Below are 287,027 nucleotides of genomic sequence, written 5' to 3'. Positions count from 1 at the left end.
AAACAGGCTATTGCATCTCAGATTCAGGGAAGGAAATAAGTTGAGTCACCTCCTCATCAAAGTTCCAGAGTAAACAAATGGTGCCATCGTGCAATATACACCCCGATCACCCTCCCCCACAAAAAACAAGGGCTTGTTTATGGCGGAGGAAGAGGCAGACTATGAATGACACACATGGGGAGCTCACAAGGAGATTTCTGCTCTCTATGGTTGTGGTGGTGGTGCATTGCTAATCAGTTTTTAATGGGGCATCTGTATAAATACATGCTTGGTCTACTCTGAAAAGAACTGAGGCAAAACTCTATTTCCAGTTTTGCCCTGTTATGTTGTAATGAGGCAGGCCTTTTGAGGCTGTTTTAGCTTGTTTGGGTTCAAGCTGACCACCTCTGTTGGTTAGATGATGAATTAAAAAGTTCTGAAGAAAAGGTCTACATCCAGTTGTCTTTATATATGGATTAAAGAGTCATCTGCCTTGCAAAGAGCTAGTGCTTTGATCTTAAAAAGTTATCTTCCTGGTTTTCCTGAAGGCACCGAGTCTTCAGTGAAATTAGCTATTGTCTGAAGTTGGAATTTGTAAGAGCAGTTCAGGGGAAACTCAGGTTAAAAACATGAAAAGCGGAACATATCAGTGCTTTGTATTCAAATGACCTTAACCCCCACCTAGCACGGGACTTCTCTTCCTCCTACCTCTCCCTTCCTGCTTAGAAATTTTTTAAATTTTTAAATAGATAATATGTACCCATGATTCAAAAGATACAGTGTAAAATAATTCCTTCTTACTCCCATTTCCCAGTTACCTAGTTCTCTTCCCCAGAGGCAACCATGGTTACTAGTTTATTCTGTGTTCTTCTGGAGATATTTCATGCTTTTGCATAGAGTTTGACTTTTTCCCCCCATACAAATAGTAGTATATTGCACACACAGCATCCTGCACTTTGCTTTTTTCCACTTGGAGGTCATTTCATATCAGAAGAGAAAGAGCAGCCTCATTCTTTGTACCAAATGTACGATGTTTTCAAATGGATGATTTATTTAACCATTTTTCTATTGATGGGTGTTTAGGTCGTTTCCATTCTTTTATAAGCAATGCTGAAACTGAATGTTTTTGTATCTATGTCATTTTGCATGTATGGAACTACATTTTTAAGGTAACTATATGAATGTGGAATTGCTGGGTCAAAGAATATGTTCATTTATCAAAGAGCATTAAAAGGAATAAAGCAAAAAGCCCCTCTGTGCTCTTTCCCAGTTACGCAGTTCCCCTACTGCCCTCCTCCAACAGGTGACCCCTGCTGATAGTTTCTTAGGTACCTTTCCAGAGGGTTTTTACCCCACATATAAGCAGTAGGAATTAAAATTTGTACTCTTTTTTTGTTGTTTACACAGATGATTATACACTATACACAACTACTTTTAATATATCTTGGAGATCTTTCCATATCAGTACACAGAGTCTGTATCTCTTTCTGTGGTGGTAGCATATTCTGATATGTGGATGGGTCATAACCAGCATTTGCAGTTTTGGTAAATAGTGCCGGTATTAGGTTCTCCAGAGAACCAACAGTGTGTGTGCACACACACATGTACGTGGAGAGAGAGATTCATTTTAAAGGCTTAGTTCACATGATTATGGAGGCTCGTTAAGTCCGAAATTTGCAGGAGAGGCTGGCTAGAGACCCGGGAGGAGTTGCAGATACAGTCCAAAGGCAGTCTGCTGGGGGAAACAGGGGAGTTAGTCTTTGTTCTACTAAGACCTTCAACTGATTAGATGAGGTCAACCCACATTATGGAAGGGAATCTGCTTTATTCCGATTTAAAAGTCCATCATTTTAAATGTTAATCTCATCCAAAAAACACTTTTATAAAAATATCCAGAATAATATTTGACCAATATCTGGGTATAGTGGCCCACCGGAGTTAATACACAAAGTTAATCATCACAGTGCCAAACCAACTTTTATAGAGATTGTTCCAATTTATGCAAGTTTACTGTTCACAATACCAAAAAAGAGCAAATTGTTGCCTTTGGACAGCATCCAAGACTGTCCACGAGGTTTCCAAGAACCTCACGTGCTTGAGACCATTAGACCATTAGAATCCAGTGTAAAAAAAAAAATCACAATGTCAGAACAGGAAGCCACCTAAATACAATCTAGTTAAGTCCACTCACATTACAGATGGGGAGATGGAGGCCTAGAAAAATGAAACTGGTCAGTGGTCAGTGGTCTGTGCTGCCCTGTGAGCCATGGGGTCCCAAGAGACCTGAAGGGGATTCAGCCCAGCAAACCATCATCCAGTGCTGGTCCCAGCCAGGGGTCTCTGTGCAAGTTGGACCCAGCTAGCCACTGGATAGATTCTGACCAAGGAGCTCCTTGCACTGCCCAATTCATGCCTGCCCGCCCCACCTGGATCACAACAATGGCTTCCTGATGCCACCCCACCCCCGCCCCCCACCACCAATCACCTCACAGCTCCTACAATCCAGCTGTTTCCTGCATGAGCATTCTTATGGGCAAGTCTCATGTCAGCCAACAGATCCAAACACAGCTCTGCAGAGTGCCCAGGGTAAAGTTCAAACTTAGCACACCAAGCCCCACATCCTGGCTCTCATACATTTTTCACCACTCCATCTCCACTGCTCCCTGGAAAGTGAGCATCTAGTCTACCAGACTGCTGATGCCATGAGGCCATCTGCTTCTTCTTTTCTTGGGACTACAACACTTCCCCACACTTCAAGATGTAAGGTCCAGAACACTTCTAAGGGCCTACCTGACTCCTTCATTCCTCTGCTGCAGGGGCCAGGAGTACAGGCTCTGTAGTCAAACCACTCAGGTTCCAGTTCTGGTCCCCATGCTTACCAACTGTATGGCCTCAGGCAAGACTCTAACCTCAGATTTCCCCTTTGTGAACTGGGTATATAGTTCTTGCCTCACAGGGTTATTGGGCACATTACTTAGCACAATACCTATTCAACCAAGGGTGAGCTCTTCTTTGTCAAACTTGTATAATCGTTTCCAGGATTCTCCTCCCTGCTAGCCTGTGGGCTTCTTGATAAGAGACTTATTTTTCAGCTCAGTAACCCCAACACTTGGTATCAGTCAGTTCCACTGCCCCCTCACACCTGGTAATAGTCCCTATTGCTAGTTGAAATGAGGCTGTGGTAGATCCTCCATGGCAGGACTGTTAACAAACTTGCCTGGCTTTAGAAGAAGAAATCTTGGGAAGTTGGTTTGATTGTTTGTTGGTCGGTTTTAACATAGATCATAGATAAGTCTTTAGTGTAAGGCAGCCAGGCTGGGCACCCATCCTCCAAGGGCTACCTTTAAGAGTAATGGAACACTTGCTCCCAGATTCACAGACATTCTTGGAGCGCCTCCTATGGGCAGGGCTTCCCTGAGCCCTGTGGGAGTAGGGCAATAAACTATGGTACACGGATAATCAACAGTTTGTCTTTTCAAGACCCTGTTTCTATCAAAAGGAGATTGTATCCTCACTCTCATTTGCTATAGTTCAGATCCTATTGTGAATTCCAGGAACTATTCCAGCCCCTTTGTTGCATTGGAATGTTGTCACAAATATAATCTACTGAATAAGAAGCCTTGATCAGAGCCCGCCCGCCCATAAACTGTTAGGGATTTTGCAGCATTGCTGGGGGATTTGAGCAGGTTTTCTTACTGTTAGCATTTCCTCTTTGCATCGGCTCACTCTCAATAAATAGTTCCTATTCTGCTTAGAAATCTGCTGTCTGTTAGCCTAGTCTTTGGCTGCAGGTTATTTATATTTTATTTACTTTTGGAGGATAGTGTTCCTTAAGATGGCAATGGTCAGGCCAAGAGAAGATCAACCAGAAATACCTGTATTCTTTCCCTGGAGGAAAAAAGACTCTCCTGGTTGGGATTGGAGGAAGATGTTCACTGTTCAGTTCTGACACTGTCGTTTCTTTTTACTCTAGTGATATTTTTTGTTAAGAAAAAAAAAAAAGCAGGTGATGACAAGGAAAATTCCCAAATAGTCCAAGTGGTCAGCTGCTTCCCAGTGGACTAGCTAGCTGCCTCACACACAGCATTCACTGCAGTGTAGAAATGGACTTTTCAAAAGAGAGATAACCCAATGACAGATATTTTCCTGAGCATATTTGGTCTTTTCTGGACTGTATTTTTTTTTTTTTACATGTGTCATATTTCACAAAGACATTTCAGAATTTCTGCTAAAAGTGCTACGGATAATGTCTGATGGATAATACCTTGTATTTGGACAGCAGTGTGCTTTTTTTTTTTGAGGGGAGTCAAGTTTATTAAGGCATAATTTATAATCGGTGAAATTCACTCTTTTTAAAAGTACAGTTCGATGAGTTATGATAAATGTCAACGACCATGTAACCGCCACCACAATCAAGTTATAAAATATATCCATCACCCCAAAAAGTTCCCTCATGAGTCTTTATAGTCCGCCCTCTCTCCTCACCCCCAGTCCTGGCAACCACTGACCCGATTCCTGTCTCCACAGTTTACCTCTTCCAGAATGTTGTGTAAACGGAATCATTCAGTATATAGTCTTTTGTGCCTCACTTCCTCTACTGAGCATGATGCTTTCCAGATTCATCTATGTTATCGACATGTCAGTAGTTTTTTTTCCTTTTTAAGCCTGGCCTGTATTCCATAGTGTGGATACATCCCAGTTGTGTGTTTGTTGTTTGTTTTTGTTTTTTATATGTTTACTGGTGACCGATGGACAGGGTTATTTCCTGCTTTGGTAATTATGAATAAAGAACATCACTAAAGTTTCCAGCATTCATTTCTTCACATACATCATCTTGTTTTGAAACTCAGGACACCCTGAAAATTGGGTGTTGTTGCACCAGTGTCTGAGAAAAAGGATACACCACGGGTTACACTTGCATGAGGACACATGGCAGTTATTGTGTCCTAGAAAGGGTTTTGTTTGTTTGTTACTGAGATATAATCCACATTTCATAAAATTTCAATTAGAAAGGTCTTAACGGAACCTATGTAACTTAGAAAGTATCACAAAATCAAACCCCCACTGAAACATTTCCAAGAATATTTTATTTTTTACCCTGTGTTAAAGCAGGAGGAATCTTAAAATATCATCTCTTGATTCAGATGGGATTTATAATGTGTAAACCTATGATTAATAAAATGTACTAGTCCAAAATAAACTAAAATTTATATTAGCAAATAATTGAAAACAGTCTTGTATCGGGCAATAAGGGAATTAGTTACATATATATATATTATGGTATAGGTATCTAACGGAATAGCATGCAGCCATTGAAACTAATATTGAAGAAGATGGTAATAGAAAGGATCATGGTCATGATGTAAAAGCAAAAAAAAACAGGTTACAAGATAGTAAGATTAAAGTGAATCTACTCTTGTAAAAAATGTTTACAGAGAAATAAACTAAGTGGATAAAGTGGATATAAAAGAAATTGTTATCAGAGGTTATTTCTCAGCCATGGAATTACATATTTTTAATTTTTTCTTTTGCTTATCTGTAGCGTCCAAATTCTTCAATATAAGCATAAATTAATGTGCTCTATTTATAGTGATAACATGTGAAAGGTGCACAATAAAACATTCAAACAGAACTGAAAAAAGATAAAAAGTCAAAACAAGTCCTTTCCCTCCCCACCCCCACCCCCGCCATATTGCTAAGAACATCTTTTTGTAAAAAACATTTTCCAGCCAAAACAACTGAACTTCCTCCACACCAACTTCCTGAATTATTTCTAGATGCCTCGTCTCTAATGAGGCCATGATGATTCCCTAGGGCTGATGTGGGCCCACACCTGGGCATCTTCAATTCCTCCAGCAGGTGGTCCCACTTCTCTCTCAAGGCCCCTTTGGAGCCAGCTCCTTACCATTTCTTTTTATCGCTGCTCCCATCTTGACAATACTTTAGATTCAGAACAGCTTTAGTCATGTCACTACTTTCATAAAATCCATAAGGAAGGAAAGGAAGCAGAGGGGAAAAAAAGAAAAGGAAAAGGGAAAGGGAGGGGAGGCAAGGAAAAGAAGAAGAAAGAAAGAAAATGAAAAGAAAGAAGCTTTAGTTCTTTCCTTCCCAGAGCTCGCATTACCTCCTTTAATGCTTCCTGCTAATGTGGTAGAATGTGAGCTCTGAAGTCAGACCTGGGTTCAAGTCCCCCCCTTACCATCTGTGTTCACAGATGCACTCATTTGGTGAGAATGTTGGCCGCTTGCTGTGTACCAGCTCCGGAGCTAAGCTGTGTATGACCTTGAACTTTGCTTCACCTCTCTGCACCATTGAGGTTCATCTGTAAAGTGGAGAAAGTGTCTACCTCACAGAGTAATTGTGAGAACTGAACGAGGTGGTCTCTGTAGGGTACCAAGCCCAGCGCCTGCTTCAGAGTGGTGCATCATCACCACTATCACCTATCTTTGGGTTGTTGGTCCTAAGCCACAGTATTTGAAGAAAAAGAGAAATAAAACAAAATTAGTAGGTAGCTACCCCCCACCTCTGAAGTTTTCACCTCAGGACTAAATGAATGGCTAGACCAGTGATTCTCAAAGTGTGCTCTCTAGACCGACAGCACCAGCATTACTTGGGAACTTGTTAGAAATGCAAATTTTGGGGATCCCACTCTAGACCTACTGAGTCGGGAACTCTGGGAGTGAAACCCAATGATCTGTGTTAACTAGCCTTTAGAGGATAATTTTTGATGCATGCTCCAATTTGAGAACACCTGGGCTTCATACACCATCCTCTGCCTTTGAGAGACTCCTATATACATCTTTAATACATAAAAAAATATGACCAGCCTAGTGGGGGACCCTACCAAGATTATACCTCTAAAAGAGATTCCTCTAGATTGTGCAGCCTTGAAATCAACCCGAAGTTAGGGGCACCCCCTGAAATACCCCGGCTTTCCCCAGGAGCAGCTTTTGACTCAGTCACTCTTGAATTTAGTGAAGAGTTTCATTTGTCCTCTCAGATAGGGGGCTCTCTGATTTTTTTTTTTTCATCTTGCTCTATGAAACGGCAGTTTTGGGACTTCGTGGACTGCTTTGTCCAGGTGGCAGAGGGAAGAGGAAATAGATTCTGCCCTTCATCCCTGGTACATTCAGTTCAACCAATAGTTCTGTGAGCTGCTTACTATGTGTATGGCAGCTTGCATTTTAAATATTCTACCCCTTGTCCCTTTGAGAATCCTTATACTGGTTGGATCTTTTTCATGGGTTTTTGGTTTGAAAGTAATGGTTTCTGGGACTGTGTGCTGGCATGGTGCCAGGGTGGTGGGGGCACAAAGAATTAGGAATTTGGCCTCTCATCCTCAAGGAACTTGAAATCAACTTCAAGAAACTCGAGCAACACACAGGAAATCGTAAATCCCTGTGGACAGGCTGTGAGTGGTGGATGAGGAGTACGCCGGGTTACAGTGCCTGGCAAGGAGAGGTGGCAAGTGGTCAGGGAGGCCTTGCTATAGGCTGGGCCAGAGTCAGGGAGTGGACACTTTGCCCTGACAGGCCCCAAGAGCGGGACTCTTAGGGCAATGCTTCCCTTTCGCATGGCCCATGTGTTGAGGGAGATCAAGAAGCTGCCTCCGGCCTCTTTGGAGAGACCCATTTACCTTCTGTTGACTAAATAAAGGCTTAGAGAGGCTTATGGAATAAGGCAGCTTTCACATCAAAGGGCTCTTACAAAACAGCCTGGTGATGAGTTAAGTACAAATGAATCAGAAACAGATGGACTCAATTTCCTAGAAAATACCCCTGGGCTTCAACGAGGAGAGGGAAAGTACTCAGCCAACGGCATTGTGGGTTTTTGCTGATCCTAAAATATGCTCAGCGATTTTGCCTGAAACAGAGCCGAGATGTTGGGACTCTGTCAGGCTCCAAGTCATTAGGAACTCCAAGCTGGAACCCTGCCAGCACATCAGCTGATTCCCAGCAGCTCCCTCACCAGCTCCTGTCAGTGGCCCTGATGGAGACCCGGTTGACTTGGTCCTGCTCCGGGTTTGCGAGGGCCAGCTACAAGTGCTGGTGAGACTGTCCTCTTTTCTGCGTTGGCTCCCTGGCTATAAAAGGCAGGAGTTCGTCAAGATGATCTCTAAAGGCCTTTTCAGCACAGGTGTTCCATGAGTAATAATAACAATAGTAATTGCCAACATTTACTGAGTGAGTCCTTGTGTTAAGTGCCGTGTTAAGTGCCTTATATACATTGGCTCATTTTACTGCTTTTAGCAACCCTGAGTTAGAACTATAATCATCTCCATTGTACAGATGAAGGAATTGAGGCTCAGAGAGGTCAAATAGCTTGCCCAAAGGCTGACAGCTGGTATACAGTAGAATCTGGATTTTAACCAAGTGGTAAGGCATCTCTTGGTAATTTCTAGCCTGTCAATTCCTGGATTTCAATTCTTGTGGCAACCTTCTTGTCTTTGGGTTGGTACTGAATAGTCCCCTCTCTAACTGTCCTGACTGAGGCTCTCCATTCTCTAAAAAGTCTTTCGCACCTGGCCAAAGTAACCTGAAAACTCAACTGACCCTCATTTACTCTCTGCTCCCCGAGATTCCTATATGCCTGTGTTAGATGCTGGGAATGCACAGCCTTACTCTCAGGGAGGTGGACAGTGACTTCAGGGCAGTGTGACAGATGCCCACTGGAGGAGGTGTGGGGGGCACACCGGAGGAGCCTAGATGGAACGTGTCTGACTGACCGGGACGAGGCACCAGCAGGAGCAAGGCAAGCGGGCAAGAAGGGGTGATGGTGCCCCTGAGGGGAACAGCATTGCCTTGCAGGGAGGTGGGAAGGGGGCATGGTGCTTGTGGAAGAACTAGACCTAGATAAAGATGATGAAGGCTGTCCAGGGTGAGTGTTGGGGGAAACTGCAGAAGAGGCGGCCAGGAAGATAGTCAGAGGCCAGATTGTACCAGGCAAACCTTAGGAATCATGGACAGGCGTTAAGCAGGAGAGTGACAGGAGCATCTGTGCCCTGCCTTCTGGTCTTGCCCTCCTCCTAGCTGTCTCCCGGCTTGAGTGGGAGTGAAGGCCCCAAAGGCTGGGGATGAGTCCAGCACAGCCCATAATAAGCACTCAGTCAAGGTCACCAACTGTGCTGTTGACAGCAATTGGGTGGCCTTGACCCTGAATATCCACCTTCCACAAGATGATCCAGGTCCTCTGACTTGGGGCAGCTAGAATAGTCTAGAAAATAAGCATCTGGGCAGTGATTCTAAACCCTGGCTACACTGTAGAATCACCTGGGGAACGTTTGAAAAACACTAGTTGTAGGATCTCGGGTAGCAGAGGGGCCTAGCATCTGTTTTTAGAAGCTCCTCAGGTAGTGTCACTGCATGGCCAGGGTTTGGAATAGCTGACAGCCTGTGGTGTGCATCAGAGTCTCCCTGGGCACTCACCTCACCCCAGCCCAGACCTATGAAATCAACATGGAGTGGAATGGGGAGGGATCAGGGCGTCTCTGCGCTTTTAACAGATACCCTGGGTGATTTTGATGTACATGTAATATTAAGAACCCTTGATCCTATCATTTGGATATATTTGTCTTGGCTTCTAACGTCGTCTGAATCCTGGTGGGTGCTTGGTAAATGCTGATTACACATTGATCAGAAGGGTGACCCAGACGCAGCTTGAAACCCTTCTCACAAAGCAGCGAGTGTTTGATGACTCTCTGCCACTCTTGGAGGCACAGAGAATAGAAATAACGGCAGTTTGTGGAGTGTCTTGCAGAACGTTCTCATACACCTTCCACGGACCAAGCTGTCAGGGTACTTACCTGGGTGGGTGGTGCAGAGTAACCTTGTATCTGGGCTCCAAACTCCTGGGCTCCACCCTCCAGTGCTCTTTTGAGTCCCTCTCCCATGAACATCAAATAAGAACGATGAATGAAGAAGACATGTTCGCTCATTTAACTGGTCGACTTGGTGGTGTGCTCAGTGGATAGAGGGATTCAGTGCCAGCCTGAGGAGTTCTGATCGTATACAATGAGAAGTCATTCAGTTTTCATATAACAAATATTTACCGAGGGTCTGCTTTGCACCAGGCACGTTCTAGGCTTGGGGGACGCCCCGTGAACAAAACCAACCTCATGGGCTTCCTCTACATGTGGAGAGACAGTAGGTAGGTAAAGAAGTACATAATTAACTTGTAATGTGGGTTAGGATAGGAACTGTTTTCATGCAAAGATAGGTAATGGGTGAAGGGGGCTTCTTATGGTGGTCAGAAAGGTCTCTCTGAGGAGGTGACAAGGAACCTAGTCCTGCAGGATGATAACGAGCCCCACATGTAATGAATGGAAAGCAGACGGGCGTGGCATGTGCAAAGGCCCCGAGGCATGCTTGGTATGTTTGAGAAACGAGGAGGCCAGAGTGGCTGGAGAAGGTCAGCAGAGGGGAGTGTAATGAGGGCAGAGGTTAGCAGGGTCCAGGCATGCAGGAATTCAGTTCTTCAGCAGGAGAGCAACCTGGATTTTCTCTCCTAGGTAAAAGTATATCAGGGTTTAAGGGATGGAGGGTGTAAACAGTATGGAATATCATCTACATTTCAGGGGCATGGGCTTCAAGTTTGAACTCATATGTGACCAGAGGCAAGTCACTTTCCCTCTCTGGACCTCTGTTTTCCTTTATGAAAGAATTGGCCCAGTGACCTATGCCTAGCGAGGTATCTTGGGACCCTCTAGCTATCCATACATAAACTGAAGATAAAGTGTCCACCACTGGCATGGCTGTGACAGTGAAAACCTTTTGGAAGCCTTGTCGCTGACATTTGTTCATAATTGAGTGAAGTCGTTGCTCTTCTTGACTCTGCTGTTGTCCCCAGGGCAGGCAACCAGTAAATACTGATTTACAGAGGCCGAGCCGGCCTTATTTCACGGTGGTCTCATCCGTCTTTATCCCAGAAGAAAAGTGTCAAGTGGCTGGGGGAGAGGCAGGAGGAAGGGGGCTGCAGGCAATGTGCTTATGTAGCTGGCTGGGGACAGGGGTTGGGGTGAGGCTGAGAGCGGGGTGCTAGGAAGGTGTCATATTTTATGAATGATTTCCTGACAGGTAGAGAGGCTGACTCAGCTGGCAGCCTCTCGTGGGCTGGTGTGTGGGGCCTGCTTTTCCGGAATAGAATACTAATCTGCCTGGGGCAGCCGGCTCAGGGAAGGAAGGGCCTCCAGCTTGGTGGGGAGGGCAACTGTGCATCTTTGGCGGTTTTTCTCCCCCAGAGCTTTTCTCAGCTTGTCCAGGGTGGGCTGTAGGGGAGAGAGCAGGACCCATCCAGCCTCTCTCCTTCTCTTTCTTTTCCTTCTCCCTGCTACTCCCCACCGTGCTCCTCCTCAGAGGCCTGCTGTCAGCAGCTTTCAGCTCCACTGCACCTCACGGCCTCATGGCCTCATGCTGACACTGCCTTCAGCAGACCTGTGTCTGTGGGAGGGGGTGAAGGCTGCTTTCCAAGAACCCCTGCCGCACCCCCTCCTCCCCCACTGCCTCTGCAGCCAGGAGGCTCTTGGGGAGCGGGGCTGAGCTCTCAGGAACCAGGGAGGCAGAAGTGAGAAGGGATTCTGCCTTCTCCATCCATGCACCGGCCCCTGGGAGCTCTCTCCCCAGAGAATTCCCGTGCTGCCTCTGTCATCTCCCCCAGGTCAGAGAAACCATTCCAGAGAGAAGCCTTGTGCTGTGGCCAGCATGGGAGGATTTTCAAGCCTGTCTCCAAGCCTGGGCAGAAGATGTGCGTCTCTGAGCTTGGGTGTATTTGCCATCAGAGAGGCAGAGGGGAAGCGAATCTATGGAATGAATGCCCGACTACCTACTAGGCATTGGGAAGGCCTGTCATTCTCCCCAGGAGAAGCTTTCCACCGTGTAGAGGTTATTTCATCGAATTCTTACAATCATGTTAGAAGCAGTTATTATTTCCCCCATTTTATAGATGAGGAAACAGGCTCAGAGAAGGGAATTCATCAGCTCAAAGTTACACAGCAGTCAAGTAGGAGAGTGAGGTTTCAGTCTGCCCAATCCTGAAGCCATTCCTTACGCTTCCTCCCCTGCCTGTTGGAGAGGAAGCCTGTGAAGAAGGTGAATTTGGAGCAGGAGCTCCTCTTACTACGTGCCAGAAGAGATGTGTGGGGTGGGGGGTGTCGGGAGCTTGAGTCTACCTGCTGCATGATCTTGGGCAAATCGCGCCCTTTCTCTGCTCTTTCATTACCCTATCTGTACTAGGAAAGGTTTAAACTAGCTGCTTCTGAGATCTCTGCTAGCGCCAATGTTTTCCTTCTGAAATCACCTCGCCGAGGCCCAGGGCTTTGAAGGGAGCTGGATGCTGGCTTGCCTGAGAGTCCTGACTGGCTGTCACTACCAGAACACCTTCCTGTGGGTCTTCCACTTGCCCTCCAAGGCTCGCTCAGCTCAGGACAGGAGAGGTGCTGCTGGTAAATGGAAGCCAAGCCCTAAGCCCAGCTTTGCCTGGAAGGGTCTGTGTGACCTTGAGAAAGTCACTGGCCTGCCCAGGCCTCAGAGAACGTGTCCATGACCCACGTTCTGCCTGTCCTAAGGGCTCAGGGGGAGATGAGGATGCCAAATGTTCTGGGACACCCAGTTTCCTCCATCTCAGGTGTTGATTAGATTGGGCCCACTGTAATTATCAACACTTGGGAGCAATTTACAGGCAACTGCAAGTGATTGGAGCAGGGGGAGGAGGCAACCTCTGGGGGGCCTAGAAAATCTAATTGTTGAGGAGCATCTGGGTCAAGGTCTTCTCCTCCCAGTCTTATCTGAAGGCCAAGTCAGGCCTGCCCCCTTGTCCTGGTCTTTGTGCCATACCCCTGGGAAGAGATCCCACCCTGCTAGCTGAGAGGGGCCTGAAGTAGCAAGGGTGGCTGGTGATGCCAGAAATAAGAGGGAACAAGGTGGCAAGTTTAAACACACCTGGGTCCTAGAAGCCCCTGTCAGTGTTACCGTGGAACCGGCATGCTGGCTTCCTCCTTCCAGACCTACCCTGACTGCCGAGGGGCCTGTGGACAAGTCACTCACCTCTCCGTGCCCGTTTCCCAGTCTCTGAAATGGGAGCAGTGCTGACTCTGGGGCTGTTGGAGGAGTTCATGAAGCCACAGTGAGCCAGTCAGTGACCGCCATCGCTGCTAGGGTGGCTTAGTGTCGTTGGCTTTACACCTCACCCAGCCCACTTCTTGTATTATTCTAGACACTGCCCCCCATGGAGGCAACCATCTCCTTTGTCCCCTGATGGTACCCAGATGGGACATCCATCCGAGCACTTGTACTGTATCTTGCTTCTTTACATATCTAGAGCTGTCCACGCACAGCCAACACCCTAACTTATCATCGAATGGATGTTTCAAAAGCCTTAGCAGGTGGACCAAGTGAGGCAGGGCTCCTCCCCCTGCTTCAAAACCCCAGTGTACTACTCTGCGCTGCCCCCACCCTCTGCTCAGGTTCCTCTTGGGAGCCCAGGGGAGATGTGGTCATTTCAGAAACCCTGTAGCAGCAAGAGAAGTGGAGTGTTGCCCAGACTGCATGAGAAGGAGCCAGGATGCAGATCATGCACTTCCTCTTCTACTCACACCTGCCACATCCTGAACTGGTGGTTTCTGTTTCTCTGTGAGAGCTGATAAACTGGCCCAGAGGGAGGCCCAGAGCCACTCCTCATTGCGCCTCCCCAAGCTTAGCTTTCTAGAAGGCCCCAAACCTAGGAGGTCTTGATATGTGGTTGCTGGATATATGCTCAGGGGTGAGGTTTTCTTCCCCGGGCCCAGATGTCATAGATAGGAGGGCCAGCTAAGTAATATCCCTGAAATTGCCAAAGGCACCCTGAAATGCAGCTCTGCAAGCTTCCGCCGTTGAGGTTTGAGCTAGTACAGCACTTAAGACAGATATAAACTAGAGGTGAAGTCAATGTAAGGAGCTGGGTTCAGAGCTCTTTGTGGGCAAGTGATGCTCTCAGCATAGCCAAGACCCAGCATTTCTAATCAGCGGGTCATAACGAGGGCCAGAAAAGGCTGTGGGTTTGAGATGCAACTGCTGTAGACTTGACTCTGCCTGTTGGGTTACACTCGGGGAGCCGTGTGGCCTAGGGCAGTGTTAGTCGAGCTACATGCTTTCCGAGGCTCTACCATTTTCCAGGCACTGGGCTGCATCCTGGAGACACCAAGATCCAATTCAATAGTGCTTACTGAGCACCTGCTACATGCCATGCACTGGGCCCCTGAGATGGACATATGCAGCCCCTGCGCTGGGAAACCGCAAGCTGGACACGTCACTCACACCAGTGATGCAGAACCATTTGAACAAAGGACTGGGTGTCCTGGGTGAGGGCGCATAGGAAGGGAGCATCTAACTACCTGCAGGGCCATATGCGAGTCACCTGGTTCTATGCCTCAGTTTCCCCATCTGTCAGGCAGCCCTGCATGATCCAGCCCCTGCTTCTCCTCTTGCCTTGGGTCTTGCCAGCCTCTGTGTCACTCCCTCTGCTGCTCTGGCCTCCTGTGGCCTCCCAGGCTAACTCCTCCAGTGTCAGGTCTCAGCACGGGTGTCATCTCCTGAGAGGCCTTCCCTTCCACTCTCCACTGTTCTTTATGACACTCGACATCAGGTACAACAGTAGGTGTATATGTTACTCCTTTTATTGTCTTTCCCTAGCCCAGAACTTGGCACTGAATAAATGATTATTGAATGAATGAGTGAATGAATGAACAGGTTCACACCAAGTGCTGCTCCTGGAGGTTGGGAAGGCTGGAAGAATTCCATCATTATTTACTTTTTTAAAAGTCTACAGCACTTGGTATGCCCAGGCGGTCTCCCATCCAAGTACTAACCAGTCCCGACCCTGCTTAGCTTCCGAGATCAGATGTGATCGGGTGTGTTCAGGGTGGCAGGGCCGTAGACTAAAGCTGGAAGAATTTTAAATGAGGCAACAACACCAGGACCAGAATTGTGTTGTCAAAAGGCCTTCCTGTCACTCCATGAGGGGCGGGGAGAGAGGAAGGCAGGAGAGCAGACTAGAGCCTGTCACAGCCTCTTTCTTTTTTCCCTTCTTCCCATCCACGTCTCGCCCCTTCAAGAATGTAGTTTTGTCAGCTCAAAACCCGGTTCCTCATGAACTGTCATTGTAAACAGCCAGGAAGCCAGGAAAAAGATTCTTTTTTATTCTTTTCTCCTCCTTGAAAGAATAGCTAAATGAAAAGCATTTTACATGTAGGCAGGTTACATCTAAGTCTCTCGCCAATAAAGAAAGGAAAAGTGCAGCACACCTGAGCCGAGAAGGGCATGTTGGTCCTCCAGACTGGGGACCAAGGCCCAGAGAGAAGCATCCCAGTACCCAGAGTGTCCCCATGCATCTCGGGGTTCGCGCTGATGCACGATGTGATTTAAAAGTGAATGCAGTGTCTGTCCTCGCATCGGAGCAGCCTGGCCTTGACCGGCAGGAAAGGTGCTACAGGGAGCACACCAGGCCTTCGGGAGAGTGGGGGGCAGGAGGAAAACCTAGAAACATAAGCGTCTTGTGAGAGATTGGGTCCTGTGAGGAAAAGGCCCCACTTCCTGTCACTGGGTTGAGAGTCGGACTGATTGTCAGGTCAAGCTGTGGGTCCTCGCCATTAACTAGCTTTAGGCAAGCCCCTGCTCTGCTCTGAGCGTCACTGTCCTGGCCATGCCATGGTTGGACTTTAAGCAAAGGATATAGGGTAGGAAGGAACCCGTTGACTGATGACGTCCTCTAGGTCCCTCCCGTGGAGGTGAGGAACACTTGCCTGGACTCCTTGAGGTGGAGACACTGTGGTCCGTGTGGGTAGAGGGCAGACTGGCCCACCTGGAGGGCGCCAAACCGAGATAGCCACAGGATACACAGACAGGGGCCCCAGGGAAAAGGATAAGTGGCAGGCTCGCAGGAAATGGGACGGAGAGATTGCATTTAGAAACATGGAAATAGGTGAAAGTGCGGAGCAGAGGAGGCCCAGAGGAGGTTAGAGGCCTGAGAACACTCAGAGCCTGAGGTCAAAGCCCGAGGTCAGGGCTTAATTCATTTACTTTGGGACCCCAGGTTCTCTCATTTCCGCCAATGCCTTTTTATGGCCTTGGCTGTGGAGGGCCTCAGTTTCCCCACCCGTTCATAGGAGTAATAAGATTTATGGCATCCGTTGGTCATGAAGCCCACAAAAGACCTTGTATGAGTCAAGTTCCAAGGAGCTCTGAGAGATGAAGAACTGAACAGAAGTGAGCCCCGTAGAACAATATGCGAATTTAATAAGAGTTAGAATTGCCTTTTTTTTTTTTTTTTGGTAAGGCGCTGACATTGTGAGAATGGCAGCGAGGATGTAAAACATGTAGGTACTGTCTATAACAAAAGCCTCAAGAGAGATGAAATAAAAGACTGGCAGATCCTTTGAGAAGGGCTAGGTAAATGTCATCTGTTTTTGTCATTTAAATCCAGGTACTCTGGGCTAACCTGACGGTGGCCCTGACCTAAAGGTGCCTCCTAGTGGTTGGTTCTAAAAGTACTGAATGTTTTCCGCTTGTTCCCACCCCCTCCCCCTATTTAAAACAATGCATTGTACTTTTTTCCTGAGTAGCAAACTAAGAAACCGAAATACAACATATTTTCTGTAGGAAAAAAATCCTAGAAGAAAAGGGCTGGATTTGTGGACACGAGCATTGTACACGTAGGCAGGTTGCATCTAAGCCTCTTTCCAAAAAATTTGCACCAATTTGCGCTTCCTTTGTGGCTTTTTTAAACATAAATGCCAAGATGAGACTGGAAGGATCACTTCTCTGCAGTGTCCTTTCCATAAAATGAAAAGGCTGGGTTAAAAACACAAAACAAAACCAAACAAAACACAACACGACAAGGAGCCATTCTTCTCTAAAGAGCTTAGAACCTGCTTTGCACTCATAGAGGGGAGCGTGGTCAGACCCATCTACTGCTGAGCTGACCACGCTGGAAGAGACACCTGCTGGGAAAGGCTTGCCAGGCAGTGACCTGCCCGAGGTCACACAGCTAGTAGGTCTCAGCCGGCTTCGCTCCCCAAACCTGTCTGATCCCCAAACCCTTGCTGCCCCCACTTCCTCAGCCCCCTCTCCAGCTTCTTCAGTCATTCTACCAACAAACAGCTCTGAGCGGCTGCTGTGGCCCGGGTCTCCTCTTTGTGTTGGGGACACCACAACGAGCAAAAGCAAATGTGTCCCTATGCAGTTGAAGAATCTCACAAATAAATGTGTAATTGCAAATGGAACCAGGTGGCCGGGGCAAGAGGTACAGATGAGTGCAGGGCAGTGGTAGGGGTGTGTGTACGCGTGCAATTGGCCAAGCATAGCGTCTGTCTATATCCTGAGAGTACAGGTGACCGTGGGAGTGGCTGACTGAAAGATGGAGCAGAAAGATCACTGCGTGTTTTTGAAGTGGCTAAGTCTCCCTGTTCCTCACAGTCCCTACTTGGGCCTCTGGGCCCACAGGATCTGTGGTGGCTGGGGTTCCCCAGATGTGGGGAGTGTGTGGCCGTTGAGCCCACCTCCGGCAGCTAGGTCTGAAGCCGGCCACTTCCTCCCTTTGCTCTCCCTGTGGTTGGCTGGCAGGGCTGAGACATCTTGGGCTAGTGCTGAGGGGAATGGGAGCGGGGCAACTGTACTGTCCCAGGAGAGGCTGCGGGCCTCCTAACTCCCAGCTTGTCCCTGGTTCTGAGAGCCCAGCTTAGCCTCTTCCTGTCCTTTGTCCCAGCCCTGGTCCTATCAGGAGAAAATCTTTCCAGAACTTCTCCCCAGCTCCCTCCCTACTTCTTCTCTCCATCCTACCCCCAAGCTGTGAGGTGGGACAGAGAGATACCTGTCTCACACTACAGAGGGGTCTTGCGGCTGGGCGGTGGTGTGGGGCTTCTTATGGACACTCCTTTTCAGCCCTGTTGTGTTTTGCTGTTTCCATTTTTCTCCTTCTCAAATCCTTCTGGGTCTCCCAGGCCCAATGCCCAGGCTCCATGGGCCTCCCCACGTCTCAGAACTCATTTTCCACTGAACAATATGTACTAGGCTGGCTCTATAGCACTAGTTCTGGTTAGACTGGGGGTACAGAAGGGTGGGACGTACCCAGCTCTCTGGAGCTCATTGCCTAGTGAGAAGACAGCAGAGCCAGGACAAGTCCGTGAGAGAAGCAGTTTTCTGGAACTGTGTATGCAAAATACTATGGACTTGGGGGAAGAAGGGGAGGGAGGAGAGGTAGTCAGAGGAGGAAGAGTCCATGGCTATCTACCCTGGACTTCCAAGGACAAGGCCTCATGTGATGAAAACTTAGAGAAGAGGAAAGAGAAAGCGAGCAAGAGGTAAAGACACACCCTGTGGTTAATATTCCCCACAAAACTAAAGCTATTTAATTTGAAGGACTATTCTTGATTCTGAGATGATGGCCTTCCTAATTTTTGGTGTTTTAATGTCCTTTCCAAAGGATACTTTTGTGTGTGTGGTAAAAAACATGTGACATGAAATCCGCCCTCTTAACAAAATTTTAACTGTGTGGTACTGTCTTGTTAACGAAACGTACAATTTTGTACAGCAGATGCCTAGAACTTTTTTATCTGTATAACTGAAACTCTATACCTATTAAATTACAACTCCCCATTTCCACCTCTCTCCAGCCCCTTGCGACAACTATTTTACTTCCTATTTCTATGAGTCTGACTAGTTTAGACACTTCCTATAAGAGGACTCCTTCGGTATTGTCCTTCTGCCCTTTTTTTACTTAGCATAATGTGCTCAAGGTTCACCCCTGTTTTAGCATATGTCAGAATTTCCTTTTTCGTGGCCGAATAACATTCCATTTTATGTATATACCACATTTTCTTTATCCATTCATCCAACGATGGACATGTAGGTTGTTTCCACCTCTTGGCTACTGTGAACAACACCGCAATGAGCATGGGAGTATAGCTACCTCTTTGCGATCCTGAGATTCTGATTTCAGTTCTTTTAGATAAATAGCTAGAAGTGGGAATGCTAGATCATATGGCAGTTCTATTTTTAATTTTTTTTTTTTTGAGGAAACTTCATACCGTTTGCCCTAACAGCTGTATACCATTTACATTGCCGACAACAGTGCACAAGGGTTCTCCATATTCTCTAATATTTGTTAATTGTTGTCTTTTTGGTAATAGCTATTCTAACACTTTTCATGTACTCGTTGGCCGTTTGTAGGTCTTCTTTGGAGAAATGGCTTTTCAGGTTCTTCGATGATGTTTTAAATCAGGTTATTTGGTTTTTGTTTTTGCTGTTGAGTGATAAGAGTTCCTTAAATATTTTGCATAGTAATCCCTTAATCAGATATGATTTGTAAATATTTTCTCCCATTCTGTAGGTTGCATTTTTATTTTGTTGATTGATTTATTTATTTCTGCTATGTAGAAGCTTTTTGGTTTGATGTAATCCCACTCATCTGTTTTGCTTTTGTTGCCTGTGCTTTTGGTGTCATTCCTAGGAAATCATTGCCAAGACCAATGTTATGAAGCTTTTCTCATATGTTTTCTTCTAGGAGTTTTATAGTTTCAGGTGTTATTTTTAAGTATTTGATCCATTTTGAACTGATATTTGTGTACGGTATGAAGTAAGGGTCCAGTTTCATTGTTTTGCATGTGCATATCCAGTTTTCACAGCACCGTCTGTCGTTTGGTTTTAAGGGCCTTCCTTGGCAGAATAACACATTTGCAGTCCTTTGCAGGTTCCCCAGAGTTTCTTTAGCAATGTTACTTATCTGTGAAATCCTGTGAACCTGAGTCTCATAACTTTGTTGCAGTGACAAATTATATTTGTAAACTGGGATGCGTGGTCCAGTATACATGTGGCTTCGTGAGGGGAGTGGATCAGGCAGGGAGGTTTCAGAAAGTCTGGGCCATAGGGCCCCTGGGCTCGCAGGACACATGCCAATCAAACTGTGAGCACTTTGGAGTCTGAGGTCCCACAGAGTATGTGCTCAGTTGATATTTGCTCACTTCCATGCAGTCAGGGGCGCCGAGATCAGAGAGGTAAAGTCCTTTCCCCACATCACAAAGCAGCTCAGGCAGCAGCGGGCCCAGCCTGGGGTCTCCCAGTTCTCAGGCCAGCACTGTTTTGACGGCCCTGTTATCGGCATGTGTCTCTCTGCCTGCTCCAAATAAAACCTTCCTCCCATTGCTGCTCAGAGTGGTTGAGAAACCGGATTGAATTCTTCTTAGTGAGGCTTATTCCATCTTAGTGTCTCCCCAGGCTGCCGGCCCGGTACCTGGCACACGGAGAGAACTTGGTAATGTCTGAAGGAAGAAATAACCAGTGATTTCAACTGAGAGGTGTCTCCGTGTAAGAGACAGAAATTCGAAAATTTAGATTCTGCTTACTACTGTGTGTCAGGTGTGCTGTGTGACATTGGACAGGTCCCTTCCTGTCCCCAGGCTTTAATTATTTCATCTGTTAACAACAATAACAATAGATAACATGTAATGACTGCCTCCTAAGTGTCAGGCACTGCTCTAAGCACCTTTCTAGGTATAAACCCATTTACTCCTCCCAGTCGCTCCCAGAGATTATTAATGCCTCTAGTACACAGATGAGGAAACAGAAGCCCAGAGAGGTCAAGTGTCCTGTCCAAGGTCACACAACTAGTTAGAGAGGCAGCAGGGATTCAAAGTCAGGCAGGCTGGCCCCAGAGACCACCTAATCATCCTATGACACTGCGCATCTAGAAGATTTATTTTTCTCTTGTTCAGATGCAAAAAAAATGATACAGTGATTCTATGAGATACGGAAAGTGGCAGCCGTTTCGATTCTAGGCCCTCGGCAAGATGTTTCTGGTTGAGTTCCCGTAGGCTTTGTTAAGCAGCAGCCATGCAGATCTCTTCCTAGAAGGAAGGCAACTGTCGAGACAGGATGACTTGGGAGGAATTTTGGCAGAGTCGGGGCAGGGAAGGAAAGCAGGAAAAAAGGCAAGGCCTGTCTCACCGGCGCGCTGCCCCTCCACAAACTTCAGTGTTCCCTGCAGCTCCACCGTGGCCGGCCGCCCTCAACAGGGTCCATCCAGGTCACCTTTGGCCCTCACCTGGGCATTGCTCTGGGCAGCCAATATCACCTGCTTTGAAGCATTCCAAGTGGCATCAGAGTTAGCCTCTAAAGACAGCAATCAATCACATCACGTCCCTGCTTAAAGCTTTCCCAGCTTGGAATAAAACCCAAGGTGACCCCTGCCCACCTCTCTGAGTGCACGTCACACCTCCTCCCCTTTGCTCACCACGCTGTAGCCCTGCACAGTCCCAACCAGTGGCCACTAGCCATATGGGGCTGCTGAGCCCTTGAAATGAGGCCAGTCTGAATTGAGATGTGCTTGTCCATATAAAATACACACTGATCTTAAAGCCGTAGTACCAAAAAAGAGGGTTTAAAATATCTCGTTAATAATTTTACATTGCTTACGTGCCGAAATGATAATATTTTAGATATATTGGATGAAATAAGAGTATTAAAATTAATCTCATCTGTATCTTTTTACTTTTTTATCGTGGCTACTAGAAAATTGTTAATCCCATGTGTGGCTTGCATTCTATTCCCCTCGGATAGCGCGGTTCTGGGCACACCGGCTTTCCTTCAGTTCCTGAGCCACCAAGCCCTTCCCAGCCTCAGGCAGGACCTCATATCCCTCTTCCCACAGCTCTTCTCACCATCCCCCTTCAGTTGCCCCCTGTAGCTGTGTCTCCCATAGCACGATCACCAAGAACCCTACCGACCATTTGCATGTTTGTGCCCTTTCTTCCCCAGTGGAGTGGAGGCCCTCACCCCAACAAGTGCTCCGCGCTTGGCGTGCTGGCTCTAGGCTGACAGGGAAGGGCACACAGTCAGAGGCCCCGGTGGAGGGAAGAATGGGGACTGGCCCATATTCCTCAGCCTGAATCCATGGGAAGGGATCTTAAGCCAGAAGGCTCCACTTGTTTCTGGCCAGGGTTTAGCTGAAGCAGGAATAGTGATCAATGGCTCTGAGCAGAACACTCAGGCTCTAAGAGAGGGGCTTTGGGTTTAGCTGTGTCTGTAAAGCCAGGGGTGTGGCACCCCACCCCAGACTTCATCATGAGAATGGATTTGGCAGCCTGAGTCAGTTGCTATGCGTGCCAGGCCCTCGGGGAACGCCAATGCAGCCAAGGTGGACTTGGACTTCGCTGAAGCACACCAGGGTGTGCCCTGCTGCTCACCACACGGTGACCTTGGCAAATCATTCAGCTCCACTCTAGAAGAGGATCGGCTCCCTGCCTAGAGTTGGTGAGGACCAGAGGGAGGGCTATGTGTCCCGCATCAATGGAGCATGGCGCCGGGACACATAGGTGCTCAAGCCATCCTTCCTTAAGTCCTTGTGACCAGCAACCCCTCCTTGCTGTCAACTACCTCTGCAGGACACTGGCCCCAATGGGGAAAGAAGGAATGCAAGGCCCCCGTTCCTGAGTAAGAGGTCCCCGCTGCAGGAGGACCACGAAGTCGTCACCTCGTTCTCCGGTTTTACGCTGAGCACCCCAACTTTGGCAGGAAAAGGAGGAGATACCACTATTTACGTGAAAACGGCCTGTGGGTTTCAATTGACTGCAAGCTCAGAGTGAGCCATTGAGTGACCTGGCTGCTAAAAGAGCCCAGGAGGACAGCAGAAGCTTCCAGGATCAGAGGGACAGCTGGGATCTCCACCGGGAAGAAGTGAGGGCGCTGTTCTGGAGCCCTCCCGACTCCACGCTGGCTCTGGACAGCAGGGGGTCCATTCCCTGGGTGAGCACAGGGTGGGGCCGCAGCAGGTACTGGCCAAAGGCAGGGGTGGATTCCTCCTGGACCACAGTAACCACAAAGGGTGAATGCTGGGTTCTGTCCTTCTCCAAACACTGGTCCTGAATGGCCTCGGATGGCTTTTCTAAGACGGAAGCCAGCACTCCTGAGCCACCACCTCTCAGGTTAGGAGAAACGTGGAAGGTTGGGGTTGGGAGAGCAGGTGGACCAGGCGCTCCAGTCCCACATGGGGAAGCCGAGAACCCTCCCGAGGCCCATAGTGAGAGGGCGACAAAGGCCAGCTCTCCTCTAAGCCTCTTGCTACACTCGGAAGCTCCAAAAGAAATGCAAGGAACACAGAAGATGGCTTCTGTCATACAGTAGATCACGAATGTTCTGATCTCAGCCCTCAAGAGGATCGTCGCCCAGTGTCCCCAGCCAGGAAATGTACAGCTGGAAATTGATCTTTCCGGTGGCTCTGGCCTCTGAGAGGACAATGTCCCCTTGCTGGTTCTTCCTTGGGCAGAGATGGCTATTGAATCCCTTGCCAGATGCCTTTGGCCTCCAGTGCCCTGGCCAGCGTCCCTAAGCTATGGCCAGGGCTGGGCTGGCCAGCGGGTCCTGTGGCCGCCTAGCTCTGTGTGGAGGGGGAGATGAACTTGGGCAAGGGCAGCCCCCTACTCTGCTCTTTTGTTTTATGTGTAATTATAAAACCAATTCACATTCATTGTAAAATCTGGAAACTACAGAAAGGTAGAAAGGAAAAAATGAAAATCATCTGTCATCCCACTGCCCGGAGGTAATTGTAGTTGCTATTTTGTTGTATTTCTCTTCAGTCTTATTTTTCTATAAGGATCATACATATGTATATATGTACATTTTTAATTGTAATCATACTCTATAGCTGACTTTTCCCTCCAAATTACATTATATTGTGAATACTTTCTCACAGCATTAAAATCTTCTTTAAAGTTATTTAATGGTTATATCATATTCTATTAATTATTTAGCCATTCTCTCTCTATTTTTTTCATTCTCCTATTTTGACTCTCTCTCTCTCTCCCTTTTTTTTTTTTTACCAAGGGAATTTGGCAGTTTTAAAAATTTCAGTTAACAATGTAAGTCCAGCGTTTTGGCTGCAGAGATGGAGCGGTTCTGGAGTCCCCTGTCTGCCATCTACACGGAGAGGGACCCCTCAGTTTGACGTCTAGGATAACGGCAAAGGTTGGGCATTTGGAAAAACTGAAAAACAAAACAAAACAAAACAAAACAAAACCCCACCACCACTGGGGAGGCTTAGGAAAGGAATTTCTCTTTGTACTCGCAGCTCATGCCGGGCCCATTGGAGCGCTGTCTAGTGTCACCAGCATGATGTGCCCGTCCTCCTGGGTGACATTCTGGGGCGTGAACTGGTGGAAAGGGTCAGGCAAGTTCCCAGTTCACATTTTGCCTTAGCCATGAGTATGATCTTGGGCAAATCCTTTCACTGCTGTTTCCTAGGCTATGAAACGGCCCTTACATAATGCCATACATAATGCCGCTTCTGAGCCAGTACCGCAAGGGAGCAAAGGTGTGGTGGGGCCTGGGCGTGAGAGCCGTGCGGCCCCTCCCAGCTCAGAGATCCTCCGATGTGTCGCCAGCCTCAGGGTTATCCCCTGAATGGCTGGCCCTCTGGTGGCCTCCCAGTTGTCCAGACTGGACGACCCCAGAGCCTCCCCAGGGCCCTGATTTAGTCCGTAGGGAAGGCGCTAACCGGGTTTCTTACTCGTCTGGCTCCCTGCTCAGCAGCCCGGAACCAGGCCCGAGTATGGCTCATGGAGGACCCTGAGGTCTGCTGCATCCCCAACCTTTTCAGAGAAATTCCCCGTCGTATTCAGGGCTCAGGTCATGCAAGCAGAGTCTCTGGAGGTCCAGGGCTAGACACAACTGGAATATATGCTTCAGGAGGGCAAGAGTCTTGTGCTTCTCATTTATTTGGCAGCCTCACTGCCCAGTACTGGGCCTGGCCCACAGAAAACTCTCAGTAACTACTAGCAGACCCAGGCAAGTGGTAGCCGCTGCTTGCCTCAGTTTCCCTTTCCATTCTGCCCTGCTAGGCTGTGAGCTCCATGAGAACAGAGATGAGCTTGGTTTACTTGAGTCTTCGATGCCCAGCAAAGAGACTGGCATGTGGAGAGGGTCCACGAATGTGTAAAGAGAGAACAGATGGATTGAGGAGTTGAGTCATGTCCCAGGAGAGTCAGAGCTCACAATGCAGGCCCTCCCTTCTCCACAGCCCCTCTCCACAGTGGGTCTCTCTTCCCTCCCTTTGAAAGGTTTTGGATGGTCTCTTCCTCTGTCCCTCCTTGGGTGAAACTGGTTGCCAGGGACCTCTGAGCCTTCCTAGCTGTTTGACTTTGAACAAGTTACTTGACCTCTCTGAGTCTCCATTGTCTCTTCTGTAAAATGGGGCTGATATGGCATATTCAAAGGGTTTTGTGAGGGTTGGTGCAAGATTGCCTAGCACGGTCATTGTCTGGCATGTGGTGGGCACTCATGTAGAAACAGCCCTGCTTATTGGCAGTGACCTGGCCCTCTGTCTGTGGCATGAACTCTCTGATGAGCTGGCTGACCAGTTGACTGATGGAAGGGCATGGGATAATCTTGGGCTGGGAGAGGAGGCAGTGGAGGGTTATGGATCCCCTGAGATCCTGGCAGCTGTCCCTGGCACCTTGCCCTGGGCTTTGTCATTCAATGTCCTTTTTCCTGCTGGGAAGGCACAAACTATAGCCAGGGGCCCGGCTCCTCTGGAGAGCTGCTCTCCTGTCTGTCTTCCCTACAACTGGACAAGGAGCAGGCTGTACTGCCTCCGAGAGCTGTCACAAAAGGCAAGGCCAGCAGCTGCGTAACGGAGGCTCCCAGCCCTCTCAGCCTGTCACTTAATTTTCTGGGCCTTTAGACTTTAACATGGAGGAAATACAGTTGGACTGAAGATTTACAGGTTTGATGAGAGAAGCAAATGAGATGGTGTATATGACAGCACTTTGGCCCCTATCACACGTGCTCCCGAGGTTATAATACAGTAACTATATTAACATTACTAGGAGCCGGCCCACAGAGGTAAGGGACATGCCCACAGTCCCCTGCAGCTGGGAGAGGCTGCCTGGCACAGCTTCCGTGTCTTCATTTGCAAAACAAGGGCAGCCACCCTCCCTGGTTTCTGAGAGGAGTCACCGAGACCATGAACTGGAGAGGTCTGGCAAAGTCCAGCCTTGGAGATAGTGACTGTTTCAAGTGCTCCTGCTTTCAGGCCCTCGTCTGCCTGTCTGTAATATGAAGATGACGATCCCACCCGTCTCTCAGGTCATCAGGAGGACTCAAGAAAATGAACCATGTCATCCACCTAGCATGAGTGCCTGGCACGTAGAAAGTGCTCATTCAGCTCATATTATCATTTTTTTTTTGCTGGTAGTAGCTAAGCCAGCCAGGACGAGAACCTCCACCTGACCGCTGCCTAAGGTGTCTCCTCCTCGCTCACGAAAGAGACTTGTACAGATGGGAGCAGAGTGACCTCCATCAAGCTCACCAGTCCAGAACTGCACTCCCAGCGTCTTTGGAGCACGAGGCCGTGGGTGAGAGGGCTCTGCAGCAGCTGCCATCGGGAAGCCTCGGTGGGGGCTGGGCCTTGGGATCTTGGCTGTGCACCAGGAGGCCAAGCAGGCGGTGAAGCTTGGTCTTCCGAACGTGGCCCTATACCCACCTCCCAGCTGCTCCAGCGTCATCACCATCTACCTTTCTGCTCACACAATCTCAGCGCTCCAGGGGAATCCCTGAAACACAGCAAATAGCTTTATCATGTTGTTTGTTTGTTTGTTTGTTTCCGGCTGTAAAAGTAATTCCTATTCACTGCAGAGCAAAATATGGGAAGATTCAGAAAAATATACATTAAGAGCACCCCAAATCCAAATCTTCCATAGAGATATAGGTTGTCTTTATGAAAATGGAATCAATCCTATGATATTTGGTTTTAAAAATTGGATTGAGTATAATTTATTTTTAAAACTTTTTGATTATAAAATATGACATATACAGAAAGGCCACATAAATTGATTGTCCCACTTGACATATAAGGCAAACATCCTTGGAACCTCCGACCAAGTGGAGAACTCTGACTGTCACCCCAGAAGCCTTCAGCTTGCCCCATTTCCCTACTTCCCCCCAAAATGTTACCATTATCCTGGATTTTAAGATAATCACTTTCTCTCTTGTTATCAACCAATTGTGCATCCCAAGATGCTATAATTTTGTCTTCTTTTTTTAAAAAAATCTTTTAAGTCCCTTTTAATCTACAACTTAATTTAAAACGTTTTTTAAAACTTGGCAGTATATCTCGGACCTCGTTTATGTTAGTAAATGTGGCTCATTTTTAATCATTTTAATGACTTAATTGTTTCATCCCTGGGTTGAAGAAAACTGACCTATTCCCCTACTAATGGACACTTAGGTTAGTCTCACGCTTTTGCCGTTACAAATAATACTGTGATGGAAATCTTTACACATATGTCCTTGTGCACATGACTGGTTTCTAGATTAATATCTAGAAGTGGAGTCATGGGTCCAAAGAATAGGCTCTTTAAAAAAAAAAAAAGTTACAGGTGGTGCGTGCTGTTGAGTCTTACTCGCCATGTATTCTCACAAGACTTTTAGGATCGAGCAGTTCCTGGCCAAGAAATAAAAGCAGAATCAGCCCATTCTCCAATGGATTCAGATGAAAACTGGTAATAAAATCAGGTACAACTCCAAGAGGAGACACTGGGGAAGAACGAAGCTGGGTTTGTAAGAAATCACGCATGAGATGGCACACATATTTCTGCTGTGTCCACGTTGCTTGGATCTTACCAAAGAACTGAAAAGATCTCTACTATCTGGACAGTTTGGCGTGTTTTATTGAGAAATTATTGGAAAAAGGATTTTCTTCTTTGTGTAATATGCTTCTGCACTAGTAGGTTGGTTCAGTAATAAATATGCGAAGCTTTTTTTTTTTAAAGTAACAACTTTATTGAGATATGATTTGCCATGCAATTTACCCATTTAAAGCATACAATTTAATAGTTTTTAGTATATTCAAAGTTGTGCAACCATCACCACTATAAATTTTAGAACATTTTTATCATCCCGTAAAGAATCTCATACCCATTTCCCCCCATTTTCCTCCCGCAGCCGTAAGCAACCACTGCTATAAAAGACAATCTGTTTTCTGTCCCTATAGATTTGCCTATTCTGGACATTTCATGTAAGTGAGATCATACAGTATGTGGCCTTTTGTGACTGACTTCTTGCATTTTGCATACTATTTTCAAGGGTTATTCATGTCATAGCATGTATCAGTAGTTAATTCCTTTTCATTGCTGAATAATATTCCATTGTATGGTTGTACTACATTTTATTTATCCATTCATCAGTTGATGGACATCTGGGTTGTTTCTACTTTTTGGCCATTATATGTATGTTTTTATTTCTCTTTGATATATACTTCTTAGGTGTGGAATTAATTACTTATATGGTAATTCTCTTTAACCTTTTGAGGAACTGCCAGACTGTTATTTAAAGCAGCCATACCATTTTACATTCCTACCAGTAGTATGTGAGGGTTCTGCTTTCTCCACATCCTTGTCAATACTTGTTATTATCTGTCTTTCTCATTATAGCCATTTAGTGGGTACAAAGTAGTATCTTGTAGTTATGATTTGCATTTCTCTGATGGTTAATTATTTTCAGCATCTTTTTATGAGTCTATGGGCCATTTGTATACCTTCATATATATATATATATATATATATATGTGTGTGTATATATATGTATATATATTTATGTCTATTCAGATCATTTGCCCTTTTTGCAATTAGGTTGTCTTTTATCATTGAGTTGTAAGAGTTCTTTATATACTCTGGTTAAAATTCCTTATTAGATATATGATTTGCAAATATTTTCTCCCATCCTATGGAGTATCTGTTTACTTTCTTAATGATGTCCTTTGCAGCATGCAAGTTTTTTATTTTGATGATGTCCGATGTCTCTCATTTTTTTCTTTTGTTGCTGTGCTTTTGGTGTCATATTTAAGAAATTAATTCTAATGCGTACTCTTAAGTCATGAAGCTTTATGCTTATCTTTTCCTCTATGAGTTTTATAATTTTAACTATTACATTTAGGTCTATGATCCATTTTGAGTTAATTTTCGGGTAGGGTCTGAGGAGGGTGTCCAGCTTCCTTCTTTTTCCATGTGGATAACCAGTCATTCCTGCACCATTTGTTGAAGAGGCTGTTCTTTCCCTATTGAATTCTCTTGTCACCCTGGTTGAAAATCATTGACCATAAATCCGAGGGTTTATTTTTAGACTCTCAATTTTATTCTATTAATTTGTAGGTCTATCCTTATGTCAGTATTACACTGTTCTGATTACTGTAGCTTTGTAAAAAGTTTTGACATCGAAAATATGAGTATCTGATATTCTTCTTCTTTTTTCAATATTGTTTTGGCTATTTGGGGTCACTTGAATTTTCATATGAATTTTAAGATCAGCTTGTCAATGTCTGCAAAGAAGCAGGTTGGGATTTTAATGGGGATTGTGCTAAATCTGAAGATCAGTTTGGGGAGTCTTGGCATCTTAAAATTAGGTCTTTGGATCCATGAACATGGGATGTTTTTCTATTTATTTAGGTCTTCTTAAATGTCTTTCAACAATATTTTGTAGTTTTCAGAGTATCAGTTTTATACTGTTTTGGTTAAATTTATTCCTAAGCATTTTATTCCTTTTGATGCTAGCGTAAATGGAATTATTTTCTTAATTACATTTTTGAAGTGTTCGTTGCAAGTGTGTAGAGATACAGTTGACTTTTGTATATTCATCTTGTATCTTGCAACGTTGCTGAACTCATTTATTAGTTCTAATATATAGAGGTGGATTTTTTTTAGGATTGCCCATATACAAGATCAAGTCATCTGCAAATAGAGATAGTTTCACTTCTTACTCTGCAATATGGATGCCTTTTTTCTTTGCCTAAGTGTCCTAGCTGGAACCTCTGGTACAAATTGAATAGAAATGGCAAGAGCAGATATCCTTGTTCCTGATCTCAGAGGGAAAGTACCCAGTATTTCATCATTAAATATGATACCTGGTGTAGGAAGGCTTGCTTTAGGATTTTCTGAAAGGATAACTGGTTACAGCCTCACTACTAGCTACATATGAGGAAAACCCCAGTCCCCTCATCCGTTGCCAACAGGTAGCCCCAGGTTTTAGAGGTTAGAAACCCACAGCCAGGAAAGGGAAGTGCTGCATGCCTCATCATACAGCTGCTCAGTCACTGAAGAGTGAGCTTCCTGGACACTCAGCCTTCCCTCCCCTGGTGGGGATGCCTTGAGACCCAAGAGCAAGCCTCTTGTGTAGAGGGAGGTCTGGGTTCTTTTCTGGGCTCGGCTGCTGACTTGCTGTCTGATCTTGGGCAAGTCACTTCCCTCCAGGCCTCGGTTTTTCCAACTGTGCAATGGGAGGGATGATCCATGCTGAAGTCTTCCAACTCTATGACCACTCACTCTTAAACCTACAGCACCTTCTACCACTGCCCAGAGTGACCACCAGAGGGCGTCCTAGACCAGCATTTGGCTCAGCTTGTGCGCGGTGGCCCTGGGGAGGCTGAGAGGCAGGATTTGTTTTCCAGGAGCTACTAGTTTTATTTGCATGGGCTTCCCTGTGGCTAGTCCTGTCCAGTCCCTCTGGTTGAGTCCTGATCTCCAAGGAGGGAGGACAGAGACATTGCCCCCAATGGCAACAACTTGCCCTCATCCCCACCTGCTCTGGGTTGTCTGCCTATGGCCAGCTATCCCAGCATCAGAGCCAACAAACAGCCCTGAGTTTCTCGGCCTTGAAAGACTTCCAGTGTCTCTAGGCCTCTTATAGGCTCTGCATTCCTTCCCCATGCAGCGTCCACACCCTGGTAGGTGCCTGGCATCCTGGAAGGGGCATATTACAACCCATTTTCAACATGGATGGATTCTCACCTAGGGATTCTGGGCAGTGTAGCCTCTGAAACCACAGCATCCAGGATCCTTGGGTACCTCGAGTGACAGACCATTAGAACCATAGAAGCAGGCACCACGGACATTAGGGACCACTTGGCACTTCTCAAAGCAGAGTATCTGACCCTTTGTGAAAGGCTCTATAATCTCCTCCAAGCTCCCCCAAGGCTGATTTTACCCTCCAAATAAAAGCAAAATCTTTGCTTTGCAAATCAAACTCCAAGACAAAGCAGCATCTCTCAGCCCCTTGCTCAGAGGGGTGCCAGAGCCGCCCCCCCTCGCCCCCGCCCCTCGCTGCCAGATGCCTACTGGTTTTGCCCTGAATTCTCATTTTTTACTTATGTGTTTTCTCTCCCCTTGAAGGCTGGGTTCCCTTGAAGGCAAAGTGAGTCTCACATTCTCCTCAGTTCCCTCTATGATGGCTGGTTCAGGACTTGGAGTCCAGTGGAAGGTCGACAAATGTCACCACGAAAACCGCAATCCCAGCTTCTCTTCCCGCTCAAGCGTCCCAGGGCTGCCTCTGCCCCTTACTTAGCTGTATGCCTCTAGGACCAGTCACACCTCTGAGCATCCACTTTGTTTTTCCTCTTTGCTGTTCTACTTCCCTCAGAAGGTTGCCAGAGTTGGGGAAGGTGCGAGAGCCCTTGCATGAAGGGTGACATGCTCTCCCTGTGTCGGTGTAATTGTCCTCAGAACACAGGGCTACAGCCACAGAGGTCACACGGAAGAGAGGTGGGCAGCAAGCCACACCTATCAGAGCCACTGAGGTGTCAAATTACAAAGGCCAACATTTCCTAGCGTAGTCTATGGACCAGACACTGTATTGACCTCACCTGGATTATCTCTCTCGGTCCTCTCAGTGACCCTCTGAGAGGACAACATTACCATCCCCAGCTTTGCAGATGGGGAAACTGAGGCACAGAGCAATTAAGCTACCTTGCAGAGGTCGCACAACTGGCAAACAGTGGGGCTGGAACTTGGACCCAGGTGTCTGGTCCCTGGAGCCCATGCTCTTAGCCACTGAGCCCTTCGAGCTGACACAGGACTGGGATGGGAAGCTCTGGGGTCTTTCTGTCTACTGTACAGGAATCTCCTAGTCAGAGAGCATTCATTCTAATCTTTCCTGAGGCCAGAAGGGGTGCCGTCTCTCTGTCTGTCTCTCGCATAGCAGGGCATCTGGGGCAAAGCAGGACACTGACTAACATTGGGTGCTGTTATAGCAGGGAAATTGGGTGATGCCAAAAGCCCCTGCAGATCTTTGAATCTACAGTTCTAAAGATGTCTTGGGGCCTCGTCTTCACAGTCGGCTCTGTCTGAGACTCATTGTCCAACTTTAGGGTCTTAGAAGTAGGGGTGGGAGGGAGTACCTCAAAGGCTCAAAATGATGCCCACCCTCCAGCCCAGATGCTGGGCATCAACAGGCCTCTCCTCCCCAACACCCAGGCCCTTATCAGGAAAGCAATTCGGGTTGGTGGGGAGAGGGAAGTCCTAGGCCCCAGACTCCAGCAAGGTGGGCGGGAGAGATAGGGAAGTGAGGAGGGGGCCGTGGCACTCTGCTGGGAGGGCCTAAGGATGGAAGGCATACCCAGAGCCAGCACAGTAGGAGGCTTTCGCCAAGCACTGTCCTTGCTGGCCTGGCCCATCGACATGGTTCCAGTGCTGCTCCTGCCTCCCATCCTTGCCAGGCAAGACGCCCGCACCTTTAATTAGCAAGCAGCAGCCTCTCCCGATTCATCACAGTCACTGTTTAATTAGCCGCACACAAGGCGCCCCTACTCCCAGATCTGGGTTGAGCAGCCTGCCTCTTTCACGGGTGCTGCCACCACCTCATGGTCACCCCCCCCCATACTTATTCTGCTCCCCGGATTGGGGGATGGGGCAGGCACGCCTGGCTGAAACCTCAAGGAGATTCTGGGCACTGATGCTTGCATTCAAGGCATCCAGCAAACATTATCAGGGCCTCTAGTCTGCACCAGTCTGCACCATGCTGAACGGGGGTGGCTGTCCTCGGTCCTGTCTGACTGTTCAGGAGTGGCTTTTCCCTTTGGAAGGTTCTGGGACACATCTCCAACTGGTCCCAGGGTGTTGGGAAAAGACAGTAATGATTCTCCATGTTGCTCCCTCCCACCCCACATCCAGAAAGGAACGACCATTTCTTCCTTTTCTTCTCTGTCCCAGAGCACAGCAGGGTCCTCCAAGAAGACCGCATCCTCTGGGATGGAGAAGGCCTATCCCTTGGCCCCGCCTCTCCAGCAGCTAGATCCTAGAGCCCCATGCTCAGGCTAGAGGCAAAGGGCGGTGGCGGGGGTTTCAGCCTGGTCTGGGCCTACAGGGCCATGGGAAGTCAGGGACTCAGGAGTGAGCCTACCATCTGTGTTTGAACCAGTCGCCCTCTTTTTACCTGAAGCAGGGTGGGGCTGGTGGCCCTGGGAGAGGCGCTCCACGCCCTTCTGGGCAAGCCAGGCAGCCAGCTGGAAGCAGGAGGCTCAGGTTCCACTCGGCCTTACACTCAGTTCCATCCTGTGGCTTCAGGCAAATCAGCTGCACTGGGGCCTCCATGTTCTGGCCACAGAAGGATGCTGACGCCCCTGCTCTGACATGGACTAAGGTTGTGGAAGGACCAGCATTTATTCTGGTACCAGAGGAAGGTGCTAGAGCCCATCCACTCTGGCACCGACCATCTGTGTGGCCCTGGCCACCAAACAAACTGCCGTACCTCAGTCTCCACACAATTAGTAGCTACCTCATGGGTTGTTGTGAGGATTAAATGATTTACAATATTTAATGCCCTCAGAAAAATGCCTTGCAGAGTGGGTCCTCGGTAATCAATGGCTGTTTTTGCCATTTTTCCCCTCCTTTTACCCATCAATATTTTTTGCCAGGTATGAGAGAGAGAGGTGGTGGTAAGAAGCAGACTTCCTGCTTTTCTGAGTTTTCTTTCCAGTCGAGGAAGCAACTGAAAACAAGTAAATGGATAAAGAAAAAAACACAATTTCATTTGAAGAAAGTCTGAAGTTTAGTTAATGGTAATGCACCAGCATTAATTTCTTAGTTTTGCCAAAAGGACTACGGTTAGGTTATAGGCCGACATTAGGAAAATTGGGTAAAAGACATACAGGAACCCTCTGTACTGTCTTTGCAACTTTTCTGTGAATTTAAAATTATTCCCCCCAAAAAAGTTTATTTAAAAATACAAATTCGGGTAATGGTACAAACCATGAAGAAAATAAACGGGCAAGAGACAGAAAGAAGAGAGCGTGGGGGTCATTTCAGACACGGCCGTCTGGGAGGGCCTCTCTGAGGACGTGACACTGAGAGAAACTGAGTGATGGGAAGGAGCCAACCTTGCGCAGATCAGGGAAGGGCCTGGCCTGCCAGGAGGGAGCAGCAGGTGCAAAGGCCTGGAGGCAGGAGCTGGCGGGGGAGGTTGAGGTCCACGGTCAGGGTGGGAGGGGGCTGAGTGAGTAGAGAGGAGCTCAGAAGCAGGCAGCTCTCCTTCAACATCCTTTGCTTTTTCAAAGGGCAGGAAGGAGGAGGCGGACTCTGGGCTGGCAGCCGTATACAGTACTTTCCACGAATTAGTACCTCATCTCAGTCTTCACAGTTCCTCTGTGAGGGAGGTACCATCATCTCATTTATGGGTAAGATGGTGGAGAAGCGGCAATCAGCCCACGTCACCTGGTAAGCGACAGGCCTGTGCTCAGGAGGGACCTCGTGGCCCTTGAGGCTTGGTGGAACCTTGGTGGGAGACAGGGAGTGAGCTAAAAGGGAAGGCCTGGGTGTGACTACAGAGAGGTGGGGCAAGCTGGGAACAGGGTCACCCAAGAGACGGGGTCTCCGGCCGGCAGGAGACCATGCGTTAGGGCGGGGGAGCATCTTTGTGCAAGTTATGAGATCAACTTTGGAAAAACTACACATATGTCACACAAAATTCTGAAGGTACAAAATGACATTCAGGGACAAGTTAGGGCCCCCACCCACTCAGCCTCCCCCATCTCCCCTGCCCCTGCCCCCACACACACACACACAGAGGTACCCTCTGGGACCTGTTTCTTGTGCATCTTTCTCTGGGACCTGTTTCTTGTGCATCTTTCTGGTCTAGATGGCAGCACCTTGGCCACGTCACCGGTAAACAATCAGTGGGCCCCAGGGCACCACCTGCTGGCAAGTCCTAGGTGTATGGTTGTCTCTTCATCGACCAATGCTAGCCGTATGTATATCAAGCTCTCTGTTTTAAATCAGAGTAAAACTGAGGCACAGACAAGTTAAGTCACTCACCCAAGGCCACACAGCTAACACGGGCTTTGGACTCAGGGACTCTCTAGCAGCATCATAGAGATGAGGACACTGAGGCAGAGAGAGTTTGAGTAACAGCCCTGGGTGACCCAGCAAGGAGGTTGAAGAACTTAAGTCTGGCCCTCTCACTCCAGAACCCACACCCCTGACCACCGCACTGTCCTGGGAGAAAGGACCCCACATCTGGAGTCAGCCAGACCTAGGAATGAGGCCCACCACTGCCTAGCTACATGGCCTCGGGTGAATCATTGTTTTGCCTGTGATCTGGGTGCCCAACCAGGATGGAGAAGAGGAAGCCCGCCTCTCAGACAGCTTGACCATGAGCCAGAGCCGTGGGAGAGGCCTCTGGTGCAGAGCGGTGCTCGGGACTGGCCCTCCCCAGTGACCACTTCCTGTGATGAGCGGGAGGAAGGGTGCTGCTAGGTGGGTGTTTCAGGGGCCCGGAGCTCGGGGTGGGGCCTTCCTTCCCTGCAACTGTGCTTCCAGAGCAGGTGAGGGGCCTCCCGGAAGAGGGAGGAGTAGAGCCCCCTCCCCTGCCTCCACCTCCTACCCAGCGCACAGCCATACTGCTGACCCAGGAATTCTGCAGAGTCAGAAGAGGGAAAAGGAATTTCCAAAGGTAATGGGCCCAGTCCCTCATGCCCACCCTCAGGCTGAATGCCAGGACCCTGCAAGGCAGGTGGGCAGGTGGGGCAGGGGCAGGGAAGGGGGCCGCAGCCAGGAGCAGGCAGGAATGACGCAGAGATAAGCAGCCCAGCCCGGGTGCTGGCTCAGGCTGGGTTCCCGGGAGAGTCTTCTCATGGGCCACATCACCTCGGGGTGGTGGGCTGGCCTTCAGCTCGGCAGGCTCAGAAAACTGATTTATCTACCTGCCCCCTCCTCCCTCCCCAAGGACGATCAGATTATTGGGGTCGAAACAACCAGATTCTCCGGGACATGGAGACAAACCCAAATGCCAGTTTTTTCAACTACAGCGTGGGCCAGACCATTAGAGGCCAGACTGCATTAGCCGCGCATCACACTCCCTTCACACCCCAGGCCCTGAGAACTTGGATTAGTGCTGAGAACGGGGTCTGGGGGGCTACGTAGGGAACGGAGTCTTAGGGCTTTATTTGTTGGTGTCTCTGCCAGGCTGCAGCAGAATAGGACAGTGGAGTGGAGAGGGCTGGGACAGGGGAGACAACACCAGGCTTGGGTTTGAATCCCAGCTCTGCTATGTCCCTGGGCATGTTAACTCACCACCATGAGCCTCAGTGTTCCCATCTGTAAAACAGGGTTATCATCAGAATTGAGATCTCATCTTAAAGATAGGGCTTCTGACATACTGCATGATATACATAAGGGGTGCCAGTCACTCTTCTTCATTGACTAGCTGATTAATCTCATTTTCCAAACCCCACAGGGCCTAGAGACAAACTTTGGAACTTATCTTGTGTTCATGCAGCTGTCTGGGAGATGTGCTTTGATTGCCAAATGTTAGAATTTCTGAAACATTTGCAGGGAGATGGGAGAGAGTATATGCAAGTGGCACTGGTCCTACTAATGGGACCTGGTGGTCACAGGGCCTCTGCAGGTGCCAGGAGACTCCTGATCCTGCACACACCTCCCTTGCCTGAGGCCGGGCTGGCTCAACCCTCAAAAGCTTCTTTTTGGCATCTCCTTTTTCTAGGAGACTCCTGGAAGACACTGCCTTCTGTCCTGACAATGTTCTGGGTGTTTCGTCTGGTCTGTGGGAGCCGGAGGCGGCTGCCGGGGCTGGAAAGGAGCTGGGCCAGTCCTCACTGGATGTCCCCGAGGGGTCCTTCCTGCTCCGATCCTCTCTGACCCCTGGAGCAGGGCCGAGAGCACATTGCACGGGCTGGCGCTTTCCCGTGGGCTAGTGTGAAAGTGCTTGAAAAACTGGAAGGAGGTTTTTTCAAAGGCAGAGATGATGATTTTTAGAAAACCTTTTGTCTTTTCTGTGAGGCAGAAACTACAAGCTAGAAACGACCTTGACCATCAGTGTTTTTCCAGGAGGATGTTAAATTGGTATTGGGCAGAAAAGGGTGTTCGTTCATGGTCAAATAAATTTGGGAAACACCAACTTAAACATCTGACAGGGTTCTTCTCTGCAGGGCTTCTCAGAGCCTTGTGCATGTGTGAAGTTCTAAGAGGCAGCAGCTCCACGGACACCAGCAGCCAGTCCCTGTCTGATGTGTCCTTTCCAATTGTCCTGGACCACCTTGTGAGTTTAAAGGGCTATAGAATCCACTTCGTGAAATGCCAAAATAGAGATTGAACACTTTTCCCCCTCCTCTACATACCACAGCTGGAGGAATCTTGGGGACTCTGGGGTAAGATGGGGTTTAAATAAATTTATAGGATTCAGAAGATGCTGTAGCCTTTACTTTAAAGCTAAGACTTTACTTCATATTTTACCTGTACTAATGCATTTAATCTTCACAACCACCCTGTAGAGCAGCGGTCCCCAATTTTTTTGGCGCCAGGGATTAGTGCTCCTATGAGATCTAACACCTGATGATCTGAGATGGAGCTGAGGTAGTGATGCTAGCTCTGGGGAGCGGCTGCAAATACAGATGAAGCTTTGCTTGCTCACACACTGCTCACCTCCTGCCGTGTGGCCCAGTTCCTAACAGACCACCGACTGGTACCCTTACGTGGCCGGGGGATTGGAGACCCTTGCTGTAAAGTAAGCACTGTTGTCCTCTCCATTTTCCAAAGGATAAACTGAGGCACAGAGAGATAGTTCTTGCCCAAGGTTCACAGCTGGTTAGTAGTGCTGAGGTTTGAAACCAAGCTGCCTGAGTGAGGTGCAGCACTCATGGGGCTGCACAGCCTGCCTTCGCCATGGAAGTGTGCAAAAAGCTGGCCTGCTCGGCAGCCACACACTTAAGCTCCTGTCTGAAGGCGAAGTTTCATGCAAGTGGCTGGTCTCATGTGTTCTCAGGAGGGCCTGTGGCTTCCATTTTTGACAGTCTTCCAACTCTGAGTCCAGGGTCCGGGGGTGCCCCCTGGGTGAGTCCTGCTGTCCACAGCTTCCCCACCAGCAGCCTGGTCCCTCCAAAAGGCTGTGTTATGATCTCATTTCATCCTCACCCAGGTAGTCTCCATTCCACAGGAGAGGCTCAAAAGGGAACCAAGTTTCAGAGCGGGGAAGTAACTTGCCCACAGTCACACAGTGAGGAGATGGTGAAGCCGATATTTGAACCCGGGCAGTTGGACTCCAGGACTGGGTGTTCAACACACGGGTGCCCTTGGCGATGAAGCTGTGGGTTTCTTTGGCCAGGGTAGTGGGACAGCTGTTGGGCCACACCCCACCAGGGCCCTGCTCTCCTCTGACTAGCTGCCACCCCTACAGACCCATTGTGGTTGCCTGCCCCCCTCCCCGCCCTGACAGATATGCTCTTGGGCTGCCTGCTAATCTCCCAGGCCTCCCCTTCCCACCCTCACATAGGCCAACAGTAAATAGCATAAAAACAATCAGATAGGTCACCACCACTGAAGACCCAAGGAACATTTGTCATGGTGGCCTCTCGGCCACTCAGGGCTTTATCTCTACCTCCTGGAGCAGAGCCTCAGTTGTTTTCTCCTTCTGGGGTGTGGACTTTTTGTTCTGGGTGTTTCTTCTTCCCCTTTGGCTCACCAGTTCCTAGAGAGAGTTGTTCACCGCCTGTATATTTGTAGGCAGTAACTGGGCACCACGCTGGGCTCGTTTCTGCAGCAGCCATGGGGTCCTCACCCGCCTATGGGTAGGTAAGACTCAAGGATGCTTCTAGATCTTCTTAGAGGCAGGGGTGCACACGTGCATGTGCAGGATCCACTGCCGATGGTCAAACTGGACCTGGGTTCAAATCCTACTCCTAATAACTTAAGGATAAAGACACAACCAATTTTTAAAATGGACAAAGAATAGACATTTCTCCAAAGACAGTATACAAATGGCCAGTAAGCTCATGAAAAGATGCTCAACATCATTAGCCATCAAGGAAATGCAAATCACAGTTACAATGAGATTCCACTTCATACCCACTAGGATGGCTCTAATTAAAAAGACATAATAAATGTTGGTGAGGATGTGGAGAAATTGGAACCCTCATGCACGGCTGGTGGGAATATAAAATGGTGCAATCATTTTGAAAAACGGTCTGGCAATTCCTTCAAAGGTTCAACATAGAATTACCATGTGATTCAGCAAGTCCACTCCTAGGTACATACCCAAGAGAATTGAAAACACATGTTCACACAAAAATTACACAGATGTTAACAGCAGCATGATTCGTAACAGCCAAGAGTGGAAATAACCTTAACATTTTTTAACTGATGAATTGATACATATAATGTGGAATATTATTTGGCCATAAAAAGGAACAAAGTACTGATACATGCTACGACGCGGACAAAACTTGAAGACATATTAAGTGAAAGAAGCCAGACACGAAGACCCCATATCATATGACTCCATTTGTATGGAATGTCCAGGAGAGACAAATCTGTAGAGACAGAAAGTGGTTGCTTAGGGCTGGGAGGGAGGTTCAGAGAAATAGGGAGTGACCGATAATGGATAAGGTCCTTTTGTGATGATAATGTTCAAAAGTAGTGGTGATGTTTGTGCAACGTTGTGAATATGTTAAAAACCATGAGAATGGACACTAAATGAGCAAATTGTATGATATGTGAATAATATCTTCATAAAGCTGCTATAAAAAATTAGGAGATACAGATAAGCAGAAAGCAAAAAAGAAAAAAATCTCCTATCTATAATCCTATCACCTAGAGATAACCGCTGTTACATTTTAATGATACTCTCCCCGATTATACCCTGTTGCCCTATTAAATTTTTATTTAATAATATGTTGTAAATATCTTTCCATGTCAATAAACATACCTCTACATAAAAACCAAATCCTACTTCACCACTCACTGACTGTGGACCTTGGGTAAGCCACCTTGCCTCTTGGTCTGTCCATTTGTGTGTGGGTGGAGGTAACCGCAGCACCCATCTTCAGAAGTCGTGAGGACAAGAAGAAGGAGGTCGCACAGCTGTAGCACCTGGTACAGACCCCGGGCTGAGGAAGACACTCTGAAATTATTGGAGGACCTGTTCTGATGGCAGCGTTGAGAACTCCAACCAAGATCAGTTCATTTCTGTACTGTTCTCCGTGTTTCAAACACACCATGATCTCACAGTTAAAAAGTAGGTGGGTGAGGGGAGCTGCCCGGAACAGACCCTGGGAGAGTCCTTGAGGTGGTTGCGAACTTCAGTGGAAAGAAACCACCCTTCCTGAGCACCTACTGTGTGCCTGGCACGGGCTCATGTCGTCTTCTCTCAATGACCATTATTGACCCTGTATGACAAAGAGTCTCTGGAGTCAGGCTTGGGGTAGTGCAGACACTTGCCCTTTGCAAACAGCTGAGGGTGGAGCTGGGGCTCATTTCCAGGTTTGCCGGTTGAAAACCACTGTTCTTGCCACTTCTCTGTGATCCAAGGAAGGGACAACTTTGAAAAGGCTTGTGTCCTGTCCAAGCGAAGGATTGTGTTGTTATTCCCCAGACCTGGAGCGGGTGTCTAAAAAGGAAAGTCACTGTGTTCGTGTGTGGGCTGAGCCCTCCGCTGGGCCGTGGGGACACAGCAGATGCTGAATGCCATGTCTGCATCCTGGGCTGGGCGGGCTGGCAAGGTGGGAGCCGGGCTGGGTCAGGGCATCATGTCATCCTTAGTAAGGGTTAGTGCACTGGCTCTGGACTTAGACAGTTGGGATCTCCCCTCTGCCGGTGACTTGGAAAGTTACCTCACCGTGTGAGCTGTCTGTCATAGGTGGTGTGAGAATTCAATAAGTTAGAGCATTTTGAGTGGCTCGGCACAACTCCTGACATGGGATAAGCTTTGCTGTTACCAGGGTGAGTCAGGTGGGTGGAGCGGGGAGCCCAGCAGGAGTGTCCCGGGAGAGAGGTCACTGCCCACTCTGATTTTTGCATGCTTCTCTCCAGGCCCAGGAGATGGGCGGCCAGTTCAGGTAGAGGGCTGGAGATGAGTCACCCATAGTTTTCACACTCATTTATCAGGAGAGAAGAGGGAGGGGGAACACCTCCACCGAGAAGTCTGCCCCCACATCCTATGCCAGGCCAGATTCCTCCTGTCCCCCTTTCGGGCAGCTGCTCTGCGTGCCTTGAACACAGATCCCAACCCGCCTGGCCCTGGGTCTCTGTGCTCCTCCCCTGCCTCCCGCCCCCTCCCTTTGGTCACCCTCAGTACCGACTCCAGGCTGGCTACCTAGTGGGACCTGGGCTGCCTTTAGAGTCCTGTGAACCTTGTTATGAATCCCAGCTCCATCTCTGGCCAGCTCTGTGACCTTTGGCAAGTGACTTCGCCTCTTTGAGCACTTGTGTCTTCTCAGTTTCAGAGTCTGAGTCTAACTCTGCTTACGCACTGTGGCCCCCTGAGAAAGTAACTCAGCCTCCCTAGTGTCGGTCTCCTCATCTGCAAAATGAGGACGACGGCTGCACCTCAGAGATTTGAGAATTAACTGAGAAAATACAAGAAAAGCACTCAGAACAGTGCAGGAGAACCTAGCAAGTGTTCATTATAGGTTAGCGTGGTTACTATGATCCTAGTGCACAGGGTCTTGCCCCAGAGGCCCCACCCCCAAATGCCAGGTCCTTAGCTTCACACGCAACCAGGCGTCCTGGCTCTTAGGGTCCTTATCCTGGTCTCTGCCCCTCCCGCCATCAGGCCATTGGATTGGACACTCTGCTTTGCACGCTCCCTTCCCAACCCATTGACAAAGGAGGTGCTGATGTCTGGTGAACAAATCAAACGAAAGACCAAATGCATGAGAGTAGGGCCACGAGGCTTCGCCTTTTGCAGAAAAATGCAGGGTTCATTCATTCACTCATTCATTCATTTATTCAACTAATACCTTCTGAGTTCCTACTGTTCTAGGCACTGGGGATACTGAAGTGAGCAAAACAGAAAATCTTGGCCCTAGTAGAGCTGACAAGTGGGAGAGAGAGACTCCAAAGGCAATGAATACTGACATATAGAGAATGTCAGGTAGTGATAGATGCTTGGGAAACGTATATGGTGGGTGAGGGGGAATGGTTGTCATTGAAACAGGGTGACCAGGGGAGGCCCCATGGAGAAAGGGACATTTGAACAAAAATTCAAAGGAGGTGAGTTCGTTCATTCACTTAGTCATTCATTCATTCCTCCAGGCAGTCAGCCAGTGTCAGCAAACATTTCCTTAGGCCTTTTCTGTGGCTTTGGCAGGATGTGGGGAGGTAGACTTGCCCATAGTGGATCATGGGCAGGTGTCTCTCAGCAGTGGAGCAAAAACACATCCCCCTCACCCTGGAGGAAACATCAGAAGCTGGGCACCAACCATTGCAATCGCCCAGTTCCTAAGGTATAGGACATTCAGTGCTAAACCAGAAAGTTCTGGGCAAGCCAGGATGAGCAGTCACCCTCACAGAGAATGCCCTTGATGCCAAGGGGCTGAGGAACGGTCAGCAAAGGCTTCCACTTCTCTGAGGATCGGATATTTATGAGGGTGTAACAGGGGGAGGCCGTGTGCCCTTGCCAGGTAAGCAAGCAGGGCAGATGCTTCAAGGCCCCAGTGCAAGAGCGTGTGTGTCTGTGTAGGGGAGTGCAGGTCAGTGTGGGGATAAGGCTGTCTTCTTGGGGAGATGAGGTGGGAAGGGATGACAGCCTTGGGCGTCCATTAAGGGGCTGCATATACTGTGGGCAGCCAGCAACCAAGTAAATGAGCGACCTGACTGCATCTGCGCTTTAGAAAGAGTAATGCTTCGCTGTGCAAGGTTCTTCTCTGGGTCAGAGGATGGAGAGAGGAGCAATACCATGTCCTTATTCCTTCTTTTCTTCATTCCAGCGGGCACGGAGCACCTTCCAAGTCCCCAGCCCTGAGGACTTGGTCAGTACTTGGTCAGCAAGACAGAGCAAGAGAGAGAGAAAGCAAATAGTAGAGAATCTAAATGAAGAGCGTATGGGCTTTCATTGTACTATTTTCTGTAGGCTTAGACATTTTCAAAATAAAATGTTGGTGAGAGAACAAATAAAAATAAATTCTGGGCCTCCTGTGAAGCATCTGGGAGAGGGTAGAGATAAGGCAGGGTTCTTTCCTCCAGCAGCTCAGGGTCCAGTGAGGAAGCTGGGTGTGTAAACGCATCCTCCAAAGACATGGGTGCTCGATGTGTGCGAGGTCCTCGAGGAAGGTCCCTGAGGCAGGCCTGGGAGGCTGGGGAAGTTTTGCCAGATGGAGAGAAAAAGGGAAGGGCATTCAGATGGAGGAACAGCAGAGGCAAAAGCACAGAGGCTAGAGGTACAGGGATGCGGGGGCAACAGGTTGTTCTGCATGGCTCAGTGGAGGGATCTTGGTGGGCTGGGACCTATGGATCAGAGGGCCTGGAGAGGGAAGGCATGGCCTCATAGAGCTTGCTTCCTGGAATCGGTCTCTGAAAATAAACGTGAGACTGGCTTACTGTTGCAAAATCAGAGAACACAGGAAATTATTTTCAGAAAGGAAATACAGCTCCTAGGTTAGCTCATCACCAGAGATAACCACTATGAAGCGTCTGATACATTTCTTCCTAATATCTTCGTATATATACACACGCATATGCATATATGTATCCTAACTTAGATTAATAAAATTGTGTGCCTCTTGCTGTTTTTTGCTTCAAATTACATAGACCCATTTTCCAGAGCCATTAAATAGTCTCTGAAACCTGATTTCTAAGCCCTTTGGATGACTCCAGCCAGTGGTGGACTCGTGGCTAAAGTGGCCATTCTCGTGGCTGGGCACCAAGGCTGTTTCCGCTTGTTTGCTGTAACAAAGACACATGATAAACATCCTCATACACGCCTAATCCCATGTTTCTTTCTGATCAATTCCTGGACATGAGATTCTTGGAAGCCCTGCTGGGTACAGAGCTGGCTGGGTAACTGGGAGAGGGGATGGGTTTCCCAGGACCACATGTCCCCACCTGAGGACAGCCCGGGGCCCAGCTGAAAGGAACAACTTGCACTTTCTGAATGCCTCACGCTGTCTCCCACCTCCAGGCCAGTCTGTCCGGTGTTATAGTCCCCACTCCCCAACCCTCTCTCCTCTCTAACTTCCTCACCTTTCCAGACTCCAGCACAGCCTTCTCCAGGGTTCTTTTCCAGAGCCCCCAGGCTGGGAGCCCCCCACTCCTACCCGCTCTGCAGCTGTGCCTGGGCCGCCTCCATCAGAGCCTCTATCTTGCTGGGTTACCAGTGCTGTTTCTTTGTCTGGTTTTCTTTGTCCCCTGAGGACAAGGTCTAGGCTGGATTCATCTTTGAATTTCCAGCACCAGGGGCTGAGCCGGCTCATTTCAGTTTCAGTAAATGTTTGTCGAGCAAAGGAGTGAGGAGTCGGACAAATGAGCGAACAAATGAAACAGAGTCCAGAGGGAAGGCTGAAGCTCACACGCCGGGCTCCAGGTGAGCATCCAGTCCGAGGAGACACAGTGGGGTGCAGAGCAGGACCCCTGATCCAAGAGTAGGGAGCAGGGAAGGCAAAGGTTCTGTGAAGGGAGGCTGGGACCAGGGACCCCAGGGCAGTGCAGTGAAGGAGGCCCTGGCTGGGGGGCCGATCTGAGGACTCAGAGGAAGGAGGCACAAATGGATAATGCAGGTAACACATTCCAGGAGAGGGAAAAGTGTCACGGGCTCTAGAGCCCATGTCTGGGTTCCAATCCAGATTCCACTGCTATGAACAGTGTGACCCGAACTGGTGACTTAGCTTCTCTGTGCCTCAGATTTTCCATCCCTAAAGTGGGGTTAATTAATCTTTGTACTTCATTCATTCGTTCATTCATTCTTCTTCTTATTCTTATTATTATTTCACTTAACAAACACTTGCTGAGTGTCCGTCCTGGGCCCAGGACAAGAGAGGAGCTGACCACCACAGTGACACAAGCAGCAAGCCCTGTGGTGGAGATCAAACCCAGGTTTGCTGGTTTATGTTGTCCTGCAGTCCACGTCCTGGGGCTGCTTTGAGGACGAGATGGGGTGCTGGCACACAGGACACGCTCACTAAGCAGTAGCTGCTCTCATTGTCCTCCTACGGTGTCATCCTCATCAGATGGACTTTAGTTGCAGCCTCAGGCCTGCACTGCCCAACCACAAGGTCTTGGAGAATGTCCTTAACTCTTCTGATTTTCAGGTTCCTGTAGGGTCACCAAGTCTCCTGGTTTGCCTGGGAATGACAGTTTTCTCAGAATGTGGGACTCTCAGCACTAAAACCGGACCGTACCGGGCAAACGAGGATGGTTGGTCATCCTAGTTTCCTCATATGTAACATGAGGAACAGCCTGCTTCCCAGGCCTGTTGTGCAGAGCAGAAGTAAGCAAACGGAAAGGCAGGAAACCACGGGAAAAGAATTCTAGATCTGGGTCCATGAATATTAAAGAATTCTGTGTGCCATGGAAATCTAGGCATGAAACAGAATGAGCCAGTTTGGATGTACTGCTATGGAAGAAGCTCTGTGATATACATATTTTTAGTGAAAAAGGAAAGATACAGAACATTTAGTGTGGTATGCTTCCGCTAGTGTCAGAAGAGAGATGTGAATAGACACGTGCATGCTCATGCGTGCGTAGACGCTCTGGGGAAGAAACTGGGTGGCTGGGAGGAAAGGTGAAAAGAAGGCTTGCTTTTCATTCTATATCCTTTTGCATTATTTTAACTCTTTGTTTTCATTATCTGGCTGGAAAACCTCTCCAACCCCTCCGAACAAATTAAAAGGCCCAAATGACAGAGTAGGAAATGTACCTAGCTCAGGGGCCAGCACCCAGGAAGTGCTCCATGAATGACTTTCTCCCCTCTCCTACCTACAACCTAGTTGACCACTGGGCTGGGAGAACAGGGGGCAGGGCACAGGTGGACTTCTTCGTCCACTGATGCTGTTTGTCAGGCTCAGGTGCAAGTGTAGTTCTGGGAAGACACCTGCAGTCTCCACAAGTCATCCCTTTGCAGGCCTGGGGGTTCCTGGGGTCCCTCACCCACTCCTCTGCCTGCATGTCCAAGGTTGCCCTCTGCCAGGCTCTGAGGGCCTGCCCTGCCTCTCAGGATGGAAGTGAGTCCACCTCATAGAGTAAGTGGTTTCACATACCTCCAGACTTGGGAATCTGTGTGTGCTGCTGCTGCCGTCGCCAAAGCCGCTCCTCTCTGCCTCTGGCCTCGGAGAGAAGGAGCCACAGCTGGCTGAGAAGGAGACTCCAGGCACAGCTTGAGTCTACCAGGAGGCCTGACCTCACAGACCCTGGCTCCCGTGAGCTCCCAGCCCAGCCCTGCCTCGAGCTCCCTGCCATGTGGCCAGGCTCTTGTCTCTTTTTATTTTTAGCACCACACACATGTTTCAGGAAAATATTCTCATTGTAAAGTCTCAAACAGTAACAAAACGTAGTGAAGAAAAGCCCAAGTAATTCCCCTGCCCTTCCCACTTCATCGCCCCAAGAAGACAACCTTATCCCCTTGAATTGCATTCCACTCAAACATGCTTGTCAGTTATTGGGTATCTTTTTGAACATTTTATTGTCACATGTATATCTATTCCCATATCTATATCTGTATCTATACCTCTATCTATACTTATACCTATATCTATATCCATATCATTTATATAATTATAACTATGTATTAGATGTGTGTGTAGAATTTAAGTGTGTTTCTCATTTAGATGGTAACATTCTGTCTGATGTATCATGGACATTGTGTCAGTACATGTACAACCACCTCCTTCCGTAACGTGAGCTGGCCGGACATTTCTTGGTCCAATCCTCTCCTGATGAACATTTAAATTGTTTCCATTGTTTCCCTTCCACAAATAGCCCTGGGCAAGCCTCGCAGTGCTCTCGAGTAGGATAGAAACCTGGCTAACCCACTGACACTACGGAAGGCAATGGGTACCGAATTTGTGATGGGCACGAACAAATTTTGCTCCAGAAAGTCTGAGCTAAGCCACGCTCCCCACAAGGGCATGGACCGCTTGTTTCTCTTCACATCGCCAACACCGAGCTGTCTAGTGTGTCATATTTTTTGCATTAGGCCATCTCTCCCCGCATAATCCTTACTCCTCACGCCTCCAATCACTCCATTGGGTTGGCTTTGAAATCCAGGCCACAGAAAACTTTCCAGCCATTTTGGCTTACCCTTCTGGTGAGTGGCCTCCTGCCTGGGTGACTTCGGGGAGAAGGGGGTAACCCTCCCAGTTCCCAGATTTCTCCACCATCTAAAGACCACCTCTCCTGAAATTCCTCCATGAGGTGGGTAGTTTGGTGAAGACCCTGTCCCCTTTGGGAGCCCTTTTACCTAAGACTTTCCACAACGCAGGCAGCATGGAGCAAGGAAGGGTGAGCTCAGGAGGTGGAAAGCACAGGGGACCAAGAGAAAGAGAACCATAATAACAGCCTATTTCTTACAAAGTGCCTCCGGTGCACCTGGCACCCCACCGAGCCTGAGGCACACACCCTGCACTGGGTGCTATAATTACCTTCACCCTGCAAGTGAGGAATGGAGGATCAGAGGGAGGAGGAGTCAGGATTTGAACTCAGGCCTATACAGCCCCAGACCTGGGCCCAGTAACCACAAGAAGCTAAGGCTTGTGCTAGAAGGTCGTGTTGTCTCCCTGGAGATCCTGAGATAAATGAAAGCTGGAGAGGTGTGTGCATATTGGTGAGGAGCAGAGATCTGGAGAGATGGGTGGAATTGGAGGCCTTCCAGGTGGGTGGAACAGCCTAAACAAAAGTCTGGGGTGGGCGTGAACCTGGCATATTGATTGCGGGGAAGCCAGAGTTGGGTCATGGTGCAATGTGCAGAGCTGGAAGCTGTGGGCTGTGATGCCAGGTGGGAGATTATTAGGTCACAACTAGTTACCACCCTCGTTATTATCTACGGTCAACATCTCCATCTGCAATTTCTCTGGCCTTCCACACATGTGAGCTTATTCTTCCAACAACTCCAGGAGATGGACTCCATGATGTCCATTTCACAGATGAGGAAACTGACTAGGCTGGGAGCCCCATGGGGGAGGGATCAGGGCTGCTTTCTCACTTGTATATGCACTGTACCTAGCACTGAGGCTGCCCTACAGGAGAATGGAAGGAAAGAAGGAAGGAAGGAAGGAAGGAAGGAAGGAAGGAAGGAAGGAAGGAAGGAAGGAAGGAAGGAAGGAAGGAAGGAAGATGGATGGATGGATGATGGATGGATGGATGTCTCTTTGCTTCCATTTCTTAGTATCTAAAATGGGGATAATACTAGAGCCTCCCTCACAGTCTTTTGAGGATGAAGTGAAAAAACCCCAGCACAGAAACCTGGTATAGAGGGAAAAATCCTGAAGAGTGTGTCCTGCAGCCTTATCACAGGCCAAGCACTCTTCAGAGCAGGAATCCCCAACTCTGGGACTCTGGACCAGTAAGTCCCTGGCCTGTTAGGAATCAGACTGCACGGCAGGAGGTGAGTCGCAGGCAAGCCAGTGTAGCTTCATGCGTATTTGCAGCCGCTTCCCAGCACTAGCATCATGGCCTCAGCTCCACCTCAGATCATCAGGCATTAGATTCTCATAGGAGCACCGGTCCCTGGTGCCAAAAAGGTTGGAGACTGCTGCTTTAGAGGATCTCGTTTTTATTTTCTCATTAATGGCGGCCATCATGCACCATCATTGTCACTTTCACTATTGAGATTCTTGCAGATAGCTGCTGCGGGCTGTGGCATGCCCCTCTTCATTCATCCTGATCCAAGTCACTTTAACCCAGAGACCTGAGAGTCCCCAGGGCTGACATTAGCTGCAGGGCTGGCCCAGAACCCTCTCTCCTGAATTTGCATCCAGAGTTATTTCTTCTACTTTCCAAAAACCCCACATTCTGCCAGACAGCTGGATCCAACAGAGCTACTCCAGGATCTGGGAAACAGCAGGCTCCTTGGGTCTGGGCCGGCCCAGAGCCTCAGTTTCCTCATCTGTAAGATAAAAGTGGTCACAGTCATACTGGATAATTCCCAAGGGCATTTCTGTTTGTCTTGGTCCCCCTGCCCCTCTGGCTTCTAGTCTCAGAAACATGTTAAAGGGAGTGGTAGACTTTGTCTCAGGAGGACAGGGCACCCCTGGGCCAATGGGTCGGCTGCAAGTTCAAGTTCTGCTCCTGACACGTTCTAATTGCAGCTTGAGCGACATACCTACTACATAGTGGGTACTTCATACTGTGACCCCCTCCTCCCCTTTCCCTACTTGGGCAAATCAACTCATTACGCCGAGCCTCCGTCTCCTCCCTGCCTGGCCTAGCACTACCTAGGGCTGTTTGAAGTTAATGGAAGATGCTGGATGAGAAGGAGCTCTGTAGGTGAAAACTCTTGGCCCATTGGGAAGATTTATTGCCATATTTGTAAGTGTGAGGTCTCAATGCCATCAAGGCTGCATGGCCCCTACCCAGAAGGCTGTGCTGGAGCCCAGACTGCTCTCCCTATATCAGTGGTTGAGGAGCAGACAGCCTTCTCCCAGAGGTCCTCACATCTGGTGGCACCCCGGGGCTGGGCTCGCTTTCGATGAACACTTCTCCTCTTATTTTAATATGTTTGTCTCCATTCAGGGCCCTGGTCAGTGCCTAGATGACTGAGGTCTAGGGAGGGAGCCCAGGCAGCCTGAACCCCAGGCAAGCCAAGTGCTCCCACTCTCTCAGCCCCCAGTCCTGCCTCTTCTTCTCCCTTTCCGCCTCTAACCTGATGACCCAGGGGGGCCTTGCCTCACCCATAGCCAGTTTTCCACCTCCCTTGTGCCCCTGCCATTTCTACCCTGGCCACCATGGAAATTTGGAACTCAAGTATCCAGCAGATCTCTCCTGCTGAGTACCTTCAGGTGCCCCCTGCCGAGTGTCAGCCTGAGCAGAGCCCCAGAGGTAGCAGGGGCCAAAGGGAAAGGATGTCTCTGTGCTCTGTGGTCTGCTAGAGTGGCCTCCCACTGCTCTTGAACCCTGTGTCCTGCCTGGGATGTACCCCATACTCCTACCCACACACGAAGTTGTCCCAGGCCCAGCTCATGCCTGCTCCCCCTCCCCTCCGCCTGGACACCCCCTCCCCGACCTCAGTCCTGACATCTCTTTACTCAGTGAGGCCTCACTCAGGCCCTTCTTCCCATGCCACCTCCAGTCTGCTTGAGGTGACCCTTTCTTGTGTCCCCTCCATGGAGTGAGCTCCTCGTGTCATAGCACTGTGACCCCCTAAGGGGCCCCTGAGCCCATGGAAGGCAGAGGCACACCTGCTTCTCTGCTAGGATTCTGCTCAGTGTCTGGCAGCAACAGAGGCTCCCAGCATGCCTGCCGGACGCCTGAACAAATGGACGTCGCTCGCTGCGCTCCGCATGGCCACCCTGGGCGGTTGGAAGTGCGAGTGACCTCAAACTCAGCCAGACTGAGCTATATTTAGATGCCAGGGTGAGTTTCTGGGGCCGAGGAGGTGGCGAGGCCCACACTGGGGCCCCAGGGGGATCTTCTCATCTAGGGGACCAGTCCCTGTGTGAGAGGCCATAGCCTAGACCAGTCACTATTGGCTCTCACTGCCCCAAAAAAGGACAAGCAAGATTCTATTGGAACAAAGGAGGCCTCTCTGGCTGTTTTTGTATGTGGTGTGTATGTTTGTAGCTAGAAAAAATAAGTTCCGGGCTGGTTGGTCAGCTCCAAGGGTGGGCCAGAGGTGGGGAGTAGAAGTGAAATTGAGGGTCTCCTGGCCCTCTCCTGGAGCTGGTGGCCTGTCTGCTCTTGCTGCCTGCATGCTTTCCTCCCCTCCGTACCTCGGGTGGGCACCGTGCCAGGCCAGGGTGCGGCCACCCGGCGTGTGAGGAGGGGCTGCCCTGGCCCTGGCTGCTCGTTCCCCTGCTCTCCAGGGCGGGCAGGAGGCAGGATGGATGTTCGCAATAATTACCCAGCTGCAGCTTCCCCAGAGCTGCCGCCATAGCAACGGTGCCGAGTGCCCCAGCAGAGCGGCCAAGTGGCAGGAGGGGGTGTGGGCGCTCTGGGCAGGTCGGGGAGGGGGTGGCACGAGCCCCAGGCGCAGCCCCATCGGCTCTCTTTGTCAGCTTCCTCACCCACTCACTACCTCCCCAGAGGCCAGGGGGTGGGGGCTTTGTCTGGGCACAGGGAGGTTGGCATGGCCCAGGGGAGGCTCCAGCAGACGCCCCATTCCCGCTGCCAGGGCCCGTGGGGCAAGGGGGAGCAGGTGTCAGGAGGGCTAGGGGCACTCGGAGTCCCTGTGGCTCAGGGCTCAACTTGGGGCATGCTGGTGCCCCCGCCCAACTGCCTGCCACACACTCCGGGACCCGCGATGTTGCCTCCCTCTCCAGAGAGCTGCGTGTGGTCGCCGGGTGCTCTTTCAGAGGGTGTTTATGACTCCACTCGCCCGGCCCTCCTGGGGTCCTCTTGGAGCCAGGCATAAGAGTAGCCTTGGGCAGGACTGGCTATGGGTGGGAAGGTCGCCTATCGTGGAGGCCTGGTCCCAGTGTCTGGGGACTCCCAGAACCCTGCCCTCATGGCACCCAACCCCCCTCCACTCTATAGTAGAGGCCCTGTCAGCCTCCCTGCTGTAAAATTCAATATGTTGAAGGGGACTGTGTTTATCTCTGTTTTATAGATAGGGAAACTGAGGCCAGAGAGGTCACGTGACCTGTCTAAAGTCACATTGCTAAAAATGTGGAGCCTCAACTCAGTTCAGTATTGTCACTGCCCTGCCACTGATGTGGTGTTTGGCGTGGCTAGTCCCGTCCCTCTGTCACCTGGAAGTGCAGCTGAATGGTTAGCTAAGTGCAGGCTCTGTGGCCTGAGGGGAAGTGAATCAACCTCTCCCAGCCCCAATTTGTTCCTCTGTAAATGGGGATATAATTGAACCTTCCCTTACAGGGTTGTCGACAGGATTAAAGAAAACAGTGCACGTGCAGCACCTGACATGTGGGAAGTGTTAGCTGTTGTTATTGTTGGAATTATGATTATTTCTGTTATTGTTGTTACAATAGGAGGAAGTGGACCTAGATACTCACCAAGGCCCCTTTCGGCCCTGGCCTCCGCGGGCTCCCAGGCGGCCTTCTGAAGATGAGGCCTCTCTGGCAGGCGCTAGTCGAGAGGGCAAGATGGGGAGTTCACAGCCGGGTGAAGAGGCTGGTGTTAATCACCTAATCCCATGTGTGTGTCGGGGGTGTGGGCCGTGAGACTGAGGCAGAAGACAAACACGGGGCTGAAATGCAACTGGGGCCAAGTAGAGTGAGACCCCATTTACACAGAGTGACCAAGGATAACCTCTTGAGGGGATTGGCCTGGAAAGGTCAGGAGAAGGACATTCTAGAATGTGGCGTTGCTCGAGGAACCTAAGGGAGGCCAGAGTTCTAGAGCACAGAGGGGAACAGAGGGGCAGAGAGACGAGTGGGTGAAGTCTCCTAGGATTGGATCTCCGGGGCTTTGTGGGCATGGAGGAGCTTTTGGATGTGATTCTAAAAGCTGTGAAAAGTTAGCAAGTGGCTTTGGGTAGAGAAGGAGGTCAATATGTACTTGTCGAATGAATGTATGAATGAATGAATGAGTGATTAAATGAATGGAAGTTTTATTCTGCATTGGCCAACCACAGAGCCCCTCTCCCTCCACCTTTTCCCCTTCCCCACCACCCCAGTCCTCCCTGGCTGGTTCAGTTCAGTCTATCAGCTACTGCTATGGGAGCCCACATCGAATGGTGGAAGATCAACAGGTAAATGGAAAAATTCCAGATCGGTTGTTTGGCCAACGTGGAGAAATGTCTGAGGAAGGAGAGCTGACACCGGTCAGGGCACTGCCTGAGACAGGTATTGAAGGATCAGTAGGAGTTCACCAGGCTGCTAAGGCAGACACAGCACCTACACAGGCTCAGAGACAGGAAATAGCACAACATGGTGGCGGACTTTTTTTTTTTAGTTATTTCATAGGGCCAGTGATAAATAAGGATAGCTATCTTTATTGAGCACTGACTGTATGCCCAGCCCAGTGCTACAGGCATGATCTCCTTGGAATCACACAATGTCAACTGTGCTCCCTTTGCAGCAGAGGCCTCTTTCACCTTTATGAATGAAGAATTGAACTTCAGATAAGTTAAGTAACTTGCCCAAGGTCACACAGCAACCATAGAGCCTATGCTCTCAAACACCTGGGGATGGGATTGGACAGACAGTCTGAGCTGGGCCATGAAAGGCCCTAAGGCCAAGCTTAGGTGTCAGGACCGAATCCGGGGGTTCCTGGAGGGCCATAGTTAAGTTTCGAGTGAGGGAGGGAGAGGGTAGAGCTGAGTTTAAGAGAGAAGACTCTGTGACCTCTGTGGAGGGTAGACGGAGTGGCCAAGTTCAGCTGGGAGGCTACCACGACAGTCCAGGTAAAGGATGATTAGGGCTTGACTCCAAGGGAGTGCCTGGGGAAGGAGAGGAAGGGATGCCTTTGAGAGGGCTTGAAAGGCAGATATGAAGCCAGAGGAAGCAGAGAGCAGCCACTGTGTGGAGGCATGGATCATGATTAGAGTTCAAGTTGGATGAGTGTAACAGGAAGTTGATGCTCTTTCTCCCCTCTGGCCCGTAATTATTTCACTGATTTGTTAAAGACTTGGCCTTTTCTCCCTCGTGAGATTACAGGTGTATCATAAAAAAGTAGCTGGGCAAGGCAATTCTTAACCCAAAATGATGGTGGCCGATGGTGGCATTTCAGGCACAGTGGCACCACTGAGTTTTCTCCAGAGTCTCTCAGACCCCAAAAAGCCAAGGGCAGATAGCATCACTCTTGGTGGCAGTGTGTGTGCATGTGGGAGCCAGCATTTGTGAGGGTGTCTGGGCAGGGGTCTGGCTGCCCTGGGTCCATTCCAGAACTTGCTGGGATGCAGAAATTGGAGAGGCTTCTGGAAGCCTGGCAGGGACATTTTTGACCTCCGTCTTTAGGCTTCCTGAGGCTGAACCAGTGAACCGAGGCCTCTGGCCTGCCTGCCCGCTGCTCTGGAATATTGTAGCCAGCAGGCCAGGCAGGTAGTGGGTGGCTCAAGCTGCAGGTGCTGTGTCACCTGAGCCCGGGTCATAGCCACCCCATGGGGAGGAGGGAGCCATGTTCCCACACAGCCTGGCAGCTGGCCCTCTTCCTCACTGCCATGGGGAAACCATGGCCCAAGGCCTTCCCTGGCCCAGAACCTAGGATGAGGAATTGCATAGTCAACCCCGACCCCTAGCCGCTTCCCTTTCCAGGCATCCGGTGCCATCAGGAATTGGGATTTGGTGTCTATCTGGAATCCACCAGTGCTGGGTTTAAATCCTGCCTTTACTTCTTAACACTTAGGTGGCCTTGGACGAGCCACCATTTTCTCAGAGCCTTAGTTTCCACACCTGTAAAGGGGGGTTGGTATAGGATAGAATGAGATATGAATGTGAAGGCCGGTCCAGTTCCCGCAGAGTCGTCAGGAAGTGTGGGCTCCTGTCTCCCCTCCCTTTCCCTGTCTGCAACTGGGAAAGGAGATGGGCCAGAAAACAAAATAAAACAAAATTGCTTGAAGCTTGATGAATCTGTGAACAATTGCTTGTAAGATGCCCTGCTTGAGCCGGATGTGCTGTCAGCTTGGCGTCCAGATGGGCACCCCAGAGCAGGGCACGCCTGGCCGGCATCAGTGCACAGATGGCAAAAGCACAGGAGGCCAAACCTAGGTCTCTGGAGCCAGAGGCAGGACTGCAGTGGGACAGGCGATGGAGGTAGCCGGGGGCTCCATCAGCCTCCAGATCCTCTTTTCTTCTTGGTGGGCCTCGGCTGCCTAGGTCAGCCTCTACCAGTGGCAGTTGCACTGTTGACTTTGGTGCTAAGTGTTGCCAGCCTTCAAGAGCCCTTCTCCATTCATGACCTTGTCTCCCTGTGACAAGAGAGAGAGAGAGCAGATTTCCTAGGAGTAGACACCAGCTTCAATGTGGCTAGGTCCCCTCCAGCACACCCTAGGATCCTTGAAGGATGAGACAGACCCTTCTGGCCTCCCCACTCTGGGATTTTTCTCCTCCCAGATCTTTTGCAAGGCAACCTGTGCAGCTTAGGCCACCACCATCCCCGTCCCACAAACAGTACAGACCGTGTAGCTTCATTCATTTTAAACCTCATTTGAAGCATGTCAAGCCAGTGCTCAGAGCCCTCCAAAGTGTCTTATCATCCCTGCACTAATCCAGTGCCTGACAGCCCTGCATGGCTCTGACTGGCTGCCTCTCCCTCTGGAGCACTCTGTACCACACTTTGCTGTCCCTCAAACACCCCAAGCAGGATCCTGCCTCACGATTTTGCATTTATTATTCCCTCTGCCTACAATGTTCTTCCTCTAGATCCCACAGAGCAAACTCTTATACTTCCTTGAAGCTTCTACTCTACTGCCTCTTTCTCAGAGGACCCCTCGCTGACCATCGAAAGGCACCTCTCCTCTTACTTGTTACCTCTGTACTTTGCTTTAGTTTTCTTCCTAGCACTTATATGTATTTCGGTTCACATGTAACCGTCTGCCTCCCCATGCCTTGCCTCCCAAGAATGTGAACTCCACAAAGGTGGGGGCTTTGTCTTGTTCATGGCAAAATCCTGGAGTTTAGGACGGTGCCTGGCACAAAGGAAGCACCCAATACAATCATTGAATGAATGAATGAATGAATGAATGAATGAATGAATGAATGAGCAAATGAACGAGTAAATGAATTCATCATTCAGCAAACACGAGCATATGCTGCGGGCAAAATCTTGCTGTCGGTCCAGAGCCTGGGAACCCACCCCTGGGCCTTGAGGAGAATACCTCTGGGCAGATGATCCAAGGACACAGAGCAGAGACGAGAAGGGAAGCAGTGAGAAATCGGACAGGCCTGGTTTCTAATCTGAGCCCGTTCTCCATTTCCTAGCTGTGTGCTTTGGGGCTCAGCCCTTGCAATCTCTGAGCCCTACAGTCTCATTTGTAAACTGGAGCTAAAAATACCGACCAAGAGGCCCCAACCTCTCCCCATCTCCCTCCCGGCTGTCACCTGGGTGCATATATAATCCATTTTCCACAAGGCAGCCAAGGGGCCTTCTTTTCCTTTTTCTTTTCTCCTTTTTTCCTTCCTTTTGCTTCCAAAGAAGTGCTTGTTTATTTTTTGAATAGGTAACAAATATGCACCGCTCAAAATTCAAAAAGTGCTAGAAAAAATGTAGGAAGAAGAAAGTAGCCCTCCCACCCAGCCCCAGCAAGCCAGAACTCCTCCCCAGAAGCAAGCAGTGTTTCCTCTATTTTCATCTATCATGCCAGAGATAATTTTATGCATTTACAAGCCAATGCATACCTTTATTCTCCTTTTTTTTTTTTTTTTTAAAGCAGACAGTAGCATACTGTGCACATGGTTCTGCCATGTGCTGTTTCACTTGACAATCTAATCTGGAGAATTTTCAGGGGGTCTTTTAAAAAATACACCTTATAATTGGTCCTTCTCCTGCAAACTAGCCCTCTGGGGGGGTCCCCAGCGTTCTCGATAAAATTCAAAGTTCTGCAGGGTCCATCGTGATCTGGCCACTGCTGGCATTTCTGACCTCGCCTTCCCCCTCTCTCAAGCCAGCTCACTCCCCTGCAGCCACGAGGGGCTCTTCACTGCTCCTCCAATACGGCAAGCACAGTTCCACCCCAGGGCCTTTGCACTTGCTGTTTCCTCTGTCCTCTTCCTTCAGATATCTTCTAAGCGCCCTCTCTTTTTTCAGGTCTCTACTCAACTCTCACCTGCCGAGAGAGGCTCTCCCCGATTATTCTCACTAACATATCCACCCTCCCATCCTGTCTCTTTCTTCTTCTTGATAGTATGTATTACCATTTGCGATGGGATATATTTATTTGTTCATTGTCTGACCCTTCCACCAGATTGAGTCCCGTGGAAGTGAGCCCTGGATCTGTCTTGGTCACACTCCACTCCAACGCCAGATTTTAACAGATGCTCCATAAGTCCATGTTGTCTGAGCAAATAAACAAATCCGCATTGTCCAGATGAGGAAACCAAAGCGCAGAGAAGGGGAATTCTTCGCTCAAAGTCAGGGTGGGGTCATTGCAATTCGGCCACCCCACTCATCTGAGCCTCTCCTCCAGTTTTTAGTTGTGTGGTCCGGGGCTGTGCTCTTGTCCCCTGGGAGCCCATAGCCCTCACCTCCCATCCCAAGGACTGTGAGGAAAATGAAATGGGTCTCCATGGCGCTTTCCTGGGGAACACAGCTTTACTCACACACTACAGTGGATCACTGTGTCACTGCCCTTGGCCTTCACCAGGAGCCCCACCCAGGCTGGCCCATTATGGTCATCTAATGTGATGAGAAGGTTCCTGGCCATTAACAGTATTTTTAAACAATGATCCCAAAGAAATATTTTTTAAATCCTGCATCGTGCTAGGGAGCAGCTCTGAATTATTAACTATCCGGCAGTCCTGCTATATTTCTTGACAGAGTTTATTCTGACACACACGATTTTCCTCCTGATAATTTATGAAAAAGCGTGTTCTCTTCTTCAGGAAATCACACCCCGTTTTCCTCAGCATCACCTCCCCCCACCCCCCACCCCCAGCCCAGCTGGAATGTTTGTTTACTGGGTAAACTCAACAAACTTTTATCTTAAAAAGTGTCTGCTCGCTTGCCTGATGTCGAAGGACATTTCCCAGGGAGACACTGCAACCATGTTTTCAGAAATGCCCAGCCTGGGGCTCCTAGGGAATTCAATAAAACCCTGTCAATTAGGATGAATTAATCATCGGAAGATTTTTGCTCACATCCCCCAGCGATGCCCCTTTTCCCTCTGTCTCACACCATGATGCCTGGAGGGGCCATCACATCTCTCCTTCATAGCTAGGTGGTCACAGTTTTGATACTTAGTGGAATCTTGTTTCCTGGAATCAAGCTACTCTGCCTCCCTCTGCATTGCCCACCCTTGTCCCAGGCTTGGCTGTCAAGGGCGCAGATAGAGTTAAATGAACCTGGGTTTAGAGGTCCTAGTCTTAGTAGTGTCACAGACTTAACCGAGTGACTTCGGGTAAGTCACCAAACTTCTCTGATCCAGTTGTGTGTGGTTTTTTGTTTTTTTTTTTTCGATCCATCTTTCTCATCCATAAAACAGAATGATGATTTGAATTCTAATATGATGAGAAGGTTCCTGGCCATTAACAGTATTTTTGAACAACTACTCATCAAATATATAGAGTGCCCTGTTCTGGGCATGGGAGATCCAAGCCAGTGCCCACATTTATGGAGCTCAGTCCAGGTGGGGAGTCAGACTAGCTAAACACACAAGTGAACTAAAGAAATGTTGGAGAAAACAAAGCTGGAGGTGGAAATGGAAAGTGCTGGAGGTGGGGCTGTTTTCAGTAGAAGGTCTAGGACCTAGGTGAGATGGGGGGACAGCGCACATCTGGTAGGGAAGTGCAGCGGTTTCTACTTCCCCACCCCCACCAGGGAAGATTGTCGCCCTCCCTCTCCACACCCTGCCGTGAAGAGACAGGCATTTGGCTCTGTCTGGAGAGTTTTGGTTGTCACAACGGGAGGTGGGGTGCTGCTGGCATTTAGTGGGCAGAGCCCAGGGCTGCTGCTGCTGACATCCTAAGGTGCACAGGACAGCCCCACAAAAAGAGTCGCCAAGCTCCAATTGTCACCAGTGCAAGGTGGAGAAGACCCGCTGTAGGCCGTTGCAAGGCCTTTGGCTTTTACTCCAAGTGATCTGGAAGACATAGGAGAATTTTAGCAGAGGGAGGACATGGCCCGCCTGGGTGGAAAATGGGCTGTACCAGGGAGAAGGATGGCAGATGTCCCCTCAGGTGCCTGTCCAAGGACTAGTCAGCCACTCCCTGAACCCCTATTTCCTGCTGTGAGCAGGCACCAGGTGCTGTGTACACAGCAGGAACAAGGCAGACCAGGGCCTGCCATCACTGAGCATATGTGCCATTCAGAAGAAGCCACTGCTCTGCTCAGAGCCCTTGAAAGGCCACTCCCATCTCACTTGTTCACAGACCTGCCTGACCTCTCTCTGTCCTCTCTGGCTCTGTGCTCTCCTCTCTCTCTTCCCGGTCCCTTGGACATACCAGTTGTGCTGTCCCCTGCCGCCCCCCGCCGCCCCGCGTAGGTCTATGCAGTATTCTTTCCTCTACCTGGGTATACACCTTCCCTTTCACGACCTATCTCAAATGTTCACCTTACTCAGGCTCCCCTGGCCCCCAACTACTCTGTTTAAATAGTTGTCACCTCATCTTTTCCCTTCTGGCTACTTCTTCTGCTTTCATCCATTCATCCCTCACCCTCCCATCCATCCTTCCATCTATTCATTTGTTCATTCACTCATTTAACAGATACTCAATGAGTCCCAACTATGTGCCAGATCCTGTGCTGGGTGCAGGGGACCCAGTATGGAATGAGACGGATAGGACCCTGGTCCATGCAAGTCCAGTTCACTAGGAGGACAGAGGATATTAGTCACAAGATCACATGCCTGCAGCAGTAAGAAGAGCTATGAAAGAAAGGCCCAAGGGCCATGAGAGCATATAATGGGAGTGCCTTGTACAAATCAAGGAGGGCTTCCATGAGGAAGCGGCCTCTGAGCTGTGATCTGAAGGGAAGCTGGAGGTGAGTGAGTAAAGTATGGGTGAATTGGTCATGGGGCTGTAGGGGGTAGTGGAGGAAGAGTGTCCCAAGCCTTTGAAGTGGGTGACAGTATGGTGAGGAGACCAGTCAGGAGCACAGAGAGATTGGGAGTTAAGCGGGCAGGAGATGAGATTCAGCAATAACTGGGGGCTCGATTGTGTGAGGACTGTGGACCAGGGTAAGCAGGGCCAGGGGGAGATTTGAGAGAGGGGAAAGTGGGGGCTAATTGACACCTAACTTCTGTTCTTGGAGAATGATCTGACGTGGGGTAAGGGAAGCAGCAGGGAATCTAGGGAGAGGAGTATTTTTGGTCATCTAAGCTAAAGGGGAGTGGCCTTAGCCAGGAGGTAGCAGGGGAGACAGAGAAAGTTAGAGGTGAAATAGATGGCCCTGAGGTTGGAGTGGATGTGAGGCTAAGAACAAGTCAAGAGCCCACTGAGTTTCCCTTCCCAAGTGGAGCCAGGCAGGACCCTTGTTGGGCACTGAGGAGTCCACTGGCCCAGGATTCCCTTTCTTCATTTATCCATCCATTCATCCATCCATCCATCCATCCACATCCATCCAATCTCATCCATCCATCCATCCATCTATCTAATCCATCCATCCATCCATCCTTCTATTCTGTGTTCCTCAGTATCTATCATATTGACCCCTGAGTGTTGATAACCAGGAACCAAAAGGTTCAGGATTCCACCAGCCGTCACTGGGAATCGGAAGTCCAGTTTCAGTTAGAAGATCTTAGCAATGCTGGAAGGGCCCAGAGAGGTCACAGAGGACAGATACTGTTGCTCCAGGAACACTGAGGCCCAGGAGAGGCTCAGGTCCCCATCCAAGGTTACATAGCCAGGAAGTAAGAGGATCAGGCTTAGAACCAGAGGGCTCCCACGCCTCCCACTGCCGCTCCTTTCGTGGGTCTTCAGGAAGCCCTGCCAGAGACCTGTCAGTCCCCAAGGAGGCCCTGTAGCTGAGAGGGGAGCAGCCTTCTGGGGCCCACAGGATCCTCCTTGCAGACCTCCTTGTACCACACCCCACTTACCCAACAGCTGCAGGAGGGGCCTGATTCAGAAAATGCTTCTGTGTCACCAGGAGGGCCCCTGGGATGCTGATTCATGGCTCACAAGAGCTGCCTATTAAACATGCGGAGCTGAGCTGTGGCCTGTGCCTGTCTCTTTAAGGAGGGCTTGGGCCTCCCTGCTGTAGCCAGTGTTCCCCGAGGAACAGGAACTGGGCAGGACTGGTATCTCCTCTGGCAGAGAACTGTTGACTCTGACCTGTTAAGGCAGCTTGGGGCCAAGCCCACATGCCTCTGGGTGGGGCAGGGAGGAATCCTGGCTTGGAGGGGCCTTCCCATTTTCAGGCTTATGCCCCCAGGAAGGGAGAGAGCCTGGTTCTCAGACCAGGCAGCCAGACTCCAAAGCCTGGGTCTGTGGAACCTAGGAGGTCCAGAGTGCAGGTGACCAACCAGTGAGCACTCCATCAAGGCCAAAGTCACTCCCATACTGATAGCTCTGTGGGGTGCAAAACTCTGGGTCCCAGGGGCTGGCCCACCTGCGGCATAGAGGTGCCCTAATCTCTGTGAACTTCATTTTCTCAGCTGTAACATGAGGGCATGGCCACTGCCTGCCCCCCCTGCCTCCCCCACCGGCCAATGGGAGGATCCAGGCTGCCAGAATGACTTTGATCCTTCATTTGAATCAATCTCTTTGCACAAAGGTCAGCTGTCCTCAGGGACCTCTGGGCTGGCCAATGTGGGGAAGGGGATCCATTGCCTCACCCAACACAGAGCCTGGCACATAAGAGATGCTCAGTGCATATTGAATGAATGAATGCAGGCACGAATGAATGAATGAATGGAAAGCGAAACGTGTGTCTATGCCTCCGCTGTGCACAGAGCTGGAGAAACAGGAGAACCAGACCCGTCTCTGACATCGAGGTAGTCATCCTCACAAGGAGGGGAGACAGAAAAGGAGTTGGTACCCAGAGTGGTTCCCTTTTGAGCTTCTAGGTTATACTACTTAGCAGCCAGGGGAATTTAGGAAGATCTGTGCCTCAATATTCCCCATCTGAAAACAGCTTCAACAATGGCATCTTCACAGGTTGTTGAAAGAAGTAAATAAGCTAATGCACAGAGAACTCAGCACCTGCACGACAATAGTTATTCGTATTGCAATTGTTATGTGAGAGAAGCAGATGGGAAGAGAGGAGAGAAGTTGCCAGGAGAAAGGGACAGTGGCGTGGGGAGAGCCGAGAACCTGTAAGGGTGACCTTGGGGAGGGCGCCTGGCCTCTGTTTCCAGGCCATTGCAGAAGGTGTTGGAAGCAGCTCTCAGGCCTCTGGGGTCTGCTGGTCTGTGTGTTTGCACAGAGCCTTCAGGAAGCCAAGTTCCTGGCCTTGGGCAGGGTGGGGGCAGGGAGGAAGGAGGGAAGCAGGGGAGGCCCGCTTCGGCTCAAGACCCTCTGCCCTGCCTACAGCTGGGCTGAAAGGGGTTGGATCCAAGGACAAATCATGTGATTGGTCACTGTGCTGAGCAGCCTCCAGCCCTTTTACGGGACCACACTGCAGTTTATGGATCCACAGCAGCTTGAGGTTCACCAGCTGCCTGATGAGCCAGGTTGGGGCAACCATTTTCTGCCCTAGAGCCACCTCTGTCCTGACCTTGTCCCACACAGAGCTCCTTCAGCTCTGCTAGGGAGGCACTTTTATCTTGTACGGGCATATGAGGACTGAACTTGGGGGCCAGTGGATCACCTGCATTGCCCAGTGAACAGACAGAGCAGAGAGGCCAGGACTCAGGCAGCCAGTCTCCGCCTACTGCCTCAGGAGCTCCACAGGACCCATGGGGGCAGGGACGGATGACAGGGCTTCTCTCCAGGGGAGGGCACAGAGGCAGTGGGTATTATCAGAGCCTACCACCCATGCCAGCTGGCCCACTGCCCTCAGGCTCCAATGCCCAAGGCTGCCAGTATCTGCCCTGCTCCAAGGTTCCCGGGAGTCTCGTGGGCAGGGCCATTCATCGTGCAAAGGCCAAGGTGGCTCCAGCTAACTCCCCTTCATCTGGTCCAGGAGCAGAAGCCTGGGGACACAGTGAACTGGCCAGGCAAGAAGCCTGCGGCCTGCCACTGCACTAGATGGACAAGGGTCCTGAGCCACTTCTGGGCACTGCTCACTCACTCGGTAGCGTTTGCCATAATTATCCAGCCATCCCCTTCAAGTGTACGGCAACCATAGCAACAGACAGATGTTCTGTCCCAGCCACAGTCCACAGTGAGCCAGGAGCCAAGCACGAAATTTAACCCGTTCTAGCTCAGGCAGGCAAGGGCAAGCCTGGACTGTGGGCCCAGAGGCCCAGAGGCCCAGAGGCCCTAGGCCAGGCACCTGACCTCTTTGGATCCTGTTGGGTGGGACTGGTGACTTCTGAGGACCCATTCATCTCTGACGCTCATCCTCCCGTTTGTCTCCTTCCCCTACTTTCACCCACTTCTTTCTTCTCCCCAGAGCTGAAAGATAGTGAGGGGTAGCGTTCTATCTGAAAGGCTGGGTAGGGACCGGCTGAGCCCTGAGTGCTAGTTATGGTGCAGGCTGAAGAGTACTGGACACAGTTAGGTGAGCCGAGCTGGCCTACTTCCTTGGTTCTGCCTCCGGTTTGCTGTGTGACCTTGGGCAAGTGACTCACCTTCTCTGAACCTCAATTGCTGCCTATGTATAATGAGGATATAGACTCTCATGCTCTCATTCTACAAATATTTATTGATCATATACAGTGTGCCAGACCCTGCGGGATGCCCTGAAGAGACTGCAGAGGACAAGATACATGGGTAGCTCACACCCCAATGGAGGAGTAGGGACACTGACAACCGACAGGTAAACAACACGTAGGTTGTCATTTTTATTAAGTGCCATGAAAGCCCTAAAAGTACTCTCTGATGGAGAATAAGAGGTGGTGGGTGCTGACCTTCTTTAGACAGGTGGTCAGGGAAGGCCTCTGAGGAAGGCGACATTTGAACTGAGGCCCGTGGCCGAGCAAAGACCAGACACACAGCACTGGAGGAGGAGGGTTCCCTCCTGGTAGAGGACCAGCAAGGGGAAAGCCCCATGGGGGGAACGAGTGAGCATGGCGCACCTTGTCTGGGAGCAGCAAGGAAACTGGCAGAGTGTGAGCACGGAGGCCAGAGGAGGGGAGAAAGCTGGAGTCCCAGTCGCAGACAGTCCCACAGTGCCTCATGGGCCCACCTGTCTCAGGAAGATTCTGAGCAGGGCCACCTGGTCCGACTTCTGCATGGTCTCTAATTCCTTGGCTATGATTGGGCCTCTAAACGGTGATGGCTCAATTCAAGGGGACAAGAGATAATGGCTCCAGCTACTCCTCGGTAGGCCCCTTGCCCCTTCAGTCACTCACTCACTGGGCTTTGCCCCGGAGGCCACTGGGCTGAGCCAATACCTGGAGGCTCCTGACCCAGTAGGGCCCCATCTGGGTTAGCTATTAATGAGCAGAGCATGGTGAGCCCCAGAGGCTGGCAGGGAGGGCCCCACCTGGGGAGGGGAGCCCCAAGTCTCTAGCCCCACATCCTAGCAGGCCTGAGTCCAGTCCCTTCTCTGCTACTTCCTTGTTTTGTGGCCTTCGACAAGTCATTTAACTTCCCTGAGCCTAGGAAAAAGGCTTAGGAAGACTTCTCCCTCTGGCCCCAACCCACCTACTTTGCCTCTGATTCAGTCAGCTCTGCTCACCTGCTGTTTTATAGCACCCCAAGCTCAGCCCTATTTCAGGACCTTCGTGATTCACTGCTTCTTCCACCAGGAATGTTCTTCTTGAGATTCGGTCTTCATTTCCTTGAGTCTCCGCTCAATGCCACCTCCTCAGACAGGCCTCCTGGACCACCCGTCAATTTAGAGCCTCCTCCTCACTTTGTATCTCTTCACCGTGCTTCACGTACTTATAGCGCTGCTAACTAGCATCCCTTTAGTCTATTTCCACAAATTTTCCTGGTGCCCGGCACTGTCCTAGGTGCTGGGATAGAGCAGAGAATAGAAGAGACGACCCCTGCCTGCCCTTACCAGGGGGCACATTCTAGTGGGTGAGACGGACGAAGACAAAGAAATGAGGAAAAGTGTTGGGGAATCGGTGAATGCCTGTAGGTGGGGGGTGGGCCTCATGGAGACTATGACATTGAAGCAGGGACTCAAAGAAGCAGAGAGGCAGAGTTCAGGGATCTGTGGGAAAGCAAGGCAGGGGCACTAGAATGCATCTCCTCTAGGCGAAGATGAGGAATGTCTTCATTATTGCTCTATTCTTGGCACCCAGCACATAGTAGGTGCTTAATAAAGTCTGGCATTATCACAGTGGGTGGTTGGAGGACTACAGACCACTGCAGAGCCTCTTGCATGGGTCCCTCAGGAAGCACACCCACCGTCACGGGGGTCTACTGGCTAGAGTATGAGGGAGGGAGCCAGCTGGTGAGCCCTCCCCAGGAGGAGCCTCCAGTGGGTACAGGGAGCTGGCGAGGGCTGGCAGGGGAGGAAGAGGTAGAGGTAGTGGCTGGGGTTGGTCTTTGGGGGGTCTTCATGCCATGCAGAGAATTGAGACATTATGCTGGGGGCCTTGGGCGCCTGCTGAAGAGCTTGGAGGAATGGACGACATGATTAGATCCAGGCTTTTAAAACCCTTCTGGTGTCCATCAAGGAGAATACAGTGGATCTGAGTGGGGCTAGGGGACAGATGATGGGAGGCATAGAGACAGTGAGAAGTCGGAAAGGGCCTTGGGAGACCAGGAAGGCCTCGAGTAGGCCCCAGCGTGGCTGGGTGGAATTGAGCCATGTTTATCATAAGCGGAGCCCAGGCTCCCACATCCAGCATCCATACAGTGCTCTTCCCACTCACTCATCCGCCAAGTGCATCTGAGCCCCTGACTGCTGGCCAGGCCCTATTCTAGGCCCAGGGGAGGCGGCAGGAACACATGAACCTAGGACAGAAATCCCCGCCCTCCTGGGAGGGACCAACTATAAACATAAGTAACTAAACTATCTAGTATGTGAGAGTGTTGTAAGTACTAAGGGGAAAGAAGGAAAATGGGGAAGGGGACAGGCAGTGTCAGGTGGCAGACTGAAACTGTGGATAGGCACCAGGAAAGGCCTCCCCAGAAGGAGATTTCAAGGCAAAGGTGTGTGTGTGTGTGTGTGTGTGGTGTGGCCACGCTGTCAGCCGCTGCTAGGGGGAAGAACATTCTAGGAAGCAAACACCCCGAGGCAGAAGCTGGAGTGGGGTGAACCTAAGGAAGAGGAGGGAGGCAGGAGGGGTTCGAAGGTCTTTATAAGGACTAGGGCTTCTCTGAGCAACGGGGGACCACTGCAGGGTAGTGAGCACACAAGGCTATGTCCGACTCTCCTTGGAATAGGGTCCCTCTGGCTGCTGCGTGGAGAATAGACTGCAGACAGCAGGGGCAGAAGCCTGGAGAACAGGGAGGCAGCTGGGATAAAGATCCAGGCGAGAGATGATGTAGGCTGGTCCAGGGGGAGGCTGAGGGGATGGTGAGGAGTGCTGGAAACTGAGATGTATTTAGAAGTTAGAGCCTGCAGGATTTGCTGATGCTTCCCATGTGGAATATGAGAGAGAGAGAGAATGAATCAGAGAGAGGGAGGAGTTCGGGATGGCAGCAGTGTTTTGGCATGGGCCATGGGAAGAATAGGGTTGTCATTCACCAGGATAGGGAAGGTTGAAGGTGGAAAGGGTTATTGTGCAAATATCAGGAGATCAGGCTGGAATAAAATAAACTGGAGAGGCCGTGAGGGGCCGTGGAGGAGGACAGTGGACACAAGGCTTTGGAGCTCAGGGGAGATGTCGGTGTGGGGTCACCCACAGAAAAACCATTTTTAAAGTCAGCCAGGGAGGAGGGTAGATGGAAAGACACAGAGAACCAGGGACTGAGCCCAGGGCGGGGCAGGGGAGGGGGCGGCAACCCTGAGAGGTGGGATGAGATGGCAGAAGAGGCAGAAGGGGCAGCCGGAGAAGTAAGAGGAAAACCAGGAGGTTGTGACAGCCAAGAAAGGTGATGAAGGAGCAGGGAGAGGTAACTACATCGAATGCTGCTGATGAGGACTGAGAGACGGCTTTGGGTTTAGCAACGTGGAGGTCTTTGGTTTTCTGGGAGGGGGAGATGAAAACCTTGAGGGGAATAAATTCAGGGAGGGGTGGGGACAGGAGGAAGATAGTCATGCTTGCTTTCGAGGAGTTCCTGTGCAGGGGAGGAGAGAAACAGGACAGCAGGGGAGGGAGTGTAGGCTCAGCGAAGCATTCTTTTAAGAGGAGAGAAAAATCCGCAGTTTGTATGTTGTTAGGGTTGATCAGTCAGACAGGAAAACACTGATGAGGTGTAAGAGTTGGGGAGGGTTGCTAGAGCAATGTCTTATGGAAGACAGAGGAAGGGGGTCATTGAATCACCCTCACATCCCTAGGAGATGAGTGATATTATTATTTCCACTTTACAGATGTGGAAACTGCAGCCCGGAGAGGTTGGTTCTCCTGCCCCAGGTTACACAGCTGGGCAGTGATGGAGAATCACAATAACTGTGCCATATCCTTCAAGTGCCTGTGCTGTTCTCCTGTTTGACAGATAAAGACCAGAGAGGTTCAGTTACTAGTCTCGGTTCACAGAGCAGGTTAGTGGCCAAGATAGGTTTATTTGACAGGATGTTGGGGCCAAGAGGCAGTACGAGGTGTCTGGAGTGACTCCTGTTCTCAGCGAGGTCTCCTGGGGACTTTGGGTGCCACCGCCTGGGCTGCAAACTGGGAGAGGAGCAGGTTTTCCGAAGATGTCGAGCTTAGTCTGAAATTTACAAAAGTGTTCCTGTGTGTGAAACCTCACCGAGTAATTGTGACTCAAAAGAGTTGATGTAGGTAAAGCCCTCAGAGCAGAGCCCAGCACCCAGTAAATGCTATGTAGGTTGTCTGTTCTCGTTATTCTGAGTCGGCCTATTTGGATGCACAGTAGGACTTCCAAATGCTCACCGGGAGTGGGCTCATGGGTGAGTCAGACAGGACAAGAGGGCTGATGAACATGGGGTCTTTCCTGGAGGAGCCTTAGCTGTAAGTTTAGTCCCTGGATTTGAAGGCTCAGCCTTCAAAGGAAACTCCAAGCGTGGAGTCTCTGGAGGACAGGAAAGATCCTAGGAAAGATACATCTCTTCTTGAAGCCTGAGGTCTTCTTCTGTGTGATGGGTGTCCTGATTTTCATTTCATGGAGATATGATGACTGTGAGATGTGCTGAGAGAGCCCTGGGACTGAGAGTCAGGAGGGCGGGGCATACTACCTGCTCTGCCCTAATTTGCTGTGTGACCTTGGGCAAGCAGCCTAACCTCTCTGGGCTTTATTTATAAAACCTGGATGATGTAAAGACACCCTGTAGACTGATAACTTTATTATTAGAGTTTCCTGATTTTATTAGGTGGCAAGTCCCTAGCTATACCTGAGAAATTTTCAGCTTTGGAGGTCTACTTGTCATCAGGGCAGGACAGGGGCTGGAGCAAGTAGAATGCAGGGCCACTTGGGTCTGAAGAGTCCCATCATGGGGCAGCCATGCCTCAGGCACACTCTGAAGTGTCTGGGGTGGCATCTTGGGTGGCTTACGTTCCGTTGATCTAGGACAGGGAAGCCATGGGTCCTATGTTTTAAGTGTCCCCATTTTAGATGAGGAAACTGAGGCCCAGAGGAAACATAACTTACCTACCTTCAGAACCCTCCTCTTGCCACAACCCCCTCAGGCCATTCTGAGGAGCTGGCTCTCAGGTGTAAACCTCAGCCCCTCCAGGGCATACGTCAGCCTCTGCCCTTGGTTGCCTCATTCAGCCCCAGTGTGTGCCATCTCCCACCTGTCAGGCTCTGTCCTGGGTAGGGGGCACACTAAGAGTACTCAGATGGAGTCTAGCCTCCTCCAATGGAAAAGACACATGTGAATAGAAACAAAGAGAAGTCGAGAAGGACTGGGACACCAGGAAGGAGAGATTCACTCTGACTTAAGGATCTGGGGAAGCTTCCTGGAGGAGGAAGCACCCAAGATGGATCTGAAACATGAACAGTAACTGTTACCATCTTTTAAGCAACAGCTCTGTGCGTTAGGGCGTGGTCTTACCATACCTTCCCAGTCCCCAGTGAGGTAGGTACTACCTTTAGTCCCGTTTTACAGATGAGACGACTGAGGGTCAGAGAACCAGAGTGACATGTCCAGGGTCACATGGTTTGTGAGAGAGGCCTGAGCCTATTCCCAAGACCCGCCCTACCCAGGCTGAGGAGGCAGGAGAAGACCCCCTACCCTGACGGCCCCAGCCCAGGAGGCCCAGGTCTTCCTCTGGCTGAGTGTCCCCAGCACCCAGTTTCACTTCCCAAAACACAGACCTATTTTGGATCCTGCTGACTTCCTTTCTCACCCATGGCCGTTCGGGCTCGGAGGACTGGGCAACCGTAGAATGGACCTGGTGCCCCTGGGCCTTTCCCAATGCCCCTCTTACACCACCACCCTGGAGCCTTCTCACTGCCTGGCTTGCCCTAGCCCCTTGGGGAGGGCACTGACCGCAGGGGGGCGGGGGCTGGCAGGAGCTGTTCCACTCCCCCCATGAGCCAGCTCGGAGGTCCTGCTCCAAGCCCATGCTCAGCCAGAACTGGTCATGGTGGGAGGCATGGGCCAAGGTCCAAATCCACAGCCTCGTGACCTCAAGCAAGTCCCTCTCTGAGCCTCAGTGTCCTTCTCTGTGACAGGAGACTAAGGCAGCCTTCCATCCGGTGGCTAGAACCACACAAGTGTGAATCAAGTTTAATAGCTCTGTGCCAGGCACTATTCTGGGCACTGGAGATTCAAAGATTCTTGCCCTCAGGAAGCTGAAAGTCTAATGTGGGGGTGGGGGAGCTGAAGGAGCTGAGAATAAACAATATGAACAGGCCAACTAAATAGTATATTAGATGCAATTATGGAGAAGACAAAGCTGAGAAAGGGATGCGTGCTTGATAGAAGAGATTTACCATTTTAAATAGGGTGATCATGAGAGACGTCCTGAGAAGGTGACGGACGTCTGATAAAGGTATGGAGCTGGCCCTGCAGACATCTGGGGAAGGGCATTCCAGGCAGAGGGAACAGTATGTGCAAATGCCTTGGGGCAAGGAGGAGCGTATGCAGCAGCAGCTGAGGGAGGGCGAGAGACTGGAGCCAGAGGGCCAGAGCGAGGGCTGAAGTCAGGACTTTACTCTGAGGGAGGTGGGGAGCCACAAGAGGCTTCAGAGCAGGGGAGGGATGGGATCTGGCTTGTGTTTTAGTGGTTTCCCTCCGGCTGCTGGATGGAGGGTATACTGCGGTGGGGGGATGGGAGGTGAGGGGCAGGGAGAGGCTGGTGCAACCATCCTGCTGGTGACCAGGGGGCAGCAGCGTGGTGGTGAGAAGTGGTCATATTCCTGTCATATCATGAAGGTGGAGCCAAAGGGATTTGCTGAAGGATCAGGTGTCGTGGGTGAGAGAAAGGTATGGGGCGGCAAGGATGACTCCCAGGTTTTTGACTAGAGCAATAGAATGGATACAGTGTCTGTTTGCTGAGATAGGAAGGCAGCGGGAGAGCAGACTTGGGGCTGGAAATCAGGAGCTCGGGCTTGGACACGTTCTGCTGAAGTGCCCTGAGCCGTCTGAGTGGTGAGGTGGAGTCAATGGATGAGCAAGCAAGTCTGGAAGTCAGAGAGCAGGCTGGGTACCGTGTCAGCCCCTTTCCCAGGCAGGTCTCCCGAATCCCATCCCATCCTTCTGTAGGTCATTTAGTCCCTGGCCACCAGATGGGTCTCTTAAGAAGCGAAGCCAGATGGTAGATAGAGCTTTCCAGTCCAATGACTTCCCAGTGTTCTGGCCTAGAGTCCAAATGCCTTGCCTGGCCTGGCCTGGCCTTAGCCCACCTCTCCAGCCTCTTCTCCCTTCATCCTGTGGCCTTAGTTTATATTTATATTTTGTGCCAGCCTCCAGGGCCTTTGCACTTGCTCTGCTGGGTTTTGGTCTGTCCCCTACCTGCTTGGTGGCCCTGGATGTGGCTTATCATTTTTCTGTTTCTCTATCTGTAAAAGGGGGAGCTTGGACTCCTTGAACCCTAACCTGGTCCTTAAGTTTCCACATTTGGGGGCTTTGGGAGCCATGGAGAAGCTGCCCTTCTTTGCTCCGTTCAGGCCTGGTGAGAACTTGGTCAAGATGCTTTATGGACCCCACTCCCCTCAGTTTTGCCTTCCTTCTGGGGTCTGTTGCAGGTGCCGACTGCTGGAGGAGGAGAAGCATGGTCCCTGGGCTTACCTTCCTGGAGGAGAGTAAAAATACGAACAGACCTGTGTGGCCTAGGGCAAGTCCCTTTCCTGCTCTGAGCCTCAGTTTCCTCACCTATAGAATGGAGCTTGTGATTATTAAAAGATCTGGCAACCATAGAGCAGGGTGCCTGGGACTCACTGAGTGCCTGCTCCGGGCCTGGACTGGGTGCTCTGACTGAGGGGATGAGAGACTCATCCCCTAGACAAATGGTATGATTACCAAGCAGGACACACACAGGATCCCACCCCAAGAGAGATGAGGGCTCTAGCTGCACCTTCCACCAGCACCCACTGCCCAGTTCTCCTCAGGCTTCAAGGCCGAGCCCAGGACTTCCCTCTAGGAGTCCACTCCCCAGACCAACCATCTTTCTGCATCCTTTGGCCCTGGCGCCTTCAGAGAGAAACAATCACCACAGTAGGTCTGGGTATGAACATCCTCTTCTGTAGTTCAGAAGCTGTAGGACCTGGACAAGTCATTTGCCTACGCCTTGATTTTCATATCTGTAAAATGGGATAATGTTGGAGTCTGCTTCCTAGGGTGGTTATGAGGACTCAGTGGGTTATAAAGTACCAGAGGGCTCAAAAAATGGTCAATATGATTAGTAAAGCCATTCTACACATTTTTCTCCAGTGGACCAAAGGGCGAGAAGCAGGAGCTGATACTTCCTAGCCCCAGTCCCTTGTAGAAAGGAATGAATCACTCCCTCCTGCCAGGCCAGCTCCACAATTCACACATACTAGAAATTGTCCTGGACTATTCCTGCTCTCAGTGCTTTGTTCTATTTATGTGTTAACCTAGATTTTCTCCATCTTACAGATGAGGAAACTGAGGCACAGAGTGGTATAGTGACCTATCCTAAGTCACATAGCTGATGAGTGATAGAACTGGGGTTCGAACCCAGGCAGCCTTGTACTGTGCCAATACCCACACTCTTAGGGTGCTTCTTGCCAGCATCTTCCACTCCCAGAGGTGACCCTGTGGTGTTATTTATCATCCAAAGCCACAAGGTCATCCTGGGATCAAACCCAGGGATCGTCCTCCTCAGCCCAGCAGAAGCAACAGCTGCAAGTTCAAGATCCACAATTTTCAACCCCACCTTGCTGCCGACTGGCCAGGAAAACCTTGGGCCACTCCCTTCTCCCTCTGCGCCTCAATCTCCATCTCTGTCAAATAGAAAATAAAAAACCTTACCAGCTTTTTTATCCTTGGCATCCTGCCTCAGCCCCGTCACGTATTTGTAGTATGACCTTCCTCCAGCCAGCATGCCTCTCGCTTCCCTCGTCTACGACATGGAGCTGATGGTAACTGCCTTCCTTGAGCTCTCAGGATAGCTGGGAGAGCCCCTACAAGAGCCTGGATGTGGGTGTGCGCTTCAAGCAGCTTACAGCGTCAGGGGCTTCCGACACACCCCCAGCCCATCCTTTGATGGTTGGGCATGTCAGTAGCTCATCTCCCGACAGCGAATGGCAAAGTCATCTATCCTTCTATTCAATAGCTATTTGTTGAGCATCCACTCTGTTCCAGGCCCTGTGCTGGGCATCAGGGACACAGCAGGGACCAAGACAGATCTAATCCCTGTTCTCACAGTCTGGGGGAGAACAGGTATGAATAAGAAAATCACAAAAATGTGAAATGTGCAGGTGGTTAAGTATTACAAAGGGGTATGGGGGAGTACCCCAGGAGAGTCAGTACCCCAGGACAGTGAGTTCCCCGGGAGAGTACCCTCCATGAGTGAGTCATGGACGAGAATGATCTTTGGGAGAGGTTTTCAAGAAGCGATAATTGAGCTGAGAGCTGCTGGATAAGTTGGAGTTAATTAGGTGAACTTGTGGCAAGAGAGGAGAGTTTGAGCAAAGGCCCTGGGGTGGGAGGAAGTGACATGTCCAGAGTCCATGACTTGTAACATGGGCCTGAGACCATTCGAAAAGACCCTGGCAAATTCGAAGAAGCAAAGGAAGTTCAGTGAATATGAAACTAATGGCTAGAGGGGAGGTGGGGGAGCAAGGGTGAGACTGCACTGGGTCAGTCACGGGTTTCACACTTTCAGGAGAGAAGAGATCTTGGAAACCGTCCAAACTTTTTATGGTGCAGATGGAGAAACTGAGACTCAGTTGGGTAAGGGACAGGGCCAAAGTCAAAGCAGGTTGGGGGCAGACCCAGAGTTAGAACTCAGGCTTCTTAACATCTGCCCAAGGTTCTTTCTGCATTAGAGTGGCCCAAGAGAAGGGGGAGAAAACCAAACATCAATTTGGCATCTACTCTCTGACCCAGTGTTCTATGCACGTATGTGCACGCACACACATGTTCATATACACACACCTACTTCACCACTGTGTCCCTTGGCCTAAGGCTGGGCCCGTGGCCCTGGGAATTCCTTCCAAAAAAGAGAGGAAAAAAGAACCTAGGGAGGTCATTTGATCCAGCCCCCTGCCACTAGCTTTGAGGCCTTATCCCACCATCTTATTTGAAATTCTCTGTGAGGAATAGAAATTATAACCCCCATTGTATAAACGACTCAACCAAGGGAAGGATAAACTAAGGTACTGACCTAAAGTCCCACAGAAATCATGAGCCAAAGCTGTCTTGATTCCTAGTTTAGTGCTCTTTCTAAGGTCATGTACAGCCCATGTATGAGCCTGGCCAGGAGGAAGTTCTTCCTGCTGTCTACCTGAAATCGCTCCTGCTTTTCCACATCAACTTTCCCTTGTTGGGGTGGCTGAAGATGTGGACAAGCTGTGATCCTCCTCACGGCAGGTAATTATCATCCTGGAGGACACTGAGCTGGGGGTAGGAGACCCAGGGACTTGCCCCTCCACCATGAATCTCAATGCAGGGTGTAGTTTTGCTTGTTGAGGTGGGGCAGGTAGCCACGCCATTTGCCATTGGGGCCTTTCCCCTAAGGTAAGATTCTGGGAAACCTCTGGAAAGAATTTCCTGGGGAAGAAGCCCATCTTCCTCCCCAAGGACACAAACTCTCCCGAGAATGCAGCTGTCCAGGGGCCGAGCTCTCGGCCAGTGACTGGCAGAACCCAAGGCCTCAGATCCACCACTGTGCCCAGAGGGGGCCTTGCATTTCCTCTACATACATGCCTGTTCAACTTGCTTGTCAGAAACCACTCAACAAAATCCAATTTATAGAGCCAGTATGAAATGGAGGAAAATTTCTCTAAACAAAAAAATGTCTTTTTTCAAATCAGAGAGGAAAAAGGCTCGACAGCTGGCTATCCAGTTGAGCAGGCACTGTACGGAGGCCCAGATTCAAACCCTGTGGAGGTAATCCCAGCCTGCGCCTAGCATTTAGTTGGTATCTTTCTCCAGAGAGGCCCATAACTCCCCAAAGATATCAGGGTTCAGTGTGCCCAATATTTCCTGAGAAAGCTGAGGTCATAGACATGCTGGTGGCCATTTATTGAGGACCTACTATGTGCTGGGCACTGTGCTAAGTGCTTCTACATGAACTACTTCACTTGAAGCTTTGCGGCAACCCCATGAGGTAGAAGCTATTATTATCAACACCTTACAGATGAGGAAATTGGAAATCAGAGCAGTTAAGTCATTTGGTCAAGGTCACACAGCTGGTGAGAGGGAGCGCAAGACCCAAGCACAGGCAGTCTGGCTCCAGAGCTCTCACTCTTACCATTTCGCTACAGAAGTGACCTGCATCTAGAGGGGTCCCGAGGAGTAGAAGGGAGAGGCACAGAGGTATAGGAAGGAGAACACTGAGGGAGGGGGCAGGATGCTGGACTCCAGGCCCAGTTCTGCTGTCTGGGTGAGTCCTTATCCCTCTCTGGGTCTCAATTTCTCCATTCCTGAAATGGAGCAATCAGGTAAGATGATTACAAGCTCGTGCATAGGTTCACAGTGCCCATTAGCAAATTAAAGACTCTGAGAATTACTGAAGTAAAAGATAAAAACAAAAACCAGTGTGCAGCGAACTTGAAGAGTTGACCAGCAAAAATAGTTACCTAATGGCTCACGAGGCCTCAAGGCAGTATGACCTTGAGTCGAGCCCACATCAGTATGTTAGTTGGCAACTATTAACAGGCCCTTTGGGAGACAAGAAGTGAAAAAGACATGACCCTGTCTCTGAGAAGCTCCTCATATGGGGGGAAGGTAGCCAAGCAGAAGACAATAACCACACCATGTGGTCATTGCTCTGAAGGTCAGCTGGGAAGCATGAGGTGCCAAGGAGAAGAGACATCTCACCCTGTCTGGGGGTCACGGGAAGCATGGCAGAGAGGGTGACAGTCGAATGGGGTTTTGAAGGATGAGTAGGAGTTCTCCAGGAAGAAAATTGGGGTAAAATGGCAGTCCCAGTGAGGGGAATAGCATATATAAGTTATAGTTATGTAAAGAGTTTGCTGTTCAGAAGAATAGGGAGTTCAGTGTGTCTGTCACAGAGGGGAGTAGCTCAGACAGCACAGTGAAAGGCGGAATGATAAGATTTTATTCTGGGAAATAATAGAGGTCATAATTGAGAGAAGAGACCCTTTGGGTTGGGGTGAAGGGGAAAACCTACAGGCTTGGGGTCCAGTGAAGAGGTTGGTATAGCTGTCTGGGCCAGACCAGAGGAGGCCTAAATTGCATTGAACAGATGATACATCTAACAAGGATCTTTGAGTTGCAAGACATCCAGCGCTAAGAGGCCTAAGTGAGACTAAGAAGGGCCTTCAGGCACAGCTGATTCCAGGGGCTCAGATGGTGTTGTCAGAAATTTGGCCACCATCACAGTGGTCAAAGGGATGGGATGTTTTCAGTGGCCAGGGGGTTTGGGTCAGACCTGTTCAAACTACATGCTCTGAATATGAGGAAGGGGCAGTTTCTCAAAGGAATTTCAGATAACCAGAAGAATGATGCCAGGCAGGTGAAAGCAACAGCTGGCCACTGTGGATGGTGAGGGCTACCACTTTTAGTGGAAGATGGGCCGTTACCCAGCCCAGGCCTCTGAGGCTGAAGCATGTAATGGAGGGCCTATGTGGGTGGGGACAGGCTTCATGGAGGAAACGGTCCTGGGAATGAGACGTGAGTAGTGGGTCATATCTGGATAGATAGAGTGGGCATTTGGTGGGAGGGATCTGTGAGAACAGAGGTACAGAAGGTGAGAATGAGAGGATGTGAGCCAGTGAGCCTGCCAGGCCCAGAGAGCTGGTGAAGGGGAGTGGAGGGTGGTGAGGCTGCAACTGGACTTTAGAGGTCCTTGTATGCCAGGCCCCCTCTGGCCTAACTGGCCGGCCTCTTAAAATATACAGGTCAGGAGAAAATAGCGGCTTCATTGCTCAACAATTTCCTGTGGCTCCATGGCCCACCCAGTGATGCCCAAAGCCTGGCCAGGCATTCAAGGCACCAGATGCCTACTGGCCCCTTATAGAGGGCCCCTCTGCTCTCCTAAGCAGGCATGCCCACCATACTCCAAACACCATTTTCTTTTCCACCTTCAAGACTTTGCTCCAGCTGTTTTCCTGCCCTAAAACACACTCTCTCTTCAGTATTTTCACCCATTCTCTGAAGGCTAGTTAAAGGCCTCGGCTCCAGGAAGCCTTCAGTGGAATGGGTCTCTTCTCACTTTTAAACTCCCAGAGCTTTTTACTTAAGTTTTCTTAAACATACCCCTTAGCTCAGCCAGCCTGATGGGAGCAGGGTGGCAGTAACATGTACCTGGGCTTTGAAACTGGTCAGATCTGGGTTCAAATTCTTCCTCAGCCACTCACTAGCTGTGTGACCTGAGCACATTATTTAACCTCTCTTTGATGACATTTTCCAATCTATGAAACATGAACAAGACTTCATTGAGCCTTAAATGTGGTTATATGTACAAATTTCCTGGCACACAGTTGGCCCTACTGCAGCTCTATTTTTGTGGTTGTTCAAATTACAAATTATGTCCATCTCACTCACCCTCTAGGAGCTCAAGCCAGGCAGGGAACACACCTGTTTTTGTTTTGTTTTGTTTTTCTCAGTCTCCTAGTGCCTGGCACATAGTAGGGGATTTATAGGGACTGATCTATCAATTTTCCTGGGCTATGCAGTCCCACTCTCCCTACCCTACCTCTCCTTGGTGAGGTTGAGAGTAGGCCCCAATGGCCCACACCTGCTCCCTGAGGCTGACCCGGCAAGCTGCTAGGTGCCAGCATCCAGCATCAATAAATTACTGGCGAGTTCAGGTGACGGGACAGATCCAGTGTCAGCTTCCTCTGTGTCCTGCAGGAAGGCTCAGGTCCTTGGGATCTCCCTCCATAAGTCTCCCCAACTAAGGGCTCTATTAGAATAAGAGTTGCTCACAGGACACCTACTGTGTGCCAGACCCCACCTGGGCACTTTGTACCACATTTGGTTGACATCTAACAATGATTCTGCAAAGTTGGTACCAGCTCTATTTTACAGAAGAGGAAACTGAGGCTCAACTTTGCAAAAGACAAAATTAATAACAGAATGAAAAGCCTCCTTTCTTTTCAATTCGACATAAATCTTCCTGGATCTCATTGCAGTTTTTGTTTATTATGCATACACATGCATACACATACACACTATATACCCAGTAAATTTATCCATTTATTCAACAAATATGTATTGAACACCTACTATGTGCCAGGCGATTCTGGATGTTAAAGATATTATAGCCAAGAAGACAGAATCCCCGCCTTTTGGGAACATACATTCCAGTGTGTGAAATGAACAGAAACAAGGAAACAAATACTTATTAAAATGGAAGGTGGTGCTGAGTCTGTGGAGGTGAATAAGGTAGGGAAGAGATAGTCACTGGGGGACTATTTTTGAAAGGGCAGTCAAGGAAGTCTTCTCTGGGGAGGTGACATTTGAATGAAATCCTTGTCTCTTATGCTTTAGTTCCTGGAAAAGGGAGATCCTAGACTCAAGGGGTTCACAAACTCTGTGAGGTGGGCAGAATATCTTCCCACACAGCTGTGGTTCCACAGACACCATGGCATGGGCCATTGTAGGAATGGAGACACTTTCTTCTCCCCCTTGTCTTGCCCTGAGTGCCTCCATCCAAGGAACCCTTAGTTAAGGCTTCTCAGAGATGTTCATCTAAGCCCCCATCATGTGTTCTCCAGCACTTTTTCGTTCTCTAATTCTGAATTCATTTGTAATGATCTTTTAAAAGTCAGCTGGTCCCTGAGCTTCACAAGGGCTGCAGCCAGGTCCATCTTGTTTATGGCTGTATCTCCAACACCAGGTATGGCATCTGACACACAGAGGATACTCAAACAAACATTGGAATGAATGGCAGATGGACATAGTGGTAATAGGAGCTAACATTTATCGAGTGCTTGTCCTCACAACAGCCCAATGAGTTAGGAAAAACTATTATCCCCATTTACCAGTTTTGAAAGCTGAGGCTTAGAGAAATCAAGGTGCTCATATAAGGTTACTCAATGGCAGAGCCTGTTGGGAAGAGCACACTAAATTCTAATAGACTGATTGGGGGAGGCAGAGGAGTGTGATGGAAAATGCTGTAGCCTTCAGTCTGAGATGTGCATTTTGAGAATTTGCCCATTCACTCATCCATCCATCCATCCATCCATCCATCCATCCATCCATTCATTTGCTCATTTATTCGATAATTATTAAACCTCAGCCCCTGTGCTGTGCACTGGTAGGGACAAGCAACCAGACAATTACGATATTGTATGGTCGGAGCTGGGATGGGAAAGGCCCAGGGGTCTGTGAGCAACCACAGAAGCCCCTGAACCAAACTGAAGGGTCAAGAATCTTTTCTGGGTGAGGTGGACCAGATCGGCATGGATGGGCAGACTTCAGGGGGAGATGCTTTGATATGGCAATGGGGTGTCAATGGCTGTACGAGCCCCTGATGGAGGTGGCACCAGCATCTGGCAGTGGAAAATACCCCTCTCTAAGGCCCCGGGGCCTCCTCCCAAACTTTTTTGGACAGGCCTCCATGGGGGTCTGAGTCACTCTGCCCTTCCCCAGGCCTGGAACTCTGTCCCAGCGTAGGCCAGGTTGGGGCCATCTCACCTCTGAGTTGCAGGCATTCCTACTCATCTGGGCCCAGAGTCAGAGTTCAGTGAAAAGCAGATGATTTGGGCCAAACCAGACAAAGGCCAGGTACCTGCTCTGCCTGTGGCCCTGAGCCTCTTCCCTTCTGTGGGACTCAGTTTACCCATTTGTAATAGGCAGTTTTGACTATACATTCTTTGCAGACCTTTTGTCACTTATGTCTTATCACCCGGTATATTACTGTCAGTATTATACTAATACGAGCTCTGGGGGTCTGGACTCCCCATGCTTCAATCCCAGCCTCCCTTGGACATCTGGACTGAAGGTTAAAACAAAATCCAGGGGCTCTACTAACTTATGGATAACAGGGCAACCTACTATGTCCTTTTGGCAAGTGTCTGGAATGGGAAAAAAGGAAGAACAGATGCCCTCTAGGATCATGATTTCCCACCCTACTCCCAATCTGGGCATTGTGAGAAACTTACCTCCTCCCCAGCAAATTGTGGGGCAGGACCTCTGCTAATGGATGCCACTGATATGAACAGGCCAGAGATCCAGGGATCTGTGTCCACAGAAGTGGGGATGGGCTGTAGCAGGCCATTCTCTTTGGCTCAGCCATCTCCACTTGGGGCAAGAGGCTGAGATGTGCCTGGTGTAGAGTGAACTGACACATGGGAGGAGAAACCAAGGCCTCTGGCCTCTAACCCCTTTGACCACAGAGCTCTGGGGCACTGGCTGCCCTCCACTCCTCATTTCTTCTCTACTTCTCAGTCGCTCCCATTTAAAACTCACCAATGGCTTCCTATCACTTCTAGAATGCAATCCAAAGTTTTCCCCATGGTCCCTTGCCTTCCGATTCCTCCCGCTGACCTCACTGTAGCCAAACTGGCCTCCTTTCAGTTTCTGGAAGATGCTAATCTCTTTCCCACCTCAGGGCCTTTGCACATGCTGCTCCCTCTGCCTGTAATGTTCTTCTCTCAGAACATAGCATAGTTGACTCCTTTTAAGTCATTACTCAAATCTACCTCCTCAGAGGGGTCTTTCCTATCTCCCTAAGAAAAGTAGCCCCTCTTGTCCACGCTTTGCTTTCACAGCTCCCTATTTCCATCATGGCCCTTTTCCCAAGCTATAATTACTGATAGTTGATTTTTTCAATGGCCTTCTACCCCGCCCATCGGTGAGCTCCAAGGAGGCAAAGACATTAGGGATCCCATGGCTATGAATGATATCCCCAGTACCTGGTGCATAATGGTGGCCTAAGAAATGCTTGTTGAATGAATGAAACATGAAAAGATTCAACAATGTTCATCCTCCTCCTTGAATACTTTGCAGCCTCTATGAAGGAGAAAATGGCATTTACTGGGCACCTGTTGTATGCCAGGCTCTCTCTCACACATTTTATTTTGATGAGCCTTTACATATATGACATTCTGTCCATTACACAGATGATGAAATTGGTGTTCAATGACCTGCCTGAGGTCACCCAGCAAAGGGTGGACTGATGGGTTCATTCATTTTGGAGGCATCCAATGGGCATGAAGGGCATGAAGAATGCCATGGCAAATAGTAGTCAGGGTTTAATCCCAAGTCTGTTGACTCTACCCAAAGCCTGTTCCCTTCACTATATCACACCTTCTGCCACACTAGAACTCAGTCCAATATCGACAACCGAGTTTTTAGATTCTGAAAGGCAGGCTAAGACCCAGATTGTGTAGAGAGATGGTCTGACTTAGTATTATGGGTCATGGACAGAGAGACCTGGGCTCAAATGGGGGCCCCACTATCTAGGTACCAGAGCACCCTTGCTAAAATGATCATTAGCATTGCTGGGCTAGAGCACCATTGTTCTCAAGAAGGGAGTCAGTTGTGGGGGTATCAAAGGGGTGTATTGAAAAAGTCAGGGCATGGGCTTCTCAATCATGCAGGAACCCTGCACCCCTGGAGCTGGGTGGCCTTGGGGTAGTACCTTCCCCTCTCTGAGCCCCAGTGGTCCTCCCTGAAAAATGGGCATGCCAGCATGGAACCAGAAAGGAGGAAGATAAAGAGGAAAAATGACTGTGGAGTTGTTGGTGTATATAAAGTAACATGGAAATGTAAATTATCTAAAAATAAGTCTATGTGAAATGCAGAGAGAGGTGGGACTTAGACGACCTCTTGGGTTCTTTCAGCATTTATTGGCACCTACTGTGTGCCAGGTGCTATGCTAGGGCCTAGGGTATAGGAATGAGTCAGACATGGACCCTGAGCCCCCTGTCTACCGGTGGAAGGGAGCCAGGCACATATAGTGTGGAGATCTCTCCCAGCAGGATGGCAGGGGGAGACTTCTTGTGTGATGTGGTAGCAAGAGCCAGACAGATCTGAACTGAAACCCTCTCCTCCTCCCTGCATGACCTTGAACAGGTCAGGCCATCTCTCCAAGCCCCAGGCCTTCATCTATAGTACAAGTCAGTCCCCTGTGCCTCTCAGAGTTGCCAGGACACGGAACACTGTAGGTTCCAGGGTGGGGGACCTTGAGATGGCTGTAGCCAGTAGTTCTTAGGCAGAAAATGGTTCTGCATGGACTGAAATCTGGGCCTCAGGCTTGGGTGGTGACTTGCCTACAGAAGAAGTCTAGGGACTGTGGCTGGACCCCAGGGAACAACAGGGGAGAGAAGCACAGCAATTCTTCATAGCCTGTTAGGAAAGGAGGGCAGAAATTCTGGGGAGTTGGCCTGTGCCTTTATTTATGTTAGTAATTTCATTAAGGAGTGGGGGCTGGCTTTGCCCAAGCTCAGCCCTGCCCAGGGAGGAGCGGGATGGCAGGCTACCTGAGTTTACTCAGCAGGAGATTCTAGGCCAAGGTGCACCCACAAAGACAGGGTATCTCGGGCTGAATTTGTGAGTGTGTTGAGTGTCGCCTGAAGCCTTGGTAGGGTTGGCCTGAGTAAGGCTATGGGCCAATGCTGACGACTTCCCTGTGGCCTGGGGCTGTCCCAGAACGTTGGGACTGGCAGAAGCAAGGCCAGCCAAACTTCGGGGAATTTGGGGTGAGGCTGAAGAGAGGAAGTCTGGGGGCCCTGAAGAGTGGCGGTTTGGGGTTTCCCAAGGGAACGCTGCTCTTCTGAGGCCAGGCTCACACTAGAGAGGTCAGGCCAGTTGCCGGGAGCGAAGGGGCCCTGCCCTGTACCGCCAGCGCCGGGCTAAAATTGGGCGGGGCCGCCCGGAGAGGCAGGGACGCTGGTGGCCGGGCGGGGTCGGTGCCCTATTCCCTGCGAGACCGCCAGGTTCGGGCAGAGCACGGCCTGCGAGTCTCGGGCCAGGCCCGGCCAGAGGAAACTCGGTCCCTAGGCTGAGCACTGCGCGCCTGCGGCTCCTGTCCTCCCCACGGCTGCGGGCGCGGCAGCCCCCGCGCCCCCAGGGGCCGGGCCGGGGCGGGGGCTGGGCCCCGCGGGCGGGCGCGAGAGGCGGGGGGGCAGGCGGCGAAGGCTGCGACGCTCTAACAGGTGGGATCCCGCGGCGTGGTGGAGGCGGGCGCGGGAGGAGGAGGAGGAGGAAGAGCAGCGGCAGCGGGAGCCTGAGCAGGAGCAGGAGCAGGATGAGCCGCGCAAGCTGACAGCCGCCGCCGCCACCGCCCGCGCCCAGGCTCGGTCTCGCTCCCCGCGCCCGGGGCCGCTCCCCGCCTCCCGCCTCCCCTGGCCGCCCGCGGGGCGGCCCGCCCCCTCTGCACCTCCGGGCCCGGAGCTGCCTCCATCGCTCCTGCATCCCGGCCGGGGGGAGGAGGAGGCGGAGCAGGAGGCGAGCCGGAGCCGCCGCCGCCAACGCCGCCGCCGCCGCCGCCCGAGCAGGACAGAGCGCGCCGCAGACCCGCGCGTCCGGCCGCCGCCCGTGCCCATCAAGCAGCCGCGCCGGAGCCACACCGCGGGACAGCCCGGGCCGCGGCGCGCCCCGACCCGGCCCAGCCCAGCCCAGTCCCGGCACCGGGCGGCCCGGTGGCCGGCCCGCCCCCGAGGGCGCCGGGCGCGGCGGGAGGATGCCGAAGCCGACGCTGCTGCTGCGCGGGGGCTGGGAGCGCGAGCGCAGCCCCGGGGACTCGGAGCTGGGCCGCCAGTTCCGGGACTGGTGCCTGCGCACCTACGGCGACTCGGCCAAAACCAAGACGGTGACACGCAGCAAATACCAGCGGATCGCCGAGGTCCTGCAGGGTGGCGGCGGGACCGGCGCGGGCAGCGGCCCGGCGGCGGGAGAGAAAGGCAAGTTCCAGTTCTGGGTGCGCTCCAAGGGCTTCCGCCTGGGCAGCGGCCGGGAACCCAAGATGGGCCAAGTGGTGTATGTGCCGGTCAAGACGGGCTCGGTGAGTGCGCGCGCGGCGGCCGCGGGCCGGTCCCGCCGCGGGGCTCGGGCGGGCGGGGGCGAGCGGGGGCGGGGTAGGGGTGTGGATGTGTGTCTGAATGTGTGTCCCTGAGGTTGTCCGTGGGTCTGACTCGCTCGAGGCGCACGCGTCCCTGCCGGCCCGCCCGGGCAGCGCTCTGGGTTCAGGGCGTCCCTGCCCCCATCTGCGCCGCTGCCCGGGCCGTGGCCGTGCCGGGCGGGCTGTCCCGGGCTGCTCACCCCAGCATGTTCCGTCCTCCCGTCCCCTCCCCCCGCCAGCAGGCGGCTGCTCCGAAGCCTGAGCCTCCCCCCCCGCCCGCCCCAGGGCTGCCTGTCCCGGGCGCCTCGCGCTCCCGCCCCCGGGCCGGCTGGGCTGTGTGTGTGTGAGTGTGTGTGAGAGTGTGTGTGTGTGTGTGTGTGTGTGTGTGTGTGTGTGTGTGTGTGTGTAGGGTGGTGCCATGGGAGGAAGGGTAGGGACAGCCACGGGACGGGGAGTCCACTCGCCTTCCCAGCGCCAGGGGAGGGGGCCCGCCAGGGCACTGTCTCCCCGACCCCACCCGGGGCTGGCCCGGGGAGGGGCAGCCCGAGCCGCAGCCTGGCGCAGGAGCAGCCTCCCGCGAGTGGGTGGGGCGCCCCCTTCGCCCCCTGGGCCCCTAGCTCCCCCCTCCCTGGGACGGGGGCGGCCTGACCTATCCATCCCTTCCCCTCCCCCGTCCCCGGGGCTGGCCCGGTCCGGGCGGGGTGGCGTGGGGGAGGGGGCGGGGAACCGCAGCCGCGGGGAGGGAGGAGGCGGGCAGCGGGGCGGGGGCGTCCCCTCCGGCCCGGGGCGCCCTGGAGAGGGCGTGCGGCGCGGGCCCCGCGGCTCCCCCGCGGGGACCTCATTGTTCTGCAGCGGGTGGGGGCTTCGGGGGGGGCGGCTGCTCCTGGGGAGCTGCTGAGCTTTGAACTTTCCGTCGTGGAGACCCTCCATTAGTGCGTTCAGCCCCCGGCCCGGCTGGCCCGGGCCAGCCTCCCTCCCTGCCCCCCTCGCTCCCTCCCCGGCCTCGCCCGGCCCGAGCGAGCGAGCGGGGCCGCCCCGCGCCGGCCTCCCTCCCTCCCTCGCTCGCCCGCTCCCCCCTCTGTGCTCCTCCCCCGTCCGGCCCGCCCGCCCCGCGCTCAGCCCCGTCCCCGGCCGGAGCGGGCTCTTCACACACAATTGATTCGGTCGTTACGAAAAGTGCACTTGTCCCCTCCCCCTCCCCCTCTGGCGGCCGCCCGGGCCGGGCCCGCAGGGTGAGGGGGCCGCGAGGGAGGGAGGCGGGAGCCAGGGAGCGGATCCAGAGGCGCCTCCCCCCGCGCCCAGGGGACGGGGCTGCAGGCCGCGGGGAGTGGGGAACCGTGAGCGCGGAGGGCGGGCGGCCCATCTGCGAGGAGCGCTGATAACCGCGCCGCTGCCGCTGCGGCCGCCAGCAGCCCATCTGCGCCGCTGCCGCCTCCGGCCGGACCCAGAACTGAGGGCCGGGCGGAGGGGCGCGCTGGGGCCGAATTCCCGAAGGGGAAGGGTAGGGCAGTGTCCCACCCTGCACGAGTCAGGGACCCCCCCAATCTAAATCTGTCCGGACGGGCCCAGGACGGGCCCGGGGAGTCTGGGTCATTTCCCCCTCCCTTGATCGAGTCAGGGACCCCTCCCCCAGCCCAAATCAGTGCCCGCTTTCTCACACGGGGAGTATGGGTCATTGCCTCTTCCCAGCCTAGGTCAGCCCTCCCCGCCCTGCTATTTCCTACAGCCCACCACTCTCCCCCATCTTGGGCTATTGCCCCCACCCTAAATGTGGTTTTTCCGAGGTCAATGACCCACCAGATGGTTAGCTGGATCCAAACCCCCTACTCCGGGTCATTACCCTGAGCCACCCAGGCTTCTTACATGGTCAGTGCCCCCCACCCAACCCATCCGGGGTTATTCTTTCCTAGGGAGCTGGAAGTCTTGGACCAACCTCCTTCTTAGTCTCAGTCTGTTGCCCCCACTGTACCAACTCCTGGAGTTGTGGGGCAGATGACACTTAGATCTGGCAGCTGGCTTACTGGTTTTCTACGTGGGTTGACCTCTCTTACAGAGAGTGGGCATCATGGGACAGTCTCTCTAACCCCCTAGCCACACAGCTGTCAAGGCAGAGCAAGAGCACAGATGCCCATCCAGGCCATATGCAGAATTTGGGTACGAGGCCTGGGCACCAGGTCCTGCCAGCTCAACCAGTCACTTTAGACCCTTATGAGGCCCACACTAACCTGTCCTGGCAGCAGGGTCCTCATAAGCCTCTACCCTGCCTCCCATACCAATAATAAGCCCTCCCCAAGGGACTACCTGCCTGGGAGGCAGAGAAAGGAGACCCAGGCCTCCCTGCCCAGGCTGCCAGGAGGACTAGAAACACAACAGACGTGCCCTCCTGTGACAGCCCTCCCCTCGAGCTCCCCACGCCCGCCTGCCTGGCCTGCTGGTCCCCAGAGAGCCCGTTAGTTACCTGCCACTTGCCCAGCCAACCGGAGCCAGCTGCAGGAGATGCCCCTAGTCTTGCTACCCCCATCTCCAAGTACTTTCCTGGGGCTCAGTTATTATTTTTACATTTCCATTTTCCTTTTCACTGATCTAAGAGGAATGAATCCTGCTGGGAATTCAGGGGCAGTCATGGCCTCTAACTGGGAGGGGCTGAATGGGACCTTCTTTGAAAGGTGCAAAGGACATCCCCACCTTCACTGGCCTACATACACACACACACACACACACACACACACACACACACACACACTTTAAAGTTATCTGCTTCTGGTGGCAGTTGGGAGAGATCCTGTAGTTTTGTCCTGGGTGGGTTTTGTGAAGGTCATTGGGCCATAAACCTTTGTCTGAGGCATTTGTTTAGCACCCACAGCTCTTTTGGAGGGCACTGGGGCACTGAAGTGAGTTGGACTCTGCCTGCAACTGGGGCACCCAGCTGGTAGGGGTGGTGGGCACATATGATCAAGAAACCAGGCAGAACAATTTCAGGAAAGAGGGGATGTGGGGGTTGGGTTATCCAGAAGCTGAACAAGGGCCCTCTGCGTGGGCTCGGTCCTAAGGGTGGCCTTGATGTGTCGTCTCTCTTCCATGTTGCCGCCCCCTCGCTGGGCCCCCTTTTCTCCTCCCACAGCCATATGCGGTGCTGTGGTTGGGGCCCTTCCCAAGTCCTGGCCAGCAGCGGGTCGATGATCTGACACCACTTGTCCTGTCCCATCTGGCCCTGAGCTTTTCTGGGTGTGTGTGACAAAGGCTTAATCTGTCCGGACGGGCCCAGGGCGGAGAGGAGGGCAAGGGGAATTACACTCTGCTGGGGCCTCCTGCAGCTGGGGCCCGGGTGGGGCAGGGCAGGGGGGTCGAGCAAAAGCTTGAAGTGGGGGAGAGGCAAGTTGGTCTTCAGTTTGCAGGTTGTCACAGGAAATAGAAGTGGAGGCGGAGGGCCAAGGGGAGGAGGGTGGAGTCCTCCACGCTGGGTACGGGGGTGCTCATGGGATAAGATTTTTTTATGACAAGAGCCAGCCAGGCCTCCTGGCTGGGCAAAGCCTGGGTAGGATTTATTATTTCTTGTGTTTGGCCTGCTGGGGCCTCCGTGGGCTGCCCAGCAGGGGAAGCAAACCCCTGAGAGGCAAGACCCTCCGATTCCGTTCCAGTGTTCCAGCGTTGGCCACAAAGTGAACCAACCCCTTTCCTTTTCCTCTGGTCTCAGAGTGGGGCTGCCCCCGGGCCTGCAAGGGCTGCAGGTTAGGTCTGGGGCGGGGCCCCGGGCCATCTGTCAACTCCAGGGACCAGAGAGCCTCAAGGCTTCTTGGAGATAGATGTTCTCAGCCCAAGTCTACCATCTTCCAGATGAGAAAACTGAGGCCTCAAGAGAGGAAGTATCTGTCGGTAGGGAGCCAGGACTAAAACGCAGATTTCTGTGCTCCACTGTGGCTTCTCCGTGGCCCATCACATGCCAGGATCCCCCATTTGAGCACTGTTCCCTGAGGAGAAACGCTGGATTGCCAAACTCCCCTCTCAACACCAGGCTTTTGCGAGCCGGACCCCAGGTGTTCCGCTGGCCAAATTGACTAATGGTCTTTTTCCAGTTTGCAGACAACGTTCATTTAGTGGAGAGCATTTTCACAGTCTTCAGTCTTTCTCCCCAGAGCTTTTGTGTAAACCTTTGGCACCTGCGGCCGCTGGTCTGGGCGGGAAATGGCCTCTGACTTAGCACAGTATAATATATGCTGTGACCTTCGGTTGACTACCTCAGTATTTCCTGCTTTTCTCCAGATTTTCACCCCAGCAACCCTTTCTGAGTTACTATTATGTGCTTGTCACTGTGCTGAGATGCTGAGATGCACTAACTTGTAGAATACTCACAGCAGCACATATCAGTGCTGTTATTGTTGCCATCCTTCAGATGAGTAAACTGAGGTTAGAGGGGCTCAGAGCTTCCCTAAGGCCACTACTGATGGGGGCAGGCCCTGGGTACCACATGCACACATGTCCATTCTGACCCTGTCTGATGTATCTTGCAACCTGATCCAATTTGAAAGCCTAGGTCCTTCATGACAAGCTTTCAGTCCCTTACGCCTTAATCTGAATTAGTTTAGAACAATCCTTCTGGTCAAATGTCTGTAGTCACGGTCTGGTCTTGAGGCAGGACTGGCTCCGTGTAAGGTGTCTGGGGGCTTTCCTGGGGCTCACTAGGACAGGTATGGAGTAAGGAAAAGGGAAGAGGCCTCTGTTGTCCTGAGTCTTGGGGGACTTTAGAGAGAAGATTGACAATAACATCTGGCACAGGCCCCATTTGGATTTCTCAGGGCAGAAGTGGGCTATTTTGTTCATTAAGCCTCAGTAATTTGGGTGAATGTGGTCTTGGGGACCCTGCCTTTTGGAGCTTGGGTAATGCTGGAGGATCGGGCTCTTCTTTCCTGGGACCTCCCTTCTGGGTCCTGGGTCACTGAATGCTAGGGGGCGGGGACAGCATGCCCTGTTCTCTTTTGGGTCAGACCTGGCATGAACATTCTCTCTTATGGCTCCTACAGGCTCTGTTCCCATCCTTGAGTGTCTGGGAGTCAGGAAATGCATCTGGGCCCTTAAAAATGCTGCTAGGAGCGGAGTAGGTGTTAGGAAGCCTATGGCCAGGGCTGCCCAGGGACAAAGTGACCTAGCTTCAGGCAAACCTGGGGTTCTCCAAGCCAACTCTTACCTTAGAGGTGATGGATTCAGTACTGTACATGTGCGTGTGAGCTCATGGGGTCAGAGCATGTGTATGTACATGGGGCTGTGTGCATGTGTGTGTGCAGGCAGAAGTGTGACTGTGTGGGTGTGAGTGTGCAGGTGCCTGGCCATGTACAGGCTGAGGATTCTGTGTGCCTGGAGCGATGTGTGTGTGTGTGTGCATGTGTGTGTGTACAGGTGGAGGGGAGACTGCATGCTTGCGAATGTGTGTGATTGTGAGCGTCTGTGTTGGCAGATGTGCAAGCACCTGGGGTGTGGGCATTGGCAGACCACGAAAGTGACTGTGTGCATGCACACATGTTCAGGATCCTATTGAAAAAACCCTGTCATTCTGGCAGCACCTTGCTGACAGGGGTGTCCTTCATCATAACCGAGCCAGCCCAAACTGCTGCCTTGACCTCTGCTGTCCCTGGGGCCTCGGAAGCTGCAGAAGCCAAGTGTGAGGGAGGGAGTGGACATAATAGGTAGTGCCATGTCCCTGTCCCCATGACAGTGGCCAAGGCATCTCCCTGTTTCCAGACTTCTTCCTCCTCTGCTCCTCACTTCCCTACAAGGATAGCAGGGCAAAGCTTGTGACCTTTGCTTTGATGGCACTTAGTAGCCCAAAGCCAGGCACAATGGGGGACGAGGTAGGTCCTTCTGGGAGAGAGGGCTCTGAACTTGAAGTGACAGGGCCAGGACTGATGGCATACCAACTCAGCCACTTCTTTCTATGTGACTCGGGTAAGTAGCCTCCTTGACCTCTCCAAGTCTCAGTTTCCTCATCTGGAAAACGGGCTTCAAAGACCCACTTCTAGGAGGCTTGACAAACTGGAAAAGGCTCTGCTAACTTGTGTCAGAGCAGGCCTGGCCTCTGTCCCCAAAGCTGGAGAGGGAGCAGAAGGAAGCAGAAACCAAGGTAGGCCACGTATTAGAACAAGGACTCCTGAATCTTTCTGCCCCTGGCCCAGCTTGCCATAGAGGGGAAGTGAAGGGCTTGGGGTTCCAAGCCACAGGGTTCAAATCTCAGCTCTGCCCTTTTACCAGTTTAGACTTAGTTTTCTCATCTGTAAAATGGAGCTGATAATCCTATGTCCTTTATAAGACAGGTGTGAAGAACTGATATGAAGATGAATGCACACAAAACCTGAAGAATGTAGCAAGTCCTAGGAAATGTTAGCAGCTGTGTGATCTTACTGAACCTCAGTTTTCTCATCTGGAAAATGGGGAAGATGATGAAAGATATCATGGATAGTAAATGGGACAGTGGAAATAAAGCACCCAGCCAAGTTCCTGGCACACAGTAGGTGGGAAGTAACTATTAGTTCCCTAGAGATTGTGTCTGAGTCATTTCTATATCTCCAGTGCCATTGGGAGCCTGGTTAATGTATTGAATCGCACAGAAAAGTCTTGGTGAAGAATGTAGGTGTGGCATGAGCCCCCAGAGCTGGGGACATGAAGGGTCAGGGTCTCTCTCTGTCTTGGCTGGCTCTTGCCCTGCTCTGAGCCTCAATTTCCCTAGTTACTGCACGGGAAAGACTCCTGTGGTCCCTCCTGCTTCTGAATCTCTTCTTGGTACTGGGGATGCCAGATCCCAGAGGTAAGGGTACTAGAGGGAAGAGAGTAGGGGCCATACTAAGGTTTACAGGCACTCCCTAGATAGGAAGATAGAAGGCTGAGCCTCCCAGAGGCCTCTCACACACACATCCATCCCCGCCTCTGCCCCAGTCCCTGGCCAGGAACCTGAGTTTTCAAAGACTCTAGTATCTTATATAGCGCAGCGGTCCCCAACCTTTTTGCACCAGGGACCAGTGCTTCTATGAGAATCTAATGCCTGATGATCTGAGGTGGAGCTGAGGCCATGATGCTAGCTCTGGGGAGGGGCTGCAAATATAAACGAAGCTTTGCTCGCTCGCCCACTGCTTACCTCCTGCTGTGTGGCCCTGTTCCTAACAGGCAATGGACTGGTACCGGTCCATGGCCTGCAGGTTGGGGACCCCAGTTATAGAGAACACAGTAAGGCAGGTGTAATGACCGTCTCCCTTGGGCAAGAGTCTGAGCACATCTCTCATGTTTTCAAGCTCTTCCCTGTACCAAACACTTGAGTCTTTCCTGGATTCTGTGAGGTAGATGAGAACCTGGCCTCGGAGAGGCCAGGGAACCTCCCTGAGTCTCACAGTGAGCAAGTGTCAGGGTGTGGATTCTGTGGCTGTCTGACCCTCTGAGCCCCTGGGTGTGGAGGCAGGGGTCCACAGGTGCTGTAGCCCTCCCACCTCCCCACCCCAGGCTCATTGTGCCCTCTTATCTGAGGTCAGTCCACAAAAGCCTCTCAGAACTCAAGGCAGCCCTCCCACTGGCCCAGACCCAGCCTGGTGGGAGACAGATGCCACCCCTCCCTCTTCCCCTTCTCTTCTCTCATCCTGTCCTGTCCTGGGCAGGCTGCAGGGGTTGGGGAGAGAGGGGAGCTAGGAAGCTGGCCTGTTCTCTCCTCACAAGGTCATCAACCCCCTCAGCATCCAGTCCTCTTGGCCACCCCAGGACATGAGGCCTCTCAGCTGCAGTTGGGGAAACTAAGGCCAAGAGTGGCAGGAATTCGCTCGAGGTCCCACTGAACAGCAGCACTGGTGTGAGCCGTCTGGTTCCAAAGCCCAGTGGGTCATTGTCTCATTCACTTGCTCATTCATTTGCTCCTTCCATTGCTTCCTTCTCATCACAGCTGCTCCATCTCCCCGTGTTCGAGCCACACCTGGAGTCATTTTTAATGCCTTCCTTTTACCACCCTTCCTCCTCATCCAACCCATTTGCAAATCCTGTTGGTTCTACCTTCAAAGTAAATCTCACATTTTACCTTCTCACCACCTCCACTACCACTAGCCTCGTCCTAACCTAGCAATGCATCCACCTCCCTTCTAGGCTCCCTGTGGCCACTCTGGCCTCTCTATAATCCCCTGTGGCTCACACAGCCAGAGAAAACTTTGCAAAAAGCAGGTCAGATTCTCTCCCTCTTCTGTTACGAATCTTCCAAGGCTCCTGTCTCAAAGCAAGAGCCAAAGTCTTTCCCGAAGCCTACAAGGCCCTGCATGGTCTGGCCCCAGCCGCCTGCTGCCCTCACCTTTCTCCACTATTCCCTTGCTCATTCAGGCTCTGCCGCACCGGCCCCCTTGCCATCCCCTCCTGCAAACTGTCACAACAGTCCTGCCCCAGGGCCCTTGTACTGGCTGTTCTCCCGGCCTGAACACTCTTTTCCTAGATCTCTACATGGCTGGCTCCCTCATCCTCTTTTGGGTTTTTGCTCAGATGTCACCTCCTCCCTGATTATCCAAACGTGACCACCTTAGGTGCTTTAGACCCTCTCCCCCTACCGTTTTCTACTTAATTTTTTTCTATAGCCCTTGTCACCCCCTGACATAATCAATCGATCAATAATAAATGAATGAATAAATAAATACTTTTTATTATTATTAATTGTTTACTATTTTATATGTTTAGTATATGTCTCTCTGCAAGGTTATGAGCTCCACCAGGGCAGACCAGTCTGTTTTGTTCACTGTTGTGTCCCCAGGGTCCAGAATAGCCCCTGGCCCTCTGGGGCTCCCCACTGCGGGAAGGGGGGTGGGAAACGACGACACAGCAGCTGTCTCAGACCAAGAGTCAGAACCATCCATCCAGTTCTGCACTCAGCGGGCCTCAGGCGCCCCAGGGCTCAGACCCATCCTTCTGCCAGAGGGTGTCCAGGGAGTCCCCAGGGAAGTGACATTTGAGCTGGACCTCGAGGACCGAAACAAATTTTTCAGCAAGAGCAGAGCAACGGGGAAGCTCATTCCCGGGAGTGGGAATATGAAGCTCATCCCAGGGAGTGAGAAGGGCTGGGAGGCAGGACAGGTTTAGGTGGGGTCACGGCGCCCAGCGCGTGATGGTGACAGGGCTACTTTCCTGGAGAAGCCTGTTCTGCAGAACATATCAGATGGGGTGGGGGTTAAATCAACTTGAGAACTACTGTGGGGTACTGAGGGGATGAGCTGGTGAAATTAGTTGGGGCCAGATGGAGGAGAAGGATCTGGAAAGCCCCTTGGAGAAGCAAGTAAGTCACCGTCAAGGAGAGCAAGAAGTTCACAGCAGGGTTTTTAAGTAGAGGGGAGATATGGTCAGATTTGAGTTTTAGAAGAAAGATTAGAAATGCCATGGCAAGAGGGAGATGTCTCCTGGAGAAGGAGAAACAGGAGGCTAAGAAATAGGTGCAGAGAGAGAAGGCCAGAACCAGCAGCTGGTGACAAAGCCAGGATCCAAATGCGCGTCTGTTGTTGGCCACGTTACCCTCTGGCCTTTTCTACTCTTGCTCTACCCAGCAGAGCCCTGTCGCCTGGGCAGACCCCTCTCCACATCCCCACGAAAATGACAATCCCACTGTTTAAGCATTTCATACACTTCTCTGGCCTGGGATGAAGAAGAGGGACTGGTTTCCTCAGAACACAAGAGGTTTAGTGTCTGGGACTGGGTAATAGGGGAGGTAGGGGGCTAGGGAAGCTCGAGGGTCATGGTTGACCCTGTATTCTTGGGTGGAAAGAGATCGAGTTTCTAACACCAGAAATGTAGCCAGACACACAGGTCTGGGCCGAAGGCACAGAGGCAGGGTGTAGTGGGCAGAATCCCAGCTCCTCCAGGCTGATAGCGTGTGGCATAGGAGGGCCTGAAGGAGACCAGGTGACTCAAGGCTCAGCAAGGCCAGCTCGGGAGTCGTCGTGTTCCTGGGGCCCCCCTTCCCAGCCTGGAACCTTCCCCGCCCCGGCTGGGACCCGACGCAGGCTCCTGGGAGGCCTATACTTGTGTGGATGACTCATCGTTTTCTCAGCATCCCTAGGCTGAGGAAATGTTCAGGGAGACATGGGGCTCTTCCTTTGACAGGCCGGTCCCTCACTGTTGGGTCGAGAAAAACGCACTTGGGCGTCAGGCCTTGTCTGAGAGCACCTCGCAGGTGGGTCCCCAAGAGCCCTGGCTTCCACAGCCTTGCATAATCCTCAACCATCCTGGGAGGCCGTTACGACCCCATTCTACAGGTTAGCAAACCAAGGCACGGCCTCTGTTGGCACCCAGCTGAGGAACCACTTGATGCTTTAGTTTCTTCATCTGAAAAATGGGTCTGATGAGTGTTCCTCCCCTACAGGGTTGTTGGGAAAACCAAAGGGGAGAATCATGTGAAATGCTTAAACAATGGGCTTGTCATTTACATGGGGGTGTGGAGAGGGCTCTGCTCAGGAGATAGGGTTCTGCTGGGTGAGCAACAGTGGGGAAGGCCAGAGGGGGACATGGCAGACAACAGACCTACATTTGGATCCCAGCTTTGCCACCAGCTTCTGGTTCTGAACAAACGACTTACCTACTCTGATCCTTTGGTTCCTTCTATATAAGTGGGTGATCACCCACCCCCTATGGGGTAGGTGGGAAGATGGCATAAAACCAAGCCTGCCAGGCAGGTCACAGAGAATGGGCTGCTGCTTCATCTTGGGGTCCCTTGGAGGACTCCCCTCTCCACTGCAAAGATCCCCAAACCAGACAGCCGTTAGTCCCCCAAGGGTGGTTAGGAAGCCCTTTGCGAGTAAGAGGGAAAGCCTTGGCCAAGGTGGGGAGAGGAGGGAGCCAGTTCAGAGAGTTTAGGCTGGGAAGTTCTGTGGGGATGGTGCCTGCCTGGGAGATCTGGAGGTTGGGATGAAAGCAGGCTGAGGGAAAAGGGTTTTATGTTGAATGGGAGGCAGGTCAGCAGAGCAGTAGGGAATGTGGATGCAGAGGCTGGGTCCAGGCTCTGCCGTTTACTGTTGTACAATATTGGGCAAGTCTCTTCTCTGAGCCTCGGTTTTGTCATCTGTAAAATGGGGTTATAATAGCTGTGGCTTCACTTATATCCTCCTCCTACTCTATATTCTATGTTCTGTATATATAGTATTATAATCTATAGTATTGAAGCATCTGTACCAGGATGTGGACATAGTCAAACCCTCAATAAAAGGGAGCTATGATTAGGATTATGATTGTGATCAAATCAATAAACCTAGCATCTGTGACGAGGCCACGTGGAACAGTGCTGCTGGGTTGGGCTTTAGAGTTCAGACCAGCCCCAGGTATGAACTGAGACCCATGACTCATTAGCTGGCTGACCTTGAAAGAAGTTGCTGCTCCTCCCTGAGCCTCAGTTTCTTCTTCTGTAAAATGGGCCCAGTAATATTTCCCATCACATAGGGTCGATGTGGGGAGAGGAAGAGAGACTCCATGTCAAATGCTCAGCACAGGAAAAAGGAATTCTTTGCTTATGCCTGTGCTGTGGCCAGTGACAGACCTAGGGAGGCTGAGTCTGGGCAGGGCCAAGGAACACTGGAGCGGAGCATTGCAGAAGAGGCAGTGGACAGAGGTAAAAGAGAATGAAGTAGGGGTATGTGTAGGAAAACTGGAGGAGAAGGATTCCAGGGGGAGGTGTAACCAGCTGGGTCTGCTCCCAGTGATTGGTAGACGCCCTGATCTGAATGATGGAAGCCAGAGGGCAGAGGGAAGGTGCTGAGCCAAAGCAGGTGTGAAGGAGAGGCCAGAACCTCTGCTGATTCAGTTGGAAGCTGACTGTCAGGGAAGGAGGGGGCAGGGGGAAGTGAGCTTCACAGAGTCCAGGCTGCTATTGTGGGACTAAGAGTGGGCATGCGTCTTGGGCTAGAGAGCCCCGAGTTCAAATCTTGCCTCACCAACCAGCTGTGCAACCTTGGACACATCTCAACCTCTCTGAGCCTCTATTTCCACATCTGTAAAATGGGGATAGTCATATCAACTACCTTTTAGGGATATTTGAGACGTAAAGTATTCAGTCAATGCCTGCTACCAAGGAAAAACAATGGCAGTCATGAGACAACCAGCATTTGTTGAATGCTCACGAAATGCCAAGCAAATACTCTGCTAAATACTTGGATATTCATGACTCTATGTGATGGTCCAAACGTGGCTACCATTATGATCCTCATCTTGCTGATGAGGATGTTGAAGCTCAAAGAGGTTAAGTGACATGCCTGAGATCACACAACTGGTGAGAGCCAGAGCAGAGACTTGGGCCCATGTAATAGAGAAGCGTCATGTCCTCAGCTCCTTAAATCACCTAGCCTCTTGACAGCAAGACTCAGACTCTGGGGTTCCCTGTGGTATTACACAGGCTTAGACAATGGTTCTTCTCAGGATGGGGAGGCAGGCGCAAGTCTGTCTGGCAGAGTGTGCCAACACTAGGACATACTGCTTAGGCACAAACAAACTCTACTGGTGGGGTTGATCCTTGGGGATCACTGAGGGATTCTGTGGTTCAGGGAGGGCCAGGGAGTGACGCAGAGCCCCGCAGCCAGACTGTCAGCTGGTCAGCCAACATGCCCCACTTCAGCTGAGACAGGGGGAGCCTTGTGCCCACCTGCATGAGACAAGGCTCAGCCTTACGCCTAGGCTACAGCCAGCTGCCAGTAGTCTCGAAAGGAGATGGGTGGCCCGTGCCCACTCTGGGTGGCACTGATGGAGATCAGGACAGGGAGAGGGTGACAAGGAATCTGGGGAGGAAGTAGAGACGTCTCTTATGAAGAGGTGAGCCATGAAATGGGAGAGGAAGGGAAAGGGCCTCCCAGGAGAGGACAAGGGGCACTGTGGACAAAGCACCAACGAGGTTTGTTTTCAAGGTAACATACACACGTGACTTAAAGCCACAACAACCACAAAATAGCAGTCCCCAGGGGGGTGAGGAGTGCCCGGCCAACCCCATCCCTCCCCACCTAGTTCCCTTGCCAGAGGGGTTCAGTCCTTTATGTGTCAGTCTCTCCCTGATATACATAGTTCTGGAGCTAGGCTGCCTGGGTTTGAATCCTGAATCCTCCATATACTTGCTGTGTGACTCGGGCAACTTAGTCAACCTCTCTGTGCTTCAGTTTCTGCATTTAGAAAGTGAGAGTGATGATAGGAGCTGCTTCTTTGGATTGTTGTGAGAATCAGGGCTTGTAAAGCCTAGCAGAGACCAGAACTCATGGTTGAGTGCTCCGTGAGCACTGGGTGTTGTTACTGTTGCTGCTACTGTTATTATTGTGATTACTATTGTGCACTTGTAGTTATGCACATGCCCAACTCCCTTCGCAGGTCCTGAAACTCAGTTTTTGTGTCTTCTTCCCTTTTAGGCAAGAGGCAGAGAGGTCAGCCTGGACGTCAGCCCAGTAGCCTCGGATCTTGAGATAGGCCTCTGATGCGGAGGGGCTTTCTGTCATGGGCTAGGCCCCAGAAATTAGCCACTGCCTCTTGCAGGACTCATGCAGACTCAGTCTGCTGCCCCTGTGCTGGGGACATGAGGTGGTGGTGGGGACGAGGGAATGAGGGAGCTGTGGAGAGAGCTGTTGGCCAGGCCCCAGAAGATGGGGTTTCAAGGCCTTCCTCTGCCACTTCTCAGCCCTACCGTTCTTGAAAAAGTTCCCAGATCTGTGGCCTTGGCTTCCTTATCAGGAAGGTGGTACCAGGCTGCAGTGAGGAGCCAAGGCGATGCCTCAGATGTGATAGAGCACTGGGGTTGTTCATCAGGGGCCACACCTGCAGGTCCATGCCCTCAGGGGATTTGCAGTTGAGTTGGTGGTGTCAACGAGAGGACCCCAGTTCTGGAGGTATTAAAGTGTAGCTGAGAAGAACCCAGCCCTGAGTTCAAATTCTGGCTGTGCTGTTTAGTAACCTCGGGGAAATTAATTAACCTCGCCTCAGTTTCCTCCTCTAAATTGAGCATAGCAATAGAACCTGCCATACAATTCTACTGGATGCAGGTAAGAGACTGAGCCTGCGGCCTGGCTCACGGTAAGGCTCTGTGATTGGCAGCAGTTGCAATTATTTTAAGAAACTCAGACTAACACGAGAAACCACCAGCAAATAATATAGGGCTGCAGGCCATCCACTCATTCACTGATTCATTCAGTAAACTTTGATTGGCACCTGCTGTGTACCAGGTCTTGTTCATTCATGCCACAAAGATTTATTGAGTACCTACTATGTGCCAGGAGTGGCGAATAGGACAGACCGGGGAAGCCTGAGAAGTGGCGTGCCTTCCAGCTGGTTGGCTAAGGCGGCCAGGTCCCTATCTAGTTGTGCCAGGCTTGCTGAGCTCAAGAGGGCTGTTTCTGCTTAGTGGCCCTAAGCTAGTCCTGCTACCCCCATGTCCAGTTCCTCTGAGTCTCTCTTTCCCAGGGAAGTAGAACTTGGGGGGGGTGTGGGAAGTATAGGGCCTTTTCCATCATTCCCCTCCCACCCCAGCTCTTGTTACCTCCTCCCCAGCAATAGCACTTACTGTCCTTCCTCCTACTTCCTCCCCTCTTCACACAGCTCCCAAAGTGCTGTGTTAAAATGTAAACCTTACCATGTTCCTTCTCTTCTCAAAACCTTGTGGGTCCCCATCACTCTCCAAGCAAAAGCCACCAAGGCCCAGAGGCCCAGCTCTGGCCCCTGTCTCCACCTTCTGGGCTCCTGCTCACTGCCCTTTCGCCACACCAGCCTCCAGGCTGTTTCCCCTTTCTGGGTCCTGAAGAAATGTCAGCTCCTCAGTGAGGCCTTCCCTGACTGCCTTTTCAAAACGCCCTTTGTCCCCCATCACTCTCAAGCCCCTTACTTTAACTTTGAATCCCTTGTCAACCTCTGATAAACACTGTGATTTTGTGTATGTTCCTCTTGGGCTCCGTGAAGACAGGGATATTTGCCATCTTGCTCACGGCTGTATTCCCAGCACCTGGTGCATAGTAGGCACTCAGTAAATATCTGTTCAATGAATGCCTCAAGCCTTTTTATTCTCCTCTTTGTGCCTCAGTTTTCTCCTCTACACAATGGAGGATCAGGAGGCCAACGTGAGGGCCAGGGTCCCATCTAGGGCTATCTGACGTACATAATGATCAGGCCCCTCCAGGCCAAGGGCTGAGGAGGCTGGCAGGTCAGCAGGTGGTCACGAAGGACCCAAGCCCAATGCAGAAGCGTTTGGCCTTGCTCCTGGCCATATGGGGAAGCCCAGGCAGAGCAAGGACACAGCTGTGGGAAGAGGGCAAGAGAAGCTGGCTTATAGGGAGCCCTGGGGCTGCGGAAATGTATCTGGGACCCCTTAATGGGGCCCCAGAAAGCCAGATCTCAGGCAATGGGAGCTATTTAACACTATTAAACACGGGGAAGGAGGCATTTAGGGAGCTGAGTTTGGTCCGCTGTGTGTAGAGCAGAGACTGGAGCCTGAGGCTCTGGGTTCTAGGCGTAACAGCCCAAATGGGAGCAGAAGCTAGAGAAATGAGGTGGAGAGGGCTGGGGGATTGAAGGAATGAATCTAAGTCTCTTCCTCATTGTATCAGCTGCTTTGTTCTCCGTTAAAGCCTCTTCACCCATTCGCTCATTTATTCATTCGACAATTTGGGAGAGCCTCCTGGGGTGCAGCAGTGAGCCCCACAAGTGTGGGGTGCAGGGAGTGCAGGGCCTTTTCCATCATGTGGGGCAGAGCTCAAGATGCATTGTGGGAGACAGATGCTACAGGACATGGTGATGGTAGTGGTGGTGGTGGTCAGGGTGGTCATGGTGATGGTCACGATGGTGATGATGATAGTGATGATGTATGATAATGCTTGTGATGGTGATGGAGATGGTGGTGGTGATGGATAGTGGTGATGGTGATGGTGGTGGTGGTCATGGTGGTAACGGTGGTGTGTCAGCTCACATTTATTGAGTGCTCTCTAGGTGCTGGCCTGCTCTAAGTTCTTCCTGTGTATTTGCACACTGGGCTCCTGCAATAACCCTGTGAGCCACTAAGATCTTACGCAATTTGCCCGAGGCCCCCTGTGAGCAAAGGGCGGCACCCGGATGTGAGCCCAGGCAGTCTGGCTGACCAGCAGCTGCTCCCAGCTATGGCCACCTGCCACTTCCAGCTGCAGCTCCCTCCCTCAGGCATAGGCAGGCCCCAAGTCCCTTCCTCGCCTCCTGGACCTAGCTCAGGGGCTAGCATGAGTCTCATTTGCCTGAACAGGGGTTGAGGTCTGGCATTGCCCCAGCAAGCTTGGGCAAATGGTGCCTTTGCTCCTCTGTCCTCAGCACCTCGTCTGTGAAAGAGGAGAAGTATCCTCCAGGGAGGCCATCAGAAAGGCAAGGGACCATCACCCACACTGTGGTAGTTGATGTTCCAGGAGGAGATCCCATTTTCTAAATCAGGAGACAAGAAAGAAAAGAAGGTTCTATTCTGAGCCCTGCTTCTGGGATCTGGAAGGGGGAGGGGGCAGGCAGGGAGCCAGGGTCTCCTAGGTGGACATGTTGTACAACATGCCTCCCCTCCGCTTGCTGCTTCCCTTATATAGACCCCTGGTTAGGGGCTGTTCCTCTCCCACCCACTGCTGACTCCCATGTCTCTGGGGAGGGGAGGGAGGCAGGATCCAGGCAGCTGCACCCCCAGTTATAACAAACCCAAGCCGACCCTATCCCAGTGAAGAGAGGGGAAAGAAAGTTAGGGTTGAGGAAGAAGGCCTGGACATAAATGCTGCCTCTGGGCTCACCTGGGGCTCACCACTTTTCCTCTCTGGGCCTCAGTTTATTCAGTTGTTCAAATACTTTCGGAGCGGCTGCACTGTGGAGACACAAATGATAATCGCTGCCCTTGGGGAGATGACAGTCTAGAGGGGGTCGACACTGCATAACAACCAAGGAAAGCACCCAGCTGGCCAGATGCTGGTAAATGCTGTGGAGAAAGATGAAGCAGAGTGAGGGGAATCGGAAGTCCTGGGATGGGACATATTGGAATTTTAGACAGGGTGTCAGAGAGGGCCTCGCTGAGAAGGTGACATTTTAAACAAAGCCCTGAAGGAGATGTGGAGCCAAGTTATGTAGGTTTTTGCTGGAAAAGCATTCCAGTAGAGAGAATAGTAAGTGCAAAGGCCCTGAGGCAGGAGTGTATCTGGTGGGTTTGGAAACAGCAAAGAGGCTGGTGTTCTCATCCCCTGTATTTGGAAATCAAAAGACCACATTTTACCCTCCAGGACCTTAGGCGCCAGAACGAAATTCTTCCCGAACCCTCATAGCCTTCCCCAATGAGACCTGGATGGGGCAGGGCCATGCTGCCTGTTTTTCAAATTGTAGGGTAGATTTTAAGACCCATGGGGGTTTGGAAAAGAGAACACAGTCGTCCTGACTACTCATTCCAAGTGGTTGACTGTCAAACAACCCTGGGTTTGAATCCTGGGTGGCTACGTGATCTTATGCAAATCATTCTCTGAGCTTCAGTGCCCTCATCTACAGAATGGAGATACGATGTCTGTATATCAGGTTGTGATGGACTTGTCAGAAACACACCAGGAAGCCTGTGTCAGTGCCCAGCCATGTGCCTGCTTGCAGGAGGTGCTCAGTAAATGTTTAAAATCAGAACCTAACATTTGTATGGCTTTGAATTGTTTTCACAGCTGTTGAGAATTTATCATATCACTGAGTCTTCTAAGAACTCCAGGAGGAAGAGGAGTCAGGAAATAATGGCCTGACTTACAGAAGGATAACCTGAGGCCTGGAGAGGATGAGTGACTTGCCCAAAGTCACAGTGAGGCAGGGCTCATGGAGGGCTGAGACGTGGGTCTCCTGACTCAGGCAACCCCAGGGTTCTGGCGGAGTAGAGATCGTCCAGAGCCTGCCCTCGCTCATGAGTGCGCGTGTACACGTGTGCACACATCACCGTGCAATAAGAGCGACTTCCAGATTTGTGGTCCCTGAGCAGGTTTTGTAAGGCATGGCTTGGTGGGTTGGGAGGTCTGTTGTAAGGATGTTGAAAGGCCCAGAGGGTGGGGAAGCTCAGGCCGCTGGCAAGCAGTCTGGGACAGGTCCCTGAGAAGAGGAAGAGGTCTGGGCTCATGTGATTGTCCACTTGGCCTGTTTGTCCATCCGGTGTCTGGCCTTGCTGGGCAAGTCAGGCTGGGTCTACAGACTGGTCTCCCAAAAGCCTGCACTCCCCCATCCCCCAGGCCTTGTCATCCAGATGACTGTCTCAATCAGCCTCAAGTCTCAGGACGGCCCTGGCGGTGAGGGGCATTACAAATGAGGAAGCTGAGCTTCAGAGAGGGGCATGCCTGGATAGCATGGGGGAGACAGGATTTGGACCTGGGTCTGCCTGACCTAGCGCCAGCGCTGGCAGTGCCTCCTGGGGAACTGGTCATAGCTCAGCCAAGTGCTGGTAGGCAGGCTCTGAGCAGGAAGACCCCTTCCTTTCTTGGCCCACCTTCCTGGCCACAATCTGGCCTTCTAGCCCTTGACAAAAGGCCCTACCTACCGGCCTCTGCTCCTTAGTTGCTGCAGCCTCAGCCCTCATTTCATGGGGCTCAGGGCCCTGCTGGGCATCAGCCCTCTGTAGGCACTGGACTGACCACTTTAAGATGAAGTCAGGGAGCCCAGCCTTATTCAGTGCCTTTAGCATCCCAGGTAGCCTTTCTCCTGGGGCTTCTAAGCCCATTATCTAGATGAAGAAACTGAGGCACAAAGAGGAAAGATTACATCCTAGAGTACACAGGACCTGAGAGCAGAGCTAGACTCCGAAGCCCATTTCTATAATATAGCCTCTTGCTCTAAGTTTCTTTAGCTGCATTATGAGAGAATGGAACTGGACAATCTCAATTTAGAGCACCATGGAAACAGCACAAACTCTGGAGAGAGGCCGAATTCGAATCCTGGCCCCTTCACTTCCTAGCAGGGTGGCCCTGGTTAGTTATTTCATCTCCCCATGCCTCAGTTTTCTCACCTGTAAATGGGGCTAAGAGCAATACAGCCCTCAAGCTGCTGTGGGGTTCAGTGAGCAGAAAATGATGAACACTTACAGGGTCATTAGTTTCGAAATCGTTGAGGTCCCTGTGTACCCCTCCTTGTAGTACCGGAGAGAATGGCAGGGGCCTGTGTTCGTGTGCTCTTTCGCTCTTCCTGGGATATGGCTCGATGACCCAGACTGAATGAGAACTGTGTGGATGTGTCCTGTGGACAGACAGATGTCTAGGGAGCCGATCGTGGTGGGTGGGGAGCAGCGGGCAGTTCTGTGACGTGGACATGAGGCTGGCTCAGACTGCACCGGGCAGCCAAGGGCGCCTTTGTCCCCTTTGTCTTCTCTCGTGCAAATTAGCAATTACCTTTCCTGCTCCTGCAAGCTCGGCCTTTCCTGGGAGAATTGCTCCAAAGCAGCCACTGAGCAAGCAGAGCCGCCTGGCTAATTAACGGGTGGCCACCAGGGACAGGCTCAGGGCCTGGTGGCCAGAACTGGGGCTACAGCTGCCTGCCGCTGGTGCCAGCTCGGCTGTGAGACGAGGCAATGTCCTGGGCTCTGGGACATCGTGGCCTTTTATGGGGTTCAGATCCTGGCTCTGTGGCTTTTTAGCTTTGGGGCCTTAGGTAAGTCACTTTGTCTCTCTGAGTGACAGTTTCCTCATCTCTAACTTAAGGATTGTGTGAGTTTGGAGCCCAATACCTAAACAGTGTCCATTATCAATGGGTAGTATTTCTACTACGATTATCGTCACCACTGTCACTGCCTATGCTGGCTCAGGTGGGAGAATACGAGGAATGCAAGCACAGTGACAATCCTTGGGGACCCTGCAGTGTCACCTTAGCATCACAGGCAGCAGAAACCCAGCTAGGCCTCAGGCCCTTTGGTAAGAAAGAGGCTTAATCTCCTTGAGCCCGAGGTTCTTTTTGCTCTTCTAAGGAGTGGAATAATTGAGGTATTGTGTAGTCATGTGCCTTGAATAGGGCCTGACCTGGAGTAAGTGCTGATTAAGGTGGAGCTCCTGCTTCCCGCCCCTCATGCCAAGAGGGAGGCAGCAGCAACACCTGCAGGAAAGTGGGTTGTAGGACTGCCTGTGGCTGGGGATGGTCAGGAGAAGGCTCCAGAGGAGGGAGGATCCGAACTGGACTCAACGGGATAGGGAGCTGCTGAGCAGTCTGGGGAGGGTAGTGTCGGGGGTACTGTGTGAGCAGAGGAGTGGAGCACAAATGGATGGTCCGCTCAGGGGCCATGAGGCTGTGAGGTTGGTGGCCCAGGACAAAGGATGCAACCAGGCAGCCGCGGCAGTTAAGGTGGGCCAAAGATTCAAGAGATAGGATCTAAATGCGGGGCCTCAGGTGCCAGGACAGGTACATTCTCCCCTTGGCCCAGGACCCCAGGGAGGAGATCTTCCAGGGCTGGGGGCAGGGGATAGGGGGTTGGGAGGGGTGAACAAAGTTCCTAGAGCATAGGAGAAGGGGTCCCTGGGGACTGCTGGGCTGGGAAGGCTTTCTGGAAGAGAGTGAACCTTAGGGCCAAGACTAGCCAGGAGCTAAGTAGAGAATAGACATCCAGGCAGAGGAGACAGCCTTGCAGAGGCACAAAGCACAGTTTATAGTTGGGGAGAGCAGGCCATATCACAGAGGCCCCTACTTCCTGCAGATGAGCCTGGATTTTATTCAGGCACTAGGGAGCCAAGGAAGGTTCGGGCCAGGCAGCATTAAGATCTGATTTTCAAAGTCCAGGAGCAGCTCCATTAGCGGGGGAGGTTGAGATAGTGGTTGTGCAAACTGGAAACCTGACTGGAGATGTGAGTCAGCCTGGCATCTCACCCTCGCTAGTACCCGACCAGGACAAACCCTACCCCTCCTGCAGCCTCAGCTTCTGCGTGTGTCCAACAAGTGGGCTGTAGACCTCCTGCCTCCCTGAGTGCTCGGAGCGTGAGTGAAATCATCCTTAAAACACGCTTGGGGCCCAACACTATGAGGCATCTCAGTGAAACCACACCCGTCTTCTTCCCTTGAGTGCTCACTGTATGCTATAGGTGCTTTACACGGATTATATCATTTCATTCCCACACCTGCCCCTTTAGGGAGGTTCTCCCTATTGGGGAGGAAGCCGAGGCACAGAGAAGAAACCTTGCCCAAGGGGCAGAGGTGAAATTTGAGCCCAGGCTGGCCTGGCCCCAAATTCCTTGCTGTCCCCAAACAGGGCCCTGGCTGGGGTGTGGCCCTAGTTAGGATGTGGCCCCATCCCCAGCCAGTTCCTCAGGGCCCAGTTAATCCCCTCTCAGGGCCCACCATCACAGGAGCCAATTAGTGCCTTCTATTCGAGGGGCACCACACCTGTCCCCCTTCCCTGGGCCCCCCAGAGGCCCTGCCCTACCCACATCTCTTCGGCACCACCCTTAGTTCTAGAAGCTGAGGCTGTCAGTATCAGGACTAAGGCTCATTTTTTTTTTTTTTTTGTCAAAGAAGTTGGGAGAAATAAAGGCAATGTGAGAAGCATCCCAGCACATCCCAGCATCAGGATTTTTCTAAGCCTTGGCTGGGCTGCCCATGGAGTCCTGTCTCCTCCCCTCCACAGGCTCTGTGTCTCTCAGGCATCTGCCTCCCTCTCCCCAGCCTGTGGCCATGAGGCCCGCTGTAGGTCCCCTGTGATGGGGGCTGCTGGTAGTGTTGGCTGCAGCTTCTCACCTGCATGCTGGGTCTGCCTCCAGCGAGAAAGGAGAGGGAAAAAAGGTCCTTGAGACGGTGACAAAGGTCTGAGCGTGGGCCGCCAGAGCAGCCTGTTTCCAGGCAACTGCTCTACCCTAGGCTCCCCGCGGTGGCGGGCACATCCGTCATGCCGCCGCTTGGCTCATTGAGGGAGCTCAGGCTGCCCTAGCAGCCCGGGCACACGGCCCAGGGCCCCCAAGCTCCAGCCCTGCTGCGGACACGAGGCCTCTCCAGCAGGGGCTGCAGGAGAAAGCAGTGTTGTCATGGCTACTGACCGCCAAACACCTACTGGGTGCTGTAGGCCTGGTGCGCACAGGGCAGAGCTCCTGTTCATTAGTCAGTCTGTCCATCCATGCATGCATGCATCCATCCATCCATCCAACCATCCATCCATCTAGGATAGAATGGTAGTTTAGTGTGCCAATTCTGATGGCTCAGTTGAAACCCCACTGTTTGATTATAGTCAGGTTATTCTACCTTGCCAGGCCTCAGTTTCTTCATCTGTAAAATGGGCACAATAATAGTTCTTACCTCATAGGATTGTTTTGAGGATTAAATGACTTAATTTAGGCATTGCCCTAGGCACAGTGCCTGCCACATATTAAATGCTCAATAAATGTTTGTTGTTTCTATTTTTATTATTAAGTAATTATTTATAAAGAGACAAGGCAGTGGGAAGCATTCAGTTTGTTACATTCAGACCTGGATGAGGTTCATGTTGATCTACTTTCAACTGTCCAGCCTTGGGCAAGTCACTTGGCCTCTCTGAACCTTAGTTTCCTCTTGGCTAAAGCAGAAAAATAATTAATAGATGCCTTGATATCTGCCGTCTTTAACATAAGTCCGAAGCCCCATCTCTCTTTGGGAGGATCAGCATTGCCATGTGCTGAGGGCCCCACCCTGACAGCTCTCAGTACCCAGAGTGGTCATTATTCAGTAGACTTTAGTTGGCACCCTCTCTGGCCACCCACCCACCTGATTTCTGGGCTGCTTGGCCTTACAGGACTGCCCCATACCCCACCTGTCATTCTAATTGCTCCAGCCTCTGCCCTTGGGGCTGCCTATCCCTGTCCCTCATTCTTCCATCCACCTCCTTTTTGAAAACAACCTCTGCCAGTACCCCCCAACACAGGCCCTGGAGAGAGAGGAGGAGGAGGAGGAGGCAGCCTGTGTGCCAAAGGGACAGGCACGCTGCCGGCCTTTGTCTGGGCCGCCCAGCCTCGGAGGCTCAGTCCCCTGGGGCAGGCCATGTTGCTGGCCTGCTGGCAGCTCAAGGAAGGCCGCGTGGGCGGCAGGGCTTGGGCAGGCCTGGGCTGGCAGTGGCCCCTGGGACAGCCTGGCCCACTCAGGCGGGAGGGAGACCCAAGCCTGGGAGGTGAGTGGGATCACACTGGGGCTCCCTATGACAGCTGGCCATAGGGAGTGACTGTGTCCTTTTGGGGGTGACTGTGTCCTTCTGTGTCATAGTAGGTCTCAGCACCTACTATATGCCAGGAACAGTGATAGCATCTAGGCCCTCAACGAGGCCATGTACTCCAATCCTGAAGCCTGGCAGCCTGGGTTCAAATCCCTGCTCCTCTATTTTACAGATGTGTGACCTAAGCGAATTCCCACACCTTTCTTGGCCTCCATTAGCTGGTCTAAAAAATAAACATAACAGTAGTCCTATCTCAGGTACTTAAAGCAGTGCCAGACAAAGAAAGCACCTAGTAAGTGTTACTGCTATTGTTGCTGCCCTTGAGAGCAAGGGGCTGAACATTTGTCAAACTGCTGTGTGTCAGAGCCTCTGCAGACATGATCCATTTAAGAAGCATGTACTGAGCACCTACTATATGCCAGCATCTGGGCTAGGTATTGGGGAATACTCAGATGAAAGACCTGGGAGAAGGGATGTTGGGGAGAGAGGATAAGGAAAGGGGAGGAAGTAATGTATGAGGCCCTAGCGTGTGCCCGGCTCTTTGCCGAGCACTGGAAATTCAGAGCAAATGTGGGGAGGGGCATGGAAATCTGGAAACCAATGATTATGATCCAGGACAGTCAGTGCTGTGATGGGGGACACCCAGGAGGCTGCCAGCCCAGCCTTGGGAGTTAGGGAAGGCTTCCTGGAGGAGGTGACCTGGAATCTTGGCATTGTGGTCCAACTTATCAAGTCCCTGCTGTAATAGCTCTGTCATGTTGTGGTCTGGTCTTGGTTTGAATATGTCCGGGGACGGGGAACTCATTACCCAGGGAGAAACGTACTTTTTCCATTTGCAATCAGCTACCCTTCCCTTGGACTTATTCACGGCTCTCCCAGTGTTTCCCTTCCAGTCCAGGCTGCAGAGGCTTCTACATCAGTCTCCTGCTCCCTCTCTCGCTCCTCTAGTCCATTCTCCACCCAGCAGCCAGAGCAATCTTCTAAAACATAAATCAGACGACATCAGTTCCTAGCCTAAAACCCTTCAGTGGCTCCCCAGGGGCTCTTAGGACAAAGACCAGACTCCATACCGCAGCCTCCAAGGCCCGGCCAGGCCCAGCACAGCTGACCCCCCAGCCTTCCCGGGCTGCATACAGGGCCACATCCAGGCCATATCCTCTACCTGCCCATGCAGCCTGTTAATGCAGATGCCCATCCCCTCCCCAGTTATACCTGTCGGGAGATGAGTGGTGCAGGGAGATGGGGTAGTGACGTGCCTGGCCAGGTGGTGTCATCTTGGCACATAGGCCCTTTACAGCTCCATGCCTTGCTTTTCCCATCAGTAAAGCTAGGGGCTTCCTGGTGATACCCTCAATAGTCTCGATTAGAGTTCTGGACCATTTGGGCTTTTACAAGCTCACCCCGCATCCTTCACCTTATAGCTCCTGTGATGGACTGTTTCATGCCTTCCCCAAGTATGATCCAAAGATGAGACTAGCAAATAGGGGTCCAATGATAATGTGGATTTCAACAGCTCTCTTGATTCCAAGGAGACACCGAGGCCCCTAAGGTGAAATGACCCTAACTGAGCTCACTCTGCATTAGCCGAGCCCCTCTGGCCAGTTGTCATTTATCTGCAGTGATGACAGACGAAATCATGCAAACTCCCTCTCCCCAGCATCCTAGGTTCAATTATTTTAATTTTAATTTTATTTTAATTATACAGTACATTCACATGATTTGGAATTTGAAAGTTTAAAAGCAATGAGAAAAATCCTCTTCCCACCCCCTTTCTTTCCCCAGATGCTCAGTTTCCCTCTCAGAAGGTACCACTGTGACCAGCTTCTGTCTGTCTTTCCAGAGACATCTGATGCACATGTAGGCAAACGCTAATGTACACAACCTGTTTTTAGAGCTAGAAAGAACTGGTTGGTATCTGAGTTTGCTCCCCATCCACTATTAAGGGCTTGCTAGAGCTTAGCAGAGCTTGGTCAAGGGTAGAGCCCCCACCATCTTCCCCCTGCCAGAGCACTGGACATGCCCAATGGAGAGATTTGGGAAGCTGCTGGGTTGCTCCAGATTTCCCTGCAGAGGCCGAGGATCCTGCTTTCAGAGTGTGTCTCTGTGAAAGCAGGAAGTAGAGACCAAGATGTTGAGAACGTTCTAAGTAGCTACCCCGAGCACCTTCAGCGCTGTCCGCAAAGCAGGTGGTGAGTAGAGTTGGTGCCATGACTCAGCAGACTGGACCGCAGGGCAGCTCAGCAGCAGGGGGCCCATCCATGGGGGCAGGAGAGGGAGGGAGGGAGAGGACCCCAATTTATGGAATGGGCTGAGCTGGTGGACCCTGCTTTATGAGGTAGACAGGCCCTATGTTAGTGGCTTTACCCTTGACATTGACATTGTTACATTTAACCCTCACTATGTCCCCGCCAGGTAGATACCATTAGCCCCAGTTACAGTTGAAGAAACACCCCCAGAGAGATGGAGTCTCTTGCCTGAGATCATATGGCTGGATTTGGCTTAGATCTGCCTGATTCCTAAGATTCCCCATCTGCCTTGCTGTAGGAGTTTGATCAATAGTACATAACCCAGCTCCTGCATAGTCGTGAAGCCTAGGTGGAAGGGGCAGGGTGGCCATGTGATCAGCAGCTCCGGTTTCGGGGCTTCCAGCTCTGGCTCTACTATTTACCATCTATGTGGCCTTGGGCACGTCTCAGTCTCTCTGTACCCCAGGACCTTTGCTGTGCCTGAGGTCAGCTGTTGCCAGTGCCTTCTCAGTCCAGAGTGGACCTTTTTGGTGGGGTGAATGGAGGGTAGGGCAGTTTCTCCAGGGCTGATGACACTTGTGTGGGCAGATGCCATAGCTGATGCCCCAAGGGACGGGATCGGGCCCAGAGCCAAGATTCACAGAGGCACCAGCCTCTACCTGGCTGTGTGGCTTTGGGCCATTCTCTTTTGCTTTCTTAGCCTCCACTTCACACCTCTAGGCTCCCAGAGGTGAGCTTTTTGAAGATGGAAGCTTTTGGATGTAGCCCTAATGAGTTGGCCACATTTGGACAGGGCCGGAGCTGGGGAGTAAGAAGAATAGGGTTGAAGGAGGCCCAGGGACAGACAGGTAGCAGAGGGGGAGGCACCTTTTTTTTTTTTTTTTTTTTTGCTGACTCTGGGAATGAATTTTACATTTTTCAGCAAAGATTTGATTTAAAGTTACTGGGTAAAACTGAAGCTGACAAAGCTGGAGCCCCTCAAAAAGAAATATTTGCTTCAGAAGATAAATGAAGTTTAAAAGTCCCAGAAGCCTTGGATTTGCCGTTTGATAGCCAGGAAAACGGAGGCACAAATGAAGGCAGGGAGTAACCCAAGGCCATAGGGCTTTGCTTGCCTTTTCTTCATTGCTTCGCACAGCACGTGTTTATTGAGCACCTGCTACGTGCAGAGGCTGTGCAGAGGCTATGCTAGAGAACATGGCAGAGCCCATCCTGTCTGTGGCTTCACAATGCTCCCAGTCAACCGGGAGAGATAGCCGTTAACCAAATAATCATACTAATACACAGAGTATTGCCATCGTGAGAGGCACTGTGAAGGAAATGGTGGTCACAAGTGGCTGACCTGGGCATGGGGATCAGGAAGGGCTTCTCTCAGTCTGTTCATTTGCTAGGGCTGCCATGGACTGGGCGGCTTAAACAACTAAAATTATTTTTCTCCCAATTCTGGAGGCTGTAAGTCTGAGATCAAGGTGTTAGCAGGGTCGATTTCTTGTGAGGCCTTCTCCTTGGCTCACCTTCTCCTGTGGCTTCTTACAGTCTGCCCTCTTTGTATCTGTGTCCTAATCTCCTCCTCTTATAATGCCACCAATCATATTGGATTAGGGTCCACCTACGTGACCTCATTTAACCTTAATCACCTCTTTAAAGACCCTATCTCCAAATACAGTGACTTTCTGAAGTATAAGGGTTAGGACTTCAACATAGGAAATCACAGTGATGGGGGCACACAGTTCACTCCATAACAGGCAGTAGCGTTTGAACTGAGGCCTGAAGGTCAAGCAGATGTTAACCTCGTAATAGGGAATAAAGAGTGTTTCAGGCAGAGTGTATAGCATGGTCAAAGGCAGGAGGGAGCATATGATACGTATGTGGTTCGAGAAAACAGTGTAGCTAGAGTGCAGGCAAGATTTGGAGAGGGGTTCAAGATGAGGCCCAGGAGATTGCGTCCCAGTGCAGCTGGTTTATCGCCCTGTAACTGCATCCTTTTCCAGTTACTGGTTTCCTCATCAGTGAAATGGGAGTAACCAAATCAGCCTTGTGGGGCTGGGAGCCTGAATGAGGTCACGCAGGTCTAAAATGTCCTGCCCCGTTCCAGTTCCTTACAGGTACTCAAGATGAGTTGTCCCTTTTCTCTTCTCTTCCTGGACCACCTTTGGTCTCCCTTAGCCCCCTCCTTGTCCCCTACCTTGATTTGAATGACTCAGCTTGAGATCCTGAGCTACAGGGCTGAGTACCCTTGGAAAACAGTATCATGACCCAGAGAGGCTATTTGGGCCTCCTGGGAGCCAAAGAGAAAAGGGCAATTTCCTGTGGAGTTGCATGGGAGCGCGTGCCTGGCTTCTGGGCTCTACAGGGCCAGGCGTGGATTCTCAAGAAAACGTCTGAGCTTCCTGTGATATTTGGAAAGAAAAGCTCCACCCTTTCCCAATACAACATTGCCCTTTATAGCAAAATAAATGAATCACCAGTGACAGGGGCCTCCTTCTCTTGCGGATGTTTGCCAGGTCTCTCTGTCCATGAGCCACTGCTTTTCATTGGCTACATAGCCTATGCTTTCACTCAACACATTTTTAAAATTTAAATAAGTGGTTTATTGTAGAACAATTTTAGATTTACAGAGAAGTTGCCAAGATGGTCCAGAGAGTTCCTGTATATCTCTCAACCAGTTTCTTCTATGTTAACATTTGACATTATTATGATGTGTTTGTCACAACTGAGGAATCAACACGGGTGTAACACTGTTAACTAAACTCATCGTTTTTTCAGATTTCACTAGTTTTTCCCTAATGTTCGTTTTCTGTTCCAGGATCCCAATCAAGCTACCACATTACATTTAGTCATCATGTCTCCTTAACCTCTTCTGGTGTGTGACAGTTTCTTAGAACAAAATTTCTTTCGACAAAATTTTTCGAACACCTACGATGTGCATTGTTCTTGGAGCTGGGGAAAGAAACAGAATATTGCCTTCCATGGAGCCTACATTTGGGGGTGGGAAACAGACCACAAACAAGCAAATGTAAATATTAAATATGTCAGATGCTATATACATGAATAAAGCAGGGAAAGGGGATAGGGCTGAGGGCTAGCTGCTATTGGAGACAGGGAGGTCTGGGAAGGCCTTCCTGTGAAGAGACATCTGTTGTAGGTGAGGGAACCTCCAAGTGGATATCTTGGGGGGTAGTATTCCAGGCAGTGCAAGTCCAAAGGCCTTGAGGCAGGAAGTGCTTGGTAAGCCTGAGGAACAGTAAGGGGGGCCAGTAGATTGGAGCCTAGTACGTGCGGGTGAATGGTGAGAGGTAGGGGCAGACCCATGCGGAGTATAGATTGGAGGGTGGAAGTTGAGAGTAGACTGGTGCCATGAGCCAGACGACAGGGGATGGCAGCCTGGGCCAGAATAGTGCCCGTGGAGGGAGAGAAGTGAGCAGATTCTAGGCGTTTTTTGAAGAAGGAGCCACAGAATTTGCTGGTGGAAATGGGGCTTCTGGCAGGCCTGTATGAGAAACAAAAGAGAGGAATAAAACGGCCTTCCCAGACCTCCTTAACATCCATTCTGGATGTAAGAAATGCTTGGAAAATTGTAAAGTTGGGTTTCTCTCTCTATCTCCTGTGTGTCAGAGCTGCCTAGATCAACACATCTCTGGCCGAGGGCCAGTAATAAAGCACTGGTTTATTTTTTTAAGTGCAACATTTTGAAAAGTTAATAGAATCTCATTATTTAAAAAAAACAATTCAAGTACCAATGTGCAGTCAAAAAAAAAGTCTCCCTTCCAGCCCTGTCAGCCACTCAGTCCACTTCCCCAGGTAAAACCATTATTATTTCTTCAGTATTCTTCCAGAGAAATTTTATACATATTTAAGCACATGCACACATATATTTGGGGAGTTTGTTTCTATTTTTACACAAAATATGTTGTACACTGTTCTGTAGATTGCTTTTTTCTTAATGGTTTTATTGAGATATAATTCACATACTACACAACTCACCCATTTAAAAATACAATCCAATGGTTTTTAGACTATTCAGAGTTGTGCGACCCTCACCACAATCAATTTTAGATATTTTCATCACCCTAGAAAGAAGCTCCATACCCATTAGGAGTCACTCTGCATTTCCCATGACCTTCCACACCCCGCCAAGCAACCACTAATCTGCTTCTTTCTCTGTCGATGGGCCTTCTCTGGACATTTCCTGTAAATGAAATGATGCAGTGTATGGTCTTCGTGCCTGACTTCTTTCACTTAGTATAATTTTTTCAAATTTTGTCCGTGTATTTCGTTCCTTTTTATTACCAAATAATATTCCATTATATAGATATAACATGTTTTATTTGTCTGTTCAATAATTAAATGACATTTGGGTTGTTTCTACATTTTGGCTCTTATGAATAATGCTGCCATGAACATTTATGTTCAAGTGTTTGTGTGGATATATGTTTTCGCTTCTCTTCTACCTAGGAGTGAAATTGCTGGGACATATGGTAAATCTATGTTTAACTTTTTGAGGAACTGCCAGACTGGTTTCCTAAATGTTTGTACCATTTACAATCCTACTAGCAATATATGAGGCTTCTGATCTTCCCACATCCTCACCAACACTTGTTATTATCTGTCTTTTTAATTAGAACCATCCTCGTGGGTGTGAAGTGGTATCTCATCTGGATTTGATTTGCCTTTTCCTGGTGGCTAATGATGTTGAGCATCTTTTCACGTGCTTATTGGCCATTTGTATGTCTTCTTTGGAGAAATGTCTATTAACATTCTTTGACCGTTTTTTAATTGCGTTATTTGTTGTTTTATTATTGAATTGTAAGGGCTCTTTATATAGTCTAGATGCAAATACCTTAGCAGATATATAATTTGCAAATATTTTCTTCCAGTCTGTCAGTTGTCTTTTCATTTTCTTGATGGTGTACATTGGAGCACAAAAGTTTTTAATTTTGACGAAGTCCAGTTTGTCTGATTTTTCTTTTGTTGCTTGTACTTTTGGTGTCATATCTAGGAAACCATTGCTTAATTATGGTCATAAAGATTTATCCCTATGTTTTCTTCTAGGAGTCTTATAGTTTTAGCTCTTACATCCTTCAGGTCGTTTTTCATTAAACAGTGTATCTATGTGCTATCAGTGCACGAGTATGTCAGAACACACATAACTTTCTCATTCTGTTTTGACAGCTGCATAGTATTCAGTTTTATGGATGTACCATAATTTATTTACATAGTCCTCTGGTGATGGACATTTAGATTGTTTCCAATATTTTGTTCTCATAACAAGACTTCAGCGAACATTCTTGAACATAGGTGGCCATTTCATATACATGCGAGTTTATACTGAGGAGTTGAATTGCTGAGTCTGAGGGAATATGCTTTTGGTATTTAATAGATAATGTCAGATTGCCCTCCACTCCTGGCAGCAATGTCTAGAATATGAACTATTAATTCATAATCATGGTTACTGTATATTGAGTTCTCCTTATATACTGATGCTTTTCATCTCCGCACAATGACCCTGAAGGTCGGAGTTAAAATATCTCCACTTTAAAACCCCTGCTTTACAGTGAGCTCAAGTCATATGGTCTGTTTGACTCCTGACCCTGCGTCCTATCCAGCCCCTGTGCCTTCAGAGTGCCTTACAGAAAGAAAGCAAATTCATTATGTTGTGCATGAAAACTCTAAGACCACACTTAGTGGGTAAAGGCTATTCAGTCACTAGGGAATCTTAAATGAGACATTGTATGCTTGGCATTTTGATAGGCGTGAGAAGTGGCCTCTGCCCTCAGTCTATATCCTCCTAGTAAGGCAGCTAAGACTCAGGACAGACTTCTGGAGATGGAAGCTGACTCAGGGGCTTGGAGGTCTAGCTTTGGAGCAGACAAATGTGGATTCAGCCCTGATTTTGTCCTGTGTCACTTTGGGCAACTCACTTCCCTTCTTGATGCCTCAGTCTTCTCATCTGTAAAATGGCATCGTAATAGTACCTACTGGCATATCGAGACACGTTAACGACATTATCTTTGTTGGCAAAGTGCTATAGGAAATCGAAGGCAAGAAATTGGCAGAGGGTCAGGGAGGTCTTGTAGGGGCTGTGTGTAAGATAGTGGGGCTCCCGACTTGTGTAGGATGGTGGAGCTCCTGACTCACCACAAGATGTTAAAAGTCAAGACAGTGGGCAATGGGGAGAAGGGCATTTGAATGAAACTTGGATGAGAGAAGGCTCAAGAGCCAGATGATGACCTTCTAGGCAAAGGGAATTGCTTGTGTGTCGGCACAGAGGCAAGACGGCCCCTGGGCTAATGGGGAAGAGGAGCAGCTAGGGCGGCTAGAGTGTCAGGTCTGTACTGGGGCCCGAAGGAGGAAGAGATGCAGCTGAAGCCACTTCCAGGGCCCTTGAGTCCAGAGGTGGGTATCTGGGTATCACCTGACTGGCAGTAGGGAGCCATGAAAAGATTGTTGAGCTGGCAGCCCTGCTTAGCATATCCCGATCTGCAGCTTGGGCTGCCTCCTTGGGGCAGGCATCCCTAAACCTCATGTCTTCTCGAAGGGCTGTCTGGAACAGTGTTTAAGAATGAGAGTTCTAGGATCAGGCTGCCTGGGTTGGTCTCAGGCTCAGCCACTGATGAGCTGTGTTAACTTGGTCATGTCACTTAACTTCTCTGGTTCTCAGTTTCCTCAACCATAAAAGGGACTTGTTCCTATTTCCTGAGGTTACAGTGAAGACTAAATGAATTAATAATACATACAAAGTGCTTAGACTAGTCCCTAGTCAATAAATGTCACTTGTTACAGAGAAGGAAGGCAAAGCTTTAGGTTACCCTGTCTCTCTTTTGGGAAAATCAAAGCTCTCTAAAAGAAAGTGAGTGCCCAGGGTCCCTTTAGTGGGTCAGGATAGTTCATTCATTCATTCATTCATTCAATAACTGTTTCCTGAGAACTACTCTTTCTAGGCTTCAGTAGATATTGTGGATCCGGTCAGAGGTGAACAAGATAGCCTCCACCCCATGGAGCTCCTGACTCACCGCAGGGTATTAAAAGTCAAGACAGTCATTTGCCTCAGATACCCACACTCTCTTCCCGTGTCCCTGCTGTGTCCTGCCTAGGCCAGAAGACAATTAAACTTTTAACATGAAATGTTTTGTGAACCGATTTCCTAGCTCCCACATCTGGACAAAAGGATAATAGGAGTCGAAATGACCCTCTTTGTTCCACCCTTCCTACAGATGGAGAAACTGAGACCCAGAGAGGAAGGGCAGGATCCTGGCTCCAGGGCTCTCGACTGCCAGCACGTGCCTCTCCCCAGAGCTCCGCCGGCCCTGGGGTCAGAAGGCCGGAGTTGAACTGGTAGAATACAGGCAGCTGGATATAGCTCAAAGGTGGAGCCAACAGGATTTGCTGATAGATGGGATGGGCATGAAGGGATGCGAGAGAAAGAGGGAAGAAATCAAGGATGATTCCCCAGTATTTGGCCTCAGCAAGTGGAGATGGACAAGGCTCCTGGTTAAGCAGATTTGGTGGCGATGGCCAGGTGGCGGAGGAGGTGGTAGTGGTCCACATGCTCGTTGGATGAATGGATGGATGCCTTTTCCTGGCCCTCCGACACACTTTCACTTTCAGATATGTCCAGTCAGCTAAGGAGGGGCCCAGGCTGGAGGTGTGACCCTGGGGACCACAAGGTGGACAAGATTGAAGGACTGGGTCCTGAGGCTGCCGGTGTCAGGTGGTTTCATCCAAAGTTCAGGTTTTCTTCTTCCATGAAAGCTCTCAACTTTTAAATAGAAACATTTTAAATATTTGAATTTTAAATAAATTCGAAATTATAATAAACTTCTGCATGCCCCCGAAAATACATCCATTGGCCCGTTTAGCCTGTGGCCTGGTTAGGACATCCAGTATGTGGGTCTGGAGTCAGCCTGCCTGGGTCTGAGCCTGGCTCTCCATTTCCAGCTGGGTACTCTTAGGCAAGTGACTCAGCCTCATGGAGCCTTGGTGTCCTCATCTGTAAAATGGTAATGATAATAGTACCCACCTCCTGGGCTCATCCCAAGGGTTCTAGAGCTGACAGTTATAATGAGACACTATTCGCCATGGATTTTATTATATAAACACTATTCATGATGGTGCCAAAGGGGAAACAACACTGGGCTTTGAGTTTGTCTTGGGGCAGGATTGCATCTCTGCCCTGACAAGCTCTGCGACCTAGGACTAGTTTTTAGACCTCTCTGAGGAAAAAGTTTGTTGCTCTTAGAGTTGGGTGATGGCTGGGATACCTGTTGATGCCTCTGAAACCCCACAACCTTTCTCTCTCCTTGCCTCTTTCCTTTTAGCCTCGCCCACCTCGCCCACCTCGCCCACCCTCCACCCTGTTGCCAGAAGGATCTTTCAGAAGCACAAATCCCAGCATAGTCTTTCCCTGCCTGGAGAAAAATGCTGTTTTGGCTCCCTGATGCCTTCAGGAAAATGCCCAGGAGCTTCCACCTGGCGTGGGGAGATGGGAAGTGGCCTTTACCTTTCTTTTGTCATCTCTTCTACCAGCCCTGCTTATGTACCAGCCGCACACAGCCCCTCATCAGACCGAGTGCCCCATGTTCCTCTGCCCACTCATCATCCATCTGACACTTAATGAGGGCCTGCTATTACTCCGATCCAGCTACTTCCCTCCCCTTGGTGACCCTTCCGCTTGTCTGCGGTCTTTCTGCACTCCCTTCTTACCCCTTCCTCTTTGCAGTCCATTTTTCCCAAGTAACCAGAGGGATTCTTAGGAAATTCATTTGGATATTGTCACCCACCTGCCTAAAATCCTTCCATGGCTGTCTTTTTCTCTATGAGTAAAGCCACATCCCTATCCCATTTCTCCAGCCACATTCTGCAGTTGACCCACTCTTCACTGCCTCTGCCTGACCTGCCCACCTGAGGGCTTCTGCACAGGCTGTTTCCCTTTCTAGATGCTTTCAACATGGCTCCTTCAGGAGGGCCTCCCTGACCACCTGCCCACAGGTGCAAATCACTTATTCAGGACGTATAGCCACAGTGCCTAGCACTGGTATCCACCCTATGTTGGTAAAAATGCCACTTATCCTTCAAGGCCCAGCCAAAAATGTCACCTCCTCTGTGAAGCCTTCCTTCCGTTACACAGCCCTATACCCTGCCTGGTTCCCAAGGCCCCTCCGGATCATTTCCTCTGCAGTATCCCCTGACAGCAGAGACAGCTCCATCGTGGCTTCCTATGAGCTTTCTTTTCTTCCCTTTCTGTCTCCCACACTCAACACTATAATTATCACTGGATGGCGAGCTCCTCAAGGCCAAGGAGCATCGCAGTAGCGAGAGCTGTTTACGGAGCTTGTGCCAGCTATGTGCTAAGCACTTTCCTGCATCCTCTCCTTAAATCCGCGCAACCCTGTGGGGTCGGCTCTCCTAAAAGCCCCACCTTAAAGAGAAGCTAGTGGAGGTTTAAAGAGGTTAAGTCATGTGCCCACGGTCACCAGCAAGTTTGACACCAGAGCTGGAGCTTTTAATGAACAGTGGCAATAACTACATACAGCACCTTCCACCTGCCGGGCACTCTGCTGAGCTCTATTCAGGTGTTTCCTGCTCATAAGAACTTTCATTGCAAACTCCGTTTTATGGCTGCAGAAACAGAAGCACAGAGAGGTTGAGTAACTTGCCGAAGCTCAGGAAGCGAGTAAGGAGTGGAGTAGGATTTGAACCCCTGCTGTCGGGCTGTGGGTCATGCTCTCAAACTGCATGCCGTGCTGGCCATTGTTCCCTCCTCCTTCTGAGCAGCCTGGGAGGGTTCTCTGTATCTCAGCTCCCCCAAAGCCTAGAATAGCAGCCAGCCCTCAGGCAGCACTAGTTAGCTAGTGTGTAATGAATGAGGAAATAGGTAAACCAGTGGAGATGGGACTCCACCCTAGCCGTCCCAAAACTCTGTGTCTGGAAGCCCAAAGATGCGGCAGCCCCTCTCACAGGCTTGGTGCCCCCCCAACACCCGATTGTCCAGACAGCCCCAGGGGAAAGACTAGATCCATAAACATGAGGCTCCTCTTGGGCCCAGGAGGAGCTCTGGGCACTGTACAAGTCCTCAATATTATTGCTTTATTGTCATTTAAATGGAGTCTGCCTCAAACAGGCCACCCAGTTCTAGCCACCAGCACTGGACAAAACCCCCATTGAAAAGCCAATTACAATCACTCCATCTAAATTGTCATGGATTTGTATAGAAAATTACATCTCCATTTAGTCCTGAAGCGTCGTCCTGGGCATAGATAGAGGGAGGCTGGCCCATTTACCCCTATGGTTCAGCGCGGGTGCCGCAGACAGAGAGAAAGCCCAAGCTGCCGGGTCTTGGCCGGCCTGGGGAACAAAGGCCAGTTTGTGGGGGCCTGGAGAGAAGCTGGGCCTCTCAGGGCGGCTCAGATTCCAGGCCTGGGCCGATGGACCCTGCACCGCCAGCTGGTCTCCCCTGCTGGCGGCTGTGGCCAGACGAGCTCCTGACAGCCGGCTTCAGGCAGCCCGTCAGCCCTGCCACCATCCGAGGCGGCTAGAGCTTGGCTCATGTCCACGCTGCCAGGAAACGAAGGAGGTTTTAGCCCAGGGAACATGGACTGGGGTCAGGAGATCTTGGTTTCATTCATTCATTCATTCATTCATTCATTCATTCATTTATAAGTTAGTAAGTGCTTGGTGATGACATGAGAAGCATCATAGTGTAGAAGTGAGCTCCAGCTTCCAAGTGTCCTGAATTTGGTTCCAGACTATCCTCAGTGGCTGTGAAAAGCAGGCCGCTTCATTTATTCATTTAGTTCTGAAGTTGTTGAGCATCTATGTGCCAGAGAACAAGACAAAATGGTCCTGACTCTTGGCCCTTAAAGTCCAGTGGGGGTCCACTGTTCTATAAATGGTAAGTGTTCTGAGGGACGTGAACAGGGGCTGGCACAGGCTTTTGGGAGTAACTGTAAGGAGACAGCTTAGGAGCTGGTCATGCCCAGACCAAGTGGCAAGGGCATTCCAGGCAGAGGCAATAGTGTGGGCAAGTAGTGAAGCAGACTGAAGCAGCAGAGCGAGAGTGTGGCAGGAGACAAGGTCTCTGGGGGCATCCCCAGGACTCTGTGGGCCTCTTCTCTGAGCCTCAGTTTCTTCGTCTTCAAACATGGGAGTGATGACCTTAGCCGCCCGGGGCTCAGGCCAGGACTCAAGGAGATAATGTATGTAAGATCTCTGTGGGAGCTGGGCACAGGATGCTCCTGGCTGGCTCAGATAGCCTCACTGAGAGAGCGCTCTCCTTGGGCCAGACAGGGACAGGGGCTCTGAATGAAGTTGCTCATTAGCGCCCTCCCAGCAGCCCAATGGAGTAGAGCTGTTATCTCCATTTCACAGATAAGGAAACTGAGGGAACAGCACAGGTCAACTATTCGTTACTGTTCAATCATTTGTACTATGGGTTAGCCCAAGGCCTAGCACAGAGCAGACCCTCAAAGCGTATTTACTGAATCAGTGACTACATCTGGAAGATGTGGGTGCTGGGCGAGTGGGGGGAGCTTGGTTACAGATTCCTATCTGTGTGCATGTGTGTGAGTGACTCTGAGACTGGGTATAACTGTCTGTGTGGGATTCTGACCATGACTCTGTGTGATTCTATCTGATGACTGTGTATGCTTGTGTGTGACTCTGGGTACGAGTGACTGTGTCTGACAGTGTACATACTTGTCTCCTGGAGCCCAAATGCTGGTGGCTGTGGGGACTCTCAGACTGACTGTGTGTGTGGCTGTGTCAGACTGTCTATCACTGCCTACACATGTCTGTCTGGGACCAAAGGGACATTTGGTACCCTTCCTGGGATGGCTGGTAGGCCTGGAGGCTACCCAAGGGCGGGACAGGCAGGATCAGAGGTGAGGAGGGCAGTGTCCCTAGCCTCCCCCACCCAGCCCCACCAGGCAGACAGGCAAATGGAAAAAATGTTCACACCCGGGACAGGCAGGTGGCCGCCCCACCAGGGACTGCTCTGTGCACAGAAAACAAGTTCTTCTGGTATCAGCTCGAGTTTGGCAGGAAGTGGCTTTTGGGTGGCAGGAAGTTGGATTCAGCTCGTATCAGCCCCGGCCGAGGGGTAGGAGAGCAGTTATCTGGGGTTAAACAGAGTAACCGAGAAGCGGGGCCCCCACACCCCATGCGTGATAGAGCTGAGGGCACAGCCCACCCCTCCTGGTCATTTGGGATGATGAGTGGGGAGGGGGGAGGCCTTACAGAGAAGAGCTGCCACCTATCAAGTGACTGCTGGGCCCCAAACCCCAGAGAGAGCTCATCATCCACCTCGCATTACCCTCATTTAGCAGATACGCAGACCGAAACTCTGAGAGGCAGTGACTTGCCCGAGGTCACCCAGACAAGTGGAGAGAAAGGGAGGAGAGACTGCAAGAAATTTACAATTATCTAGAGACAAGAGAAAAACCAGGACAGAGAGCAAAGCAGCAGAGAGGGGAGATGGGAACAGGACAGAGAAAATAACTGAATGAATGCAGAGAGCAATGAGACTACACCAGTGGGAAGACTTTTCTGGGGTACCCACTGCATGCCAGCCCCTCACATGGAATCATAGCTGACCTGGAGATCCTGAACCCATTTCTGAGGTGGGAGGAGTAAGACCCACAGAGCTTTGCTGGCTGAGTCCAGGTCTGATTCCAAAGCCCGTATTCTTTCAGGCCATGCCCCCAAGCCCAACTTCTAGGGAAGAGCAGTAGCTGTACCAAAATAGATGTCCAATCCCACTAGCCATTTGCCTAGTATGCTGTTGAGGAATTCACCCAGTTGGCCAGTGGAGAGCCAGGTTTCAAACCTGGGCAAGGTGGCTACAGAACTCATGTACTTAAACATGTGACAGGGTGTGCCAAGCACTATGCCAGAGGAGGCAGAGAAAGCTATGGCCCTGCCCTCAGGCCAGGACCCAGTTTTTGATCTAAAGCCCCAAAGCTACACCTGGTGAGAAACCGAGTCTCTTAATTCCAAGCCCTGGACATCCTATACCCTCTACACCCAGCCCCCACTGGAGCCCCTGGGGAGTGGGCCACTGGTCCTTCTGTTCTTATCCCAAAAGCAGCACCCAAGCTGTTCCCTGGCTGAGATGCCGATTTGAAGCTCGGTTTTGCATGTCGTTTGCACATTACTCAGCGCATGTCAGAAGGTACGAACATCTCCCTTTCCGGGAGAGCGCTGCTGGGCCCCCCTGCCCTCCTCCAGACAGCAAAAATGCCAGCCGGCTAGACAGGGAGCTGCGCCCTGGCCTCTGACAGCACCCGCCTGCTGCCACCTCCCCCATTCCCTCCTGGAGCCAAATTTAGGCAGCTCTGCTACTGAGAGATGGGGAGAGCGGAGACAGGAAACGGTGAGGTTGGAGGCAGCTCAGCCTTGGCCCTTGCAGGGTGGGGCATCCCCAAGGGTGCCCCTGTCCCTAAAGCCTTTGGCCCAGCCTCCCCCTCCCCTCCTCCCACAGGAATGCAGGCCGGGCTGGGTTGGAGAACGCTGGGTTCTCAGCTGCAGCCCAGGGTTCTGGCTACCCTGGCCATGAGGGAGGAGGGAGAGATGGAGGGAGGGAGGAGGTCACGGCCGGGGCAGTGGGGAAGGGATCAGATAGCCTCCTCCTGCCCCAGACACCGCTGCCACTGTGGACAAGAGTACGCTCTGCTTCTTAGCACTTCCTGCCCCTCCTTGGCATGCCCCCACCCCACCCACCTGATTGTGGTGTGGGAGGCAGGAGGCGCAGCTGGGCTTGTGGGGGATTGAACTGCCCGCAAAAGGCTCCACCAGGCTATCCCCTTCTCGGGCTAGCCTTTGGCTTTGGTGGTCTTGGTTTCTCTACCCGGTAAGTGGAGAAGCAGCCCTAGAATGATTTGCAAGTGGCTACTCGCATTGAGAGCAAGGGTTTCTGGGAGGCCTGGCAGAAATTAGGGACATGGCAGTGACTTAAGGTCTAGGAACTTTTTAGATTTCTCAGGTATGGCTAAGAGAGGCAGCTCTTCACTGAAGCTGGGATAGGACGTGAGTGGGCTGAACAGTGAAAGAAGACCTGGGCTGGATTCCAGCCACCAGCAACCCCAGTAGCTGTGAGCATGGATCCTGGGGTCTGACTGCCTAGGTTTGAATCCCAGCCCTGCCACATTGTGGTCAAGTAGCTTCAGCTTTCTGTGCCTCAGTTTCCTCACCTGTAAGATGGGGGTAATAAACCTCCCAGGGCTGCTGGGAGTGAAATAAGGCAGTGAGTGCTTGGCACACGTAAAGTGCATGCACCACGGTGCCAGGCACCAGTGTGACTGTTTTGTCTCCCCGAGCGATTGAGAGGCCCCCCCGGAGCTATAACTGAAGCAGACGTGATGAGGAGGCGCTGTAGCTTAGTGGTTAAATGGGCACTGGGATGGGGGTTCAAGTCTGCGTGACCCTGGGCAAATGGCCACACCCCGCTGTGCCTTGGGCGGGGAACAAGAGGCGCCTACCGCAGAGGGTCTGTGAGGATTACACAGATCAGGCTTGGCACAGCGCCGGGCACATAGCGGGCGCTCCCTGGAGAGCTGGCCAGATCGAATGGTACCGCCCCGCACAAAGGACAGGTGGGCAGCGTCCTGGGAAGGTGGGGCAGGAGCTGGGCAGGTGCACAGGGAATGGGGAGGCGGGGCCGAGAGAGGGGGAACGGTGCTGGGAAGCGCGCGCGCGCAGCAGGTGCGTATGAAGTGGGCGGGGTCCCGAGCGGGCGGGGTCTCCAGGTGATCGGGCGCGCGCCCGGAGGACGAAGACTGGGGGAGGCGCGCCGCCCAGCCCACCGCGAGAAAGTGTCCCTGTGTCTTTAACGTCCTCCTCCTCGCGCCCCCCCGCCCCCTTTGTGCGCCCCCCCAGCCGGGCTGCAGCCGCGGAGCCGTCCCCACTGCACTGACAGCTGGTATCTAATTACTGTGTGAGAATGGAAAGTCAGGCTGTCCCAGCTCCGGGGAGAGGGGATTAACGTCTCCTGCAGAATACACTTCCTCTGGTGGGTTGCCATGGTTACTCTCATTACCTGCCTGCCCGCGAGGAGCCCGCGCGAGCCGCTCCAGCAGGCCCTTCGAACCCGAAACCCGCGCGCGCGCGCGCGCGCGGGCGCGCGCCTTCCCACCCCTCCCCGCCGAGGCGCACGCGCGTGCGCCTTAGGGGGAGCGCAAGCAGCCTCACCCCGGCCCGGCGCTCCGCCTCCCTCCCGAGCAGCTGTCAGCGGCGCGCACGGCCCGCCAGCCCCCCGCGCGCTGTCAACAGTCATTAGCGCGCGGGCTGCTCCCCTCCCCCTCCAGCCCCTCCTCTTCTCCCCCAGTCCGGGATGGGGCCCGCACCTGGGGCCCCCGCTCGTTAGCGCGCCGGGGCCGCCCGCCACGGCCCCGGAGGGACCCGCCCGCGGGGCCTGCTTAGCTCAGTGTCTCCCCCTTCCACCTAGAAACGCCCCTCACCGACCACATTCCCTGTCCTTGGCCGCGGGGCGCCCAAGGGAGGCGGGTCCCCAGAGTCCTGGAGCTCTTCCCTCCAGAGTAGTGGTGACGGCAGTCTTTTATGGGTGTCTCTCCCAGGTTGGGTGCTATTTATGCATAATTTGGATCCTCACAGCCTTCCTGTGAGGTGATGAAAGGCACTGCGTATTGTGTCAATTCAAAACCGGAGGAAACTGAGGCCTAGGCAGGCTAGCCCCTTGCCCAAGGTCAGGGTTGGATTGACCTTAGGCCTGTGACTTCACCCCTGGGACACCTGCTCCCTTGTGGCACATCCTAGGCCAGAATCCCCCGTAGCCAGCCTCCAGCCTTGTCCTGCCAGAGTGCCATTAGCTGCTCCCTCCCTTCATCCCTTAAACCGGACTCATTGCCCCTCTCCTACCAAGACGGGTCACTTTGACCCACTGCAAACCTTTCTTTTCCCACTCCTTCCTCCTTCACCCTTTCCAGACATCCCAGAGTTGTGTTTTTTTGTTTTGTTTTGTTTTTAAAGAATAACAAAATATTCATGGCATTCCTCAAAGGTAGCACCATTGTTTGGGGACAGATCCCAGGCACCTTTCTCTGTGGCCCCGGGTGTGCATTTGGGTCCCCGTGATTTGAAAGAAGATGGAGATTCAGCGAAGCAGAAAGGAGATCTTGGAATATGTAAGGCCTGTTCCAGATGGCAGGTGCGACTCGGTGGTGGTGGTGGCGGCTCCGCACTAACAGTTGGAGATTGTGCACAGGGGTGGAGAAGAGACAGGTGCTACATTGAGTCCTCAGCACCTTGTTTATGTATTTATTTATGAAGAGGGGTCTCATCCCTCTGTCCAATCCAGACCTACAGAGCTCAGTGCAGCTATGGGTCCTAAAATTCTGTTGTGAATCTTTATTTTGGAGGGTTTTTTTGGTTTCCAGTCCACAGCAGGTATTCATAATTGAGAGAAATGCAAAATACTGCCTTTGTTCCATTTAAGCAATACCCTCCCTCAATCATCTGATTGCTCTTTACAAATTATGACCAGCTTATCTTAGAGATTCTTAAGGAGAGAATTTCTGGATATTTAGGTTAGGGTCTTCTGGTTTCCTATTCTTTTCATTCTCTCCATTTAGTGTGGCTTTTAAATTCCTCTCCACCTTTCATTTATCTCTGAGGACCCTTTATAGGAAGCTGACTCCTCCCCTTGAATCTTCTTTCAGTCCTGCCAAGAGTTGGAATAGGACTTTGTAGGAACCCCAAAACTGCTACCCCAACTTCCAAAATCCTGGTCTTGCTTGATTATTATTAAATTGTGGTTTGGGGGTCCAGAGGGACACGGTTCAGAAGTTAGTAGAAATATGAAGGTAATATTTGCATTAGCCTCAGCCTCTTAGCCAGCTGGCCCAGATCGGGTAGAGCGGCATCCTCACATTTGCCTGTGCAATCAACCCCCTGAAGTCCCAGGCTCCCACACAAGTGGTAACCAGAGGTGTGTTTCCCAGGAGGTGGGTTCTGCTGACAGACCTTCTCTTCTGAAGGCAGTCTTGTTGATTTTTACGCCTTGTAGAGAGCTAGATCTAAAATGCACCAAAAGGGCACAAACTAAGGACTTTCTCTGTGGTTTCTTCCTATACTGTAGGAACCCAGTTGAGAAATGTCCCTGCTATTTAGCCGCATCCTCTCAACCATAGCCTCTTCATTGCTGGAAGGCATACACTGCTAATATAGTGATGGTGGTACACTAAATGGCACCCTGGTGGCCTGAAACTGTGAGCCCACCTTGATAAATATATAACTTATTACCAGCAGTCTCTTCAGTGTTCCAATGGAGATGACAAAACGGCAATCCATCAGCAATTGGACCTCACCTGCCATCAAGGGCAGGGGTCCATTTAATTGGCTTGGTGGGGAGACGAGACAAGATGCAGTCGGATTCAGGAGCTCACCTGAGGGATGACTCCTGACGACAGCGCATGAGGCCGCCCTGACAGCGGCCAGTCTAATGGCTTGGAGAGACATACTGTCTCCCTTGTAGGTTTGCAGCCCTGGATGCAGCAGCCTTCCTAGTGCTGAGCATTCAGATCATTTTAGGAAAGTGAGGACGCCAGGAAAGACCTGTCAAGGGATGATCTGCTGAAGTACTAATTAACTTTGCCAGGGAGGACTTCAAATCTGATGCCAGAATACTGGGCGCTCCTGCCCTTTCTAGTCATAATCCACATTAAGTGTCTGGTCAGATATTTTGATTTTATACTGTTACCCAATAAGATTCTTTTGTTCCCACCATTAGGAAAATTGGCCTTCATTGGAGAAGAAAATATTAATATATTAGGCTTGGAAGCACAGAGCATGTCTCTGTTTAATGAGCCAGTGCCAGTTTCCCTACTAGTTACCTTCCTGTCTCAATCATAGAGACTTTCCACTCATCAGTTCTCAAAATCTGCCATACATCAGAATTATTTGATGCCTTTAAAAATCCCCAGATTTGGTAGATGGGGCCTGAGAATTTGCATTTCTAACAAGTTCCCAGATGATGCTCATAATAGGGATCTAGAGACCAGACTTTGAGGACAACTCTTCTAAATACTCTGATGTATCAGTAGTATTTAAGTAGACATTTGCTGATTTCCTCAATGACTTGCATCCTGGCCTTTGATCGAGAACCCATATAGGCTGGGTTTAAGAAAGATGGTGTTGTCCAAGAAAGTTAGTAACTCCATGAATTTTTAAAAACGATTGCCATGTCTGAGTTTTGTTGGCCTGGGTCTGGCTGGCTGTTTTGGAGTTGGCTGGTTTGAAAGGATGGAGTATGTTACCATGGCAATATTCTTCCCCATGCAGGAAGGCCCCAGAGATCAGTCCTGCGCAACTGACCATGTGTTTTTTTATGGCTTTTCCCATGAGGTGCTGCAGGGTTCCATGCCATCACTCCTGGTTGGTGTTCCCAGGAAACTGGGGATAGTCAGGAGGTTCCAGGCCCCCTCTTTATCCAGCCTGCGGGATAACGTGAGCTTCCTTTGTCAGTCCAGGGATCAGTGTGTTTAAGACAATGAATCAGATTAAGCTCATTTGGGTACAAAGCAGAAGTGGTTGGCAGGGGCATCCCAAGGCTATGGGGAAGGTGCTTTCCACTCTCTTAATTAGCCTCTCCTGCCTTGTCGAGCTGTGTCTGGATTCTCAGCTAGGGAAGGCATGCCTCTCCTACAGCATTTAGCATGAAGGTTATTACCTCTAGGGATGCAGGGCATGGCAGAGATATCTGTGGCATGTGACTGCCATGGGATTTCTTTGTTCTCCTGCCAGGGTCCTCCTTGAAGGCCACACAGATACCCTGGTGTTCTTCCCTTAGGGTGTAGCACACATGGTGTCCAGGTGGCCACAGCTCAGCAGAGGACGGTTCAAGGTGTGACTCTGCAGACCTCATGTGGGTTGAACTCTGGTCGAGACAGACTGATCACAGGACCCAGGCTTGAATATCAGGGGAGAGTGCAACCAGTTTTTAAACAGGGAGCTACTAAAAATGCTTCCTTGAAGAGTTTCTCTGGGATAATTTTATGGTCACGTCAAACAAGGTGCAAAGCTATTGGTTACCTGTGTCTGCCTAACAATGGAGGTGGGAGGCCAGGGCAGATACAGGCCAGGCACTGGGCCGTTTTACTATCTAAAAAGGGTTGGTTAGTTACACTTTGACTTTGGGAAAGCCATTCCAACTTTGTGTGACAGCCTTAGCATGTTATTTAGGATTACATAAGACTATCTCTTCCTGTGGTGGGTATTACCTTGGGGGAACCTGTTCTGTAACCCGAATGGCTCAGAAGGCCTAGAAGTAAGGGCAGATTTTGAAACATAAAATGTTTAAACTTAGTGTGTCTAAAGGGAAGAGGTGAACATTTACAAGCCTGTATGTGGCAGATGCCTGATGTACATTCTTACGTAATACTTGGAACAACTGACTAGGATGTTTAGGTCCATTTCACAGAGGAGGAAACTGAATTTCAAGAGGTCAAGAAGTGGCCTGCCCAAGGTGACCAAGCTGATTAGAGGGCATTTTCCATCTCACCTATCTAAAATACTGTCTTTCATCAGATTGCTTTCTCCATTTCTTCTCACAATGTTTTATATCTTCCTTTTCAGAAGTGCATGTAGCCTGAAACAATTTTATAAGCAGAGAGGTCTATTCACTTTTAAATGGCTAAATCCGTCATTATGCCTCTGGATTTAGATTATCAAAATGCTGTGGAACTACCCATCCACTATACTTTTTTAAATATACATTTTAAAAATTAAGTTTTAACAGATATACAGAAAAGTACACAGATTATATGTTCGGATTAATGGCTTTTTATAAGCTGAACACACCTGTATAACCAGTTATATTTTCATTCTTAAGGTTTTTTTGTTTGTTTTTGCCAATACGAACCTCTGGTTAGAAGTATCTTATGACTTGTTGTAATATTTGTTCCATCCAGCTTTGTCATGGCAGTGTTTAAAGATCCTCAGAATGCTGGGTAGTTACAAGTCAGCTAACGAATGAGTTAGTCATTGATGAGCTGTGTTTACAGATGACCAAGGACTTCAGAGGGGGACTTCAGATGCCCCCAAGAAAGAAGTAACAGTAACTCCAAAGAGAGTTTACATGCAGAAGAGTTATGGAATTTTTCAGCTCATCTCATAAGTTGAAGAGGTTGCCCACAATCTCACAATGAGGAAGCGGGACCAGCAGGCAGCTACACACACACATAGACACACATATCCCTCTCCCCCAGATGCTGAGAAGTTCCCACTGAAATGGATTCTGACCAGGAAGGAAGCCACTGACAAGAGGGCCTGTACAGGGCCAGCGAGGTCACTGCCCATGGTCACCACTCATGGATGCTGCCCGCTAGCTCTACGGTTTGGTACCCTACACCCCAGCTGCCCAGCTGCCCTTCCTCCCCCAGCTGCTCTCAAGTGGGTCACTGGCAAAGAGACAACTCTATTCACCAATCATGGCACTCTGGGAAAGTCGCTGGGTAAAACCAAACCCTGTCTGTGGCCAGAATGTGTTGTGTGTAAGGATTCCATTCAGCACAGCCTCTATTCTCCTCCGACTGCAAAGTCCAAAGCCATATCTGCCACTTACCAGCCACCGTACCACTGATAGATCCTGACCCCAACAACCTCCCGGGCTTATTGTGATGTTCAGCCCTACCATAGCTATAGGAAACTTGGTAAAAGGCAAAGCACTTCTTAATATTTATCAGTATTTATCCAGTTAACAGTATTTATCCAGCAGCTCCTACGGGCCGGGCTTGGGGCTCCTAAGTGCTGCACACATATCTCATGTATTCTTCTTTTTAGTTCCTGGAAAAGATTTTTCTGTTATCCTCATTTTCCAGGTAAAGGACCAGAGGCTTAGTAGAAGCAGAATAACTGCTCAGGGTCACACAGCCACTTAAACGATGGGGCCTGGTACAAACTGGGGAAGAGTGTGTCTAAACTACGCTGCCGCTTTTAACCAGTCAGTCATTTGGTAGTTCTTTCTTGAGCTTGCTCTATGTTAGGCATTGTCCTAGGTGTTGGGGAGACAGCTGTGAGCCAGCAGGTGAAGCCTACGCCCTCGCAGAGCTGATGGTTCTTGAGCAGGATCCTTTGGAGAAGAAGTATCTTGGAGATTTGTGTTTCAGGCATTTTCAGAGAAAAGCCTACCTCTTTTTTCCCCAAATTTACCCCCCTCCCCGGAGCTTCCTCTTCATCCTTGAAGCCCTTTAAGTGTCCCCTTAGGGAGATGATGGCTGAGAGCTGCGTGTAGCCCATACCCTATGAACGAGGAACTCAGTGAGGAGTCTGTGCCCTTAAGGACCCTGCCCCGTCCTCACATCCCCCCATACACCCTGCAGTTCTCCACCTCCTCCCTCCTGGCCCTACTAGTGGGGGAGGGCAGGTGTTGGCCAAGTAGCTCTTTGCTATTGAAGGACCCCATCTTAAACCAAGCACACCTTTTTTGGGGCCAGCTGACAGCACTCATGCCAGCCTGATAAGAGGCTGGGGGGGGACCCATGGCTACCCTGTTCACGCAGCCCTGCCACCTCCATGTGGCCTCATGTCTGTTATTCTCTACATCTCCACACACAAAGAGCCCTGGTGCTGTTGCTGGCGCTCAGCTGCTGGAGTGGGGAGGGCAGGCAATGGTGAAAAGCTTTTCTGAAAGGCCAGGGTGAAGGCAGGAGTCACCCAGGTGATCCAAGCCGTTCCCCCGGGACCCCAGCCCAGGACCACAGTGAAAGGTTACTGCTAATTGGCGAGCTCCTGATGGGGCGCATCTATTTAGCACTCCCCCCTCCCCAGAGACTCCCAGGATGATCCTGGCACAGCAGTGTGATTCAAGAGCTCCCTGCCTGAGTCTGGCACAATCTGTCTGAAATTGTGAACATGGAGCCTCTTGGTTTTTTAATTCGTATTTCCGTCGTTGTCGCTCTCTGCCCATTGTTTCTGGTAGATTTAGTAGTAGCCACCCTGACTCTGGTACTTTCTCCCTGGGGTCCTCTCAGTGGGCTCCTTCCACCCCCAGATCTACCATGGGAGACCTTTTGGGGTCAGGGAACAGCACTGTCCCACCCCCGACCCACCACCCGGCCTCAGGGCCCAGCTCTCACCCCGCCATCATCCCTGACACTAACACAGCTTGTCCACCCTGTCGCAGGGGGCAGATGGCCTGTCGGAGCCGGAGGGCATCTCTCTGAAGCGGGTCGCTGTGGTGGAAGATTTCTTTGACATCATCTACTCGATGCATGTGGAGAGCTCAGCGGAGCCAGGCAAAGCCCCCAAGCACGCTGGGCAGAAGAAAACCTACCGAGCGGTGAGATTTCTGTCCCTTTGCCTCTGCTGGCAGCCCCAGGCCTTGGCAGGAGGCCACGGGCTCCGCACATGTTGGGCGGGGGTGGGGCAGGGAGCTGAGGCGTGATGAAACGGCCTTTGGGGACCCAGGGGGGCACAGGGCAAGGGCATGGCAGCCAGAGATGGCTCATGGGGCGAGGGGGCGGGTTCTGTGGTCTCAGCACAAAGGAGAAGCAGGTTGAAGAGAGTGAGAGGGAGGGGAGGAGATGGATGAGGGCAGGAGGGAAGCCCTCCTCTCCCTGGTTTCTGCTTTATTCATCCCCCCACCACCACCTCCAGTCCACTGAAGCCTGCTCTGGGGCCGTGGGGTGCAGGGGGTGGCTAGTTAAGAATAATTGTAAAGACGAATGCTTTCATGGCATTTTCTGTGTGCCAGGCCTGTCCTGAGTGCTTCCTATGTGTGAGGTTTTTTTTGGATCCCCTATCACCCTGTGAAGTCAGTCCTAGGAGTTCCCCAGGGGAAAGTCTGAGGACCTGGTCCCCACCCTCAGAGAGATCACAAATCAATTTGGGGTGGGGAGGCTGAGAGCAAAACGAGGACACGAGAAACAGAAATGTCTCCAAGACTAGCTTTGAGAGAACGAGAACCTTGGTACCTGGGCATTTAGCAAAGACACCTCCAGACACTGCTAAGCCAGGGGACTTCATGGAGAAGGTACCATGTAAGCCAGCATTCTCGGCTTTGGGTAGGCGGAAGGGGGCGGAGGTGGTTAGATTGCTAGGGGAGGTAGAGAGGATGCTAGCCCAAGCAGGAGGGGCCTGCCTGTGTCCAGGTCCCATCCCCCTCTTGACTCCCATCAGCATGGCTGATGCACGGCTCCGAGCCGTCTGTTCAGCACCCACCACTAAACCAGGAGAGCCAAGTGCCTTATGCTCATTCAAGCCCGGCACCATTCCTGCGTGGTGCCGTTTCACGGTTAATGAAACGGAGACCCAGAGAGTTGAGCTACCTGTCTAAGGTCACACAGCACCTGAGTAGCAGTCAGCCACTGTCCTCATGCCACCTTTCTCTTTGGCTTCCTAGAGACCTGCCCCTCTGTGAGCATGCTTCCCTACCCAAGGCAAATGTGACCTCTCCCTGCCCCCCCCCCCCCCCTGACCCCTGCTGCCAAGTTCCTTATATAAATAGCCTTGGACTGCTGTGGAGGTGGCTGTATAAGTCTAGAAGTCTATAATTTCTCCAAATGGCTTGATGTTTAAAAAATACAATCTAGTTTGTTCTTGTCCTCAGAAGATGGCCTTTGCCCTAAATGGGTCTCAAGGATGGACCCTTGTGCCAGGAACCTCAGAGAGATAAGGGGTTGGGCCGAGGGACACAGGAGATGATTATACCATCTGGCCCATCCCTCCTGCTTCTCAGCACATGTGGGAAACGACTTGTGGCAAGGGAGTTCTGAGGGTATTTCCACCAGAGGGTCATGGGCAAAGGAAGGGACACCCAGGCTGGGGCCAGCATGGTCCCCTCGGTATTGATGAGACCCAGCACATTTTCTCAGCATTAAATTTGCCAGTACTGGGCAGGTAGCATGTGCCAGGCCCTTTGCTCAGCACTCAAGGTGCAGCAACTCTCTGAGCTGTCACAGGTATGAAGCAGGTGTTACCGTTATCCCCATTTTACAGATGAGGAAAGCGAGGCTCAGACGTGTAACCTGTCTGAGGTCACCCAGCTGACATGTGGAGCCAGGCAGCTGGCCCCAGAGCCTGCACTCTTACCGCTGCACATCCTGCCTTTCTACAAACTCCCGTGGTCAGCTAGTAAGGCCAGTGACTTGCTGTTGTCGAGGTAGATAGGCTTGGTCCAGCCAGCCCATGTGATTTCCCTGGCCCCCTTGGTACCCGGAACCAAGCCTCACCCACAGGCACTCCCTGGGTATTTATGAAGGCCGGGGGCTGTAGCCTCCATGCTGTGGAGAGGGCAGGGCTGGGCTGTTCCTGGCAGCATTTGTGTCCCTGGGCCAAGCAGACGTCCAGCCTTTTGCTCTGCACTTCCTGGCTTCTTGTCCATATGCCCGCCGCGTGCCCCACTTCCCAATGCCCAGCCTGGAGCTGGCACATGACTGGCGGTGAGCCAGCTGGGCTGTGCGCAGAGCTGGAATTTCAGCAGCAGGGCCAAGGCTGAGTGGAGCAGGCCAGGGCCCTCCTGCAGTGGGTGTGAGGCCAAGGGGGCTGCTGAACCTCCCTCTTCCCCTGTGTGCCTGCTTTCCCTTCCCCCACTTTCCCATCTGTCACCCTTCTCATGCCACCCTTTCTGGGGGGTGGGAGTGATGTCTGGATGCTTTTGTCCCCCTCTTTTTATCTGCTCCCATTTCCTCAACCCAAGCCTAGCTCTTCAGCCTCACTCAGTGGACATGAGGCCCCTACCCCATTTATGCCTTTGGAAAAAGAGCCCCCAAGGAAACTCCTTGCCGATGGCTGCAGAAGGGCATAGCCTGGCACCACAGAGTTTGCATCAGGCCCTTGGCTGAGGGGTTTGGGGACCTTCCTCTGTGTTTTGCCGAACCTGAATCCTGGGACTGCCTCACACTCTCTTGGGCACCTGGGACTTTCAGACCTTTATAAGCCTGGGGTGCCTGTGGGAGGCAAGGGACTGGAAAGGGAGATGGGTGGACTTGTTTAGGGCATTAAAGGAATACATTCTTCAGTGGAAAAAGGAACTTTCTAATATCTACCACACTTCAGCAATGGATCTGGATCAGATAATGAGCTTTCTGAGGATGGACGTATATGAGCCAGGGGTAGATGGCCATCTACAGTGACTAAAGCAGGGGGATTCCCACTTTGGGCAGGAAGTCCTTGCTTTACTTTGCCTGTGATGCAGTGTGACCCAAGAGCCAGAGGACCCCAGAGGGTCTTGCCAATGCCAGGGTCTGGGGAGGGTTCTAATCAGTTCTACGAAGTTCCCTGAGCCCACATAGAGGACTGGTCCTTTTTCAGGGGGCTTTTCTGGTGTCTATACCCATCTGGGTTGAGCCCCTGGGCTTCCTCCCTCTTTCCCAGGGTGCTGGTAGGCTAGATCGGGTTCCAGAGTTTGGATCTGGCTGCCCCAGACCACTTTGGAGTTGGGGCCAGATGTGGTCAGCAGCTGCTCCAGGCCCACCCCGTGCTAATCCACCCACAGGGCAGAAGGAGGATCTTGTAAAGTGGTGCAAATCCCCCCGATTGGCTTCATCTGTCTTTGTCGGCCTCTGAGTTGGGGAACAAAATGGGGCCTTACAAGTCAGCAACTCTGCAAATAGCTTCTGTTCTCCCTGCCAGCAAAATCTCTCTCTCGGTTTTTAGCACTAGGAAAAGTAAATGTAAAAGGCAAATTCATGTATGAGTCTCAGGGTCCAGGCAGGAGGCCCCGAAGAGAGCAAGGCAGCGGGCAGCCCAGGGCAGCTGGGCGCAGACTGGATTCCTGGAGCTCCCTCTCCTTAAACACAGCAGCTCTATCTGTTTCATATTTTGAGCTTCAGCGTAAGAAGCCTATTTCATGAACAGTGCCTGTAATTCAAAAAGTATCTGAAAACTGCCATCCTAATGCCTAGAGCATCCACTGGGATTGTCCTCCTCATTTCAACTCATCCTGTGGTCCTGTCGCCTTGGGCATTCGTGCAGTCAAACAGAAATGGATGTTCCATTTCTCATGTGGACAAGTCAAGAGGGTGAACCAAAAGAGGCCCGCACAAGGTTGCAGGCCCCAGTGGGTGAAGGCATCCTCCTCCATGCGGGTCCCTACAGCAGCACAGAGCTAGGCTGGACTCTGTAGTCCACTGACTCCCCAGGGAGCTCTTAGCAAGGCTGCAGACATTCCAGTCATGCGAGGCAGGGCTTCCCTCCCTGGCTATTCGACAACTCCAAGGACCTCTCACGTACCTGCCTTTGGTCCACCCTGTCTGTCCCCTGGTGGGATGCAGGACCAAAAGGGCCATGCCCAGCACTCCCCCTGCTTGTGGCACTCCAGCCGGCCTTTTTATACTGCTGAGTTTCTGCAAGGCCAGGAGAGCTGTGACCACCATTCCGGCCCCTCATCAGAGCCCTCTCTGGGAACCGTTCCTGTACCCTCAGCGGTCCAGGTGGCAAGAAAGGCCTCTGCCCATGCTGTGGGCAGCCCTCAGCAGAGCAGCCAGGCCAGGAAGGCCCTCCCTGAGCCCTGTAAAAATAGTTTCTATGTCCAGTGGCAGTTGAGCTCCATGTAGTGAAGTGGGGCCATCCCTACAGTATGAACATCCCCTGCTTTTCCCAGCAGATTTTGACCCTCCTCCCCAAGTCCTCTGCTCCGTTGCTCTGAGGCCTGGCCTGGAATGCTGTGCCTCAGGGCTCCGACAGGGTCATCTGTTGGCCCAAGTCAGCTGCAGCCTTCTGCTTTGCCCAGCAGGCATCCTTCCCTCTTGCTTGTTTACTCCTGCAGCCATCAGCCCTTCAGCAGGACCCATCTCTCCCAACCCCGCAAGTCCAAGAGGGACGTGCCTCCCCTAAGACTTACAGACAGCTCTGGACTGGGATGAAGATGTCCATGTAGGTGGCAGGAAAGCCCGCATCCCTTGCTTAACATCCAAGGAGGACCGTTACACGACTGACCATCGCCCTCCCACCCACGGGCTCCGATCAGAGACCAGGGTTTTGCCCTTGTCCCTGACCTCCAGAGGAAGGCAATCAGACAGGGAATTTGGAAGGGAGATAACTCATCAAGGAGCCTGCCTGCTCCATAGAGCATCAAATCAGCTGAGAATAACAATTGTGTCACCAAAATTAACTCTGCGTTTGCAGCTGGCTGCCAGGCAGGAGTGGCTCCTGGAGCTCCACAGTCTCACTGAGTCAGGAGCACACCCTGAGCTGATCCTCTGAGGGCCTGGCCATAGCCTTGGGTGCCCCTGGGCCTCCGACATCCCCCACTCCATCCCGTCCACTCTGCTCTACCACTACCCTGCCTCCTGGCCACTGAAGAGATGTGGCAGGGCACTTCTGCGTCCCAAAGGAGCAGACCAGGTGCTATCATGAAGAGCCCCCGCCGTCTGTGGGCTGACCAGTGTCCTCAGCCAACTCTCCAGGCTGGGCTGCGGCAAGGATGGTGGAATGCTGAGGTGATGCTGCCCCTTAGTGGAGAGGAGTGGAAGGGCCCGGGCTCTGGGAAACGTGCAAAAACCAGCAAGTGGGCAGCTACCGGCTGCAGCCAGGGAACCTGGGCCTGAGAGATCCCTCTGGGCCCCTCAGGCAGCCAAACAAGGGCCAGTGGGTTTCCCAAAGCCCAGAGCTAGAGGAGAGGCCTGAGTTTCTGGACCCACACTCCCCTCTTTTCCACTCCCCCACCCAGCCTCTTTCTTGTGTTCCCTCCCACACCCCCTTTCTCTTCTCCCAAGCTAGGGGTGGCCCTCTGGAGGCAGGTGTGGGGTGGTGTGACCTGGAGGATGGGCTTTAGCTTGGTGCTGCCTAAAAGGCTGTGTAACCTTGGGCAAATGGGTTCACCTCTCTGGGCCTCGTGACCTCATCCAGAACATGGAGGTCCCTAAGAGCCTGTCCAGTTTGAAAACTCTGATTCCTTTGCATCAGCCTTTCACAGCTCTCCCTAAAAAGGTTCTTGATCTGTGAGTTATTGGAAATAGCTTGTAGAACCTTGGGTTCTGTTTACAGATCCAGTGCCTGTGGATTTATACGTGGGTCTCAGTTTATTCATCTCTAAGAGGGAAAATTGTTTTATCCTACCCTACAGCAATGTTTATCAGCTCATTTTTCAGTAGCAGCAATAAAATGTTCTGAGAGGCATATTGCTTTTTAGAATATAGGTTAAAGACTAGATAATGTTTAGATGCTTTGCTTTAAAGTTTGTTAAAGCTCTTTTATTCAAATGTTTAAAATAAACGGTTTTCCGCAAAAGTACTGACTCATTTTCATGGCTGAGAACGGAGGACACTTGCCCCTTGCTCCTCAGATCCCTCGCCCTCCTGGCAAAGGCCAAGTGCCTGCCACCAAAGCACAGCCCTTCGTGACCAGGTGACTGTATGGCCTCCCCACAGATTCATATAACGAGTGACCTCCTGTCTGCCCTAGATCGCGGAGACCTATGCCTTCCTTCCACGAGAAGCTGTGACCCGGTTCCTGATGAGCTGCACAGAGTGTCAGAAGAGGATGCACTTTAATTCCAACGGCCTGGAGCCCAAAGGTAGGGGAGGAGGCGGGTGTGCTGGAGGCTCACAGGGAGGAGGCTGTGCGAGGAGAGGCTTTTCCACCAGAAGGGCACAGACAGAGAAGTGCACACCCAGCAGCTGTCACAGTTTCCAGTGGCCAGTGTGGGTTCATAGGGCTGCCCAGAGAGCCTCGTTTGGGTGTTTGTTTGTTTGTTTGTTTGTTTGTTTGTTTTATGTGAAGTTTAACTTACAAACCAACAGTACGTTCCTATTGCACTTCAAGGCCCAGACCACACCCTCATCTCCCATCGAGGTTCTGGACTGAAATGGCCACCTGCCCTATTCCCCAAGGTCTGTAATTCTTGCCATTCACATGGGTTTGATCTCGCCGCTGACCTAACGGTCAGCTCTCGGAGGACAGGAGCACAGCTCTCGCTCTCCAACCCTGAAGCTACACACCTGCCACTAAATGTTTGTTCTGCCCCCTTCCCGTCCACACCCTGCCCCACCACCACCACCATGCACACCAGCAAATCTAGGGGAATGAGTTAGAATTTAAAATGCCCAGAGAGCTTGTGACCAGCTGAAGTTGTTCCCTTGGACCAACATCCATGCTCTCTAACTCTTCCCTACCCAGTGAGATACAAGGAGGACCCTCACTTTAGTCCCCCCCAAACCCTAACCTGAGCATCCCCAGAGGCCCCCAGTAAATCTCAGGCCCATCTGTTCACAGGTGGCTTTGGCACAGTGAGACAGGCCAGTACCTTTGGCCCGAGAAATGGTGCCCAGATGGATGATTGATCAGGGCTTCTAGGCTGCTCCCGGCACCAGGCCTCCAAAGGTTGCTGAGGTCCGTGGGTGTTGTGCCTGAGGATGGGAATAGACTCGGAACGAAGGGCGAGCTATTTACTTGGGTGGCATCATCTGAATCGGGAAGGGAAAATGAACAATAAAACCCGAGTAGGTGCACAGAGGAACTGGGGCACAGACGTCAAGTGGGATTTCCCTCTCATTTTGGTTGTCCTTGATGCACGTGAGCAACTTTTGACACCAGCCAACTAACTCATCAGATCCAGAGGCTTTCCTGCCATTGGGGGCCATTAGGCCACGGTTACTTCGTCAGATACATCAGATAACTTCTAAAGCTTGAGAGACAGAAACAAATCTAGTTAATCCCTAATAAGTGCTGGATTCCTGGTTTAAGAGCAGGGCTCCAGGACCACACCAAATGGATTGAAATCCCAACTCTGCCGTTCAACAGCTGTGTGTCCTGAGCAAGTGACTTCATCTCTCTGAGCCTCAGTTTCCTCATCTGGGAGATGGGGTTAATAGTTGCGCCCACCTTGATGAGGTTCGAGAGTTAATCCCCGTGCCTGGCACAAGGGTACCATGCAGGGCGAGTGAACTGGGGCTGTTGCAGTGATTGTGATAACGCCGGATGCAGGAGTAAGGCCCCTGCACCATGTGGCCTGACCCTGGCTGTCCAGCTGCAACTCCCGGGCCAAGACAGCATTTGGTACCTGCAGATAGGCCAGGAGGGCTTTCCCTGCTGCTCACCCCACCCTGCCCAGGTCTGGGTCCCAGGGGTGCATGCCTTTTTGGCAGCTGCCTGGTCCCTGCCTGTCCCTTCCTGTTCTGTCCTAATCGTTTCCATAGCAACTGGCGGAGTCAGATACAGAATCCGTTTGCCTGGGGGAACAGAGGCGAAGCCGAGAGGGGCCGCGTTTGTAGGTTGCTCTGGGGTGTCTGCAGGCTCCATCTCTGCTGCTCCCTTGCTCCCTGCTGGTGTGGAGGACATTGTCACCTCCCCCACTCCTCAGGGAAGGCTGCGAGGTCTCCAGGGTGGCAGCTCCACTCCTCCTCATCTGTGGGCTTCTGCGTGGCTGGGAGGGCAATGCCAGCACAGCAGCATCCTGTTTCTTCTTTGTGCCCCCACCCCAGGGTGGAAGAAGGGAGGAGGAGGAAGGGAGGAGGTGGAGAGAGAAAGAGCACGGCGCCCAGAAGGAGCAGCCTAGAATATAAACCAGCTCTGTGGGCTCTGGGCTGGAGCCTCCGTCTATAGTGGCTTGCTCCAGCTGGACACGGCAAGTGGAGTGAGGCTGCGCCATGCTCATCCTTGGCCATCCTTGGGTGGGATGCCACTTCTCTTTCCCCAGTTGTGGAGTTTCCCATACAAGAAGAGGAGGAGACACTGAGAGAGCAGGAGACAGTGTGATCCATGGAAGGGCATGGGTTTGGGTGTGCCACTCTGTTCCTTGCTGTGTGTCCCTCAGCAGGTTAGGGGACCTCTCTGAACCTCACCTGCACATAACAGCTCCTACGAGCCTATGAGGTATCCATCCGGTTTACAGCTGAGGAAATAAGGCATAGAGAGGTGTTGTGGTGAAATGACTTGTCCAAGGTCCCCAGAAGGCAGGAGAACTGACCTTCTCATCAGCAAAATGGGAGTAACGCCTCCCTCTCAGGGCTGTCGTGAGGATGCAGTCGAATTAAACTGGTGCAGTAGCTGCCTGGGAAACATCAGCCTGTCTGTCCCCCATATTCTTATACATGAGCCCAGACACAAGACTGCCAATGTCCAGGTGGCTCCACGGGGAGACATGCAGTCAGTCGCCCCACCCACATAAGCACCCTGGGTCCATAACCTGGACGCTGAGCAAAACGGAAGGGTTTGGTTTCTGGAAGCTGCCCATGGAGAGCCTTGGAGTCTGAAAGGCTCCCCTGTCTGCTTAATGGCCAGAGGCATTAGCTGCCTGGACCACCCTCGCCAGCTGGCAGGTTCTCCCTTCTTCAGCCCCACCTGAGATCCTGGAGAACCTATCTCCACCCGCCATGCTGGCCTCTCTGGATGCAGTCAGCTGCACCGACCCCTTTCACAGGAACCCCTTCCATACCAGCCCTTCTTCCTCCCTCTCCCTCCCACCCCGCTGTAGGGAAATCGGAGCCTGCCCCTGGCCCCTAGCCCCAGAGGCAGGCCCCTTGTTCCTGTCCCAGGAAGGTGGGGTAGGAGGGGGACAGGGAACAGGATGGAGACTTCTCAAGGGGCTGCTGGGAGAATGCCTTGCTTCCTGGCCTCGTGTTAAGAAGAAAGAAAGGAAGCCAAGCGGCCTCCCCTGCTCAGCGGTTTGCCCCCGGCAGAGCGTGGTGCCTGGACAGTCCCAGGCCCTCCCCCAGCGCCAGGAGCACAAACAAAGGAGGCTGCTGAGGATCAGGAAGTTCGAGGATGGGAAATTTCAGGGCCTGCCAGCTCCATGTTCCTCTTCCACCCGCCCCTGAGCAAATCCAGGTGCAGAGGAGACAGAGAATGAAAACCAGGGGGCCCTCAGACCAGCCCGGGCTCCTAGGGAGAGGGGCCTCTGGGGACACATTTCTGTTTTCTCTCATGTGAAATGGCTGCAAACGGGGAATTAGTAATGGGCAATGCCAGTTACCTACTGGAGGGTCCCTTCCTCGGTGACAGAGTTGTCTACTCAGGTGGAGGCTGCTTTGCAATTAGGCCCAGACTCCTCTGTGTGGTTTCCAACCCCGTCAGGCCTGGCGTCTCTAGATCCCCCCACTTCCTGTCCTTCCCCCCACAACCCCAGTCCACCTTGTTCTTTTGCCCCTGCAGAAGCTCTTTTGCCCCTGCTGGCCTACTTGCTGGCCTGTCCTCTCCTGGCTCTCATCCTCATCTGCCAGGTGACACGGGGAGGTTGCATAGCCTCTCTGTGAGCTGTTGCCTCACCTGTAAAAGGGAGTGTTAATACTAGCACACGCTTCATGGAGTTCTTGGGAGCATCAAGCAAGAGGGTCTGCATGGAGCTCCTGGCGAGTGCTTAGTAGCTGCCAGCTGAGTGATCGAATATAAGTCTGGTTCAGATCCTCTCTCCGTGAAGCTGTCCTGAGCTCTTCCTCCTCTGAGCTCTAATGGACTCGCCATCTGTCCCACCCTGCTGAGTGCAGGGACCGTAGCTACATGGCTCCTCTACCTTCCCCACCCTGAATGCACACACATCAGTACTCCTCGAAGACTTGCTGATCCACTGCTTTACTTCTCTCCGAAAGAGGTTTATTCCATCACCTTCTGAGCTGACCCCAGGCCCCGATCTTATTTCCAAATTTGAGACCCATGACAGGCTGGCTGGTCTCAGGAACCCCTCTGTGCCAGGCCTTCCTCATGCACATGTCCTTCAGTACCCAGCCCTGCTTGGGGCGGCTCTTGCCACTGGCGCCCAGAACCAAGGGGTTCTTCCATTCTGTAGATGAAATGGCATGAGAATTACCACCTTGCGTTCCACCTGGAGCAACAAAGGCCACTACCTCAGTTGAAATTTGCATTGATTAATGAATGCCATTGGAGCCCAGCTGTGGAGGTCAGCGCTGGGTTCAGCCTGCATGGCTTGGCCTGGGTAAAGCCTCTGCATCACTGATTATTTTCAAAGCCCTGTAAAACTAGGTCTTGAGCTTGGGCTAGTTTCGGTTTCCTTGACGAACAGATGATGAAATATTTTGGGGGGTAGTTCCTCTGCTTTTCTCACCAGCAACCTTTGAGATTATTTCAGCCCCATGACCCTTGCTAGCTCCTAACTCACCAAATAGTATCAGGTTATTTGTGGAGGCTCAAGCACGGCCACTGTATGTGTTGACCACAACATGAGACTGGCCTGTCTCAGCAGAGCCCAAGGAAGCCTCTTTTCCTCGTTCATGTGTCCATCTTAGCTCAGCCCCCGTCCTGGCATTTGTCTCACCTGTGAGTGCCTGATTCCACGGAGCTCCCACTGGTCCGTGTTCCTTATCTCTCTCCTCCTAAGCTGATCTTCTCTGCGGCATTTATTACCTCCAGAGCTGTGGGGCTCCCCACTCCCGAAGACCCTTCCTGCCCTTCTCATCACTGTGCTGTGGCGGAGCTCTGACTTCCTACAGTCAGATCCCTGGAGCCTTCCCTTACCTGGACTCTCCCCTGCCTGCCAAAGTCCTGCCTTCCCGACAGAAGTCTCACTTGCGGAACTGCAGATGTGGGCATTTCATGGCACACTGCTTTCTGATGAATGTGTGTGCGCGATTCAGGACGTCCTAGCTTCCCCAGACCAGGGCATCTTGCCTTCTCTTCTTGAGCACTCCTGGCTCACCTCAGGGAACCAGAAGCGGTTTCTAATTTGTGGATATGCTGGGAAGGAAAGACCCCTTCTCCCGCCTCCTAAGAGCACCATGCCAGCTACCTTTCCTTCCCACCCCTCCCAAAACCAAGCTAAACCTGGCTTCATTAAAGAGAACTCATAAGCAGCCATGGCATTTCAGGCAGGGTATGGGTGATCATCAGTAAAAGAACACAGCACCTGGCCTCCGTGGATGACCAAACACCAAGAGTCACCATGACTCCTGATGAAGTCTTCATTTGTGGCTCTGACCGGTCACACTTGAGGGGGCGGTGCTTCTCTCATACCATATTGTTTAATAGTTTTTCACCAGACAACCCTGTCCTTGAGGAAATGAAACAGAAACATCAGAATTCTCCATCCGAAGACCCACGATCTAAAAACAGAAACCATGGCTCTTGAGTGACAGCATCTCAATGTCATCGCTAGAATTTCTGCTTCACATACTGCATCCAACCCTGTTGATTTGGGGGTGCCGGATTCCAACATACCCCCAAATTTAAGGAGGTCGATCTGGATCGATAGTGGGACAGCAAGAAGAAGAGGTCACGAGAACCCAAGAACACAGTTTAGTTTCCCCACAGCACTGGACATCAGTGCCAAAGGGGCTGATGTGCACTGGTGTCAGAGCACCCCTCTGCCACTGAACCAAGAGGAATTCTCTAAAAAAACAAATATTTGGTCCATTTCAAGCCAGTTTCTGAGACATTCTATTAGTGACATTTACTTCTTTCTCAAAGAGCACAAAAATTCTGTGTTTGACAACATAGCTTTAAAAAGCTAAACAAAGTTCTGCATTTTTATGAAATGTGATAGGAAATGTTATTTAAGCTGTGCAGTCACCGGATGTCTACCACCCCAAAATGGCCTTCCCGGTCCCTGGGCCCGTCGTGCGGACCCTGTTTTCTATCCTTGCCAAGTAGGAACTTCCCTTCTCTCCTTTGGGTGATTTTCTCCTCTTTGTTTGCAGGGGCCTTTTTTTCCTTGTTGTGGTAAAATATTTACGACATAAAACTTGCCATTTTAATAATTTTTAAATGTACCATTCGGCATTAGTTATATTCATGCCATTGAGCAACCCTCACCGCTATTTCCAACAGCTTTTCATCACCCCAAACTGAAACTATGTGTCCATGAGAGCAATAACTTTCCATCCCCCCCCCACCTTCCCAATTCTAATAACCTCTGTTTTACCTTCCGTCGCGACGAATGTGTCTGTTCTAGATAAGTCCATCCAAGCGGAATCGCACAGTAAATTTGTCCTTTTGTGTCTGGTGTCTTTCACTCAGTGTAGTGTTTTCAAGGTTGCAGGGGCCTTTCCGGCCTGAACTCCGGCTCTAGAGTGGCAGGGTCAGCAAATCACCTTGGGTATCCTATCCTCGGCATTCCTCCACCTCGGCCCTGTCACTCGCTCCCCTTTGGTCCCGTTTCTTGGGCACACTGGTGACAGCGGAGGGCAGGCTTCAGCTAGTTTAGGAGTCTCTCCCACTTCTCCCGCTCACATACTCAAATCCCAGCCGGTGAACAGAACTAGGCACCAGGGGAAACTTTGAGTCAAAGGCCTGGAATCCTGGAGGCAGGAGGAGGAGGAGGCCAGAGACCAGGTGAAAACAAAGCCTGTTTCCCCAGGCAAAGAGTGAAGCAGCGTCAAGTAACTACATGGCTAAAGGAAGCCCTGCTCACTGTGGACAGGTTCCAAAAGGTGGCTCCAGGGTTTTGAGCTCCGTCAAAGCAGGAGACATCTGAAGGGGAAGCTGGGCTGGGGAGAAAGGTGATGGACGCCCTCTTCGTCATGCTCGCCACCTTCCTTACTCCTGTGGCATTTTCATCTGTCCTTTGTGCCACCCAGTGGCACCTAAGATGCAGAACCAATGGCTGGGCAGTGTCCAGAAGGCAGCTTAGCCTAGAGGTTTCAAGAGTTAACAAATATTCCTACCTTTCAACCCAAGAATTCCATTTCTTAGAATCTGTTCTTAAAAGGAAAATGATCAGAAATGTGGGCCAATATCCACACTCAAAGATGTTCCCTGCAAAAATAAATTAAAAAATTTTTTTAAATAAAAATAAATAAATAGAAAAAGATGTTCTCTCTGCGGTTTTATTTATAATCACTTCTAATACAAAATAACATAGATAGCCAATCATAAGGGGATGACTAAATTATGGTAAAATAGTACATGGCTATAAAAATTATATTTATAAAGCAAAACAAGATTTATGTGGTAGGGGAAATGCCTGTGACAAAATGTTAAGTAAAAAAAAAAATTTTAAAGCAGACTATAATTTTCTGTATGCATTACTATATCAAGGACATAAAGAAGAGAAATCACAGGGAAAAAAGTAAACAGAAGCATATGCTAAGCTGCTTAGTGCAATTATGGTTTTTTTAAATTTTTCTTTACATCTTTTCACACTTTGCAAACGCCCTACAAAAAGAACACACGTTGCTTTGATCTTCAGGACAACAAAGCAATAAATGGAAGGAATAATGCTGTGTGTGATTAAGGAGGAACCTGAATTTGGGGGGCAAGGGGGTACCGGAGGCCTGGCCCAGAGCTACGAGCCATATGGTACCTGACGGTGCTTTGGGGGGATGCCGTGGGGCTGAGAGATAGGGTGGGGTGGTGGCTGCATCTGTGCACCAGGAAGAAAGCTGGCTTCTCCTAGGTTTGGAAACATAAATGCCTTCAAGGACCTAGCAAGTATCAGAACTGAGTGAAAGTGTACGGTAGTAGGGAATGGTGGGAACTGTGGCAGAATGGAGAGCTCGCGCCTTACCTAGAAGTGGCCGCTGCACCGCTGCGGCGCTTGTTTCCCAGGTGAGAATACGGGTCCTGCGTAGCCAGACCTTCCATTTCCCAAAGAAGCCAAATATCCTGATTTTTTAAATGTAAACTCTCTTATTAAAGACTCAGACCTAGGTGGGTATTATTAGACTTATCAGGGGATCACTTTGTAACTTATATAAATGTCTAACCACTATGCTATGTACCTGAACGAATATAATATTGAATGTCAACTATAACTGAAAAACTTAAAAATAGATAAATACACCCTGGCACCTAATTGAAAAATATTTTCGGTGTCATGCAGTCCAAACTGCACGGGCTAGGTATGGTGGGTAAGCCACCAGTTTGTGACCTCTGGCCTGGTCCTTCCTCCGCACAGACTCTGTGTCAGGTTCTCCATGTGGGGGACAGGGTGTGCTGCCCTGCCGGTGGTCCGCAGCACAGACTAAAAGGGGTTCCTTTTGTTCTTTCTGCCAGAAAACGAGCCTCCCTCTCCTCTGGTCTCCGGGATTATTGATTACAACATGCCGCTCACCTCCACATACCTGAAGCAGATGAAGTTGCGTGTGATGAATTCGCAGGAGCAGGTAAGGCCTCTGTCACCCCTCACCCCACCTGGAGGCGTCCTAACTTGCCTGGATGTGGTTGATCCTTTCCAAGATGTGGGGCCGCTGCCTGTGTAAACACAGTGGAAATCAAAGAGGCCCTTATCTGGTTATCTGGGCTGTGCAGTCCAGGCTGAGAGGGGAGGGAAAGAATGTGTTCCTAGTTAGAGGGTCTGCTGGGCAGACGGCCTGCTGGGTCTCCGTGAAACCCAGGGAGCTCAGGCTTCACAAAACTCTCCCCAAGGGCAGGGACAAGGGAGGGGGAGGGTAAGAGCCGCAGACCTTGGCTCTTGGGTGGTTCTTTCTCTGCTTTGCCCTTTGTCTGCTATGTCACTCACCTCCTTTCCCCAGGGAGACGAAAGAGGGGGGGCCCTGGCTGCCAGCCTGTGGCCTCTGTCACTCTTGGGGCCCAGACAGGCCAGGAGGATGGGCCTTGGCGAATGGCCCGGGTAAGATAAGGCCCTTGGCTGTCCAAGACTCCCCAGCTGTGGAGTGCCAAGGGTTGTCAGGAACCCTGGAAACAGGCTATTAAAAGAAAACCACTCTTGCCTGCCTCCCCACACAGTCCACCTTCTAGCCCTTTGCAAAGCAAGTATCCTGACTGTCTTTCAAAAGAGGACGAGTGACTGCCACCCCCTTCCTCTGCCACTGCCTAAAACCAGGGTAATAATCTCTCACCTCCAGCTTTAAGTGTTGTCATCTCTTGTGGCGTTGAATCTACCATATCTCTGTAGCCTGACCAGGGGAATGGGTTCTTTCATTGAAAGTCTGATTTCTAGCCCTGGGTGCATGCTGTCCTGCTTCCTCTGGTCTCCTTGACAACCTGAGCAAGTGTTGTCATAGGGGGAGGGGAAGGGATAGATGGCTCCATGGCCAGCTCCAAGGTGATGTAGCAGGACATGTTCAGGTAGCATCTGGGGCTGTAGCACCCAGTTGGAAGATTTGAGCTGGTTGGCTTGAACATACTGAGTTTGTACTCTCCTAAAGAGAAGGAATGGCGTGTCCACTGTGCCCAGCCCCCAAAGGCTGAATGAAGTAAACTTTGCTCCGGGTAGTAAAGCTGTTTTCGTCTGTGTCTCCCACGTCTTCTCACCCGAGAGCGTCTGTTCTGCGATGGTCGCATCCCTAACAAACGTCACGTAATCAGAGATAATGTCAGGGGGGACAATGGTGTTGGGGTTTTATAGCACGGTGGTAAAGTTGTATCTGTACTGGAATGGAAGCAATAAGGCTGCTAGTAAGTGAGAAAATCTAAACAGCACAGAGCAGATTCAGCCTGAGAGCTCCTCTGACTTCTGCAGAGGGACTCGCGGTCTTTTTTTCCCTAGAGCCATCCACACTGTCACAGGCACCTGGCTTCTCACACATTTTTATCATCCATTCTCATCCGTCACCTTGAGGAGTGAAGTGCTGAGCCACTTGAATAGCCCGGAGTAAAGCCCCATGGCTCTTTGTTTCCTACGAAATGGCATTAGATCCAGACCACCACCAGAACCAGTAGTGGTCAGCCTAGCCCACGTATGACCCGTCATTAATGGAACCTGTTATATTTCTTACCGTTGGGGGTAGGGGGATTACGACTGTTGGCTAGGTGCATTGGCGAGGGTTCCATCATTCCATGAATATTTATGGAGCCCTACTCCATGGGCTAGGGATGAGCAAAGAGCACCACACCTGGTTCTTCTTATGATCTAGGGGGAGACAGACACTAACAAAAAAAAAATCACACACAATACCCAGCTCATAGCAGGTAGCCATAAACAGTGGAGGGAGATATTAATCAGCCATCATGGTGCAGCTGTGACAAGTGCCATGCAGCTGGACATGTGGTGCTATGAGTACTTAGATGTGGGTGGGGATGAATAGAGGCAGGGGTCGGGGAAGGTTTGCCTCAGAAAGGGGTGCTTTAGCTAAGAGCAAAATCCGAAGGGAACAGAGCTCCAGATTGAGGGGACAGCTTGTACAAGAGCCCCGTGGCTCAAGGTAAGATGGCACCCATGAAGATTTGAGATGCTGCTGTTGCTGGTGCAGAAACTGTGAGGAGTTCTACTAGTGAGGACAAAGGTGAAGGCAGTGTTAGGTATTTGGTGGATATCTGCAGATGAACCGAAGGGAGGTGGGTAAATTGCTCTACTGAGGTTCGGACAATTCCCAAAGGAAGGAAGGACTGTGGGTAAGGCTTTTGTCCCCAGGGTGCTCTGAGTGTCCAGCTGGGGCTGAGGCTGAGACTGGGGTGGCCTCTGCTTACAGTGGAGTTGACTGTGTCTTCCTCGCCTTCCTTCGAAGCTTCCCAGGTGGGGTTCCTCTGAAAGTAGCCAGCTTTCTCCTGTGTGCTGTAGGAGATCAAAGATGCAAACCCTTCTTCCACACGTGGCAGAAGCTGCAGCATCCTACCTCGTGCCTACGGCCTTTCATCTGTCAGTCCCCAGCACTCCACACACAGCAGCAGTGAGTTCTCAAGGCCTCAGCTTCCCAGGCAGCACTGTTATCCCTGTTTTATAGCCAGGCACATGGCAAAACAAAAAATCACATTGCTCACCAGATTATTTATCTTCAGCAGCAAGGAAGGGCCAAGGACCCAGAAGTCTTTGATTCTTCAGCTTGAGTTGGAACTAAAAATACATATACTTGAATTAGTAGCTTCTTTCCTGTAGCAAAATCAAAGCAGGACTCCCCTTGGGGTGGGCGGATGGCCCTATCCAAACAGCCATGGGACTGGCTCTACTGCTGTCAAATCCCACATCCTAAGACCAGGCTCCAAAAGTGGCTTCATTCCTTGCTCATCACTCTGACCACGAAATGCAGAGGATACCTATAGTGTTTGCAAACCACTCACACAGGCTACATGGAAAATAAACCCAATCTAAAGTCAGTAGGAGCCAGGATTACTGATATTTTATTAATGCTGAACAAAGCTCTACATCTAAAAACTCTGGGTGAGAAAAATCCCAATAATTCATTTTTTCCCCCAGCATTAGATATCCAAGAGACAAACAGTAGGGCAAGTAGGACATTTCCCCTTACTTTGCTTTGAACAGGCAACGAACTAGTGATGGATTTTGTGAAATGGACAGAATCACATTGCTTGCTGTCATGTCGGATCAGTAATATGGGAGATGGGTCCTTCCCCATGAGGGTATTAGGAAATAGGAAAATCCAATAGCAACATTCACAAACACACAAAAAGATTCTTCTGGAGGTCTTATTCACCGTGGCAAATACTTATAGCATCCTCAATGTGTAAGATATTTGGGAGTCGGATTCCACCGTCCCAGGATCTCCATCCTAAGACACAGACCCCAGGAGCTGTCATCACAGTGGCCATAATTAGCTGAAAATAAGAGAGAGTAGCCTGATAAAACCTTTTTTTTTTTTTTTTTTTGGCCTTACTTGGGAAAACCCTCATAAAGATGTAAAACTGAAATCACATTCAGTTGTACTGATGATGAATACATTTTTTTGCAGGGGTCAGGGTGGGAAGGTTTCATGAATGTGGACTGACTCAGAGCTTTCTCTGATAAGATGAGGTCCCAGGGAGGGAGGGGTTCAGACCAAGCTCATAGGCCCAGAGGCAACCAACAAGCTCCAGCCCCAACTGCTGGTCTTTCAAGGCCCCTGTCAGGGCTGTGCGCTCGAAGAGGAGTGCTCGGTCTCTTTCTCATGCAGCCGCTGGTTTTGTTTTCTGTCTCATCTGGTTTTCTTTCATACTTTTTAAAATTTAATCACATAAGTAACACACAGCCTCAGTAGAAAATCAGTAGCCAAAAAGCAAAGGCACAATGATAAAAATCACCATCATCCCACCACTCAGATCACTGTGAACATTTTGGTGTCTTCCCTTGCAGACTATTGAATAGAAAGGCGATTATCCTGTGTGCGCCATTTTACAGTCCGCTTCGTTTTTCTGATGCTGGTTTTCCATATTATTCAGTGTCTTTGCCCATTTGGCCTTGATGTTTCCACCTACCAAATAAGCTGGTTATATAATTTTCCTGTTGTTTGCTCACTCCTTCGCCCATATCCATCCATCCATTGTGCACCTGAGCCAGGTGCCAAGGAGACAGTGGTGAACAGAGCCAAGTCTTTGCCCCGCCAGCTCTCACAGTTCAGTGAGAGAGACAAGGAAAATCGAAATCAACACTGGCGTCTGTAGGAAGAGCCCAGAAGAGGAACAGAGGAGGGACAAGGGAGCAAGCAGGGTGGGCGCTGTTTCAGGCAGGCGAGTCATTAATAGGGCATGTGTTCTGTGTCCAGCACTTTACACACTTTACCCTCTGCCCTCACAACTCTTCCGGGTCACGTTATTATCCTCATTTTACAGATGCCATAGCTGAGTCTCGAAAAGAGTCAGCACTTGCTCAAGGTCACACAACCACTAACGTGAATTGAATTGAAAGTCAGATCTCTTCCATCCCTGAACCTGTGCATCTGCTGGGGCCCCAAGCCCTGCCTCTCTCCGCACTTACTGGATGCGGACGTGCTCATTAGGATCTGAAATGGGTGTGCTGCCTGTGAGTATCGCCCACGGCGCTAGTGGAGGGAAAACGTCCTTGGCAGAGATGCTGGCAGAGCAGGCTTTGTTTGGCCTGGGAACTGGGACCGCCTTAAATATACGATGCCTAAAGAAATACCAGAAGAGGAATTTGGCGGGGAGAGAGGGGGTGGTCTGGGGTTGGGGTTGGAGAGGTCACCTCTACCTTGTGAAGTCTCAGTTATCTGTAGGGGCACATATGTACTTTGCTATCCACATTATGGGTGACGTTATCCTGATCATTCCTGAGATCTCAGTGTTTGAACTGAGACCCCACTGTAGAAATCAGATCCAGATCCGGAAGGAAAGAGACAAATCATCTGTGTTCCTGTCCCCGACACGTACTTTCATTTCATAAAAGTGGAGGCTGAGACCCTGGGAGGTTCAGCGACTTTCCCAAGGCACCCCCTGCTTGGCTCTTTTTTGGTTTCCACATCACTACCCGCACCGCCCCCCCACCCCCTCCTCGCTCTGTCCCGGAGCAGGACGGCTGTCAGCACCTTCCTCCGCCTCCCCTCTCTCCAGTTCTTAGAGCAGCGCTAATGTCCCGCTAATGGTTTTAATGGTTCTCCCAGCAGCGTGTGAAGTGGCGCGAGGCTCCATTGTTTAAGCCCGCGTGATGGAGGCTCTTACTCGCTTCCATTAACCTCTGCCTCTCCTCCACCGCCAGCTCTTAGCCCAGAGTTTTCCTTGGGTCCTGGAGGGTGGGGGAGGAGGGGCAGGACTCCACCTCCTTGACACACACACAGGGCCTCAGGGCGTGCAGCCCCTGCCCAGGGGCCCTCCTGCTCCTTTCTGTGGGCCGGTGTGGGGCAGCACTGTCCTCAGGCAGAATTCCAGCCCACCCACCTAAACCAAAGACCCTGGAATCAGGCCGACACTACCAGTTTCGCCGCCTACCAGCTGTGTGACTTTGGGCAAATTGCTTCGCCTCTCTGTGCATTTTTTTCTTTGTCGGTTTCTTGAGAGTAATAATAATACACCAACCTCTTAAGAGTTACTCCAAGAGTTAAATGACAAAGCAAGCTCAGTGCTGAGCGCAGTACCAGGCACATCAGAAGCAAGGAGGAAGTCTCAATGACCTCTACTGCTATTGCCAGTAATATCATTATGCAACTTTGGTTTAATAGACACAGTGAATGACCTTATACAAGAGACCAGAGCCAGAAAGAGGAATAAGATGGTACGGTTGTTCTCAAGGAGCTGTTCTCAAGGAGCTGTTCTTAGTAGAGAGGACAAGATAGCCATGAACTATAACCCAGGACAGAAAACAGAAATAGGAAGGGTCCAGGAACCTGCCAGGTGGTTCAGGAGACACGCACATTTTTAAATGAGTTCTGAGCAAGCAGAGAGGGCCCAGGTGGGGGCAGGCGAGAGGACATGGGCTGGAGAAGGCCAGAGCCAACTGCGGGAAAGGAGGAGAGGGGCGGGAAGAAGCGGAGGGGGAGGAGACAGAGCGAGGGCCTTTCTTGGAAGTGAGGGGTGGGGTGAGGCGGCCCTTTGGCCCTTTCCTCGGTCAGTGCTGGGGAGCTAGGTGAGGATTCAGGCAGGAAATGAGCATCATCGAGGGCAGAACTTTCTTAGGCTCCTGTCCACCTAAGTGGAGAAGGAAACAGGCCCACTCTGCAAAGCACTCCACATTCACTTTATTTTTAATTGTGCTAAAATATACGTAACATAAAATTAGCCACTTTAACCATTTCAGATGTACAATTTGGTGACCTTAAGTACATTCACAGTGTTGTGCAACCATCACTACTATCTATTTTCAAAATTTTTTCATCACCCCCACACAGAAACTCTGTAACCATTAAGCAATAACTCCCCATCTCCCCTTTCCCAGCCCCTGGTAACCACTCTTTTACTTTCTGTCTCTATACACTTGACTATCTAAATACTTCATATAAGTGAAGTTGTGTAAAATTTGTCCTCTGTCCAGCTTATTTCACTTAATGTTTCTAAGGTTCACCTGTGTTAGAGCCTGTGGCAGAACCGCGTTCCTCTTCATGGCTGAATAATATTCCATTGTACAGATAGACTGTGTTGTGTTAATTCATGAATCCATTGACAGACATTTGGGTTGGTTCCATTTTTTCGGCTAACCACATTCACTTTCTCACCAGTATTGTTTGGACTAGGTCATGGGATGGGGAGGGATCGGAGCAAGATTCTGTTCCTTCTCCCTCTTAGTCCTGACCCCTCTTTGTGACCTTGTGCTCACACTCTCGACCTTCCTACTGCTCACAAGGACCCTGAGAAAATGGGCAAGCCCCAAAAGAGAAACGCAGTTAATACGTTTCGCCGTAAGGGCCTGTCACTTATTTAAGCCGTGCCTGACTCACAGGGCTCTTGCTTGTGGAGAGCCACCTTAGCAGAGTGCTGACTCTGACACCCAGAGTCTCAGATTCTGGAGCTTGAGAGCAGTGATGATTCCCTCCTTCTCCTTTCTCAGGCTGCCCTGCAGCTCAGGGGAGAAATAGCAGAATGGAAACTTTGCCATGTCCCCGTCTTCGGTTCAGGGTGGATAAACCCTTCATGGTCTCCTAAGGAAGCAGAGGTTCGAATGCGTGTCTTTTAAATTAAAGAGTAATCTCCATGGAATAGAAATATAATGTAGCACTTCTAACCCACTAAAGAAAATAAAAGAAACAAAGGAAACTCGATCAGCCCAGCAAGAGTAATTAAATAGGGGACTAAAATAAGAAACAACCAAAAGAGATGTAGTAAATAGAAAACACGAATAAGCTAACAGGAACAAGACTAAACACCAGTAAATCACGATAAATGTAAATGGGTTAAATTTCCCTGCAGAGAGTCAAAAACACTCGGATGGGTTGTTTTTGCTTTTGTTTTTGTTTTTATAATGGCAAAATCTATTGGATATTTATGAAAGACTTTTTTTTTTTTAAATGACACAAAAAGGAGGAAGAAAACAAAAGAGAAGGCAGTGCTATTAATATCAAACAGGTAAGTGTTCAAGGCAAAAAAGCATTAAATAGGGCAAAGAGGTCAAAGGCACGGTTTCCCAGTAAGATATTTCAGAGCCTGTTAACCTTAGAGGTCTGCCCTTCGGGGAGGCTGAGGAGGTCGGTCGGTCCTGCTGAACGTAAAGAACACCGTAGTCTTCGCTGTGAGAGGCAGCATTTTTCCTTCATAGCCTTCAGCATCTTTCCCATCATGACGCTACCTTTTGCAATTTTTGCTCCTGTCTTGCTGTAGTTACTTCTCTAGACCGGTGTCTTCAAACTTTGAACATCAGTGTCTGCTCTCTGGAAATGTGCATGGGATGGACTGTGTGGAATTTGTGAGAATGTGGGGTCTGCTGCCTTAGCTGCCCGGTCCCTCTTGTCCTCTCCCCACTGGGCTTACCCACCGAGGTATGCTGGGACCACTCTCTCAGTTCCCAGCCTCTTCTCCTTGTTCCCAACTCCTGGCCTTCCTCGTCCACTGCTGGCCTCCGTCTCTTGCTCCATCTCTTGCCTCCCTCTTCTCAGACCCCCTCAACAGGCGTCTGGGATCAGCCCGCTGTTACTTGTTACGTAGCTGTGTCGTGGGGGCCCAGCTTGCCTCTATGAGAGCTTGAGAAAGGCCTGAAATGCCACCGGCCCCAGTTTTCAAGATCTGAGAAGCTATAGTCCAAACCTTTTCCTGTCTCGGTAAATCTCGGGCACTTGGAAGGTTCGCGCTGCGGCAAGAAAAAGAAAAACAAAAAGCATCCGAAACATTGACCTTGACCAAGGCTGCTGTTTGGATTTCTCCAGGCAAAGAATGATCCTTGGAGCATTTGTGCTGTGAGAAGATGTGCAGGTTCCGCCCTGTGCCCCTCAGACCCTCCCCAAAACCCCAGTGTGGCTCACCCTCAAATAGCTTCTCAGGTCGCCCATTATCTTTTCTCGTTCTTTTTGCTTATTTGTATGCATTTCTATTTTTGTCAGAAGAATACATACTTTAAAAACCATATAAAAAACACAGCAGACCCTGCCTGAAACACCCCACTTCAATTTTTACTCTCCAGAGACAGCTTCTTTTTCTTAGTTTTCAGCTATCTCTTGTAGTATTTTACCTCCTGTTTCTAAATAACATGCTCATACTGCTAGTTCTTGATTTTTCAATTTGGGCTGTTTTTGTTGTTGTTTAGTTTTTTGCTGTAGGAAATCAGTATTTACACTCTTACACCCTCTCATAAACACACATATTATTTCTCCTTCCTCCATCCCTCAATGTAGCTATACTTCTCTATTTAGATAAATCACTATCATTATTTATATTTTTGTGACTATATGTATATTATTCATAGCTGAGCCGATTAGCATACTGTGATTATATTTTCTTTCTTTACATTCCCGGAGTCGGCCATAGCCTCTTTTTCCCCCCAACCTTAGCCCTCTATATTTTGATCTTGTTTTATAGCGTGTATGTTTTGTCATTTTCATTTTTAAGCACTCAAATGCATCAATTTTTTTTTTCTTTAATGGCTTCTGCATTTGAGTCTTAAAAAGGCTAACTCCACTCTACTTCCATGTTTTCTTTTGGTGCTTTCGTTTTTTTTAATAGACTTTTTTTAGAACAGTTTTAGATTTAGAGAAAAAATTGAGACAATGGTACAGAAGTCCCACATTACTCATCCCCCCCACAGTTTTCCCTATTATTAACATCTTACATTAGTATGATACATGTGTTACAACTAATGAACCGATACTGATACATTACTGTTAACTAAAGTCCGGTAGTTTGTTTAGATTTCCTTAGTTTTTACCTAATGTCCTTTTTCTGTTCCACAGCCCTATCTGGGATATAACATTACATTTAGTTGTCATGTCTCCTTAGCCTCCTATTGGCTGTGACAATTGCTCAGTCTTTCCTTGTTTTTAAATGCCTTGACGGTTTCAGAGAGTACTGGTCAGGTATTTTGTAGAATTTGAGGATTAGTGTAATGTTACTATCGGTATAGAAAACAGGGGTTATGGGTTATGAGGAGGAAGACCGCGGAGTGCCATTTGTACCACCTCATATCAAGGCGACGTAATGTCAACATGATTCATAACTGTTGGTGTTGACCTTGGTCACACCTGGCTGAGATAATGTTTGTCAGGTTTTATCACTGTAGAGTTACTCTTTTCCCATCTTCTCCATAATGTACACTTCGGAAGGAAGTCACTCTGTGCAGCCCACACCTAAGGCATGGGGGGTTATTTTTTCTCTCCTTAAGGGCAAAGCATCCACCATGTATGTTATTTGGAATTCTCGTGCTTGGGAGATTTTTCTCTCCTTCCTCATTTATAAATTTATTCAATCATGCAATCATTTATATAGTTACTTGTTTTATATTTGGGATTATAATTCAATTCTTTCTTTCTTCTCAAATTCTTTCAGTTTTGGGAAATCTTTCAGTTGGCTCCTGTACTATTTCAACAATACCCTTATTGATGGTTTTTTTGGGGGGGAGTAGGATTTTATTTCCTTTTGTTTCGTTTTAGTATTTCTTTACTTTTAGGCACTACAAGATGCTCCAGGCTCATCTTATATATCTCCTGCCCCAATCGGCCGTATCTCTAAGGAGCTCAGATTCCTTAAATTGGAGAGTCAAATTAAAAACCAAGATCTGGGTGTTAGGTGTGCTTATTGCTACTGGGGAGTCCTTTCTTTTAGACCCTGTCAGCTGACAGAGCAAAAAAATATTTGGAGTTTATTCTGGTGCATTCTGAGACACAGATCTTGCCTTACCCTCTTGTATCAGTATCATTTATTAAAGAATCTGTTTTCTCCCCACTGATTTGAGATGCCACTTTGATAATTTACTAAGTTTCCATCTGAAACAGAATCTAGTTCTATTCAGTCCATTGGTCTCTTTGTCTGCTCATGTACTAATTCTACACTGTTTCAAGCATTATGACTAATATGTTTTAATATTTAGTAGAAATGGTTCTACCTTTGTTGTACTTCTTTTTGAAAGTTTTCCTGGCTTGAAAAAATAGTTATTTGGGAAAAAAATTGTTTAATGCCTAAAAATTTTTGCATCCCCTTCTTGGTGGGGGGAAAAATACCTCAGAGGCACCATTAACGTCACCACTAAACACTAAGCTAAGACACTGTTACCACAGGCCTTTCTATTCACACATAAAAACAGGGGTGGACTGCGAGCCGGGAGCATCATGATCCCAGTATTGGAATCTGGAGGCAATAAACATTGACAGGCCAGCGTTCCCATCCTCTTAAAGGTGGTGTCAAGCAAAATAGGGCATTTCTATACTTGATGGGAAAAGTTTTCTTGGAAACTTCTATTCTGAGAAGACAAAGAAGGAAGCCTAAAACCCATTGTCTAACATCTTTGTTACAGGGCATCATTTTAGTGATCAGTTTATATTGTTGAGAATCCTCGGGTGCTTCCTGGAAACTTGCTGCAGCTTCCAAACACTCAAAGAAAATGAACATTATGGCTGTTTTTCCAGGGCAGCCTGGGTTCAGAGAGGTCCGAATCTCTTTTTTCCTCCTGCTTCCCTGAACCTGTGTGAGAAAGAAGTAAAAAACAACCAACATCCTGTCTCAAAAGCCAGTTGCCTTAGGGAGTTAAGTATCTTATGGAGGAGATACTTCGAACCTAAACAGCTCATTGTCCCCATCAGCTCTTAAAGGCTCAGTCTCCTTCCAGGCTGCCTGTACCCACACCCCTCCATGCAAGGATACCAATGTGGCCTTTCAACTTCATTATCTAGGAAAAAAAAATGCACACAGTGCCTATAATTTACTGGTGCAGGCAGGAGAGCTGCCTGGTGCCATGTGCAGAATCCTACATGCAGAGCTGGCCTGGGGATACTTTATCTGTGCCAAAGGAAAAGCCTGGAGCAAGGTCAGGAGCTGCTACCTGGGCCTCCATAAATGGGAGGCTGCAGCTCTGTCTTTTTAGAGCTCTCACTGTAAACGCCCCTGCGAGGCACCCTGGGTAGCTGACACCCTGCTCTGTCTCTAAGGATAAGAGCGATCCAACAGGAAAGGAAGCATCTCTCCAGGCAGAGCCAGGAAGGGGCGGCTCAATACATCCAGATGGTCACTGAACCTATGACTGACCCTGTGCCTCCCCGCCACCCCCGGCCAGCTCTGCGCCTGGCTTGACTGAGACCTGGAGGGGTCTTAGTGTCTTATGGCTAAGTCCTGTTGGAATTTTGTTGTTTTTTAATAACTAAACTCCTAACTTATTTTCAGAATGTCTCATCTAGAGCAAGTGGGATACTTTGGGCAGGGTGCTTTCTCCAGCCTTCCTAAAAAGTCACATTTTTCTGAGGGTGAGACCCTGGTGGCTTTGTTGAGCCTTCTGCTTAAGGCTCTGAAATACAGGCTGTGGCTCCTGGCAGCTGAGCATTTATTGGTTATGGCTTTTATACAGGTTCTTGACCCACCCTGACTCTTGGCAGCCCGATGGCTCCTTCTCATATGGGACCCAGACAGGTCTCTGCACCCCAGCAAAGAGCTGCTCCAGGAGACCTGACCCCACTCGGTGGGTGGGTGAGTGGGCCGGGGCTTTGTAACCAGACCTGGAGGGGTGCAGGAGGGTTTCAGACGCTTCAGCAGCTGATGTCTGGAGATCAATTAGAGATAATGGCTTTGGGTGGACCGAAGAAGCACAGCCAAGATTTTTCCTGGTGATGATTGTGTTTACCTCATTAACGAGCCTTAGGCCTTTTTCTTTCTCGAGGGTGGGATGGCACAGTGTTGTGCTGTGAATTTGTGCTGGCTGCTTTGTTTTCCCTTAGGGTGGCCGGGCATGGACCCCCAGCAGGCTGGTAGCTCCCTCACCTTGACTCTGACAGAGGAGACAGTGGCCCATGGCTTCCGCTCACAGCCCACCAGACCCTTGCCCTCCCTGCGACCCTGTTTGTATAGTTTTTTAAAAATTTCCTCTTTCGTTCATTCAAAAACTTTTAACTTCTTACTATGTCCTAGACACTATTCCGAGCACTGAGGATTCAGCAGTGAATGAGACAGATAAGGAACCCTGGGGAGCTCACGGGCTGTAGAGATGCTAAACAACTCAATCCAAAAAAAATGTACATATATACAAAAGTGAGAAGTTTGGGGCCGAGAATCGAAACAGGGGTCCGTTGACAGACTGCACCTCTGGGTGCGAAGGCCTCTCTGAAGAGTTGGCGTCGAGCCCAGACCAGAATGATAAGACGAGGCCAGCCCTGTGGCAGTGAAGGGGGTAAGACTTTCCGGGTGGAGGAGGCAGTGAGTGCAAAGGCTCTGGGATGGCAGCGACGAGGGGGCGAGGACAGAGGAAGCGAGGGGGAGAGAAGCGGGAGCAGTCTGCAGAAGGCCGCGCTCTCAGGGCCTGCCGGCTGGGTCCAGAGTTTGCGATGCGAAGCCTCCGGGTGCATCTTTCTCTGCCAGAGGACAGCGGGCGCTTAACTGGGGGCGATGGCAAGTGGAGACGAACACCCAAGGGAGGGTCCTGTGACTCTGGGTCTAGCCGTAGCCTTGCCCCTGACCAGCTGTCTTAACTTTCATTTCTCCGTGCCGTATCTTCCCTGTTAGTGGCACAGCAGGTTTGGGCCAGACTTCAGCGGTTTACAAAGTTTGCTTTTTGACAGAGGAACCCCTTTCTTCAAGGAAACTCTTCTGGAGAGGAAGTCTAGTATGTCAAGGGTCAGCTGCTGGCGGGCATGTCACTGGCAAAGCTGGGAAAGGGGCCCAGGGCTCTGCCCTCCCATCCCTTTCACCCCCAGGCAGCCCCTCCTTACTTTTCTGCAGCACCCCAATAACAGGGCCTGGACAGCCCTGAGCTGGGATACTGAAGACAGCTGGGGAGAAGGGCTCAGCTGGGCACACCTGTCTCTTCTGTAGTTTCCTCGTGGGTAGCAATGAGTAACAGACACCATGCCTTGCTAGGCTCATGGTCGTTTTAAGGCTCGGATATTTCGAATGGCTTCAAATGCCTCAAGAAAAAATAGGATAGAAACAGAGGATACTCTTTAATTGGAGTACTGCTGTGGCTCAAGAGGTACCTGGGCACACCGGTGCAGTAGCCTTGACACCTTTCCCTCCTGCAGAGTCCATAGGTAATGGAAGTAAGTGCTCGTCTTTCCCTAAGCACCACAGTAAGCACAAGCACCTGGACACACCCCCTCCTCAGTCTCTTTGAGGAGTCAAACACTCTAGAGAAAAGGCCACCTGGGAGTGGGGGGCTTGCTATCCAGTCCATCCACAAACAGGGAGCCCTCTGAGTCAGTCAGAGATACTCGTGACTAAAAGTATAAAAATCCTAGCTGACCGTATGGCAAAACGTGAAGTTTTTTTTTAACTCCTGAAACAAGAAGAGTGAGGGAGCCGTTATTGGTGCTAATGTCTGCAGTGCTGGCTTGGTCTCTGTGAAACTGTTGACCTTTTCCTCTTGACTGCAAGTTGGCTGCTATTGCTCCAGCCATCTTATCCACATTCAAGGTGAGAGCAAGATGAGAAGGGGTGGTATGAGCTTGGTTCAGCAAAGCAAAAGCTTTCCCAGAAAGTTGCCCATAGACTCTTGTTAACATCTCTTTGCCAGAACAAGATCACATAGCCACCCCTAGCTGCAAGGGAGGCTGGGAAAGAAATGCATCTCCCCACACTTTGTAGTTGAGAAAGGAAAGGGAGAAATTGTTGAGTTTGGGTATCAGGTAAATTAGTTCACAATATCTGCCATGGCCTGGGCGCCATCAGCTGAACTTGACAATGCCTTTGAGTGTTAAGGTGCCAAAGCTCGGGCAGAGGAGAAGAATAGTAAGAGAAGGAAAGAGAGGGGAACCAAGAAGGAAGGAGAAGAAGAGGGGAGAGAGGCAAGGAGGAGAGCCGGAACAATTGTCGAGGGCCTTCCGTGTGTCAGGTCCCCCACAGAGAACATGAAGAAACCGAGGCTCAGTTTCAGAGAACTTAACTGGTCCAAAGCCGTAGAGTTAGTGAGAGGAAGAGTCCTGTTACCTCTGACGTGAATGCTGTTATTTCTCAAGGGAAGGGGAGGGAGAACAGACAAGGAAAAAGAAAGTGCTCGTGAGGTTACGGACAAGCCAAGGCCCCCAGCCATGCCAGCACCCTCCAACTCATGCGGGCAGGCCCAGGTCTGCTTATCTCACCACCCCAGTTCCTGCACGCGGGTCGGGTCCCAGCACACAGTCAGAGCTCAATAAAATGTTTGTCGACTGACGCCTGTAATATTCATTACTTATTTTTCACATCGTCATCATCATCGTCATCATCATCATCGGTGTAACTAAGGTTTGGACAGGTTCTCTATGCCAGGTCCACCCCCCCTACACACACACACACCCCAGCTGCAGGTTCTGTCATGGTGGGATTTCGGGTTGAAACGGGAAGTGCTGCCTGCCCTTTTCTCTCGGTAGCCTGCTCCCATTCCCCGGCATGTCTTCCTTGGAGCTAGGGTGAGTTAGCATCCTACAGCCTGAAGAGAGGCCCTCACCTGTCATCCAGTCACCTGCTGAGGAGCCAGCTAGAGTTTCAGCCCAGGGGTTTTCCCAGGCCGGCCTCCCTCAGGGGTTGCATGGAAAAGGCTTGGAGTCCCACCAGAGCAGAGCGGGCCCCGCCCACTCCCGGTTCCCAGCCGGCGGGAAACCTCTGGCTCCCTGTGGGCCCCGACTTGCTCTGGTGGCTGCTGCTTTCTGCTCTGCTGGGGTTGGTGAGGGGCAGCACCACGTGGTCTGGCTCATTGGTCCCAGCTCAGCAGGGCTCACCACACACTGTGGGAACCAACACACCCTGGTTCAAACCCCAGCATGGCCACCGGCGCTTCTAGCGCTGTGACTGTGGGCATGTCCCCTGGTCTCTGAGCACCCATTTTCTTGCTGTTGGGTGACTGGATGAGTCATTTAATCTCCCTCAGTGAGCCCCTACTCATAATGTGTAAAATGGCAGTTACTATTGTCCTTGTTATTTGGCTGGTTAAATAAGGTAACATGTACTACCAGCCAGCATGGGCTCCTGGTCTATGGTAGGTCACTGTAATTGATTACACCACGCTCTAAGCTGCTCAGCCATTGTCACTGGCCTCGGCTTTTTTTTTCCCTTTTTCAAACTTTTATTGAAGTATAAGATATGCACAGAAAAGAGCACGTGTCATTAAGTGGAGAGCTCGGTAAATTTTTATAGACCAAATACACCTCCTGTGACCAATCCTCAGATCAAGAAACAGAACATTGTCAGCCCCCTGAGGACCCTTCGTGTCCCTTCCAGTCACTACTCCCAGCCAGGGTGACCACTATCCTGACCTCTGATAGCATAGATTGGTTTTGTCTATTCTAGAACTTTGTATAAAGAGAATTTTATGGCATGTGCTCTTCTGCTTACAAGCATAAGTTTGTGAGACTCATCTGTGTTGTGGTGTTTGTGCCTTTCTGTTGCTGAGTACTGTTCCACAGTATAGATGTACCATAATTATCCATTCTCTGTTGATGGACACTTGGAGCTACTGTGAATAGTGCTGCTCTGACCATTTTAGATGTGTTCCTCATGGACCATCAGTACTCATTTTGTTGTGTGCACACCCAGGAGTAGAGGGCTGAGTTGTAGCTGGCCTTGGCGTTTTGTCTGAGCCTCTCCAAAGTTGCTAGGAAGGAAGGAAGGGAGAAGAAGATGATGCATGCTCTGTGGGAATTACAAAGTGTGGCCTACGTTGAGGATGGTGTGCTTGATTCAGAGCTCTGTCACAGACCTCGGGGCTGTGCTGGGTAGTGGGCAGGATGGGGTCCTGAGCGATGCAGTGATGAATCCCTATTCTGTGCAAGATGTCGCTGGGACTCTGTCACCTAAGAGCCTATCCCAGCCCTTGAGAGCTCACTTCCATTTGGAGAGATGAGGTATAATGCAGGAAACGGAAAGTATCATGGGCACATTAAGTGACAGAAGACTAACTGAGAGCTGCCACCAGAGCCAGCTGGGTGGTCTGTGAGATTGGTACTCTGAGTTCAGGGAGCCTAGATTTGGGGTGAAGGATGTCTTTGCTGAGTACCCAAAGCATCTTTCTACCTAGGGAATGCCTAGGTACCCTTTAGTGCCCAACTTAAACATCACCTCCTCAGTGGAGCCCTCCAGGATCCACTATGTCTCTCTCACATTCCAGGGACTTCCTTCCTAGCAGGTCCCACAACTGTCAAGAACAAACTGAATATACATCCTATGACCAGAAATTGTGTGGTCATTTGTTTAATATCTCTTTCCTGCCGGCTCGCAGACTGCAAGTGGGCAGACCTATGTCTGTATTGTTCATGGTCGTATCACCCATACTTATGGTTCCTAGCATTTGTTAGCAGGTCTAAACACATTTGTGGAAAGAACAAAAGAACATGTGCCTAAAAGCGTGCATGATCAAAGGCGTGGAGGGGATCCCACATGGGTGATTGGGGGGCAGAAGATGGTCAGTCTGTCTGAACCGGAGTTCACAGTTTAGAACAGAAGGATATACGGCCAGCAGGGCTGTGGAAGGCCTCAAACACCAGGCCAGAGAGCTATAACCTGATTCTGCCAGCAGCTGGGAGCCATTGAAGGTTTTGGAGTATGAGCGTGACATGAACACAGATTAACTGATAACATTTTAAAGCAACATTTCTGAAGAGATTGATGAAACTAATTTTGGCCTTTGTGGTGGCTGTCAGGAAAGTGTATTTCAACACGTTGGGCTCTTCAGTTATATTCTTCATGGGAAAGTATAGAAATAGAGAAGGAATGAGGAAACAGTATTGGACAGTGTCTCCCAGACTTCAGCAAAGGTGTCAAACTGCCTATGAAGTCGCAGCCACCTGTGCAAAAATCAGCGAATGCAAAGAATGAATGGATAAGCTGAGCTACAACCCAACCTTCAGAGCAAGTATTTTGACTTTAGACACATGGGAAGCCCGTGGTGCTTCTATCCATGTCCCTCTCCCTGCCAGGGTGCCCTCCCCCACTTGCCACCTGTCACATTCCTCCTGCCTTCTTTGGTTCAGAGTAGATGTCACCTCTTCCAGGAACCCCCCCTTACCCAGTCCCTCAGGCAGAAACATCTCTCCTTTCTATATAATTGTGCCATACCTAGAGCACTTCTTTACTGTGGCATGGGTTTAATTGTCTTCATTATGCTGGGGGCAGAGATAATTCAGGGGGGTAGAGGTGAGTACTTGCCCTATCAGATAATCAGATATTAAAGTATATTCTAGAGCTATAATTATTGGGATGGATCAATAGAGTAGAATAGTTAATTCCAAAAAATAATGAGAAATAAGTATACATAAAGATGGCATTTCCAATCAGTGTATAAAGATCAGTTATTTAAAAGATGGTATTGGGACAACTTGGGTAGTCATTAAAAAAAAATAAGCTAGATCTTCACCTCACAACTTATATGAAGATAAATTACAGATGGAATAAAGATTTAACTGTTATGAAGCTATAAGTGCTTTAGAAGAAAATATGGGTGAATTACTTTTATAATCTTAGAGTGGAAAAAGCTTGTTTTGACCTAAAACCCAAAAGCTCCAAAGATGAAGAAGAAGGAGGAGGAGGAGGAGGAGGAGGAGGAAGAAGAAATAAAATTTCGATAAGGCAAAAAAATCCCATCATCAACAAAATAAAAGAAAAATAGATTTGTAAAATATATGACAAAATGTAAATTTCCTTCATTTCTAAAGACTTCTTACAAAAAAAAAAAAAAAAAAAAAAAGACCACCAACCCAAGTAGAGAAATGGAAAAAAGAATATGAACAGGTCGTTATAAAAAAAAAAGGAAAAAGAAATACAAGTGACCAAAAAACACATGATAACATAAGTATATGCTCACATTCCCAATGAAGAGAGGCAACGGAAAATAAGATGCTATTTTTCACCTTTCAGATTGGCAAAGATAAAAGAGATAGCTAATACTAAGTGCCAACAAGTGTAGAGTGAAATGAGAACCACCAGATATTGCTGATGGCTGAGTAAACTGGCACAGCATTTGTGGAGAGAGTTATGACCATTATCGTGAAAACTTAGAATCCTGGTGATGATGATAAAAGCTACCATTTTACTAAGTATTCCCTCTGGGGAAAAGATTAAACTATATTTTATGAAGTAAACTCAGAAGTCACATACCCTCATTTCCACAATAGCCCATTGCTTCCACAGCCCTGTTCATCGTGACAAGGGACTGGGGTGTGAAACTAGTTGATGATCATCGGCAGCCACCTTGGAGGCTGGATACCACGGTTTCTCATTTCAAAGGGGATATTTTGGTGTCAAAGACTACACGAAACACACTATCTTATTATCCACTTTGTAGATGAGGAAACTGAAGCATAGAGAGGTTTAACTATGGTGCCCAAGATCATTTGTCTAGTGTCAGAGCCAGAATTTGAACTGGTCTCATTTAGCTAGACGCTCTTGGTTTCCCCGCTGCCACTCTTGCTTATAATCTCATGTCCTCTGATCTAAAAACATCACTCAGACTGCATCATTTTCTCACTCTTAGAATAAAACCTACACACCTCACTGTGATGTACCAGGCTCTGCGTGCTCGGCCCTACATGCCATCTCACCCTCCTCTCCTCTCACCTTCGCCCTGGCCCACTGACTCTAGCCGCATCAGTCACCTTTCCATTTCTCAAACATGCCAAGGCCCTTCCCACCTCAGGGCCTTTGCACCAACTCAGCTGTTCCCTCTCCCTAGAAGACTCCCCTCCCGCATGCTCCCCCCACCCCACCCCCCAACACACACTTGATCTTCAGCCAGCTGCCAACTTCCACCATCTCAGGGTCAGGGCCCATGTTGACCTGCTCCTGGGAGGGGCCTTCCCTGACAACTCAGCCCAGAGCCCACACTGGTCTCCACCCGCAACCCCTGTCTCCACTCCACCCTCCGCTTCCCCCACCCTCTACCTCTTCTTCACCCCGTCTCTACCTCACTCCTTATCTCTAGGATCTAACCAAGATTCAGACTTTGCATTTAGTTATTTCTCTTTAGTCTCATGATTTAGAACAATCAAATTAATGACTGTGGATCTTTTGACGAGTTCAGGACAGATCCAGGTTATGATCAGATCCAGGTTAAGCTTTTCGGGGGAAAATACGACATAGGTGATGCTGTGTGTCATTGCATCCCTTCAGGAGGTGAGCACATTGTTTCACGTGGTCCCACTTGCTGAATTTGATCACTCGGTTGGGGCAGGTCTGCCAGATCTCTCCATTGTGCAGGTACATGTTCTCTTCTGTCATTAATAAGTAATTTGTAGGAATAAATGGGTTTTTAAATGCTTTGAGATGCTTGAAGAGCATCTGCTCTGGTCACACTAAGTCCTGTTATTCCTAACAACCCCCTGGTTCCCATGATTAGGTCCCCACTTGTGGAGCAGGCTTGTTTTATATGGGAAGCTGCCTGGAGGAGTTGCTGCTTAAGAAGCATCACAGAGCAAAATTCCTGCCAATTGTTCCCTTACAAAGGCACCCACTGTTTGCAGAGCCTGGAGGGGACATGAAGGCAGTACTGCCCTCTTAAGCAGACAGGAGCAGCCTTCTCTGCCCAATCTCCCACCAGACTAGGACACATCATTGGGAGAATTTGTGGTCAAAGAACTAGGTCATGCCGTTCTTTGTTAAGCCCCATGCTGTGGCCACTTTAAGGATCGAGGGAGTTGTCCAGAGGCGCAGAGACATGGAAAGCAACCTACCCAAGGTTACTCAAGGAGCAGTACTCCTGCAGGAGATTTCTGCCGGCTTCAGCACACATAAAATTTGACTAATTCCCAGTGCAGCTAAACAGCCAGGTTTCTCCAGGGCTCCCAACTGCTTTTTGTGGGTGGAGCGGGGCTGGGGCTGTTTTATCTCAGGGATGGTAAATGAGTTCACATTTCATGCTTAGAGAAAATCACTTCTCTGCCCTCATGGGCGGTACTCTCTTTTATTAGTCAGAGAAGAAATAGGTTGTCTGGATTCAAGTCCACCTTTGAACTTCAGTTGGATTTGGCTTTATTATTTCAAGACCAGATGTCCACCACTGCTGTGAAATAGTGACTTGGGCCAGGAGAAGTCAAAGGTCTCTAGAAAAGTGGGAAGAGATGGGAAGTCCTGGGCCTGAATTCTCATTTTCGGAGTGAGGAAAAACGGTTCTCATGTTGGAAACGCCTACATTTCCCTGGATGAATTGAAGAGTTGTGGGCACTAATTCCAGAAATCATTATTGGGCACCAGTATGTGTGGATGTTCCAGTAACAAAGCATCCAAACTCTCCCACCACAGGATGCAAAGCAAAGATCTGAGAAAACTGAGAAGAGTGAATTGATTTGAAAACACATTTGATTTCAGGGACAAAGGTGCTAATGAATAACGTGCTTAGACCCGCTTTTAAAAAGAAATTTTGAGTTGTATATTGACAGTAAAATCTTCAGCATGTGCGGAAGGAAGTCTGTGTGATTGTTAATTTGATATGTTGTCATCTTTTCATTTTTCTAATGGGTGAATATACTGAGCTCTGAACCTATTGTACTTCCAACTCTCACCTGTAGAGGGAGCCTTGTTTACCTCGGATTGCTCACAATGCAAAGCTTTCAGTGGAAGAAAGAAAAAGGCTTTTTACAGAAAAAAAGTTGGAGTGTTAAAGGCAGTCTGTTTCAAAAATGCAAACATCGCGGTGGCTGTCGCGTTTTCTCTTCTTTACCGTTTCCACTGTGAATGAGTTGTAGCGTAAAGTCAGTAGAAATTGCCCTTCCTCTTCGGATGTGACCAGAGGAATCAGGAGGTGGGATCGTTTGGGGGTTTTGTTTTATTTTTGGCCATTTCCTCACAGAATTCTACGAGAGCAGCTCCCCAACCCTTTTAAAGTATAAGGTTTTTCTGAAGGCTAATCTGTTGTAACGGAGGGTGTTAATTTGGGGAGGGAGGCATCAGCCCCTGGCCCATCTTCTCTGTCGAGCTCTAATTCTGCTGTCTGGGGACGAGCGTGTTATGTTTCAGGCTGAATCTGAGGTTGCTCGGAGGTCCAGGGCCCCCTGTCTTCGCCCCGTGACGCCCCAGGCCGCCTTCTCCATCACCCCAGGTGGACGCGGTCTGTCTACGCCGAGGACCGCGTCTCTGATTCGCGTGGGTCTTCTCCCTCCTGCGATGCTGTCTCCGCTGACAGCGCGCGCCCAGGTCTGGGATAGAGCTGCATTCTTGATATTATCCCATTACTTTACAACTGGAGCTAGCGCGCCGTAAGGAGCTCGCACGGTGTGGTCTAGGAGCACAATGACCGGAGGGAGGGAACCAGGAGCGAGCCGGCGGCGGGCGCTCGGGATCGCTGAAATGTTTGGGTCGGACAGGTGAGCCCAGCCTGGACTCTTAGGCGCCCGCCTGGGGGAAGGAGGGGTGCAGGAGTGGGTGTAAACTAAGTGGTGGGTAAGAGACAAAGGAAGAGCGAAGAGGCGAGGTGGTGCGGAATAGTGGGAGGGGGAGGGGAGGAGAGGGGGCAGAGAGTGGGCAGCTCGCCGAGGATCCCGAGCTTGAACTTGATCGAGAAAAGGGGGGCCCTGAGGTGAGGGTGGGGGACCCGGTAGAAAGCCGGCCACGTGCCTGGCTTTCCCAGACCCGAGTCTTGCTTCGACCGCCCGGGGCCCCAGCTGCCCCGCCTAGCGAGGACCTGCGTCCCTGGGGAACCTGGAGACGCGCGAGGGTCGAGAGCTGCCCGAAAGCTCCGGGGCACCGAGAGTTCCTAAAGGTGCCCGAGTCACTTTCGTCCGGCCAAGATTCTCCTCTCCTGGCCTGAACGCAGAAAGCCAAATGTGAGCCCCCCAACCCCCACTCCCCGACCCGAAGACGGAGGCCTCGGGGAGCAAGGCGCGGGCACAGACCCCACCGCCTTCTTTCCTGGGCTCAGTCCCCGGCTAGGTCTTCCTCGAAGCGCTTCCCCCTTAAGAGCGCTCTCCCCCGAAGCGCAAGGCGGCGCGTCCAGTGCTCCCTCATCCCTCCCTCCCTCCCTACCTGTTAGCGCCCCTCCTTCCTTCTCGCTTTCCCCGCCCGCTGCTCCTCCTTTTTCTCCTCTGGGTTGCCAGCGCCTGCTTTCCTCTCTGCTTCCCCTTGTTTCATTTCTCCTCTTTCTCCTCTCTGCATGCCACACATCCATCGCCTGCTCATCTCTCCCCCGGCGCCTGCTCCTCCTGCGCTCCTCTCTGCGCTCCCTCCTGACCGGCCGCCCGTGGTCGCCCCCCTCCCCCCATCCTTGTCCTCCCCTCCTCCTCCCCGGCCCGGCGCCCGCCTGCTGCTCCTTTGCTCACGCCTGGGCCTCCCCACAACCACCCCGCCCCGGGCCGGTCAGTGATGCCGCCGCGGCAGTGCCAGCCCCTCTCCCCGGGAGGCCGCGGCGGCAGCAGCAGCAGCAGCAGCTGGAGCTGTGGGGCTGTCACCGCCGCTCACCCGGCTCACTCGCCGAGCCCGACCGCCCGTCTCATTCTCGCCTCCTACCCAGGTACGGAGTCCAGCCCGGATCCCCGAGATCGGGCCCTTTCCGGGCCCCCGGCCGCCGCCCCCCTCCTCCCGCCGCTGCCGCCGGCCGTTGAGCTGCGGTTAGGGGGGCGGGGGGCTGGGGGGTTCCGGGGAAGGGGACGCGGGGGAGCTTCCTGCGCCAGGGCTGAGGAGGGACGGGAGGCTGAGCGCTACCTCAGGGCGGAGTGGGCCGGGGCGGGGGAGTGGATGAGTATGCCCGAGTAGTGGGGGCCGTGAAGGCTGGACTCTGGGGGCCGCGAGGTGCCCGAGAGGTGTGCCTCGGCGGGAGTGCCAGGGGCCTTCTGGCGCACCCCTCTCCCGGGCCGCGCGTGCAGCGGGTCCTGGAGGGGCGGTGATTGTGTTCGCCGCGCCGCGGTATTGTGCGGCGGCCCCACCGTTTGCAGCGAGCTGGGCACAGCGTCCCGGGGAGGAAGGCGTTCTCAGGCGGCGGGGCGGGGGCCGGGCTCGGGTTGCCGCCACCACGGCCTCCGCGGGAAGGGAAGTGGACTGCGTTTGGGGATGTGAGGACGGGAAGCGTTGAGTGGCAGGGAGGGGCTCCCTGCCTGGACGCGGGGAGTTGAGACGAGGTTTGCAGAGTTGAGCCCACTTCGGCAGGCCCCTGTCCCTGCTCGAAGGGAGCGGACCCAGTGCCCTTCTCAGGTGTACCGAGGGAGCCTAAGCCCGGGGCGTCGGCGGCGCTCGGCGAACGGGCAATTCCTTAATGAAGAGGGAGCACAGGGCGGGGGCAGCTGTCCGGAGAGAGGGCGCGCTCCCGGGTTAAGTTGGATTTACACCGCGGCTCTCCGCCTAGTCCTCCTGGGCCCGACACTTTGTCAGGGGGCAGGGAGCGAGGGGCTGGGCGCGGGGCGGGGGGGCGGGCGGAGTGCCATCGCATTTTTATTAAGCCGCCCGGGTTCAGAAGTGACCCCCCGACACGCACACACACTCCCACCTGGAGCTGCGTTTGCCGAGTCCGGTCGCCTCTACCGGATGGTGCTTCCTAAGGGAAGTTCTCATTAAGCCTCGCTAATTAGCATTATTCCTGGAGAAAGGTTAAGGTTAGATCGTCCTTTTCCTTCTCGGGAGGCCCAGCCCCCTCCTCCCCATTCCCTTCTCTCTCCTCTTCCCCAAGAGCACAAAAGCACAAAAAGAAAGTGTGAAGAGGCGCAGATCAATGGAGAAGCCACAAACCCATTAATTCAAATGGAACCTTTTTTCCCCCCTCTAAAACATTGATTTTTCTTTCTGTCTGCTCTGAGGGGAGATTAATAACCTCCTGATTTCACCTGAAATGGTGTTTGGACTCTGTGATTTCCTCCTCTTTCTGAGAAGGATTGTGGCTTGAAATAGATTCTCCCTTGAGATAAAGCCCTACTTATCCCAGAATCAGCTGGAAACCCCAGCCTCCCCCTCTCTGTTCCCCCACCAGGTGGGGCTTGTGACAGGGAGAGGTGGGGGGGCTCCCCCAACTGTGGGAGAGCCATCTGTGTAGTGGGACCAGGGGCTCCATCCAGCCCCCTGTTTCTGGGCTCGCTGTGGGGAAAGGTCTGTTTATGGCCCAGGCCCCAGTGGTAGTTTAACCCCCAGGTAGTAAATTACCCCTTCATTGGAAAACCATTAGGGCCTAAATGTGTCCTTGAATAATATCAAGCTCCCGTCTAATCCCAGCTCAAGCTGGGCTTGTTTTATAGAGTTTAAGACAGCATCTCCTCCCACACCCACTGCACCAAGGCTGGGGTGATGGCCCCATTCAGCACCTTCCCGCTGAAGCTGGGAGCAGAGCACCCCGGGACCTTTCTCCCAGCTGAGAAGGCTGACTTTGGGGAACTTATCTGGCTTTGGCCACCCTGGAGCCATGTGGAGCTGGACTGCCCCTGAGTTGCTCAAGAACTTTTTTGTCTCGTCTGGGTCCTTTTCTTAGAAGGAAACTCCTGCAGGGCGTTAGGTCAGAGTGGTTCCTCTCCAGTCCTCCTTTGGCTAGAGGAACCCTGTCTGCTAAAGCCCAACTCTCCAGCCTCCTTTTAAAGGGACCCCCTGTTAGTGGCAGGGCCTGGAGTATCAATGAGGCCCTCTTGGTGAGGGGTGCTGGGAAAACAGCCAGTTACCTTTGCTTAGGAAACAAAAGCCTGTCTTACGCTAGATACACTAGTCGGAAGGTGTTGAAAATGCTCACTCCCAGTATCCAGGCATCCATGACAGCAAGGACAACAGAGCATCCCCATATATATATGTGAATATGTTTCTGACAGACCGTGTGTGTGTGTGTGTGTGTGTGTGTGAGAGAGAGAGAGAGAGAATACCTAAAATGTGGTAGGTGATTGGCTATGTCTCAGCCCTCTCCACTTCACATTTCCCAGAAGAGCTTCTGCTTATATGACTAGTAAGCAGAGGAGGTATGTTAGCAGAAAGGAGTGGAATTGTGCAGGGTGTGTCTCCGGGCGGCTGGCCTCCTCCTCTGGTGGCCAGATGGGCTTTGGGTGTAGCATGAAGCAGCAGCCTTGGGAACCCAGAGCTCCCGGGAGCAGTGGCTCAGACCACTGCTCTAAGATTTCATTTGTGTAGTCCTTTAGATCCTGGTGTGTGCGTGTTGGGTAGTGGGGTGTTCATCTTCCATTAATAAGCCATCTGATGAACTGAAGTGGTTAAGTTCGGGTCAAATGCGGTTCAGTACCTTCTTGGCATGCCCAGAAGCTGTATGTGTAATGCTCGCTGACATGGAGACAAGGAGAAGAATTGCCTCGTACTGAAGAATTTCTAGGGCCTAGAAGGGCCTGCAGGTGTTCCAAAAGGAGGTGCTCATTTTCTACATCTTGGTGCCCGCCTACTTGGGGTAGGTTCGGTGCTGGGGCACTTCCCAAGCCTGGTTCTTTCTGGCAGGAGCTTCAGCCTCTCACCAGACAGACCCAGGGGCTAGACAGAGAGGGGCCTTTTTCCTGCCCAGCCCAGAAACACCCCCAGCGTATTCCTCCCCACTACCCCTTCTCTGAAACACAGACCCAAGGCTCCTGGTGAGGGTTTATGGCTTACAGTTGCACTAAATTCTCAGCAAATCCTCCTCCTTTTCTTTCTCAAAGCAAGTGGTAGAGATAGAGTTACAGCTCTGGGGAAAGGCCTGGAAAATGTTGTGTGAGGCACGCCCCAGGATCCCTGTCCTGGAGGATGCAAATGGCTCAACTTTAGAGGCACCAGGAACCCAGTTCCTGAGAAATTGACCCTAGTTGTAAAATAATCAGGTTACTGATAGCACCTGCCCATAGTTACACACCATGGATACAGGTGCGTTTCCACCATTTTCCCTCTGTTCTCCCATTTTCTCCTCCTCCCGGGCTGAGCGGTGGTTGGTGCTCGTCTGCCTGCAGAGGAGGAAGAGCCTCAGAACCTGGGTGGAGAGAAACTGAACCTGCCCATGAATTTTGGACTGCAGATAAGAGCGGGGAGGGTTTAGGCTCCAGATTGGGGTGTGTCCCAGGGGCTGGCTGGGTGCCGCCCTCCTGCCCCCTCCCACTCTTCAGTTCCCCTTTCAAAAGGGGAGTTGGCTCTTTTACTGTGAACCCCAATGGCTCAGGCCCTTTGGTGCCAAATAAATGATGGACTTCACCGACATGTAGGCAAGGCTGCAGGCTTCACGGTGTCCAAGGGTAGAGGTAAGAGTAGCCAGGGGCAGCTGGCTGGCCAGTCATGTGGGGTCTGGAGGGAGGGAGCCCGGAAGTAATGGATCGTTTACACTTTTATTTTCTAATGAAAGTTTCATTGAAGTTTGTTTACAGAAAGAGAAATTAGTAGATCAAATTCCCTTGAGATTCCAGGAGGGAAAAGCAAGAAGTACATGACTTATGGCTTACGACCTCTAGGCGAGCAAGGGGAGCACTCTAGGTCAATGCACAGGCCTGAGGCCCTACCACTTGCAAACCTGAACTGGCCACCTCTCCCAGGTCCCTCTGGATTTGGGTGTATTTCCCCCTCTGCCCAGTCATCGATAGGCTCTGAACTGTGTGTGCTGGTAATTGTCTCTGTAATTAGCCTGCTCCTGGAGCCTTGGCTGGGTGTGAGTGGGTGAAGGTACAGGCCACCCTCTGCAGCTGGGGGCTCTGCTATAGCAGGTGAGTTGCAAAGCGGTCTTGGGAAGGCTTCCCTCCCAGATCAGCCCTGAAAGCGAGGGTATGGAAACTAAGTTTGGTTGGAACTTAGTCATTTTTCTCCCCAGTTAGGTTTAATGGACTTGATTGCTCACTTAAAAAAAAAAATTGCTATTTAACACCAATAAAAAAAATTGCTGTAGCAGTAGTGTCAAAATCTTAGAACCACTGCTCCCAAAACAGGGACTCATGTGGCAAAACCCTGGGGGCCATGGGAAAACTCACTGGGGAGGGAGAGCAAGATCATCAGTAGGTAACTGAGGAGGGGTTCCACAGCCCCCTTCTTTCTCTCTGCTTACATGGGGTCAGGATTTTTCACTGGTCTTTTTCACTAGATAATAAGTTCCCAGAGGAAAAGCAGCCTGCCTTAGACATCTGTGTTCCTAGCATTTCCCCAACTCATAGTATATGTTCAATAAATGTGTGTCGACTCATTGAAGAGAGCTTGTGAACATGTGGGCATGTGGCTATAAATATAGCTTCATCTCCCATGAGTTCCCTTTGGGTCTCATCTTGAGACACTCTGTTGTTAAGGAATCTGGTTCTTTCGATTGAAGGGAGGAAGTGTGGTGAGGAAGCTTCTTGGTGTGGTAGCACTGTGATGTGGGCTCTGGGCAGACTGCCTGGGTTCGAATCCCAGTTCTGCCACTAGCTCTGATGCCCTTGGGCAGCTGGGGCAAATACAAGATCTGGAGATAGGCCTGACATGGGCACCTGCTTTCTTTGGTGGGAGGCTGTTGCAAAGAACTCTCATAAGACCCTTGCCCTGAAGCCCCTTGTATGTGGGCACCGGATGCCCTTCATTATCAGGTGATTGTGATGTCAATGTAAAATTTAGCCCGCCTCTTCCTAATTGCACCTGTCAGAGCAAAGAGGGGTGGAAGGGGTTCATTTTGGTAGACAGTGAAGTGATCTGAGGGGTGGCTGGCAGCTGTAGGAGGGAGACCTTGCAAGGCAGCTCACTGCCATTGGCCTGCCCACCAGCCAGAGTCCAGGTTTCATACAGTCTCCACTTAACTGTGTGTGGTGGGATTGAGTTCTTAATTGTCAAACTGATGCCACATTGCCATTAAACACTGGGTATCATGCCAGGCAATTCGGCCAGTTCAACGAATCTCCTTGGCCTTGTGGCATGTCCAAGGAACATACAGCCTGGTCCCTACTCTTGGAAGCACTTAAGGTTTTCTGGGGAAAAACAGGACACAGACACACAGTGTGTTGACATTCTACAGCTGAGGGTTGTGCACCCGACTAACTGCCGGAGCTAATGGTACAGGCAGACAGATTGTGTAAGAAGAGAAACGTTGGAGACTGAGCTCAGGTCGATGGAGAGAGGTGTGTGTATTTAGAATTTGGGTCATGGAGCATCACAGTAGTATGGGTATTCCGGGTCAGAGGGACAGATGAACAGAGGCTTGTAGGCGGGAAGGAGGGTACGTTTGAGCCCTCAGGATTGTACACATCTGGCTCTGCCACTTGTTAGCTCCTGACCTTGGGCTCAAGTGCCTTAACCTCGTAGAGCCTCCGTTTTCTCATCTGTAGAATGGGGCTGCTATAGTACCTACCTGGTGGGCCTGTCGTAAGGGTGAAATGATATGATCCAAGGGGAGCACTTGGCGTCTGATAAGCTTTAGCTTCTGCTGTTGTTTTAAACTTGGCTGAGTGAGGCTAGAGTGTAGGAGCCCTCAGTGCTGCACCCGGCAGTTCTGACTTTTTCCTTACTCCTTTGTGAGAACCCTGCGTGTTTAGTGGAACACTCCACAAGCCTTTCTCTGAGCTGGAGACGTCCTTGCACCTTGGGAGGGGACACTCCTGTGTGGCTCAGCTCACCCACCCCAGCTACAGCAGCCCTGTGGCTTCTCCTCAGACCTACCAGCATGTGCCGGTATCTGGAATGCTCCCCATGTAGACCCCCACACAGCCACTTTCCTCACTTCCTGCAGGCTTCTGCCCGATGTTCCCTGACCAGTGAAGCCCTCCTTGGCCACGGGGCAAACAGTCTTGCAGGTCCCTCTCCCCTCCTATTAGGCTTTATTTTGCTTTGTGTACTCTTCAACACCACCAACATTATGTGTTTTTCGTGTTGATCGTCCATCTCCTTCCCTGGGCAGTGAACACCAGGAAGGCCAGGACTCTGTCTTATCCGCAGTTGAATTTCCCTGCACCTGGAAAGGTGCTTGGTTCTTAGTAGGTGTTCAATAAATACTTGTTGAATGGACTTATGGAGCATTTTCAATAGGTGATACTTCCAGATGTTAAGAGAATACTCAGTCTTTTAAATCATGTGTGTTTCAGCAATAGCCAAGAGCCGGGAGAGGGCCTTCCTACCTCAGCTATGACTTCAGGTCACACCCTGACCACAGTGTACCTTGGGCAGCCAGGAAGGAGCAAGGGGCCCAAGCAAGGGTGCCCCTGGCCTGGGCTCCCAGACCCTGTATAGTGCTCTCTGCCTCCGAGGGTCCTTCTCCCCAGTCTGCCAGCCTCCCTTCTCACTCTCTGGTTCTGTCCAGTTAGCATAGGGGAGAGTTTTGTTGTCCCTTGGGACCCTCTGTGCAGAGAGAGAGCCTTTTGAATGTGTGTGTGTCCCTCTGGGTGTGAGAACACAGTCTGAGTGAATGTGAGTGAGTGTGTTTTCACCCAAGGAAGAGTGTGGGTGGATGTGCTTGTGTGTAAGGAGCAGGGTGGGAGGGAGGCATGTGTGCGTGTGTGCAGGGAGAGAGCACCAGGACACGTGGTCTCCGTCCCCCGAGGCTTTGAGTAGGCCGCATAGGGACCCCTGAGCTGGGCAGAGCTGGCATCCTGGCCTAGCTCGAGTCCTCCAGCTGCAGAGGGTACACACTCATGCTGCACAGGAGCTGTAAATTCCAGGAAACTCCCTGCCAGCCCTGTGTGGTGGGGGAGGGAGTGGAGGCTGGTTCCCTAGCACTTGGAGAGCAGATGTGCCCTGCCTCAGGGACAGCAGCAGAAGAAAGTTCAAACTAAAGTGTGTTTGCTCACTATAAAAGAGATGTCTGTGAGGGGGCCTTGGAGGGGAGGCTCTGGTGAGGAGGGGTGCTCTGCCAGAAGTCCTTACTAGGGGCCCACAGAGGCCATTGTATCTTGCTGGAGGGGACAGGGGAGGAGGCAAAGCCAGAGATCTGGGGTGTGGGAGCTGCTGGGTCATCTTTCTTGCATTTTACAGCCAGCTCCCAAACACAGTTGCTTGCTGCTCCTGAAAGAGGCTGGGCCAGAGGGAGGTGGGGTCCCTTCCCCCTGTAGGGCTGGATTGAAGGGGCCCCGCCCCGGGGGTTCCCGGATGACTGGCCAAGGCCTTACTGAAGCCAGGGAGGGGAGAGAAGGCAGGCGTGGTCCTCTCCAGCAGGGCCTCCGGCTGTTTGGAAGGCCCTGGCGGCCCCCCAGGCCCTTGAGCCGAACCCCCTTTGCGGTCTGATCTGAACCCTTGCCTGCCCCACCCCCTTCCTTCTGTACACTTCTGGGGCTGGCCTTTTCAGCTCTGGAAGCTGCCCAAGAGCATATCTTTGAAGCACAGCAAAGGTTAGGAAGGAGGAAGACAGAAATGTCCTCTGGGCTGGGGGAGTGGGAGAAAGGAATTCCATGCATGCTCCACGGGAGTCAGGGCGGCAAAGCTTGGTGGGGTGATCAGCTTGGCCTCGGGGGGCCGGGGGGGGCGGGGCAGTATGTCCTGCTACCCACTTCTGGCCACCTTGCCCTGTGTACAGGGAGCCCCCTTCCCAGGCTGTGAGCAGGGCGCGGGGAGCCATGGCCCTTGTTTACAGCGCTTGTTTCAACCTTGGCTCACAAGGGTAAGAGCCAGGCCCTGCCATCCGCCCCTACAGGATGTGAGACCTCGTAATTGTCTTCAATTACAGAGCTCCTGCCCTGAGCCCCGGCTTCTGACAGGAACCAGAGCCCGAGCCACTTCCACAGGAGGCAGGGGAGCAGCCCCGCCCCCTCTGCAAGATTGAGGGGCTCCCTTTGGCTCTTGGGGCACTTCCAAATGCCCACGGGCCATGGGGTCCACCTACAAGGCAGCCTGGGGGCTGCCGAGAGCCCGTTGCTGTTGAACGCTTACCTTCTTTGTCCCTGGTCAGGATGAAACTTCTGTGAGCAGTGAAGATTTTGATATGAATGACTCCACATGGATGTCAGCTGACCCACACCTGGCCTCCAGCCTGAGTCCCAGCCAAGACGAGAGGATGCGGAGCCCGCAGAACCTCCATAGCCAAGAGGACGGTGAGTGTCCCTTGGTGGCCGGGGCGGGGGAGGGCCTGCACCGGACAACAGAGGCCTAGGAATCTGGGGTGGTGGAATCTGGGGGCTTACTGCTGCCCCCTGTGTTCTCAGCATCTCCGTGGGCCCCACTGCCCAGCTCCTGGTCCTGGGGAGACCAAGTTATTCCTCCCAAAGATAAATGGATGGAGCTCTCAGGGGTTGGCACCCTGATAGGTTTGTTTGCCCTGATGCTCATGGGCTGGTGTGATACAGATTTTGAAGTTATCACGATTCGGGCCTAGGAAGGTGAACAGTGTGCCTGACCCAGAACAGTTTCAGCTACCCAGCAGTGAAAATAAGCGCTGGGCTTCCGAAGCTCAGGGTCCCTGCCTGGCACCCGGCAAGCAAGAAGCAGGCAGTGCGCTTGTCCACGTTTGTGCCCCCAGCCCCTTGGGATGCGATGTGGCCCTAGCTGAGGAATTGTTTGGACACTTCCCCACCCCAGCCCCCACCGTCCTCCAGGGCCTGCCAGGCAGCCTCCTGCAGCGTCCCTGGGAATAGAGGCTTCCTTTCGGGATGAGAGAGTTGGAGTCGAAAGTCAGATCGCAGAGGTCTACTTCAGAGCTCCCGTGTGGAGCCCCTGGGGTGCTCGGCTTTGGGGCTCCAGTGCCTGCCTCAGGTATAGTTGTATGCCTGGGGTGGCACCTATGGTCAGAGTGTCCTGGCCAGGCTCTGTTCTCCGGGGAGGAAGTGACTGGGGATAGGGGATGAGCTGAGTGGAGCCTCAGAACTGGGGTGTAGAGCTGCCAATTAGGAGGAGTCGAAGGTTGGGACCTGGAATGTGGGAGGGAGGTGCAGGGTTAAAAAGGGGTGTAATGTTAACTATGTGAAATGGGCTAGCCTTAAAGAGTAAATAAGGGGTAGGAACCTTGCAGTTTGGGTCAAAGTTCATCTCCATGGCAGAACCCGCGCACGCCTCCAACTGCCCTCACAGGCCTGAATCCGGCTTTGTCTGGGAGGAGACGCAGCCTAGGAGCAGCTGGGGTGGCTGGGCCCCGGGCTGGGGAGCCCAGGGAGTAGTTCTTCAAGGAGTGGGGTGCAAGGCGGCTGGAAAGAAAAGGCTTTTGTGCCTTGCTGCTTCGTAGGGTCAGCACGACCCCCTTGTGCCGTGAGCCTCCTGGACCAGTACTGCCCTCCAGCATTCCCACGGGGTGGGGACCTGGGGCCGGAGCAGCCACGTGCTGCTGGGGGCTCAGGCTGGGAAGTACCCAGCAGCTGACCTCCCTCCTCATCCGAGCTGATTGAGAGCCACACCCAAAGGCTACACCAAGGGCTATGCCAGCAAAGCCAAGGGTGTTGATTATATCTTTCCAAGAAGGATCCAGAACATTTTTTTAAAAACTCAGAGTAGTAGGACTGAATGAGGGCCATGTTCCCCCAACCCATTCTCAAAAAGTCTTGTGTTATTGTTACTCACAACCACCTTTTGGGGGTCTGACCTCTGCCAGAAACACTTCCCGGGGAGATTTGGTGATTTGGGGGGCCTCCAGGATCAGGTAGCAGAAGGGAGTGTTTCCATGGGGGTCACAGGACTTCCTCAGCATCATTGCCCTGCCACCCAGAGGTCGGCCGATCATAAATATGAAGCTGAGAAAAGCAAAGAGGCCGGTGGGGTCAGTGTGTCCTGCAGCTGGTCCCACAGGAGCCCAGTGGGGGCCCGACCTGGGTGTAGTCATGCATATCCCCATCACCACCCCTGCCGCCCAGGTCCCCCCTGGCCCTGGGTCCTGGGGTTGAGGTAGGCTGGCCTGCTGACAGGACAGGGTGTTTATCAGGGCGGGCGGCCGGAGCTGGAGACAGGGAGGATGGTGTTGACCATGATACCATCAATTTAATTATTTAATCAGAGGCTGTGTCTGGAAGCCGTGGGCTGACATGCTGGCCAGAGGCCAACCCAGACCCAGTGCAGGGGGTCGTAGGCCTTGAGAACACTCAGCCGGCTGGCCTAGTCTCCACTGCCCCTTCCGGTTCCAGATCTGTCAGTGACTGCCATGTCTGACCAGTGCAGTGAGTTCCCAAAGGATTCCAGACCCAGCCTGGAATCCTTGTCCAACCCTCCAGCCCCCACAATGGCATGCAGCCAGCTCCCTTCTCTGAAGGTGCTTACAGTGCAGACACGGGCTGAGATCCTGCTCCCATCAGTGAGTCTGAGTCAGTGGGAGGCCATCAGGGGCTGTAGGGTGTTCTGTGTCCTCTGTGGTTAACAAAGGGCTAGGTGGGGACAAGCCAAGCAGGGGCTCTAGTTGGCCTGTATTCTGCACCCAGCCACAACCCTCCACAGTCTCCACTTCTAGCTCACGCGCCTTCATCAGAAGCATCCCCAGCCCCATTGACCCCAGGTGGCTTAGTGTGTGGTCCCTGACCCTTGGTCATTCATGGAGGAGACAAGTTGGAAAGATGATGTCTGAGGCCCCCAGTGTGAGCTCTGTGAAACATGGACCATGTCAGTTTTGCTCTCCACTCTGTCTCGGTGACTCTAGCTGTGCGCCTGGCACATTAGGGGAGCCTGTTGGATATTTGCGGCCTGAATAAATACAGGAACAGCTATTTATTGAGACCTGCCCCCAAGCACACCATCCAGAGGGGGTTAGGTCTGCCCTTTGCTGGGGACAAGTTGGGTTCTTTGTTCCTGGGGATACCCCTAATTTGAGCACCTGGGTCTTTTAGCCAGAAAATGTGAGTACTCTCAAGGTGGTGTTGCTGGCCAGTGATACAGCCCAGAAGCATTTCAGGAAGCCACGCAGTTCGCACAACAGATTCACACCTGTTGGTGGATGTGTTGGGGCTGCCTTCCTCCTCCCTCACCTCCTTTTTCAAGATTTAACAAAGGCAGATGGACGCCAAGGCGGAGATCAGAAATGGTTGATCAGCAGGCCAGTCCCCCCAACCCGCCCCTCCACAATTTACCAGCAGTGGGAGTGTGCTTGCCCAGAAACAAGCTTGTGCTTTTCCCCCAAGCCCACCGCTGCCGGCAAGGCTCCATTCGCAGATCTTGATAGTCCATTCCCTGCTCCCTAAATCACAGCAGCTTGACAGAGAAGCACCGCTTGCAAGGCACTTCCTCACTGGGGACTGTGGCTGCCTCGGGTGAGCACATCACTCTTGTCCCATCTCACAGGAGGAAACCAAGGGTCAGGGAGCAAATTCGGGCGATCTGGCAAGAGCCAGGAGGGGTGCTGAGGCTGCCCTCTTCTTCTTTGGCAGGTGTCGAAGCCATGCGTAAGGTTGTGGGGACCAGGTCTCAATAAATAGTTGTTCCTGTATTTCCCCAGAAGATGGGTAGGAGATCCTGGGAACGAGAGGAGGCTCCCCACACACACTCAGAGCACTGACATCTCAGGAGCCCAAAGAGATATGCTCTCGCGCTGCCTTCTGTCCACACACAGCCAAGTCCCCTCCAGATCCACCGCTCAGCCAGCTGAGGCTTTGGTCTTTCTTTTGAGTTCAGACAGCACTTTGGTCTTATCACAAGCACCTAGAAAAACACTCTAGCCCAGTGGCTGCCTTTCGGAGGTGGAGAGAGGATGCCTGGGAGAAGCCAGCTGTTGAGACTTTGTCCAGGGACACTGTGGTCTGGTGCTGACTTGGGACTGAACAGCACATCTGTCTGGCATTATGCCCATCAGTGGACTGTCCAGTGCCCATCTCCCTATACTGTGAACACCCTGGGAGCCAGGATCCCAGCACAGGGCCTGGCCCAGAGCAGGCAGGGGGAGGTGTCTGTTGAATGGATGAGTGAATGAAAGAGTGCGCAAGGACAGGCATGCAAGCGGGTGAGCCAGCAGGCCTCCTGACCGCCAGACGTGGGGTTAGGCCAGGGTCCTGACTGCGGCAGGCAGGGCCAGGCAAGGGCCCACTCCTTCCATTTCCCCTTGATGCGCTTCACCAGGCCTCTTTCTCTGCCCTTTCCTGAACGGAAAATGTGAGGCCTGGCCTCCAGAAGGGATGCTTGGGGGTGGGGAGCGGACATTACTCACCTCCCGGGCAGACAGGAAGCCAGCGCCAGGGGGAGAGCTGAGGGTCCTGCCTCCATCTTCCTGCAGGGTCATCAGGAGTTTCTCGGCAGGAGCTGCATGGCATCCTGGGGCATTTGGGGATCTCTTGTTTATGCCTCTCAGATGAGGCCGCTCCTCCAGCCTCGGGCCTCTGGGACCCACTGGGCCTTGGAGCTTCCCTCCTCTAGGGTCATGGTGCCAGCACTTCTGGAGCCTCCCCACCTAGTGCTCATCACCACGTCATGAGGCCGGACAAAGGCACTGAAGATCCCGGCTTAGGCCTTTGGTTTTTCCAGGGCTCTTCATCAATTTTGTCAAGTGACTAGCGAGCCTCTGTCACTGGCATGCGAGGTCGGTCAGCCTGTCCCCGCCTTCAGGAGCCTGTAGTTTAGACAGGGACAGGCGCACGGCACATGGTAACCCTGCCGGTTGTAAGCTTTCTGAGGGCAAGAAGGGTATCTCTGTAGAACTGTGTCTTACTTTTTCCCCTTATTTTACAAGTATTACATTCACTGTAGAAAATTTAGAAAAAAAAATAGAGGAGCAAAAAAATGAAAACTAGAAATACCACTGTTTGGGACATATTTTTTTCCGTCTTCTCTACGCATATAATCAGAATCTCATTTTCTTTAAAAAAAAGTAGAGGGAGAGATCATGTAGTGTTGCAGGCACCTTATTTCTTCACATAATGTCGTTTGCCTCTCCCCTGCCACTGAAATAGCATTTTTAAAAATTGTTCAGTCAGTCCAGTGACCGGAGGCCCCATTCCCGAGTCCTCTGAGTGTTTGGCCCTGAGCTGGTGACAGGTTGGTGACACTGTGAGCTCAGGCCTATGACGATGTCTTTCCTACCGAGGAGGAAGTTACTTGCCCAGACCACAAGGGTCTCTGACTCTAGAGCCAGCGTTTGGGCCACTCATGGGGAAGGACATTCAAGTCCCCCCTTTTGCGTTATTACAAACGGCTCCACAGGGAGCATCCTCAGGGCCGGGCCGTGCACCTGCTGGAACCCCGAGCCCCTCCCTGCCTGGAGCCAGGGTGCTCAACCAACTGCTGATGAGTAACCAGCGGCAGAGACGGGGCCCAACAAAAGCCTTCTGGAGGAGGCCATGTTGGGTGCGATGCCGGTGGAGCAGGCCTGGGAACCTCGGGCGGCCTGCCAGGAGGAGCCTGGGAAGAGAGGAAGATGCTGAAAGCCGGAGGTGGGGGTCTCCTGGGTCGCGTGTCTCCAGAAACGCCGTATGATCTCCAGCTTCAACTGGGAGAGACAGGGCAGGGAGGCCACAGCAAGGCCATCTGGCAAGGGTCTGACCCACAAGGGTTCCAGAAAGATGAAGAGAGGTGAGGCCCCCTCTGTGGGCCTGGGGTCCCATCTGGACACGGGTCCCTGCAGACAGGCCCCTGGCTCTCTGCTGTGGATCTCCTGAGTGAGCCCTGGCCTGTCTTGTCCCTCCGTTGTCCCTGCAGAGTGGTCTGATCCCCAGCTTCTGCCTGTATCGTGGCCTGGGTGACTGTGTCCGTTAATCCTAATGTGTCCTCAGGAGCTCTTTGTGAGAAGACCAAAGCTTCCTGCTTCCTGGCTCTTGCTGCCCTCAGGTGTGGCCTTGCACTGCCCCAAATGCAAACTGGTGGCAGAGCGGTCACCTGGGGAGCAGGTGTGTGACTTGCTTGCCCAGGGCACAGTATTTACAATGGAGCTGCCTCTCCTTTCGTCGTTGACAGGGCTTCTCTCCCTTGGGTGCCTTCCCCCCGTCTCCACAGGGTGAGTCTTCAGGAAAAGTGTGCCACGTTGCCCCAACTCAGGCTCATAATCCTGCCTCCACTTGTTTCTCGCTGTGTGGCCTAGGGCAAAACACTGCCCTTCACTGGAAAGCGGGTTAGCCTGGGTGATGTGTGGACAGGGCTCAGCACACACCTGGTGCAGGAGAAGGCTCAGAACATGTATAGGATCATTTCCTCTGAGGTGGCCAGGCTGCTGCGAGGGCCTGTGCTAAAGCGCCAGAGGCCGGGGTCCATGGCCACCAGGCATTCATAGGCTAAGGGTCTTTAGGTGGGTCAGGAGCCTCCCTTGAAAGACCAAAGAGTCCTCTTCCTCACCTCTCCCAGATTCTCTGGGAGACCAGCCCCCCTTGGTCTAATCCTGTCTCCTCATCCGTTCAGGTCTCTCTAGGTCCCCTCTGTCCACTTAGCCCTGTGGGGTTCTGACCACAGCTTTCTTTACAACACACACACACACACCAGTGCCCTGCACCCCCACTCTCAACCCCCAGGAGTCTTACTTGTTTAAAAAGAGTAGGGCTAGGAGGGCCTGGACACACACAGCTTGTCCTAGTTTCTCCTGAGTTCCTATCCCACTCCCCACCCACACATGCCAAGGCCTGTCTGGGGAGGGACCCTAAGTCCCCCAAGATTCTGCTCCTTGATCTGCAAACTCCAGACCTGTCCCAAGCTCCCATGCTGGCAGGCAGCGAAGCAGGGAGCTGCGAGTTAGCTCTGCTGTCCAAGGAGAAGGCAGCCGGTGGTCACCGTGCTGGGGGACCGAGGATGCCACAGGAGTGTTCTCAGCCAGGGGTGGAAGCTGCTCAGGCAAGGGGATAGTCAAGGAGCCATACTGATAGTGGGGAAGAGGTGAGTGGGAGCTAGGTCCAGGCCATTCGGGCTCAGAGACAGTCACCCACACTACCCCTGAGCCCGGGCCACTTCTGGTGTTCTCTTTGGATGGTGCCCACCCTCCCAGGACTCACTCGTGGGGTTAGAGCAACTCTCCCTCCCCAGGGGCCATAGGGTTTCATGGCATATGTAGCCGACTCCCCACAGACCCAGCACTTGTGGTTGGGCATCTGCACTGGTCACCGTCACGTGGGGGGAGGATTGTGGCCCCTTCACGGCCTCCCTGGCATGGCTTCTGAGGGACTTTTCCTGCAGTGGGCATTTAATCCGAGTTTCTCGCCCACATACCTGCAGATTTAGGCCTTCTCTGGCTACAGGTCACACACACCCTCCTTTTGTTGTTGCTCCTGTTCAAGGCTCCAAACATCCACACCGGATGGAGAGGCAGCGGCCTCCTGCCCTTCCCCTGCCCCCACCCCAGGAGCAGAGAACTGAGACCCAAGCCCTTCCGGGGATTGGCTGTGGGCCACCCTAGCAGTCCTGGGTCACAGGAAAGTGTCCATCATCAGCTGGGCTGCAGGCGGCACAGACAATGCTGGGCTGTCCTGGCGTCCTGCCGCCGAAGAGTAAGAGAGGCTGGGAGACAGCACCGAGAGATCCCTTTATCCCAGGAGCAGGCGGGGCCTGCACAGCGCTGGCCTTGTGCAGGCTGCCAGAATCTTAGGCCCCCTTAAGCCCCCAGACACCTGCTCAGGACATTAGTGCAGGGCAAGAAGCTTCAGGGCCTGAGAGGTGAGGGAGAGGGAGATTCCCCAGACACACCTGGAAGTTTCTCCTGTGCCATCAGGGACATCAGAGCCCTGCCCTTCCCTGCACCCCTCAGCCCAGGATGCATGGTAGACCCCAACTGTCTTTTTACCCTCTGTGGAGGAGGTTCTGCCATGCTAGCGAGGAGGCTGGATGCGGGGTGTGCAGCAGAGGCATCGCCACCCTGAGCCTGTCCAAGGGCAACTTTCCCAGGAACCAGGAAGTGACCGGGGCCACGTTGGCGTCATCACTCTGACCTAAGGAGTGCGATGCACCAAACCCAGACTGGCTTCCGGGAGGGCCGGCGGAGGGCCTGCCAGGGGTTTTTCAGACGCCACACGCCACACGCACAGGCTCTGGGGTAGGGCCTTGCCCCATGAATCATTCACACATGGCTGTCCGAAGTGGCTTTGTTTGCTCTCAGAGCACATGATTTGTTTTGGGGTGGGAGGGTACAGTGGGCATCTCAGCTAGAGCTTTGTACATTGAATTACCATTGATTTCTCACTGCCTATGCTTGGCCTAGAGGGTGGGGCCAGGAAGAATGTTGGACCTGGGAAGACACAGACCCAGGAAGTGGCACTGGGAGTTTGTCCACCTGGGCATTTTTGGCCAGTGCATGTTGGGGGAGGAGCTGCAGGAAGTGGGGCGGTGGCAGAGGTCGGCACTGTCCCACAGTACGGATGGGCAGACTAAGGCCTAGAGAAGGAGGAGCACCAGGGGTGAGTCAGGCAGCACTGCAGCCCATCTGGGCTCTGCTGCTCACTGTGTGACGGCCGATGACTTTCTTTTGGGAGCTTCCGGTTCCTCCTTGATGCCTGCTGTGGGGACAGTCGTGCACCTCAGGTGTGATGAGCATGCTGGGTGCCTACAGGGATTTGGCGTTCACCCCACTGAGTTTGGCACCTATTTCCAGAGCCCCGCCCCCAGCCCTGCTCAGGCCACCTGCCCTGCCCCAAGACCCAAACTCTCCTCTTCAGCTTGGACACTGCTCTAGGGGCCAGGACTCCAGGGTCCCTACACCAAGAGAAATGATTTCCGTTTTAGGGAAAAGTCACAAAAATCTAGGTCTGTGCTAATATGGTAGCCACCGACGGCTATTGAAAGTGTGCTATAGTATGCGTAAAATACAGTGTTTCAGACGGTGTGAAAAATTAATGTAAAATACCTGTTTTAACACAGTGTTGAAATGATAATATTTTTGGATATATTGGGTCAAATAAGGTTATTAAAATAAATTCTAGATGTTTTTCACTTTTTCTAATACGGCTACTAGAATATTGAAAATTCCCAAGGCGGCTCTCACTCTGTTTCTGTTGGATGGCGCTGCTGTAGACTCTGAGAGCCCCAGGTGCTGACCCTGTTTAAGGCATGAGTCACGAGAGATCGGGCAGGAAGGTGGGTGCTATGGAGGAGAGGTGCCGGTGTCCCTGGGCTTGTGGCATTAGGAGGTGAGAGTCTAGCCATTGGAACCACAGGGGTGGAGCGGGGTGCCCAGGAGAGGCAGCCAGGCAGGCAGCCTGGACCTGCAGGCGTCCATTGTGATCTCCCACCCAGGATAGGGGGATCCCAGTGACACTGCCTCACCCAGCTCCTCAGTGCCCACCGTCTGACCCCAGGGCCCTCCCCCTTCCTTCCTGGAGGAAGAGCAGGGTAGCCAGCCAGGAGCCTAGTGCTCCCGGCAACTATGCATCATGTAAACGCGGCCCAGGCCACTGGCCTTTGTCAAAGCAGGCAGGGACCAGCCCTAGTTAGGTGCACACCCCAAGTTTATAGTGGAGTCGGTGCCCCAGACTGTAGCACAGAGCCACAGTGGCTGAGGGAGGAGGAAGGGGTTGGCTCTTTAGACGTCCAGCTGGGCCACCCTTGTATCCACACTTCCCCGGCCCATGGTGGGGCTGCGGGCTCCAGCACTCTACTCTCCACCCACCTTTCTCTTTTGTGTCTGAATTATTGATGCCCCCTCCTCTCCCCTGCCTGGCTGCTGCTGTGACAGCCCGTGGAGGGAGGCACTGCCTCCAGCAGCCGAACCTCTGCCCACAGAAGGCAGCCTGTGCTGGGCTTGCTGGGCTGGTGCAGCCATATGCCTGGCCCTTGGTCTCAGGGCTGGTGGACCATCCCGCCTTCCCCCAGCCTGCCTTGGGAGCCAGTGTGAGTCTCCCACTGGGAGAGGGTGCCACTGGCGGTGGCCCCAGAGCCTGGTGTGTCGATTGGTGGTTTGCACAGAGCTGAGCTTGTGCGGGCCGCGGTGCGCTGGCGCCCACATAAGGGCATTGTTTGCCGAGGTAAAAGGGGTTTTTGTCTCCTTCTGGAGACGGGACAGAGGGAGGAACAATTTCCCCCATTCATCGCTGATTCCCCCATTTGAATAGCAGCACATCGCCCCACGTTAAATAGATGGGCACGGCAGTTCTTCCCTGCCCGTAGGCATTCTGGGCACAGGTGGTGAGCTCTGCGTCCTGCCCAGATCATAGCTGGGGAGGCCTGGTTTTGTGGAAATGTTCAGAAAGGGTACATTCCCCAGCTGCTCCCCGCAGCCCCTCAGTGCACCCTTCTCTCTCTGGCTCCCAGTCACAGGTTGGGGGCAGTCTTGTCCTGCCGGCATAGTTCTGGGCTCCAGCAGGCTGGCCTCCGGTGCGGTGCCTTCCCCGGAGGGGCCTCCTGGCACAGCAGCACAGATGGGGACAAGATGGTCGGTCACCTCCAGTTCCAGGTCTGGGGAAAGTTTGACCAGAACACGTGCCTGCCCAAAGAGCCCGGAGGCTGGAGGCCCGCACCCCTGGAAGGCCCAACTCCTACACCCTGTGTTCCGGGCCCTCGGTGCCCATGAGACCAGCTGGGTTCTTTCACAGGGTCATAAAGTGTCAGCCCAACAGGGCGTCAGCGGCAACTCCCTGGACTGCAGATAAGTGTTGCCAAGGAAGTGGGTTGTGCCCAAGGTCGGCAGACTGCGAGGCCCCGCACCTGCCCCCATGCCCAGGCTGCCGTGTCTCATCGGGGCACAGGTTTGAGTACGTGTCTGGGTCTCCCTTAAATTGTTTTTTTTTTTTTTTTTTGAGAGGGCCGGGTAAAAGAAAGAATTAGGAATGGATTGGATTGGAATCCAGCTTACCCAGCCAGGAGTGCTGACGTTTCTCTGTTCCTTCTGTCCCCAAACAGTGGCTGGGTGCTATACTAGGTGCTGGGGGGAGGGGTCCTGCAGTCTGCCCCTCCTGGAGATACCAGCCACCTCAGGACTGAGCTTGGGGTTGTGGTGGGCTGATGTAAGGAGAGAGCTGGCTTAGGCTCCCTTGGCTCCTGTGGGGTTGGACAGAGGACCATGAATTACTTAGTGACCAAACCGGACACAAGTGACGCCAACCTGCCTTTGACTAGCTTCAGCAGTAAGGGAATTATTGGCTCCCATAACCGAAAAGTCTAGGGCCTACTTTGGCTTTGGGCACAGATGGATTTGGAGGATTTGTCCGTGTGGGCCCGTTAGCTCCGCCTTCCAGGTGTGGGCCTTTCTGCCAAGTGGGCTCAGCCTCACGGGGGACAGCACTTTTTCCTAGTCATTTCTGCAGAAGCCCCAGGACTGACACTCCTGGTTCCACATTGGCCTGTCACCAGTCACTGTGATGGGCTGTGCCGAGTGGCCCGGCCTGGGGCATGTGCTTACCCTGGAAGATTAGGGATTCCTAACCAGATGGAGGGACATAGTTTCTGGAAAGGCAGGACCAACTCGGGCTCCCCCGATACAGCCCAGCCAGCCTTGGGTCTGAGCATAGACGCAATATATGAGAAGGTGATAAATGCTCTGGAAGAAATAGGTAAAGGGGTCAGCATGTCAGAGTGGGGCCAGGGAACTGGGCAGGGGAGGTCTTATTAAAGAAAGTGACCTTTAAGCAAAGCCCTGGAGAGGAGGGAATGCACCAGAGAAAGAGAGCTGGGGACAGAGCGTCAGGAGGAGAGGGAACAGCGGGTGCAAAGGCCTGACGCACAGCTGGAGTTGGGGATGGAGGGATGGGTCAAAGTTCGTGACACTCTCTTCGGAGCCCAGGCTCCTCTAAAACTCTTACGTGTGGTTTCTTGCTTGCTCAAACATGAGCCCCCAGAACAGTGGACACCCCCGTCTTTTCACCACTCTGCCCCAATGTCCTGCATGAACCTGGCACCTAGTAGGTGTTCAAGAAAGGCAGGGACAAGGGTGGAAACAGCCTCTTCCAGGCACTGTCCTCACCCTCCTCCTCTCACTGTGCCCACCTCAGATTTGGTGCCAGCTCTGAGGGGCCCCAGAAGCCCTCATTTCAGTCTGGGAAAGACGTGTGTGTAGGAAGTAGGTGTGTTACAAAGTGAGGAAGTGTGGGGTGTAGGAAACCAGCTTTTTTTATAGTGCCCACTATCTATACCAAATATTGTCTGTACCTTAAAATGCTATTTTACTGACATGACACCCATTTCAAAAGGAACCGAGGCTCAAGGAGGTGAAGTGGTGTCTTCAAGGAGACGTAGCCCATGTCCATCCCACTCCACAGCCCCTCTGCATTCCACCTAAATCCCAGTTGGCAAAAAGAGGACCCAAATTATGGGCGGACATGCATGGTGGCACTGGGCAGGCAGGCCGTGCAGCCAGGTGGTTAGCATGCCGGGTTGAGGGGGCCCAAGCAGCGTGATTGGGGAGCACAAGTTCTGGTGACTCTTGTCCCTCTGACGTGTGCCTTGTGTGGCTGGCTTTCCCTACTGCTATGTGTGGCATCGAGGTGGGAGAGGCTTGGCCCATGGGTAAATGAGGTGGAAGGAAATGGAGCTTGTGAACTGGAGCCCACTGGCCTGCTCAAGGCATTTTATGTTTGTTTTGAGGGGATTTTTTTTTTGTGGTAAAATATGAAAAACATCAAATTTGCATTTGAACCATTTTTAAGCATGCAATTCAGCAGCATTAAGTACAGTAACAATGTTGTGCAACCAGCACCATTATTTCCAAAATACAGCAGGTCTTTGAATAAGGTCCGTGATTTTTTGTTCAATGTCATTTTCATTGTAACATTGATGAGAAAAAAATCGATTCCCGGTCCAGGCCACTGTCTGTGTGGATTTTGCACATTCTCCCCGTGTCTGTGGGTTTGCTCCAGCCAACTGGAATAAGCGGGTTGGAAAATATTTCTTTGGTTTTTATTAATATTTTTAAATGTATGTATAGCTCACATTTATTTCAGTGTTTAATATTAGAAGTGTTTGGGGTCTTTATTTAGAAGTTTGGTGATATTTTTATGACCAGAAATATACCATAGGAACTTTTATTTCTATCAGTCTGTGGCCAAATTGGTTTCATTATGTTATTTCATTTAAGTCGTAGTTTCTAAGAAACCTATAGATGACTTAGAGTTTGTATCACTCTGAACAGAAACTCTGCATTTATTAATAATTCCCATCCCCTCTCCTCCCAGCCCCAGTAACCCCTAGTATATTTTCTGTCCCTATGAATGTGCCTATTCTAGATATTGCATATAAGTGGACTCATTCATTGTTTGTCCTGTTGTGTCTGGCATAATTCACTTAGCATAATGTTTTTCAAAGTTCACTCATATTGTCAGAATTTCATCTTTTTATGGCTGAATAATATTCCGTTGCATGCATAAGACCACATTTTATTTATCCATTCATGTGACAAAGCTTTTCAAAATATAAACAATGAAGTCAGTCACCAATATTTAAAAATGTGGATATTTACATAATGCTGCAGATTTCCAGTTTCTTCTAAAAACTTGGGAATGCGTGGCCACATGAGGTCTGGGCTCCTGGTGCTTCACAGGTTCCGTGTGCCCAGCCACTTCCGTTACCAGACTGGGGTGGTATATGAGCAGCGGGATGGGGAGCCAGCGCCTGAGGCTCCCTGGCTCGGCAACCCAAGTGCACAGCCTTGGGGCGAGGGCGTTGGCAGCTCAGGAGTCTAAGCTGCCACCCTGGGCTCCTGAGCTGGGAGCGCCTGCCCGTGCATCCTCACAATACCCGAGCCTCCTGCATGCTCGCACCTGGGGAAGCACAGGACAATAGGGCCCATACTCCTGGGAGAAAATCTGGTCAGGGAGCAAAGGCCTGGAGATGTGAGATCCAGCAGTGGCCAGTATAGTGGGACCTGGGCCGTGGAGAGGCTGCAGAGGTCATGGGACTAAGAATACACGTGGCTGTACTCTATTCAGCAGGCTGTGGGGGACAGGAAGGTTATGGAGCAAGGCAGTGATGATTAGGCTGGTGCTGGAAAAGGGTTGGGTGGAGACACTTGTGAGGGGACCCTCAGGGTGTTGAAGAAGTTGGACAAGGTGGGTGGAGGGAAGGAGCAGGGTCTGCAAGTTGGAGGGTGGTTGGTGGCCTATTTACTTTCATGTGTTTCATTGATGTGAATCTGCTCTCCTAAGAGGGCTGGCACCTGATTGCCATCATTACTTTGTTTCCCAGCTGGGACAGGGCCAGCACATAGTAGGTGCTCAGTAAATATTACTGGGTATTTTGTTCATTACACAAATATCTAGATTGGTGCTGGAGATACTGCCAGAAGAAAACCAGACCCAACTGTGATGGAAGAAGGGATGGAAGGTGAGGCCCCAGAGGTAGCAGGACTGCAGGCCTGGGGACTCTGGAGTATAGCTGCGTGAGGGGGGAACGCGTGGGACGGCTTAAACAGAGCCTGGTGTTGCCCTGCAGAAGGATGGAGGGAACGGTGGCTGCCCGGAGAAGGTGGGCAGCCTGGCCCAGGAGACCTGCGGCAGCCGAGGGGGAGGGATGCACTGAGCCTAGGCCTTTCCCATCCCCCTCTGCCCAGGGCCCTGGCTGCTTGATGGGCATCCCAGTCCCGCCCCCGGGCAGCCGGGAGGCCAGCGATTGGTTGGGGCTCTAGAGCCGCTCGGTCGCCATGGGGACGCTCTGGAGGTGCGCGTGCCCAGTGCCCAGCACCAGGGACTAAATCTTCATAATCTGCTGGCTAGGAGAGTGGGGGTGGGGTCCAGCGAGACCCTGGCCTGGGGGAAGGGGCAGCCTAGGATGCCATCAGGGCTGTGGCCGCCCCTCCCCTACTGGCTCAGGGTACAGGTGCGGAGCTGCACGGGAACCACATGGTACTCACCTGAGTGACCCAGGAGCTCAAGTCTGCTGTAGCCTTGGCCTCTGCCTTCTGATCTGATAAAGCAGGAGACCGGGGCTGGGTGAGGGAGAGGGGCCTGGAATTTATCTGAGAATGTCTAGCCCACTAGTTAAAAGTTTGTCCTCCCTGATCCCCTAGGCAATGCTATGCTCTCTGCAGCAGGGGGCGCTCTCCACAGAGCTTTGTCGGGCTGTCACCCTATGAAAACAAAGATGGCCCATTGAGGTGCTGGGGACGCGTACCCCAGACCCTCCAGCCCTGTCTCCAGGGTTACTTGGCCAGGCAGACAGCAGATCTGGGGAATGTGTGTCTGCGTCTAGGCTGCCAGGATTGGGCTGGGCGGACTTGCAGGAGGGAGTGGGTAACTGGCGGGGTTACAATGGAGCCATCTCTCCCTCCTCAAGCAAAGGAAGGAGAAATTTGAGGGCCTGCTGTGGAAAGGGGGTCCTATAGAGAGAGAGTGTGAAGGGGCAAGGTAGTGGTGAACTGGAGGAAGAGGGGGCTGCTGGCCAGGCCCTAAGCAGCCTCTGGGGTGTCCAAGGACCTCTGGAACGCATCAGGCCTATCACACTTGAGGTTGCATCCACTCCCAGGCCCTTGAAGCTTGGCCCCCAGTGAGCCTGGATGTGGCGGTCGTGGGTGTGCAATGCCGACCACCCACCCAGCATACTCCATGGCCGCTCTGCTCCAAATGGCCCGTTTGTGGCAGAGGGACCCTGCCCCCACCTTGGGCTGGGGCAAGGCTAACCTCTTGGAGCCTATAAGGGAGACAGCAGTGCTAACCTCCTGCCCAGGGATGCTCGTGAGGACAACACAGGACAAGCCCTCCCTGTGGCTGCCGTGGCCACGATACCCCGGGGTGGGAGGTCTCAGAGGACAGGAGGTGCCGGGGCAGGGCCTCACAGCCTGGCTTGTTTCAGATGACTCCTCCTCTGAGAGTGGCAGCGGCAATGGCTCCTCCACCCTGAACCCGTCCACATCAAGTAGCACACAGGGTGACCCCGCTTTCCCCGAGATGAATGGCAATGGCGCTGTGGCCCCCATGGACTTCACCGCCACCACTGAGGATCAGCCCATCAACCTGTGTGATAAGCTCCCACCAAGCACGGCACTCGGCACACCTTCCTACCCTTCCGACGGCTGCGGCACGGATGGACTGCGGAGCCGCGTCAAGTACGGGGTGAAGAGCACCCCTGAGGTGTGTAGGGCTGCGGCCTTCAGGCCCACCTGAGCTGTGAGGGTGTACAAGGCTGAAATGAAACTGTGTGCCCGGGGTTGATGCCAAGTCAGGGTGGTGGCCACGGCTGCTATGCCGTCGTTTCCCGGGGGAGGCTCTGGAACGGAAGACCATTGTGTGTGACCTCAGCAAGGCCCTCACTTCTGTGAGCCCGCATCCCCACATCTACAGAGTGGGGTTGCTGGCCCCTGCCTTCGAGGAGAGTGATATGTGATCTGTCCCTCTCCACACCCAGGATAGAGTCTGTTGTGAAGAACAGCAAGTGGCCACATCCATCACAGAGGTCCAAGGCTGAAAATTTCCAGGCTGCTCTGCAGGCCCGTCCTCCATTTTACAGATGATGCAGAAAAAGGGGGAGGCCTTTATTTGTGGCCCAAGGGATGTAGATGTGTGAAACTCGATAAACCAGGCTGATGAGGGTTGCGGGGGGAGGGTGAGCAGAGCAGTTGTCCCCACTATTTGGCATTCCCCCCTGCTTTCTGGAGCCTCCTCATACTTCTGCAAGCTGCCTCCAGGCCACTAAAGTCTCCTACAGTGGTGCAGTGCAGCGCTGTGCCAGTGAGCTCTCTTGCATTTTCTCCTGCCAGGGCTTGGGGCCCGAGGTGCCTTCTTGGAGCCCTACATACCTGGGCTCCAGCCATGTGCTCTGCACAGGTTTCTTCCCCTCCCTTCACCTGTTTTCTCTTCAGCAGCGAGATGACGTCTCAGAAAGTTCTGTACAAATGGCTGAGTGTTTAGTTGTCACTGTGTGTCTGAAGCTTAGGCCGTGGAGCAGATACTGGCCAGAGCAGGTACTGGGCCCTCTTCAGCAGGGCCCGAAGGACAGGCATAGTTGCTGTCCACAGTGAGCAAAGAGCTGGAGAGAGTTTGCCACCACAGTCTCAGTGAGATGGGAACATGAATGCCACCAACAGCGGGTATCTTATAGTTTGTCTCCTCTGACCCTGGCAGAGGACTGGCGAAGAAGCAGCTTGGGAATGTGACTTGCACAGGACGTCTTCTGACTCTCCATGCTAAGCCTGGCAGGAGCCAGCTGGAGGCCAGAGGACCTGGGTATTCCTGTCTCTTTGAAAGTCTGTGCATAGATCAAGAGATGGGCCAGGGACCCTAGGGAGGCCAACCCCTGTGGGCATGGTCACAGGGAGGCCTGGTGGTAGCATCTGCTTCGGGCCTGGGCGCCAGTGTCCATCTTCCCTTTGTCAGCAAGAGCTGTGATCCCCTCCTGGGCCACCATGTGGCCACATCACAGGGTCTGACGTGCAGCTGTTTGTTTCCTGGACTCAAACTACCTGCCAAATGCCCACCTCCTTGAGGGCAGGTACTGTGTTCCCAGGATACTGCTAGTCACGATCTCAATGAGTGAAGTCAGGACTCACCAAAGACACAAACTTTCTTAAAGGCAAACGACACTGACCCTCACAGAGCCATTTCAGGGCAGGGACCCCGATGGGGGTGGGGTGGTAGTAGAGGGCTGGGTCCCCTCTCTGCTGTAAGATGGAGTGAATGGCTGTTGGGCTACACCTGGTTCTCTGTGCCCCCTTCTATACACATACTCCACATTGGGGTTCACGGTGTCCTCCTGGGGATGGTGGCAGACAGGAAAACCCCAGCTCGGGAGCTTTGGGGACGCTCTTTGCCTAATGGACTTGTCGCCTTGGCTGGTTCCCTCTCCCAGCCCATCTGTTCCTCTTTCCCAACAGACACCACACTTGCTGCTTTTGTGACAGCTCGGTTGTCAACTCAGGGTTGCAGCCCCTTGGGGATCAGGGAGGAGAACCCCAAAGCCAGAACAGATCTTGGCACAACCAGAAGCAGCCGGCTGGTGGGGGAAACCCTTTCTGCGTCTGCCTTTCCCTGGCAGGATGTGGCAGGTCCTGGTGTGAGCAAAACCACTAGCGCCCTTCAGTGTCTCCAGGGCACGCGGCCCCTGCGTGCGCTGTTGTAGGCCATCCTCCCTACAGCCACCCAGGGGAGGGGCGGTCGCATTGCTGTCCCCATTCCACAGATGAAGGGAGTGGGGAGAGAAGGTGACTTGCTTGGGGCCTCGCAGCTGTGGCTCACGTGGCAGCTGGGTATACTTGCCATCCCAGTTCTCAAGCTCACCGCGGCCTGTCAGAGACTACAAGAGGGCCTGGCCTCATCCCTACCCCTCGCCCTCTCTCAGTCCCCGCCTTACAGCTCGGGGAGCTACGATTCCATCAAGACCGAAGTCAGCGGCTGCCCTGAAGACCTGACTGTGGGCCGGGCTCCCACAGCAGATGACGACGACGACGACCACGATGACCACGAGGACAATGACAAGATGAACGATTCTGAGGGCATGGACCCTGAGCGCTTAAAGGCCTTCAACGTGAGCGCCAGCGAGGGACGGGTGGGGGGGGGTGGGGGTCGGCAGCCAGGACCAGCCCTTTCCACAGCCCGTCTCTCCCACAGATGTTTGTGCGTCTCTTTGTGGACGAGAACCTAGACCGCATGGTGCCCATCTCCAAGCAGCCCAAGGAGAAGATCCAGGCCATCATTGAGTCCTGCAGCCGGCAGTTCCCCGAGTTCCAGGAGCGGGCCCGCAAGCGCATTCGCACGTACCTCAAATCCTGCCGGCGCATGAAGAAGAACGGCATGGAGATGGTGAGCCCCACCTCCCAGCCCAGCCCTTCCCTCTGCATTGCCGCTGACCTCCAGCCATACTCTGGAGTACTGCACATCCCTCTGTTATGGGACACTTGACCCATAACCCTCCCAATGCCCCAGAGGCAGGAACCACGACCCCTGCTGCACAGAGGAGGGAACTGAGATCCGGAAGGATGGCACAGCTCTACAGATAAGGGAGCCAGAGTCTGAGCCCCAGCCCTCCCTGTACCACCCGCCTCTAGGGGAGGGCTCTCTGTGCAAGCCCAACACCGCTCTGTCCCCATTGTGCCTCCAGACCAGACCCACGCCTCCTCACCTGACCTCGGCCATGGCGGAAAACATCCTGGCAGCTGCCTGCGAGAGCGAGACGAGAAAAGCCGCCAAAAGGATGCGCCTGGAGATGTACCAGTCCTCGCAGGTACCGCTCACGCGCCGGCCGCTGTCACGGGGTTGCCTCCAGGTGGACATAAGTCATTCCACAGACCCTGGAGCCCAGTGTGCAGAGGGGCTAGGGAGAGCGGTCCGCCGAGGGTGGCCGAGCGGCCACGGAGGCAGCGGTGATGGGGCGGGACGGGGAGGAGCCCAGTCTCCAAGGCCCTGCAGACCCAGGAAGGGTGTGTGGACGCTCGCTTGAGCCCAAGGGCCCTGGGAGTATTTTCAGCGGGGCAGGAACACATCAAATCTGCCCCATAGACAGGGGAGGCCATGGGTGAGGTGACCAGGGAGAGGGAGTAGAGTCCTACAGGTCATAGCACTGGGTCCCAGGAATTCTGGGGCTGCAGCCCCTCATCCACCGCTATCCAGGGACAGTGGTTGGGGCTCGCTGCCCCTTTGGTTCCCCAGCAGCTCCCTCTCCCCTGCAGGACGAGCCCATAGCCCTGGACAAGCAACACTCTCGGGACGCCGCAGCCATCACCCACTCCACCTACTCACTGCCAGCCTCTTCCTACTCCCAGGACCCCGTGTATGTCAATGGCGGCCTCAACTACAGTTACCGTGGTTACGGGGCCTTGGGCAGCAACCTGCAGCCCCCTGCCTCCCTGCAAACAGGAAATCACAGTAACGGTGAGTGCGGGAGACCCAGGTCCTCTGGCTCCCTGACCGGCACCCAGCCTTAGGAAGCGGGCAGAGCGACTCATTCGGGGCACAAGGACCCTCCCCATGTCATAATCTTGAGGCCGTCAGATTGGAAAGCCAGGAAAACTTGAGCTGATTAAAACAGCTTGCTCTCTCACCGAGGAGGTGTACTTTGTTCGTTGCACTGCTGGGCCTCTCTCTGGTTCCACTCCCCTTTAAGGCCACACTGTGAGCACTGAGTTCTATCTAGCCAAGGCTCTGTTCTTTACCTGAGTCAAATCCTCTCCACATCCCCATTTTACCAACGCTGACCAAGGCTCAGTGAGATGGTGACAGAGCCAAGATTTGTCCCAGGCCTGGCTGGGCTGCCGAGCAGCTCCAGGCAGGTCGCCTCCCTCCCTCAGCTCAGGACCTCATTTGTGAGATAAAGGTTCTTTCACTCGGTGCTCCTTATAACTCTTCCCAGGTGACTCTGATGCCAACAGGACACAGACCAGTATTGGAGAAACAACCCCTGAAGAGATACAAACCTCCCTGTGGAGTTAGGTGCTGCTCTGAGCGGGGACCTCAGGACCGTTCACACTGAGGCCAGGGTAGGGGAGGGTGCGGTAGCGGGTGAGTGGTTCTCACTGGTGGGGAGCGGCCCAGTGGCCTCAGAGAACTGGCAGAGATGGCTGGAGAGATCTCAGGGCCTTTTGGACCAGGCACTTGGATTTTCCATATGCAGTGGGATACACTGATAGGTTTTAAGCAAAGGAGGCTGTGAATTGTGCTGTCTGCCCTTGTGATGAGATTTGAATGGGAAGGGCTGGAGGCAGAAGCAGTGTGCTTTGGGGATCAAAGGCAAGGTGGAGAGGAAGAGCTGAAGGTGACACCAACCTGATGCTTGAAGAGTAGGTTGGAGGAAGGTGCTGCCCGTAGGCCAGAGAACCTTGGTTCTAGGTCTTAACTGAACATGCCTGAGAATTTCTCTCAAGCCCTTGGCTGCAGGAGACCCCTCAGTATTCCTGAGCAGCAGCGAGGGACGGGGGGCTGGTCCCTATCCAGGACAGAAAGCCCGGGCACTCTCTATTCATCCCCCCTCCCCCACCGGGAAGTATGTGCAGGTCCCTGGAAGATTCCTGCCCAGGCTTAACTTCTCATCCCTTCCTAATGCCTCTTAACCTAAAATAAGAGGCTGCCTGGCCCTAATCCCCGAGACTGAGGCCAGAGTGGCTGGCCGCGGCGAGGGATAGAGTGGCAGTCCCAGACAGGCTGCTTTCCTCCCAGAAAAAAGAGCCATCTGACAGCCCTGCTGAGTGGGGACCCTGTAAGTGTGTGTCTGAAGACAGGTCCCAGGGCAGGGAGGTTAGAACCCCCCATTATACGTGGGGAGTCTGGGGCCCAGTCCTTCCTAAGCAGCAAACGATGATGATAAGGTTCCGGCTGGCGCCACACGGCATGGCCTGTCTCAGGGCTGCAGGCTGTCGGGGCTGCTCTGGCCTCTCAGGGGTGCTGGGCCTGCTGCATTCCCCACCCTGGTCACACCTGCCACAGAGGCTTCGGGGAAGGCCACTGGCTCTGCCCCTCCCGGAGCCTTGGTCTCCCCATCTGTGAGCACTCTGGTTCCTTAGAGGTGGGTGGTGAGGTCACTGAGGCAGAGAACTGCTCATTTACCTCCTCGCCTTGGGCAGCGTGTCCTGTGGACACTGGGCTTGAGTCCAGCAGCTGGAGGAAAGTGACAGCTGTGTGGCTGCAGGGGTCCCACAGCCCTCCCCAGCCAGCAGCCCTCTAAATGATCGTTCGGTCAGTTTGGAACCTGGCTTGGGCAGCCACACTAGCGGCTCGGTTACTCACTTTGTTCATTAGGTTGTCATCTGGAGATGCAAAGCAGCTAAGGTTGAATTGGGTTCTGCCTGTCTTGCCTGGGATGCTGGGCAACTCCTGCTGCTCTGTCCCCTCCAGCAACCACCTGGCAACTTGAGCAGCATTCTGTAACTGGAGCCCGAGGGAGAGTGGCTCCAGATCAGATTGGCTGCAGGAAATAGGGCCATCCTCCTTTCTGGGCTGTAGCTAGAGAGAAGGACAGCTCTGAGCCCAGGGGTGAAGAGGACAGAACTTGGGGGTGGAGGGAGGGGAGAGGGGAAGCCCAGGACCAGCTCACCACCTGTGGCAGGCAGCTCCGGCCTTTGTCTGCCATCCCCAAGCATCATCCGGAGGGGACTGGGAGCCATCCCAGCGGGGACCAACACCCTACCTCCCCTCCAGGAGCCAGCAGAGGCCCCCCTGTTCCCAACCTGTCTCATTTGTCCACCAACATGGGAGTTAGTCACCTGCTTGACGACTGTTCCCAGCAAACCACAGCCCCACTCCTCCCTCCTCTGTTTCACTTTAACAGACTTACGTGTTCCCTTGACCCTCAATGTCAAGGTTGTTCCTTAGTGAGCCAGTTCCTAGGACCTCCTCACTGACGTCCATGTTCTCTAGAGAGGAAATTGCCCCATGTGACAAACTGTCCCCTCTTATACTCCAACTTCCTTCCCTGGTTTCCTTTTTAGTAGCAGTCGAGTTTCCATGATTTCTCTTAAGCTGTTACTTCCCATCCTTATGTCTGCAATGACAAGAGCTTGTTCATCTCGCTTTGTAGCAGCATAAAAACTGCCACTGTAGATGCAGTAGTGAGTGAAACCACTATCAGAACCTACAGGGTAGTGGGGAGATGCCTGATAACCAAGAACAGCCTCACGCACCATGTAAGATAACGTCTGCATACGGGCAGTGGGGGCAGGGGACAGGGACTGACCTAGCTGGGTCACAGAAGGCCTCCCCAAGGAAGCTCCAGCTGCCACAGCCCAGGACCCTCATCACTTCTTGGCTGTTTTCTTGCTGAACACCTTGAAGGAATGCTTTTCAAATTCCAGGCACTGCCATGTCTCCTGAGAGCCCATTCAGAAAGCCAGACAACGGGTCCGGAAGGCCCTCCCCAGTGTGGGCCTCTGCAGGCTGAGAAGCCCCAGCTGCGCAAAAGGTTTCACAGGCAGAGCTCGGCTCCACGGCAGCCTCCTCACGTTGCAGATGAGGGACTGAGGCTGAGAAGTTAGAGAATGGCCCGTGGAGTGGCAGAGCAGGACGTGAGTCCAAGCTGGCCTGGTTCTAAAACCGGCGGCCCACCCTACAGAGCTGCAGGGAAAAGCAGAGGGCAGATAGGGCCTAGGGGACCCCTCAACATACACCCCTAATATGTTTCAGAAGACTTCAGGCTTCCTTTTTACTGCTGCTGTCCAAGAGTAAAGGGGAGGCGCTTTCTCCAGACAGCACCTCTGGGTCTTGTCCTGACCATTCTGGTCCCCATACACCCACCCCACTCTCTCCTGTCCCAGCAGCAGTGACCTTCGCCTAGCTTGGGCGCAAAAAATCTCCTCAAAGTAAGGAGAATTTGAGATGCCACAGCTCCTCAGAGACAGGTTTAACGCTCCCAGCCCTTCCTGTGGGCTGTGGTCACAGTCTGGCTGGTCTGACCCCGCCTCTTTCCCACAGCCAAGAAGGCCAGCTGGCCTTTCTTCTCTCCAGCTGGACAGAAGCCTCTTCCTTGTCTGACCACATGCAGGTGTTTCTTTTCCTGGTCTTCTGTGGCTCCACTCAGCTCTGCACACTTGTCCCTCAGGGATCAGGCCCCTGCCTGTCTATCTGCAGCATCTCGAACGCCACCTCTGCTGACAGCTGGGCTGTTGGGGGAGGATCACACACATACCCGTACTGCCACCAGACATGCCGACTGCCTTCCTTCCTCTGGGGTATTGTCAGTTTCCTGGTTGAAGGTCTGCTTATCACGATGGAAAGAGTAAGGGAAGTTCCTTTGCCTGGAGGCCTCCTCCTCACCTGGAGACCTGAGCCAGGCTGCATGCTTGCTGCGGGGAGCACCATCTACCTGACGGTCCTTAGAAAGAAGCAAAGGTGTGATTGGTGCCGGGGAGCCTTGTTCCCCGACACCAACACCCTTGTTGCATGCCACCCTGCCCCGAATGGAGAACCACGTGCATACGTTCGCCATGTGATCTCTGGCAAACCTGTCAACCACCGGGCCTTGGCTCCTTCCTCCCGTCACACAGCAATGACACGTCTCCTTCCTTGTGGGATCACCATGAGGGTTAACGAAGTAACAGAGAACCCTGTGTCTCATCTGCCGGTACCAGGCCCCATTCCAGCTAGGCATTAGGGGTACAACCCTCAAGACCAGACCAAGGCCTCAGGCCCAGGTGCCTGACCCATAGCAGACTCCCGGGACAATATAAAGGACGATGGCACCTCCCAGGTGCCAGCCAAGGTGTCTGCTCCCCCTCACCCTGCCTTTCCCTTTCCACAGGGCCCACGGACCTCAGCATGAAAGGCGGGGCCTCCACCACCTCCACCACACCCACCCCCACGCCCTCCAGCAACAGCACCAGCAGGACCATGCCCACCGCCCAGCTCAGCCCCACAGAGATCAGTGCTGTGCGGCAGCTCATCGCCGGCTACCGAGAGTCTGCTGCCTTCCTGCTGCGCTCGGCAGACGAACTGGAAAACCTCATTTTACAGCAGAACTGACCCCCAGCGGCACCTGGAGTGCACTACCCTAGGGAAGGAGGCTGCCCTGGACCCGGCTTCCTGCCTCACCAATTGGTACATTTTGTTTTTTGAAAGAGGTGGGATCCAAAAAAGCTGTTTCTAGCCACACTCCAAGCACCTGAGACTTTGGGCACAAGGACACTTTTTTTTTTTGAAATCTCACCACACGGGTGCTCTGACCTGCTTGGAAGAGGCCGATGGGGCAGCTTTGGAAGGGCTGGGGCTCCCCTTACAAGGCGCTGGGGCCACAGCTCTATTTAGAATCATCTTCGTGGACCCTGATATTAGAATCCCACCCCCAGATAATTACCTTTCAAGTCTTAGGTGAGCAGAATTGCATATTTATTGAGAAAAACAAAGTGGACCCTTTCTTCCTCTCCCCTTAGTAATTTATTTTTCTGAAAATGGATTCTTTTGTGTTTGTACAGATTGCCAGTCTGTGTCTGTCTGATCAGAAGGATGTCTCCCTGTGACCTAACATTCCATATCACTACACTGGCACGGGCGGGGGCCAGCAGGGTGGGGCTGTGGTGGGGCGGGCGCCAGGCTGGCTGTCCCTCTGAGTGCCCAGCACCGCCAAGCAGGAGGACCTCACCCATACCCACTGCAAAACAAAGACAAATACTCACGGCTCCCCCCACCCTCACCCCATTCCACAGAAGCCCCAGTCACAGCCACCTGTACTCTACCTCACACTCCAGCGGGGGCTTTTTCCAGGATGTGCCCTGAGCCTGTTCTGAATGGCTGTCTCCCAACTCCCCCACACTGTGTCTGCCGGGGAGTTAAGTCCAGATGGGTGGCAGAAGCTGGAGCCCAGAGAGGGCCCCGGCCCTCCCAGCAGCTAGACAGGACCGAGCGCTGGGAGACGGCAGCCAGTCAGTAGGGTCCTTGCCCTCACCCTGCCCCCAGGGAGCCAGGTTGAACATTTCGCACAGACCCAGGGCCCTCAGACACCTGCTAGGAAAGGCCCATTTCTTCAGGGTGAGCCCCTGGGTGGACTGCAGCTCCCATCCCTGGCTCCCGTGGTTGAAATAAAGGGATCATCAGCAGAAGTGGAGAAGCCACTTGGGTTCTCCTAGGGCTACCCCTTCTTCTGAAGGGAATCAGTCCTAGAAGAAATCCAAAATCCCTGGAGTGTGAAAAAGGGCAAAGAAAAGGCTGGCCTGGTTTCCTTCCTCTCAATAGGCACTTCCTCTTGCTCAGTGCAATACCTACCAGTGCTGCTAAAACCAGGGATTCGCCCAGACCTCAGAAGGCCCATGGGGCCTCTCCGTGCAACACTCCGTAGCCATGACAGCAGCCCTCTGCTGCCCGCCCCTGCCCAGAGCTGGCAGAAGCCCTCTGTTGCCTTTCCTCCCTCAGAGCAAAGAGGCCCCAGGGGAGCCGGGGCCGAGCGGACCCTATGATGGCCACAGAGAGCCACTAGACCCCAGAACAGGCACCCCTTCCCAAACCAGCTTCTCTGCAGCCAACTGCCTCCTGGCACTGTGGCAGACCACCCTCAGGAGGGGTGGGGATGGGGCTCCAGCATGGGTGCCCCACCCTGCCTGGAATCCAGAAACTCTGAAAGGTAGGGTGCCCTACCCTTTGCTTACTTCCAGCCCCTAGAGGTTAGGGATGGTCTTTTCTCTCTCAAGTGGCCTCCAACACCCCACCCCAACACCACCTCTGCCTTCCAACTGACCCATCCCCAGGCCTCCGGTCAGGGCCAGGACACCCAAGACTCCCTCTTAGCACAGCACAAACTCCAGTGCCCAAGGCCTCTCTCTCACACCCCGGCCATCCACACCCAGCCCCCACCTGCTCAGTACACTCCCTGACGTTTGAATTTGTGTAAATATTTATTTTTGTGTGTGAACAATATTACAAAGTAATCAGTAGATCTTTCGCAAAATGTTACCCCAGGCAATTTGTGAAAATCTTAATGTTGAAAACTGGCAGAGACAATCGCCGCCTTAGAATTCTTGCTATCAATTGCTTAACATGTCATTTCTCCTCCCAGAGGCAGTAACCAAGCCAGGCACGAACGGTTTGCTTTTCTTGACAGGGGAAAGATTCGGGAAGGGGCTCCCGCCACCACCACACAAGGGATTAGATTTAAAGATCAATGTAAGCTACAGTTTGAAGTCGTGTTTTTCTGAGTTCAGGCTGCCCGAACTGACCACCTTCAGCTGGCCTAGTACTGCGGTAAGAGCGGAGGCTCAATGCGTTTTAAAGGAAAGGAAAGCCAGTGGTACTCAGTCCACCACTGGGGCTTCCAGCGGCCCCTCCAGGACGGGATTGCATTGCGTCGACCCCACCTCTCGGGTGGGCTCCTTCCCAGTGAAGCTACACCGGAAGCCCTGGAGATGGCAGAATCAGGAGCAAGTTACTGTGTGGAAACAGGATTCCATTAGCTAGTTCAGTCAGGGAACTTGTTCTGTTTTGCTTTTGTTTTAAAAGATGCAGCTTCAACCCTGTCCCTCTCCTCCAGACTTGGCGAGCACCCAAGAAGCTGGTTCTGCTGAACCTCACTCCTGCTGTCCGACCCTCACCCCAGGGACTGCCTTCTCCCAAAGCCCTGCCCCACAGCCATTTAAAATTCTTATGGAGGGAGGGCCTCGGGGCACAAATGAGTCATTTGGGATCTCAAGCTAAAAAGGTAAAGCAAGAGTAGAACACACCAATTCCAGAGTCTTTGCAGGGGGGAAATCCCACGAGAAGGGCGCAATCAGGAGAATGGGGATTGGTCTTAGTGAGATCATCTAGTAGAGCAGAAATAATGTGATACATCTGAAATTCATTTGCCCTCACCACTCCTACAAACAGTGTACACCCAAGGACAGCATGGAGGGGGCGGACAGGCAGGGGCTAGGAGGGCTTCAGAGGATTTCAGACAGGTTGAACCCAGCCATCCCTATTCCCAAGGGCCACTTACGACTCCAGGGGTGGTTATAGGATTAACTACCAGTTCATCTTCAAAATGCTGCTTTGAACTCAGAGGGTTGATACTTTTCATTTGTAATTTTTTGTAAAACTTTTTACAAGATAGTAAAGTATTTCACCAGAATACCAGTTTCAATCCGTCCATGGTCTGATTTTTATATAATTTAGTGGTGCTTTAGAAACTTTGTTTTCGTTGTTTCTGAGCTATATAGCTCAATCCTTTTTCGCCTGTATCTACCTAAGACCAATGTGAACCTTTGTATTTTTGCTCCTAATTTTGGACTCAGTGAAAGTGTACTGTTTACATGTACAGATGCCCCAGCCCCTGTGTGTTCTGCAAGACTCGCTCATGAGGAGGAAGGTGCACCTCACTAAGCTCATCTGCTTAGCAAAGCCACAAAACAAAAACCTCTCGCTTTTTACCTGTTTCCACCTAAAAACAAAAACTAAAAACCTACACCACAGAGAACTCAGATTTGCTGAAAAACACTTTTCAAAGCTCAGACAAATCTCCATGCGGCAGATGGCCCATATGTGTCTATCATGTGGTCCATTTAGAAGCAGGGGTCAGAACAGAGACCTCCTGTGGCCGCTAGTGGGGGACTGTGCGGACTTTTCCTATGAAAAGTGAAGGCGGGACTTCACTGCAGAGCTGTGGATGGTTTTCTCAGCAGCCTGGGAATAAGAAGGTCAAGATGACGTGACCTTCAGGATCAAGCCAACCAGGACTTAGGGACAACCCAAGGGGTCATCAGTCCTCTGGCATAATTCGGACATGTTTTAAAAGAGCGCAAGTTCCCTCTGAGACAAGATTTTAAGACTCTCCAGTGCAGGCGGCACAAGCATTTCTTCAGGGTTCCACTGGAGGTTGGAGGCACCTTGTGCCTAAGGCATCAGCTCCGGGGGGAAGGGGGAATTGGGGGCTCCAGATGGTAAGCATATGGCACTTAAGGCAAACAGTGGATGGCACCAACTTTTAAAGGTGACTCTTTATTACTTAATCAGTGGCTTCACCTCTAAATTATATTTTTACAGATATGCACCTATGCAACTTAACGTGGCTCTTCTAAGCAGGTGAGGACTTCCTCCTCAATGCTCTATACAAAATTCTTTGTGTTCTATATAGTGAGTTTTTCCAGTAAATGTGGCTTAATATTTTAATTCTTAGACTGTGTCTTCTCTATGTGATGCAACTAAATTCTGTTTTGTTTGTGGAATGACTAGCACAGGCCAACTCCCTCTCCCCTCACTTAACAAAAGACCAATGAGCTGTTAATCGAGCTGTTATCTCCATGGTATTACTTGCTAAATGCACTGATTTCATAAGTATGTGGAATCCTTTTTCTTTTGAATCTGTATATCATATATAAGACTGAATCTACTTAATAAACACTGAATAACAAACCGAATACTTTTTGCCCCCTGTGTCCTCTCAACAGCAGCACCCCCAGCTGGACCTCTTCCTTCCAAATCTAGTTTGGCACTGAAATACCTTTCTGCTAGTAGATTCCGCCATTTCCTAGCCCAAAATCCAGCACACAGAAGGTCCTCGGTAAATTTTCTTGAACCAGTGAAAGTGTCACGTCCTGTAGCACCTAGCCCATTAGAAAGAGAAAGAAACGAACCTTCACTGATGCTCGCCAAGTGCCAAATGCAGGCGGCACCATGTTGAAACCTGTCACCTTCCCAGGGAGGTGTCCTCGCCCCCACTAAAGGATGAGTTGGCAGGGGCACACCGGGGGCACACCTTCCTAAACTCAGCCAGTGACCGAGCAGGGTCTTAAGTGTCGTGGTTGCCCTGTAGACCTCGTTGCCCTCCCACTCCCCTCACCCCACTGCTCAGCTCTTCAACTGATAAAAACCAAACTCACCTAACGATCCCCAAGTGTTGGCTTGGAAAACTGAGGAAACACCATCCCTGGTCCTGAACCGCCACTACTCAACATTCCACATGACTCAAAACCCTGGATTCCACCTTGAAGGAAACAAAAGGGCTGCTTTTTCCAAAGATGTTTGTTTGTACACAGACTTTTTTTCATCCTAGATATGTCATTTAGGTTAAACTTCAAAAAAAAAAAAACTTGCAGGAATATGAGTAGGGGACAAACTTCATTGTCGTGAGTCTAAAAACAATTCTGACCATGTTGAGTTAAAAGCATAAACATAAGTTTTACTGTTAAAAATTATGCATGTGTGTCTGTGTATATATACACACAACTGTATAGCAAGCGGTTTTCAAAACATTTACTTTTTGTCAATGACAGAAGAATCTTTTTAAAATAGAAATTCTGTACAGTTGCCAAATATATAAAAGGATAGGGGCCAATAGTTTGAAGCCACGGTACCCAGGGTGTACACACTGAGGCTAAGATTCAGTACAAAGTACCAAGTACAAAGTAGTAGATGGCACCTCAGCACGCCATCTATTCACACACATGTGGGGACGGACCATGGGCGGGCAGCAATTCTCTAGTAATACCATGAAAACGCTTGTCCTACTGAAACTACCATTGCTGAAAACTGCCAAGGGAACATAAACCCCCACAACCCGGGACAACATATCCAGAACCCAGACCCACTGCATGCAGATCACACTGGCCGACCAGGAAAGCACTTACCTGTAGACAAAGCGCCACAGCTCCACAGAAAAACTGGGATCCGGGGCAAAATTGCTGGAGGACAGAGAAGCGCTGCTTGGTCCCCCATCTGGCTTCCTTAAATGGAGCTCCAGGCCACTGCTAACAGTGTAAAGGACCCCACATGGGAATGCCCTTAGAACAGGCAACCCTCACTTCACTCAGTGAGCAACAGGGGAGAACATGCACAGCACCACATTTTTAAAGTAATTTAAAATGCACTATGGAAGTTTAGTAGTTACAGGAAATCTAAGAATCCTTTGCAAAGTCCTCTCTCCCCAACTTGGTCTTTTGTATAAACCCAGACTTCATTAGGTTTATTATCGGTCCAGGGGTTCTTAAATGAGGGGCCCAAGCCGCCAAAAGGAGCTTGCGCGCCCTCTGAAATAGTATGCACAACTCCGCATGTACGTGCATTTCTTGGGGGAGAGGGTCCAGCCTTTCCATCGGGCTCTCAAAGGAGCCCATGTTCCCAGAAAGGCTAAGAGCCACTGCACTGACACCTGTCTTTTTGTTACTCTTCTTTTCCTCATAGAGCTTCCATCTGCATCTTCTGGTAGAGATGTTCATCCCAGGCTTTCAAACTGATGCACAGAGACAGGAAAAGCATAGGACACTGTCGATGTTTGGTTACAACTATTAACCTCCAAGGTCACAAAATGCACCCTTTCACTTTAAAGGGCACCCACAGGAGGGCAAGACAGCCTGTGCCACCTCCCCTCAGGGCACAGAGCAGGCAGATGCTTGGTCCCTCGAGGTCCCTGAAGTAGAAAGGCTACTCTATTAAGCACACACACATACCCACATACCACACTCAAGCAGGGTCTGACTTCCTCAAGCCTCAAGGGCAGGTTGGACTTAAATAAAAACAAGTGAACACCTCACCAGGCCAGTAAGATAATATTCTTTTCATACTCAGAAAAATTGTTTCCTCATCCACTGGATCTTGAGTAAAATGTCTCCCAGTCTCTAAACTCAGGACTGTGTATTCAACAACTGTAGTGTGAGGCCACACCACCGGTCAACACAGTACAGCAGGCCCACATCTCCACAGTTCCCTTCTGGGGTGAAGGTCAGCAGGTGCCAGAAGCTGTACAGATTTCTACTATAAGTTCATGCAGTGATTGGTGCAAGCTAACAGTGTGGAGTACTAACAACTTTATAAAGTGGGAACTACTATCCCCATTCAGAGATGGAAAAGTTGGCAGAGAGGCTAGGTAACTGCCCCAACCACAGTGCTGGCAGGTCAGCGGGGCCTGCACTCTAATCCACTACACAATTCCGCCTCCCTGACGAGATGCGACTCTGGATCCTAATGCATTCTAAGCTTCTGCAGACAAAAGTGAAGAGATTCTGTGACAAGAAGGTACAAGTACACATCTTCACCAGCAGGCGGCTGCCCAGTCACCACAGAGCCCCCTAACCATAACTTCTCCAATTGCATGTTTTCAAACAGCAGCACTGCAAAACTGCAGCTTGAACTGCCCCAAAGAGGTTCCACTGCGTGGCGTACTTGCTCTAAATCACAGGAAACAAATTAATGGGTACACATTTCAGTTCATCTTTACTTTCCATCTTTTTACTTTTGCTGTTTACACAGTTTCTCACAAGCACAAAATCATGTATGTAAGCACTCCAGGTAAGTCTGACCTTAACTGAGAAGTTGGCCCCTGCGGGCTGTCTTCCACTCAGCCTCACGCGAGCTTTAGACCCCATCTTGTGCCAGCACCTCCCTCACTGCTGCCACTGCGCAAAGCACTCATGTTTATGGCTTTTAAAGGTCAGACCTGTTCACCCTCCCCATAGATCACCAGCCATTAGGAAACTCCTGGACAACCTTAGTCTCAGTGAGGCAATTGGGATGAGCATCCTCATCACTTTCATTAGATTCCTGCTTCCAGTGCTTGCGGTAGGAGAGTTCGCCAAGTCACGCAGTCTACAGACCAGTGAAACTGACAAGTCATGCCTTTAGGATTCACCTCATAAGCGCTCCTTACACAACATGAGCTCCAGAGCCAAGGTGAGTAAGCTGACGTTTGCTCCTTTTATGCAGCTTCTGCACTCCAGCCTGACCTCCTTTCCCACCCCAGATGGGCAGCCACAGAAGATGACTGAGACCACAGTGCAGGTTGTACAGGTTTATTTTTCCAATACCACAAGAGACATACAAGAGCAGTGCTTTCCCTGTGCAGCCCCATGGACCGGACCAGTTTCAAACTGTACCCTAGAGTGGCCCCAAAGGTCACAGCACAAGGAAGAAGAGGATCAAACACGCTTGGGCCTCTGTTCCCTGTCTTTGGTAAACAGACTCTTGAAGTTGACAACTTGGACTTGACCCATACTGCATTTAAACTGCCACCACATCATTGCCAACTTCTCACTCATGCTTTAGATGACAAAGATGCCACACTGGATTAAATGAGGGTGGGGGATGGGAGAAGAAGAGAAGTTTCAGATGAAATGAGACCTGCTGAAAAGTCATATCAATTTTATACTTCACACAGAAGCACTCACACAGGGAGACCAAAGATAAAAACAGGGATCCTCAACTCTGCAACAAGTCAAGGTACAAGAAATAAGGCAGGAAGCACGGTATGAGGAAAGACAACTATGGAGACATCTATTTGTCAGAAATGTGTTGGGAGGCAGGCAGTAGGCCTGGCTGTTTTATCCCCAACCCGCTGTCAAAAGTATGTCAAAAGGAGAGCATGGTCCCAGGTATTGCTAACAGGTGGGGTGGCCCTGGAGCCAGGTCTGCAAGGCCCAGCTGGGGCTGCCCAGGGCACTCACCCTTGAATTCAGAAGCACTTAACACTGGTGGTGTTGATTTGTCACATATGGCACCAAACAGCTACTGAAGGTTGGAGAAGAGATGTGAGGAGCGAGATGCATTTGCTCAGTAGCGTGCGGACAGGCAGGCTGACAATGGCTCTTCAGGCTGCAGCAGGTCCACTGGGTGACCTGTGACAGGGCACCAGGCCAACCTGGTGTATCGCCAAGTCAATCACTCCACCCTCAGGTCAGGCAGCACAGCATGCAGTGGCTCTGACACAGGTGTAAAGAAGTCAATTATACCACTTTAATGCAATGATGCCCAAGACGTAAAGTAAGGGAGAGACGTTCATGTTCTCTGTACAATACATCCATTTACAGAATCAGCCAGTACTGTGTACAACATATAAATACATGATAAAACATTAGAGGTGCATAGAGCATACTTACAGAAGCCAAAAATTTCACTTTATACATCCAAGGGTAGAGTTAAAAATATAAAAATAAGAAAACACACACAGTTTTAAAATGTAAAATGATTTTCACATACACATGTGCGTGGAGATGCCCACTCCCGTAGAGTCCAAAGTGGCAGGGAAGGTGTCAGGCAGAGGCATTCACCTGCCAATCATCTGGATGTCACACTTACAAGGTCTACAGATGGCATTTTAAGAAGACAACCGTATGCCCGACCCCATTGTCCAAGCAGATGTATTCAAGGTTCCAAAAGCTCCTGTGGAACAGTGGATTGTATGGACACAGCAAAGTCCCAAATTTGCTTCAGTAACAGAACCAAAGGTCAAACTGGCATCTGAATGAACTGTGACCCTAGGGTCAGCAGGTGTTTGAGCCCCCTGGTGGGCACTGCTGGGAGTTACATTAACCCTGTGCTGGTTCTTCCCCAACCATCGATCAGCTCCCCAGATGGAGTAGCAGAAGAAAAGATGGCAGGGAGGGGGCAGTGGAAGACTGACATTTCTACTCAGTTTGGGTAGGTTAGTTCTCTTGAAGAACACGACCTTCTTTCTTCAGTTTCAAGTCCCTCTGGGTGTCAGGCAGGCTCCCCACACACCAGACTGCATGAGAGCTGGGGCTGGCCAGTCAGGCTTAGGCAGCCCAACAAGCTGCCCTTCAAGAAACCCCTCCAGCAAGACTGGAAGGTTGATAAGTGACACAGGGCCTTTAGCACTATAAATTTTAGGAAGAGGCAAGAATGCTCCTGCCTAGAAAGTCTTATATCAATGATATTCTGTATACAGATTTAAGATCAATCATTATCAAAATACACACACTAAATATACAACTTTTCCCATGGCCATAATTTATTATCTCACCACAAGGCACAATACACAGAGCTTTGAGGGTCCAATACAGTCATCGTGACAAAATGCACCACAGCCCTGGCACATGATCATGGCTTTCAGGCTGCAAGCACACTGGAGCGAGATGCTTTCCACTGTGCTGCTGTCGGTGAACATTTGCAAGGAAAGTGATGCACTGTGGCTCGCACCAAAATTTGCTTTGTGGCTCAGCTGCACCACACTTCCAGCAAGGCCTTTGGGAAAGGTGGGGGAGCTGGAGGAATAATTAAAGCTGGTGGAACTTAGTTGGAGTTTGGAAAGCTTCCCATAAAATGCCTGTTTGATGTTGAGTTGGGAGGAGATAGAGGAAGGCTCCAGAGGCTGACTGAGCCCTTTCCCAGGCTCTCGGGGCAATTTCCAGAAGGGCAGGTCAAGGACAAAGGGCATCGCCTGCAAGTGATCCACCAGCTCCCGAGGACCAAGTCCAGCTGCATTTCTGTTCTCTGCATTCATCTTGAGGGGGACCCCCACAAAACTCTTCTCACTCTTAATGCTGCCAACAGAGGCAGGAGGTGGCTTTGGAGCCCAGTCTTCCCTGGCAGTCTGTACCCCACCAGACACAGAGTTTTTAGTTGCCCCCAACTTTCTACTGGGAAAACCAGGAGGGGCGTCAGCAGGTAGCGGCATTGGCTCCACAGGCCTGGGGCACGGAAGGGCTGCAGCCTCATTTATAGAGCCAAAGAGCTTCTTCCCTTGGCCTCCAGCACTGTCCTGACCACCCAAGGGCCGACCGGTCTGACTGGGACCCAAGGAGACCACATTTGGAGATAAGAAACAAGGGGCTCTCGAGGTAGTGTGATTTCCTGGGCTTTTGTCTGGGGCAGCGTTTGAATTACTGCCCTGAGACAAGTTACCGGCTTCTTTCTGTTCTTCAAAATTAAAGGGAGAGAACTGCTCTTTGGAATCCACTTCTGCTTTCCTAGAGACAGTTGTTGAATTTGTCACCGGATATAAGGAATCTAAACTTGGGACTGTCTTGGAAATCTTTTGGGGCGTTCCGGGAGCCTGGATGACCTCCAGCCTGGCAAGACCAGAGCTGACTTCACGGCTGTCGCGTAGAAGAGGCTCCTTCGAAGCTCTTAAAGAACCGGGGCTATTCCTGTCGACTGCGCAGCTGCTCTCCCTAGGATCGTGCAGCGATCCCATCCCCTGCTCTTTCACAAGTGGGAGCCGTGGGGATTTGGGTTTGCTGCCACTAAGGGCTGGAGGAAGAACCTTCTCCAGGGGCAAGTTGCCCTGCAGCAACTGCATCACAAGTGGGTTAGTGGCCTCCACTGAGGACCCAGGCCGGCCCAGGGGCATGGGCCTCGGCTGGTACTCAGTACTGGCCAGCAGCAGGGAGTCTGGGATCTTCGGGGGTATCGCACAGACACGAGATACCCAGCTCTGAGAAGCAACCATCCTGTCTGTCCTTGTAACCGGACTCGGGTCACCATTCACCTTGCAGAGTGAGGCAGAGCCGCTCCGATTGTGTTTCTCCTCCTTGTCCACCGAGGACCTCTTCATCACTGTGGCTTCGCTAGGGGCAGCCTCACTGCTGTCCTCTGAGAGGTGGCCTTCAAAGTCAGAGGCTGTGTCTGTGGACTCACTGTGAGGACTCGGTGCTTTGGAGTCTCCACTGATTTTCAGCTTTTCAACTTCGACCTGTTTGTAGTCACCACCACCACTGTCAACACACTCCTGAGATGGCACTGTCCAGAGTGAAGGACAGTTGTCAGGGAAATGAAGACCCTCTTCAGCTGTCAACCCCTCAGGCAACGTAGGAATAAGGGGAGCAGCCTCCTCCCATTCTTCTCCAACCTTGGGCTCACGAGATGGGACATTCTCTCTGGAGTCTGATTCGGGCTGTCCTACCGTGTCGTTCGACAGGCCAGGCGTCCAAGGAACAGCACCACTGGAGATGAGAGCCTCGGCCTTCAAGTCTTCTTGTCTAGTAGCACTTTCCCTCGTGGGTGGGCATGAGTCACCAAGTCCTAATTCGTCATCAAATTGTCTATCCTGTAGGCAACTGACCAATGATGACTCAGGGGTGGAACTGGGGGTCACATTCACAGGATCCTTCATGGTCAGATTACTGTCACTATCCAAAGCCTGGCCAGTTTCTTCTTCTAATACAACATTCCCCACTAGAGACTGAATAAGACCATTCTCTGGGGGAAGAGTGGGTTCTTGCTCCTCATTATCCTTTTCCCAAGAAGTGGGACTAGACTCATATTCAGTTCTAACACTAGGATGCGATGTAGGCTGCTCAACTACGCTCTCAGGTGCTGGGGTTTTGGAGGACACTGGGGGCAAAGCCTGGCATGGCTGGTCCCCAGTGGGAACAACTGGGAGCTGGGAGGCATCTTCCAGCCCACTTGTGAGAATGTCTGGCACTCTCTGCAGGGGGCAGCGGTCCTCCTCTCTGAGAGAAGCCAGGTCCTCTCTCCTGGCTCTGGGTGTGGCAGTTCCAGCCTGAGTGTGCTCCCCATTTAGAGGATGAGGCGGCAGTAGTTGTGTTCGCTGTAGATCTGACGCGCAGTCTCCAAGGGTGCTCGGGGCTCCCCTGGGCTCAGGGTGGCCACAGGTCTCACCACCATCACCAATGCTGCCGCCTCTGCCACCTCCCTCATCGGTGGCCCTGCCGTCACCTCCACCCGGGCCACCCCCCCCTCCGATGGCAGTGGTGGCCGCCTCTCGATGGCAGTGGTGGCCTCTCGCCCCTCGGACCTGCAGAGCACGGGCTTTAATGTCTGCAAGTGTCCTGGCGCTAGTCCAGGCCCGGCAGGAGGGCTCCGTGAGGGGGACGATGCGGGGGCATATCTGGTAAGTGGGCTGACCTTTAACCACCCAGGGTGGTTTGATACGTGAAAGTTGAATCTGCAAGAGAAGAATAAGAAAACAGTTTTTAATTGACTGTGTGTTTTGACCTAAACACTGTAAAGCTAAATTGGGATTCTTCTAGCTTAGGGGTCACGGCCTACAGAACCAAACCATTTTCTTTGAAAATGAAACAGTCATGGTAAAATGGCTGTCCATGATACCACACCATTCCGAGAAGGCTCTGTTCAAGGGCCATTACATGCCACATTTCTAAATTTAATTTCTGGTGGGACTGTGCGAGTCACTACACAGAGAATCTAGTACCACATAATAAAAGATCTGAAAGCCCCACAGGGTTCTGACCTCTAGACATAACTTCAGAGTGAACAAACATGCAAGGCAGAAAAGAACCTCATCCCTTTAATCACCAAGTTGTCGCAGGAATGGCTCTCTTGTGAAGGGCTCTACGCACCCACATAATCGACACAAGGGCCCTGCAAAGGGGCTCCACAAAGGGGCTCCTGGCCATCAAGGGGAATCTGGCCCCTGGGCAGCTAGGAATCAAATAGTTTCGTACCCGGATGGGCGGGACTTTGGGCTCCTCTTTGGTGGGCTGTGGCTTTTCGGTGTGAACACTTTCAATTGTGTTACGAAAGGACTGACGATCTTCAAGCCGGGGCTTCTTTTCGGGAAAGGATGCAGAGGCCGCCTGCTCAAAGGACTTTCTCTTCTGATCCTTGGGTTCCTGATCCACAGTTTCCTGAGGCAAGGTGGGAATTCTGTCTGGAGACTCACAGGCCCGTGCCAGGTCATCCGGATTGGTCTGGATCCGAGAAGCCCCAGTTTCCGCTGAGAAATCGGGACCCTTGGGGTCTGGCACTGCAGAGGATGTGTCGGACAGGTGGGGACTGCCTGCCTCGGCTGAGTCGGACTTAGCCTCCCTATGCTGGTAGTGGGGGGTGTCTGGTGTCGCAGACTGTGTGTCCTTAGCATTCCCTCCTTGTTCTGGCTCCTGTTTTTTGTACAGATTCCTTCTGGCTCTGGTCCGGAGATCTGGCCGAGAGCGTTTCTTGAAATGCCCATCTCGCTGCCGGGTGGCCGGACCACGCTGTGGCCGTGCTGACTCTCCTGGGACACGCAAGTCACTCTTGATTTCGGCCTCCTCCTTGCCAACATTCTGCTGCAACAACTCTTCTCTGGTCAAACCCAATCTGCAAACCAAACTCACACCATCAGTTATAATAACAGGGCAGAGATAACATGTCTATTTTATTTTTATGAATGACACATACCCAGATGTCAGATGTCTCAGAACCAAATAAATCTGCAATGGGGCATAACGATAACCTAGGAAAACCCTTGGCCGCTTCCCTGTGCATAGCGTTAAGCTAAATGAGCCAAGTCACCGCAAACTCCACATTCTCATCCAACACAGACATATATATGATTTTGAAACATCTGCCTCTATCCCCCAAAAGCCCAGACCAGCACTCACAGCAACCAAGTGCCTTACTTCTGTCCATAGTAGTCTTCAAAGAACTTTTCTTTCCACTGTTCTACCTTCTTTTCCTTCTCCATTTCTTGTCGTATCCTGACTTGCATCTCATGAGTGAATTCACCTAGAGAGAAATAAAACTTTTTGAGTACATGCATTCAGAATACTCATGCCTGTCTTACGGAAAGCCATATCTTGCAGTTCTACCTCATTAGTTTTCAAAATCCATGTGGACTTTGGTGAGGTCAGAGGCCTTTTTTTAACCCTATCTTCATGCTGGCTTGCCTCCTCTAGGATTTCTTACATCATGCTCTTACTCAGGAGAGAACTAACATGTCTGTTATAAGGGAAATTTACTCTTCCCCAGGGTGATTAGTCATTCAATAGCAAGCAACACATTGTTCAAAAAATCAAAATAAAAAACAAACAAAAGAACCATTCTTATTTCCTGTACAGAAAAAAGTTAAGTTGGCAGGTCTGACTGCTTATGCTTAGAATGGCTTACAAGGCTGGCCCTTGGCTGACATTTGGGAACCTGTACTTCAGGAGGGTTCCCACCTCCCCAACCCCAACTGATATGAATGGCTCACTGTGCCTAAACTGTTTCTGTAAACGAGATGGTTTATGGCAAGCACCTACTTTCCTTTGAGGAATCTGGAATTTGGGTATGTGCCAGGCAGAGACATGCAACATGATCAGATTCCAATAAAAACCCTGAGTACCAAGTCTTTAACTGACTTGCCTGGTAGACTACATTTCATCTGTGTTGTCACAACTCACTGCTGGGGGGAACTGAGTGCATCCTGTGTGACTCCACTGAAAGAGGACCTTGGAAGCCTGTACCTGGTTTCCCTGGATTTCATCCCAAATGTCTTTTCCCTTTGCTGATTCTGCTCTGTATTCTTTCACTATAATAAATTACAACCGTGAAGACGACTCCATGCTGAGTCCTGTGAGTCCTCCTAGCGAATCACTGAACCCAGAGGGAGTCTCGGGGACCTCCCAAAACACTCCCCTTGGAGTTTCCCTACAAAATTAAGAGAAATTAGCAACCACTCCAAGTGGCAATGTCTAAAAATAGAGCATCTGGTCAATGCCACAGCACGCTTCGCTCCACCCATTCGGACAACACCATGATTACTGGAAAGAACAAGAGTTTACAGTTTTAATGAACAGGCGATGCAGATGGATATACACACACAAAATAGTAAAAGCCCCAATACTCTCTAATTTCTGTAGAGCTATGGAGCACATTAATACCTGCCACATCTATTAGTATTGCCTTATATTAAATATCCCTTTGGAAAAGAGACAGATTGGTGAAAATGAAGTGTTTGGGTTTTAAATGCCAAGAGACAAGTGACACCACACTTAGCAGGGACCTCTTAAGCCGTCTAAGATGAGAATGTCTACTCACCATCAGCCAGGCGTTCCCGCCAGCTCTGAGCCGCATGGGTGAAAAACTCATTATTCAGTGCACTGCTGCTTAGACGCAACAGGCCATCTGTCCCCACCTGGAAGGATCAGTCAAATAACCCAATAAATAAAAAACTTAGAAATACAACAGAAGCTCCCCCAGAGAGACACGCAGAGGAGGCTACCCATCTGTACCTGTCTGTCCACTTCGGGCAGGAGGAAGAGGAGCTGCTGCTGGAAGTGGGATGGCAGGGCGTGGAAGGTCCGAGAGTTTATCAGGGCCCGGAGGTTGGTGTTGACAAGAATAGACCCAGGTGTCTCAAAATCTATCTCTTCTCCTCTGTTGCGCTTCATTTGACCTGTGATTTTTCAAGTAGTAAAGAGCAAGGTATAGATTTTCTGCTTCTTAAAGCAAAAAAGCAAACAATAACTAAGAAAACAACTTTGATGGCAGCACCCAAGCTACCCAGAACTTATGTGCATACACTGCCTAATTGTCCAGTCTATCCTAGCCTATATGTTATAACTATTCTTTCCAGGTTACTGTCATTGCCATCGAACCTAAACGAACACTTGGGCTTGCATTCTCTCAGACAAGACTCTGTACCATGCTGTGTCACAGCCTGAAGAGGACACCCTTCCCACAGAAAACCAGGCAGGGAGAGGCTTTGACGTTTCCTCTGAAACTGCAGAAGAGGTTCCACAAAGCCAACTGGAAAAATGATGAGAGTTGTCTAGTTAAGTGTACTACAGGAAAACCTGCAGAAGCTTTCTATGCATGGGTTGGAGAGGTATGATCTCCATGCAGAAAGATACTAACGGTTGTTTAAAGCCTACTAAAATGTCAATACTTTTCACAGTAGCCTCAGCAAATGTTACTTTTATTTTTTAAAATCACTAAGAATAGAGACCTGTGAGACCTTAGACTTAGCATTGCTGATAAGTTGGAAAAGCAGCAAGACATCCAATCTAAGTTCCCACTTGGGCAATGGTTTATTCTAGTTTTCAGAAGCCAAGGCTAGTCATCTTAATGGTTTCTTGTGGCCCATCTACAAACAACCAGCATGTGGTCTCTGAGAAATAAATTCTGAAACAGAAAATAGCATGGCCTTGCAAGCAGCCTGAGGATGGGAGGTACACACTACTGAATATGTTTATATCCCCCAAATTCAACTTAGGCTTCCACTCAACATACTAACAAGGTTGTAAAAAAAAAAAGGGCATCTGACAGAGACAATGGATGCTGAGAACAAACACTGCAGGATGCTACCAACAAAAGAAAATAAGTTGCTGGAATTCTTCCTTGGGAAGCTCAGAAGCAATTTCCACTCACTCGAACACTGACTAAGCAGTACCAAGGCAGGCACAGGCCAGGCCCTTACAGGGACACACAAGGAGCAATGTGGCACCATCTCTGCCCACCAGTTCTCTCACAGTGTAACAGATAAGATCTTTATGTGGAATAACCAAAATGCAAAGGTACAAGCAAAAAATAGGGGGCCAACAAAGAAATAAAAATAAACTGGTAAAAGTGGAGTAGACTTCATCTTCTCACTAGGCCTGCAGGGGCCCCCTTTACAGGCAGAGAAATGAGTGCCGAGCCACTCACCTGTGGCCGGCTTCCGGAAGCCTCTCAGGAGCGGGGCAGGGTCCCGGGCGACCTCGGCCTGGCCACGAATAGCAGCGCTGCCCAGGGCCAGAGAGCCGCTGCTGCTGCTGGACGGGCTGCCACTCTCGCCATCGGCGTGGCGGCCCGAAAACCCTGAAGGCATAGCATTCCACTGGTCAAAAGTATCACCCGCTGTGCACATGGCTCTCAGACAAGCTTACTTCTCCCAGCTCTCCCGGAGATGCTGCAGGCAATACTGAGTGCTTCCATGGCCCAGCCTTGGGCTGTCAGAGCTAACCACCTGATGGGCTGGCTTTAAAATGTCACGTTAAGAACGCCAAACAGCCATCTTAGTTTGTGCAGCCCTGCAACTTTTACAAAGCACCTGTACATTCCTTCATCGGACCCTCGTGACCACCCTGTGAGGCAAGGGGTGCGCACAGCAAAGCCCAGCACTGGAACTTAGGTCAGGTCTCACCACCACAGCATACTGCCTGCCAGAAGAGGGTTTCCTGACTCTACTGGCATCAAACTACCCAGGCCAGAAACTGCTGCTGGAGGGAGGCAGGTCCCCAGGACCTGAAGAAGGAGCACCGCACCACAATCACGAGCTTACACATACCTGATGCAGATTCCACGTGGGCCCCGTTTACCTTCAGAGGAGTCAGGACAACTCGAGGTAGCATTACCCCGGTCTTTTTCTTTTGCTTGTTTGCCTATATTCCCAGAAGGAATACAAAAAGGACCCGAGTCACTTGCAGGGCCACTTGACCATGTCTCCACTCATTATCTTGTAAAATAGAGTTCATATTCAACCAGCTCAGGCAGGTATGCCGACAGCAGCACTGACTAATGTTACTGAGCCAAGTCCAAACCCATGTGCCAAGCTACACCCCAATTGAAAAGGACCTATCATTATCCCCATTTTACAGACAGGAATTTGCCCAAGGTCCCAGAGCTAGTGAGTGGAAGAACCATAATTCAAACAGCTGACTCTCAGGCTTGTGTTCTCCCCACTATGCACTGTGCTCTACTTTTCCCTGATTGTTCCTATGTCTATCATAAGAACTAACAAATTTACCCAGTCGTAGAAAAGAGAAAAAACAAATCACTCTGCGCCCAGATCTACAACCCACTGTTCCTCGGGCCCACTTTTAAATGGTACTAACAGGTGGAGACCAAATTGATTTTCTCTGTTCTTCAAATACACTCAGTTAACTGCAGGAAGGAGAGTCCTATCTTGTGCCTGGCCTCATTTATCTCCGACTCGCCCTCCCCAACCCAATCCCCACCCTCCCACAGCCCCTGCCCCCTGCCCCCTAGTCACCAACCTCCTCCCTACCTGTGAGGAAGCTCTACAGCTGTCCCTGGGACTGGAGAGAGGCCGACTCTGAGATTCTGTAGAACAGGATGCATTTGAAGATGTTTCATCAAGAGAAACTGGAAGAGAGGGAAATAAAGGTTAGTCCCTAGTGAATGCTTATGGCTCTTTGCCCATCGTGTTAAGGGTACTTACCATCATTTTCACCACTCACAGTGCTGGTTTCATTAGACCCACAGCTCTCCACATCGGCTGTGTCCTCTGGCTCTTCTCCTTCCACTGCAGCTGGATTTCGAGACCACTGCAGGGCATCCTTCTGTGATAGCAAGGAAAACTCAGGTGAGCAAAACCCTATAAATCCTACAAGCACAGTCATCCTTCCTAAACGTGTATTGCTATTCCTCTTCTACATGACCTTTCTCTGCAAGTTCTTTGCATACATATAGGAAGAAAGTTAGATATAATTTTGTATTCACTCATTCATTAAACATTTAAGGGGTGCCTCACCATGCTAGTTCTTAGGGGGAGGGTGGGATATCAGGAGGGGGAATCAGGGTCCTGCCCTCAAGGAACTCAACTCGGCATGGGAGAAAATCAAATCTATTACACTGCAAAGCACAGTGAGAGAGCTATAGAGAGAGGGGCCATCTAAGTCATTAAGTCTGAGGAAAGGCCATAGAGTACAAAAAGTATGAAAGGATCAGGGAGGTAAGGCTTCCAAGGGACTGTACTGTTCAAGCTGAGTTTTAAAAGAAGTTAAGTTAGTAGGCAAATGGGTCGGCAGTGGGGAGACAGAAGGAAGTTCTAGATAATGGGATGAACAAATGTGGAAGAATAGTCCAAGCTCAAATTGTAGATTTCAGAAGGCATGTGGGGAAACTGGACACATGAGGAGGCTAGAGATCTCGCTGGTGAGGTAGTAGACAATAAGATCCTGTGTACCAAGGAATTAAGATTTTGATTATTTTTGAGTCTCTGAAGGATATTAGGAAAGAAATTTCATTCTGCTAACCATGAGAAGTCTATAGGTAGGAAGAAGAGTTAGATGATGACAAGTGAAAATAACGGACATCGGAACTAAATAAAACAAAAAACTAAAGGTAGAGTGTAGAGAAGAGCTCCATTCCAAGTTTCATCTGCTAACAAATGCTTTTTCCAATAGGCTCTGTGTAGTCTCAGAATTAAACTCCAAGGAAAACGTAGGAGCTACCTCACACCTTCCTCTGAAAGTAGGAAGGAGGATGAATGAATGTTGGGGGTTTAAAGAGAGGAGGAGGAGCAGAGATAAGTTGAATGGGGGATGTCTTCTCTTTTGAATAAAAGTATGTAAAGAAAGGTAAGCAAAATCATGATTCTACCTCTTATGAATATATCAGAAATTTATAAGAAAAATCCGCGAAATTCTAATTCATCCATTTCATGGGTCCTTGATCTACTACATTAAGTTTTCATCAATTTTTTTATACTTTAAGCCCAAATCATGATGATGTAAATAAAAAAAAGAAAATAGCTTTTCAGATCTCTCTTCTCTATCAACTATAAACGCTCCTCAGAATCAAAAGCTAAAGAATATTTTTAGTACTGCAATTATACTTACTGACTGCCATGTTCTTGGAATGATGCAAGAAATTTACAATCTGACCCCAAGGTTAAACTAACATAGAGTACTCAATAATAAATACAGTAGCCTGCTACACTGGCAAAACTGATCCCAAAACTCCAGTACTGGCAAGTGTGGGAAAATATGCAAACACTATTGGTGAGAGTAAGAATGGTATCGAAAGATTCATACACTGCCGGTGAGAAAGTAAACTAAGCAAAACTCTATTTATGAGACTTAAAAAGAACAATCTGTTTAAATAAAACCAACTTGAAAAATCCTTAAAAAAGAGAAAATCAATCAATTGAACTACATTAAAATTAAGATCCTCTGTTCAGAAAAAGACACCATTAATGGAGCAAAGAAAAGGCACCCTACAGAATTGGAGACAATATTTGCAACTCATGTAATCAATAAAGAACTTGTATCTAGACCACATAAATCAGTAAGAAAAAAAGAATACAGAAGAAAAATAAGCAAAAAACATGAATTAGGTACTGTACCAAAGAGGATATCCAAATGGCCAACACTCACATGAAAAGGTATTTAACAATAAGGAAGACACAAAATAATGCAAATTAAAACCACAACAAGGTATCATCACATCCTTAATAATGGCTAAAATCAAAGTTTAACAATATACCAAGCAGTACTCGTGAGGATGTGGAACAGGTACACTGAAAATGGATCCAACCATATGAGAATATAGTTTGGCATTATCTGGTACAACTGAAGATAGAGACATCCTATGATCCAGCAATGTCAATCCTAGGTTTGGATTCCCTAGAGCTATGCATGCACATACACATCAAAAAGCACATCCAGATGTTCATGGCAGCTTCATTTGTAACTGGGGCTACAAACAATCAAAGTGTAAAATCAATATATATGGTTAGTGAACTCAATAAATGGACATTATAAAATAAAAAAAAATGAATAAACTACAACTACTCAAAACAATACGGATAATTCTTAAAAACATTAAACAAAAAACATAAAAACACATACTGTATGAGTCCATTTTGTAAAAAGTTCAAAAACAGGCAAAACTAAACTATAGTGCTGGTGATGCAAACACTGGGGGAAACAAAGGGAAGCAAGAAAATAACTTCCATAAAGTCAGGGTAACAGTTACTTTTAGGGAGAAGAAAGGGGTGTGATTGGCAAGGGGGGTAAGAAGGGGCTCCTGGCTGCTGGCCATGTTCGATGTCTTGATCTGAGTGGCAGTTACGAAGGTGTTTATAATACAGGCATACTCAGAGATATTGCAGGTTTGGTTCCAGACCACCACAATAAAGCAATAAAAGGTTACACGAATTTTATGGTTTCCCAATGCATATAAAAAGTCATATGAAGTTTTTGGTCTCCCAAATGCTGTAGTATATTAAGTATCCAATAGCATTATGTCTAAGAAAACTGCATACCCTAAATAAAAATATTTTATTGCTAAAAAAATGCTAACCATCATCTGAACCTTCAGCTAGTTGTCAGCTTTTTACTGGCGGAGGGTCTTGCCGTGATGTTGATGGCTGCTGAACACTAGAGTGGCTGTGGCAATTTCTTAAAATGAGACAACAATGAAGTTTTGCAGCATCACTTGACTCTTCCTGTCACAAATGACTTCTCTGTAGTGTGTGATGCTGTTTGGTAGCATTTTACTCACTGCAGAACTACTTTCAAAATTGGAGTCAATCCTCTCAAACCCTGCCACTGCTTTATCAACCAAATTTATGTAATAATCGTAAATCTTTTACAGTCATTTCAACAATTTTTTCAATAAACTTTTACTGCATTTTTAAAATATCACAACTAAGTCTGAGGAATCATCTAACATCTTGGCGCTTCTGAAGCTGGACAACTTAGACCTTATTCATCAGCCCGCAGAACATGTTCCTTTTTCAGAAACATAGATACCATCCCCAAAATTTCTGATATCCTAGTTTTTAACTGTTGTGGCTTGTTGAATCAAAGCAGCTGAGTTTGATACAAGTTCAAAGTAATTCCCTTCAAGAATTAACTCATCTTTCTGGGCTTGAGATATTGAACGAGCAACACCTGACCTCGTCCGAACCCTGCAGATGTATTTTTCATCCAAGAAATTTTGGATTTCAACAAGAGAACCATTCTCCTGAATAACAACGATGGGAAAGTGGGCATACTTACACCCCCTCTTGTAATGGAAGCCCCATGTAACACCCTCTAGATAGTATAAACAGTTGTTGTTATCAAGAAAATAACATTTATACACCCTCACCATCTGTCAACCTGGAGCCTCTTCTTTTTCTTCCAAGAAGACTGAGTTCTACATTGATGTAAATGAAGTCCCTCCACAGGGTGCCCCTGGCGCCCTTTGCAATACCTGTGCGTCCCATCAGAGTGATATCCACATTTTCTGGAACGTCAACAGTCTAATGGCTAAGGATGGTCTTCATCTTAGCAGTAGATACAGCCCATTTCAACCATCTTTAGAGCACCTTCACCAAGAGCAGATTCCATCTCAAGAAACTACTTTCTCTGCTCATCCATAAGAAGTAATTCCTCACCTGCTAAAGTTTTATGAAGAGATTGCAGCAATTCAGTCACATCTTCAGGCTTCACTTCTAATTCTAGTTCTTTTGCTGTTTCTACCACATCTGCAGTTACTTCCACCACTGAAGTCTTGATAGTCCTCAGTCATCCATGAGGGCTGGAATCAACTTCTTTCAAACTCCTGTTAATGTAGGTATTTTGACCTCTTCCCATGAATCACGAATGTTCTCAATGGCATCTAGAACGGTGAGTCCTTTCCACTGGAAAGTTTTCAATTTACATTGCCCAGATCCATCAGAGGAATCACTATCTCTGGCAGCTATATAGCCTTATGAAATGTATTTCTTAATAAGACTTGAAAGTCAATATTATTCCTTGATCCATGGGCTGCAGAATGGATGTTGTGTTAGCAGGCACGAAAACTATATTAATCTCATTGTAAGTCTCCATCAGCACTCTTGGGTGGACCAGGTGCACTGCCAATGAGCAGTAATATTTTGAAAGGAATTTTTTTTTTTTCTGAGCAATAGGTCTCAACAGTGAGCTTAAAATATTCAGTATACCATGTTGTAAAAAGATGTGCTGTCATCCAGGCTTTGTTGTTCCATTTATAGAGCACAGAGTAGATTTTATACACATAATTCTGAAGGCCCTAGGATTTTTAGAATGGTAAATCAGCATTGGCTTCCATTACATTAACCCCTGATAAGAGTCAGCCTGCCCTCTGAAGCCAGGCATCGACTTCTCTCTAGCTGTGAATGTCATATTCTTCCAATATGAAGCTGTTACATCTACAATGAAAATGTGTTGTTTAATGTAGCTACCTTCTTTAATTATCTTAGCGAGGGTTTCTGGGTAACTTGCTTCACCTTCTACATCAGCACTGCTGCTTCACCTTGCACTTTTCTGTTATGGAGATGGCCTCTTTCCTTAAACCTCATGAACCAACCTCTGCTAGCTTCAAACTTCTTCTGCAGCTTCCTTACTTTCTCTCAGCCTTAACAGAATTGAAGAGAGTTAGGGCCTTGCTCCTGAATTAGGCTTTTTGCTTAAGGGAACGTTGTGGCCGGTTTGATATTCTACTCAGAACACTGAAACTTCATCCTTATCAGCAATAAGGCTGTTTTGCTTTCTTATCATTCTTGTGTGCAGTAGAGTAGCACTTTTAATTTCCTTCAAGAACTTTTCTTCTGCATTCAAAACTTGGCTAACAGACGCAAAGGGCCTAGCTTTTCACCTGTCTCAGCTTTTGATATACTTCCTCACTAAACTTAATCATATCTAGCTTTTGATTTAAAGTGAGAGCCATGAAACTTCCTTTCACTTGAACACTTAGAGGCCATTGTAAGGTTAACTGGCCTAATTTCAATATTGTTGTCTCTCAGAGAGGCCCAAGAAGAGGGAGAGAGATTGGGGAAAAACCAGTCAGAACAGTCAGAACGCATACAATATTTCTCGATTAAGTTCACCATTTTACATGTGTGCAGCTTGTGACCCTCCAAAACAATTACAATAGTAACACCAAAGATCACTGATCAAAGATCACCTTAACAAATATAATAATAGAAAAGTTTGAAATATTTCAAGAATTACCAAAATGTGACAGAGAAACAAAGTGTGCAAATGCTGTTGGAAAAATGGCATTAATAGCTTTGCTGGATACAAGGTTGCCATAAACTTTCAATTTGTTAAAAAAAAAACAAACCAGTATCTGTAAAGTGCAACAAAGTAAAGCACAATGAAGCAAAGTAATGCCTCTACAGGGTTTCCATCAAGGAACACTACCAATAGATAGTCATTTGAAATAGAGCTGTAGAATAAGCTAATAAGAGAAATGTTCATGGAGCAGCAAGTGAATTAGGCAGTTAAATTCATACAGTATGATTCCATCATGTTCTTAAAACTAAAAATTGTGTGAATGTGTTTGCACAGACAAAAGACAAGAGAAATGTTCCCTCGGGTGTTAGCCATCTCCACTTCTAGGTGGTGGAGTTGTGAAGACTTTACATTCCTTCTTGATTTGGGGTATTGTCTACAATTAACATGCATTGTTTTTTGTTATCAAGAAAATAACATTTAAGAAGAAAAATTAGGATGCTAAACACTTCACCAACAGCTAAGTCAAATTTCCTTCCTCTAGGTCCCAAAGTCTAGGGGAAAACCTAGTGGTGATTACAAATCTCATTACTTAAACAAACTGAAACACTGTCCACTTATTTGCAATTTAAACTACCCAAAGTTTCTAAACCCATACATTTTTAATAAAAAGCAAAAAGGAGAACAAAACTCTATGAAAATGAAAACAAAATTTGCAATTCTAGTTCTGCTTTTTTAAAGATCTTTCATCTTCCATCCAAACTCAAATTTGATGCCATTAACCTTCCATACATTATCTCTTGAAGTATGAGACAGGCTACTGAAAATTACAGGCACCAGAAAATATGTCCTAGCACTCACGATTTTCAAATTTTCAAGGACATTTTTCATCAAGAAGATTAAAAAACAAAATAACAGGTAGGTAATAGGTGATCCTTCACTGAAGCTTGAACATAAAAAAATACTATGAAAGACAATATTAGGATATTTGAATGAGAACTGCATTAGTGGTAGGGTTGTTTTAAATTTCCTGAGTATGATAATTGTATTCTGCTTATGTAGGAGAATGCCCTTAGATCAATGTACATCCCTTGCATCCTTTCCCTTATTTTTAAAAATTTAGGTATATTTTACATAAAGTGAAATGTATAGATCTTAAGTATGCTATCTGATGAGTTTTGACAAATGTATACTAAGATACAGAACATGCCCAACATCCCTAAAAGTTCCTTTGTTCCCCCTTACTAGTCGACCCTCACTTTACACTGCCCCTTCCACCCCACTAAGACAATGGTGTTTTCTATCACCCAAAATTAGTTTTGCCCATTCTTAGTCTTCATGTAAATGGAATCATACGGCATGTATTCTTTTGCATCTGGCTACTGTCACTCGGTATAATGTTTATGACACTTGTCTGTACTGTTGTATGCATTAGTAGTTTGTTATTTCTTATTACAACCTTTTATGGACATATTTTCATTTCTTGTGGATAATATCTAGCAGTAGAATCGCTGGGTACAGAATAGATGTTTAACTTTATAAAAATTACTGCCATTTACACTCCTAACAGCACTCTATGAGAGTTCCAGATGCTCCACACAGTCACCAACATTTGGTGTTGTCAATGTTATTTCAGCCATTCTAGAGAGGGTGCAGTGGTACCTCGTTGTGGTTTTAATTTTAATTTTCTGATGACAAAAGACATTAAGTACTTTTTTATATCTTCCTTTGTGAAGTCTCTGTTCAAGTCTTTTGCTCGTTTTTTGAGTTGTCTCTTTTTATTATATTTGTAGAAATTCTTTATTGATCATGGGCATGCATTATGTTTATGAATACATTAGACCCTTTTATTTAAATAATTTTAAATTTACAGAAAAGATGCAAGAGTAAAAATTGTACAAAGAATACCTACCGTATACTTTTTATCCACTTACTGACGTAAAATGTATTAGTTTGGCAAACCAACTAGAAAAGAGGCTAGTGATGGGGAATAAAAGGCAACTAGCAGAAATCAACAGACCTAAATATTTCCCCATAAGCCAGATGTTTTTAAAAATAAAAGGCCCTACGAATATAACAAGCCCCAAATATAAATAAACTGGAATTCTAAAATTTAAACTGATGAAGTTTAAACTGCCCAAGATCAGGTAGGTTCTTAAGTAAAAAAAGATAAGCAAATGTCAGGTATGCCTTTCCTTTCTTTATGGGTCTGATAAACCTTTCCTGAGCAAGAAATTAGTACTGTTTCTTAGAGAAAGCTGATCTGAAGACTGTTTAATATAAATTAAAAACTAAGAACATACTGACCATTCAACAGTATATTAGAGTCCTAACCAATGCATAATAAAAAGAAACAAGGGATTAGAAGAGACAGGAGTGTCATAATTTCCAAATAGCATAATTATCTACATTGAAGATTCAAGAGATTTAGACCTAGTAAATACAGCAAGGTTGTGAGATTCGAGATCATATTAAAAACTCAAGTGATCCTAACATCACCAATATCACCACCAATTAAAAAACATAATTTAAAACAACAAAGAACATCAGTTACTCAGGGATAAATTTCACAAAAGAAATATAGTCATCTTATGAAGAAAAAGAAACTTCATCAAGAAAGGTTTAAAACCTGAATAAACGGAGAGCCACAACATGTTCTTAAGACTCAACATTGTAAAGATGTCAATTCTCCCAAACTGACTGTAGATTCAATGAAATTCCAATAAAACAGGATTTTTTTTTTTTAATTTTTATTTTTTGGTAGAACTTGATTCTACATGGAAATACGAAGGGCCACAAATAGCCAAGAGGTACTCTTAAAGAAGAAAAAGACGGGAGGACTTACTCTTTTTATAAGTCTAATAATGAAGTGAGCAGATTAGCCGTTGCTAGCGAATAGGGGGAGGAAAGATTAGGAAATGGCTGCTAAAAGACACAAGGTTTCTTTTGGGGGTGATGAAAATGTTCTGGCATATGGTGATAGTTTCAAAACTTTATGAATATATCAAAAGGCACTGAATTGTATACCTTAAATGAGAGAACTATATGGTCTGAGTTATACCCCAATAAAACTAGATAAAAAATGGTTTTCTCGATTTAACTGACAATTCTGAAAACATGAATTTAATCAGAATCTGTAAAAACCAAATAAAAAACATTAATATACACGGAAAGTTTATAGATCCAAAGTTAAAATTCAACTTTAGACAGTGGAAGCTAAAATGGTGCATTAATCATGTTTCAATTTTGTTACATGAATCCTAAAGAATTAAAACTAGTAAAGCAATCCCTGTGTATTCCTGAGAAAAAGCCTTATCTTTTTTTTAAATATGCAATGTGAAACAAATTCTACTGAATTTAAAATCCATTGGCATTACCACAAGCACTTTTAGTATTGTAACTGTCAAAAAAAGAAAAACACTGTTATTTTTTACATGAACACTCTCTTGGAATACAGTTTAAAGGGAAATTGTCTGACTTCCCATTAATGACCAAAAAAGTTTCCATCAACCATAAATAAAACAAATTTGTGTCTGTGATTTGCCACCCATGTCTGTAAAGTCTCTAGTCGATGGTGACCACAGGCCTACAACCCCTCCTCTGAAACCCCTGAGTGTAGATGTGTGTTAGAATTCAGGATTTCTTGAATTTTAGAATGGTAATATAGTGCATACAATTTTAATATATAGACACCACCAGCAGCGCATAATCAAACACATTAATATTTTTTGAAAAAACATATCTGTGCACATACCATGTAAAATAAATAGGTTTAAATAAGCCTTTTCAGTCTAGGTAAGAGCTTTGCCACCAAATGAGTTTAAAGAGGTCAGGTTTTATAACTGAATGAGTTAGGAAAAAAATATTTCAGTTCTCAAGATATTATGGATTTCAGAATTATTAATAACGGGTTATGGACCATTAAAAAAAGGCATGTTTCTCAATAAAATTTTTGAAAAAATTTGCATGTTTTATAATTCTACTTTTTTCATATGTATAAAAGGTAAAGAAAATTTAATGTAATGTTTTCATCAAGTCCCAGAGAGCCTCCAAATCACCTCCGCTGTACGCATTAAAAGGTAAAGAAACAGTCCCCAGAAAAATTCTCAGGCCTTTGCACATGAAGAGACTACGAAAGTAAAAGGATGATTATTACAGCAGTATTTGTAATAGTAAACAACTGGAAAAACAGTGAAAAACCTAAATGTCTATAATAGGAGACTAGGTAAATAAAATGAGGTATTACTGATATGATACACTATTAAATAGTTAAAAGGAATAAAAATACATCTATATAAACAAACCACCTATTTTTCATGGATATATATATATATGAATATGAAGGATGCACATTAAATTAATTACAGCAGTTGCTACAGGGAGGGAACAAGGGCCGTAAGCCTGGGTGGAAGATGGGGTTACAGAGGTAGAGTCTGGTGTGAAAGTCAAAGGTATTTCCCACATTCTCTGAACAAAGGCTAATTCCATTTAAACATGGCAAAATGAACACAGTTCTTTGCATCCTCCTGAAGCCTCATTAGAATGGCTATAAGGGAATAACAAAATTATAAATGGACAAAGAAAAAGGGGGAGGAAAAGGCAGATGACATATGTCAAAAGAATTCTGAAAGACAGACTGCAGAAAGACAAGTAACTGACTCAGCAGGGTTAAGAGCTGAAGTTGAAGGTTGCAGAGGGAAAAGCCACAAAAAGCAAGCCAGTTAAGTACTCCAAAACCCTGAGAGGGCAGGAATTAAGAAGTACCAGAAACCACTGCAGACAGAAGCAAGGCATAAGGATGAAAACAGAAGAACTACTTGGAAGTATAAACAAGAAGTTAGATACCTTCAGGTCCCCTCTGTCCACAAACAAGCAGTAGTCTGAATTCTCCAGCTCCAGGAGAAAATAGACTTATATTCTGGTTGGACTGAACCAGCGGTTCTAGAATAAATGTCACCACGCACAGCTCAAAGAGCTGGGGAGGAAGTGAGGTGCCACAAGCTGAACAGGAGCAATAAGTCAAGGACAAGGTTCAAAATGGTGACACCACCAGCTTCCTCCCCCAACTCAGCTCCCAAAGCTCTGCAAACAGTGGTAGCCCAACAACCCTAACCCCAGCCCATTCTCAGCTAGCTGACAAGAGATGGATTTCTCTTCCTGGAAAAAGTGACCAGCCTAAGAAAAAAACCTTCAGGTACAGATAAGTAGGGATTCTAAAAAAGCATCTCGGTCCCCACTCTCTATGACAACCACAAATAACTCCCACCAGAGCAGAATCCGTCAGTTCTCTCACCATGAATAACATATCAAGGATCAAGAGATACATGAGCACAACTTTTGGATGAAAGATAGCAACTAAAATAAATGAAAGGAGGAACTGAAAAGAAACAAGATTTCACAGTAAATGATCTCAAAGAGACAGCCCAGGAGAGTCTGGTCGAGATGGCAGAGTAGGTAAACGCTGTGCTCGTCTCCTCCCATGACCACATCAAAATCACAACTAAACTACAGAATCATCATTATTGAGAATCACCTGAAGTCTAGCTGAGCAGAAGTCCTATAACTAAGGATATACAGAAAAAGCAGAGATTGTGGCTGAGAGAGACCCAGGGCTATTGGAGCTCAAGATGTTCCTCTTAAAGGGGCCGCGCAAGAACTGACAGACTCACTTGCTCTGAGCTCCACCACTGGAGCTGGACATGGGGGGAGTGACTGAATTGCCTGGCTTCAGAGTGAAAACTGGAGGGGCAGCTTTCTTCCATACAGAAGTGCTGGCAGAAGTCATTGTTCTTTTATTGACCCCACCCCTCACCACCGAGTGTGCAGATGCAAGGACCACCATAACTAACTCTCCATCAACCAGGCTAACACTGTTGGCCCCACCCTGGTGATTCTCTGAGACCCTGCCCCAGCCAACTTGAGGGCCTACCCAAGTTGTTTCCAGTGGCTTTTCCATACGAACAGCCTGTCTTGGCTCATGCTACAGACTTTCCTAAAATCTCTCAAAGGTTCACAAACCCCAAACAAGCATCATCTGGCCTTGGCATGCCCCGTATCTCTTGCTAAGCAGCCCCAAGCCCAGCATAAGTAGCAACCATATGCAGATCACTCTGTAGCTAATACCAAGTGGCCCCAGGCAGGACACAAGCTGGCCTTGGCCTGCGACAGAGCCCCTTCCGAGAGACACCAGAACCAACACCTGGTGGCCAGCTTCATACCACACCAGAGCACCACCCAACCACCTCCACAAATGACACACTCAAAGGGCAGACAGGGTAGGCACCAAAGCCCTGCTAAAGCAAATCGTGCTCCATAGGGTCAGCCCCTGAACAACAGTTCCTCCACTGTTGTCATGGCCAGTCCTCACAACCAATAAGCTTGAAGGTCAATCCCTTTCACTGACCGCAAACAGCACCTAAGGCTCAACTACAGCAGGAGGGCACACATGACCCACAGAAGGGACACACCTCGAACAGCCAGCTCAGGTGATCAGGGAGACTGTGCCACTGGGCCCCAGAGGGTACCCACTACATAAGGCCACTCTAGTAAGACTGGGAGACACAGCAGCTCTACTAATACAGTGAAACTAAAACAGGAGGCAGCTAAAATGGGGAGACAAAGAAATATGTCCCAAATGAAAGAAGAGAATAAAGCTCCAGAAAAAGAACTAAACAAAATCTAAACAAGCGATCTACCAGATGCAGAGTTCAAAACCCTGGTTGTAAGAACTCTCAATGAGCTCAGTAAGAATTTCAACAAAGAGAAAGGAAACATAAAAATGGAGATAGAAAAAAAGAATCAATTAGAAACGAAGAATACAATAACTGAAATAACACATTAGAGGGAATCAACAGATTAGATGAAGCAGACGACTGAATTGGCAACTTGGAAGATAAGGTAGCAGAAAACACCCAATTAGAACAGGGGGGAAAAAAAAAGGATCGTTTAAAGGGCCTCTGGGACATCGAGGATACCAACATTCACATCACAGGAGTATGAGAAGTGAGAGCAAGGAATTGAAAACCTATCTGAAGAAATAATGATGGAAAATATCCCTAACCTGGCAAAAGAAATGGCCATACAAGCCCAGGAAGCTCATCAGAGTCCCAAACAAGATGAACCCAAAGAAGCCCACACCAAGACACATCATAGTTACAATGCCCAAGGTTAAAGACAATGAGAGATTCTTAAAAGCAGCAAGTGAAAAGCAGTTAAGTTACCTACAAGGGAACTCCCATAAGACTGTCAGCTGGAAACTTGGCAGGCCAGAAGAGATTGGCAGGAAATATTCAAAGTGATGAAAAGCAAGGACCTACAACCAAGATTACCCTACTCTGTAAAGCTATCATTTAGAATCGAAGGATAAAGAGCTTTCCAGTCAAGAAAAAGCTGGAGGCATTTATCACTACCAAACTAGTATTATAAGAAATGTTAAAGGGTCTTCTTTAAAAAGATGATCATCAAAAATATAAATTTAAAAAACGGCAATAATTACATATCTAACAATTATTTTAAATGCAAATGGATTAAGTGCTCCAATCGAAAGACACAGGGTGGCTGAGTGAATAAAAAAACAAGACCTTATATATGCTGCCTACAAGAGACTCACTTCAGACTGAAAGACACACAAAGAGTAAAAGTAAAGAAATGGAAAAAGACATTTCATGAAAATGGAAATGAGGAAAACAGTTAGGGTAGTAATACTTACAGCAGGCAAAACAGACTTTAAAACAAAGGCTATAAAACAAAAGACAAAGAAGGACCCAGGAGTTCCACTCCTGGGTATTTATCCGAAAAAACCCAAAATACTGCTTCGAAGGGACATGTGAATCCACATGTTCATTGCAGCATTATTTACAATAGTCAAGATATGGAGGCAACCTGGGTGTCCATCGATGGATGAATGGATAAAGAAGAGGTGGTACATATATGCAATGGAATATTACTCTGCCATAAAAAAGGACGAAATCTTGTCATCTGCAACACATGGATGGACCCAGAGGGTACTGTGTTGAAAGGAGTAAGTCTAACAGAGAAGGACAAATGTTATATGATTTCACTTATATGTGGAATATAAACAATAATATAAACAAACAGAAACAAACTCATAGATGCAGAAAACATTTTGATGGCTGCCAGACTGAAGGGACATGGGGGTGTGTAAAAAGGGGGGAAGGGATTAAGAAGTACGAATTGGAAGTTACAAAATAGTCATGAGGATATAAATAAAGTACAGCATAAAGAATATAGTTAATATTATTGTAATAACTATGTACAGTGTCAGATGGGTACTACATTTATCAGGGTGATCACTTCATAAGTTATAGGAATGTCTAATCACTATGTTATATACAAAAAAACTAATATTGTATGTGAACTGTGACTAAAAAAGAATTCTTTAAAAAAGATAGCCCAAAAGCAAGTACAGAATTCTATTTTTTAGAAAATAAAAGAATATCAGAGAACATGAGCAATCTGCTGGAAATTAAAAATGTGATACAATAAAAAACAAATAAATTAGCAACAACAACAAACAGGTTATCTCTCAGAGAAGTGATTCAAAAAAAAGAAAACAGGCTGCATCAAGAAAGTCCCACATCCAACAACCAGAAGTTCCAGAAAAAGACAGAAATACAGGAAGTTTACCCAAAAAGACAAGACCTGAGGTTCCAGGTTTAATGAGGTAAAATGCCCAGCACAATGAATGAAAAAAGACCCATTCCACAGCATCACACCATGAAATTTTAGAATACTAGATTGAAAAAGAAATCCTAAAACCTCCCCAGTGAAAGAACACATCATCTGAAAAGGAATCAGAACGACATCACTCTTCTCAAGAGCATTTCTGGACAACGCAATAGAATAACATGTATAATTGAGTCAAACCAATAATTTGATACAGAACTTAAAATAAAAACATATAAGGTATGAAACAATTTACCTCCTTATGCACCTGTTCTCAGGAAGCAAGTGGTGAATGTGTGTCAAATAAACAAAGAAATAATAACAACCACCAAAAAAAAAAATAACCCCACTGAGATCCACAAGAGGTCTCAGCAAGATAGATATATCATAGGAGAAAAGATGAAAATAATTCCCAAGATGAGGATGAAGGGCAGTCTCAGGAAAAATCCATGTCAAACAGGGTAACCAACTAGCCCCAGTTTGCCTGGGACTTTCCTGGTTTTAGCAATAGAAATCTTGCACCCGGGAAGTTTCCCAGTCCTGGGCAAACTAGGACAGTTAGCCACCCTATAAACTGTCCATTCTAGGCTGGGAACAAGAGAAAAAATGGCTCTAAGATCTACCTTCTGAAAGAATGACTAATGTGTATGACCATATCAAGAGGAACTGTACAGCTGTTAATAGCATTAGGCTTATCATTTTGTAATCCATTTTGTTTTTCATTCCTCATCTCTGTCATTTTGTTTATTTTTAAGTATGTAAAACATGACATGATTATAAAAATTATACCTATATCAAAGGTTATAATTCAGAGAACTGACACTGACACTCTTCTCTTCCCACCCCACTCCCAACTTTTCCACTCCATTCCTACCCATCCCCTATTGGGGAACCAATCTAGTTTCTGGTTTATTTTTCTTGTGTTTCTTTTCACACAAATGATAAAACTGTATGAAACATCTATTTTCTTTCCCTTCCATTCTTAGACCAAAAAATTGCATGCCATAGACAGTGTTTTGCACTTTGCTTTTCACTTAACAATATATCCTGGAAATTGCTCTATCATTTCATAGATAATCTTCCTCATTCTCTCCTCAACTGCATATCCATGATGCAGATGTACCAAAGTTTATTTATGCAATCACTCCCCTAGGTACCAGAATTTAGATCGCTTTTAATATTGTGCAAACAGAAACACTACTGCCTTGAATAACCTTGTGAATCTGTACTTTTGTATTGCTGAAGGTATATATCTTCATAGTAAATTCCTAAAGTGAAATGCTGGATCAAATGGTAGATGCAAATGCAATTTTGTTAATAGTGCTAAATTCCCCTCAGAAAAAGTTGTAGTGATTTGTGTTCCTAACAGTAATATATGAGAGTGCCTGTTTTCCCACAGCTTTGAAAAGAGAAAGCTTAGTGATACTTTAAAATTTTTGTGCTAATACGTATTTTAAATGATTAACATAACCAGACAGAAGGGGGTCAGTTACTCATCTAACCTGAGTAACTCTTGAACACAATATTTGAACTGTACATTTGCTAAAGAATTAAATGAATTACAAACAAATACTGAGCGCTGGTTGGTAGGTTTGTATTCCACAATGAAATGGGCTGGCAATTCTGACACTATTAAACGTTTATTCTAGAACTGAGCAAGTAAGTAGATATAAAGTAGATAATGGGAGCCAGGCTTCTAACTATTTGAGGAGCAAATTACAAATATGTAAAGGGTAAAACTAGAATGAACCCTGCAGTAAGAAACTGGAATTGAAGGTATCAGTATGAACTAACATATATAAAGACAGATAAACCAGAAACAGATATAGATGTGTACATGTGCACTATTCTAAACTAAAAGGACCCAGAGCTCCCTGGGAAAATGGTTGATTTCAGAGCTGGGGTTGAGTAAATACAAGTTAGGCCCAGACATCTTGCTGAGCCAGAAGCAGGTAAGTAAAAAAATGTTCAGTAATGAGGGACACATGGTAGAAAGACACAAAAGCTAGAATGGAGTCCCGCGGGCTAACTTTGTATAATTTGCGCATTAAAGTTAAAAATGATAGTAACGGATAACTCAATAATAAAGTAATAATCTGTAGATCTATAATGAATAAATAAATGGGGGAGAATGGAAGGCTTTTCCTTACTGCAGAATGACAATTAACAAATGTCAAATGAATGGTAGAATTTTAAAAATCACCACTTGACTACTGTTTCAGGAAAGAATCGTTTATCAGTGGATATTAAAACTAATGGATGAAAGTTTGATAAGACTATATCTCATAATTATTATTTATAGTGGAGAAACATAACAGATACCATGTTAACCAAATGACTGAGTTACTACTATCAGAAATCAGACAAGTAGGAATCATTTGTCTGATATAATGCATGAGAACAACATCACTTCTCAAGTATTACTGTCAAAAATGTACTACTTGAATTTAAAAATGAAAAAAATTTCTGACAAACTCAAACTGGAAACTTTCTAAAAAACAAATGGCTTGTACTGCTAAAAAATATTAAGGTCACAAAAGACAAAATTTGTGGTAACTTTTCCAGATAAAAGGAAATAAAAGAGACTTGACAAACAAATGTACCATATGATCCAGAGTTGGATAAATCCTAAGCCAGAATTTTATTTTATTTTATAATTAGCATTAGTAAAATAGGAAAATTTGAATAAAGTACAAAGATTAGACAGCAAGCACTACTATGTTAATGTTATTTCTCTAATTTTGATCATTGCAAAGAGGTTATGAAAGAGAATTTCCTTGTTTTTAGAAGGGGCATTACGCCTGCAACTGTACTCTAGTACAGAACAAAAATATGTACAGAAAAGAGAATAGTAAAGCAAATATGTCAGAAATTATGCAATTTTTTTAAAAAAATCAACTGTATAAATGCTGAAGCGAAAAACTCGAAAACAAAATTTAAAAACCACTTCCACTTACAAGAGCATCAAAATTTTTAAATACTTAAAAAAAATTTTAAGGCAAGACCTCACTGGAAACCTTGAAACACTGCCAAGAAAAATTAAAAGAGACTTAAATAAATAGAGCGATGGGCTATGTTCGTGGATTAGAAAAATCAATGTTGTTAAGATGTTAATTTCTCCTCAAATTATTCTACAGATTCAACAGAACTCCAATCAAAACCCCCAACAGGCATTGTTTTGGTAAAAACTGACAAGCTGATTTTAAATTTTATATGAAAATATACCTTAAACAGTCAAAACAATCCAGAAAAGGAAGAACAAAGTTAGAAGACTCACTGTACTAATATGACCTCATTTCATGACCTAAAACATATCCACATAAATACAGTCATTGATTTTTGACAAAGGTACCAAGGCTATTTAGTGGAGAAAAGTAAGTCATTTTAACAAATAAACCTGGAACAACTAGCTATATATAAAAAGAGAAACCTGAACCACTATCTCAAACTACACACAAAAGTTTAAGATAAACCACAAACTTAAACATAGGAGCTGGAAATATAAAGCTTCTAGAAGATTTAAAAACATTAACTATGGAACTTTCTCAAAATTAAACACTTCTAATCAAAGACACTTTAATAAAAATGAAAAGGCAGCTAACAGATTGGGAGACAATTTCTGTAATACATATATTTTACAAAGGACTTGTATCCAAAGTATATTTTAAAAAATACAACAAATGAAAAATAAAAAGACAGGCTTTTTTTTTAAGGGAAGAACTGCCACTTTTTGTATGTCAACTGAAAAAGAAAAATTAAAAAAAAAACTGCCACTTTCTTCTCCAAACTAATCTTTCCTTCCATTGGGGGGAGAGTAGGAGCCCAAGTGACCAAGAGTAGGGTATCAGCATAAGTGGGGCACGGAAAGTATCCACACACAAGGATGGTATGGTGTGAGAATCAAAGCTTAGGAAGGATGAAAATGCCCCAACAAAGAATGAGGAGAAGGGTGCCAAAGACCACGCTCAGTGAAGATAATTTATATGAGAGGATAGCCTGGTGTGGGGGATCAGAGCATGAGCAGGTGAGAAAGTTGACCATCCATCGGGGACCAGCACAGCACAGTGTTGGATTCCAAGAGGATTAAAGAAGACATCTTCATGAGGGAAGGGCAGCACCAGTGATGGGAGAGGAGATTATATAAGAGGGTGAGAGGATTAAATAACTAAAGGAACCAAGTTCCTTATTGTTCGAGAAGGGAGGTTACAATTATGGAAAGTAAGAAAACTAGAATGAACCCTCTGGGATTGCATTAGAATTTGTGTTACTGGTGTAAATTCATGGTTTTAAAGATATTTAAATAAAGCTAGACATAAATATAGATGTAAGTGCATATACGTATATGTATGTCAATACACCCAAATATTCCTTAGCTTCTTCCCACTAAGAGAAACTGGGATTGGCAACACCCTAATAGCAACAAGCACATCTAGAACCTAAATCTTGGCTTCTAAATACCACTGTTCATTGAAAGAACCAAGACTGGAGAAATGGCTAATAATAAGGGCTAAGGCAGGGAAAGTACATAGTGGGCCTAGATTATCTTTCACCAGAAAGTGATAGCACTCCAAGAATGATGGAGTATGTCAAAGGGAACCAGAAGCTAAATTGACAAAATTCCCACAAGCCAAATCAGGAACAATCTGAACATCTAAATAAATAATAATAGATTATAACCCACTGAATAGAATAGAAAACCATGATTTCAGAAAGATCTAAAGAACCAAAATTTAGAAGGGGAATGAAATCACACAGCTTCAAAGCCCCTTCCCACAAAATAGTTATCAAAAAGAGTAGTTTTACAGTAATGAAGCCTGGCAGATGCTACTTAACCAAGTGATAAAAGTGAACATTATTAGTAACAGGGCAAATTGAAATGAGCCACCTGATGGGATGCACGAAGAACAACCTAGCATCACTTCTCTGATGTACCTGACAAGGATGTATAATCTGAATCTAATCATGAGAAAACCCAAGAAAACCCATACTAAACAGGCTTCAATGAAATAACTGGTCTGTAATCTTCAATCGAGATCATAAAATTCAAGGAAAAATATAAAAACTGTCCTAGAGACCAAACACTTATGACAACTACATGCAACATGTAATTCTGAACTACATCCTTTAGGCATAAAAGGAAAATTAGCAAAACTTTAATAGAATCTGAAGATTAGATGGTAAAAACATCTCAGTGTAATGGGTATTCTGAACATGTGGCATATGTATTTTGGACATGTAGCACATATGTCCTTAACCATTGTTAATGCCCCAATACACACTAAAGTATTAAGGTGTAATGGGGCATTAACAATGATCAAGAAAAGAGTTCTTTGTACTTTACTAAAACTTTTCTGGTCTACAGCCATGCCACCCTAAACGTGCCTGATCTCGTTTGATCTTGGAAGCTAAGCAGGGTCGGGCCTGGTTAGCACCTGAATGGGAGACCACCTAGGAATACCAGGTGCTGTAGGCGTTAAAAAAATTAATTAATTAATTAAAAAAAAAAGAAAAAGAAACTTTTCTGAACATTTATCAATGTTACAAAATAAAAACAAATTATTTTGTAGTGGACAAAATATTTTAATAGACAATTCAAATGGGAAGATGATACAAACAGCCAATAAACACATGAAGAGGTATTCATTATTATTGATCATCAAAGAAATATAAATTAAAACAACGATAAGAAAAAAACATGATCATATCCATTAACGCAGAAAAATGTTTTTGACAAATTTACATATTCGTGATAAAAATTTTTAGCAAACTAGAAATAGAAGGGAACTTCTTAAACTTGTAAAAAAGAATATCTACAAAATATCTATAGTTAACATCATACTAATGGTGAAAGATTGAATGCTTTCCCTCTAAGATGAAGAAGGTAAGAATGTCTACATTTACCACTCCTATTCAACATAGCACCTGAAGTCCTAGCTAGTGAAATCAGCTGAGAAAAGAAAATAAAAGGCAAACAGATCAGAAGGAATATATAAAACTGGCCCTATTCACAGATGACATGAGGGTCTACATAAAAAATCCCAAGGAATTTAGAGAAAAAATGCCTAAGAACTAGCTAAGTGAGATTATCAAGTTCACAGAATATAGGTGAACACACAAAAATCAATACTGTTTATGTGCTAGAAATCAACAATTAGAAACCAAAATTAAAAGCACAATACCATTTACAGTAGCTTCCCAAAAAATTAAATACTAAGGTTATATCTAACAATGTATGCATAATCTGTATGCTAAAAACTACAAAATGCTGATAAAAATATAAAGACAATCTAAATAAATTAAAAGACATACCATGTCTATAGACTGGAAGATTCATAATCAAGATGTCGATTCTCCCCAAACTGGTCTATTGATCTAATGTATTTACTATTAAAATCTCGGCAAAAAAAAATTTGTAGATATAGTTAAGATGTTCCTACATGGTAAGGCAAAGAAACTGGAATCGCTAAAACAATTCTGAAGAAGAATAAAGTTGGAGGAATCATACCACCTAATTTTATGACTTATCATATGGCTGGCTATATAATATAGTGTGGTACTGACATAGAGGAAAAGACACATAAGTAAATGGATTAAAGTAAAAAGAAGAGTCCAAAAGCAGAACATTTTATAAAATATGCAAAATTATTTTTGACATAGGTGTAAAAGCAATTTAATAAAGAAAGGATAATCTTTTAAAACATGGTATCGGAACAACTGACTATCCTTGGACAAAAAAAATAAACCTTGACATAATCCTTACACTTAATTCAAAAACTAACTAATAAGGAATCAGACTTAAATGTAAAATATAAAACTTTAAGAAAATATAAGAGAAAATTGTATGATCTATAGTTAGGCAAAGAGTTCTTAGGACACACAAACACAAAAGAATCTATAAAATAAAATTTAAAATTTGAAGAAGACTATTGACCAATGTCACCCCAATAAATTTAATAAAATAATTTAAAAAGACACTCTGGAAGAAAATGAAAAGATAAGCTACACAGACTGGGAGAAAATATTTGCAAATCACATATCCAACAAATAATTTGTATCTAAAACACTACATTCAATGATAAGAAAACAAAGCAATTAGAAAATGGACAAAAGATCTGAACACGAGATACATCAAAAAAGATATTTAATGTTGGTACATGAAAAGATACTCAACATCATTAGCCATGAGAGAAATACAAATTAAAGGCGTTATGAGATCTATCATGCATCTATTAGAATGGATATAAGGAAAAATACCAAGTACTTATAAGAATGCAGAACAACTCACATATTACTAGTGGGAATGAAAAATGGTACCACCATTCTAGAAAATAGTTTCTTACAGAGTTATACACACACATACCATATGACCCAGCAATTCCGTTCATAGGTATTTACCTTAGAGAAACGAAAGTATTTTCACACTAAACCTTCATGCAAATTTCCACAGTAGTTTTATTTGTAATAGTCCCAAACTGGTAACACTCAAATGTTCTTCAATGGAAGAATGGATAAATAATCTGTGGTATGCTCATAAAATGTAATACTATTCAACAATAAGAAATAGTGTTGATACACAACTTGGATAGATCTCAAAGGCACTATGCTGAATGAAAAAGCCAATTTCAAAAGGTAACATATGTATGATTTATTTATATGATGTTCTAGATGGAAAAGATAAAATTATAGTGAGGCCATCCTACACTATCCAGTGTTAATAGTTTTCTAGAGTTGTGTAACAAGTTACTACAAATAGTAGCTTAAAACAACACACATTTATTATCTAAACTTTCCAGGGGTGAGGAGTCTGGGCGCTGTTTGGCTGAGTCCTCTACTCAGGGGCTCAGAAGGTTCACATCAAGGTGTCAATCGACTTCTTCTTTTTCTGGAGCTATGTCCTTTTCCAAGCTCACGTGGTTACTGGCAGAAAACAATTTCTTGTGATTCTAAGATTAAGGTCACTTTCTTGCTGGCTGTCAAATGGGGCCTGCACTCAACTCCTAAGGATCCCTGCAGTTCTTGCCATGTGACCATCTCACAGTAAGGCAGCTTGCTTCTTCGGAGTCAGCAGAACTGCTCACTTCTTCCATCTGACCTCCAGGTCCTCTTTTAGAGGGCTTGCCTGACTGAGTCAGGCCAACTCAAGATAATCACTCTTTTGAGTCAACTTAAAGTCAACTGACTAGGGACTTTAAGTACATCTGCAAAATCTCTTCGATTTTGCCACATCCTATTGGTAAAGAAGCAAATCACAGTTTCCACTCCATGCCAGTGAAAGAGGTTATAGAAAGGCATGGGTTATTAGGGATCATCTTAGAATTCTGCCTAACACACCCAGCCTCCAGCCATCCCTCCAACTGACCAGTTAGTTACACGAGAGAGTCCAATGCAGATAATCTCAGACAATCCAAACCAGACCAGAAAAACATCCCATTCAACCCAGGGAACTGTGAATGAAGCATACAATTATTGTTTTAAGGCACCAAATTTTAGAAAGGTTTGTTACACCACAAAAGCTGATACAAAACACATAAAAACTTAGCCATGCAGAATAATTAGGAGGGAATCTAGGGTTAGGCAACAGGAATATCTATCGAAGGGGTCAGTAGTGAAAAATATACGTATTTTTAATCTAAAAAAAATGAGAACTAAAGCTTCACTCATTTAGTATATGGATTGACATTGCTGCCCTTTTGTAATTTCTACATCAATCCTGTATCATATTCAATATTCTTAAATTCACTTATTTGTTTTAGCATGTTTCTCATGCCTAGTTAGGTGGACTAATAGACTTTAATATCTAGTTTTAATCAGGCTTAGAAACAGCATAAAGAAAAGGCAGTTTGGAGTTAATTCTGATAAAGCATATACAAGAGACACTAAGAAAACAGCAAAGCTGACACTTTTACCAGTATATAAACTTTCATATGTTACAAGGTAAAAATCGACAATGAGCAAAACATGGCTGAAAAGTTATCCAAAAGCACTCAGAATTAGATAGAACTAGCTGAAATATAATACATTCCCTTCCATTAATAATTTCACTCTAATGTCAACTAATTATTTTTAAAATACAGTATACTAAAATACTTTAAAATGTTTTAGGGTGTATTTCACTATGAACATATTATAAACTAATACCTGCTAACTTACATCTAGTAGTATGTATATATAATGTATAAACATATATATAAATAGTGAATTTAAAAAAAAATGTGAATCCCACTGCCGTAGGTATTGAAAAGCAACACAGTGACATTATCAGAGTTGTGCTTTAGAATCACTCTGACAGCAATCTGAATACTACATTGATGGAAAGAGTCTGAAAACTAGAGCACTAATTAAGAGACTAATGCAATAATTAGGCCACAGGTAATTATTGCCTGAGTAAGAATGTAAGAACTATAAGGAAAAAGAACATAATTAGCATTAAATAAAAATGAATGAAAACATATACAGGCTATCTGAGTAAAAGAAAAGGAAATAAGAAAACATATATCTGTATAGTTTTATAAAAATAAACTCAGGAAAGACAAACCTCACCCAACACAGCTTAAAAGCAAGATTCAAAAGGATACATTTCCAAATAATTTTATCTGCATTCCAAAACAAAGCTCAAAAATACTGACATAACACAAAGCTATCCAGAACCCAGAATCTAATTCACAATGTCTGTCACTCAATCAAAAATTGGGAATGCATAGAACTAGGAAAATTTGACTCATAGTGACAATAAAAAACTGAAAAACAGAAACAGACTCAAAAAATGACAGATGGTAGAATCAGAAGAGGAACTGAAGTTACTTTATTTCCTTTTTTGTTCTTTTATTTTGTTCTTTAGATTCCATATATAAATGAGATCATATGGTATTTGTCCTTCTGTCTGACTTATTTCACTTAGCATAACCCTCTAGGTCCAGCCATGGTGTAAGATTTAGTAAGTAAGATTTCATTCTTTTTTATTGCCGAGTAAGAGCCCATTATATATATGTACCATATCTTCTTTATCCAATTGTCTATTGATGGGCACTCAGGTTGCTTCCATATCTTGGCTATTGTAAATAACACTACAGTGAACACTGGGTACACATATCTTTTCAAACTGGTATGTATTATAACTATATTTCATGTGTTGAATATTGAGCACATTAAGCAGAAACACGTAAGATATTAAAAACACCCGAAGAGAATTTCCAGGAACAAAAAATACAATGTCTGGATTAACAGATTTAACAGTGCAGAAGAAAAGATTAGTGAACGTGAAAATATACCAGTAGAAACTACCAAAGATAAAGAATAAAAAGACTGAAAAAATATGAACAGTTCATCAGTAAGTTATAGGACAACCTCAAGTGGCCAAATATACATGTAATTACAGGCCCCAAAGAGGAAGGGGAAGTGGAAGAGAAAAATATTTAAAATAATGGCTGAATATTTACCAAATTTGATCCAAGAAGCTTAACAATACCCAGGCAAAAGAAACATGAGCAAACCACATTAAAGCACATCATAAACTGCTAGAAAGCAGTGATTAAAAAAAAAAAAAATTAAAATTAACCCGAAGGAGGAAGAACAGATACATTATTCACTGAGGAACAAATATTAAAACAACAGCAGATGGCTCATCAGAAATAATACGAACCAGAGACAAAATGTGGAGGAAATCTTTAAAGTATAGAAAGAAAAAACTGCCAACCTAGAATTCTGTTATCAAGTGAAAATATCTTTTAAAATAGAAAAGGAAATAATTTTTCAGACAAACTAACGCTTTAAAATACCATCACCAGCAGACCAGCACTACAACATTAAAGGAAGTCCTTCTGGCTGAATGAAAATGATACCAGATGGAAATCTGGATCTACACAGGCAATAAAGAGCACCAGAAATGAAAAATATGTAGGTACCAGTAAGACTTTTTTTCTTATTTCTTAAATCTCTTGAAAAGACAATTGACTATTTAAATGGAAAATAACAATAAAGTGTGGAGTTTATTACATATGTTGAGGTGGAGTGTATGACAACAATAACACAAAGACTGAGGGGGGACAGTGGAAGTACACTGCTATAAGGTTCCTGTAATATAAGTAAAGTGGTATAATATTACTTCAAGGTAGATTGTGATAAGTTAGATTATCTATACAATAAACACTAAAGCAATCACTAAAAGTTGTTTTAGCTATGGCTAAGACAAAAAGATATATTTAAACTCCTCAGAAGTAAGCCACTGCAATGATTCTTTCTCATAAAAACTGACGATGAAAAAGAACTATACTAAAAGCACAATGCAATCAAAGGCACTCTGATCAATCAAGCTGTAGAGGGTCCATTAGCGATGACATATCCCTTCAGTATGATGCAATACTTCACGGGCAAGGTGAAAAAATCTTAGCAATATCACACTGCATTACCAGCAGCACATGAGTTCTGACAAAACCTAGAAACTTGGTTTTTTAGTGACTTACACCTGTTTTATAGGATGTAACTACAAGTGAGCAATCTGTCATAGAACTTCCAATGAACATGGCCGATAGACCTGATGCAAAAGCATTTTTCTCCAAATACACAGAACAGGTGTACAAAATATAACACATACACACGGGCAAGCCCAAAAGCAAGAAAATAAAAATTCCCTGATGCTAGAAACAAGCTACTCAAAACCAAATAACTCACAGGGCTACTAAAACCAGATACAGGCCTTAGGGCTTGGGACAGGTATTTTAATGCTTGAAAAAGACTAAGAGACAAAAAACTAAAACTGAGTTGAACGCATAAAATACTAAAAGCCACAAAGAAACACACAGCAATATTATGAACTCCAATTTCCAGTCCATGAAAAAGGAGTTTGCCATTTGTCAGAAGTCAGAGGTGGAAAAGTCACATCTGAGAAACTAAAACTCCATGTAACAGGTACAGGTTCCAAAATTACACCACCAAAGTGGTCCAGGAACCCCAATCCAGGAAGTTAGCCTAAGAAGAGGCATAGCACTAAGGAAACTTGTTGGTTCAGCAAAAACTCAAAACGTCCCTAGAAGAACACTTCTACCATCTGACTCACATAAAAAATAAGCATTAAGTCAAAATTTAAAACTATACCCAGAAATGGAACCAGCAAAGCAAGGAAGGGTTTTGAGCAGACACAACAAACAGGCAAATTTAGACTTCAAGATCTAGAATTAGAAAAATAAAGAGGCTTTAAAACATACAGAAAGAAAAACCACAAGACCAGAACAAGATAGAATGAGAAAATAGGCAAATTTCAAAAAGAATCAGAAAAATCTAGAAACAAAAATGTAATAAAAAGCTGAACGTTCAGTCAAAACTGATGAATTAATGAACTATATTACTGATCTGAAGTAATCTCACAGAATGTACCACAAAAAGATAAAGAGATGTAAAATACATAAATGTTAGGAGGCAGGAAAGGCATTCAAGGACATATTGGCCAAAACTGAAGACATGGGTCTTCAGATTGCTAGAGTAATTTATTCAAATATACACTAGACAAACAAACAGTAAAACTAACCAAGAAGAAAAGAATAACAATAAAGCAACAAGTAGATACCAGATTTCTCAAGTGCAACAAATGCCAGAAAACAAACAGGCAATGACATCTTCCTATAAGGGAAAATAAAAGTCAACTACAAATCATTACACAAGTAAAATGCCATCTAAGAGTAAGGGCAAAATAAAGGCCTTAAGACAGCAGTCCCCAATCTTTTTGGCACAAGGAGCCGGTGCTCCTATGAGAATCTAATCAATGCCTGATGATCTGAGGTGGAGCTGAGGCGGTGATGCTAGTGCTGGAGCGCGGCTGCAAATACAGATGAGGCTTTTGCCCAGTTGCCTGCCACTCACCTCCTGCTGTGTGGCCCGGTTCCTAATAGGCCAGTACCAGTCCATGGCCCAGGGGATGGGGACCCCTGCCTTAAGATACAAACATAGTTTACTACTTACAGATCCTTACTGAAAGAACTTCATATATGATGTACATTAATACAAAATAAATTAAATGCAGAATGAAAGAGTGGGATGCAAGAAGCAATGGTAAACCAAAAAATTTGTACTATTTCAACATAAATGCTAACTTTGAAAATTTTTTGTTAATGCTTAGCTTTAAGAGATTTTAAAGTATGGTTTCTACTTAACGTGTATTTCTTGCACCATCATAAAATCAAGGTACAAGGCTAAGATGGCTGGAAGTTGCATAGCAAAATTCCAAAGAGGATGCTATGCAGAAAAAGACTTCCACAACTTTGCATGGGGTCTCTGCATATATACAAGGTGAAATTCCACAAGGCTGGGCAATGAATGAATGGTTGAATAATTCACAGAGCTAATTCACAGAGCAGAAGGACAGGAGACAAAGAATTACAACCAGCCAGAGTGGCAGGACATTGTTAAACATTTGAAGCATTTGGTAGAGACCCTAGTAGGGAATATCTTAGTAGTAGAGTAAAATTCTCCTTAAAGGCTACCCTAGACCTGCCCTAACAACAAAGCTTAAAAACAAGGCTCAAAGGCAGTAAACTAATTCACATATTACCTAACGACCTACCCAAAGAAAGCTCAACACTCTCAAAAAGAAGATAACTTATATAACACCCAACGACCTAAAATTCACATTGTTCAACATCCAAACAAAAACTATTCGATATTCCAAGAAGCAGGAAATTGTGACCCATGAGCAGAACAATCAGTCAATATCAACAGACCCAGAAATAAGAGATGGAATCAAGGAATAAAGACTTAAAATAGCTACTATAAATTGGCGTGATATGATCAAGTATTAAAGAAATGAACATAATGAGAAAAATGGAAAATATAAACAAATAGACTAATGATAAAAAATATAGTAGTATCTGTAATGAAAAATTCACTGGATGAAATTAACAGCAAATGAGAAACTACAGAAGAAAAGGTCAGAAGCAACAGAAAATATCCAAAATGCAACACAGAAAGACTGGGAACAGAGCCTCAGTGATCTATGGGACAATAGAAAGTAGTCAAACATCATATCATCTGGAAGAAACGGGACAACAGAAAAAAAAAAGTTGAAGAAATAATGGCTGAAAATATTTCAAATTTGACCCAGATATGAGAAGTTCACAATACATCATAACCAAATTGTCAAAATCTAAGACACTAAAAAAAAAAATCTTAAAATCTGCATCAGAAAAAAAGAGGAATACAAACTTCTCATCACAAACTATACAAAATGGAAGACAAAAGGTTGGTATTTTTTAAATGCTGAAAGAAAAAAAGAACTTTCAAACTAGACTTCGGTATCTAGCAAAAATATCCTTCAAAGTAAATTAAAGACTTTTTCATACAAAGAAAAGTGGAAAGAATTTGTACAGCAGACCTGCAGTATAGGAAGTGGTAAAGGAAGTTCTTCGAGAGGAAGGAAATGGTAACAAATGGAAACCTGGACCTCCACAAAGGGATGAAGAATACCAGAAACGGTAAATATGTAGGTAAAAATAAGACACCCTCCTCCCATTTTTAATTTCTTTAAAAAAATGTTTAAAGCAAAAGCAGTAATAATATTTTTTGAAGTGTATAGCCTATGCAGAAGTAAAATGTATGAGAAGAATATCACCAAAGGTTAGGATGGGATAAATGGAAGAACAGTATAAGGATCTTACATTTTACATGAAATGGCATACTATTTAAAGGTAATCTGTGATGAGATGCATTTTGTAAAAGATAAACCAACTTCTGAAAAAAATTAAAGACATACAGTTAATAAACTACTAAAAAATACTCGATCCAAAAGGAGAAGAAAGAAAACAGGACAAATAGAAAACAAAGAACAGCACTTAATCCAACCATCAGTAATAACATTAAATGTACATTGTCCAACTGTCCCAAGTAAAGGCAAAAATTATAGACTAGATTAAAAAAAAAATAAAGCTCAAAGACAAAACTCAAGATGTTCGCAAGGATGGGGTCTAACAGGAGACTCCCTGCTGGTACGCTAAAGCAGTAGCTCTTTCTTAACTGGGGGTGAGTCTGCCTGCTGGGGTACATGGGGCAATGTGTGGAGACATTCTTGATTGTCATGGTTGGAGATGTGCTACTGACATCTACTGGGTAAAAGCCAGGGATGCTGCTAACCATCTTACCTACAATGCACAGGACAACCTCCTACAACAAAGGATTATCTGGTCTAAGTTGTCAATAGTGATAGGGCTGAGAAACCCTGCTCCACAAGATTACACTGCCAGTATAAGAGTGACGTAGAAACCAGACTACTTTCTTCCCATTCCCCCAGATGCAAGCAAAAAATAATAATAATTTAAATACATAAATACATAAAAAAATAAATAAATAAAGGCCCAACTAGAAATATAAAGAAACCTTAAACATAAAGACACGGATAGGTTAACAACAACAACAAAAAATAAAAATATATACCTTGCAAAAACTAACTGTAGGATAGCTAGATCAGCTATATCAATATCAAAGTAGATTTCAGGGGAAAAAATGGTACTGTCAGGGAGAAAAAGAAGAAATTTTACTAAAGAATAAAAAACAACTATAAAATGATATAGCCTCTTTGGAAAACAGTTTGGCTGTTTCTTAGAAAAGCTAAACAAATTACAACACAACTCAGCATTTCCACTCCTAGGTATCTACCCAAGAGAAAAGAAAATGTAAGTTTACACAAGGACTTCTATGCAAATAGTCACAACATTACTCTTAATAGTCAAAAAGAGGAAACAATCTAAATGTCCATCAACTGAGGAATAGATAAGCAAAATGTGGTAGATCTATACAACTGGATACAACTCAATGATAAAAAGGAACAAACATTACAAGACGGCTAAATATCAAATACCTGACACTAAATAAAGGAAGCCAGACTCAAAAGGCTACATAAAGTATGATTCCATTAATAGGATAGAAAACAAATCCGTAACTAACAGAAGCTGGGGTGGGTAAAGAAGGTGACTACAAAAGGGCACAGAGGAAGTTTCTGGAGTGATAGAACTGTTCTCTACACCTTCACTATGTTGGTAATTACAGATCTGTATGTCAAAATTCAAAGGACTGTATCCTTAAAGGGGTGACTTTTACTGTATATAAATGTAAAACTGAATTCTTAGTGGAGAAGCATGTTAGCACCAACATTTACTGGAGTAAGTGCATTCAAGCCACGTATGGCATACGTGTTAAAATGCCAAATAAAATGTCAAAACAAATGTGAACTAAAAACCCAAATGTATTTTTTAAAAACCTTATAGAACTGTATACTAGCATATCAAAATGGGTACTGTACAAATTATGCCAAAATTTAAAAACAAGGAAAAAAACACAAAATACTATTCTATACCCATAATACTCAGGCTGTGGAGCAACAAGAATTCTTATATACTATGGAAGGAGTATAATTTCATATAGTCACTTTGAAAAACTGCTGTACTAAACCTAGTAATGATGATCAGATGCAAAATCTACTAGTCAGTCCTATTCCCAGCAATATTACATACCCTAGAGAAGCCGCTGCATACATGTGCCAGGAAACATGTACTAGAGCAGCGGTCCCCAACCTTTCTGGCACCAGGAACCAGTGCTCTTATGTGAATCTAATGCTTGATGATCTGAGGTGAGCTGAGGTAGTGATGTTAGCAGATGAAGTTTTTCACTTGCCCGCCACTCACCACCTGCTGTGCACAGCCAGGTTCCTAACAGGCCATGGCCTGGTACCAGTCTGCAGTGGGGCGGGGCGGTGTTGGGTGTTGGAGACTCCTGTTCTAAATCCAGCAATGCATATTTAAAAAGAAAACCATGTCAAAGTGACATTTAATCCTAGAAATACGAGAATGCTTGAGCAATGGGAAAAAAGACTATTAATATAAATCACTACATTAACAAATTAAAAGAAACGAACTATGATTCATTTACTCGCACAAATATCTGAGTGCCTACCTTTTTCCTAGGAATTGGAGAGACATCAGTAACTAAAATTTAAAACCCCTCCCCTAATGGAGCTTCTGTTCTAGTCAAAGGAGACAGACAACAATAAATAACATGCATACATAAATGTAGCATAGCAAACAATGATAAATACAAAAAAGAAAAACGAGGCAGGAAATGGGGATTGGGAATGCTCTAAGGCATGGAGGGGTCAGGGTGCAATTTGAGCAAAGACCTGACAAGGTATGTAGGTATTATTTGATAGAAAAGCATTTCAGACTGCTGAAACAGCAAAGGCAAAAGCTCTGAGAGGAATAGTGGCAACATGTTTAAGGAGCACCAAGGAGGTTTACTGAGCAGAGAATCAGGGAAAGAGAATAAGAGGAAAAGGATGGGAGTGAGGGTGGGAGGCAGACAGCATTAAGGGAATGCAAGCGACTCTTGAGGATTATGGCTTTTATTCTGAGTGAAGAGGTTTGGGAGGTGGGGGTGAACACTGAAGGGTTTTGAGCATAGGAAGGACATGATCTGACTGATGTTTTTTAAAAAATCTTCCTGGCTCCAGCACTGAAGAGCATGGCAAAAGTGGAAGCAAGGAGACCAGCTAGGAAGCTACAATAATCTAGGAGAAAGATGATGGTGGCTCGGAGGGGTGAGGGAGTGGTAACATGAGATATATTCTGAAAGCAAGCCAACAGGATTTATTGATTACATGTGCCATGAAAGCAAAAGAAAGGTGTTAAAGATATCTCCAAGGTTTCTAACCTAAGCAACTTAAAAGAGGAATTCTCACTAACTGATATGGGCAAGATAAGGGTGAAATAGGTTTGAGGTGGAAAGATGAGATCGGTTATATACATGTAAATTTTGAGATGCCATTAGGATCCAAATAGAAATACCGAATAGGCAATTGAATATAAACAAGTCTGATGTTCAAGGAGGAATATACAGGGTGGAGATATAATCTGGAAGTTGTCAGTGACAGAGAAACAGAAAAGCAAAGGAGACAAGTTAGCAAAACAAAGGAAGATGAAATCTAAGTGTTGCACAGGAAGATACTGAAAAAAACCAAGTAGATTCATCCCCTAAATTCGACAGGCTCAGAACTTAAACCAGGTACCATGCGCAGACAAGGATAAGGTATATGGGGTTGAGAACGAGGGGTTTGCATTGGGAGGAGACAGACACCCCTACTCGAGCACAATGCATCTAAGTGACAACCACTATCCACTGCTATGGGAGACAAGTGAAGCCACAAAACCACGATACACTGTATTTCCAACTAGTATTTAAGAGCCTGACTCTCAGGAACAGGACCTCAACCAAGGATCATTAGATAACTGAGTAAGGCACGCAGGGTAAAAAAAAAAATACCCATAACTAAAGTATATAATTATGGAAAAGATCCTAAAAGCTTTCAGGGAGAGATAGTAGAAAAAAGGGAGAGGGCGCATATAGAAGACCAGGTATCAATATGACACTAGACTTCAAAAATAACATTAGACATTACTTTTTTCCTTTGAAAAAATAAAGCTTACACTTTGAAGTTTTCAAACACTCTACTCCATGGAAAAGAGAGCTTGGTAAACATTCCATACTACATATTTCAATATCGATACTAAATTACTATCCTGAGCTAATTTAACTATTTGGTTTATAGAGAACTGCTAACCATCATGTTACAACAATGTCCTTCTATATGTTTTTCCCATTGCATTTATCCAGCAAACATTTATTGAGCACCTACTATGACAGATGCTAAGGCTACAGCTGAGAATAAAATAACACAGATTCTCTGCCCCTAAGGCCTAGTTGGGAGAAACCTATCAAATGATCGCCCAAATAATTATATAATTATAAACTTATAAGTGATAAAAAGTAAAGTTCAGGACACGAGAATATCCAATTTAAAGATAAGGCTCCTCATGGAACTAACATTTTGAGACATACAGCCAGGCATAGGCAGAAGGAAGAGAGTTCCAAATGGGGACCCTAAAACTGGAAAGAGCTTAAGGAATTCAAAGAACTGAAAGGGCAGTGTGGTTGAGCAAGGTTTGGATTTTTGGTACATGCCATAGAAAACCATTGACAGGCTATCGAACAGAAATGTGTCATGATCAAAACAATCCCTTAGGCTGTTGTGCACATTACAAAGCAGCAAATTGCTTTATTCTAAGGGCAAAAGTGAAAGCAAGTAAACCAAACAGGAGCTATTTCAGTATTCAGCATACAAAGGTAACTTAGCCTAAGGTGGTGGCGATGGAAATGGAGACTTCAAAGAAAGAAGTTTTAAAAAGGGAATTGTCAGGAGTTAATTTACCAAAGAAAAACTGGCATGAAGAGTCAAAGAGAAGACTAAAACAAAAGATTAGCTGACACTTAAAGGCACACATTTCAAAGCCCATCTAGTACAACTGAATTGAAAAAAGACAGTATCTTCCAGAATAGGAAAAAAACAGACATCTTTTTCACTCCCTATTCCTCCCACCTTATGATGTAGAAAGAATATGAAGCTGTACTTTCAGAACTTTGAGTATGCTTCTCAAACTTCTGAGGATCAACTCATGTAGTCGAAATTTAAAACCTCCTAACCTGTCTTTCATGTGTTAAATACAAATCTCTCAAATAACCAAAAATGTGACTTTGTACCTTAAACTCTCTACTTAAACTCTCTCAGACTGTTTTCAGCCTTTTTAGTTCAGCAGCAGGAAACATTTAAATTTCAAAAAGACCAATGTGAGGAGCATAATGCCTGGCTGGAATATAGTTAGCCCTCGAACATCAATTTCCGTGCTGCTTTGGCAGCACATGTACTAACAATCGGTTTCCATCATTTCTTTCAGACTTAGCTAGGCTTAGACTAAACAAGTTCCTCAAATGACTCTCCCAAAAAGTCAGATCTGAAAGACTGAGAAGAGATCAAATGTGAAGTTTTTATATCAATGACCCAAAGAAAAGTGTATTTTTTCAAACACAGTCCTAAGGAAGCCATGTACAATCTTCTTCCTAGAACCCTGGCTTTAAAAAAAAAAAAAAAAAATCCACACTTAAAAAAATGTTTATAACCTTTTCGTTTCCAAAATATATGTCACTTTAGCAACCCTGAAATTATCCTCTTCCCTCCTCCCCGACCCCATCACCCTTGAGCTACCACAAAATCATCCAGATGGTAATGCTTTCCAAACCTGTTACCTGACCTTTACCGCTTCACTCTTACAGGTCTTTGAAGTTCAGGAGGTAGAAAGACAAAGGCAGTTCACCTCTTAAGCATAAAACCAGATTCTGACCAGGGCTCCAAAAACAATCAAGTTCTATCTTCTTCCTGAGCTGGCTGGGGATCCTGTCAGACAATGGAATACCCCTTTTTTCAAAGTCAGATCCAGACGTCCCTTGAGAATCACTCAAACAAATAAGGAACCTTTTACCAACTGAGAGGTCAAAGCCTTCATCAAAACTAAACTGAGCGAACAGTACTACTGCTCTACCACTAACTGGGCCTCCTGTGTAGAACTCCTACAGCAAAGTGGAGAAGGGTTTGTAATGAAACAGTCAGTCCCAGTAAATACCAAATGCATCACAAAAGAACAGGAAGGAAAAAAAGAAAAAGGCTGCCGTACTTTTCACAAAAAATAGTCTAGATGTTAGAATGTGAGCACAGGAAATATCTTTATTGAATTTTTACTCTAGGAGATTTTCAACAGAGCTTTCGGGGTCTGGGAAAGATGCCTGGGTGCTTAGGGTATGGAGTGAGGATGGTAGAACTCACAGAGATGGAGAAGCTGGGCCCTCGTGCTTGTTTCAACCAGAGGAGTTTCCCAGTCATCTATTTCTATTTTGCAGCCCCATTTCATGAAAAAAAAGGGTTTTACACCTGATGCATTTAAATGATCTATCTATTTCAACTCCTTATTAGAGTTAAGAGGTGGGAGGAATAGGGAATATTAGAAAAAGATGTATAAACAGAGATATTCAATAAGCTGGAATTCAAACCCTGACTCCTAGAGACCAGTGCTCTTACTACCACCATGTATTACTCACTCTAGCATAGAAAAGCTATGATCGGAAATGCCCCAATATAATTAATACAGAGCGCACAAATTCAAACCAACCAGCCATAACTAAAGAATTCACATCTAAGCATATGAAAAGCTACTTTTGCTTAACAATTATAAGAGTTTTCATTAAGGAGAGTAAAATCGACATTTTGAGAACTATCAAGAAACAAGATGCTTCACAAGATGAAGTGACCAAAGATCATAAAACCTGAAGAAAAATTCTATTCTAAATTGGCGTAATGAAAAGACATCAAACTCAAAAGGTAAGGCTCTAGGTTCTACTCCCAACTCGACCACATGCATTTGTCACACAGATATATATTCACAGATAAATCATTTAATCTGTCAGAAGCTCAGTTAAGATGATCTGAGAGACCCTCCCCCACTAAAATTCTAGGATTCTAAGCATTAAAAAGATCATCTATTTGATAAGGCTAACAGACTCCAAAGACACTGTCTAAAAAAATCACTACCATTCTAAATAAGTAGAAATTCTTTTTTCTAACAAGCAAGATGATCAAAGTTTAAAACTGTAAAAGGAATAACATGATATCTAAAACATACCTAAAATGCTTAAATTGTTTCTAATGGCTCAGTTTCTGTCTTCGGCAATTAAGAGGAACCAGATTATGATGATAGCTTGGGAACAATTTATTTCTAGTGTCAGCAGATTCCTTCACAGATTTATGTATAACTGCTCTAAAGAGGGCAATGAAAAAAGGAGGGGGGTGGGGGGAGTTCCTTAGAAGTCGACTTGCTGAGCAGAAGAAAAAACCCAAAATATGCATTTTCTATAATAGAACTGATATAAAAAGAAAGGTGAATTACAAGAACTAGCTGGCTAAAGATTTTGATGATGCCATCTTCTATTTTTTATTCAGCCAACATTTATTAATTACCTATTACATGCCAGACCCAGGAAATACAGTGAAAACAAAGTCTTTGCACTTGCATTCCAGTGTAGGGAGGCTAAGGATAACCAAGTAACCAAACAAGGTGATTTCTGATACAGATAGGGCTATGAAACAAAAACTTTCATAATGTTGTGGAATTATATTGGTAGTTAGAGAAAGCTTCACTGAGAAAATATTTTTGGACTGAGAACCATATGACAAGCTACCACAAAGCTTTCCAGGTACAGCGTTCCAGGGAGAGGGACTAGTGCAAGGGCTCTGAGGTGAACCACAAGTTTGGGGTGTTTAAGAAACAAAGTGAAGGCCAAGGTGGCTAAAGTTTAATGACCAATGGGAAAGGGCTAGGAGAGCAGATCAGAGAGGTAGGCAGGGACTAGGCAGGATAGTGATATGATGCGATTTGCTTTTTTGCGATTTGCATTTTTAAAAGACCACTCACTCTGCCTGCTATATACCTATCAAAAATCAAAATGGATTCTGACATTGCCTTACAAATGACAGACTAGAATTTTATTGTATCTAAATCTAGCATACTTCATTTGTTCTCTGTATAGTTTAGAAATTGCTGTAAGTGTGGAGTTGTACATGAATTGTAGTAACTATAAATAACATTGTGAGACTGCAATAATTATCTCCTCTTTCTCCAATTGCTTCTTCCTTTATTTACAAACTGTGGATTTTAATGGATGGATACTTCAAGTATAGCCATCTATTTTTCACTAAGATGCTTTTTATACTTAAAAAAAAAAAACCATTCGATATAGTAAAAAGATTCAATAGGGTTTGTTAATTGAATTAAAAGACCCTGAAGGCTGAGTGCTATATCGACACATGAGGTACAATAAAATGCAAATAGCCTTAAGGGACATCTCAATTCGAGCATCATTCCACAATAAAACTGAACAATGTTCAGATGACTGCAGTTATACCTGACAGCAAGTGCTGGAATGACCACGCGCTAACCCAGGTTAAACTCACCAGTGACAACCACAGTGACAAAGGCATAGTAGTTGGGCATGAACATCCTAAAAATGTAGAACTCTACAAAGAAGCTCACAGTGGTTTTATAGGATAGCAAATCTCAAATGCAAAAAATGACATAAATCCTACCTCTAACTAGGCAATGATGGACACTGACAGTTGATTTCAGGAACAGTTTAAGAAAAGCTATTCAAATCAAGAATTCAAAGCATGGATAGATTTCCTCCAAGCATGCCTGCAAACTAGCTCTGCAGACTGATGCAAGCATTTATATATAAAGTTTCAAATACACCATTACATTACCCAGAACAACTTTTATCAGAGAAAGAACCCTGTGGCACGCTCAAAAAGACACCGGCTTATCAGTAAACCTTTGGGAATCATGGACAAGGCCACACAAAAACTCCTATTTTCAACTAAGTAGCAAAACCACATGGATAAATATAACTTTGACCTTGATGGCCCACTAGAAGAGATTTCCAAGAAAGCAGGAGAAAAACTACCAAGCCATTTTGCACATGCTTTATTCCTTAACACATGAGAGAAAACTTGGGCAAAGAAAATGCCACAGGATTTCAGAGATGTCACTACCACCTTCAAAAGGAAAAATGAGAAATGTTGAGTAAAACAATCTGTCTTCTTGTCCCTTATTACAGGCAATATCCTGACTCTCAAGTAGACCACTATACAAAATATCCCATCACTTCCATCTGTCACTGCTGAGTGGCTCTAGACTACAACCTGGAACAGTAGACATGTTCTGGCAGTATAAACATAAAGGAGTCTGGAAATAACCAAGGCTTCTATGCTTTTATTAGCCTTTAAAAATACATTTAATTCTACAAGACAATTGACCTGGATTGTTCAAAAATATCAATGACATGAAAGATAAAACAAGGCAAGGGAAGTGTTCTACATTAAAAGAGATTAAAGAGACATGAAAACCAAATGTAATGAATAATTCTTGACAATGCTGGAGCTAAAAAAATAAGCAATAAAGAATATTTTTGGAATTAGAAAAATCTGAATATGGACTATTTTTCTTGAATGTGATAGTGATATTATGGTTATGTAGGATAATGTCCTTGCTCTGAAGACACACATTCTAGTAATAACTAGGTATGGTGTCAAATAGGTACTACATTTATCAAGGTGATCACCTCATAAGTTATATAAATATCTAATCACTATGGTGTATTCCTGAAACTAACATAATATTGTATCTCAACTGTAATAGAGAAATAAAATTGTATTTAATTAAATACATACATTCTAAATTATTTAGGGGTGAAATACTAGTTCTAGTTAACAGTTTCAAATGGTTCTGAAAAAAAAAAAGCATATATATGTAGAGAAGAACAAAGCAAATGTGACAAACTTGTAACAATTTTAAGAAAGCTAGACGGCTGGGGTGTACACAGTACTCCTTCGATTTTTCCATAGCTTTGAAATCTTTTCAAAACAAAAAGTGGAGGATTAAAAAAATGTACTTAGCACCTCTTTGAACTTGAGTGTTTACTGGATAGATACGAGTTCTCAGATGACTGTGACGGTAATCACGTGGTTCAGATTTTCTATATCCTTTCTTATCCATTCCTAAATAATAATAAAGTAAAATGCCTGCACAACTTCTGGGAGATAATGTGGTGATAATGAGGCATTTAACAAGAGACTATTACCACACATTCATAACCTAGAATCTAGAATTCTACAACACTCTTTAAAAAGAATAAAGTATGTCTATATGTACCATCATGACAAATATATTAACTAAATAAAGCAAACAGCAAACAGGTCAAAATTAGGAGACACATACAGATAATTAATCAAATGAAAATTCTACCAAAGCCACAGCAGTAAACACCTTTCATTTTAGCTGACTGACATATGAGCTACAGGCCAGAGACAAATCTGGGGATAGTTCCAAGATTATGAGCCGTATTTATCACCAAATGTCAAAAGGATAATTAAGTACCAGAATGTAACCATCACGCACTAATTCATTCATGAAATATGCACTTACTGAAGGCTACTTTGCACAGTAACTTTGGTGGATACCGATGTAAATAAAATAAGACTGCCCTCAAAGAGTTTACAGTCTTACTGGGGGAAACAGACAAGCAAACCATTAACCCAAAAAGAGCACAAAGAATATCAGAGAGGTGATGTGCAACTCCAACAAGCAACATGCTAAGAAGACTAACCAACATAAAGCCAAAGGCAGATGAGAGGACCCGCTGAGCACATCTTCAATCAATGCATCTCAGACAGGGCTACAGACTAACAATACTATCAAGCTTACAGCAGATTCATACAATAGAGTTTACTAAGATATATTAAAGTTAAAACGAAGAAATTTAATTCACTTCAAATATTTATTAAGCATGGACTATGCCAAGAATTTTGCCCATAGCCAAATTACAAAGACAAAACTCAGTTCCTACCCTCAAGGTGTTCATATAAAAAGGTTATTTCTCCTCTCTCTTAAAATAGAAGTATGCCATTAACAAGCACATTTCTAACATACATAATGCAGATGATTATAATTATACATAATTACATATAATTACATTATATATAACAACATAAATAGAAAAATGCTATTAACAAGCAATTAAGGTTGAGGAATCTAAAGAAATACTATAAAAGCTACCATTTCTTAAGAACTGACTCTGTGTTAGGAATGCATACACCACCATAAAGGGTTAAAATCACCTCTACCTCAATACCCCTAACCCGTTACAAAGCTATGTTTTGAACTCAGGGCTTTGTCTCTCCCAAGGCTCAGTTCCTGACATTACATTATGCTGCCTCTTAACAACAACAAAAAAAGGTTCAAAATAATAGAAATAAAAACAATACAGAAAACAGCACAGACATTGGAATGTAAAATACATTTGATGTGTACATAAAGACCAAGTTTTGTGACTGCAGATTATAGAGCTGGTATTTGCTTAAGTGTTTAATTTTGAATTAAAGAAAACAAATCTATCAAGAAAACAAAACTAAAAGAGAAAAGATTATATATGGACTATTACAATTTATAACTACATTTTGGAAGAGTATAAAGGTCAGCTTCAATATTTCAGTTTCCTCACCATCAAGAGGTCATCTTATGTCTAAATCAGGAGTAAGGAAACCACACCCAAGTCAAATTTGGCCCGCTGCCAATTCTTGTAAATAAAGTTTTATTGAAATACAGCCAGGCCTGTTCATTTGTGCATTGTCTATAGCTACTTTCCTGCTATAACAGCAGAGCTGAACAGTTGTGATAGAGATCACATGGTCCACAAAACCTAAAATATCATCTGGCCCTTTACAAAAAAAAGTTTGCCAACTCCTGGTTTTAAGTGATAGCCATATATACCACAAATGGTAGAAAAATAATTAGCCTTTTCATTTCAGCTCTATTAAAGCTTTATTATAAACTCTACCTGATTTAAGTTCTCTTCCTTCATAATTAGTATCAATTAGTAAATGCTAATGAGTTTTTGAATTTCCACAAGTATGTTCACATTTCAGTTATTTTCCACAGAGTAGGTCTTACTTTAGCTGCCCAGAAATCTATCCTTCACAATATCATTACAAAATCCTAATTAAGGCACATTTGCAATTACCCCCACATATACTTATCCCTCTACTGCATACAATCTGCAAAGATACAGACAAGGAACAGCTAGATATAGACACAACAGCTAATATGACTAAAATAATTCCTAATACCCTGTTCACACTAGAACATCTCAGTCAATGGCCATTTAGGACCAAAAGCATCAGCATCACCTGCCTGCTTATTAGAAATGCAAATTCATGGCCTCATTCCAGACCTACCAAGTGATTCTTATACACACTAAAAGCTTAAGAACTACTGCACAAAAACAGACTTTATAGTACTTACCTTAAGTGTGAAAAGACTGATGCGGCCAGGCAGTTTATAAAATAGCCCCTCTCCCCCTCTTGAATTGGAATGTAGCATGGCATTGAGACACGCAAGAGGGGATGTCCCACTGTAAAAACACAAGGGTGGGTGAGGGTCACACAAATCCATATGCTTACTTACTCAAAGATCTAATACCCTCCAACTAATTTCTAAATCAAGAAAAAGCAGAGCAAGAATCGCACAACAATTCCATTTTGAAAGTAGCAAAAGATAACAGATGAAATTCACATCACACCCAGTATACTCTGGGATAAGACACGTTTTGTGATACACCTGAGCCATACTTGACACTTATCTAGTGCCTTTTGATACAATGAATCACTCTCTCAAGAAATTTAGAAAAACTACACATTTTTCAAAGTCACTTAGGAGTTTTGAAAAAACACTACCCAATATTTTTATAGTTCTTAAATTAAAATTTAATATTAATTAAAAATAAAACCAAGTTTCCTAGCTTCTATATTTCAACCTCTATATTATGCTCAGAAACTGCCACATATAACATGATCAACACAAAGACCACAGAATCAATGGTGCCCCCCCAAGAAAACAAGCATAGCTTTTTTATTCCCAGTTAAATATTTTCTAATAAGCACACAAAAGAATCATGTTTCATTTGCTTTCTCTCTGTGTGTAAGGGGTAAAGATGGGTTTTATTCTAAATCTACCCAGGAGCAATCACTTAAATTTGAATATAAAAAGAAAAGTAAGTCAAATGGATTTAGTGCCCAATAATGCTCAAAAAAAGATGGTATATTAAGTTATTTCATGATCCCTGCTACAAAAGTAGGTTGAAAAACAATGACAACTCAGTGAATTAGAGGCTACTTACTAAATCTTAAAATAGAAAAGCTGTCAAAAATACAGACAACTGACCATTATTAACGTTTGGCACTAGCATGCTTAATGGTAGTGTTCACCTGTGTACCTTCTCTTCCCTCTCCCCAGTATGTTAAAAAATATATATCTTAAGTAAAACCTCTTGGTATTTTTCAGAACTAGAGGCCCTAATTTATGCAGAATGTTAAAAATAATTTCTAAGTCTAAAAGAGTCATTAAAAAAACTCTATTACTTATTCTGCTTGGAACGCACAGGATGCTAAAAAAAATTTTCAGCAAGAACCAATCTCTAAAAGAAACCTTGTGCAGAATCTGGAGTATCAAGTGGGTGTGCTAACATCTCTGCTAGAAGGAGGAACAGCATGCTGGTATAATCTTTCTGCAAACAGTGTAACTCCTACACACTATACCCCTGTCTACAAATTACAGAGCTGCTCACTCATCACGAGCCACCATGACTGCTTCAGAATTCCTATAAGAGCAAGAAGCAGAAACAAGTTAAGGTTCTTAATTCCATCTGTCCCAAAGGGACTAATTTACCTTCTATAGGCATAGTGGTCCAACAGCAGTGCAGACAGCAGCATGATGGGAAATAGCCCATAAAAACAAAAATAAAGCACAATTAAAACACTACACAGAGCATAGGTACTATTTAAACAAAAGTGACCTAGACAATCCTGATCTTCCCTCCCCACAGAATGTTACCTTGAGAATGTTTGAACTGACAACTGGAAAGTGAGTACGTTTTGACCCTAAAAGGTCAATTCCAAGCAGCTAGAGCTTAATCTGTAAAAACATACGCTGTCTGTTCTGAGTCCCAGGAAGAGACTGTGTTGAGCTCCCCTCAAGGAAAAAGGAAAAAGGAAAAAGGAAAAAGGAAAAAGGAAAAAGGAAAGGAAAGGAAAAGAAAGGAAAGGAAAGGAAAGGAAAAAGGAAAGGAAAGGGAAAGAAAGATAAAGAAAGAAAGAAAAAGTATGGGTGAGGAAAGAAAAGGATTAAGGGCAGTCACTGTTTTTCATGCCTGCAATTCCTTTGTGTTTCTAACTTGTTGCTTCTTTAGGCAAACTATATCATAGGATAACAAAATTAAGGTCATCTCAAAATTTACTATATCCATATCATGAATGGCTAGAATCTGTAGGCAGGGGGGAAAGCCAGTGGGTTTTATGGTGATGAGACCACCCTTCTTTGATCCTAAAACAAAGGACTTCAGAAATACAGTACAGAGAGAAGGGTAGTTTTAGACCTGTTAGAGCCTATCAGAGTCTGCCCTACTCTATTAATGAAACTTATAAAACAGAGTACAAGAGAAAATGTGCCGATTCCTACACAAAAAACAAGCTCCAAGTCAAGATTTAAGGAAGAGCAAGTACGGGAAAGCCGCTGGACCTCTGATGAAAACAAATGGATGTTCACCCACTCCCATCTTCCACTCTGAGGACACACAACCTGGGAGATAGTTTCACACTATCACCAGACACAGAAGCACATATATATGTATATGCAGACTTATATCACTACATAACTATGGAAAGACACACATCCTATGAAACCCTCATGCTAAGCAACAAAAACAATACAAACCTCATTTCCTTTAGTCCTTCTGCTTCTATAACCTGCAGAATCTGTTTTGGTGTCATTGGAGCATCTGAGTAGTTTTCTAGTACCTGAAGAAATATAAATGTTCTGATTTCAGTGTGCAATTTCCATTTATATCCATCAACCTATGTCACGTGCTCCAGTTCTGCTGAGGTATCACTGCTGACAATGTATTTTCCAGTTAAAATTACTTTGGAAACCAAAATGCTAAAAGTGACTGTAATTAGCTAAAATATTCTAATGCTCAACGCTAAAAACATACATCTCCTTAGCATATGTGTTATGGTATATGGGGCCTTAGCAACCCTGCTTACTGCTTAACTTGATATTAATATAACTAAACCACAGAATACATAGTTCTACACAGTAATTTGTAAGTCAGAAATGCATTCAGATTTCTTTCTCAAGGAAGACTGATTAGTACTCATATTGTTAAATGATGATTTCTGCCACTATATTGTGAAATTCTGGTGTTAACTGCCACAGCACATTTTGCCATTTGGCAACATGACACTGATTCTACATGATTACTGCAAGTAAAATAATGAGAAACAGAACATCCCATTTATGTTAGCATCATCTACAACTAAGTTATGGCAGTAGTTTCTTACTGAGCAACTGCGGTTCTGATTTTAAGAGGTTGAGTTGTTTTAGAAATGTTATCCTTCTTAGGGAGGAAAAGGTCAGACTGTCAGTATCTTTGTACTGACTCTATCTGTGCAAGTGCTGAGGTTACTCCAAACTACTAACATCTTAAAGTCATTTCACAACAGTAACAACTAAGTAAGTACTGCTCTGTCACAAATAAAACATAAAGCAAGAAGTCTGACAGGACGGCTGCTGAAGGCTCTCGCTGTAGAACATGAGCCCTTAGAACAAAAGGAAGTCAAATTTTGGAGAAGTGCTAAAATAAAACCCTTATTTACCATGATCCCATTCTTAGCTTCTCTTTTCAATTTTCACATTCTCCTTCGGTAACACCATGTCTCACAGTTTCAACTACTACCTAAATTCTGATAACTACCAAATCTCTACCCCTAGCCTGGATTTCTCCCCAAGATTCAGACTCAGATATTCAGTTCTGCACTGGCCATGATCGTCTACTCTACTTCATCTCCCCTTTTCTTCCAATATTCCCTCTATTGGTCGGCAGCCTATCTAATCACCTAATACAGAAACCTATGCGTCATCTTTCACTCACCTGTCCCCCAGTTCCCAGTTTCTTACCTGACCCAACGCAACAGACACTAACATCCCTGCAACCAGCCCTGCTTTCCTCAAATCCATTCTTACTCTGTTGCCATCCTCCATTGAACAAATTTATGAATACTGTGTGCCAGGAACCAGTCTAGGAAATCATCAGTATACAAAACAAATCTCTGCTCTCGCAGAACTTACCTGCTATACCCTGAGGTCAACCCAACAAAAGAAACAGGCCCTCATCACTTTCCTGCTTTAAAATCCTTCAACAGCAGCCTAATCACATACAGCAAAAGCTGAATCTTGGCCCACCAGAAAAACACAGGCTTTAGAACCAGACAGACGAGGAGTCAAATTCTGGCCTTCTAAACTTGGGCAAGTAACCTACCCAATCTGAGCCTAGGTTCCCTCATCTGTGAAGGAAAGATACTGATGTCTTCCTCTCAGAGTTGTTTTACAGGTTAGAGATAATGTAAATGCCTACAGTGCCTGGCGCAAAATAAGTACCTACTGGCTTGGCATACAAGGCCCTCACAATCTGATCTGTGCCTCTCTACTTAATACTGCCACAAACTTTATGTTCCAATAACTACATGTAGTTCTACCCAATTCTCCACCCTGCAAACACACACACACACACACACACACACACACCTGCTATTTCTTGTCACTAGCTCCTGCTCACATCCTGTGATGGGCCTAACTCCTCCTCGCCCTTCAAAATTCAGTTCGGAAATCACCTTCCTCCAGGAAGCCTTCTCTGATCTCTGCCAGGAAGAGGTAAATTGTCTTTTCGGTGTCCCCATAGTTTTACAACACATATAATTTACCTTCCAAAGCAGGACACTTGAGAGTGAAAGGAGGAAGTGTTCAAAATTATAATAAGCAGGACAATAAGCAGGAACCAGGATGTCAATTTACCATTTATACATCCATGATGGCACTTATCATGCCTGTGATAAAATTCTGTTCATGTGCCTGGACCTTCCCCATCCCCAGAAGACCATAACCTAAAGGGCAAATCTTACCCATCTCTGTATTCCAAGAACCTAAGTACCAAGTTAGACAGTGTTAACTTGAAAAATCTCGCAACAAACTCTGGGACAAGCTACTAATGTTCGCTGCCACAGATATCATTTATTTGATACTGTGAGCTGAGCTTAATGAATTTTTGCAGCATAACTTTAAGAAGCATGACTCTAAAAAACTAGTTACCAATTATTTTAAACAACAGTCAGGAAGAGCCTGAGAATCTAAGACAGAGGAAACAAAATCTCTAAAGGCAAGTTACATTAAAAGATACAAAGTATTCACTTATTAAAACTGTATATGTTTTCAGCTTTTAGTATAAGAACAATTCAGCAGTGTTCTATTCCTAGTCTGTCTTTCTAGATGGCACTTTAAAGAAAAGGAAAAAAAAGTATCTCTTCCTCTACTTCAAAGGGAAAAAAATGTTTGATGTAAGAATGGTCAGTCATGAATCAAAGTGAAAGATAAAGCTGTGCAATAAAGAGTTTCTCAAAGCCAAGGAGAATCCATTTAAGGGCATTCAATTTAAAGGAAAATCCCCCTGGCTATTTTTCCCAAATTGTTCCTAACAAACAGAAGCATTTACACCCCTTCGACCCTCTAAAATCTACCTCTTACATCTAGAAAAGACAATACTACAAAATATTTGATATAATATCTACTTCTCAACAACATAAATAACATCTACAAAAATCAATTTCCTGGGGCATACTATGCTGAAATTCTCCAGAAGTCTCTTCTTTCCTACCAAAAAACTTTTTAAAAGGGTTCTCAAGTTATCACTCTAGCCACCAGTTTGAGCAAGGTTAAAAACAATATGAAATGACGACAAGCAAGTGCATCTGATTGCCATGGCAAACACCTCAAATTCACCTGTCCAAAGAGTATTTAGATCTAATCTAGTGCCCTCTCATTTCAGCTCACTCTAGTCAAGCTTCTCTGTACAGTGATAAGCTCTCAAACTGTCCAGCACTCAGTTTGTTACAGCAATTTTTTAAATGGGGAGAAGACTCTAAAAGTCCCTCACCCCAACGAAAATTCTAAAACTAAAAACAATAAAAGATATGCAAATCTACATACCATATTCCCACGAGTCTTCTAACATTTTTAAGTGCACCACAAAGTAATTTCAATTTGTATTTCTATTTTTTAAATTAAGAGCCATAGAAGAAAAAGAAAACTTACTCAGATAATCCGGCATGAAGTTGAGCAAATAACAAATAGCAACCTGTATACTGAAGTTCAGATCACAGTTAATTCAAGAACCTAAAGAGGCTTAACAAAATAGCGGACCCCAAATTCCTAGTCTTTCAACCAGTAAAAGCCAACATAGCACTGAGACAAATAGACTTTAGAATTCTGTCAGGACATAAAAAAATTTAAAGGTACTTTCACCTAGCTCTAATAAGTAAAACTCTGGCAAGCAAATTTCCTTTCAGTGCCCAGAGCAATAAACACCTGTGTTAACAGGAACTCAGATGAGAATGTCAATGAACACCCAAGACTCAACCTCAAGAGAAAGAGAGCACATCCTTTTGGCTCTCCTTTACTCTCCTTCAGGCCTATAATCTGTTTCCAGGTGAAGCAACACTGGAGACATCCCGAAAATCCCAAGAGATCCTGAAAGCTAGCCAAAGCTTCCAATTTTGATTAAATCAGAAAATATTTAGGAACTTCGAAAACAGCTTTAGTTCTTGCAAACCAATAACTGAGTTTTACAGGCTCCAAGAAAGAAAAAGGTGTACCACAGATTTGTAACAACCTTCAACACATATTCACCTTTTTGCACAACACCTCTGAGGCAGGAACTCACTTTCCAGTAAAAGATTAGAAGGTTGAGCTTCATTAAAAGTGAATTATAGCTATTACATATAAACTACAGGGCATCAAGAGACAAGTAATGGTATCTGCACTATAACCCCACTGTGACAGTTCTGAGGAAGTGACATCTCTGGGAGAAACGTAACATGTTACTATTGCCATCAGCAAGATTTTATAAGGACATGTCTCGAAGTGTCTTAGTTTTAAGGGTGCGAATCCAAAAGGAAGACATTTCACTTTTAAGGCCTCTGACACTTTGAAAACAGAAAATTCACAACCCCCCCGCCCCAACCCACCAAGCAGCCTCAAATTACTCTCGCCCTTGCTAAGCCCTCAGTGAGCAGTATCTTCAGAGACACTTTGGTCTCTGTCCAACACTTCATATATACATGCACCAGGACACTAAGGAATAAAGAACAGACATAGTCTTTGCAAAGTGTAGTCAGTTCTCTGTAGAGTGCCTATCCCCAGTCTAGTTTATAAAGTAGAACACTCTAGTTAGTGTTCCTCAAAGTGCAGTCCGTGAGCCACCAGCGTTAAGAATCAACCGGGGAAGCTAGTTAAAAAAATACTCAAGCAATACTCCAAAATTTTAGACTCAAAAGGTCTTAACTAGGGCCCTAGAATGAGCATCCCTAACAACCTCCCAGGTGTCCCCATGGAACACTAAAGTTTGAGGACCACTGCTCAGGGTTCAAGCTGGGAGTAGGCACTTGCTTCCCTCCACACACCTGGTTTAGATTGGGAAAGCTCAAAATGCCACTCGCGTCCTTGAAACTGGGGGTGCTACCCCACTCCCTGGAGTCATACGCACCACCCACAGCCCACCAGGAAGCGAGGGAGGAGCTTCCGACCCTTCCCGGAAACCTAACTCCCCCCGAGTGCATAAACCAAGCTTCCCCAGACCCCCAGACGCTGCCAGATAGTGGGGGAGGGGAGGCTGGGGCCCCGCCGCCCGGAGGGGGAGGAGCCGTCCAGCCAGCTCGCCCCTCCGCAGGAATTTAGAGGTGGGGGAGCGTGCAGAAAAAGGCGCCACATCCAATCCGGCGGGGGACCTCTCCCCACCCAACACCTTGGCGTGGGGGGGTCCCGTTCCTAGAGGAAGAGTGACCCCGCCCCTCCTGCGGTGGGCAGAGCTTCGCCCCTCCCCCTCCCGGTGGGGGGTGCGCGGCGAACCCACCCCCCACATCCCCCACCGAGCCCCCTTTGGCGGCCCGCCTCACCAGGCGCGCGGCCTCGGCCCACGTGCGCTCCTTCTTCCTCTTCTGTTTGTCCTTCATCCTCCTCCTCCCGGGCGGCGGCGGCGTCTCCACGCGGGACCTCCGGACGGGGCGGGCTGGGGTGGCGACGGTGCGGGGCGGCGGCGGCGGCGGGGGGCGCGTGGCGGTGGCGCGCGAGGACTCGGGTGCGGCCGGGGAGAAGGGGCGGGCGCGCGGGGACTGGATGGCGCGAGACCCGGCGCGAGGGCGGTGATGGGGGAGGGGTGGCGGCGGCTCCACGCGCCCGCGCTGCGTCAGTCGCCCACGGCGGCAGCGGCGGCGGCAGCAGCCCCACGATCGCTAAGGAATGCGGCGGCTCCGCATAACCATGGGGTCAGAGGTCACGGCTCCGGCCTCCTCTTTCCCGCTCTGCCAAGGGGCCAAGACAGAACAGGCGCCGGGGCGGGAAGGCGAGAAGCGGCTTTCCTTTCGGCGCTTGGGTGTGTGAACGTCTGCTGTGGGTGTGTGTGAGTGTGTGTGAAGAGTGAGGAGGGGGAGTGTGGGGTTTTTTTTTTGAACAAAAACAAACCGAAAGGGTTGCTGGGAATCGTAGTCCCGGATGCCTCTCTTGCCTCCCCCGCTCCGGAAGAATATGGCTGCGTGAAACGCTTGGACCACACATCCCGGTGTGCCCTGCGATCCGCCTTTCACCCTCCCTCCTCCTCTCCCTCCCCTCCCTCTCTCTCCCTTAATATCACACACACAGAGCTTGGTAAGGAAGAACTGGCAGTCGTTCGGGGAAGGGACGAGGCGATGTCTCGCGAGGTGCGGGAACTGGCTGGCGGCTTGAGGCATTCTGGGAGACGCTGCTGGGAAGGGGCGGTGGCTGGGCTCCCCCTAGCCGCGTTTAACCCCTTCGGGGCTTCTCACCGCGGGACGGCGAGATTGGTGAGGGTGGGGATCGAGAATTGATAGCTTCACTCTCAGCGCCTACTTTGTCTACCCCTGCGTAAGCGGTTCTCACCGACACTTCTCTGAGGTGACTAGAGGCAGGACTTTCCCTTTTGGTCCTCCACTAAATGACTCACTGCAGCATAATAATGAGACAAAAAGACACTCATACCGGTAAAACGGTTATTCCACATTTGATGGACCTAGACAGTTCCCTATTTCCTCCTGTGCTTTCATGCTGCTACGTTTGCAGAAGTTGTATTTGCAGAAGCTGCACTTAGCAACTTAGATCATTCTTACCACTTGGTGAATTTGGTGATATGTTGACGGGTAGTTTAAAAGAACTTGGATTTGTAGGCCATACTAAACAGAATGCACCCGAGGCCTTTTTCGAGGCAGTACCCTGGAAAGAACACAGGCTCTGGCGTCAAACAGACCTAGACTGGAATCCTGGATAAACTACTCCCTGGCTATTGGCCTAAAACTAGGGGCTCAACCTCTCTGAGCCTCAATTTTCTAATCTACAACATTAGCCTAATACCTCACAGCATTATGGGGGGGGGGGGGGTTGAGGGAAATTAACATAAAACACCTGGCGGATTGGAAGAGGGTATGAAAAGGGACTTTGATATTAGATCCATATAATTTGGCTCATGGCATGGAGCAAGTGTTAAATAATTAGTACCAGCTAAGAGACAATGGGCAGTGGTACTTAGCTTCTTTGAGCCTTGGTTGCAGAGGATGAAATGAGGTTCATAGTTTTTCTGTTCGTATTTGTTGAATCAATGTCCAGAAACATTCCTAGAATCAGTCCTAAACTGGATTAATGGCCAGCTCTTAAAAATTAGGGATCCCCGGTCAATGGCTACATTTTAAAGGTTTCCCAGGGTGAGGAAACATACCCTCCACTCCTTGGTGTTAGCACATAGGTGAGCCAGTGCTGAGAGAAGACTGATACTGTGCTGCCCAACGCCATAGAGTTCAGGGCTCCTGCTTCCAGTGCTGGTCACACAGACTTCCACATCCAATAAACAAAGTCCTGCAAAGTGAATAGACTGTGGAAGGTGAAATAAGGCATGTTTGTAAATTTCTCCCCCTTCTAACTTCACCCCAAAAAGGGGAACGTAAGAACAACCTCCTCCTACCACCATACCCCCTCCCGCCACCACCACCAAAAAATTGTTTGACCTGATTTTTCACAAAGTGTCTTGTTTTCGTTTTTATTATAGCTGACACAGTAACCTTTGACAAGTCATTGGCTTGCTTTAAATGTTTTCTTCTTTAGGTGCCTCACTCACCCACCCCTACTCTGACCTCCAAGGAGTATTAGAGAAGATACTCTCTAAAATTTACATGTTTAGTACAGGCACTGTGGTAGGCAGAATAATGTCCTCCCCTAACCCACCCAACACTATGCCTAGTCCTTGGAACCTGTGAATATGTTACATTCTATGGTGAAAGGGACTTTGCAGATAGATTTAAGGACCTTAAAATAGGGAGGTTGTCCTGGGTTATCTGGGCGGGCCCAATGTAATCATATGGACCCTTAAAAGCAGAAGAGGAAGGCAAGAGAGATGCCTTGGGGAAATGAGGCAAGAGAAGAATCAGATTCCAAGCCTGAGAGGAACTCAACCCACTGTTGCTGGCTTTGAATGGGGCCATGAGCCAGGGAACGTAGGCAGCCTCAGAAGCTGAGAACAAGCTCTGCCAACAAACAACAGGACCTCAGTCCGACAACCTCCTGAAACTGAATTTTGACAACCTGAATGAGCAGGAAGCAGGTTCTCCCCCACTCAGAAAGGAACACAATCCTGCTGACACCTCAATTTTAGCTTTATCAGATTCAAAGTAGAGAACCAACTGAGCCACACTCAGTGGTCAACTTCTGGCCCATAAAAAGTGTGAGATATAGATAGATGTTGTTTTAAGCCACTCTATCTGTGGCGACTTAGAGTAGCAAAAGAAAGCTAATACAGGCACAGTGGAAAACGCCTTTTAATTTGCAGCCACTACTGCCTAGCTCTTACAGTTGGGTCAAGCCATGGGAGAATCCAGATGTGAAAATTTCAAGGTCATTGCCCTTGCAGAATCAAACAAATTAATGATATCATAGTTAAGAGTAAAAAGATACTATGTTCAGAGGACTGTATAAGATATGTGCTGGGAAATTGGCTTTAGTCTTTAAACCTTAAGTAGCTGTCATTTTTTTCAAGTTATTGAGACTCATGAGTTTCATTCTCTTGTCAGAAGCACCAAAAACCAAACCTATACATTTTTTGGTGTGTGTTTTTCTGTTTTTATCACAGTGCTTCTATTACAAAGTATCTTTGAAGTCAATACAGGTGTCACAGGGCAGTGTAAGATAAACAGGACTGATATTCAACCCTGCCCTGTTTGGGGATGAGTCACTGTTTTCAAACTGCGCAGTTATAAGCAAAGGACACATTCAGGAATCTGAATAACAAATACCACCAGCAGATACCCAAGAATTCCCAGGACACATACCCCCCAGTCCCCCAAACTTCACTATGAGATAATATAATTGCCACTGGCTTTGAACTTAAGAAGGCCTGGGTTTGAGTCTTCGTCTTCTTGTAGTCATTCTCCAGCTGTGTGGCCTTGGTCAAGTTATGAAACCTCTCATTGACTTAGTGCCATCATTTGGACAACAGGGTACATAACAAACTCAAAGGGTGGAACTGGGATTAAATGGGATCTTTGTAAAGCATTTTGTACACAGGAGACTCAATAAATGCCAGCTCTGCCTCTGAGAAGGTTTAGTGTCTGAAGTGTAAAAAGTGCCTCATTTTTATACTTCAGTGAACCAAGCCCTGGAACAGTTTGCCACTCTAAAGAATGTTCTCTCTCGACAACTCTGTCCCCGTTTTCAAATGAGGTTCAGAGAGATCAAATTACCTCCCCTAGGTCTAAGATGATTAAATGAGATCACATTTGCTAAACTTCCAGCATAGCAGATGATCCACAAATATGTATCTGTTGGTCTCTCTCACATTTCATTTCTTTGTATTTCTGGTTCAAGTGTTCAACACTTGTTTTGGCATCTTCTCGGGTTCATCATGACACCCCCAACATCTGGCATGTGGTAGGCACGTACACCCCACTCAATAATTTATTAGACAAAATCCCTGAGGACTAATTTCCCATTGAATGAGCTTCCTAAACAGTATTTGGAATTTGCAGGCAGAATTGGGAAAGACTGAGGCAGGATTTCACCCAAACATTTCTGCGCAAGTTGTAAAGATGCTCAGAAATAGAGACTTCATGACCTCACTGTTGTTTTTAGGCCCAGTACCTACTTAAGTGATAGGTGGCTCTAACTCAGCTAACCCACCATTCACTATCATTTAAATCCACTCCTGTTTTTTAGTCTCCCACAAGGCTGAAAAGGTGTTTAAATTCCATTTTACTCCACCAAAATGTTAATAATGGTTACTTCTGGGTTATAAGACTATGGCCGATTTTTGTTTTGTTTTGTTTTGTTTTCTATACAAAGTACTACATTTTTTAATTGATAAAATTTTTCAGTTCACCCACAAAACAGCATGTAGATTAAGGTGGCAGATGTAATATTTTTCACTTCTTCACACTTGCCTTTATTTTCCAGATCCTGAATGAGTGCGCTACTCATACTCATGACTATGATGAAAAAGATAAAAATTTTAATGCTCCACAGCGTTAGAACATCTTTAATAATAAATTGTTTTCATTTTACTTAAACAGATTTGTGGCACTCCCCCAAAATGGCCTCAAAGTTGATCTAAGCTAGTTTTTGCCAAAATTGTGGAAAATAACAGCCCCGCCTGATTCTTTAAGGTTTTTGGGTAGAGATTTCAGGACCTAACTGAGGAACTTAAACCAATTTTTTTTTAACTTTATTTATTTATTTTTATTTATTTATTTTTTACACCTACAGCACCTGGTCTTCCTTGGTGGTCTCCCATCCAAGTACTAACCAGGCCTGACCCTGCTTAGCTTCTGAGATCAGACGGGATCAGGCTTGTTCAGGGTAGGTAGCATGGTTGTAGACTTACCCCAATTTTTAATCTCTCTTAAGGCCAGAGATACAGGTGTACTGAAATCTACCATAAATCTTACTGGCCTCAATTTAAGCCATTTTCTCTATTCTTTCTCTGTGAAGAAGGAAAAGAAACTTTAAAGTGCATTTTAACACCAAAATTCTAAAAGTGGTGGTGCTAATGTGATGAGATTGGTGATGGGTTATTAGGAAAATATAAATTTATACCCTGCCCCAAATGGCTTTTCTCCCTCCTCCTCTTTAATAATTGTTAATGTTTGAACATGAAGTTGAGGGCTTTCACAGGCTTTAACTCTTGAATATCTTGAATATCACAACCACCAAGGCAGGGGAGTGAGAAAACTGGCGGGGCCAGTAAAGTGAAGAAACTCACCCAAGATCACACACTTAGTAGTTGCTGGCATCAAAATTTAAACCCAAACTCATTCTAAATTTTTTTCTGAGGCACTGTGGGAGCCGGCTTCCAAAACGAGCCCAGATATTCACGTCCTTTCTAGTCCCCTCCCACTCTAAATTGGGCTGAACTGTGGGACCCATAGATGCTATGGAAATGATCATATGTGGTTTCTGGGGCTAAGTCATGGAAGACAGCGCAGCTTCTGCTTTGTCCTGTGGATCACACGCTCTGGGGGCATCCAGCCACCATGTTATGAGGACACTCAAACAGTCTTATGGAGAGGTCCACATGGCAGTAGCCCCAAACAAGCTTTCAAATGACTTCAGCCCTGGCCAATGTCTTGACTACAACCTCATGAAAGACCCAAAGCCAGAATCACTCAAATATGCCATTCCTGGATTCCTGATCCACAGTAACTGTGTGAGGTAGTGTTTATTGTTTTAAGTCCCTACGTTTTGAGGCAATTTTTTACACAGCAGTAGATAACTAAGAAAGGCAGAGTGCCTCCCTTCTGGGTGGTTCTTACATTTTATGAAATTTGTTAAAAAGCAGTAATGCTTTTTCCAGAAAAACCTTGCTTACACCTATTTATACAAAATTCTTTATAACATTTCAGGGTATGCCCAGGCCCTTTAAAGCCAATTTACAGTAGGAGAAGTAACAACAGTAGTAGTCCCTTTTTTTCTCTTGGGGCCCAGGGAAATAAAACCACTTGTCCCAGCTTGTGGAGCTAATAGTATATGCCAGAGCCAGGAATCAAACCCACATAACCCAGCTTTGCACATGTCTCACACTCGTAGCCACCTTGCTATTCTGCCTCCTTGGAGCCATGGGTTCTGAACCACTGCTCTAAGCTAAGTAATCTTTACCCCTTCATCCTCCTTCTGCACCCTACCCCTTAAATTATTAAGTCACATTTCTGACACCATTTTAATTGCAATCCCTAAGTGATCTATTGTGTTAAGTCCCACCAAAGAAATAAAGACAAGGTCACTGAGGGCCCTCTGGCCTAATGGGGTCATAGACTGGGAAACAAATAACTGTACACTTTCTTATGACCTATGGTTGATTTTGGGCAAGGAAACAGTAACAAATGCTGGAAGGGCAGACTTCATAGAAGTGGTGATACTTTAGCTGGGCCCTGAAGGCCCAGTGGAAAGAGGAGTGGCTCAGGAATTCTGAGTTAAAGTGACAGTGAGTATGAGGGAAGAGGAAGCAAAAGAGGGTGGTAGCCTCCATATGTGTGTGAAAGTGCAAGTATGTTCAGCTGGGTAGGGACCAACAGTCCAGTGGGGCAGGAACAGAAGAAAAGTTCAGAAAGGTCAGCTGAGGCCTCAGGGGTAGGGCTAGATGGGAAAGGACAGGAGGTAGATCCCACAGGAAGGAGTTTTGATTGCCTCCTGTAACAACCAGGAATTGACATAGCTCTAATTTGAGCTCAGATACTGGCTTTTACCCAACCCTGTGGCTCCAGATCCAACAGCAGAGGGCCTGACACAGAGCACTTACTTGCTCTTCGTCTGCTTAATGGTCGGTCTGCAGTGGAGGGAGAGAAGCCAGGGGTGCAGAGTTATTCTCAAGGCCTCCTTGAATATTTCCTCGGCAAGACATTATCTGCTGCCTTATTCTCATTAAGTCCTTTACACTCCCATGGCACCCAATGCTTCCTTCAAAATATAATAAGAAAAAATATGATTCACTCTCGTCATTGGTGATGACTTCCTTCTATGTCTGCTCCCAAATTAGACTGTCGGCCAGATGAGGTAAAGGACTGCAGGCCTATTCGCTAGATAGAGCCTCCTCTAGCCCAGAAAACAGTAATACAGCATCAGGCTATAGATGGATTTCAAAAGATGGTGAGCCATTGTGGTACAATAGCGATAGAAGTCTGGGGTACTCTTGGAGCTAAGAGAAGGGCGTGTCTCAAAGCTGACACTAAGGAGGGGAGAAATCATTTCTCAACTCAACAATTACAGCTACTTTGGGTGTAAAATAAACATTAAAAACATAAAAAATTAGTAACTAGATACAGAGAACAGATTGGTGGTTGCCAGAGGCAGGGGATGGAGAGGTGGACAAAATGCATAAAGGTGGTCAAAAGGTAGGAATTTCCATTGATAAGTCCTGGGGATGTCATGTACAGCATGGTGACTTTAGTAAATAATACTGTATTGTATATTTGAAAGTTGCTAAGAGAATGGATCTTAAAAGTTCTCATCACAAGAATAAAATTGTAACTATATGTAGTGATAGATGTTACTTGGACTTACTGTGTATGCTGATTATTGTGCAATATATACAAATACTGAATCATATTGTACACCTAAAACTAATACAAATGTTATATGTCAATTATATTTCAATTTTAAAAAGTGAATAACTTTCTTATGTACTAATAATAATCCCATTTGAAAATAATGGGGAATAAAGGATCCCATTCACAATAATAATAACAAAAATCTCTGTAAATAAAGTTAACATAAAATGTGCACATCTTACACTAAGAAAACTGTAAACTCTACCAAGGAGCATGAAATCTTGAACCAATAAAGATCATAGCTTCTCTTAGACTGGAAGATCCTATAACACGTGGATATTAATTATCCCCAAATTAGCCTATCAAGTAAATGTCATACCAATGGAGATCCCAGTGAGGCTTTATTGTCAAAATGATCCTAAATTCAACTGGAAAAACATCATTTTCATAACCTAACATTTACTGACCACTTTCCATATGCCAGACCTTGTCTCAAGGACTTGCTATGTATCATTTCATCTCATCTTCACAAAAACACCATAAGATAGATACTGTTACTATTAACGTTATACAGACAAGGAAACAAGAGATTCAGAGAGAAAAAAATAACTTGCCCAAGATTACACAGCTAGTGAGTGGCTGACCTGGAATTAAAGCTCAAGCTGGTTGAATGAACCTAAGCTCTGAATTTAACTATTCCATCCTATTGCAGAGAAAAGTTTTAATATTATTGTGTTGGGACTTGTTCTCCTAGATATTAAAATGCATTAGGTAGCTACACCAACTAAAACACTCCATTGTGACAAAGGAACAAACAAACATATTAAACTTTAGAGAATATAGAAATAGAGCCAAGAATATAAGGAATTGTAGGGCACAATAAAGGTAACATTTCACATTAGAAAAAAGATGGAAGTCGATAACAGAACAAGACCACTAGGAAGCTCTTTGGAGAAAAATTAAGGTGAAGCGCCACTTCCTTCCTTAAATCTAAATTCCACCTAGATCGAAGATTTATATGTGATAAACAAATTTTGGAATAAAAAATGAGTGAATATTTTTATAATTCTGGAACCGAAAGTCTTTCTAAACATGTTATAACAGTTGAAAAAAAACTCCAAGTAAAATCAATAGATTTGACTACATAAAATTAAAAATTAATATGTGGCAACAAAATACACAAAAGGTTAAAAACAAAGTGGAGGAAATATTTGTCATTTGTATGAAAAAGAGTTAAGATTCCTAACAAGAGTTCTTAAAAGTCAGTAAGAAACACCTCAATAGAAAAAATGGTCAAATAACAATGACCTGAACAGGCAATTAACAAAAGAAAAAACACAAATGGAAATAAATACCTGAAAAGATTTTCAACCTCCTGGGTAATCCTGGAACTATAGATAAAAACAAAATTGAGATGCCACTTTTCAATAGATCAGGCTGGCAAAGGTTAAAAAGATTGGCGAACAGGCACAACTCAAACTATTGGTGGGAGTGAAAATTCATAGTCATTTTGAAAGGCAGTTTAGTAATATGTAACAAAATTATAATGGGAAAACTCTTTAGTAATTCATTTACAGCAATTTATCCCAGGGAGGAAATTAAACAAGTGAATAATGACCCATGTACAAGGTTGCTTCATACAGCATTGTACAAAATAGTAAAAATCTGGAAATGACTTCAATGACCACCAGTAGTGTTAAATTCTGGTATTCCATACCACGGATTACTAGAAAACCATTAAAACAATAGTATAAATCTATATTTATTAACTACACTATGTCCATGACATATTGTTGAGTGAAAACAGGACAGGTGTGTACTGTGAACCCATGTATATTATGAAGGTCAAACTAAAAATGTTTGCATAGAGAGATTAAGAAAAGATTGGTCATCAGCTATGGGTAATGAAATTTCCAGTGATTTTAATGATTTTAAATTTTTCTGTATTGTTTGAATGTTTTACCATCAGAATACATAATTTTCGTAATCAGAATACTCAATAAAGCTGTCTTTTGATTTTAAAATAGCACTTAATTGAACACCTTTTATACAGACTAGAAACTTTATTATCCTATTCCCTACTTCAACCCTACAAGGATGGTATTGTTCATTCATTCATTTTACGGGAAAGGAGACAATCCAAGGCTCAGAAAGGTTAAGGAAATTGCACTGGATGTATCACCATTTGAATACGGTTCTGGCTGACACAAAGAGCTCTTTCCATAATGCTGCACTGTTACTAATAATTAATATTGTTATCAATATTTAATATATACCTTTTATTGAGTGCCTATTAAGTGCCAGGTACTTGATGGGTGTTTTCTTTAATCCTTTCAGCAACTCTGAAAGTAACAGGGTCTGTATTAACCCTCCCACCAAAGTGCGAGAGCTTGCTTCAGGTAATAAGTGCTAACCTAGGTTTATCCAGCTCCAAAACTCCCTCCTCCATTTTGCCAAATTTCCTGCTGATCTAGTGGCATATTGTCTTCACCCTGAGACATTATTTGCCCCAAGGTCTTTGCTCCCCTACATGTCCTTATATCTCCATCTTGTAGCTCTCTGATTTGAGTGTAATGCTTAAATGTAAATTATGCATTTGACCATAATGCAAAGGTTTACTTTTACCATGTAGTATTTAAACAAGAATGTTATGAAGTCTTAGTTTTTCTGCTACCTTTATCACCCACATGAAAATCTTCCAGGATGTCCCCTGGCAGAATAAAACCAAGGCAGCCAGGCTCATTCACAGTCTGGCTTTCATCTTCCTGGCCTGGAGGTTCCCAAAGTATCCTGGGCTCCCTCCATTCATTTTCTTGAAAATACCCATCCTGGGTTTTTTTCAGCTTAATAGCCCCAGGATCCAGCAGAACTCCCAGCCCAAAGTGGCCTTCAGTAAATACCAGCTGAAGGGAGGAAAGAATAAAGCTCTAACCACAGGATGCAAAGATTTCAACCAGGCAATGTTAAAGGAGCCTTGGAGGCTAAGTGAAATTTAATTGCGCAGAAATGAGGTAGGGCTTAAATGAAGGCAACATGCTCAACTGTCAGTGACCTAGAGACCTACCTCTGTGCTGTGCTGTCCAGCTTTACAAAGTGCTTCCACATAATAATCATAACAGCTACCGTTTATGAAGTAAGTACTTGCCACATGACAGGCACCAGGTGCTTTACATATATTCTTATGTATTTTTTATTTATTATGTTCCTTATGCTTATTTACTTTCTGTCTCCACCAGCTCTACACAAGCTATAGGAGAGCAAGGCTTTTTTTTCCTGGTGTGTTCAAAACAGTGCCTGGCAAACAGGTGCTCAGTAGGTCACTGAATCCTCCACAGCCCCATGAAATAAGATTGACTTTAACTCCCACTTTACACATGAGCAACTTGAAGTTTAGAGGGAACAACTGACTTTTGCAAAAGTATAGATCCAGCAAGAGGACGACACTAAAAATAAATCCATGGTCTCTAACTCCACTACCCCTGCAACCACCTGGATTCAGAAATGTCTATTCCTGGCCTTGAAGTTGGGAGCCACCACATGCCTGGAAGACTCCTGACAAATAATGGTAACAGCACGCCAACAATCACCGTTCACTGAGCACTTGCTATATACCAGGTGCTGATCCCAGTGCTCCACACATCTGGACTCATGGCAACTTGGGAAGTACTTGCTATGGTCCCTCTTTGAGTGTTGAGGATTCTGAGGCCTCAGGGAGGATAAGAAACTTTGCCATAATCACAAACTAGTAAATGGTGAGTTCAGAATTCACAGCTCAGCAGTCTGGGTCCAGTGCCCATGCTCTTCGCCAATGTCCATGCTGCCAAACTGAGAGCACAGTGGGGAAGGGTTGGCATTCCGGAGCACTTACCTAAGTAAGGCCAAGGTCAGTCTACTTGGCCCATTAGGCACGCTCTCATGTTTTTATGTTCTCTTTTAAAACGAACAATCACCCTGTGAAGCTACAGATAAGAAAAGTGGGATTCTGAGACCCTAAAAGAACCAGATGTAGACAGAAGAGACGGAAAGTAGATTAGTGGTTGCCCAGGGCTGTGCAGTTGGGAGGAAACTGGGACTGGCTTGCTAATGGATACTTTTGGGGGGGATGAAAATGTTTTAAAATTGATTGTGGTGATGGTTACACAACTGTGAATATTCGCAAAACCAATAAATTGTATACTTTAAATGGGTGAGTTGCATGGTGGATGAATTACATCTTAATAAAGCCTTTTATTTTAAAAAGGGGGAGGGCACATGGAAGGAAGTGGCATTTTCCATAGGCTTAAGATCGAAAACCTTAGGGCGGTTGTTGCCTCTTCTTTTTCTCTTACCAACAATCCAATTATCAGCAATAGACACATATCCTAAGTGGCATGTTACGACTTCTCTCCTCTCCGACCACCTGGTTCAAGTCACCACCTCTTATCTAAACTACGCACCCCTTCTAAACAGTCTCCTTGCCTGCTCCCATTGCTCAGTTCTCCACAAAGCATCCGGAGGGATCCGTTAAAAACATTCCTGCCAGAGTTCCCTCTTTTGCTTAAAAGCTTTCAATAATCTAAAAATAAATTTCACTTGTAATTCAGAGTTGGCCCTTGGTTACCTTTCCAGCCTCACTGCCCACTAGCCATACTTGCCTCCATGCCTTCCCGAAAATAGTCCTAGCCCCAGGCCTCTGCACTGCTATTTTTTTTCCCCTGGAGTACTCTTCCTCCAAGTCCCAGATACCCACACGCTTGTTTCTTAATCTTACTCAGAGATTTGCTCAAATGTAACATGTCATCATTGCAGAGAAGCCTTCCCTGACCTCCCAATCTAACCTGGCTACTACCTCCCCAGTTCATCTCTCTCTAACCCCTGATCTGCCTTGTTTCCTTTCAGACATAGCACATACTTCTTTGTTAACCATCTGTCTCCACCACTAGGATGTGACAGCCCTGGAGACAGGGACTTCATCTGAATTCCTAGGACTAGAACAATGCCCAGAACATTGTAGATACTCAAAAAATAAAAATAAAAAAGAGAGAAGAAGAAATGAAAGTGATGCTAAAGCCCTGGATCCTCTTGTCACCCTGGGATAATCTAACATAGAGACTGATCACTACATTTAACATGCCCCTTACTGAAATCTGTGACCACCGCCCCCCGCCCCGCAACTTGTCAGTGCCACATCTGGGCCACTGATCACCTTGAATTCTACTTATTTGTGAATGGTGTTAATTCCCTACAAGACTGCGAGCAACAGCTCATGACACCTAGCACAGTCTTGAACAGCACATGCAAATCTTTTGTTGACTGGACAAGAAAGATAAATTTCAAAACCAAGTGCAGAACTTTAATTTCTCTGTTCCCAAACACAGCAAAAGGACAACCTCCCAGGCCACTGCCTTGAAAAATCCCTTGGCCCCCTTCCTAGGGAACCAGGATCTTGAAGTTAAGTTCAAGTGCTTCTTGGAATTCTTTGGGTAGTGAGCTGCACCGGGCAAAGCTCCTTGAAGAATACAATTTGCCAACTAAGCCCAGAAAACCAGTGTGAACAGCAGGCAAACTTAAAGCTTCACTTAGTGAAATTGCTTTCTGTTAAAAAGAAATAATAGCATGTGAGGCTGGCTTAAGGAGAAAATGCTTGAGTATAAATAGAGTTGTGCTTCACTCCCACAAAGAAAAAAAAGCCTTCCAGGGCTCCCCCACTATCTACAGGATGTGCCTGGAGTCCAGACCCTTCCCAACCTGGTTCTCCTTATCCATGCCCATCACCAGGAAGTCCCCATGTGCTCATTCATGTTGTCCCCTTTGTCTGGCGTGCTCTTCCCTCCTTCCCAAGTGGGTGAAACCCTACCCATTCTTGGAGCACAGCTGAAATGCTGTCTCCTTTACAAAGCCTTTCTCCACCTCTCCTGGCATATCACTCCTTCCTCTGACAGAAAACACTGCGCTGAGCTGTGCTGGTATCAGCATCATCCAAATATCCAGTGTCAAACTTAGGACAACAGGATATGCCCTCGGGGAACTCGCTGTCAATGGGGGAGATCGAAGCAGACATATATAACTGCAAGATGGAAAAGGAGCTAAGAAGGAAACAAGGTAAGAGACACCATACAGCCAGGTAGAGATGAAGGAAAACCAGAACGAGCGGTCGGGGAAGGCTTCTTAGAAGAGGTGACATTAAACTGGTACCTGACGGATGAGTAAGAGTTAGCCAAGCAAAGAGTGGGGAGTAGTTTCCAGAAAGAGGGCACAGCACATGTGAAGGTGCCAAGGCATGAAAGCTGTTGGCATAACGCAAAGGAGGCCTGAGTGGCTCCAGCCACAAAAGGTAGGGAGAGTGGTACAAGGAGAGGAGGCAGGCCTTCTCGTAGGTTTTAATCACTCCGAATTACCATCAGTGGATGTTTCTGTCTCCTCTCTCCTCAGAAAGGCTGGAGTATATTTTACTCCTCCCTATCCCCAGTGCAGAACAAGACACCTGGTGAACATAGGCATTCGACAAGTTCCTGTGGGCTCCACTGTTCCCAGAGATGCAGGTGAGTGAACTCTGCCCATTTCTCCCTCCCCAAAAGCAAGTCCCCAGTTGGCTTGCCTAACTGAAGCACCCGGGGACGGTTAACCACAAGACCGATGGTGGAAACAGAGGATGAAACAGGAGCAGCTGCAAGAGCTACGGTTATGTCCTTGACAAATGCCACTGGCAGATGTGACCACCACATGGTCCTTGGAGACCATTCGCAGGGTAAACTTCAATCAGATGGCAACTCTAGTACAAAGAGGGCCTACCAAAATCACATGTCCTCAAACTAAACTATCAGTGTGGAGTTCAAAGTAGTTCCCAAGGTCAACTGTTTTTACTCACAACACTTCTGACAACAAAATATATGGGATTTCCCTCCACTCAACAACCCAATTCTCTGATCCTCTAGACACCAACTGGATGTCCTACAATCCTGACACTACCTGGAGTTAGCACAGAACCACAGGTTAGGGCTCAATCCCACAAGACTGCCCCCACTTCAGATGCCAATTCAAAGTTCCAGGCTGCCACCTGTACTTCTAACCAACTATAAAATCGGGGGTCCCACAACGCCCTCCTCAGCTTCAATAATCGCTAGAATGGCTCACGGAACTCAAGAAAGGGCTTTAGTTACTATTATCAATTTGTTATAAACGATACAACTCAGGAACAGCCAAATGGAAGAAATGTATAGCAGAAGCTATGGGGGGAAGAGTGGGGAACTCCATGCCCTCTTCCGGCATGCCATCCTCCCAGCACCTCAGTGTGTGACCAACCTGGAAGCTCTTTGAACCCTCATCATTTAGGGGCTTTTATGGAGCTTTCATTATGTAGGCATGACTGATTAAATCATTGGCTGGTGGTGATTAACTCAATCCCCAATTCCTCTCCGCTCCCAGGAGGTCAGAGGGTGAGACTGAAAGTTCCAACCCTCTAATCACAGGATCAGTTCCACTGGCAACTGGCCCCCATCCTGAAGTCATCTAGGAGGCCACCTACAGTCACTTTATTAACCTAAGCTCAGATATGGTCGAAAGGAGCTTGTTAAGGAATACCAAAAGATACTCTTATCACTCAGGAAATCCCAAGGGTCGTAGAAGCTCTTCAGGAACAAAGACCAAATATTTCTTTCTTATGGAATCGCACAAGGTTTAGGTAGCTTCTTGTTTTTTTCTTTAACAATCCAGAAGATGAGAAGACAATTGGTGAGTCAGTGCTCTAGCCTGTACCTCCCCTATGAGATAGCCCCTCGCCCAATCCAGGATTCTGTCACTCTCAAGAAGACATTTATAATTCTTTAAATCAACACTATGAACTCTTGCTTTCTGGCTAATAGATTGAAATATTCTAAACTAATAATTATTTAGACAGAGCCAAGCTATGATTTTTAACTCTTTTTGGAAGAAAAGGGGGGTATAGGGACATTACGCATAGTTTGAAGGCATCTTATGAAGAAATAAAATTAAGAACCATTTGCCTAAGTCACATAGGCCACTGTCCTCTCTGTGATCTTTAAAGATCTTATTGTTACTTTTTAAAGTTCTGTATTACAATCTTTTCGACAATAGTTCTCCATGCTTCCCTCCAGTAAGGGTTAAAAAAGGACTACAGATACCTTCTTATGAAATTCTACTTCTCTGTTATACGAGGCCTTCAGAAATACTGTTCCCTCCTTCACAAATTCCCTGCCCTCCTCTTGCCCAGCCAATTTTGTTCTCTAGATCTCATTGCAAATGCCATTTCTTCAGAAAGCCCTTCCCTTATTTACCTGCCCAATCCAAATTAGGCCCCTATTATTCTCTTATGCTATCCTATAATATCACTTCATGGCATTTGTCATAATTTGTAATTACATGTTTGTGTGTATTCGGTTAACACTTACCCCGCCTCCTTACCCATTAAAGTACAAACTCTGTGTGGGCAGGGACCATGTCAGTGTTGCTCACATCTATACATCCAGTGTCTAAAACAGCATGGCACAGAGTAGGTATTCAGCATATATTTGTTAAATAGTTAGCAGCTTTTCTATAGAGGCCTAGCATTTTCTAAATAAACATGGATGCCCAGTCCTAGCTTCTAGTGTCTTAGGATACAAATTGTTCATGGTATCTTCTGAACAAGGGCCCTAGCACGGCAATAACCGCATTTTTAAATGCCTGTTCTAGTTCACATACTGTGTGCTTGTTGCTCTGAATTGCTGCTAATCCTCACAATGGCCTTGAAAGGTGAGGATTATCATCCCATTTTACAGTCAAGGATCCCAAGGTTCAGAGAAGTAAATTAAATTCCTCATAGTAACACAGCTGGTAAGCAGAGGCACAACCAGAATTCAGACCCAGCTCAGAGGACAAGTGGTCTGTGCTCTTTCTACTCAGTCCCTACTTCTCAACCAGGGAGCACGCAGGAGTATACTTCAGCAGGCCTGAGCATATGAGAAACCACAAGATCAACATACGGTCCATTTCTGGTATTTCTTTTTTTTCCTGATGGTAAATAACATATTTTGTGTTAAAAAAAAAAAAAAAAAAAGGCACATGTTAAAGTACAATGTAATAAATTTAAAGAAACTTAAAAAACAAAACACGGAAGTTAAAAGACATTGCATGCCTATCGCTCAGGCCTGTCTCAGGAACCTCCACGGAAAAACATGAGAAGCATTTATTTGTCACTCTGTCTTTCTTCATTTTATGTCCCTTTACCTTGTTGCTATATTTTTAAAATACCAGCATTCCAACTCAATCTTCACTTCCACTCCAACCCTTTCACTAGAAAAATTAAAATGTTTAAAGAAAATGGCAGTGTGTCGGCCACAGGCATGTCGTTTTCAAAAGCGTTAGTCATTTATGAGGACACCTTTTTATAGGTACAATAAATCTGATTGATTTTTATTACACATCTTAGTTTAGAATCACTTTTACATTCCTAGACAAAGAGATGATACAAATAAATATCAAGTGTAAAACTTAGAGCCCCAAGAATTGGCATATTCTTTGTCTAAAGGTAGCCAAAGAGAAGGTCAAAATCAATAGTAACTCCTAAGAGCCATAAAGCCCACTGTCTCCTTCCTGCCCCAGGATCACTCTTTTCATAAATAACCTCAAAAGCATTTCATTCAAGAAACATGGGCAGGGAAAAAGATGGCAGATTTGTGAACAGTACAAGACAAAACCTTGTGAGATAGACAATAGCCAGGCCTACTATTCTTACCCAGTTCCCTCTGAGCATTTTGATTATGGCTTTTAGAGTATATTAATAGCCCCATTTCTGTCCACTGATGGTGTTGAGAAGGTATTTCTTGCAGTGAGCCTCGACCTCAAGTGCGAGGCACAACTGATATCCCATGTTAACAGGGAATTGACACTTCTCAGCAATTGGCAACAAGTCTACATTCAGTGAGGGAGGACTTACAAGAGTCAGACAGGAAGAGCAGAGAGCAGCCCACGCCTAAGCTGCAGAACTCTCTGATGCCCTTGGTCATGGAGGTGTGGGTGGTGCAATTCAAGCAGCATGCAGGCAACCGACAGGGAACAATCCAACATTAGGTCAGAGTCTTAAGAAAGTGCTTCATGCCTATGATTTGTGGCCTCAGGTTCTGAATCCAGGGGTCTGGGAGGCATGTGACTTTAAAATATGAAGCCAAATACATTCCTACTGATCAAAGCAAAAAGGGGCCTGAAGAGGGTTGCACACACAATTTCAAACTTCTTCTCCCAGATGATCTTCTTAGGTCCTGTGACGCTTACTTCCAGACCTCACTAACTGCTGTAGGCATGAAGGCCCTCAGATGGCTTGGAACATTCTAGCATGACTATAGACAGGAAAGCCTGGTCCCTCGGTGGGCATAGTAGGTCCTCTACACATTTGGCTCAATTCAGAGCTCAAAGCAGCAACTTCTGGTAGCAGTAAGACTATTCTACGGTCTGTTCTATTCGGATATTTATCGGATCCATTTTGAGAGAAGAAAAGCACCGGAGACTGCTTGGGAAGGAACAGCTTCACCTCCACACAGGTGTTCTTCTACTTTTTTTCACAGACCACCAGGTAAATACAAGGCAAGCTTGTTTTAATAACCTTGCTTGTCAACTTGGCTTTCTTTTTTTTTTTTTGCCTTCTTAGAAATTTAAGTTCTATGGTCACTCAACCACCCTTGGTCAGAATAGCCACCTCGAGACATCAGTATTAAAGTATCATGTTATTTACAGTGTTCAATTCTCAGATCTGCCAGACGAATATTTTCAGCCCATAGAAGTCAGACTAGCTTTGAAAAAATGTGGTGCAAGAAACAGGTGTAACCGGCAGATAACCATCTTACTATCCACCTCATTATTTGGTTCCTATTCAAACAGGTAAAATCTTAGTAAATAGGAAAGAAGCAGTGTTTGATCCCAAGAAAGATGACGGAAGGCTCCATTATGCTCTGGGAATTGCTGAAAAGGGCCCTGGGTTCAGAAAAAATGGTAACTAAAA

At 48.3% G+C, this 287,027-nt stretch overlaps 3 protein-coding genes, 1 long non-coding RNA gene, 1 other non-coding gene and 2 pseudogenes across 13 annotated transcripts in view; 4 read left to right on the top strand and 3 right to left on the bottom strand.

Annotated features, from left to right (window-relative positions):
• Positions 1–4,780, top strand: part of COMMD7 (COMM domain containing 7) — a 22,169-nt gene extending 17,389 nt beyond the window's left edge. The window contains exon 9 of one of the 2 annotated variants that reach the window (XM_039864062.1): positions 1–4,780. This exon is cut by the window's left edge and continues 329 nt beyond it. The gene's annotated coding sequence lies outside the window, so the exon portion shown is untranslated. The other variant, XM_039864063.1, reaches the window with a different exon arrangement.
• Positions 4,781–14,766: 9,986 nt separating this feature from the next.
• Positions 14,767–14,885, bottom strand: LOC120604241 (5S ribosomal RNA). Its single transcript, XR_005653276.1, has one exon. It is a non-coding gene; the product is annotated as a 5S ribosomal RNA (ribosomal RNA).
• Positions 14,886–35,158: 20,273 nt separating this feature from the next.
• LOC120603541 (uncharacterized) lies at positions 35,159–37,456 on the top strand. Its single transcript, XR_005653039.1, has 2 exons — positions 35,159–35,705; positions 36,756–37,456. It is a non-coding gene; the product is annotated as an uncharacterized LOC120603541 (long non-coding RNA).
• A 45,580-nt stretch (positions 37,457–83,036) lies between these two features.
• On the top strand, positions 83,037–205,485 carry NOL4L (nucleolar protein 4 like). Of its 5 annotated transcripts, XM_039864057.1 has the most exons (11): positions 83,037–83,357; positions 130,888–131,043; positions 137,109–137,220; positions 145,587–145,696; positions 176,917–177,058; positions 192,546–192,823; positions 195,027–195,212; positions 195,296–195,487; positions 195,786–195,908; positions 196,354–196,555; positions 200,910–205,485. In XM_039864057.1, exons 1-11 carry the CDS (start codon positions 83,037–83,039, stop codon positions 201,128–201,130), a joined length of 2,043 nt encoding a protein of 680 aa, XP_039719991.1. In that variant the 3' UTR covers positions 201,131–205,485. The 5 variants fall into 5 exon arrangements, with proteins under 5 accessions (XP_039719991.1, XP_039719994.1, XP_039719993.1 ...); XM_039864060.1 differs by lacking the exons at positions 83,037–83,357; positions 130,888–131,043; positions 137,109–137,220; positions 145,587–145,696 and adding an exon at positions 167,402–167,530; XM_039864059.1 differs by lacking the exons at positions 83,037–83,357; positions 130,888–131,043; positions 137,109–137,220; positions 145,587–145,696 and adding an exon at positions 168,454–168,672.
• Positions 205,486–208,835: 3,350 nt separating this feature from the next.
• ASXL1 (ASXL transcriptional regulator 1) lies at positions 208,836–269,037 on the bottom strand. 4 transcript variants are annotated; one of them, XM_039864053.1, is made up of 13 exons: positions 268,418–269,036; positions 263,130–263,212; positions 262,086–262,088; positions 260,664–260,772; positions 219,684–219,804; positions 219,510–219,607; positions 218,790–218,883; positions 218,168–218,320; positions 216,754–216,917; positions 216,560–216,656; positions 215,161–215,266; positions 214,225–214,858; positions 208,836–213,704 (listed from the first exon to the last, which is right to left on the bottom strand). In XM_039864053.1, the coding sequence occupies exons 1-13, from the start codon at positions 268,472–268,474 to the stop codon at positions 210,810–210,812; spliced, it is 4,614 nt and encodes a 1,537-aa protein (XP_039719987.1). In that variant the 5' UTR covers positions 268,475–269,036; the 3' UTR covers positions 208,836–210,809. The 4 variants fall into 4 exon arrangements, with proteins under 4 accessions (XP_039719987.1, XP_039719988.1, XP_039719989.1 ...); XM_039864054.1 differs by lacking the exon at positions 262,086–262,088 and having other exon boundaries at positions 268,418–269,037; XM_039864055.1 differs by lacking the exon at positions 218,168–218,320.
• LOC120604076 (uncharacterized) lies at positions 239,253–239,371 on the top strand (annotated as a pseudogene).
• A 4,232-nt stretch (positions 269,038–273,269) lies between the features above and the next one.
• LOC120604077 (uncharacterized) lies at positions 273,270–273,392 on the bottom strand (annotated as a pseudogene).
• Between the last annotated feature and the right edge of the window lie 13,635 nt (positions 273,393–287,027).

The sequence above is a fragment of the Pteropus medius genome, unplaced genomic scaffold, assembly GCF_902729225.1.
Source record: "Pteropus medius unplaced genomic scaffold, Ma_sr-lr_union100, whole genome shotgun sequence".
NCBI classification, from domain to species: Eukaryota; Metazoa; Chordata; class Mammalia; order Chiroptera; family Pteropodidae; genus Pteropus; species Pteropus medius.
Note: the sequence above shows the minus strand (reverse complement) of the source record. Positions and strands in the feature narration are given on the sequence as shown.

Bases quoted from the DNA above. Each gene is read 5' to 3' on its own strand.
- NOL4L (XM_039864057.1), top strand. From the start codon at position 83,037: ATGCCGAAGCCGACGCTGCTGCTGCGCGGGGGCTGGGAGCGCGAGCGC. The intron at 131,044-137,108 runs GTGAGATTTCTG...TGTCTGCCCTAG, and splicing joins AGAAGAAAACCTACCGAGCG to ATCGCGGAGACCTATGCCTT. The intron at 195,213-195,295 runs GTGAGCGCCAGC...TCTCTCCCACAG, and splicing joins AGCGCTTAAAGGCCTTCAAC to ATGTTTGTGCGTCTCTTTGT.
- ASXL1 (XM_039864053.1), bottom strand. From the start codon at position 268,474: ATGAAGGACAAACAGAAGAGGAAGAAGGAGCGCACGTGGGCCGAGGCC. The intron at 215,267-216,559 runs GTGAGTAGACAT...ATTTCTCTCTAG, and splicing joins GCGGGAACGCCTGGCTGATG to GTGAATTCACTCATGAGATG. The intron at 213,705-214,224 runs GTACGAAACTAT...CTTCTCTTGCAG, and splicing joins CCAAAGTCCCGCCCATCCGG to ATTCAACTTTCACGTATCAA.